Source organism: Dermacentor variabilis, chromosome 4, assembly GCF_050947875.1.
Source record: "Dermacentor variabilis isolate Ectoservices chromosome 4, ASM5094787v1, whole genome shotgun sequence".
Classification (NCBI taxonomy): Eukaryota; Metazoa; Arthropoda; class Arachnida; order Ixodida; family Ixodidae; genus Dermacentor; species Dermacentor variabilis.
The window spans coordinates 50,728,889-50,977,444 of NC_134571.1; the positions used below are offsets into that span (position 1 = coordinate 50,728,889).

The following is a 248,556-nucleotide window of genomic DNA, read 5'->3' on the forward strand; positions in this document are numbered from 1 at the left end:
TTAGCAAGTTGCATTAATCATATTGCCCATGCGTGCATGGGGCCTACAATTTTTCACAATCATCTGCTTTCTTTTTCTGCTTAAAGGGCCCCTCACAAGGTCTGGCCATTTTGAGCTGACAAGCGTAGATCATACAATGCAAGATCACGATCGTGTCTGCAAAGTATTGCATTGCTATGCGCCGCGGAAAGGTCTGAAATCTCAAACCAAATGCCATTTTCTCTTCTCGTTGTGGCCGCCACGCTCCAAGCCGGAGGATGACGTACACGCGCATGTGCGCCTATGTACACGTGTTTGCACTGTGATGTCGCTCATGGGGACACATGACTTCGAGATTTATTTAAGGCAACATCTGGTTATTTGTGTGATATGGTTTCTTGAATAGGCGAATTAAAGCTTACAGAAATAATAAAACACACAAACCGAACGTCTGCATGTTTTTGTTTTACTTCTCACCGCAGCAAGAGAGATGTTCTACCGTTTCGTCTACTTGTTCCCACGTCGTGCAGTCACGCGTTTAGACACCGAAACTATCTCATTTTCTACCGGGTTCCAGCGCGAGATCATGCTCTGTGATCCGCTTGTGTCTGCCTCAGTATTCGTGTAGCACTGGCTTATACCGCTAATCAGATGTCCTAGTGCACAGCGCACAAAATCGTACGCTGCGCGAAACGAGACAATTACAACAGCTCGTGCACGACGCCGTCAGCGGAAGTGCGCCGCGCCGCAATATAGCGAGAAAAAAAAATGAAGGTGGAACCCGTGACGTATGCGTCACGCGATCCTCGAGGTCCGGTATAGACCTCAGACTCTGCCCAGGCGGCGCTGCGGATGGATGGATGGATGTTATGAGCGTCCCCTCTGGAACGGAGTGGTGGGTTGCGCCGCCAAGCTCTTGCTATTATACTGCCTAATGTCCTACCTAGGTTAAACAATGAAAAAAGAAAAAAAACACTATGAACAACCACGCCCGAATTTTATGATCTCCTATTGCGATCTATGCTTTTGTACGTCTCCGTCTTTTGTCGTTTCCGTACTTTTCTTCCAGCAATCCTCCAATCGCCTCTTACTAATGCCTATTACGGACATGTTTGCTTTACCACTGCTCCCGCTGAACCCAAGGGCTTCAAGGAGTCCAGCGGTGCCTAAATCGACCGTTGGGTAGATGTATTCACATTCTAATAAAACATGATCCGTCGTTTCCCTAGCATTAACGCAGCAAGCACATGCTTCTTCTTGCTTCTGATATCTCGCTTTATAAGTGCGTGTTCTAAGGCATCCCGATCTCGCTTCGAAAAGTAATGAGCTTCCCTTTGAGTTATCATAAATGGTTTCTTTCCTGATTTCGTGTTTTCCTCTTAAGTAGTTACTCATGGCAGGTTTCTTTTTCATTGCCGCCACCCATGAGATTATTTCAGCCTCTCGGAAAAACCCGTCACCAGCGCCCCCATCGCAGCCTTGGCACGAACTGAGTGGTGCAAAAAGAGCTCTCCGCAAGCGAAGGTCCATAGGCCACAATGGACCCTCCTCTTTCCGTTCTGTTGAAGCACAGTTTCCTAAAAATCAAGGGCCTGGAAAGCTTCTTCCGCCCATCCACGCTTTGGAAAGGGAGGAAGCTCAGCAGGGCGAAGTACGTGTACAATATGAAAAAGAAGTCTCGGGTGTTCTTTCGGCCTGCTGCAACTCGCAAGTACAGAGAGCATTAGGTTTGTTTATAGGCATATCAGCATAATAATCTAAGCATTTGAAATTTATTCATATAGAAGATGTCCTGAACACAAGACTTACGTGTCTCCTATATTTTTATGCATTTTATCGTAATATTTACGGAAAGTAAAATAAATCCTTCCATAGCCTTTTTAGCGCAGCAAACATAAAATGTTTTCTAAGGCAGCAAACAGCGTGCAAACATATCGAAAGTAAGCTTCCTACAGTGCCTGCGCGCCGAATCTTTCTGTCTCGCAGGAGCTACACCGTCGCTCAGTACCTTTGAATTTTTCGCAGACGCTTCAAGCAACACACGCGCGCAAATAAATGTAAATATACCCGACATTTTTTTTTACACACGTGCGTTACTTCGCCATTACTCATCCAGTGCTCCTACAGCAACTTTATTGCTCACATTTGAAAAACGCAGTTGAGCAGGCTCAGCGCATTGCGAAACATGCTTGTTGTATCGGCGCAGGACATACAAATTACCGTAACTAGAAATGAGCTCGCGATACAACGATGCTCTAGAACAGGATTTTGAATTCATAAACGAACCAAAATGTTGGGTTAAACTGACCAACCAAATCTCTCCGTTCCACTTGTTGAGTCAAGCGGAGGCGCTCGTCTGCTAAAAGGTGGAGATATCGATGGCACATAAGCAGGATGGTTCGCAAAGTTGTTTTTTCTGTTACCAACGAAGTGGCGGCTGCAGATTCTTGAGTTTTTGCTTGGTTGCCACGGTCTTCCGTCAGGGCTTCAGCAGAACAACAGAACTTTCTCATGTGGGCCACTGTGTTGTGGGGAATGCAAGTAATTCCATTACCCAACACGTTGAACGGCCCGTATCCAGCGCTCTCTCCTTTCCCCTTCATACGATCGCGATGGAAATCGGTAAAATTGAACGTTGTTATTCAGTCCTTTACGTTCATGGCCATTTGCAACACAGTAGTAGCGTCGATTGCGGCGTTTCTTTGTAGCGCGCGGAGGTATCGAGGTTGCCGTCGCTTCCTCTATCAGTCTGACGAGTGAGCCAGCAAGCGCTTTATGGCAGTTCGGCCACAGAACACCTATTCGACGGCGCGTCCGACTAGCGGAGAAATTCATAGCTCTCTCTGTCTAGGTGCTAAATGCGCAAAACGCTCACACTGTGGACCAAAATCCAGTTAAATCGTTGTTTCGCAGTCGCTAGCTGCATAGGCAACTGAGCAAGGGAGTCGGGTCATGGTCGGGCTTCGCACTACTCAATTACTGCCTCCTCGCACCGGCAGGTGGCGCTACATGTCTTGCAAAACTCCAGAGTCTGAAGTCCATTGGAGAACGCAGGGATGGAATTTTGCTTGCAGAGGCTAGACGGGGCGAGGGGAGAGAGTGTCTCGCTTGGCAGTGGACCCCCCCCCCCCCCCCACTGAAGTTATGGGTTCGCGGCACCGAAATATTTCTATCTCGGCTATTAATGAGCCGATTTGAAAACTTTTTGCGGCAGAACGCTCGCTAAACGATACGTACCGACTTGTAGCGTATAATCAAAATTTGCTGTGGGATCTGGTGAGGGGCCTTTTAAAGGTTACCGTAGTATATTCCCTGATACGGCCCTTAGGCAACCCTATATATAAGGCACAAGGGATCTTCATTCAGCTTAGGAAGTGAATACTACACCAAAAAACAAAAATAAGCCGACATAGTTTCAAATCGAAAGGCAACAACAATAACAAGGTCTGGTCCACGCGCGCGCAGATGGTTAATGAATTGAACAATCAGTTGAAGGCAGGAGAATGGGAGAAACCACTTGAGTGCGAAAATGAACAACACGCAGCCGGCACAAGTCATATTTCCGTATTATTTTTGTGCGCCTGAAGCTCTGCTTTCTTGGCTGACGTTAACTAGTCAGGTCAGACTGTGCCTATAATCCGGACACATTTCAGCAGTGTAAGCCGTGGGATCCTGGAGAGACATGGAAACCGAGGCAGGACAAAAAAAAAGTACCGACGATTACGTTACTTCCTAATGCGAAATTTGAGCGCAGCAAATAAGCTGTTTCACCTTTTGGATAGATTGAGGCAAAGAAATCGAGCAACACATGTATGCGCTATCACAGAATTTTCTTTTTATTTTTCACACGTATTCCTTTAACAAAGACTCCACTAACAGTTCTTGACAGTCATGAAGGAAGCTTTGTGGTCGGAGAAATAGACTGATATATGTTCGACTTGGTACACCAATGCTTGATTCTCAAAGACGAGATCTATACAAGTGCCTCGCGAGGTTGTCACAGCCGTGGGGGAAGCAGAGGCTAAGCGCCGCCGCCGAGAAGACCCTGCCGTTCGCGCCGCCGAAGCGGAGGCTCATTGCCGCCGTCGAGAGCAACCAGCAGTAAGCGAGGCTGAAGCAGAAGCTCATCGCCGCCGCCGAGAAGACCCTGCAGTTCGCGCCGCCGAAGCGGAGGCTCATCGCCGCCGTCGAGAGCAACCAGCAGTAAGCGGAAGCGGAGGGGGGCGGCGTGTACACCCAGCGGCAAACGATGGGGGCAGAAGCGCGCGCAGCAAGCGGACAACACGATAAAGGGAGGAGGGAAGAGATAGCAGCGACTGACTGATGCCTTTGACTGATACTCTTTCTGCATGGCGGCGACGGTGTTCTATGCAGTCACGTTATCTTGACTCTCTAGCGGCGTCAGCGGCATCCAGCGGTATCAGTCGGTCGCTGCTAGCGCTGGGGGGATGAAAGGGGGGCGGAGCTGGTTACGAGGCCGACGACGACGCCGACGACGACGACGACGCGAAACCCAGGAACGGACGCCAAGGAGCTGCGCTCTAAAAAGGACGCAGACAGCCAAATGTAGAGGTATTGCAGCAAGACACTAAAAGCTGACAGTCACAGAATGCCTCGGACATTCGAAAAGTTCAGCTCTGAAAGGATCACTCAGTTAGAAAAAGAGGAAAGCTTGTTCAAACGGGATTTGTGTGGGACACTTACACGCAAGCTTTTTTTTTAATGCAATCGCTGCCAGACGACAAGCACTGCAAGGTATCCCCTCTTAATCCTTTCCCTTTTTTTTCTTTTTTTTTCGAGAGGAGGGGGGGGGGGGGCGTCGCGAGGATTTGTCGCAAGGCACGCGTCGCGAGGTATAGCTATTTCTCACTTTTATTTATTTCCCTTCTTTTTCTTCTTTTTGTGCCCTTTCAACCTTGCCACACTAAAAGGTTACGGGGGCGACAGCGATTCTTCATCAATGCTGTTTTTCTCAGAAAAAGTTCTTAGGTCGCTGTTGCAAAACGTGATGTAATTTAAACGTACCTTCAAGAATTAGTGGTCCCTTGACCTGGCGGGGGACATTTCTCCACTAATGGGTGCCTCCCAGCTGAATCCTCGAAAGCTAGCAAGAAAATCAAAGCCGGCTACGCTAATCGCTGCACCGCGCCGCTCTGACGCTAAGGCAGTTGGAACGCGATTTAGTGCACCACGCAGACTCTAAAAGCGGAGGCGTCTGCGCATGCGTTTCACAGTCCAAAGCAGGCCATACTTTACCGGGTTAAGGCTATGTCGTGTGTTTTACAAAGGTGGCGTTGCTGTTAAAGGATGTCATTATGAGTATGGACCATATTTAAAGGAGAACCAAACAAAAGCAGATCAGATTGTTAATCTCCGTTATGAGAGTCTGGTGCTGACGCAGTTAATTGACTAAAACATGGAGGAAACGCGGAAGTCTCTTCTATTTTCTTCTTTTGAGATATTGCGAAGTATGGCATTAAATTTCCAAAATTTTTATTGTTTCTTTCATTTTTTTAATTTACTTTGAACTGTTTCATATCGAAGTTTATTTTAGTTTGCTTCTTATTTCTGCAGTTTCTTAATCTCTCACCCATACTTTGCTATTCAAAATTTTGATTTGGTTATAATGTTGTTTACTTAAAAGAGCACTTCTAAATCGAAGAAGGTCCAAAGCTTTCTTGGTAGAACTACTTCCGACTTGGCCAATCTCCAGCAGTCGATAGGAGCCATATTATGCAAATAATAGCCGTTAAAGCGGTTGGCGTATGCTGTGTTGAGCCTGACGTGGTGAAGGCATGCTTGGCCTTGTCTACTTAAGCCTCACGGTATGTTGAACTCGCTATGTGGGTTAATTTTGTAAATGGGTCTGTATTCAAGATTAGCATCGTAGCCCACAGAATGCTGCGAATGTCGCGGAGCACCGGAGATACCAGAGTCGAGGTGCCTTTATCGACAATTGTACTTCAACTGGCTCCATCGGATTTCTATGCGCGCCTCGGCAAGGCGGTACGCATGAACATTGCCTTGGACGCTACTATGGCGAGGCAACCAGTGCAGCACAAGGCTTTGACGCAGTTCGCACGCTTTAGTGCCCAAACGTCAGACGTCGTCGAAGAGCTGGTATTGTGTGCGTTCTGATTTAAGAAACCGCAGAGGTCGCTCGTGAGTCGGTGAAGATGACGTGTGATTGAGCCCTTTTGTCTTTAATACAAAGAAAAGCTACTGGCGGCGTAGTTCCGTCACTGTAGCTTAAGAGGAAGCTTTAGCTCGGGTGCTCCTATCTAAGTACATGTAAAAGAAGAAATCCTTTTTCTCGGCAACCACTCCCCCAAATGTGACAAGGTTTGTTGCATCCCAAAGGAAAAACTTAAAATCTAGTGACTGTTGGTTTCGAATTTAGGTTTAGGTCGTCAATTCTGTATAAAAAATTGGCAAAATCGCAAGTTTTCAAAGAAGTATCAAGTTTACAACTCTGTAACTCAGCAATGAAAAGCGATATCACAATTCTGTGCATTGCGTTTAATAGTACACCTAAAGCGGGCAAAATCGATATGTTACACATGAATCTCAAAAAAAAGTTATAATATGGAAATACAGACTTTGCAGAAACCTTGTACACAACGTAACAAATTCAAGCAATATATTGACATATCAAGTTTTTCCGCTTTCAGTGATCCAGTGGATGCCGTTTATAGAACCGTGATATCTGTTCTCGAGGCAGAGCTATTAATTTATAAACTTCGTGCGTCTATATCTTTTTTCAGACTTACCCATTTTTAAAAACGTTCTTTAACAAAATTCCGGCCCTAATCGAAATTCCGCTACCAACAGTCATAGGGCTGCGGTCGCGCAAACAGCTCGCTTTTCCGTTCTTTCGGTTGTCCTCTCGTGATTCGTCGACGCCCGCGCGTCTCGTCACGGCCGCCATTGCGCTGGGGCAGCACCACAATATGCGCATGCGTCACGCTCCTGCCAATAATTCGAAAACCGAGTGAAATCGTCTGCTAGCTTGGAACAGTCGACAAGATCATTCGTTTCGGAATGGCCGTTGCCATAGCAGCGCTAGTAGCAGACGATGCGCCTGTCTGCTCGTAATGTCGTCGCTCGCCGAACATGGGTGGCTGTGGCCAATTATTGTATAAAACTAGTACACTCTAATGAAACTCTATGGCTGTGGCGGGGGTCCCGTTCTTCCAGATTAAAACGCGACCTTTCGTCGCAGAACCTTACCGATGTTAATTATTGAAAAAAAATTGTAATCAGTGAAAGTAAATGTGGTGCATGCTCTGGGATAAACATAAATCGTGTTCTTTTTTTTTAATTGTTGAGTGATACGAGCGCATTTGCCGAGAATGCTCGCCGTTTCATGTTGTGCTCACGGAATAACGTTCAGTGTTTGGCGCTCACGAGCCACGATGGCTGCTCCTATTGTCGCGCTTTCGGAGTATCTCGAGCAGCCTCGGCGACAGAGTTCCGCGGGCACTTCAGGCTCTCAAAGGACACTGTGCGCGGCTCTGCGCAAAATTGGAGGACGCCATCGGTGGCATCACGACGCAAGACAAGGTGCTTTGTGCTCTCCGTTTCTTCGGGGCGGGGAGCTTCCAAAAACCCACCGGCAGCGAAGAATTCATATCCATGGGCAGGTTTCCGTGAGCGAGAGCATTCACGCGGATGCGGAGGCAATAACCATAATGGGCTGGCAGCAGGGCTGGGTGAGTTTCCCGATAACACCGGCCAGCAAGGCTAGCGCAAAGGCGGCCTTTGCGGATCACGTCCGCATTCCCAGTGTAGTGGCCTGCGTCGATGGGACGCTCAGAGCCATCAAACATTTATTCAAACAGCCTGAAGAACTGTCCGGGCGTGAATGCGGGCTTCATTTTGAGGTAGGGCTTCTACGCCTTGAATACCATCATGGTAGGTACTCACGATCGGCCATTTATTGCACGCGTTCTCTTATGGTACTTTACCGGTTTCATGTAACGTCTTCGTAGTGTGTACAATACAGATGTCACGTAACGCGCTATCGATCGTCATCGAGTCCATTCGGAATTGAATTTCTCGGTCAAGATTGACGCATGTGCCCAAGTTACGGGAGGGAGGTAATTGCAGTTGAGAATTTCGAACCGGATCAAATGGATCGCGATCGATGGTGGTCATGTGGAACCGGTATTGAAAGACACCACGGATTTTCACGGGCTGTGTTGCACCAACAAATGGTTTGAAAACAGTTGAACAGAGATATTAAAGAAGTGTACGTTGCTGTGCAAGTTGGTTTGTGATGGAAATGAAAATTCATGGAGAATACAAAGAACGGCACAAGCGCCTGGGCGCTTGTGCCGCTGCATCTTTTTTCCGAGTTCTTTCTTCTTTTGTAACTTTATTCTTAAGCAAGTACAAACACAAAGTGCAAAACAACGCGGTGTTACAAGAGGGAATAATGAAAACAAAACGCTTCACCAAGACACCTCGTGCTGTTTGAACATTTTGTGCATCCCTGTAGCCAGCTTGGTAGCTGTTGAAACTTCAGAAGAACATCTGGTTTCACACTGCAACGGCCACATTTTTTATGTAGTATTTTCAGCCAGCACGGAGTAAAGGCAAGAAATCATGTAGCTGAAGGAAAGGTTGTTACATTAATCTGCTCCATGGTTTCAATTACGTAAACTTGGTCGCATCACCCACAAAAAAGATATTACATATAGAGGTCTGCCACCACATGTTCTGCATTCACATACATTCCACGTACAACATTTCTGAAGTAATGACAGTTATGAAATAGATCAGAATAAGCTGGACTAATACCACGTACATGGATATGGCGATAGACCTCATTAAAACACATACAATTGTGCTGCTACAGCCGGAAACCTGCAGGACGTGTTTACATCACATATCACAGCAGCTTGAACTACTCTTCAATATCAAGTACAGTAATGCACTTTATATCTGGAGCTTGGCATATATAAAATTACATGGAAAGAGTAGCAAGAAATATTACAGCAGGAGTCCATTTGGCTAGCCAGAAGTGGTAAGCATGCAATGAAAAAACATAACACGAGCCTAGCTAGCCCTCTGTACTTCTATATAAACGGCAGAAATAACATGGAGTAGTATAAACAACATGACTAAGACAATGTTTTTCTCCACGTGCAAGGCATCAGCTGCTAGCTGGAGAATTCCCTTCTGGCACCAAATAATGGTTTCCATTCAAGAGTGAGCTTCACTATATGTCACGCCTGGCATACTTCGAAAACGGCCATCTAGTGACTTTAAGTACACGCTGGATGTAGAATCTTGTGAAAAAAAGAATGGACCTCATGAGCAACACAAAGTAGAGAAAGAGCAAACACTAGCATGACTGAAATCTAACTCATTTTTACTTAAACACCTTAAACATGTTAATGATACATGCTTTAAGAAAACATTAAAAAGTCATAGCAATATTATGAAATTTCATGTGCACATAATTGAAATAAGGTAACTGTTCTCTTATTTGTAGTGTCTTGGAGTGACATCTCAAAATTTAGAGATATGTAAACGTCTTTCTTTTAATGCACAAGATGAGATCAGAAAAAATTGCACTGAATGTAAATGATAAGCATATAAAACTTTATTATATGCTACAAGTGTACATGTCGATAAATTAAATATTAAAAATGCCACAAAATATACAGCAGTTCAAATCGACTACTGCCTTCTTGCAGCCACAGCCTCCTGCATAAGCTCGGCCAGCAGCTGCTAAAGCTGGCCCGCTGGCCGCAGTGCCTCAGCCAATTGATCAGTCCGCCACTCGGCAGCAGCCACGACTCGTCCAGATGCTGCAGCTAGCCGGTCCACGCCCTCGCAAACACCACAAAGAAGCTAGAAAAATATCATTACATCAGCATCCAATCCTGAACAATCGGACAAGCACTATTGAAAATCGTGCTCGCGCGGTGCATCGAAGAAGAGGAAGAGAGGGATGGGCTCGCGACCGGGTATAATTCGGATGTTAGGCTTGTCACCTTGAGTACGCCATGTTAGGACGGCTGAACACTCCACGACAATAAACCTGGCAGAGGTGTCTTTTCCCGCAAGCACCTCTGCAACAAAGTGAGCTGTATAACGAATTATTTTAGAGGTACCAAGTACTTGGTCATAAACGCGCTCAAATGTACGTATCCTCATTAAGATTACCACATGCTCATCAAGGACACTTTCAATTTTAGTTTAGAGATGCATACGAGGACAAACGCTTTCCATATATATTGTTGTTGTCTCCGTCTACATTCTGAATTGCCTATGTCACGGTACATGGTTTTCGTTGTTGCTTTCCATGTACTTGCGCAAACAAATATCAATACCACTTGTATTTTTAAGCTATCACATGGCTGGGAAGTTCATGCGTGACATAGAAATGAATTTGGGTTTGTGAATCAACAAATTATGAACACATCTCAGCAGAAAAAAATGCTAAGCCCGATGTTTGCATCTTGTTGCGAGTAAGAAGCACGTTGCGGACACTGTATAAAAATAGTTATTAAAACACTGTGAGCTGTCCTACTGCCATTGTGCGTGATGTTTCCCGAAATCCTAGAATAAGGTATAAACTTCAACATTGGTGGAAATAGGCACAATCGTGAGCGTATTGTGTTGCAAAGCTTCCCTGTTCCTGCCTTAATTACAAGCATTGCAAACCAATCGTGAACCCTCTCTTTCTGTTTTTCGATAGTTTCTTGGGGTTCGTGTTTGTTTTCTCCAGTGTCCTCAATGATCTGAGCAAAAGATAGCGTTCATATTTTGATAAAATGAAGCAGACATTATGAATCTGCAGCCTAAATTTAAAGTGTGAGTTAGCTACAGCCTTTGCAATTAGTTATGAATGCGAAGGGTCCAGAGCATTGTAGGTGTGTTTTACATACACCACACGATTTGTCCTGCTGCCTTGGGAGAATTCTTTTCGATTTTATTTTTATGCAAATGCAAAGAACTATCACAATCACCATGTGCGATCAAATGTGTGTGGCTAAATTACAGTGTACGTGGTGAATTTATTTAGTTGACACTTGGAAGTGTGAGGCCAAGGTTTGAAACGAATAAGTCATATGCAGCAGCATTTTAAAGCGTGCAATTTATTTACCGGCAACTTGCCATATTATGACCATATTATGATATTATGACCAGCTTTAACGAGATCACCAAACACTAAAAATTGGGAAGGGCCGATTTCCCCCCGGCACACTCCTCCCTGACTAGACGGCAAGCGACGCCATGGCGCCTCTTACAAACAGATACATATCCGAACCCGGTGGCCTACTACCGCTACTACCCGTACCTTTACACGGATAGATGTATATTCTGTCAAGAAAGGGCGGACCTACAACATATGGTTTGGACTTGTCCTCGGACACCCACGCAGAATAAAATAAACAAGACCAGAGAGCAGTGGGAGGCCGCGTTGCTCAGCTGTGCACCGGAAGACCAGCTCAAGGCAATCCAGCAGGCCGAAGATCCCGCCTGGGCCCAAGGGCCGGTTCGAGGCCATCATCTAGGTAGAGAGGCCTAGGTCTCAAATCTGCTGTGCGCAAATAAAGTTTATTCCTCCTCCTCTTCCTCCCCCTCCTCCTCCTCCTCAATTCCACGCTGCGAAAGTGGATCGATGTATAGCGAAGTTGTTGCCGTCGTTAGACAAGCACTACCACCACAAGCAACATGCGTCGCGCGCACGCGTGCGGAAATTCAGAATGCACCCACATTCTTCTAGGTCCTCCGCCAAATGGAAGGGCCTTGTTGAACTAAATGAGTGTTTAAAATAAATTGCCTGAGAAAAGAACGTAAAATACGACTTACACACATGCTGCAGACATGGAAGCTTCGGAATCCAATTCGAATAAACGAGAAAACATCATTCTCTTACGCGGAAACTGAAAGACAAAGCCCTTTTCCAGTTGCCGTCTGAGGTCTGTATTTTCCCGACCCACTAGAGGCTAACAGCGTCCCTGTAAAAGGCCGTAAAAAGCAATTCTTGCCGTCCCTCGTTCTTGGCTCGGACGCAGGCGCGGCGCCATTACGGCCGGGATTGGTCACTCGGCGTGACATATGATAAGAATGTTCAATCATATTGACAATTGCAAAAAGCGCACCCCTTTTTCCCTTTCTTTTTATTTTGCCCTTTCTTTCCTTTTTTTTCCTTTATCTTTTTTATTGTCCCCAGACGTAAACGTGTTATCAAACCTGCACACATTCGAAAAGGCCACTAGAGAGCGCTTCAAAAATTCAACATCTTGAAGGGGCAGCACAATATGACGAAGACAGAAGACAGGAACACACGAGACAGCATTGTCCTGTGTGTCAGCACTGTCTTCTGTGTGTCTGCTTTCCGTCTTCGTCATATTGCGCGGCCCCTTCAAGATGTTCAAACAGTACCAACTCGCCCAAATGTCGATCCCTCTTCAAAAATTCAAATAAAGAGAAGCTCGGCCTCCACTTTCTCCACGTCAATCAATGTTTTCGCGCATAAGAAAAAGAAATCGGAGCCTTGAGACGATACTGTTTACCGGTCTGCTCCAATTTCTTGCTTATCTTTAGTATTCGTTAGCTTTCTCTCGTCATCATGTTCTACCTCTTTCTCTTTCACACTTTCTTCCCAAATCTCGCAGCAGCTCGTTAAAGCTAACTCTCTGAAGCCGACATTTCTGCTTATTTCGCCGATAAATTCTCACAGTCTGCATCTCGTCTAGCGAGAGCCAGTGCCAAAGATGAAAACATGGAAAGTACGGGCTATCGGTTCACGTCGGAGGCTGTATGTGCGATCTATACAGGGTGTCCCACGCAACTTGAGCCAAGATTTTTCAAATGAAAGGCGCGTCGGAAGGCGTTTCGAACCGAACGCATACTATCCGCATTTATAGTAACTCTGGCATTTTTTTCCCAGAAATCACTAATTAGCTAAGTTTAATTTCCATACTTTTTAATTATTGTCTGAGGACCCCGCAGATTCAGAAACCACCGATCAATTTGTTTCCTGTACGACATGCCTCACGTCCTTTTTTCCGGGTTGCAAAGAAAGCCCGCGGAATACGAAAAAAAGCCACGTGACGGTCGGCTGCATCGTGACTAATGTGGCTGCGGCTGCGGCCGTGGCTAGCACCTTGACAGGCGGCTCGACCTAGCACCGTGCGAAGTTGGTTCTTTATTCTATGGCCCAGTCAGGCTCCGTCGCCGGGATGGCGGCGACGTTATTCTGTGAAATGCTCCAGAAGATTGTTGTCAGGTTCCTCTGCCAGCGTCTGACACTACTGCTTCATCGCCGTTTCACGGTAAGGCGACTGTAAGTTCCTTTGCGCGTTGTTAAAAACTTATTCTCTTTGCATTTCGTCCCGTATGAACGAAAGGCGGAGGGGGGCATGGCATCCATGAAGCCATAACCACCTGCTGCCTATTTGTAACGTTGAATTTCATTTTGCATTCTTCTTTTTTTTTTTTTATCATGCGCAGCAATGAGTGGTGATGCCAGCGATAACAGCGACGCGGCAGCGTTCGAGCTGCGAAGCACATTCGAAACAATGACGAAGTTCGAAAATAATATAAATAATAATAATAATAATATTTGGGGGTGCCAAAACCACTTTCTGATCATGAGGCACGCCGTAGTGGAGCACTCCGGAAATTTTGACCACCTGGGGTTCTTTAACGTGCACCTAAATCTAAGCACACGGGTGTTTTCGCATTTCGCCCCCATCGAAATGCGGCCGCCGTGGCCGGGATTCGATCCCGCGACCTCGTGCTCAGCAGCCCAACACCATAGCCACTGCGCAACCACGGCGGGTTAAAATAATATAAATTGGTTAATTTCTGCATTTAGCGCACAACACAAGACAAGGACAGAGTGAAAACTGACTTGTGTTGGGCTCTAGATGCAGAAATGGACCACCAACAGGCCCGAACTTTTGTTATTTCAAGTAAAATGGCTCCTCAAGAAATGCGGCATATGAGCACATGCCGTTCGCCGCACAGGGCTTTGCGTTTGTTAATTCAAGAAGGTTGCGCGCAGCTGCTTCTGAAAAAGCATGGTGCGCTAGTTTTGCAAAAGAAATATTGTCATATCTAAAGCCGTACAACGTGCAATATTTGCAGTATGGCAATAACGTGCTCTCTCGACCGCTGTACCAGGCTATGTGCTCTCGAGCGTTGTTAGCTATTGCATTGGGCAGAAGATACGTGTTTTCAGGTTTTAATTGTGTATTGAGTCCTTACCGTTGAGAGTTTCTTGTTTCTCAGCATTTATTAGAGTGCTTCCTTGACAGCCATTATTTTTGATGACGTACATTGACATCAGAGACAATGGCTGTGTTATATCAGAAAAGTATGCATTACACGAAGGAACGTACCATCTTCATTCAAAAGCTTTGAAGGCTCCAGTATCGCTTACCTTCTGCCTCTGTCATTCTACGTATTGCAGGAATCTCCACTTTTCCTTCCTCAAGATACACTACAGCCAAGGGACATCACGCATATTAAAGGGCACATTTCCAAGTATCAGACGATGACTGCAACGCTTCGAAGATGGCAGGGGAATTAAATGTCCAACACTGTCGAAGTTTTTAATTGGCTGAGATGCTTGTATCTTAAACTGTTCAATGAGGGGCTCACTGGATTACGAATTAAAGATGATGATGTTGGTGCGTGCCTAATTGTCTTTGTCTATGTCGCCACTTTATTTTCGCATGCTACTATTCACACAATTTTGCTACCTTGTATCACTTTCCTTAGTAGAAGTACAAAAAAGAAAGCGTCATATTTATTCTTTCTGAAACAATCCCATCTTCAGTAAATTATTTGCTGGCTTATCTGTGTAGTTTTCTTTTCATTAACTTGGTACTTACAACGCGTTTCATGTGTGTTATTCCTGTGTGAAGTTTATCGCAATCACGCCGTTAATTTCCGACTATTCTCCATTATACCGGTGTCACACGACCACTTTCGATCGTGATCAAGCCCGATCCGGATCAGAATTCTAGATTGCGATTGGCTTTCTCGCGCCGCTTGCGCAAAAGAATCAATCGCGACCGAGAAATTAAAACCGAATCGGGCTTAAAAGCGATTAAAAGTGCGCCCTGTGACACCCGTACTACTTGCATTTCGCAGTTTCTTCGCTTTTTCTTTTACCTGCCACTTACAATCTTGCTGCAATAAATTCTTTTCTGCAGAGGATCTACCAGCGACCCCGGCAGCCACGTTCTGCGACTCCAAGGCGGCGCTGCTCTGCCTGCAGAACCCTGACTCGGCTAGCCTTGGGGTTGCGCTGCTCTCTTCACGACTGACGGCCCTTCAGGACGCAGGATGCTCACTATCCCTGCACTGGCTACCGGCACACGTGGGGATCCCGGGTAATGAATAGACGGACACTATTGCAAAGCGTTCCCACCACTCAAGCACCCTCCTCAGCCCTGCTGTAACGGCCGCAGACTTCTCGAGACACAGGCTGCGCCGGCACATCATCGCCTGCCACCCGGACAAACGGGTATCCCTGAGCCGGCCTCCACGGCCTCTTCCACAGCACGGCCTCCCACGAAGGGATGCCTCGACGCTGCTCCGACTGCGAATTGGGTGCTACTGGACGGCAGCCCGCCGGCACCGCCTTGGGAAAGCTACCTCGCCAGCCTGTGCCTCCTGCGGTGAGCCAGAGACTCTGGAGCACCTCCTGCTGGCCTGCCCTGCTCACCTGCAGCACCGCGGCCGACTTCTGCAGGAGTTGCACCGCCTGGGACTCCCATGTTCACGACAGGAAGATATCCTCATCCCCTGTCGTAATCAGCCACCAGCCTTCCTAAGTGTCGTCGAGTACCCACTACCTCGGGCTTCTTGATCCGTCACAACTTCGCTTCTGCTGGGTCACCTCCTATACCGTCTACCACCAGCCTACTCCTCCGGTCGGGCTGCACTGATGCTGCTAGGACGACCCTCTACGTTTCTCCCTCCTACCCTCTCTCCCCTTTACTCCCATCTACCCCACCCTACTGGCGCTGAGCCGTGCTCCCGCATGGGTTGCAGAAGATAGTGCTAGCCTTTCCTCCTTTCTCCATAAGAGTCACTTCTCTCTGCTATATTCGTGTTCCTGGCGTCCAGTATGGCCTCCGAGATTCAGAGGCATGCGGCGGTGGCCGTGGAGGCTGGTGAATTTCTCTGATTCCGCTAGCTAGTCGAAGTCGATAGCCAAAGTCAGCCGCAGGGGCCTACGGGAGTGTCCACTCGTTACGTTTACTACACTCTAAAGAAAGTGTACGCCCTTTGGGTTGTATTTTGTCCGCAAACAATAATCGTCATCTGTCGTGCCCGCATTTCCTTTCTTTGACGCTGCGAGCCCGGTACTTGCTACACTCTAAACAAGGTTTACACCATGTCGGGTGTATATCTGCCACGCAAAGCACTCTCTTAGGCAAAGTTACACACTTTAGGGTGTATCTCTGCCACACAACGATAATCATCATCTGCCTTGCTTATGTTTCCTTTCCTGAAAAGGCCGCGCCCGCTACTTTCCTGTTGGGAATGCTATGTCATGCTGATAACGCGCATGCCGTTCGTTGCAGGAAAGTACCGGGCTCGCAGTGTTAAAGAAAGGAAATGCGGACAAGACAGATGACGATTACTGTTGCATGGCGAAAGGGTGTAATTTTGCTTAAGAGTGTAAGAAAAGTTTACACCCTTTGAGGCGCCTCTTGCGACACAACAATAAACGTCATCTGTCTTGCCCGCATTTCCTTTAGCGCTGCGAGCACGGTACTTCTGTTATCGTTGTGTGGCAGATGTACCCCCCAAAGGGTGTAAACTTTAGAGTGCAATAATCGTAATCTGCCTTGCTTGCATTTCCTTTCTTGAAAACGCCACGCCCGCTACTTTAATGTCGGCAATGCTATGTCATGCTGATGACGCGCGTGCTGTTCGTTACTGGGAAGCACCGGGCTTACAGCGTTAAAGAAAGGAAATGCGGAATAGGTACATGACGATTATTGTTGTGTGGCAAGCCCCAAAGGCTGTAAACTTTCTTAAAGTGTACACTCTAAAGAGCTGTCTGGCGACTAAGATACAACAAATTTGCATGTGAGTGCTCTTGTTGACGTGATCAGAGACGCAGCGCTGCCGAGGCAAACGCTACACAGATACAAAAAAGGATAAAAACAAATAGAAATAGAAGAGACACACTTGAATAAATTGTTTGTTTTCGAGTGAAAACGGCAAGAAATTTCCAGGCAAAACTTCTTGAATTCCTCGCCAAACGCATTTCGTTTCACGACGGGGTGGAAGCGAGAAGGAGCACATTCGCGAAAAATCCGCGTGTTTGTTCTTGTTTGCACGCCCTTCGGCATCGCACGATTCGATTTTGCCGTGCGCCCGTCTGCCCCTGTTATTTGAAGCGAAGTAAGTGCCGGCTGCATTGGCTTCCGATAAAGCCCATAGATTTGTGGAGCGCAAGCAGTTTCCGGTTGGCTCGGCGCTATTGTTGGGCCACTGTTTTATACAGTGGCTGGTAACGCTTGCTTTGCCCCCTCTTTCCGCCGAGTATATCGCGACGTCGGCAAATCACGCACCCGTGCTCGGATCGGCGGATGTGCTTGATGCGTCGTGCGCAGCCGTGCGAAAACAGTAAAGAGGGCTTCTGTGGACTGACGGCCTCAAGTTTCGCGCACTGTCCCGTGCGCCATCAACAATGCCCCCCGTACACAGATGCATATACTCCACCTCACCAACTACTTGCAGTGCGGTGAAAGCTACAAGCAGGGATCGCTTCAGAAAACCGAAAGAGATAACCAAAGGCCGAATTTATGCTTTCGAATACCTTCGCTAATAATAACGTGTCCGGTATTTTGAATGACTGGCACCTGCTCTCGCGAACACGTTTACCGTATGGTAGCACGGATTAATGCTGCGCTAGCGTGTTTTTACCCCCTGTGTGTGTGTGTGTGTGTGTGTGTGTGTGTGTGTGTGTGTGTGTGTGTGTGTGTGTGTGTGTGTGTGTGTGTGTGTGCGCGTGCGTGCGTGCGTGCGTGCGTGCGTGCGTGCGTGCGTGCGTGCGTGCGTGCGTGCGTGCGTGCGTGCGTGCGTGCGTGCGTGCGTGCGTGCGTGCGTGCGTGCGTGCGTGCGTGCGCACCTTCTGTCAGCTCTCCATGTGCTTTTGGCTGTATGCGGAGACAAAGGCTTCTCAAGAGAAAAAACGTGCTCAAATTTACCGGCATACGGACAGGCCAGCTCGCAGGTTATGAACGGTTATTTCTTCAATAAGTTGCAACGGTTCAATACATTTTACATACATCTGTGCAGTTTTTACAGCGAAGCTGTTAGCCTCTAGTTGGTCGGGATTTTTTATTTCCGTCAGCAAAAAAAAAAAATTAACCGAAGAAAGTGCTTACCTCTTTTGGAATCAGGCATAAAACACACAGCTTAATATTCATTTCAATAAAGAAAAGCACAAAACAAGCGCAAAACCGCATGATGAATGACGCCTGTGAACAATGCGAGGCGCCTTCCTCTCCAAGCGTGTGTTTCCCGGTAAAGATTACGGTTGTATAAGCTGCTCCGGTGGGAAAGGGGCAACAGCAGCATACGAATCATTGAGTGACGTCACCAAACTTCATATATCTGCCTAGCAACTCATTCAGTTCAATGCAAGGCCGTTATGGGTAGACCACGCAAAGACTCCCGAAGAGCAGCGTGATTAGGATGAAAGTTGAAGAGTGCAAAAGTGTACTGCTCAACGACGGTGTTGTGCTAAGACCAGGCAGAACAATAAAACATTTCATGTCCCTATCGGTGGCGTTTGAGTGGTTTTCTAACATTTTCGCTGGCCATACACTTTCGCACGGTCGGAATATGGTGAGGTAATTTTTTTTTTTTCATGAAGAAAACCTGCATGCATGCATTGACATGTGGCACCGAATGACCGCGTAGTTCTACAAGACTATATATACGTGCCTATATGTGTTATTTTGTATGTATTGCGATGTGTCTTTTACACAGTAGAAGGGATAGAGAGATCTTTGAAGAAAACTAGAAAAGTTTGCTTGGCTGCAATTTCCGAGCATTGCCCCTCCAGATGAAAATGAAGCAAAATTTTAATGACACACACAGAGCGCTCCTCAGGCACACAAAATAAGCGCGCACGCAAGAAAGATAAAAGAGGAATTGAAGCAACGTATTATCCATGGTTACGAGTTTACTGCACGAAACAGGGCCAGTGCTCCAACAATGCATTAAAATAATATCGCAAGAACGTCCCACAGCGCCGGAGTTGAGTAGGGGCAAACGAAAAAAGAAACTGAACCAATATGGATCCCTCAAATCGTGCGCATTGGCTTGTAAAGCCGGAGTAGACAAAGAAACGAGAACACCTTGTTATCTGAGCAGGAGAACACAAAGTATCAGGAATGAGAGCCGAGTCGTAAACGATAATGATGAAAGGGGGAGAAAGAAGAACCAGTTGAATGGAGTTTATTCACAGTGCGAGTGTTCATGTAAAGGGTCGGAAAAGGAGAAAAAAAATCAAAAGGGTAAGGAGAAAATCCATACTTGTTGACATTCACTGCGGACAATGGAGACTGAAGATATAGAAAGATCGGGGGACCATTGCTGCTGTTTCTAATTTTTTTCTTCATTCCTTCCTTTTCTCTCCTCCCTCCCCTCCCTCCCTTGAAGTGTTTTGAGTAAGAAAAGCTTCGACAAAGCACAAACTCGTGTTAAAGCACGTTCTTTTGTTCATTCCGTGCTTCTTCTTTTCTTTTTGTCGCACTTGTTAACCTAGTTTTCTATGTATAGGGAAGAAGAAGAAAAAAAGCCTTATTGTGCCGCCACTGGCAATTGTCATGATCTCTGCTCCAAGAGTCGAATAATACTGAATATTAGGTGCGAATGTGTTTTTTTTTTTTTTTTTAGTTTTTCCTCGTTTCTATCAGCACATGGAAAGTACGTGGTGATGTAAAGGTGGAAGGATTTCTTTGAAGAAACGATCTTCCTTGCTGATAATCCCATCATGCAATGGAACTTTCGCATATACATATAGATATTATTATTATTATTATTATTATTATTATTATTATTATTATTATTATTATTATTATTATTATTATTATTATTATTATTATTATTATTATTATTATTATTATTATTATTAAAATATCTCACAGGCGCGAAGAATGGGCATTGGGAAAGTTTCAAAATTTTACATAATGTAAGGAGCATACAATTATGCAAATTAGTAGAACATTTTGTTAATAATGACCCAATGAATAATAAAGTTTTCACAAACTCAAAAATTCTCAGAGGAAAAGATACCAATGAAATGCACGCAAGAAACAAAGTAGACAAGAAGTTAGTTAAAGTAAGAAATGCGTATTTATGTCGCGAGGGAATTCGCTTTCTTAGCTTTCGCTACCAAGATATCTGGAAGGCCGCTCCACAAGCGGATGACATGTGGAAGCGCAGATAATTGTTAAAGGCGTCTGCTTTACCGCAGGTGCATAGGACAAAGAAGCTTCTGTTTAGCTCTGTAAGCAATACCTATTGCGCCTCACGCGCGATGTTATACCTTGTGATAAGACCCAAATGAATTTCAATCCTGTACAGTGGCGTAGCAGCAGGGGTGGCCGGGGGGCCGTGGGCCCCGCGTGCAAGGGTCCAGGGGGGGGGGGGGGGGGGGGTCATATACGCCTGAAGACACCCCCTTTCCGCCGGCTTGACTGGGCGCAAATTGCAAAGAATGCTCCGGTATCCGGTAGCCCGAGCTCATGCACCGGATGCGTTGCGCCGCAGAATTGTCGGCTGCAGCTCTATCAACACCCCACGAAAGAATTGCACGAATGTGCGGGCTAAAAGAATTTAATTCGCGAAATGGTCGCTAAACTACTCGCCTTAGCGGAACGTTTCATGTGGGTTGCGCTCGCGCTGTGCGTTCACGCTGGGAGCAGGAGTCGCTAAACATACAGTGAGGCGTTGTAAGGCGTTGGGGCTCTTGGGTCCCTCTTCTGTTCAGAACGCGCAGCGAAGACGAGCAAAGACAGCAGCAAGAGGGCGTTCAACCAGCGCGCCGGGCGCTCGCGTTTACGGCGAAGCGTTCGTTGAGAGCGACGTTGCATAAGTCGCGAATGGGATTCTCTGGATCGTCTTCGGACTCGGTTCGGCCGAAGAGTTTGGCGGCGTATGACTCGACAGGCTGTAGTCGCGGGCCCGCCACGATGTCCGGCTCGCTTTTACTTTCCCTCTTCCGCTCGCTCCGATAAGCCTCTGCGAAACCTGCCGTTATGTTTCACGCTTTCCTTCTTAACCTCGAAAGTTTCAGAAAACTGTTGTTGTTGCGTGACTTCATGTTACAAGTACAGTGTCTGTATCAGCTGCACAGAATTTTATAAAGAAAAGGTGAATTTTGTAAGGATATTTCCCGATCGAGATTCTATGAAGTCATGTCTTTCTGTGATTACTAGGAACTCGGTAGCGCCAAAATTATGGCAGATAAAGTAATAACCATATCCTTAATAATCCCGTAATTAGTACTTATAGAGGAAGCACTTCAATTCGAGAATTGAGGACTCAAAGTCATGTTATTAACTCAACAAAAACTTCTTAAACAAAATCGTTTTGGGTGCTACAACCTACAGTACTTTGGCACTGTGGACGGCGCCCATTATATGGCAGCAGCGAAAGAAATATGAAATAGTGGGCCAGTGGCGTTGATCCCTTAATCCTCTCCATTGCGAGTGCAGACCAACAGTAGTGCAAGCTTTCGCTGGCACGGCGTCATCGCGGCCTTTTCTTTCTTTCTTTTTATTATGGTGACGCCAAGAATCGACGCAAAGCGTGCTCTATTCTGTTCTCAATCTTGCGGTGGTACCGCAGCTCGGTTAATCACGTTTGTTCGTATAGCAGCAAATGAAAACAAGGCTTTATTGATCAGAATGAAGAGAACTTGTAATTGTCATAGCACTGGCGCCCGCGCAGCGGGGAGGCAGATAGCGTTTTCTAATAGGGTGAGGAGATCAGCGTCACTGACAAACAATTCAATTTTCGTTTTCGTTCAAGGCTGCCCACAGACAAAATACTGCGTGCCATAGTGCCTACGACGATTTTTGTGAAGTTTTTGTTGGGCAAGATATGAATGTCGGGCTTCAATTTTGCAAATGCAATATTGCCGCTAAAATTGGTAATTAAAACTTTATTATAAAGATATTTTTGTTACTTGTGACGTGAGCCATATTTTCCACGATGCCGCATTTGTATTGGCTGCCAAGCCTTACAGTCTGACAAAAGATGTGCACGTGGGCTTATCACACGTTATCAGTGCAGCACCCTGTGTTACTTGGCGCAGGAAAAACAGCGTGTATATTTGCTGCATTCGCGATCTCTGGGAAAGAAAGCGAAGGAGAGGGGGACCCGGGTAACGTGCGCGGTATCCAAGGCGGCTGTACTGGTGCTGAAACCCGGAAATTGTCGATATCCTCGCCTTCCTCGACTACATAAGGGGGGGGGGAGGGGGGGTGACAGAAGACCTATGGGCCCCGGGTGCCAGACGACCTAGCTACGCCACTGATCCTGTAGCTTCTCATCCTCTCGGAAGCCCGTTTTATACTCCTGATGCCTTTGTGCGTCCGCTCAATACAGAAGAGCTTTAGGAATGTCGAAATTTCGCGTGTATGCATGAGAATTTCAAAAGTCTCGAGAACAGGGGGTACAACGTAACTGGCATAGCGAAGCCCTCGTTGTCACATCCGGAGCACGAATAATATGGCGCTGAAATACAAAGTTTCTTGAGGAAATATGTTCTCGACAAACAAGCGTTTGGAAAGTCATAGACTCAGGTAAGCTGTGCAACAGAGCTCTACGGCACGAATGTAGAGGGTTCGGGCCCCAGTATATTATATATATATATATATATACATATATATGGAAGGCAGGGAAGGTAACCAGTCAAGAGTCCGGTTGCCTACCCTATGCTGGGGGAAGGGAGAAGGGGAAGAGTGAGAGAGAGGGTATGGATACGTGCACGGACGGCATTTGAGCAAAAGCCGCTCGTAAAGACCAGACGTTCTTAGAAAGCACAAAAGTGCCTTCACTGCCTTCTGAGCCGATGATCGGTGGGGACCAAGGAGGTTAAAGGAAAACTTGGTGGGGACGGTGCTCTGGTACTGTTTGTTCACTCAGAGGACGATCATCTAATTTCCTCAATGTCTTGGACAAAGAATGCCTTCGTGCTTGAAAATGAGGACAGTGGCACAATAATTAAGTGGTCAATGTTCTCCTCGAATCAACAACCATCACATGCAGGACTGTCAGCCACTGCAGTTTCTTCGGAATAGGTTTTCGTGAAGGTGCTGATGTTATACACGCATGTCTCGTCACACATACCATGATACATACTGTTATGATCGACCTGTCGGGTGTGAGAGACATTCAGGCGTACGTTAATTCCCACGACAAGATTATTTGCCTCGTCCTAGAAAAGGCTGTTACAGTAAGCCAGGACATCAATCTGTCAAGGCTGAGAAGCGTTCAAACGGGCGTCCCCATGTCAACATAATAGCCCTCTTCTCCGAAACGGCGTCACCCTTTTAACGCGACAGCGTTAAGGAGCTCGTGTCGCAGAAAAGCCGGTGTCGTCGGCGTCGGCGGCCGTGAGCGATAAATCCCAGCAGGCACTTCATGAATAAAAACAACTTGCAAGATGGGCTGGGTGGGAATCGAACCAGGGTCTCCGGAGTGTGAGACGGAGACGTTACCACTGAGCCACGAGTTCTTTTTTTTTTTCTTTCTTTCATGGTATTTATTATAGTTGCATTCAACCATTCAACCAGACGTTCACCAGTTCTGCATAGTCAGAGAATGGAGGGCACAATGAAAGTCACACACAGAAAAGGTAGCGTTCACACTGTGAGTAGAAACGTTCGTGTCACTTTAGAAGGGTGGCAAGGATAAGCACCTCAACAAAATAGGGTACCAGTCCGGTTGTACACCGAGTCCATCATAAACCTGCTTTAGGTGTAGTGTCATTTGGATGAAATTTGCCCTTGTAGGTACAACCGTTTCGGCGTTGCGGTCCATCATTCGCGTTTTCCACAAACTGTGCATTCCCATTACAAAAAACATATCGAAAGGCGCACTATTATCACAGGTTGGTAGCAGGTATCGCACAGTATGAGCGTTAATCTCAAAGTCTTTCTTTAAAGTCCGTTGGAGGACATCCCAAAATAGGATGGCGTCGGTGCAGCTAATAAAACAATGTTCAATTGTCTCTGGTACATCACAAAGGCGACAGTTAACAGAAGAGACAAAGATACCCTTTTTTTGTAGCCATGTTTTAACCGGTATGGTTTCACTATGAACTTTATAAAAGAATGTTTTGCAGCAAGGGGATAAATACATTTTACGAACTCGCTTTAGCACATCGCGGCCTGGCAATTTAATGTATATTGATTGGTAAAGTGGAGGCGGAAATAGCATGGATAGTAAGTCTTTGTACAACGTTTTGCGCGACACAGAATACAAGTATTCAGTGGAAAACCGAACTGTCAGGAAACGAACCGCCAAGTAAACTTCTTGCATGAACCCCCACAAGCATAAGCGCGAAGAAAAACTTGAAGAAACAACTAAATCAGGTAACACATTAACAAGTGTGACTTTCATGTATGAACGAATTACAGGATGGGAAGTATCGCGAAAATAGAAGAAACGAGACACTATTTGCCGCACATAAAGATGTACTAAGCCCAGCCCACCTTCACTAACAGGCCTAAAGATATTATCGCGCTTCATGGGCTCAAAAGTTGAAGACCATACGAAGGTTGCAAAGATACGGAGAAAGCGTTGGATGTATAGTCTAGCACAATGGATAACTTGCAATACATAGAAAATTTTTGTTGCCAAGAACTTATTGCAGGCTTCGGCTTTCCCAAAAATAGAAAGTCGTTGTGGAACGAATGTCTGGGCGTAACTTTGCAGTACCGAAACCCGTTCTTTCCAATAGTGTGCGCTTAATTTATATGCGTCTAGCGGCACGCCAAGATACTTTGGCGGGACATCAGTCCACTTAACGCCTGCAAACTGTTCTGGTGTATAGCACCATGAGCCAAACCATAAGCCTAAACTTTTTGAGGAGTTCATTCGCGCTCCTGATACGCTGCCAAATTCTATTTTCGATACTACTTTTTCAACACTGGACTTATCCGTGCAGATGCTTCAAAGCGGTACAAAAGCGCCTCTAGTGAACGCGGTGTTGCCTTAGAAACGAGCTGTTTCTAAGGCTCAGGCGTGCGTCGCTTGCTCAGGCGCACATTTCGTTGTCGCGCCGAACGCTGCGTTGCTCGACGCTCACCGCGTCCGATGCGGGGCGCGTAGTCGCTGCGCCGTAGCCCATTGTCTTACACCCTTTGGCGGGTCAACGGGAACGCTGTCGCGTTCCACTCTTGAAGGTGAAGCTTAAGCGTCCTCCAATTTTTTATTCACCGATCTGACACAAAGGGATGCACGAAGAGACGAAAAACCGAAGGGCGAGAGGCTGTCAACGACAGAGCCTGGCGAATGCACTAATGCTTCCACAGGCTCCCTGCGAAGACGTCGGAAACCACAACACCGCAAGGGGTAACTAAGGCCGTCTTAGTTCCCGTATTATTGGCCTGTCAAGTGTGAGAAGCGTTCAAGCGGGCGCACCCATGTCGACATAATTGCACTCTTCTCCGAAACGGCGTCACCCCTTTTTCCCCGATCTGACACAAGGATGGGGGAAGAGAAGGCAAACCGAAGGACGGAAGCTCAACGGCAGAAGCTGACTAAAGCACTAATACTTCCGCAGAAGACGTCGATGGCCACGAGACAGGCAAGGGTTATTTAAGGCCGTACTGGATTCCGTGTTAATCAGAACCGCTCGAGACTTGGAGGAGAGTCACATCCATGTACCAATGAAGTCAATACAATCTTTTCTACTTTTTTTTCATCATCACGATGGCCGGCTTCGTCGTCGTTTTGATTCTTGCGGTGAATGCCCACCTCACCCGGTCGAGATCGTATCAATACCCAGTAAAGAAACGACCAAGAAACGACCAGTTCATGTCATTTATGTCATTCATGATAATTACGTCATGAAATGCGTGTTATGTCATTGATGTGATACCCGTGGGCCCAAACCTTATTATGTTTATCCATGTGAGCGATTTTTTTTACCAGAGTGAGTACACCGCTTGAGGCACGACACACCAATTCCAGCGCGGAAGGCGATCTGACCTGGCAACCTTTCTAACATGGCTGCGCCCGTGCAGATTTCTGCAGCACAACATGATGCGCTCCAGTTTTAAGCTGTGTCGATCTTTCTCTGCAAAGCAAGCTCCCAAGAAAGCAGAACTTCCGTACAGAAACAGGTGCAATGAATTGCAAAAGCATTTGCAGGTGCCGTTGTTTGGTGAAAACGAAGCTCCTTTCGTCCCCAGTGTCGCCGAAATGAAGGCAGCCGAGAACCTTTTCGTCAGCGGACCCAAACATTCACTTTCTTTCATAACGTCAGCTGTACGTCCTGAGCAGTACCCCCAACACGATGTGCCCGAGGTGACGTATTATTAATTAACCTGTAATTGCACTTGTATTTTCTTTTTTTGTTTGGGATCATTACGATTTGATCTAAGGTTTGCGCTACACTGGGCGTACTGTCTACGCTCCTCAAGATTTGCTGACCTTTTATTTTTTCTTTCCTGCTTTCACAGTAATAGGAATTCCATAACTTGCTTTCACATAGCCGGACATCAAGTTCAGTTAGTATACTGCACATATGCAGGAGAACGTCGCACAAAGCGTTTCAAATCGCGGTACCAGACAGTGGCGGGGACCGTCGGAGCCAGCCTTTCTTCTGCACATGACATTCTGCTCATGATTTATTTTCAGGCGGCCATTATGGGAATAAGCAACGTGGGGAAGTCGTCACTGCTTAAAGCCATGTTTTCTCAGGCACCTGAAGTTAACGTCAAGGTCTCTAAAACTCCTGTGAGTATAAAAAACCGCTGCCTCCTTTAGTGAGTGCTCGCCGCTTCGTTCGCTTGCCCATTGCAATTTTTATTTTCTTTATGATCCACTAAGGAGCTACTCTGAGGAGGCCAACGGCGGAATCAGATAGGCGAAACATCCAGAACAGTTTCCCACATCGAAAATCGAAAATCTGGTCATGGCCCTCCACCAACCCAGAAAGTTCCAAATATCAGTTTTGTACCAACACATAGTGACATGCGTTAAACGCGCTTTGAAAGAAGGCAGCAATATAATACCCTTACAAGAACTGAAATTTGGGCGAGATTCTAAGAATTCATATTTTACTTAAAGCGCACAGAAACAAGGAAACAACAAAGGAAGGCCAGAGAGGACGAGTGCTAGCCCTGTCTGGTCTTCCTTTCTTGTGTCCTTGTTTTTGTGCGCTTTAAGTAAAATACTTTGGTTGACAATAACACCGTCTTATGCTTTAGTCCTCCAATGATGGTACAAGCAGTTGTACTGTATACAGTACTGTACTGTGCAGTACTGTATTTTTCACTATTGAGTGCCCGCTTTGAGCACTTATCAGTGACAGGGAGGCATTTTCTTTTACTTTTGTACTATACCAGATAGTTAGTCCTATAGGCGATGTGGTACAAAGGCTACAATAATGTAAGGATTCTTTTGAAAATCCTTTCATTTTCACCCTTCATCAGTGGCCCTAGTATCACTCCACCTACATTATCACCAAGATTGGCAGTTCGGAAACAGTGGATGATACGAAAGGAATAGAATTGTACTAAATGAATTGCTTCTTTATACTAGCCCAAGTTGTCCAGCTACATGCCCGGGCAGGCTTGCATCGCAAGATATTTGACACGATGTCAGTACCCGTGCCAGTGCTCGCAGTGGTGTCACTCTTATCCACTAATTCTCGGTGCTTGACACACCGAAATTTGCTGATGACGGTGTCTTTTTGAAAAGTTATGCCACTTCAGGTCAACTGACAGGATGGGCTAAAGTCCATAAATGCTGTCAAGCAGAACCCTGTCATAGTAACAACTGGAAAATTTAACAGCAGGGGCCATGACTGAGTTTGAGGCATTATCTAGACGTACATTTGGCCGCGTGACTGTATGAAGATAGTTCTGGTGTTGCAAGAGCTTTGTCTCTTTTGATGGTTAAAAAAAATTAAATTATGGGGTTTTACGTGCTAAAACCACTTTCTGATTATGAGGCACGCTGTAGTGGAGGACTCTGGAAATTTCGACTACCTGGGGTTCTTTAACGTGCACCTAAATCTAAGTACACGGGTGTTTTCGCATCTCGCCCCCATAGAAATGCGGCCGCCTTGGCCGGGATTCGATCCCGCGACCTCGTGCTCAGCAGCCTAACACCATAGCCACTGATTTTGGTGGTTGCGTCTGCATTGCTGCAACTAAAGCTTTGCATGCTTCTGACAACTGCGCTACATTGCATCTATGTTCCTGTGGTGTGTGAAATCACTGGGTCATCTCTTTCGTAATCTGGTTTTGCTATGAAGCTGTAAATAAGCATTTCATCATGCAAAAATGACACCCGACTTTGTTAGATACAACTCTTGAGTTTGTGTCCTCAATGTGAAAAAAGAAAAACACTGCGAATCTATATTAGAGCAGTACTGATAAATATGGCACCTTAATAGACCCTTGGATAAACTTATATTCATTTTATTATAAACCTGCGATTGTCTGTGGTGTCCCTGTGATGACTGTGATTAATTCTGTGAACTTTGACACCACTGCAGGAATCTACACATGTGCACCTGTGCATCAACATTGACACCCAGTTTAATTTTTGAAAAGGTTGGCAATATCAGCAATAACCATCAATGACAAGATCATTTTGAATTGGGAAAAGAGTATGTAATACCTATCACTGAAAATCTTCCAAAACATGCCACACCAGGAACATGCCAACAGTGCTATAAATTCTCTTAATCTGTTTCTTTCACTCCCTCAGTATTTCACTTTTTCCTGTGCCATCAATCATCATCCATCAGTATATTCAAATTAGCAGCACTCTTGTATTTCAGGGACACACAAAAACGTTGAATTTCTTTGCGGTTGGCAAGAAGCTGTGCTTGGTCGACATGCCTGGCTATGGTTTCAGACAGCCGAAGGACTTTGCCCTCTTTTCATCACAGTTTCTTTCAGGTCGGAAAAAGTAAGCTTCCTAAATCTTGCAATATCTGTCCGAGCAATGAACCTATTTGCTAAGTGCTGTTTATACATTGAACAGGCCTCTTCATATTGTGTTTGATTTCACTTATTGCATTATAAACACTGCACTTGTTTCGTATATAGAATTTTCTTTTTGCATCTTTTTTATTCACTGTGGTATGTTGTAGCCTGAAGAGGACATTTCTTGTAATGGATGCTGAACAAGGTTTCCAAGATTATGACCAAGATGCCATAGAGATGCTGGAAACACTAAGATCACCGTATGCTGTAAGACCTTTCTTCCTCCATCTGGAGTGTCTGATGTTAAAGAACTCTAAATAGAAAAAAAAGTTAAGCTGTATTAATAAATTACTTTTCTGCAATACTAAAAAGCCCACTCTTATCATGCTGAGAGGCTTGCTAAGCCAGAAAATGTGCAAAAATGAGAGACTGGTGGCAACACTTTCATCAAGTTTGCACACCAGTTTGCCATGATGTCACATATTTTGACAGCAGCTAGCAGAGCTTAATTAAATGTTATCTGTGCAAATGCATTGCATTGCATTGACAATTCTATGAGAGCCAAAGACTGAACTTGCCAAGCTTCAAGAACCTTCACCGAGCCAAGCTGGCCCAAATATATAAAATGCTTTGAAATCCATGGTGTCACAGTGATTTGTCGGCACTGGGGTTCTCATGCGAAATTCAATGAATTAAACTTTTGCCTTCATTTTTTCTTCTAATAACCAATCTATTACTGTGAATTTGTCAAAAATGCACTTTTGAAAGACTATCCATTTAAACTAACATAAACTCTTTAGTGTCCTTTTAGTTAAAGAGACACTTAAAGACACTTAAAGAGAAACTCTCTAAAGAATTTGGCTATTACAACAGTTTTATTTAAATTTGGTGGTTGTGGCTTTTCTAACAGCTGGTGTTCACCAAAATTGACAAGGCCAGAAATTCCACCATACTCAAGAACCTTATGTTTGTGAGAGAGCTGCGGGACCAATACATGTCAACACTTTGCTTCCCGCAGCCGTTCTTAGTCAGGTAAGCCAAACAATTTGTAACATTTTATTTCCATACCTCTGTCAGCAGAGACAAGGTCTTGAGCCTGTCTCGGATCGCACAATTTCTGCTTGCTACTGCTCGAAATTATCTGAAAATCTTACTGGAGTTGGCTATATCAGTGGTCATTCATTCTTGCTAACATTCCCTTTCTCTTTCATTTCAATAATTAAAAGATGCTAACCATAATTCAATAGTTCATTTAATGTTATACTATCTGTTTTTACTATAACATCACAATGTTGCATTTTCTGTTATGTATTGTGTATTTGTGTACGTGACTTGAAGTTATATCTATTGTTATCTTTTCACGCAGAAGCACAATGGGGACTACAAAAAAAAACATTCTAAGAAAAAAAATCCCCCCCCCCCCTTGCATGAAGCCTGTCATTGTCAGGGGATGCTCTGCTATGGCAAACCCCTTAAAGTGGCCTGTGATAATTAATTCTTTACTACTTTCTTGATATAGAATAAGTAAATGTTTTAATGTTGAAAGATCTAATGATGTAGCAGATGATTGATAATCTTGGTTTTTTTCAGGGAAGTCAATAACTTGGAAAGATTTGTAAGCTGGCACATTGTCCCACAGCTTTGCCATTTTAAACGCTGAACTTACTGAAGTGCCTGGTATGTGTATTGCAGGGTAGGAGATTCATCCTTTTGCTAAAGTTGCACTCGGCTCTTGTGGCCAGTAGACTGCTTGACATTTTCTTTCGTGTTCCTTTCGGCAAACCAATGCGAAACAATGAAGGTAACACGCAGAAAGAAACCGAAAGAAGCTGTTTGGGGCCTTCAGTAAGCTGTTCCTTATATTACCAGTGCCTTATGCAGTGTGATTGTAGACCTCCCAGTGGCGGCATCCACAGCTATTTTATTCAGGATTGTCTAGAACAGACAAGTGCTCTAAATTGCTTCTATGCATCACACTTAGTTGCAAACATTCGGTGTTGCCCAAAGTCTAAATTGGCAAAATGTTCTTTTGCTGTGACAGCTGCATAAATTTTCTCTAAAAGTAACAAAAGATTCCAATTAAAATATCAAAAACTGGCATACAGCCACACACAAGGGTTCTTCTTCCGAGTATGTTAAGGGATATTGCCTAAAACACTATAAATCACTCCAGCCTAGAACATTTCAGCACCCATCCTGTATTTCTCATGTCGTACATGCTTTCTGCTTCCACAAACAAGTTACGACCTTTTCTTTTATTGCAGTTCAGTCACCCGTGAAGGGATTGCCTTTCTGCAAGCATTTATAGTACACATGGCTGGGCTTCTTGATGTTGAAGATGCACTGTATGCACAACCCTCACTGCGCAGCAGGTGACCGTGTCCACTTATTGTGTATCTGTATAGACTGTATATAGGCATGTATTTTTATGTTCCTGTCGTGGTATACATAAGTATTTAGGAAAACGTAGTTAGTGCTGAAGCATCAGCTGACGCTAAGAAATAATGGAAGAACTCACTTGGTTGCAACATTGCAGTGCAGTCAAATGTTAGCGACAACTTTGGAAGATAATGGTTTTCTAAATAAGGAACTGAGAAAGCAACTTCTGAGCAAGTTTCAAAGTAGCCCATTGCTATGTGCCCTGTCAGCATCAAAAGTTTACGAACCACAGGATCTGAGAAAACGCTGGATACTTACGCAGCCTTGTGACATAGCCTGCTATTCAGGTTTTCAGCCTTTGCTGGTATATGCAGACAGCGAAGTGTTTTATGGTTTTGCTTTTGGCTACACACATGAACTCCTTCAAAATTAAGAATTTTCTCAAATGCGGCACTTCACAAGCTTATGACGACTAATGCCTCCTGAATTGCACTTTGAGGGCTCTAATGAGCAAATAAAGTTAGTCAAAGTACAGTACTTCTTCTGTCTGTCCTTCTTGTGTTTAGTTATAACAGCGCAAAGGACGGTACAAAGAGATAATAAACACGAATGACAAGGTGCTGATCTGTAACTTAAGTTCATTTCATTTTAAGCACGGGGTATAAATGCAAAAGAGGGAAATGTAATCATGACGTCAGTGCAAGACAGTTCGTATCATTTGCTGCAGCCCAGCCATGCAATGCACATGGACATCCATCTAAGATTACGTCAATCGTGTTTTTCACCTATGTATTTGTCCCGTCCTTCGCACTGTTGTGACTTCAGTATGTACCTACTAGCCCTCGCCAACACCGTACCTAATGTGCCTATGTGTTGTTTGCATCATCATTTCCTGAAGATGAACTGTAATCCACCACAGTAGCTCAGTGGCTGTGATGCTGCGCTGCTGAGCACCAGATCGTGGGTTCGATCTGGCCAAGGCGGCCGCATTCCGATAGAGAAGTAATGCAAGAAAGTTTGTGTTCCATGCATTGCGTACACATTATAGAGTACTAGGTGGTCAAAATTAATCCGGAGTCCCCCACTATGGTGTGCCCCATAATCAAATTGTGGTCAAACCCGCACTGCAGTTACACCAGCACCGTGAGACCAACATCGCCTCGGTATTGATGGAAACTGTTGAGAAGCTTCGCATTCACAGATTCCCACTGTGGTTGGGATCTGCATAATCTCTTCTTACTCAGTCACATTTCTTATGTAGCTTTTATGAAAAGCTCAATACTCGATGCAAGCTATTTCATAGCATTACATGTGCACACTTAAAAAACTGGAATTCAAGGTGAATCTATACCAAGCACACATAAACATAAGTAGCCTGCTATTGGCAAAAATAAAATGCAATATTTTCAACACATCTGCTTTTTTGTATGAAACTGATAAATTCACCCCTAATCTTTCACTGCCTTTGTACGTTAAAAAGCTAAAGACAGACAGACATACATACAAAGAACTTTATTAAAAAAGGTAGAGTTGTGTAGAAATGTAAGGCCCCTTATATGTTGAATCCAGTACACACTTCATTAATGCATCTCAGCCCCTTATCGTTCATTTCATTAGTTATGCAAGCTCATGTAGAAGCTTGCGAGCCAAATATTCACTATGCTGAACCTTCTAATGGTGATTTAAGCTTTGTTTTGTATTTTTGAGCTGTACTTGACACATGTACATGCAAAAATTAAACAAATGGTGTGTGTTATACTTTATTTAATCATCATAAAAAGTTGACATGTTAAAATACATAAACACTATGTGACATTCCACAAAAAAATTGTTGCAGCTTATGCGGCTACATCCACGTATGTAAAAAAAAGGAAAACTATATGTATGCATGGTGAAAGTTAGCATGTTATGTTGTACAGTTATTTTTTATGTACACTACATGGCAGTTTCTCAAACGTGCAGGCTCTTGGCCTTGCCATGGTTTGTTCATGGGCATATGTGTACATACAGCAGTGATATTAACTGAACTTGACTGCAGCTGTCAACACATAACCACAATTGACTCCAAATATTGCAGTACTGCAGAGTACCTTGTTTCTTGAACTAGTCCTAAGTAAGTTTCTTTACACATACTCAGACAAGCCCTTATTTTGTGTGTTGTACCCTTTATGTATGTTGCTAACAACCATTTATTGGTCCCCTAAAGCTGACATGGGCCACGATTTTGTAGCGATGTCTTTTCTCGATGCTAATGCCTTTCGCGCTTTTTGCGTTGGTAACTGGCAGCGTTCAACGCTGCACCCCGGGCGGACCCGGGTGGAGGGCCTCTTGACCACTCACAAATGCGAAAAGCACAAAAGGCTTTAGCATCGGGAAAAGACATCACCACAATATCGCGGCCATGGTTGTTTAAGCAAGTGATTTCGTCTTCTTGGCCACAGGAGCATTTGCTTCATGCATAATGTGGCACAGTGCACATATAATCACATTTAGCATGGACATGCTTTTTGGACATCTTAGTATAATTTGTTGAATGAGCAGCCACATGTCCACCTTAAATATGAGTGCCTATGCACTATGCTGATGTAGGTATCAATGTCTTCAGCTGAAGCCGAGATTACCTTACCTCTGGCACCTGCATCATCTTCCTGGATGTGCTTCGTGCCATGTGGCAGCTCTGGAATTGCATGTTCTGCTAAATGTAATAAACTAGCACGTGTCACCAAGTCTTCGCCATTGGCATAGATGCATGGTTCATGAAGTGTCATATGTCAACCCTGGAAATGGGAGGGTGCTTATGTACAAAATGCTATTTCTTCTGCTTTTGTCCCCGAGTGGTGGTGCTTTCTTGTGCTCAGGTTGCCGTCTCGCTGACTTTCTCTGGTGCTGGACCGTGGTATGTCTTTGCCCTGCGCTCTGGAAACTTACTAAAACTTGCAGGAGAGAAAGAAAAAAAAGGAGATTTCATTCTTAGTTGTTTGGTTTGAAGCTGCATATGCATGGAAGAGCCTGCTTCTCAATTAATGCAAATGAACTGCATATGTGGACATGACCGGTTAAACCTCAACAAAATATTCCAGCTCATCAAAAAAACTTAGTTGATAGTTGAGCACTATCGACTTATTCCACGTACACCACCTACGACTTATTCAAGTTAATGGTCACTGTGTTCAAGAGCAGAGCTGCTGCACAGCCTGCTAGAACTAGTGCGGAACTATATGGAACTAGTGCGGCATCCTTAGCACTCCAAGACTGGAACTTGAAGATCAGATTTTTTGTTTCCCATAGCATGGGATGAGGTTCAAGGCCCATTGCATGGCCCCAATCTGGTAACACATTGAATAGCTTCATAATTTAAAGGGACTCTAAAGAGAAGTGCAATTGATTTAATTTGTAAGAACATTCCTTAAAAGCTCTGCATTTACCTTTCTTTAGAAAATAAGGAAGTTATGTTTTAACGGGCAAGAATGGAGAGACCTTCCTTTCTGAATTGTACTCCTGAACTGTCATACCGATCATGCCAGTCTGATAGCAGATTCCATGGTATTGTTTAGGTGCACATGGGCCATTTTATGAAGAAAACTTTCCAGAGAATTGTCAGGTTCAGTCTTTGCCAACTCCATAATGCATTGTTAACAATTAAACTAGTATCTTGCAGACACTGCGAAAATCTATGATGTTGAGGAATTTCGAAGCGACACCACCATCTGTCCCATTTTGATGTTCTCTTTGTCACACCAAGCCTCGATTCATGGTAAGACTGGCCTATTAGCAATTCCAAAAGTGTACTTGATCAACCTTAGTTAAATTAACATTTACCTTCAGTGCCCCTCTAAAAAATGTGCAAGTTCATGATACCCAAGGTAATTCGCGTTACAGATTCCAAATGAACTGGTCATTACCATTTACAAAGTTGGCACACAGTTTAGCACATCAGTTCACCTTTAATGCTTGCAGGCCTCTAGAAGTACCACAGCTGCCAGTCCCATACGTGCAAAGAGTATGTTACCAGAATAAAAACTCACTCTCCGTTGGAGCCTGTGTAGTGGCTGTTTTTGTGTCTGTTGCGCTTGAAGAAGCAGAAGAAGACAATGCAGAAGATGAGTGCAATTGGCAGCAGGATGCCAAGGGTTACGCCAGCTATCTTACGTGCGTAGCTGGCATTGCCTGGAAAATAAAGCAATCGGTGAATCACTCTCTTGTGTTTGATGTGAATACTACTACAACCAGAGCTGCCCATTTCATGCATGTCAGTTCCAGTAAAATAGGATGTCAAGAATACACTCTGCCCGTGCCTGTTGCCTGGCGGCCATTAAGATAGAGCCAGTAATTATGCATGTTATGACCTACAGCCAGAGTTTCTGACTTAGCCCATTCTCTTGTTGGCAACAAGGCTGCAGCTTTCATGGTTAGTTATATACTATATTGAGCCACATAATAAACTTTGGGACAAGCCTTACCTGCCAATTAATTTCATCATGACATGTTAGTTTTGTACATATCATTTCACCTCTGGAGAAAACAGGATTGACTGATTGGTACATAGCTTGCTTACTTATAGCTCTTTTTTTTTCTTTAAAATAAAACAATGAATTACCTATATGGGGAAAAAACAAGGTGCAGGCACCATAACTCATTCTTAGGCAGTGGCAATGAAACGGTTTTAAAGAAGGGAAACAGACTGAGGCAGGGAAGCAGGTTTAATGAAAGGAAAGAAGGAAGTTGCAGTATGTTTACAAGGCCTATGGTTCTGTTTCATGTAGGTTTAAATTGGGCCACTTAATAAGTATCACAAAACATTAAACAAGCAAACGTTACGCAAAGAACATTAAATGCAAAGAGTAATAAAAATCTTTGCTGTCTGTTTCACTTGATGATGGTTGGCAGTGTATCCAATATATAGTAGGCACCTTTATTTCTTCATCCCTAATTATGCACAGTTTCACAACGAGTGTGACTGCTGAAGTGTTAAGTTGGTACACATAGTGCCAAATACTCACTGATGCAGACGACATCGACGCCCCAGGACCATAGGCCGTACTCTTTACACTGCCGCACCTCATGTCCAACGAGACGGTATCCTTCATTGCATGTAAATCGCACTGTTCGTCCCACAAAGTTTCGAATCTCACTCTTGCGGCCATTGGCAGGCTTGTCGATGGCAGGACAACGGATCACTGCAGAAACACGGGAATGAAAGTGGATTTATAAGTTCCTGTACACCAGCAATAACAAAATGTGATCATAAAATGTACCAACAGAAAGTGAAAATACATGCACAGATGAAAGATGCATTGTCAGTGATAAATGAAAGCTGTGAAAGAAATCTTAAATCGCGACACTGAAGTAAGAACTTCAGTAAGACTGTGCTTGTTGTGGTGCAGGTACTCCGGTTATACCGAACTTAAATGTGTGGTGCTCGATTGTTTGTCGGGAAAAAAAGGAGTTGCACCTTTGTGCATGCTCCATGAACAAAATTCTTCCACCTTTGATGCATTTCCTTTGTCAACAATAGTACGCAAGCCATTTGGAAACTGAAAATCTCAAATACTTGGCAGCCTAAGTGTGCAGACTGTAGTTAAAAACCTCAGCATAGAGCAGACCCAGTGCTCAAGGGCACGTTAAATTATAATGCCACAAAATTGCTGGTTCCATGGTTGGGCCACAAAGTATCGTAAATGTTTCTCATCTTACACATTTTTAAACACTTTGTGGGTAGCTGTATGTAGCATTCACATGCAACTGCAGCTGGCATTCATTAATTTATTCTTGGTCTCTGCCTTTTAGTGCGTTTTACTTCAACTATGTTCTAAAGTTCATAGAGTGCCCATGTGTGTTAAGCACTTATCTTAAACTGAACGTCAGAAAGTTCAAACCGATTATGCTCATTCCTTGGGATTGACTTAATAAAATTCAACTGTATTTCTTATTTAATGTACTCATGTAAAGTACTGTATATACATGTGTAAGTCTCACCCTTATGTGAGGCCCAAACCCCCAATTCAGAGTGTGATAAATTGGAAAAAAATGTTTCACTAAATGTCACGTGCATACTTGCACGCTTTTTCATTCCCTTAAGCCCCTACGAAATGGCACTTGTCCATGTCCAAAGAATCAGTTTGCAACTGTAATTGTGTTCATAGTCAGCTCCCAGTGGTTACATTTATTTGCATAGCAGTCTGAGTGCAGTTAGAGGCTTAAGCTGGCCTGCCTCGTGTAAAGCTCACTCCTGGCAAAAATGCATGAAAAAAAATGTGGGGGCCTTGCACAACTAAATACGATACTTGCATAGAGTCACTTATTTACACTTGCATTTTTGTCAGAGGAAAAACATGTCATAATCTGACACGTGCAGGAAATAATTCCATATAGTGCACTCACCAGTACTAGTATGAGTGGCTTTCAATGTGTTTGAATTGAAAACCACATAATCTTGAGTCACTCTGGTTATGCTATTCATCTCAGCATGAGGTTTTCTGATAAAAGTAGCCCAATCCACTGTGAGCTTTTAAAGAAGCTTACAGCCACTGGATTGGTTGCGCATGGTGATGGATTCTGTGCATATTGGACTACTAGATTATGTGACTCACATCTGTGCCAACGTGTAGCACTAACAGTCAGCACCCACCCAAGAAAAATGGAGCACCTTGTTTGTGGTAAATTATAGTGACTTGGGGATAGGTAAGGGGGGGGGGGTGCTATTCGGCAAGTAAATGGGAGAATTTTGGTCTTCTCAATGTTTGTACCTTGCTCACGGACTTCGTTAGCTGCGGCATAAACTGCAGCCTCATTAGATTTTGTTGTGGCAGCATATCTCTTGTCTCCAGTTACTATGAAGTCGTATATGCAGGCCTTTGACCCAGAACATGTCTGAAAAGGAAACAAAAAAAGAACGCTGGTTTAATTTTTAAAGCTGTCATGATTGTAACATTGACATCGCATTTGTTTAGCAGTTATTACAGTTTAGTACTCAGGACGAAGTAGTCTGTGCAATTTTTAAAGCAAAGCTTTCTTTCTCTTTCTTCTTTTAACATTTTTTTTTCGCACTCTCCTGGCCTTCTGCTGACCGTTGCTGCTGTTGCTGGCTGCTGCTGTGGTTTTTGCAAGTAACTCACACATAAAAAATAAGAGGTACTTGTTCGATGGTGGGATCGAACCTTGGTCTCCCAACACAACAGTCTGATGCTCAAACCATTCATCATCATCATCAGCCTGGTTACACTCACTGCAGGGCAAAGGCCTCTTCCATACTTCTCCAACTACTCCGGTCATGTGCTAATTGTGGCCATATCGTCCCTGCAAACTTCTTAACCTCATCCGCCCACCTAACTTTCTTCCGCCCCCTCCTACACTTCCCTTTGCTTGGAATCCAGTCCGTAACCCTTAATGACCATCGGTTATCTTCCTTCCTCATTACATGTCCTGCCCATGCCCATTTCTTTTTCTTGATTTCAACTAAGATGTCATTAACTTGCCTTTGTTCCCTCACCCAATCTGCTCTTTTCTTATCCCTTAACGTTACACCCATCATTCTTCTTTCCATAGCTCGTTGCATTGTCCTCAATTTAAACAGAACCCTTTACGTAAGCCTCCAGGTTTCTGCCCCGTAGGTGGGTACTTGTAAGGCACAGCTGTTATGCACTTTTCTCCTGAGGGATAATGGCAACCTGCTGTTCATGATCTGAGAATGCCTGCCAAACGCACCTCAGCCCATTCTTATTCTTCTGATTATTTCAGTCTCATGATCCGGATCCACGGTCACTACCTGCCCGAAGTAGATGTATTCCCTTACCACTTCCAATGCATCGCTGCCTATCGTAAACTGCTGTTCTCTTCCAAGACTGTTAAACATTACTTTAGTTTTCTGCAGATTAATTTTTAGACCCACCCTTCTGCTTTGCCTCTCCAGGTCGGTGAGCATGCATTACAGTTGGTCCTCTGAGTTACTAAAGCAAGGCAATATCATCAGCGATTTGCAAGTTACTAAGGTATTCTCCATTAACTCTTATCCCCAATTCTTCCCAATCCAGGTCTCTGAATACCTCCTGTAAACATGCTGTGAATAGCATTGGAGAGATTGCATCTCCCTGTCTGACGCCTTTCTTTATTGGGATTTTGTTGCTTTCTTTATGGAGGATTACAGTGGCTGTGGAGCCGCTATAGATATCTTTCAGTATTTTTACATACGGCTCGTCTACACCCTGATTCCATAATGCCTCCATGACCGCTGAGGTTTCGACTGATTCAAACGCTTTCTCGTAATCAATGAAAGCTATATATAAGGGTTGGTTATATTCCGCACATTTCTGTATCACCTGATTGATAGTGTGAATATGGTCTATTGTTGAGTAGCCTTTACGAAATCCTGCCTGGTCCTTTGGCTGACAGAAGTCTAAGGTGTTCCTGGTTCTATTTGCGATTACCGTAGTAAATACTTTGTAGGCAACAGACAGTAAGCTGATCGGTCTATAATTTTTCAAGTCTTTAGCGTCCCCTTTCTTATGGATTAGGATTATGTTGGCGTTCTTCCAAGATTCTGGTATGCTCGAGGTCGTGAGGCATTGCGTATACAGGGTGGCCAGTTTTTCTAGAACAATCTGCCCGTCATCCTTCAACAAATCTGCTGTTACCTTATCCTCCCCAGCTGCCTTCCCCCTTTGCATAGCTCCCAAGGCTTTCTTTACTTCTCCCGGCATTACTTGTGTGATGTCAAATTCCTCTAGACTATCTGTTCCATTATCATCGTAGGTGCCACTGGTACTGTATAAATCTCTATAGAACTCCTCAGCCACTTGAACTATCTCATCCATATTAGTAATGATATTGCCGGCTTTTTCTCTGTTAATGCATACATCTGATTCTTGCCTATTCCTAGTTTCTCCTTCACTGCTTTTAGGCTTCCTCCATTCCTGAGAGCATGTTCAATTCTATCCATATTATACTTCCTTATGTCAGCTGTCTTACGCTTGTTGGTTAACTTGGAAAGTTCTGCCAGTTCTGTTCTAGCAGTAGGGTTAGAGGCTGTCATACATTGGCGTTTCTTAATCAGATCTTTCGTCTCCTGCGATAGCTCACTGGTATCCTGTCTAACGAAGTTACCACCAACTTCTATTGCACACTCTTTAATGATGCCCATAAGATTGTTGTTCAATGCTTCAACACTAAGGTCCTCTTCCTGAGTTAAAGCCGAATAGCTGTTCTGTAGCTTGATCCGGAATTCCTGTATTTTCCCTCTTACCGCTAACTCATTGGTCGGCTTCTTATGTACCAGTTTCTTCCATTCCCTCCTGAAGTCTAGGCTAATTCGAATTCTTACCAACCTATGGTCACTGCAGCGCACCTTGCCGAGTACCATTAACCATTAGGCCACAGCAACTGCATGTATGATTCTCTTATGCCAATGTGAGGTAGGTCTTTGAGATGATTCATGTGTGCATCATGTTGTGTATGACGTGCAAGAGGTGCACCAGTTTCTATTAGGCCACAAATGCAAGAATGAAATAAGCGGACCTTAACACTGTCCTTCGCATCGTACACCTATCCTGTGTACACCTATCCTCACTACTTGTCACTCTATAGACATCCCTTTCTCCCTTGTGACATAACTGTGTTGGCTTCTCACAGTATGCATTCACATGAACTGCTGTTTGCATTTTGGCATAGCTTGTGAACAGTGTAATGCATGAACATTGCACGGGATTGCGAAATCCATATGAGGACAAGTAAAACAATTGTATGCATCACATTTAATTCGATAGCATTTAATTAACCTCTTCACAAAAGCTTCACTTCACATAGATTCTAACATGTGCTTTTGATGTGCTTAATTTTTCTTTTAGGTTGTTGTCATCTAGCCTGCACTTTAGCATTTTTCATTATTGGGATTTACTAGCTACAGTAAAAACAATAGCTTCAAATACTTGTTCTTATTTGTAAAGATAGCACCTTGTTTGATAAAACTGAGTGCAAATATTGCTTGCTTATTCAAATATAATGAGCTTTAAGCACCCATAGGGTTTAATGGCATGAAATTTCTAATTCTCTATCAAGGCAAGTTATTAGACTATTGCTTATGACAAGTACAAAGATTACTTTTATAAGCTCACTTCTGGTGCTTTTAAATGGCTAGTGTGACTGTACAGTGGGCACCATTCTTCCTAATATGACTCATTTCTTTATGGGAGTTATTGTATTGTAACCATTAACACAAAGTGAATTCCTTTTTATGTCCAGCATAAACTTATCTGCAATTGTAAATTGAATATCTATGTCGTTGTGACATTTTCACAGTCATGACCTTGCTTGAGAGCTTGACATTTTCATAGTACTATTTATACTGTTGGACTTACATCTTGAACGTCCTGGGGCCGGTATGTGAAATTCTGTGGTATTCGTGGAGGGTCTTCAAGGTACGGCAGGAACGACTGGTCATCGTAGTGACCAAACTTGTAGCCCATTACATCATGGTTGAACAGAGAGCTTGATTCATTTAACCTCCCTGCAAAAACGTCAAGCACGAAAATATCAGCGAACCAGTCATTGCCAACTTGTCTAAATTTGTATATGCCCATTTCTCCTTTGACGCACAAACTAATTTCACTAGTTAGCTTGAAGGTTGTAATTGAGCTATTAGCTCATTCATAGCTATGATGTCATAAAATAGTACTCCATTCTAAGATATTTTCATTTGTTATTGAAATGTATACTTTTATTGGTTATTATGCATGTGAGAGAACAAAGTTATTTTTCAGTACTGCTTAAAAGGAAGCATTAGCTTTGAGCCAGCTCCAATTTCTCTATTCAAATATACATTTTGAAATGCTTTCTTAGACAAGCAAACACATTTTAATTAAGTTTGTTGCAGTTTGGAGAAAAAGCTGATTTCTGCTGACTGTTGGAAACAAAATGTGTGTGTGCGCGCGCGCGTGTATGTGCATGCGTGCCATCCTTAAAGCACACACACAAAAATGAAGGATGTTTTGCATCTGCCCACCTTGGCTCTTAGTGGCGCTGGCTAACACTCCTAGGGCTATATGTAGCAAACCTAAATATCCAAGTTAGTGGGTGAATTGATGGCCGTCACTGTAGCACAATTGGTAGTGCAACATATGTGTATGCCGAGGTTGTGGATTTGGCTCCCACCAATGACAAATTACCTTTTCGTGCACTTTTGTTTACTTTTGCTATTTTCCGCATTCCAGTTTCGACCACAGTTAATTTTCCTGACGCTTTCCTTGGCATCATTGTCTACTGGCTTCAAAAGATCATGATATATATATATATATATATATATATGTATACACACACACACACACACTTATTTTTTGAAGCAGACGTGTGAGGCATTAGTTTGCAGTGCTTATATGAAATTATTACATTCTTTATATAAGTTCTTCAAAAGGCATACTCGTAATTTAGTGGTATATTGCAGAGCAATATATAATATATCAATTTTGTCTGCTTTAGACGTTCCAGTAGTTGGGGCTTACGAAAGTGTGATATCATGGTTATATTTCTGAGTGATATTTGTAAATTTCATGCTTAATTCCTTTGAAATTCTCAAATTTTTGGCATGTCTTGTAAACAGAAATGTATGGCCTAAATAAAGAAATATACCTCTCAAAAGTCAGCAGATTCTGACTTTCGCTTTTAAATGCAACATGCCTCATCAAAATTGGTTCATAGGAAACTAAACAAATGTTTCTTTGTTCCCATGTATTTAGATAGGAGCTTCCTAAGCATGCGTCCTCTTAATGTCACTTGCAAGGCTACGAATAGATTTTGCTAGTGTTATCATCAATCTCTGCTGTGTATGTTAAAGCTTGATGCACTGGCAATAATGTGAGAAAAATGTGCAGTTTGAATACTTGCATAAGTTGCCAAACTGATGGTAGATCTGTTCTAATGTTGCTGTGATTGGTACAAAGGCGTTTCCATGTGGAGGCATAAAGTCATTCTCTTTTCGCTTGTCCCAGTATCCCAGTAATCCTCTTGTGATATTCTGGAAGGTAAAGAACATGCAGCTTTACACAAATGTGCACACGCTGGCAGTCATAAATAAGGTATAAGATTGCCAACAATAGCCCTTCAAAGAATTCTCTTCATGAAAATTGTGGAGGACGACAACAGTTGCGACAGCAATGTGTGGCTGCCCCACTTTCACATTGCAACTAAGACAACAATGGTACGCGTTGCAATAAACAACTGCCATTGCACATACTTATCAGGAGAAAACATGAACAGAATGGTTATCAATGCACTGGAACAAGGGCACATAGAATAAAACCGAGCAGAGGGTTATGTGTTAAGCCTATGTTTTGAGAGAAAAGCAAAGGGGATGGCTTCGTGAAGGGTCGCCTGTGAAGCCTGGCTGTATGACCTAATGCTCCAACCTAGTTTATTTCCTTCATCCATGATGTGAATAATAGCTAGCAGTTAAATCAAGTATGGAATTAAATGTTATTACGTAATGCACCTTGCTTCTATAGTGTGCATCATAATTGCAACGCAGGTGTCAAATGGCAAAGCAATCCTGTACATTGAAAACTCAAATTGCTAGGTTGGTTTTGAGCCACTATTCATGCAGAACACACCTGGGTGATTTCTTGCACTACCTTCGTCCATTTTAATTGTTTCTATCTAAGGTTCGGTGTTTCCTCTTTAAACCGAGTAAAGAAGAATGATAAGGTAAGCTAATTTTCTTTTTCCTTTTCATATTTCGGTTTTAAGCAAGAAATGGTCACTGAAGGCAATTTTTTGGTGAACTAAGATGGTAATCATTGAACAGCTGCTAGCTTAATTGCATTCTAATACAAGGACCCTGTTGAGGTCAAAATCACACATTAACCTTCTGCCAAACTAATGAAACATTTAAAGCGCCCCTCACCAGGTCTGGCCATTTAGAGCTGACAAGCGCAGAGCATACAATGCACGCTAACGATTGTTTTTGCAAAAAAATACACCACTATGCGCTGCAGAAAGGTCTGAAATTTCAATCCACACGCCGTTTTCCCTTTCCCTCGCGGCGACCACGCTCCAAGAGGGATGGTGACGTCGCGTTCCTGCGCCTACGTAGTCGTGTTCGCAGTGTGATGTCGCTCGTGGTGACACGTGACTTCGAGAATTATTCAAGGCAACATCTGCTATTTGTGTGATCTGTTGCCTGAATTGACGAATTGAAGTTTAGAGAAATAATAAAACACAAACGGAATGTCTGCATGTTTTTTGTTTTACTTCGCACCGAAGTAAGAGAGATGTTCTTCCGCTTCGTCTGCTCGTTCCCACTGTTGTGCAGTCACATGTGCAGGCATGGAAACAATGCCATTTGCTACTGTGTTCCAGCACATGATCGTGCTCTGCGATCCGCTTGTTCTGCCTCAGTATTTGTGTAGCATTGAATTATACCGCTAGTCATGTGTCCTTGTGCACAGTGCACAAAATCATGCGCTACGCGAAACGAGACATCACAACAGTTCGCGCTCAACGCCATCAGCGGAAGTGCGCAGCGCCGAGAAAAAAGACAGAAGAGAAAAAAAATGAAGGTGGGGCTCATGGCGTATGCGTCATGCGAACCTTGAGGTCCAGTAGGGAGAATGCAGGGAAGGAATTTCACTTGCGGAGGCTAGACGGGGCGAGTGGAGAGATTGTCTCGCTATGCAGCTCACCTTCTGAAACTATGGGTTCGCGGGACTGAAATATTTCTATCTCGGCTATTAGTGAGCCAATTTGAAAAACTTTTGCAGCAGAACGCTCCCTAAGGGACACGTAACAACTTCCGGCGTATAACCAAAATTTGTTATGGGGCCTGGTGAGGGGCCCTGTAAGGCACAGACTGCGTAACATAAAAAATCTTTGTTCTCCTTGCGCCTTTTAATTTTCGATGTTTGGTTACTCCTCTGCAATGATTCTTAAGACAAAGGCGTGTAAGCTTAGTAATTTTTTCTTGGTCAGAGTTTTGTACCTGCATCATGTTATGAATCAAGTCTCATTATATATGTGTTAAAAATTCAAGTGCATGTACTCATCGCTGTACAGTGTTGTGCCATTTCTAGGCTTTTTCTTTAGAACATTGTTATTCCTTTGTACTGGATGCAACTATAATGCAGACTAGCAGGATCTGCAATGACACTGTGCTTTTTAGGACCAAGAAAATTGGCAAACATATATTTGCCATAACAAACAAGATGGTGAGCTTGATGGGAAAAATTGTCCACCGAAAATTAATTTCTGGGTGGGAGTAATAACAAAGAAGAACATGCACCAAATTTTGGGAAAATAAGAGCCGAAAATGCTCAACTGGTATCCTTCACATGGCATGTACTCACAATGAACTCCACAGGTAGGAAGACATTCATAGACAGCTGTTCGTCCTTCACCAAGACTTCTACTCCAGCACCAGAGTCAAACATGCACACGACCTTGGACATGTTGTAGTAACCAGTCGGTTGGTAAATTGTTACACCTGGTTTGAGAAAAAAAGAATGATCAGCAATGAGAAAGTGGGATATCGGAAAATGAAGCTTGTGTGCTGCCACTATCTGTGCACACTAGCTGTCCTGTTATTGGCATATAAGTACAAGAGTTGCATCAGTAACCATTGCAAGGTTTGATGATGGCTGATTAATTCATTTGATTTATTTTACAATATTGGAAATGGGTACATTTGATGAGAACATACAGAAAGAGGTCAATTAACTCAAGGCTGATTTGGGACCTCTTGTAACTGGTATATAAGTATGCATAAATGGTGGGATGCAAAAAATGTGCATGTTCTTAAACTTAGGTGCATCTCAAAGAACTCCAGGGGGCCAAATTTAACCTGGAGCTCTCCACTAAGTGGCTCTGCTGGCACAAGTATTGCTTTGCCATGTCAAATTGAATAGATCTGTTAAGCTCTGAGGTGAACCAATAGCTTCCTTATACTGTCTTCTAAATAGCACAATTTACCTGTCATCGCATTGCTGAAAAGAAGGTGAGAGAAGGCAGTGAAATCATAGTACTCATCTGATGCATTTTGTAGGCCAGTGGTGTTAGGGATATATGAATGTTAAGACTTTAAACAGTGTTTGTAATCTGTTATCACACTTTATGTAATAAACGCTGTACAGAATTGTCTTTTGCTAGTCGTGGCCAGAGCAGACCAGCCTATTTACTTGCTTTGTTTGTTTCATTGCTTTCTTGTTTGTTTCTGTATTTGTTTTCTTAGCTTGATCTTTCTCATTGCTGTCACATCATCTCACACACAGAGGCACTGCAGCTGTCACATATATAGAGTAATTAAAGAGACGGAAAGTGGCTAGCTCCCATTATCTCTTCTATTGTGCCTGCTTTTTCCTCAGTCTCTTTCCTTTTGTAAGTACCATAACACACCCATTATTGTTTTATCAGACCTCTTGCTATAGTTATGCTCTTGTATGGTGGTACATGAATAATGAAGTTGGACTTCATGCTTTCTCATTTGTTCCCGCCAACTGTACTTATCCATCAAGTTGAATCGACTAGATAGTCTAACTTTGAACATTATAATAAAGAAAGAGTTATCTGGTGACTCTATTCAAATTTTAATGGGACAGCCAGATTCAAAAGAGCTTGTAGGCAATGCTGGTGTGCATACCTTTGAAGTGCTGAATGCGCATGGTGTCGTCCCAAAAGTAGATGAACTCATTGTCAACTACCAGGTAGAGCTGGTAGATAAACCTTGCCGCTAGTGGACGCAGGTGAATCTCCACAGTCGAGGACGTGTTGTCGCGGACTGCAACAGCACTCAGGTAGGTCCCATTCACCACGCGATCTGCGTGTGAGCGTTAGCATGGTACTTAAACAACAAGGAATGCATCTTGAAAGCTTGCAAGTATTGTAAGCACGGCGTCTACCAACCGGGAAAACCGGGAATTCGCAGGGATTTTGAATAGTCAGGAAGTACTCAGGGAAAACTCGGGGAGTTTGTGCTTCTATCAGGGATAATTAGCTGCAATTTTATTGAAAGGGAAAGAAAGGTGCCGTAATGCTGGCTCGAGTAACAGAGAGGGATCGTGACGAATCGTCTCTTGACGCCGTGTCGTCGGCTGGACGAGTTGTCAGTGTGCAGTCAACGACCGAGTTTCCGGACACCCGATAATTCGGACGGCTTCGGGGCACCACAGCGTACCCCATACAGTCAACGTATAAGAAAGTACGAAATTTCTAACGCAAGAGTCCTTCGACGTCCGATTTTCCTTACTTTTTGCCGTGACTGCAGGACCGAAATGGCATTAATCAAAGCCACCACCATCGCCATTTTGATTATGTCGCCGCCTCGATCCGGCACTCTCGCACGCAGATACGCTGGCAGCCGCAGGCACCACCGCGGCAACGCTAAGCCTAGCTGCTTCTACGTTCGCTCTTAAGCTTCTTGACGTTCTGTGCAGTGTTTTTCATTGAAAAAAAATCGCCGCTGTCAGCAATGGCACCGACTCCGCCTTTGTATTCCTCGCGATTGGCTTCGAAGCTCGGAAAGCACGGCGCGTTGCATAATTCTGATTCCCGAAAGTCAGCTTCACCCCACTACAGTAGTGTTACACGGTGAAGCATACGCGAAAGTATTGCGGTGAAGCATAAGCGTGGGAAGAGGCAATTGTCACGGGGAACAGTATGTATTCCTTCAATATACACGCGTGCACCCGCCATCTCCTATCACAGTACGAGAACCGATATGCCTAATATGTGAACTGGCAGACCTTCAGAGCTTTTTCGGCTGTGCCTCCAGCGAGTTTAGCCCTTAAGGGCATTAAAAGACGTGCATTCATTTTTCTTTTTCGAACTGCCGATTTTTCGGACGTTTTCGCGGCCCCTATAGGGAGTGCGAAAAATCGGACGATTACTGTGCAACTGACCATGAGGATGCTTGAAATGGTCCGTGGGGCGAACGCGCAGCGCAAGCAGGACCAAAACGGAGAGGACCTGTGCATTGAGGAATTAACGAGAAAGAAAAGTGTGCCGCCGTTTCTTTGAAGGTGCTTGAGCTCAAAAAAACAACGTGTTGGCTGGCACCGAGATGCAGGTGTCCTTATACAAATCAAAATATACTCTTTAAAGCAGTTAAATACAACACTGAGGCGTTGTGCGTGGGCTGGGAGTATGTCGGGTCAGTTGAGGTTACCAGCTGTTGAGAGAGAATCTCACTTGTGACAAAGTTCGGGTCTCACAGCAATCAGCTTGCTATCAGTTGATAGAAATAGATCATCTTCGGAAATATTTGGTTCTGTGTGCCTCTCATTTTTATTCGTATTAGGGAATATTCGACAAAGGGGTTTACCATATTTTTCGAATATATCTTTTTTTATCTGTGCATTTTACTAACCTCTCCCTTCTCTTTTCTTTTTGAATAAGATAAGCACTACTCCTAACTATTCGAACTGTATTAAGTCGTTTTTTTGACATGCTTACTCGAGAGTGACAGCATCGGGCGACATGGTGTCAGCCCGTCTTGACATAAAACAATGTTCCGTGTCACTCAGGGAAAGCCTGGAAAACTCGGATAATTCGGAAATATCAACTTAGTAGACATCCTGTGCAAGATTATACACACTTGGATACTCCAATGGGTCAATTTAATTGTTACCCATGTTTGACTGGAATGCGACCGCCCAGAAAACCAGACCTACTTCTTTAACGTTTCTGTCTCTTTTTTTTTTTTTTTAAGCGAAGTTCTCTTTGCCTCTTCCTTCGACTTTACCACTGCTGCTGCTGCTGCTGTCCGGCATGCCGCTAACGCCGGCCACGTCAGAACATAGTTGAGACGGACACCACTAACACCGGCCGCGTCGGGATGTGGTCGAGATGTGGCCAGTGGCGTAGCAACGAGGGGGGCCGGGGGGCCGTGGGCCCCGGGTGCAAGGGGCCAGTGGGAGGGGGGGGGTGTCATATACGTCTGGAGACACCCCTCTTTCCGCGGGCTACACCCGAAGGGGGGGGGGGGGGGTGACAGAAGACCTATGGGCCCCGGGTGCCAGACGACCTAGCTACGCCACTGGACGTGGCCATGTCACAAAAAACATAAAAGGCATGCGTGGTCGGTGTTTTGTTTCACGACATTTGTTTATGAGCTGTCATTCTTAAAATTCCGAGGAAAATCTTTGTAAAGATTGCAAGACAAGGCATGCGCCACGTGGAGAGCCTGCGCGGTTGTGGTTTAGAATTATTATTCGCCGAGCGACGCCCGCGGCGTCGACGCCGCATTTTCTGTGACACGGGGCCCTTAACGCTATCGCGTTAGTACATGACAGGAGTGTGGCACAAAGGAAGGACGACCAGAGAAGCCCGTGTCAAGATTTACGCCGCGTCGCATCTGCACAATGCCCACTGGGCGCCTAACTAGGCGTGACCCCTCTCAAATGCTGTGCAGGAGCTGCCGCGCTTGTCTCCGTGCTCACCCGCAACGACAACGACAGTAGAGGAACGGGGTGGGGAGAACGTTAGCGATCGAGCGAATACCGAGAGATATAGAGGAGGCAGTTCTGTGAGCTACAATGCTACAACCCAGAATGGCGCCGAAGCGTACACTTAGTGCCGACGAGACGAAGCCTGAGCGGAGCAGACAAGGTAACATTTCACATCCTATCACGAATGTCGTATACCGTCAATATATCACCGCCAAATAGGGTAAATGAACGGAAACAGCAGAAAATCTTCGCTTACATCGATTCCCGCAGTGCATGGGATCTGAATATTGTTTTTTTTTTCTGTTTTCAGTTTTGCCATTAAACTTCCTTATTCTTAAGTTGCACTCATGCCACCTACATCTAGTCCTGTATGTGCCGACATGTGAATGTTATGATACAAACAAAATGACTTCCGTCCTCTTAAAAGCGTACGTCTGCGGTGAGATTGAGACGAGAAAGGAGAGTTAATGACCAATACAGGGTATTGACGTAGTAACCTTGCCTGAGGCCTTGGGCTTTAAGGCTAATAAGTAAAGCTTAACATATAGGTGGCGTATTATAGTAAAACAATGACTAGAATATTGTTGGTGCAACGGCAGAGAACATAAATAGATTTTAGACCAATAAATTTCCATCAGGTTCGATGATTAACATGAACCATAAGTCCTATGCGCTGAAGGAAGGCAAAATAACGTGCTTCGTGGCATATAAGTCACCACCCCGCTTCAAGTGAAGTACTCAAGATCCATCCATCCATCGTTCAGGAAAAAGCTTAATTTGTAAGTATTTCTCTTTTTTCTTAATTTTATGTTGGCACACTGAAATGCAGATTTGTTGCTGCTTACTGAATGAGCGGTCAAGGTATTTGGTATACTTTGCTGCTGGAAGTTTAAGTAAGTTGAAACCTTAGCAAAATGTTATATTGTTTGAGGTTCGTTCGAACTACCCAAGTCATCTCCCGGTACCATGAAGGAGCTCGTAACTGCACCGCATCGAGCGCGTCGCGCCAACTTGCCCAAATTGAAGTTCCGTTCAATATCACCCGGAATCGTGCGAAGAAAAACCAGCGGGAAAAGAAAAAAGGAGGAAAGAAATATTGCCGCTCTTTTTTTTACATGTCGCATTGCGTTTCCATTTGCAGCAGCTGTGCACCTAAGCACTACTGCGGGATCGAATGATGGGAGATGTGTGCGGTGGTTGGGACACGACCGCTCATTTATGCCCTTTGATATCGCCCATATTGCGGACACCAAGTTTTCGAACATTTAACTTGAAGGCTCGATTCTAGAGTTGCAATTTCGAAAAGGACGCGTCGTGTTTGCTTGTGCATTCAGTGAGACCATGGTTACGAAAGACAGGACATTGAGAAACGCTATACTTTGTGCCATTCCCAGCGCGTTGTTCAGGCTTTAGATATTCGTTTTATTTGCGAAGTTAGGCTGGAGTCCCGTAAAAAAAAAAAAAAAAATCATTGACGAAACGCTTTCGCATACGAGCTTGCCCCGCGGTTGCGTTCGTTTCCAGAGTGAACAACCCAAATCGACCTAACGCTGACATTTTTACATCAGTTTCCTGCATCCTTCGCGTCGTATTTCACTTCGCAGACATGTCGGTGATAAAAATGCTCACGCGCATATGTGTTTGTTTTTCGCCAACATAGTTGTTTTGCTTTTTCGTGATAAATTCTACCAATGGCTGTTCCACAGCGTTGTACATGGGGCCGCGCTTTGTACGCGCTGGAAGGTTTTTTTGTTGTTGTTGTTGTTGTTGTTTATTGCGCAAGCGTTCCTATGCGTTTGTTTGAAAATGGCGGTCTACTAAGATTTCCATTCTAGTTGGAACACTGGGCATAAAACCTCTGCCCGCTATCTTCACCAGTTCACATTGGACAGTTTTAATTTGGCGTCCGCAGCAGCTCTGCGTACGCAGGAAGCCAGCGGAGGCGACAGCGCGCATGCGCAATACGCAGGAGCACACAGCCTCTTGCGTGCGCCTACGTAACGTTCGCTTCGGACTCTGCGGGCTTTCCGGGACGTTCTCGGGCGTGTCCACGAGAGCGCATTTTCCGATACTTTACGATATGGCTCTTGCCGAAGATGTGACTCTGGCTTGTGGTTTGACTTCGGGGCGGCTGCTCCGAAGGCATTCTGTGCCAAGCTTAAGTGGTACGTGCAAATAGCTCGCTCTTAGTATATCTTTGCAAACGAGATAGAAAAACAGATGAAGTTCTCATTTTCTTCTTCAAAAACGAACATTGTTTCTGCGTAAGGGAAAATAAACTATACAAAAAGCATCTCTTGAAACCATTTCCCTATTAGAGCTTTTGCGATTACGCAACGTGCGTCTTTTTCTACTTATGCGTTTACTTTATGCTGCATGCTCGAGAATTTGGCTGTTTATATATATATATATATATATATATATATATATATATATATATATATATAAACAGCGAAATTCAGACACATACGGTACAATCTGTGAGTAGTGAAAGCAATTTTAGTGCAGCTGGGTGCGTACTCCAAGAGAGGAGAACCTGCTTGAAGCCGGAGGACCTGGACAACCTGGTGTTTTTGCACAATAACATCTAGGTTTTTGCCTTTTGCTGGCCTTCGCACAGTCCTATTCTTGTGGCATCGTTTTCGTGTGCAGTCTTTTTGCGTCACTGCGCGTTAATTTATGCGTATTTTCTTTATTTATTTTACGAAAAAGGGACGAACTCTTTATCTGGGATAGCCTGAAGCATGGTGTGTGACAGCTTGCTTGATTATATTATTCCTATTGTACGTCGTCATTACGTTTTCGTGTCGAAGTCAGAATATGAACGATTTAGGTTTCATCTGCCTTGCTGGTTACTATACATAACTTTAAGCTTTTTTTTTTAATCTTGCGGCAACAAATTATTCATCAAGAGCCTCTTTTAAGAATTTGTATAATCATCATTGTTTCCAATGTGAAGTGTAGACAAGAGTATTACAGAGAATGTCCTGTCTTTGCTTTTATCCGCTTTTTCATATTAGTTGTACACTTTGTTTTTATTTTACGTGTTTTTTATATTTTACTGTCGCTATACGTTCATTGCAATGAGTTTTCATGTACCGCAGAAGCAATATCTTTTTTTATATTCTAGCGTAATTACGTGCCAAAAACAATGATATGATTACGAGGCACGCCGTAGTGGAGGACTCTGGAATAATTTCGACCACCTGGGGTTGTTTAACGTGCACCTAAATCTGAGTACAATTCTGTTTTTTGCATTTCGAGCCCCAACGAAATGCGGCCGCCGTGGCTAGAAATCGAACCCGCGTCCTAGAGCTTGGCAGCGCAACAGCTAGTTGAGCTACCACCGCGGGTAAAGCGACATTTCAACACATGTATACGCGCCGGATTTTCCGTCTGGTTGCCCGCTGCAAAGGGTGAGGCACCAATAATAAAAGTTGACAGTCACTTTAGCATATGCTAAAGAGGATGAAGGCGAAAGCCTGTGCGCTCACGAGACATTCACTAAGTTACTTGGCATTATCGTTCGAATGCGTTGTTACTTCCTATTACTTGTTTTCTCCCACCCAAATTCGTGGGTTCTAGTTCCTTAATTAACCATATCTTAACTGTCTATTAATTAACGTCGCCTTAATTAAACCAAAGGCCGTGAGTGCGACTCCCAGCAACGGTCGTGAGTTCGACCATCAATGGTGGCGCGATCAATTTTGGTGCCACTGAATTTTGGCACCACCAAAGGTCGTAGGTTCGAGTGCCTTTTACCTGGTATATGTACCAATTTTGGTGCATGCCAATCAATGAAACGACCATAAGAGCACCAAGACGTTGGCAGCTAGATAAATAGATACTGTCAAAGTGGCAAATGTTCGCCAATAAATGCTTTGCATTTTTAACAAAGAAATTTGCAGCGAAACTTATAACTGTTTACGTGTGGGAATGAAAGATCATTATACCGTTTGTAGACTTCGGAGCGCCATGCGCGCTCTCGCGCTCTTGTTTTACCTTCCATTACGTGACGCCACCTACTTCCCATTGGCTGCGCCGTCACGTGCCCAATGACTGTATAGGCCACACCTTCAGTCAGCCAGATGGCTGAGAAGTGACGTGCGCAATGACGCGCACACTAGACACACCTTTAGTCAGCCATAACCGTGGAGCCGACGTGGCGCTGGGGAAGCGTGCTTGTGTCGCACCCCGGAGGCCTGTGTTCTATTCTCACCCGTACCGGAATTTAGCAAATTTTCTTTTCAAACCCATTAATCTACTTTGTTTACAGGAACCTTCAGGAAAAATTTGACGTCAATCCGAGCATTTTCTTTACATGTTCTTACTTTCTGCGCCGTCGGCCATATTTTGGTGCCGTCTTTCGGTAACTCTGACTACGACGGATTTTCGCTCAATGGCGCATGTAATGCTATCGCAGCATTAATGTACGCTTATGTACTTTGATTTGGGGGCACGTTAAATAACCCCAGGTGGTCGAAATTATACCAAGGCGTCCCACTACGGCGTCTCCCATCGTACGCGTGTAGCTTTGGTGCATAAACCCCAGAATCGACTCTGTTTATTTTTCACGTTTCTATGCTGGATTAACGAGGTATTACGCGGGAATGTCGTGGTACGGCGATGTATAAGCGGAACAGTAGCACACGGGATTTTATGCACTTCTTTGGGAAAACTGGTTTCGATGCTACAACCGGGAAGACGTAAGTGGGGTCGCATTAGCAGATGATCTACTCTCTCCGGGAGCAAAGCACAGTGTCGAGTTCGTCTGCGCAATGTGGACAGATATGCATAACAACTCACCTGAGAGCAATGCCCGGCGCACACTCTCGAAGCGGCCCTGGATCTCCAGCTTGCCCTTGGGGTCATTGACCCGCACCAGCACGAACTCGCCGCGCGCCGTGAAGGTGTAGTTGGCGCGGTCAAAGGTCAGGAAGTGGGGGTCGCCAAATACGGCAGCTGCGTGAAGAAGCACGTACAGTGGAGAACAAAAGTCTAACAGCGTGGCATCGACTGCAAGTTTAAATTTATTATTTCGCAAGCGTGCGCCGTAGAATTGTTTCAGTGCATTATACATTATTCGAAGAAGCGTACTCGGACTGTACCACTTGATTTCAGACTGCGTGCTAAGGCTGCGAACAAAAAAATATTTCTTTGAGATCTGTAGTTTTTCTACTTTTGCACACGACTGTACGTTGACTCTCGCCACACGCATGCGCCTCTGCGTACGTTCTGTGAGCTGAACACTGGGAAAGTACGTAAACACGGTTATTCATAAATGCTAATGAGGTGCTTTCATTGCCTTTCCTGATTTTGACTAGCAACAATGACATTTAACGTGGTCTTGGGACTCATCCTAATAAACGGCGCCCTGTTTTCACGTGAACCTCTGTCATCCGGACTTAGTAAACAAGGGCTGTTAATGTGGCGTTTAACCAATACAGAGGACATCTAAAATCTCTAATCAGAGTCGCGGATGTTACGAGGAAAGACACACCTAATTCGAAACGAAGGGTAGCAATGTGGTCATCGGCCATGCCGTGCTGAATGCGCCAATTTTTGTCAGATCGTTAAAGTAGGCAGTATTTTGATTGGTTAGTGTTTAAGATGGCGACGGACCTGGAAACGCCTGTTGCTGAATCCACACTGTTATGGCTGTCATGTTTACGTATGCATCGGATGTAGCATGCCGTGCCTGTAAAGCATAACATCTACCCTTGTCTCCGAGTATGCAGCATACAGCTGAGCTATGTTCTTCATTGTATCGCTCTCGCTTGTAGTGTAAACATGCCCTCTTGAAATGAAGTTATCCACTACTTCTCGGGGAACAAATGGCACGGAGCTTCTCGTGGTGTATTCTAGCAGTAGATATGCTTCTGGTCGCACGGTTTTGCGTTTTGGGGCGCAGCCAGTACAATGCAGAGCAACGAAAGCAGAATCCCGTTTTGAGCTAATTGGTTCTTCGTGCCGAAGGGGAAAAATTGTGGCGCAAGACGACAAGGACAGTAGCACAGACTAACAGGATGTACACGCTCTGAGGTAACGAGCCGCGTCGCCTTGCGCCACTTGCTTCTCTTCAGCATCGAGAAGCGCAGCATCGACGTACCGTATCCCGGCGACTGGTAGGCGGTGCAGTCCTGCGAGGTGCGCCAGTACTTGTACTGCTGGCACGAGGTCGAGTCGTCCTTGGTGTGCTGCCAGTGGCAGCAGTAGAAGAAGGGCATCGCGTCGATGTTCCAGTTGGACAGCGACGGAACCTACGCGTGCACAGCCAGATATATTTGTACGCATTCTCACTGTGGTACTGTATAGTCTGTTACTGGTCAAGAACGCAAACGACAGTGGCGTGACAAGAAACTCTTTTTTTTTTGAGGGAGAGAGAGAGAGAGAGAGAGAGAAAGGGTGGGTGGGGCAGGTGGATGTTGTCGCGCGTTTTTCTTTATGCCGGGTATCCTGGTACACAGGAATCTCGGCAGGGCGGTAAAGGGGGAAGGGGGAACGCAGCCGGTGCGCACGTGCAGCCAAAATCGGCGGCCGCGAGGATCACGTGAAGTATAAAACGGTGCATTTCCTCTTGCCTAGTGGTTTACCCATAATAATACGAGACCAGCTCGTCCAGAACTACGTTTTGCTAAATAACACTTGCACACGAGTCCTAAAAGCTCCAAACGTATTTGCACGCAGTGAGGCATCCTCGTACCTTTGGAGCCGTCCATATTATGGACAGCTCGAAGCTAGCATGCACTATAATACGGTAATCTCGCAAGAAGTGTTTGGGGAGAAGTTATTCCGACTTCGCCACGTGTCCATACATCCTCATCACAACCGCAGTTAGATTGGGGCCGCATTACGGCAGACGCATCGCAGTAGACGGAGATAATATTTGCGTATCGACATTTGTATCGCCTGTATTTTATTTAGTACATGTGTGTTTAGACTATGACTTGCCATTAAAACAATGGAAACTGCTCGCTTCACTGGTTTCAAGTGCCCTATAATTTCGCATGACGACTGCGAGTTGGTGATACCTCAATGCCAGTGATACCGTTTACTGTTATACGGAAAATGCAAGGAACGATTTATGGTTCTTCCGTGTTAGCTTATCTGCGCCGTAATCTGCGTCGAAGGAGTACTAATAATCGATATAGCGCCATCACCTTCATGCGACTGTTGAAAGGCAGGATGCCGTAGCTGAAGATTCGTGCCGGTCGGCCTCCGTACATGGTGTCCGCTGTGAGCATCAGTTCGCCCTCCATGTCGTAGCAGCAGGTCTGTCCGGAGCCGCCCACTCTACACAGGACACGACAGGCAATAGGTTTCAGCACTTATTGAACAAGAGAACGCAGTATACGATTTCCTGTGACGCGACCATCCGCGAGAGTTTGCAATGGTTACACAATCGCATTTCATCGCAAAATTTAAGGTAAGCCTGGTAGAGGGTTTTTTAGTTCTCTCTGGTATCAACTTCCATGCATAGTGGTGCGTTAGCGACATTTTCGCGCGGCTTTCATGCTGCTAATGATCGCCGACTTTCAAGTCAGGTCCATCATTAGCAGCGAGAACGTCACCGAGATGCTGGCACATACTCACGAGGGCCTTCCGGTTCGCACGCAATGCTGGGCCCCCTTGTGCAGCGGGTCGCACTTCTTGGTGTACGTGTTGCAGCTGGTGTCGGGCGCGAAGCGGCCCCGGTCGAAGTCCGACTGCTTCATGGTGCATGGACATCGCCACAGCGTCAGCGCGAACCGGTCCGAGTTGCTTTCCCGCTCGAACCACTCGTTGCAGAAGCGGTCCTTCCAGTTTTGGCCGTACGCACGGTCCCACTGGTGCGCGAAGTACCAGGCCAGCGGCATCGGCCGGCTCCAGATGGTCCTGTGACAGAGACACATACATATGGAGGGAGATGACTGTGGGCGAGCCTAGGGGCTGAGCCTCACCCCAAATACTGACGGACAAGTGCTCGAAAAGCCACCGGGAAAATGCAGAAAGTCGCAGTTTCGCCCGAAACACGAAGTATTCACAGCGATAACGAAGTGCAGTTTAACCTCGATATAACGAAGTCGGCAAAATTGCCAGTTTGCTTCGTTACACTGAAATTTTGTTATTCTAAAATTTGACATTTTATCCAAATAAGTACAGTCGCCGATGGATTTTTTTTTTCCACGGAAGGGGCCGCAACATTTTCCGAATTATTGGACAATCGGAAAAGCAAATTTCAATGAAAGATATTAATTTTATTGAATTTGTGAGTCAATTATGAAATATACAGTTTTATGTCGTGTCGATGATCGGCGGCACGAAGCTAAGCCAGCCACGCTTTCGCATCTACTCCGGCCCCACGGCCGTTAGTGCTGTGAAAAGTGCCGTCAGCAGGGAGCGAATGTTTTGTCTGCCTTTCGCTTCAACGCGTCTCCGAAACTCGAGACTACGCAACCTGCAGTACTAAATGCGCTGCAAGACAGCGTACATAACGCCATGCCATCTCGGCATGCTCACGGCACGGGTCAGATTAGCTCTAAAACATGGCGTGCGGGCTGCGTATGCACTTAGCCGCGCTACAATAGGAGACACGCGCCGAAAGCACCCATGAATAGAGTTAACGCGGTGATCACAAGCACTCGCGGTCACAACACCGGCGTGATGAGTCACGCCGGCAGCGGGGAGTCCGTGTGCTTGTGCCAAAGTGGACGTTTCGTGCTGCCGCTCCGTTCACCATTTCAAATGTCCTTCGCCTCCATAATCCAGATCACATGACCACCAACACTACGCCCGTGGGAATGCAGCGCGCATCAAGCGGCGAGCCCTGCCAGCCTTCTGGGCTCACTCTTACCACTAGCTCCCGCCACAGGTCATGTGACCCTCAACACACGGCGCGTGGACTGCGCATGCACTCGGAACAGCACGGCGGCTACCGACCGCGACGACGCGAACGTGCGTCGAATAGAGTAATATTAAGCTAAATTGGTTGAATACACCGTTGAAATACAAAATGCGTCAGCCTTGGCGTGACTGAATACTTGGTCAGCTAGAGAGAGGGCCAAAGCTATCAAAAGACTGGTGGTGACGCCACCTGGAAGTTCTCACACTACAACCTCTTGTGACGTCACGAATTTCGACAGCGTCTGCTCGGTTTATCTACACCTTTATCATAGATGATGGTGATGGCCTTTTTGTTTGTTTGTTTTAGTTTTATTTGTCTCGCTTAACTAGACCATTTGACGATGATAGCCTGAAGGCTTCATGGAGGAGCTTCATGCGTTATGACACTTCTTCAGGAAGCGTCGATACAGTCACAAGGACGTAGCTATAAGTGTTCTCGTAAGCTTACGGCGAAGCCTTGTAGTCTTTGGCGATGGCGCTGCCGTCGGTGAGGTTTATGCTGAGGAAGCCGAACTTGTAGTGCAGCTTGTCCCAGTTGTAGCGCTCGCGGTACATCTCCATGTTCAGCGTGTAGCGCATCTCACCGTTGCGCATGCCGCTCGCCAGTGTGTCGATGTACGTCAACTGCGGGTACTCCAGGTCATCACTGCAACGAGAGAAACAGAATGGGCATGCACTCCTTTTCTTATAAGTCAAAGGTGGGCAAATGCAGTGCTCTGCGTATGCGCGAGTGTGGAGCTCCTAGCGAATTTGGTAGAGTGTTACTCAGGCAATGTAGTGCATAAATCGTATAGAGCAGAAAGACAAAAACGCGGAAAAGACATGCACACACGACACACCGTGTACTTATATGTGAGACCTTGTCTTTGTCTTCGTTTTATTGCTGGAGGTCACATGTTGGACGATACACCGGTGCTCTGCAGGGGACCTAGCCAGGGGGAGGGGGCGCGCCAAGCACGTGCCCCCCTATCGAAATTTATGTGTACTATATAGGGTACCTGGCATAGCATGACGTGCGACAACACCTGCCTGTCCAGCCCACCATTCCTCGGTCAAATGCGTGTTTTCTTTCTCTCTATGGCAATAGGTTGTGGAGGGACGGCATATGGTGGACAGCACTCCAAACGTTTTCGGAAGGCAGCCGGGTGAGTCGAGAATCAACTTATTTCAACATCTGATCAGTGTGGTTTTCACTTCAGCAGGGCACCTATGGCATTAGAGTCTGCCGTGCAAGAAGTTTTTTGTATCTGCAAAGAACCTCATCTCGCAGTCTGTTCTGCTGCCCGATGAAGCGAACAGACTCACTTGTAACCCCACAGGTGAAGCTGGACGTTAGTGTTGTTGTTGTTTACGAGCTTGTCTGGTTTCCACTTGATGCGCATGAGCTCTGGCCTTTCCTCCTTGTCGCTGTCATCCATGATTTCGATGTCTTCGGCCGCAAGTTCCGGAGGCTCTGCATGTACGCGCACACTGTTGGTGCCCGCTTGCAAAATCTCAAATCGACAGAAGAATAAACAAACAAACAAAATAAAATATGAACACAAAAGCAAACTCTATTTCTGACGCCATAAAATTTCAATACTACTTTAGTAAGGACTTTCTATCGAAGTGTGCGTTATACGGCGCTATTGTATGCTATAATATATGATGCGCATGATCTCGTTTACAGGCTCGAATCCGCAGTTTTATCAAGAACAAGTTGATTGCTGGCAACGCCTTTTGCGTGAGTAGCGCCTTGTTCCAGATTTATCTCCGTTTTATAGAATTCTCTCACAAAATAGTATCACTGTAGAATAAGAGTCCATCCCTGCGCTGCTGCTCAAGCTTGAGCAGCAGCGCAGGGATGGACGAAGAAACTGTATGCATTGCAAATTTTATGGTTGTGCAAATTGTAGCTTGATACGCCGCATATTGGGAGTTTGTGGTGTTTTTATCCTTGCAGAGCAAGCATAGAGGTGTATCCTAAACATATCTTCAGCGGCGCACCCCTGAGAAGCCGACCCGTCTTGTGGGCATCCGGTGGTGGGGTTAGAACCACGTGCTTCCTGCAGCCGAGTCGGGCGCCCTATGTACTCACTTGGTCATGGCTGCGGCTAAACTCAAGTTCGAGTGTGTACCAAGCTTCCCAAATAATCCCTCTTTCGTGAACATATTCCCCTACGTCCGTTCCCTTATATATTTATTTTCTCTTTCTATCTCTCTCTTTGTTTTTGGTGGTCTAAACCTGTCAAGTCGTCGCACTAACCAGACCCTACGTCATTGAGCAATTGAGCATGTTCCGTCCTCAGTTCATTGAGGATGGAACGTGCCTCCCCCCCCCCTCTTTTTAGTAAGTGTCCATGCGCACACCTGTGTCTATTGCACACTGCGGACTGGCAAACGTGGAATGTGGTACGATTTATACTCACGGACGTAGAATCGCCCGTAGAACATGGCGTCCCGGCTTCCCTGGGACACGGTGAGATCTACGTATCCGTGGAAGAACACGGGTGGCATGAGGCACGTGGCGTGGTTGGTGTCGCGGTAGATGGCCGGCAGCCTGTGGCCTGACATGTCCTGGAACTGGCACTCGATCTTCTCGTTGGGGTCGAAGCAGGGACCCGTCACGTTGATTAGTGTTCCGCCCAGCATTGTCGCGTACTTGGGGAAGAAAGTCAACCGCGGTCTGCTCGTGATCAGGTGAGGCACCAACTCTGCGCAGTCGAGAACACAGGCGGTCTTTTTTGCGTGAGAGCTTCGCCGATTCGCACATCCCGTACCGACGACCCACGGAGCAGTGCGCACAACTTGTCAACAAGGAACGTTCTAGCGACCTTTTTTTTTTTTTTTTTTGAATGGGTAACTGCGAATGGTATAACGCAGCTTCGTTTTCGTGTGTTCTCGTACTTACAGACGTAGTGCGTTCTCGCTGATTGGATACAAGCAGAACAGTATCATGATACCGCGACCTGCGGCAACCCCGCAAAGCCCAGCGTATCATGGCTGTGTTACGCTGAGTTGACCCCTCAAAATTCTGACCTAAGAAAAAAAGGAGGTATGGATAAAGCAAAGCCTAAAGCAGCGTTTTTGATATGCTGTAGCAAGTTTTCAGTCGTTGATAGGTCAGCAACTCAATTACGGAGTGATAAATTGCTGTTCTCATTACTTTCACTCAAGCTTTCTTTTACGAACGTACTCTCCTTGAAAAGAAACAAAGGTGAACAAGTTGGTTCAATTTTTCTTGATGTGAAATCAGATAGGGCTCAGTCTTTGAGGGGTTCAACGCTACATGAAACGTTGTGGCAAGCGTGAAGAAAAACGAAAGAAATAAGTTTGTCCATATGATGTATATGGTCGATGTTTTGTTGCGAGCTAATAAGCTTTAGGTTACATTTTCTCTCCTTTCTTCTTTCTTTCATTTTTTTTTCCTAACGAACAGGAGCAGGCAAGCGATCGTTTCTTTGTGATGCGCAGACCAATTTAGGTCCTGACGCAACATGCTAATTTCCCTGCTCAATGCGGAATTGGTGAGATGGAGTGAGCTCTTGCACATGAACATGTTGTCGCTATGCTTTCTAGTGCGTGTTACACGCAATTATTAGCCAATCGGCAAACGTAAAGCTTTGTATACGCTAACAGTTCATTCACGCGTCGACTCACTAGAACCATCTTGAAGGGGCAGCGCAATAAGACGAAAACAGAAGGAGGGAACACACAGGACAGCGCTGAACTCACAACTTTATTCGAAGGCATACACAAACTTATGTGCACAACCCATAGCCACGTGCTCTGCCATCGATAGCGTCATTATCAGTGCGCAGGCAAAAAACGCAAAACCCTGTAATCTAATCCTACACTATGACGCGGCTTAAATATTCAAATTGACTGTAATGCAAATTTAACGATGGCATGCTTACACAACGCGACCCTTTTTTCCTGATATAGTAGGCCTCAATAATCTCCCTCGTGGTCTTATTCTTATGCACGGAAAGTATTGTGGTGTTTTTATAGATTTGGAGCGCACCCATGCTCAGAGCAATGCCGCGCGACATGCGAGTAGGCATTACCCGTTAGCGAGCGCCTGTGCTCAGACAATCTAATATTCAGGCAACGACCTATTTGACTGATATAGACGTGTAGATATAGACTGTACGGGCGAACTGGCCGCGCGACACGCGATGGCGGCGGCCGTGCCGATCTTCATCTGGTTCCTAGACACGCGATGGTGACGGAACTGTCTTGTGCCGCTCTTCTTCCTTACAGTTGTATTATATGGCGGTCGGCGTGGCGCGGATGTGTTATGCTTGGTAATGTGTGCGTGCGTGCGTGCGTGCGTGCGTGCGTGCGTGCGTGCGTGCGTGCGTGCGTGCGTGCGTGCGTGCGTGCGGGTGGGTGGGGTATGCTGATGCAGAATGCGTTTATATTTATTTATGCGTGATAAGTGCGAGCAGAGAGATGCACAAATTGACATTGCCGAACATATACATTCCGCACCACGCCGTGTAATGCTACGCACATCTTCGACAGTTCCCGTTCAAGGAGGTTCCGTTTAATTTGTTCGCGCAATGCCCGAAGTAGCAAAAACCAACGCGTTATTGTCGTCGTAAGCAGCGAAGGGTGGAGGGGGGACGGTTACGAGTACATGCGTAATTAAAGCGCGAGTGGTGTACCCTCTCGTTTTGGGTCCCCTTTAGTCACCTTCCATCCTCACTGGTTGAGTGTTTACCAGGGTGATCCGTACTGCTTGCTATCTCCCTCTTATTATACAGGCTCGGGCACTTCCGGCATAGGTTTAACGCCGCCTTTTTTTACGTGTGGCGTATGGGGAACGACGAAAGCAGGAGGGCTTGTAGAATGTTTTGCGCCGTCGCAACTGTTGTTATCGCGGACAATGGGTCATTTGCCACTGTACTCCGGATGGCAGTTATATCAAACGCACGCACGAAAAACTTAAACTATAGGCAATCTCGCCATCTATTAGAAAATGGGTTTTCTGGCTTCACATGGAACTTTTCGACCGAGTCACCACGTAATGCGACGCATTCAATGCTTCCCAAATCGCGGGATAACATCACCGCATAGCGATATGCCACGTCGTCCAACTTTCGGCGCACGAACGACTTCAGCACCGGTGCTTCCAGTGGTGGCCCTCGCGCACGAAATGCTAATCTTACCCCATTTGATGCAGGATCCGTGCCAGATTTCCTCTTCTATTTCGAAGATGTAGCGTCCCTTGATGCCGTTGCCTTCGCCGTGCTGGGGCAGGTTCTTGACCCGGGGCTCTTGGGAGTACGGGATGAACTCGTAGTACCGCGTTGTGTTTCCCGCGTTGAAGCCCACGAACGGGTTCTCGCCGTTCTCGCCATTGTTGACATCGTTGACGGCGATCCAGTCGATCTTCTCGTAATTGAACATCACGTACGTGCGTCGCTCGTCACTCGCCAGGACCACCTGGTACGTGTTGGTCTGTCCGTCGCCGGAGGAAGAGAGAGAAGGAAAAAGAAAGCATTGTTCAACGTGTATATGCTGAAAGGGGGCCGAAGGCAGAACCTAGGAACCACTTAAACGAGCTAGATTGTTCTTTTGGAAGTTTTCTGTTAGGAGAAAAGCGAACAACGAAAAATGAATAATTAAACATATTTAGACGTATAAACTTCCACCGCTGTTGTCATTGTCTCCGCTAACTGCAAGCTTTGGGCATTGAGGCTAAAGTATACATAGCACACCTATATCTGGCAGGTGGCGTAGAGGGGCGGTAATGAGAATGTGAACGGTTTTGTGTATAACTATCTAGTAACGAGACGTATCGTGTAGCGCGGAAGTTGCCAGGTTGCGCCTTCGGTTATTCTTAGAAATAGCCTCGATATGGAGAGTACAAGGCGTGAAAATAAGTTATTAGTCGGGAAATCTCAAGGCTAACGCTGTTAAAAGTGAAGCGGGATTTTTTGGTTAAAGGAATGACCGCACGATATTAGAAGACTTGGAACACTTTGGAAGACTATATTAGAAGACGATATTAGAAGACTAATATAGAAGACTTTGGAAGACAGAACAAGACATTGGAAGACTTTGGACATAATATAGAAGACTTTGGGAAGACTTTGGAAGAAGACGATAGAAGACTTTGGAAGACGATATTAGAAGACACTGTGGAAGACTATAGTCTTCCAAAGTGTCTCTTATGTATTGACGCATCTGTTTGGCTTGGCGATCCTCGCTGCTACCAACACACACTATCGAGCCCGGGGCGCCGATTTCAAGCGACGTCTCCTGGTCGGATGCCTCGTTTCCGACATTCCGCTCATTCAACTGCATGCCTTCTGTCGTCGAGGGTGCTTATCGGGTGCATACCTTGACGTTGCTCTTGCTCTGCATGCCCGTCAGCGTGACGTTCCTCCACGTGGCGATGACCACGAACGTCGGCTTAAAATCGGCCGCTCCGATCATGCCCTCGCGGAAGTCCTCGATGGCACGCCGCTCCAGCCACTGCTCGGGGTCCCGGTCCGAGTGCTCGCCGACGCGGAACAGACGGAAGTAGACGCCAGACTCTGCGCGAAACGACCGCAGTTGTCAGCGGATTGATTGATTGATTGACTGATTTTAATTTCCCAAAGCAACACAGAGTTATACATGGAGACGCCGAAGTGCAGTGATTAATTCAGGATTAATCTTAAAGGATTATATATATATATATAATCAGAATCAGAATTTCTTGTTAGAAGTTGGGTCAAATTTCAAGTATTTAGTATGCAGGAGGAGGTCCCATATTCAAAGACTGTATCGGGACCTCCTGTACAAGAATAGTTATGATAATTGACATCTCAAAGCAACAGTAGCATATAATAAGGTATTATACAAGCAACAGGAAATGAACGTTAACAGAGCAAAATACAGAATTCATTACAAATAATAACAAGGTTTAGCTTATCTCACGGTAACATAAAGAATTATATGTGAAGAAAATAGCAGTAGTTTATTTACAAGAACAAAAACAGACAAGAAAGCAAGAAAAAAAAGCAAGAAAGAACGGACAAAAAGAAAACGGTTACAGTAAGTATTCTGATTAGTTAGTCAATAATAAATGCATTTTTAGTTCCCTTTTGAATTGGTGTAAAGATCTTGTATTTTTCATAACGAGAGGAAGAGTGTTCCATACTGATATGGAAGTGAATTCCACGGTTTGTTTACCGTAGTTAGTGCGGATTCGTGGTAAAAGAAAATTGTTATTCAACGCGAATCTGGTGGTACTATTAGTTGTCAGGTTAGATGGTGAAAATGTGATCGATGGTAGGTCATTATGTAGAAATCTGTAGAAAAAGATACCTAGGTCGTATTTAGTGAGCCCATAAATAGGAAGGATGTTATTCTCGTGTAGTAAGGAAGTGGCATTAGAAAAGCGTGAACTATAGGTAATTATTCTGATGGCTCGGTTCTGAATTGTTTGTAAAGACGTAATATGAGTATTATAGGTGTTTCCCCAACATATGATACCATAAGTAATGTGATAGTGGACGAAACAGTGGTAAAGTGAGAGCAATGTGGTACGTGTGAAGTAACGGCGTGCTTTAATTAAGATGCGTATACCATAACCTATTTTCTTTTTTATGTTAGCAATATGATTGTGATATTTTAGATTACAATCAAGTAGAACGCCAAGGAAAGATGAGCATAAACTTGGATGATAGCAGTGGGGACCAAGACTGATAGGTGGAATGGAAGCTATGTTTCGCTGACGTGAAGAGAATACAACAAATTTAGTCTTAGTTGCATTAATAGATAACATGTTAACGTTACACCACCTTAGAATGTTTTCTAAGTCAGCATTTAGTTTATTAACGAGAGATGAGATATCTTTATGAAAAGTGAATATTGTGGTATCATCAGCGTACAGAATGCATTTTGTCGAAGAAAGACAATTAGGTAAATCATTCATATAAACTAAAAACAGGAGTGGCCCCAGGATGGAGCCATGAGGCACACCGATGTTAGTAGTTCGCTGTCGAGAATAAACACTGGAAACTGAAACAACTTGAACCCGGTTATATAAGTAGCTTTTTAGTAACGAAAGGGCAGGACCACGAATGCCAATTGCTTCGAGCTTAGAAAATAGGATACTATGATTAATGCTATCAAATGCTTGCGTTAGATTGATGAAAACTGAGGCTGCGAGAAATCCCTCGTCAATAATTTTTTTTAGTTAGTCCGTAAGATGAATAAGTGCCAACTCTGTGGAACACCCATGGCGAAAACCGAACTGACATGCACAGAGGTTGTTAAATTTAGAAAGATATTTTGTTAGCCGTATTTCAATTAGTTTCTCAATAACTTTTCCAAAGAACGGCATATATATATATATATATATATATATATATATATATATATATATATATATATATATATATATATATATATATATATATATTATGAGACCTTCTGAGTGTTTTCAATTTGATCCCTTTTAGCGCCGTCACAGCAACGTCTAAATCGAGATGGGAAATGTTATTATCGCGACACACTTTTCCATTTTGTCGCTATTTATTTTTCCACTTTCTTTTCGAAGTCAGTGATAATTTATAAAGGCGAAAGCCTTAAATGGCTCATCTCCCCGATGGTATGGAAAACGCGGCGTGCGGTACAGAAATTCGTGCGAACTCGTGCCACCGCTCGCGCGTTCGTCGCCGATATGGTCGTGGAACAGTTAATAAGGTAGCGTCAATTAAAGCACTCGAACCCACGATCTTTACTGGGAGAAAACAAGTACTAAGAACTAACAATGCATTCGAATGAGAATGTCAAGTAGTTTAATTAATGACTCTTGAGCGCGCAGTCTTTCGCCTTCACTCTCTTTGGTGTGTGCTAACGTTACTGACAATTTTTTCGACACCTATACACTAATTGTCGATGATCATATAGCCAAAAAAACAACAAATTCGTCTTGCTAAAGGGATGTGTTGTGTACATATGAGACGCCGGTGCAAATGATAATTAATTTAGCTTCGATGCTTTGTATCTTTCCCGCTTTTATTTTAAATAATTGTTCTATTGAAACCAGACTGGCTTTGCACTTTTCGTTTCCGTTCCAAACCCCATTCTTTCTGACCTTCGTATATATTAATTCAAATCTAAGACCTCTCCAAACGCCTTTGACCAGGCCGCCCGCTTCTGGGCCGACTCCCCGCAATGGGTGTGAACCACTGTCCTTGAAAAAATCATCATCATCATCATCATCATCATCATCATATACTGGATGTCGCTGCAAAAGGCACGCGAACGTTGATAGGCCGAATCGATCGCGTCCAGCTCACCGGGTATGTGCTCCACCATGCTCTGGTAGCTGAGCCACGGTGCGATCAGGGCCGGGTCCTTTTCCCGTATCGTGTCCTCCGGCCGCATCGGAAAGCGCACGGGAAACCGAAACGCGGCCGGCGAGCCGCTGAAGTGCAGGTAGCCGTTCAGGTGCACCTGCGTGTGTACGCGTCCGCGAAGAGCATAATTTAGTTTGCACACAAACAAACTGTTTATTGACGCCTCTTATCGTTCAGAATAAAGGCTTTACACCTGCCGGGTTTTCCACCGGCACAACCGGTTTTTCCTTCGCGGTGCCGCCTGCCTGTTCGATCCCAACACCGGCACGCCATTCGCCCATCTCCCGGTTCCTCCTAAGCCGGTGGGTTAGGGATTTTTAGCGTGTCCGGTATTCAGGTAAACGGACTGGGCGTTTTACCGGATGAGCGATGGCGCAGTGCTCAATCAGGCAAACACAGAGCTAATATTGCAGTAACCAAGTGTGTTCTATTATGCAAAAAAAAAATAAAGGTGAGGCGTGCAGACAGGACACAATAGAAGAGGACAACACGAACGCCGTTCTTCTACTACTTCTTCTACTTCGCTCCTGGTGTAAATTTTCGGCAGCGGTGAATTCATGTTGCTGCCGAAAATTTACGCCAGCAGCTAAGTAAAATACACTTGAGTGTCGCAGTATTAGCTGTGTTTGTCTGGTTGAGCTCTGTGCCACTAGGTGGCTGCACCATGCAGAAAACTCATGTTTACGCCTCCACCCCTCCGCTGAAACGCCCAGTCCGTCTGCGTTTACCCGAGTACCGGACAAACTAAAACTCTCTATTACGAGCTGCATCGCAAACACTCTGGCGGGCGTTCTTACATAACAGAATAACTCAAAGCTGGGCTAGTTGGTGCCTTAAGAATAGTGTTTGCCTGAGCTCGTTGGTTGCACATAGCACAATTGGTCTTCAACAGAACGTCCTGACACGGACAGGAAGAGACCACGACACACGCTGGACTAGCAACTGATTGTTTATTATTGATTTCCTACACTTTTTATAGCACAAGATAGCCAACGTATCTTGCTTTGTTTGTGTGTTATGCCGATTATCCGGTTCCTTAGGTTTAAATATCGTCTTTGCACAAGTAGCCCTTTTCTTTTTCTGTTAGTATTATTGATGGTGTACTGATGCAAGATTTCCCGCTTCTGTCGATTGCCATGATTTCTTAAATCTCGCGCATCAGCTTGTCTTTACTTTTTTCCCTAAAACTTTGATGTCATGAGAGAGAGAGAGAGAAAAGGGAAGACGGAAAGGCAGGGAGGTTAACCAGACTGAGTCCAGTTTGCTACCCTACACGTGGGGAGGGGAATGGGGAGTGAAAGAGAGAGAGAGAGAACTTAGGTGTAGGATGTCTATAGTCGGGAACTCAAGTCTGTTGCCCTCAGGTAGCGAAAAAGCACTCGAACTGCTTTCTGGGCTAATGAACTGTGAGGCCAGGCTCCCAAGATCTTCGCTTCCGTAAATGGCCTGTCATCCAGTCCACTTAAGGCACACTGGAGAGTCTCACGTTGATTATCGAAGCGAGAACAGTGGCACAGAAGGTGACTGATGGTCTCTTCGCACTTGCACTTAGCGCACATTGGTGAATCCGCCATTCCAATACGATAGCTGTACGAGTTGGTGAATGCTACTCCTACCCACAGCCGACACAGCAGTGTTGCGTCACGTCTTGAAATGTTTGCAGGTAATTTAAGTTTCAGTGATGGGTCGAGGCTGTATGAACTTTGATGTCATGAAATTGAATGGAGCAATGGTGCTGGCGATAATTTGAAAAGCGAGATGCCCAGCGGAGATTCCTTCCAAAGATGCCGCATGTTCTCTTGTCCTGTCATTGATACACTTGCCTGTTTGTCCTATATGTCGTCGGCCACATGATAAGGGTATATCCTATATCACCCCTGTCTTGCAAATAGTGTGCTTCTTCTTGTGGTTTATTGCGCACTGCCCATTTCGCTGGCCATTATTGACTCGTGCGCACATTAAATACGCCTTGTTGTTTGGTACACCGGTATATTAGACTTATTCACGTCTTTTATTTTTCGGTATATTCCCGACAACGTGTTTGCCTATTCTTTTCTTTCTTTTTTTTTCAGCTCTACGATGTTATGTCGTTAAATTGCAGTGTGACATTTAAGAAAAAATTAACTTTGCGATAATTCAGTTGTGACCGGGAGAACTTGTGTTGAAAGGCTTCTCGGATGAGTAAAATATATCTTTTACTAGATGCGTGCGAATATTCGAAATTTCTAATACGAATCGAGTAGTCCCGGTTCGAGAATTTACCATTCAAAGTTGTCGAATATTCGCTTCGTTCGAGAACTATAACGGACAGCAACAGTTCGTGCAGTCTACGGGCGAGAAAGGCTGTTGCAAACGTATACACTCGTCTGAATGATTCTTGTTTAGCAGGACCGCAGTTGTTGTGCAGACGATCAGAGTTCGTCAACAAAGGCACGGAGGAGGTCACTTGCGCACAATAGTTGCCAGCCGTTAAGTAAGCATGTCTCGTTTTAGGCAGCCTGTGAATTCGCTGTTTCAATTTAGACAAATTAAAAAAAAATTATGGGGTTTTACGTGCCAAAACCACCTTCTGATTATGAGGCACGCCGTAGTGGGGGGACTCCGGAAATTTCGACCACCTGGGGTTCTTTAACGTGCACCTAAATCTAAGTACAGGGGTGTTTTCGCCCCCACCGAAATGCGGCCGCCGTGGCCGGAATTCGATCCCGCGACCTCGTGCTCAGCAGCCTAACACCATAGCCACTGAGCAACTACGGCGGGTTTTAGACAAATGAAAAGATCAGTCGACAATTACTATCATGTTCGGATTCCTTCAAAACGATGCGCGGCGCTGTGGTATTGTCATTTGCCATTTCAATGAGCACTGTGCACTCTACTATGCGCATCTGAGACCCTCCTGTTCCTGTATTCTTTTTTTTTCGCTTTATTCTTCTTCTTTTTTCTTTAGTTTCAGTGTCGCCGTGCAACATATGTGCTCGCACTGTATCAGTAAATGTATCAAATAATATAAGCAAGCCTTTTGTTGCCGAACGGTCTCCTCAGAATTTTGCGTTTCACATCTTTTAGAAATTTGAAATATTCGACATTCCATTCGATATCAGACGCTCCTTTTCCTCAAGTTACTCGCATACGATTCGAATCGAATATTTTGCTGTCCTAACGTCCCCATCAATTTCTGCTTTCTTTCGCTGCATGCTCAAGTATCGATGCCAATAATAGGAAACGCGGGAAAGAAAGACGGACGACGCATCGAGGCACCGCACCACGTGTCGCACGCTCTTGCGACGACACGTGACCCGTCTTTTTTGCGTGTGATTGATGTAGTTGTACAGCATTAAACATTGATATGTTCACGTAACGAACATCTTTCTTTTTTTTGTGTGTCTCCCATCTGCCAGAAAGCTCATTTCTTTCGCCTCCTGACAAAGGCTGTGCGTGCGCCGTGCGGACAAGTCGATAGCACTCTGCAGCATTTCACCACAAATGAATGGATAAATTTTTACTGTGCTGAACCGGTTCGCGAATCGTCGTTGTAAAACATTTATTTCTCCGAACCTGAACTGAACTGGAACGAAATCCAAGCGCGCTAAACTCCAACCAAACTGTTCTTTTTTTCTTTTTCTTTTCGGTTCGATACCCTGGTTTGCAACTCGGCGTACCACTCCTTTATTTTGTTTTAATTTTGTTTGTATTTTGTACACAGTACGTTTCGTCGACTTGACGTACCCCCAACAACAAATCTAAGCATGTTCCAAGTTCGGGGGCAGACGCGCATCTAACCGACTCGCCGTACGTCGAGTGCGTCCGCATGTCGATGTATTGGGCGCATTGTGGTATTACGTGTCGTGTGCTTCGCGCGATGTATTCATAAGCGGTATATACAGCGATAAAGGGGCGATCAAGCGCCGATCGATCCTCCATACCTTGATGTACTTGTAGTGGAAGCCGAAGAAAGGCAGCCTGGCCTGTAGCGAGATCTCGCTCTCCAGCTTGCTCGAATCGATGGACTGAAGGTCCTTGTAGTCGTACGGATACATCAGCGACTTGCGGAACGTCTGGTAGTCAGCCGGACGCTGCGGGTACACCAGTCGGTCCTCAAAGGCGAACAAATCATCGCCCGAAGATCCACGTCCTGCGGAGTCCAAGTCAGTGAGAAAAAAAAAAAAAAAAGAAAGAGAAGGGGGAAGGAGGGGGAGGGGGTGAAGGGGTGCAGACGTGAAAATCCTTAACGGAACAAACAGCAACAACGAATCAGCGCAGGCTGCATACTAAAGAATGCGCGAAAAAACTCTGGCATTTCTCCAACGGGGAAAAAGGCTGCTTGTTATGGCGAAGAAAAAAGTTTTGCGTTGACGCTGTCAAAATCTGTGAGGTCAGCGAAAGCTGTAGTGCGGGAATTCGAAATTGGTGTCGCTACCCGATATGCTTGGCATTACAAAGATTTAACTTGATTCTATATGTTACTCTCTCTCTATTATATATATGAAAATTGAACGATGTACTCCTTTTTTTAATATGATTTCTTTGCCAACTAAGCCGGGTTTAAGTATAGATATGTTTCTCACTGCTGTAGACAAACAGCGGCGAGACAGTCGCTTGCCAGACGAATCGGCTTATATCAGCCCGTCTGTCCGTATGGCTCTATACAGACTTGCCGGCGACCGGCTCAGTTCTTTCCCAGAACGACACAATGAAACAACAAACGGTACAGAAATATCTACACTGCAATAAATATCCGTTTTCGAGAACATCATTAGTTTATTCAAGCCAATTGAGCTTTATTTGCGTATATCCCTCCGGTTTGGCCTGTTTGCTCCGTCGGTACAACAGTTATTTGCTATGAACGACTTCGCAAGTCCGAACAGGCATACCGATCTGTACTTTCCAATAGGATGTACAATTCTGCTTATTTTCCAGTAAAGAAACACTAACGAGGAATGTCTGTATAGTTATTTTATATGTTATTCAATATGTAACGAGGAAGTCTGTATAGATCCATACAGACAGGCAGGCTGATGTAAGCCGATTCGTCTGGCAAGCGACTGTCTCGCCGCTGCTTTTCTGCAGCAGCAAGAAACATATCCATACTGAAACCCGGCTTAGTTGGCAAAGAAATAATTTTTTTTAAGGAGCGCCTTCTTCAATAGTTATAGGGGATACTATGTGATCTACACAGGCACAGCTGTTCAAAGGAATGGAGGACGGGCTGCCTTACTCAGCACGAGATAGCCCGTTATTCAAGTCGCTTGCAGCTACATGGCAGAAACAACTGATTATTACTTGAGCTACATGCCACACACAATGCGACCATAGTCATTCGCAACTTCACCAACACTGAAGTCGTTCAGATCTGCACATACTGATTCGCTCAACGCTGTGGAACAGCTGAAACAAGTTTTTAAGTAAAGCAATACGTATATGGGAAGATATTCACAGATTTCACATGGTCATCCCAAATCGCCATTAAGGTTCTGGGTGCAGGGTCGCGGTCATAACCAGTAGAATATAGCCGATAAAATCACTTACTTTCTTTCACCTGACAGCCTGCCTACTTCCCTTCGACTCCGTTCGATATTTGCAGCCCGAAAATGCCTTCTCCGACGCGGCGCAGATACTGTAATTACCACTACCTGTGTGTCTGCATGCTTCATTCCTCGTAATAACTCAGGTGGAGAGAGTTCTCTCTCTAGACTTAAAACGATGGTGCATAGGCGTATCTACCGGAGGGGGGGCGCAAGGGGGGGGCACTTGCCCTCCCTTGTCAAAAGTGGGGGGGGAAAGTATGTCATTTGACCCCCCCCCCCCCCACACACACACACTTCTGAAAGCGCGCTCTGGCACTTTCGGCTGCACGCTCGAAATTCCATTAATACTGCAGCTGAGGCTAAATTTTCTTTCTTGGTAGAATGACCACATGGGGGGGGGGGGGGGGAGTAATGCTTTTCTTTACTACGCATATTCCCTGGCTGGACAACGGCGATTATCTTGTGTGCCTTCTCGGGACGCCCGGTGGCGGACGACGCGCGGGATTCCCCATACACACTCACGTTGCTGAGAACGCCTGGCGCTGCAGGCAGTTCCCGCCCTAACAAACTGTCGGCTTGCGCAACTTAAATCATGGCCAGCTTTTGGAACCGCTATATACGTATCCCCATACACAATCAGCTTGTTACATTTAATCTGCGAGTGAGGGGGAGGTCCAGATAAAGTATTATAATCAGCCGCGCCCAACGACTGCATGGTGTGCCTTACGGCCTGAAATCGTTGGACTAACAAATGCTGGAACTATTTTTATCTCTGTCCGTCGTAGCGTTGCAGTCTCGTTATCTTATCACCATGAGAAACCTAATCAAACCTCTTATATGTGTAACTGTCGAATTTTGTTGTGTAAACACGACAACTGTCGGAGATATATGCTCGTGAAAATGACTTTGGTCGAAGTCGCAGTGCCATTTCAATACCAATAGAACACTGACTTGAATTTTTTCCTAAAGGTATGTGTCACTACTGACTCACGATTTCATTTTCAGGCTGTTTCTAAACAAGAGCTATACTATTACTTGTTTCCCGGCAGGAGCAAGCACAGAAGATGTTTCGTATTTTGAAAAAAATAATATGAGGGCCACTTTTTGGTGATGTGTGCCGAAAATTTGCGCTGTGTAGGTTGCTTAGTTACTCTGAAAACAGTAATGGACTGGTCGCTTTATCTCAAATATTATGCATTATGCACGCCGTTCGGTTGTTTTCTCCCTGTATCCTCGGTAAAATATGCGGGGCGCTGGGTTTATCTTTATTCGACGTACGAAACAATGTTCCGACTGACGAACGATATCTGTTTACTCTGTCTAGGTTCATAACAGCCTTTGTAGATAGTAACTCAATGAAGCGTTCCAGGGTGTCATACTGTTGCTAATCTAGACGTTTCCTAGCCTCCTAAAACAACGCACGAGATACGGACGTGAAATTTCGTGAAAATAGGAAAATTTTTAGCGCAATGCGTTGCGAAACTTTCACTTCCCTGCGTTAAATGCAAGTGTCGCAGATAATTACTAAATCGTCGTTTTTTTCACGGATTTCCGTGCAATACCTTCAGTTACTAATTACGATCGACTGTCGATAAATGCGTAAAATTTACATAATTTTATCCCAAGGTGGCTGGAGTCCCCATATAGAAAGCAAGTCTCGGTAGGAGAATGGCTCTGTCCATTTTATAGAGACCGCATCATAATTACACAGTAAATAAATGTTCATTTATTGTACAGTCACTCCTGCTACGTTTATTCATTAAATATATTGAATCACTCGCTCGAATCACCTGCACAGGTTAATTATTAGGCACAAGCATTACAACAAAGGAAGAAATAATCTTTCGCGATTACTGCCGAAACGCCCCACTCCAAACGTCCCGTCAAAGACGGTATAGTGCCTCGGTGAAAGCAGTCGTGTGAAGCGATGCATTTCACTCAGACGCGAAATGGGTGCACTTCAAAAAAAGCAGAATGTTCCATTTACTGAAAGCTTGGCGTTCATTGTATATTCCTTGCAACCACTGCACAGCAATCACAAAAGTAAGTCGCGTTCACAAACGCGTACGCCGTGACTGAGGTGGATATTAGAGATTCGTCGTTTGTTTCTCTGGTATCCTCGGTGAGCTAAACAAGGCACCTTTTTTTTATCCAGAGAAAATTAGGGGCATGGTATGGGATAAGCTGTAGGCAATGTTCCAAATGGGCAAGTTAAATCCGCATTTTCCAGTATAGTGTACGTGTGCAAGTGGGCCATAGCGTTATTAGCTTGTTTTACGAGCAGTGTAAGACGAGCAGGTAACACTTAGAAGGCTGCGCTGGAATAATCACAACTGAGGTCACATTTTGCGAACATAAGTGGACCAATACGCCAAGTTTATGTGCGATGGTAAATACATGTTGATCAAATACAGCGTTAAAAAATGTAAGCAAGTGTTCGAAAGTATCACGCTATTGCTATTAGAAAGGTTTCCCAATGTCCCAAGGGAACTCTGTGTTGCAGATATATTATATACTTTGAAAGAATATAGGCAGCATTTTAAATGCAATGTGTCGCGTAGTTTTAACCTTTCTGACTTATTTATACGCGTCGCAGGGCCGCGATGGCGAGTCAATTGTTTGGGTAACTATTGCAAGTAATTTATGTTGATTGTACGTCGTTGCGTATAACCTCGACAATACTATTACCTAAACTAGCGATACATTCATGCTGTAACAGCGAGTGCATATCTTTGTTGAATTGTTCAAATTCTTTGTAGCAAATGTGCATTTTTTTCTGTGCGCTATACAGCTGCTACTGGGCGGTATGAGGACCACTCTGGGGCACTCATTGCCTTTTGTCTCTGCATCATCTTTGTATAGTTCTATATAGATTTTGTATAGTTGCAAGAGATAAATGCCAATTCAGATCCTTTTTCGGACGCCCATGGTTCACCATCTGTGATTGATAAATAAGTCCCTGTCTGTTAAATATAAATATAACTGACAGAAGCATTTCCAAGCTATTTCACTTATTGTAATAGTAACTCGTGGTGAATCTGAAATTGCTGCCTGTACGTACACATACTGCATGCGTCTGCCGAAAGCTATACCTGGTGTCCCGCTCTCCTGTATATATTCGTACAAATGTTTTTTTTTTTTTTGCTAAATTGTCTGTCGTTGAATGAACACATCGACAAACTTTTCAGCAGGCCCTCAAGTGGACACTGTATATAGAAACATAGATTTGAGCTACATTGTTAGTCTACACTCCTGAAAACAAATACAGATGAGTGTCGCTTCTAAGCTGAGGCTTAGTAAGCCACAGGGGGCGCGATGACGGAAAACAAATGGCGACACCACCTGCAGGTTTCCGCACCAGCTCCACGTGACGTCATGAATTCTCATGGCGTCACTTTCGGACTCCGATAGTCAATGCAGATTACACTGCGTTCGGCAGTTAGAGAGTAAGCCTGCTTTACGTAGACAGAATAAACAAAAGTGCGTTGATTTCTGCCACGTCATACTGATGCCATCAGCTCTGAGACGCCTCGGTTCAAAGAGATTTGAAAAATTTATGTACCTGTCTAAGTAATTTAACTTTAAAGTACACTTAACCGTCGACAGCGCTGAATGTGCAGTGTTGTGCTGCGTATAGTTCATGGTCCGAAAGGCTCGCAGTGACTGTCGGACACTGAAGCTCGCAAAGATGCTCTTGAAATCCTTAAATGAGGCTGGTTTTCTTCACCGGCTTTATCTCAGAACACGAAACGGCACAATTAACGCGAGGCTGAGGGAGAGTACATACTGGTGTTACTTTTGCAAGGTCATGCATGCCTGTGCACATCATCGACGACGACAAGATACTCGTATAGGGTCCTTTGGTTTTCGGATAAAACCTGATAATTCCCAATTTCTTGCGCCCCGAGCAAGTTTTTATCAGAATCTGGATAAACCCGATTTCTTCCCGAAGTTTGCCCTTTCATAAAGACAATAACAAACGCTGGCGTTACAAAACTGGTGAACGCTGCCCGATATAATGTATGCTTCCATGTCGCTGTACACTCGAGAGAAGATAAACAGGCATGTATAATGAATTCAGCGCCTGCCGGCCTTAAGTGAACGAAAGCTTGTTGCTTTAGCCGCGTTTACGTGCATACACACTTGCCCGTCGCATCGCTTTTCCCGCACGTCGCATGCATGCATGTGAGCGGGGGCAATGTGCTGTGAAGTTAACGCAACGCTGACGTTGTTCTGCATTGCGAACGGTAGTTACGACGTTGACAGGACGTTTACTCAACTGCGTTACGTTCAAGGCAGACCAGCCTAGTTGTTATTCTATTCATTTCGTGTCAAGAGCGTATGGCGCATAGTATTAAAGCAGAATGACAACATAAACGGACAAAAGACCCGACAGCTATGTCTAGGATGGGCACAGATACGCTAAAAATGCGCATGATAATGTGCGTCAACAAGCTTTTAAGGCAAGGAAAAGCGTCTCACTACTTGCGAAGCATGCCCGTGTACACTAATATTTTTTTTTAGCATCCATCCATCCCTTTAACTGATGTGCAGAGAACAAAGTAAAGAAGGGATCGCGGAGCGCGTTTCTATTTGTCTTTTTTTAAGTATAATAAGGGGCCTAGCTGCGAGGATTTGTATAAATGAGTTCGTCACATGAAATAAAAGATCTCCTTGTGATTGCATGTACCGGTCAGTCACTTCGCTTGTTTAAACACGTTTGTATGCAAAGAGAGACCATTGCGTGTGTTAATAGTTTGTGAAAGTTACCAAAAAAATACGGGAACCTTGAGCTATATATATATATATATATATATATATATATATATATATATATATATATATATATATATATCCGAAAACAAAGGACCCCTATCACATACGGTGAGCTGGAACAGGTCACACGTGCATACCAAGACATCATGAATGCTAGCTTATGGCTTCCTGGGCACGGTGGGCCGTTTTTACTAGGAAGCTTCCACGATGTTTTCTGTGCGATCAATAAATTGTGTGCTTCAGAATATTCGTGCCAGCAGAGGAATAAAAGACAGCCCAATTAACAAATTAATACACACAGGAAAGAGTTGTGCTGTTATTGCCCATTGTACTAAAAGTAATTTTAAGACTGAAAACTGAGTGTTTGGAATAGAATTACTACTATCCACACAATATTTCATTATCCTCAGAGTGTACTACAGCGCTTCGACAATAATCTTACTTTGAGGGACAGTGCGGCCATTGGAGACACCTAAAGATGCATGCATGTTTGAAGAACGCACTAGTGTCTATGAGATACTGAGCATTACATTAAAGTTCTGTGCCATATCATGTTCAAGGAGATGTGCATATTATACGAGAAACGGCTACAGGATGTTGTCTCAACTGTGGACGCCGATGCGTCATCGTATGCTGCCGTCTACGTCACTGCGGGCGCATGATGTCGTACACTCTTATCACGCTAACCTTTACAAAGGCGCGCATTTTCCCGCTGAGATGTGACAGGCGTGCTGGTTTTGACGTTTTCGTTGCTGTTGACAGATATAAGGGCAACATCCATCGAACTTAAATTTATAGGCAAACTTACAGGTAACTATGGCGGCCAGGGGTCATCTTGTAGGATGTGTAACACGACTGGCAGGCAATTACCAAACAAATATTTTCCTTAAAATTTTAAGCTCATAAATGTTGCGTTTAGACCTTGTGAAAATGAGCGAGACATGAAATCGAGTATAGGGTTGTCGGCATTGTTTAAATGCTACTATTCAAGCGTGAAAATGTCCAACCGCAATGCACGTTTGAGGTCTCGTGTGCAGCAAGGGATTTTGAGCGTGTAATGGTCGACACTGCGTTGTTAGCACAAAGAGAATCATGCATTTTGCGTATAGTTATCTTCATTTCCGCTTGTAATCCGTTGCATATTTTGTCTTTTATTTTGTTCTCTTGTACAAACGAGTATACCCTTATCAGTCTCAATTTTCCCAGATTTGTTGTCACTCTGTAATTTCGTTTAGTATGGTGATACGATTATCATGCGCAGAATAATCTGCATCATTTCTTTGTTTCTCACGGTTACAGGCGTATTTACTGTCACCGGTTTGTGTTATCGGCAGATTGAAAGACCAAGCTTTGCGCTTCATGCCAGCTAAGCTAAGCTAAGCTAAGCAATTCTAAGCTAAGCTAACCACTTTGCCGCCTAGGTGTTATGCAGGTTAGAAGTGTTTGGCGCCGAAATTCGAGCGCACTTGTCAAGCACGCTACGAACCACCACTCCTGAAAATAAAGAATAATTTTTCTTCATAATGGTGCTTATTCGCAAATGTCAGAAAGGACGATTTCACTTTGCTAACGCGTCCCCTATATATATATGACTAAAATGCTGGGTGCTACATTTGGTACGAAGCACCACATGTACCACCTTATATAATAATACCCCCCGCTGCTGGGTCCTTAAGGAAAACAAAATGAAATGATAGTCACTTGTGATATTTATAAAGCACTTGTTCTGCACTTTGTGTACCATCATGCCGATGGCGAGATGCGTTAATTTTAGCGGAGGCAGTAATGTTTTTTTTCAAGGTCGGCCTCATTCAGAGCTTGACGCGACGGCCCGTAACTGATCTCTGATTCAGTCTTGCTCTACCCACCGTGGTAGGAATATGCATAAGGAAGGTGCCGTTCACAAAGTGCCTTTTTAGTGCCAGCGCCTTCTGTTATCGGTTATAAACTTTCTAGCGGCGTTTCTCGTCTGTGTTCTCGAGTACCACTAAATGCAAATCTAAGTTCAAGAGGAAATAAAAGCGATTGAGAGCATAGACCTAATTACAACAAAACTGTTTTAAATGTTTTAAAATAAAAGCGACTGCTTTTTACTACTTTCATAGGAAGGTTTGGTTTAGTCTACATGACACCGTGACACCTCCGCTTCTGCTCGACGACTGCCTCTACTAAGTTTCTTTTGCGAACCATATTTGGAAATACGGACCCTGCCTTCCTCATGATTGCAATGTGTGCTTTACGCATTGATTAAATTGCAAGTGAAGGAGACAGAACAAACAGAAGAGCTGCTACCTCCATCCAATATTGCTAGCATTGCCTCTTTAGTGCATTCCTTGAAATTCACAGTAACATCGCTCAGAGTATCAAACGCCTTCATTATGACTATTTAATATTACTATTATTATTCATTTAATATTATTACGGATTACAAAATATTATTAATGTTAGTAATTTCACAAAATTATTTTAAATTTTGTTCATACTACCGCCCGATTCAAAACCCATCCCCTGTGAGTCTTGCCGAATTACTAAGAAGCAAACGATTAACCAACCGAAATTAAGTAAGCTATATTTAAGACAAATTCCACCAGACCGTCTTGTCAAAAATTTGTCCTGGCAGAATGTATCCATAGAACTTAGAATCTACTATTCTTTGTGCACCTAAATATTCATGACACAAAACAAGTGAAACCGCAATAAAACCAGCATTAAAAAGTGTAAAATAAACAATTGCACTCGCATGATACAAACTGCTGCTTGTCAGCGCCGTGCAAACCTTTGCGCTGTAACAAAAGCTGACATTTCACCTAGCCTGCTGAAAAATGATTCAATTCCTTCACGTTGTTGTAAAACAAAAAAGCAGCAAGGTATTCTGGGCGCTGTCAGCTGCATCATGTGTGAACACCACTACTTGTTGTGGCTCCTGGGCAGTGTCCTTACCATAATTATCAAACTGCAGGTTCACCTCGAGGATCTCCTCAATTATTGTTTCTGTAGCATAAGCCCTGCAGGCTTTCTACGTCATCGTCGACGCTGGCGTATTTGTTTACGTATACAGACACACAATTTGTTTCTTGCGCAATTATACCAAAGTCGCTTCTTCCAAGTCTACCGACACTATAGCCTCTCGCATTACCGAATAGCAGGAGCCAGTGGTGGCTGCGGAAGTTTGGATTAAGCGAATTTTCAGTTCGCGTCAGCGGATATATACATATATTTATATTGATTGAGTCGATGAGAAACAATGCAAATGTTCACACATTGTTCCTCATGTCCGAAAATTCGGCTTAACCGAGTTCCTCTTAACGGAAGTCAACTGTGCCAGCGGTCACTGGCAGCAGCCGCCCATCGGTCTTAGCGAGCCACACCCAAAAACAGACGAAAAACGGCCGATGTTAGGCTTAGGTTGCCAGCAAACATAACGTTTTCAAAAGTTCGTCCGCAATGTAGTCGTCGCAGAACCATTGAAAACGAGACCGTCGGCTCCACTTACCGCTTCCCGAGCCTACGTCTTGGGCCCAGCAGGCCGAAGCGACGCACACCAAGCAGACGGCAGTCCATCGCACGTCCGCCATCTTTGTCTTCGAGACTTTGGCCGCTACCGATTAGCGCGGCAGCGTGCCTTCTGCCCAGTTTGCAGCGGTGCACTGAGGTGGAGTGGCGGTCCGCGCGTTCCGGAGCTTATCGCAGGCGCCTTGGCGTGCCTCCGCGATAACGGTCCAAGCAGAAGTCGCCTCCGTGACGAAGTACACCTGTTGTTTGCTTTACAAGACTCCCGGCTTGTTTCTGAAATCGAGGAAACGCCGGCGATGCATGGTCATCCCGCGCTGTACTATCGCGATGTCCCCGACCCGTTCGTTCTAAGAGGCCTGAGTCACTATAGTGTATAGTTTCCCAGCGTGAAGTTTACGTTGAAACCCTGCATTTTTGTCGCATGTAGGTTTTGGGCGTGCCTGTGAGAGCAGAAACGATGCGATCAGCACAACAGCGTGATGCGCCCAGGTATGCGTTTGGAGGGAGAGGGTGTGCACTGCATCGGTGAAGTACTTGCTGCTAAGGTCTCGAGTAAGGTACGCGTTTGCGTAGCCGGGGCTGGCGTTTGAACGATGAGTGCAGAGTGCGCGCGCGACGAAAGGTGCGCCTGCTGTGTGCGTTGCAAGGCGGAAAGGGAGGGCGCGCATTGCGCGCCTGTCCCGTTATCGGGTACGTGCCTGCCTGGCCTCGTCCTTATACGCGAAGTCTCGCCGGGACTTTGGTAACAAACGTGCTCGTGTTATCCACCTCGTCAAACAAGCAACGCGGTTTCGAGTGTGTGCGAGAGACTGTGTACACGACTGACGTTTCTTGCCATCTGCACTGTTTTAACCCCCCTGTTTTGGCTCGAGGTGATGCTTCTCTGTGACAGTTTGGTGCACTATACTATACACTATAAATCTAGAAGAAGCACGAGTGTCACACGAACGGCGAAAATGAAAAAGAAGTTTAGTTTGTTACTGCATCGTTTACTTGACTGTTGTCATTTTTTTTTTATTTCATTGACGGAATCTATTTCTCTGGCTCTCTTCCTTCGGTTAGTCTTTCTTTTTTCCTGCCTCCTGTATTTCTTATGACAGCTGGTTCGATAAATATAAAACGAAACGAACATTACTAGCGCCTTCTTTTGAATGCTGTGCTCGCCGTTATAACATCAAGTATTTGACGTTGTTTTGCCTTCAACTGCAGGGCTATCAGAGACTCCGTAGTGGAGGATTCCGGGTAAATTTGCACCGTCTGGAGTTGCTTTAAATAAAACTTAAATGTAAGTACATGGGTGCTTTCGTACTTCACTTTCGTACTTCACTTTCGTAAGAGCGCGGCCTCCGCGGTGGAGCTTCGAACCCGCGACCTTTTTCTCAGTAGTACAATGCCGTAAACCGACTGAATCACAACATCTAATCCTCGAAATAATAGCGCCGTATCTTGACTGCACGCGTTCATTCTCAGCTCATAACAAATCAACGCCCTTCGACCACACTCACTGCCTAGACGTTAGACACGCGATGCATGTGTAGTATTTTTTTTTTTTTTTAGATCGCCTCTCAGCAAAGTTCGCTCAGATGGTTACGCCTGCGAAAAAGTAACATCCTACCGCAAGCGATAACGCTTTAGCGGGAGTGATAAATAACTGAGGACTAACAAAAACACACAAGGTGACCTTACCGTTTACCGCCTTTGTCGCACGACGATCACACGGCGGCCGCAAAATTAGTTCCAGGGCTCTTTATTTCTATCCCTTAGGGGACCACAGCGAGAACGCACATAGAGTATGCAGTAACATACAAGCCCCTTTCTGTCGCCGACCGTAATGCGGCGTGCAGATGACCGAGGCTCGCGTGCGCTCGTAACAAGGTAACCGCAGCGAGGAAGAAACCGAGACCGTTAGCCTTCCAGAGTGCGAATCTCCTGGAGAGCTGCAGGCGATAAGCGCTGCGTCGGGCTTCTCTCGTTATCGCCATTTATGCTCCTATAGTCACAGGCGTGAGCTGGTGCGTGAGCAAGGAGAATGAGTGGACGGAGGAGGCGGATGCAAACACGTAGTCATTTCCTTCGCCCTTCCCTTCCTTAGCCCCCGTTCCGCTGTACCCACTCCCTATAGAAGCCCGAAACAGCGTCGGGGCTGACAAAAACTGAGTCGACTCGGGCAGCACAGCGGTTTTTGTGCAGGCTGTTTTCGTCAGCTTGTCGTTGTCGATATATGATGTGCAGCTCTGCTCACCGTCAACTTCACGGTACCATCCTCGTTGCAGTACAGTACAGGCTAGAAGCACTTCAATCCGGCCGACCTCTCCACTTCTTTCGATTCCATTAAAGTTTCATTGAAGTTCTCGATAGAGAGAGAGAGAGAGAGAGACGGGAAGAAGGAAAGGCAGGGAGATTAACCATACTGAGTCCAGTTTGCTACCCTACACGTGGGGAGGAGAATGGGCAGCGCAGCGGTGTTTGAGCGCAGAGGGTGGCAGAGGATTAAATGCAGGTAGAAATTGCGAAATTTGCACAGGCACGTGGGTTCGGCTTATGGTGCAGGCACGGGGGTAATTGAATTTTTTTTAACAAATTCAATGATCGGGCTTTACGTGCTAGAACGACGATCTGACTATATGAAGCGCACCGTATAGTGGAGGACCCCGGATTAAGTTCTTTAACGTGCACCCGATGCGCGGTATATGGTCGTTCTTTCTTAATATTTTGTTATTGTTATTTTCATTTTCCCCCTGTTGGAATGCATGCAGCAGGCGCGGCCGGGGTCGAAACTGCGACCTTGTGTTCAGCAGCGCAACTCCACAGTGCCTCTGGATCGAGGCGCCTCCGAGATGTGCCCTCACTTTACTGCAGGAAAGCTCAAGCTGGATAAGGGCGGCTGTGGTATACTCTACACCTTGCGCTCATTACGTCATAGTTGGTGGTGCAAGGGGGGAAGAGAAAGCGGTGGCCGCGAGAGTGTACATGTGGGGCCGATCCATTATGGACTGCGTTCTCTCTGTCAGGAAATTTAGCATACGTGCCAGGGAGAGCTTTTTTTCGAGTGAGCATCCAAATCGTGCGCAGAAGGATGGAACTGGGGAGAGTGAAAAATGTTTTGCTTGCTTGCTTGCTTGCTTGCTTGCTTGTTTACCTCCCTGCCTCATGGTTTGCATCCTAGCTGTGCCGCGTGTCATTGATCGACAGCACCAAGATTTTAGGGAACCGCCCCTGTTGATTCTAAATATTTGAGTAAAGGAAAAGAGGGGCGTGGGACAGTGGTATCACCGTGCCGCGGCCTATACATGCGGCACCGTGTTGCTTGGGACACCCCCCACTTGGGTGATTTTCTTTATCTCGACTCTCTCCGCATACGGCGTTGTACAAGTTCGATCCCCGAACTTACGCCCGCGCGCCTATTATCGCCGACAAGAGCGCCGTTGCCGGCGGCAACGTAATCAGCTTATCGCGCCTGTATGATTCACAGCATACGGAAGTTGTTCGTAATTTGAGCGTTTCTGATCGGACTTTTCTAACGGACAGCGGTGTCGTGACAATGAAGTCACTGCACTTGCCCGCGTGCGACCAAAGAGTAACGGTGCGTCACAACTCGAATTCCGGCGCAGCCACGTCACGAAATCAGAGTGGATCTCCTGCAGAAAATCGGGAGCAATGTGTCAGAGCGCGGCGTTGTTGCTCGGTGCTGCGAGCGCAGAGATCTCGCCCGAGTGAGACGTCTGCTCGCTCCAGTCGCCCGCTACCGACTAATACACACCTCACAGACTCCCTCTCACGGAAGTTGCGCAACTTCCTTTCTTCCTTGCTGCCCCTCTTTCCTTGATTTCCTACGTCTTCCTTTTCTCTTCTTTCCTTATTTGTTCCCCAAGAATGAAGGATGTTAGAGAAACAGCCGCTGAAGCGGTTTTGAAGTGAGATGCAAAATTTCCGGAAATGTTGAATAGCATGAAAAAATTTATGTATTTTTCGTTTTTTTTTTCAGAAAGAAACTGGGAATAAACTATAGCTTTCGCACTGTACACTACATATATTTGCAGCAGAACGATTTTGTACTCTCCACAGGCAAAAAAAGAAAACATGGAGAGACTGTAAATATACTTTATTCCCTTTATTAGAAGTACAATATTAAGCAGATTCGTCGCAGCCAACGTGAATTCAAAACATGAAATTTTTACAAGCACAGTGCAAATGTTCAGAAATGCAAACACGCAGAGCAAGAAGTTAGCGCACCACCTATTCTGGTCGGTATCACTGCCCTCGCTTGGCGAATTATTATTATTATTATTATTATTATTATTATTATTATTATTATTATTATTATTATTATTATTATTATTATTATTATTATTATTATATAATCATCATTATCATCATCGTTTGACACCAAGTCTCTTGTTGCCGCTAAACGCCACGCACTTTTCGTGTCGAAACTATCGCCATGTACAACAAGCTCGCAACCCGATGCCCACTAACTGCTGTGGACTCGACATCATTGTCCGTTAAGCGTCTGGAGACGAAATATGCGTCGCTCCACGTCGAGGTCTCCGACGGCGCTTTCAACCGTCTCAGTGACTTTTCTCTGTGGCCAAGGTCTTTCTTCTTCAAGCCACCTCGTAGTAAGCTCCACGACAGCATGATCTTGTGCGAGGAGCAGCTAGCGCAAGCGGTGAAAGATTGGAAAAAAGGAAGGTGACATATCAGTGACGCAGCAGACGTATGTATCTTTATCAAAATGTTCGAGGCCTACGCACCAAAGTGAATATATTCTCTCTTCAAATATTGTCTCTTCTGCTCAATTCTGTAATACTTTGAAGTGAAACCTGTCTTTTACCCTAAAAAGCATCTCCTGTGCATAATAACCTTTTTCGTTTGAATCGACATTATCCTTCCTGGAAGCAAAAAAGTGGTGGCGCCCCTATCGCTGTTGATAGCGCGATAGAATGTGCCCGTCGCTTAGATCTAGTGTGCGATGATTAGGCTGTTTGCATAGACGCGCGCTGTTCAGGTGGTGAACGGGTGTTGCTTGGTGCATTCTATGTAGCATCTGACGTAACTCCTGCAGTGCTTGGTCTTATCCTTGTATCCTTTGAAACTGTTATAATTTTGCATAAGAACCGCGAAGTCTTGATTATTGCTGTTGACTTTCGCGTGCCAAAAGTTTTATGGATTAATAATGCTATCTGCCAGAATTCCTTTTTACATTTCCCAAGAATGCCACTCCTTGCTTGGCTTTATCGCATTTAAATTTCACGCAGGTGCCAAACCTAACTGAGAACTGCTGTGCCAACGTTGTAGGTCTCTGTCTTACGAATCTTAATACTGTTTCCGTCATGCGTTGCAAGGTTCATCTGTTTGCGGCAGATAAGTTCCACCCTCTATTAATTGCTTCTTTAACTCTAGTAGCACAGAAACGCAGCATCCGTTCAACAAAAACACGAAGTGCTGCTTCATCTCCTCCCTTGGAGACTACGTTGCCTAGTACTTGAAAACGCCCACTGGTCGTTCGTAGATGGGACAACTGATATTAATGAAAAGTTTATTTTGTTTACGAAAGTCATTGAAGATGGCATGCGCACATTCATACGTACAAAACCACTCAGAAAGTCAGAGTTCCCTCATTGGTTTTCTAAAGAACTAAAAATGGCAACAAAGCTGAAAGACCGTGCACACAGAAAAGCAGAACACACAGGCCTAGATAAGTCGAAATTTCAATGTAGGAGCTGTCGTTGTCTTGGAATTTTTTTTATAATAATGCTCACTACAACCACATCGAGCGTGTTGAATGACAGGTAATTCAAAATATTTCTGATGATACACGCACTCTCCCTCTTCTAAAAAGAGCGCTGTAGGTGTATGTCTTGTTGATGCAGATGGCGTTGTTGTTTCGAACACTGTTGGTACTTTTTCAGAGCATATCTGTTTTGTATTTCGTGTAAGAGATCTTTCTAACTCGGGTAACCTTCCTTCTCAGTCTGGTATGGGGTGTTCGTCATTACTCAATGACGACATTGTCTTCAAGTCTATGAAGCGCCTCAAACCTTCACTTTCTTGTGACGCTGATGGTATCCCTCCCGCAATGCGTAAGACGTGCGGAAGTGTGCTTGTCCATGCATTCACAAGCATCTTCAACAGTTCCCTAAAGTCTGGTACGTTTTGTAGCGCGTGGAAGATAGCACAGGCAGTGCCCGTACGCAAATCGGGTGCTAGAATTGTAGAGAGAGAGAGAGATTCTTTATTAGAAAAACAGAGAATTTTGCCGGCGCGTATACAACCACTGGCATGCTACTCTGTATAGGGCAGGGGAATGGGATTAAAAGATTCCAGAGGAGAGTGGGAGAAACAGAGAATAAAAATAAATATGAAATGTGTAAGTGGACCTAACACTAATATTTACAGGTGGCATGGCGGGTAAATTTAGGCTTTTGTATATGAAATATTCAATCTTTAAAGCTTTCCTATTAGACCAATTTCTGACAGGTATTTGAACAATAAATCCAAAGCCCGCCGCTGTTTTGAAGGGCCGGGCATTTGACCTAAGGTGCTGGCTAATGTTAACGGATCGTGGCAAATCATGTCCATTTGTTTCTCGAAAAATAGCCTCTCGTAGCAATTAACTACTCGCCTGTAGCTATCCCCTGCACTGTGTCAAACGTGTTCGAATCTGTATTGCATTCCCTGCTTTCTGTTAGCGCTAAGAACATTTTCATAGATGAACAGCATGGATTTGTATCAGGGCGCTCCACAGCAACGAACTTGGTCACATTTATGGCCCGTGCTTCCAGTGCGACACATAGTATAAAGACAAATTAGATGCTCTTTACTTTGACCTAAGTAAATCATTTGATGTACTTTGCCATGAACTGCTTATTACAAAGCTTAGCCAAATGGACATACCTTCTTCCATCGCATCAGCTAAGCAATAGATCCTCTTTCGTTGGCATTCATGGACAGAGTTCTGTTAGCTATTAGGCCACTAGCGGAGTTCCTCAAGGATCTGCTCTTGGCCCTCTTCCTACTGTTGATAAATGACATTTCGTCAGCAATACGACACTCTTCATTCCTTCTATATGCTGACAACCAAACGTTATTGAAGACTCTCAACAGTGTTCACAACTGCATTGACCTCCAAAAAAATGTTTTCGCTCTCTTAAGCTGGTGCAGAAGCGATAAACTACACACACACACACACACACACACACACACACACACATATATATATATATATATATATATATATATATATATATATATATATATATATATATATATTTTTTTTTTCCGCAATTTCCTTGCACCTTTCACGATGTTCCGCTGCCCAGGGTCGATGAAATGAAAGATCTCGGTGTGTACTTCGACAAAACGCTAAGCTTCTCATCGCACGCTAAATATGCGAAACAGCGTGCCCCTCGCGCTCTTGGTATTGTTTGTCGTATATTGCGTGACTTCCATGGCACTCGCCTGCTGCCTTTCTGAAATTATGTTCTACTTTGGGTTGTCCACTACTATACAATGTGCCTCTGTAATTTGGGACTGAACGTGAAAATCTAATTCTGATCTCATTGAATGTGTGGAAAATAAATTTATATCTATTTTCAAACACCGGTTTTGCGGTGCTTGATCAAGATGTATTGAATCAGACCTTCTTTTCCCCTCTCTCTCTCTAAGATGGTCCATGGCATTATATATTGTCCAAAGCGTCTCAATCATATGTGTAATTTTCCGTGCAGCAGAAGCATACCAGGCAACGTTCCTCACTTTCTGCCCAGCCTTGTAACATTAAAGACTGTCCTATGGCTTGACCAAAAAAAAAAGAACGTGTAATAAGTATTCTCCCTGTATTGACATATTTCAGAGTCCATTTCCTGTGTTTTCTATAACTGTAGATAATCATGTTGTATGATTAACTCCCTTTTACAACCGCCCCCTTGTTTTTCGGTTTGCCTGTTTCTTTCTCCCTTTCGCATTGTTTTGTATACCACATATGTCTTTGTACGTTTTGTCTCGCGTATCCCTTTTTAACTGATCAGTACGAAGGCTCCGTAGTTGTTACTGGGCGCTATAGTAAGCATTGATACATATTATTATTATTATTATTATTATTATTATTATTATTATTATTATTATTATTATTATTATTATTATTATTATTATCATTATCATTATTATTATTATTATTATTATTAAGAGCGTATGCCTTCCAGTTCTTGAGTACACTAGAGTAGCAGACTAGAGCGCACTAGCTCAGGTCGACCTCTCTGTCTTTCCTGTCAATAAATTCTATTCTAACATTCTTCGGCTGAGGGTTCGTCTCTCGCCATCGACCCCGAGGCGGTCACTGTTTATTTTCTGCCCGATTGCTCGCGGGTATGCTCAGTCGCGATAGATTTCTTCTTGCTGGGCACAAGGCTTGTAGCGTAGATGTTCTGTACGTTATACAGTATCTTGTAGCAAATACTTATTATGCTAGGCACTAGCCGACTGTGTGGACCGTTACGAAACGTTCAGCTTCGAACATTAGTGTGCTGTGACCAGTGTAGTCGCCGTTACCCATACTTCGGTGCATTGCTTCGAGTACATGCACGTTCACTTATTCTTGATACGTTGGCGATAGAGTGGGAGTAAGTTTTCGTGTGAGTTGGGGTGCATGTGTGTAGACAACCTGCGAGAAACTTCATATATGTCAAGAATCGGCGCTATTCCCTTTGTCACCGTGTAGCGAGCGGTGCTCACTCGCGCAAACGTTCCGAGGTTGAAGTACTTTTCTTGGATGTTAGCGCTACAACGTTGGCGGATGAGCGATTTTTATCCTCGAGGGAAGCCGTGCATCGCGAAGAGCCGGCAACACAGCCAGTCCTTACGTATAGCAGCGGTTCGTGAACTTGGACGCACACATACATTCCATGCCTGAATATGCCACTCACAATTTTCGCAGCTAACTACTGCGCACGTCTTCACTTCCCCGCTCCATATTTCTCAGCATTAATGGAGCAATGTGCGTTAGAGAAAACCCAGTTGCATTTCCGACATCTGATCGCACAGAAGCAGGGCAAAAGAGGTAATGACTTCGTATTCGTGCGCTTTCGCTGAGGCAACGTGCGGCGCCCCGCCGAAAGCTCTATCTCGCTCCTCTAGAGCGAACTGCTTAGCGAAAAGGGTCAGTACGGTGCACCAAATGCATCAGAAGGAGGGTATATAACGGCGCAGCAGGTTATCCGCGTGTCGCTGAGAATGCATCTTCGGCAACTCGCACTGCACAAGACATTGTTCATCTAATTCTTCGTGAATGTCGTCATTGTCGGTGTGATCGAGCCTCAAGGAGGGAGGCCCCGGTGGAGCCAGTCTCCCGGCCCCGCCATCCCTTGACCCCAGCAAGGAAGTGTTCTCTCTCCAACTCTCTCTCTCTCAAGGAAAATAAACTAAAATGTGCACGTCATACTGTCGTGTATGCTATAACGCTGCCACTACGTTCTTCGTCTTATTTTATCTCCGACCGTGCTATATACCACGCTGCCATATGTCTGCTTGCATCCAGCCCGCACTTTCCTGCCACATGTAAAAAGCCTTTGACGTTCACCAAAACGCGAATCCCGCCTGCTGCTTCACTTTACTATACTATACGACCTTCACTGTACTTCACTATACAACCTTCTTTTGCGTGGTCAAAAATGAGTTTTATTAATGTACGCCGTTACTAAATGACATAGCACGCGCGGCGGCGCTACGCTGTCGACGGCGCAGCCAGCGGCTCAGCCTCTGGTCCCAGGCCAGTGGGGGGCAGTTCCTTGGGCACAGCCGGTTGCGGCACCGGCTGGTCGACGGCGGGCCTCGCAAGCAGCGGCGGCGGCGTGCGCCGAGTCGATCGGTACACGGGGCAGGGCGCACCCGCCTTGGTGGCCACCCCGTAGACGTGCCGGCTAATCAACGCCAGGATGGGCAGGTAGACCTCCTTGAGGGACACCTCCCGGAAGCCGGCTTCGACTATCGCGGTGCTCGCGTCGCGACCCAGGTGGCAGCCGCACGTGAGCAGTTGCCACAGCGGGTCCAGGAAGAGCTGCAGCTGGTAGACCCACGAGTCCCGCGGGCAGGCCACGTGCTCCATGAACAGCATCTTGCCACCCTTAGGTGCAGCGCAAGGAATATGGATGTCTTAAGTGGAGAACGAAACAAATAAGATTCTATCGCGCAGCAGTTTGGGAGGGGGTGCCCATGTTTGGGCTATATACTGCGACTATTTCGTATTCATTGTCTCCTTTCAGTTGTGTGTGCCCGCACTCACGAAGCAGTTTGAATGCACTTAGACGCATACAGGTTAGAAGTCAGCCAATCTTGATAGCGATGACAGCAAAGGCTGTCGGCCTATGGATGACAGTTCTCAGGAAAAGCTTGAGTTTCCTGTTCCTTTCACCGTAATGCCCAGCGGTCGATTCCGGCGAGCGACGCGACGGTGTACAAGCCAGTACGAAGGGACAAATGAATGGACCAGAAACGAGAACCGTTACAAGCCCGTGTTTTGTAAGATTTAACGCGAAAATGAGCCCTTTTGTCAAAATCGTAGCGCGGGGTTGATTCACGGCATCCTGCGTTCGCCATGATCGCTAAAGCAAGTATACGCGCGCAGTGTTTCTTACGGGAGCGAGGACCCTTCGGCACTCGCTGACCAGCTTGCGGGCGTCGGCGACGCTGCAGAGCACGTGCGTGACGATGACCGCGTCCACGTGGTTGTCCGGCACCTGGGCCAGGTCCTCGCCGCTGGTCAGCAACCACTGCTCCAGCTTGATGTGTTCGTACTGGCTCTGACGCCGCAGGAACTTGGACCGGGCCGTGGAGGTCCGGTCCACTGCTACGTACCTGTAGCAGGAACACCCGCACAGCAGTTATCATTTGAAATCTAATCTATAAAGTACAGTGCTTCAGAACACACTGTCAACTCTTCTGAGATATTGCCATGATCGCACTCGTAATCTCAACCGTAATGGGGGGGGGGGGGGGGGCAATAGTGAAGCTTAATTAGCGGTTGGAGCTCATTAATTGGTTTAATGCTGCAAGAAAAGCTTCATGAATTCCCTGTTCCTTTCATTGTGACTCCTAGCAGCACGTGCTACCCTTGTAGCACTTCTTGAACGCTGCGAGACGATATTCCCGTTGAAGGGTTTTGATAAACTAGAAAGCGGGCCGGGTAATCAAGATATGAAAGTAAGGCGCGATAAGCGCTTCACTCGCCAACTCGAAAGTGCGAGATTGTTTGTCGACTCTAAATTTTTCTGTCTGAACCGCTTGTCTTTAATTAACCATGCTGCCCTCGTAGATTCGTTTCAGAAACAAACATTAACGCCGACCGGTTAACTCTAATCGCGCCATCTTGTTGCCCTGAGGGCATCTCTCTCTCTCTCTCTCTTCTTTTTTTTTGTCTGTTAGCCTTTAACACTGTGATGTCAAAGGCAAATCTGTGCATGAAGACTTTGTGGAAATAAATTGTCAAAATGCATGCTGTGTACAAGACGATTGTTTGTGGCGAATTGATTTTATATCAGCGTCTGGTAAGCTAACACACAAAGCGGGTGGGATGTGTGATCACACATTTACGTTGACTTGTAGGCAAGCAGGCAATAAAGGAGCAGAGAAAAAAAGAAAGAGATACGTCATTGTTACCTGACGTTTCTGAAGATGTGGTCTAAATTTCGTCCCGGTCCGACGTCCACTTCAAGCACGCGGATGGCGTCCTCGCGCCGCAGCTCGGGGTCGTGCGAGACGAGGTCGTTCAGCTCGAACATGATCTCGCGCCGAATGCCCTCGAAGGCGTGCTTGATGAGCGGGTGCAGCAGCGGGTAGAAGACCCAGGTGGCGAACAGCTTCCGGCAGCAGTGGCTGCGCTGCAGTGCCAGCAGGAGCACGGCGGCAGGCAGCAGCATGGCCGCCGACAGGTACGTCGCGATCGTCAGGAGCGAGACTCGAATCATGTTGCCCCCCTCCGAAAGGTTGCCTGTTGTTCTTCCTCGGAAACGTCAAGGACAAGCCGAAGGAGAAGAGCTTCGCTTCCGTTTCTTCTTGCCCAGGCGAGTGCCGCGTTCGCCACGCGGCGCATCGCACGAGACGTTCGTGGCCAACGTTCGAGAAAGACGTCGACGACGAAGTTGTGGCTACGAAGTTCATTCTGGCTTAGTTGTTCCCTAGTGAAATGGCGCAACCCACTCTGGGTAATCGGCATTGAACTGGGCGGTGAAAAAAACTGTTCTCAATTTTTTCTCTCTTTATTTTCTTTGAGGAAAGTAAGGTGAAATGAAATAAGTATTTTGTGAATGGGATTTCAAGTGTCCTCTGTTACAGGCCTCCCAATCTGCAAAGTTTTTGACTCCCTCCGGACCTGAGTCTCCGGGGTATTCGTTTAACATATGTGGAATATCTGTTTTTGGATGTGAGCATAGCTGACATGTGGCAGAGTATACGTCTGGGTATATGAGTGACCATGGATTGGGTAGTGTGTCTGTTTTGAGTTTTCTACGTGTTACCTGTTCCTGTTTGTGTAGATTTTTGTCCGGGGTTGGGCAATACAACCTGTGGTTTCTATAGTGCATCGTAATATTTTGGTATGTGTCAATTTGGTCCTTCGCCGATATAAGATCTGGGTCGCCCATTGCCCTGCTGATAAATCCCTGGCGCAGTATCGTGCCAACGGGCAACACGCGGAAGCCCTCCCCGAAACGCTACTTTCTGCAGCTGCCGGCAGGCAGCGAAACGAGTTTATGCTTGCGCCGTCGCCCCCGTCGCGGCCAACGTTACTCGCGGCAGCAGTTCGCATTCCCGTTAGTGCAGGCAAGTTCACACTTTTAAAAAATAAACATGAAATTAACTGTGCCAAGTATTATATTTAACGCCGCAGACTGCAAAATGTGATATTTCTGCGAAATTTGAGCAAGAGCAATGAAGCGGTCAGCGCAAAATCCCTTTTTTTTTTTTTTTTTTTTTTTTTTAGAGTGCGAATGCGCCCCCTTCACTGCAGGGAGACTTTAAGCACTGGTTGGCTCATTTATCCCATGTTGAACATAACAAGCTGTTTTTCAATTTACCTTTCTTCTTGTTTAATTGCTTACAACTATGTTATGTTACTCCAGATCCGCGAAATATCGCAAGATAGGTTTCTGTTTCGATGCTCTGCCATACTTTTTTTTGAGCGCAACAACGCAATTGTGAGCGACACTAGCACAATCCAGACTCTGGCTTTACTTCGAGCCCAACAGAGACGATCCAAGCCAATCCGTTGGAGCGTCTTGAAGTAAACAATTTGCGCGCTGCATAAGTTCATTGTAGCATAAGTGGTCTCGATAACCGAAGTTAGTGCTGCATACCGAAGCTGGGGTGCCTGTCGCCCAAATCGCGGTTCTCAGCCCGGTTCAAGGTGTTCAAATGATGTCTACCCAAAAACATGTTGCGGCGGACTCGGGAAATGACGGATTCCCGCGAAAACGGTCGCTCGTACGTCAAGCGACAGACGTCGAAGACGACGACTTCTCTCCGTTCCCGTCGACGATCGCCGACTTCGGATACTTCTTCAACGATTTCGGCCAGCTGAGGCACCTGAAGACCGGAGAGCCATACCTGTTTCAGGTGCGCCCTGACGACCTTAGCTACAACCAGCGGCGCTACGAAGCTCTGGGTGACGTTATCACGGAACACGTTTACCAACTCCTGGAGGAAGAGACACACCTGACGCGAGTCACGGTGCCCGTCAACGTCCAGGAAGATGAGCCGAGCTCTTTCATCTTCGTGTCGGAAGATGCGTTCACCAATAAGGACCGCCTCTTGATCCTAATACACGGCAGCGGCGTCGTGCGCGCTGGTCAATGGTCACGGCGGCTCATAATCAATGATTCGCTCAAGAAAGGCACGCAGCTGCCTTACATTAGAAGAGCGCAAGGGCTCGGCTACGCCGTGATTGTGCTCAACACTAACGATACTCACCGCGTAATCAACGGCGTGCGGGTCCCCGTGCGGGAGTGTGAAACTGCCGAGAAACATGGGCGCCATGTCTGGGAGTACATCGTTGAGAAGAGAGCACCGGCGCGTCATGTCGCCGTCGTGGCGCACAGCTACGGAGGTGTCGTTGCTGTTAATGTGGCAACGGAGTTCTTCGCCTCGTTCTCCGCTCGCGTTTTCGCTGCCGCCTTTACGGACTCCGTCCACAGCTTCGCACGTCAGAAGTCTCCCCCTCGTGTTGGGCAGTTTTTCCACCAGGTTGGCCGGAATTGGGTTTCGAGCCCGGAACCCCTCGATCGGCCTCTCAGAGAGCGACATGATGGCACCGTCGACGTGAAGCGCGTGTCCGCTGGCACGGTAACCCACGAGATGACGTCGTGGTCCAGCTTCGCGTCCGTCTTCGAGTTTCTGGAGACGGCATACCACAAGAAGTCGGCCGGGAACGGAGAGCATAACGATTGGTAGTTTTCCTTGCGACTAGGTAGCGCAGCCGCCGTTTTCTTGCGGAAGTGTTCTGTGAAAATTACCTTACTGCTTGCCAGTATGTTGACAGAACGAGTGTGTACCTCACTGAATAATGTAAACACACAAAACTGCCAGCATTGTCTAAAACGCCAAGCTTTATGCATGAGCACCGATGGCTTTCTTGTTGATCGGCAGTACTCGTGTAAGTTAATCAAGTGCCTTGATTTGCTGCATATTTAGGAGATTGTATAGCGAGGTGTATCGTTGAAAGGTCAAGGTGCTGTGGCCCTTTTCTTTTGCTCAATGTGTATTCTTGTAAAGTAACAGTGCAGGAGACAGTAACTTAAAGAAAAAAAAAACACTCGATGGACTTTGTGTGCAATGCCTGAAATGACTTGCACTGTTTCTTTAAAGCCACTGTCAATTTAGTTGAATAGACCTATGCAGCATGAAGATTAGCTACAAACTGTAGCAATCAAAAGATATGAGCAGGACTCATGTATAGTACAGTGGAAAAGTATAGATACACCTACATCAGGCACTACATTATTGCACCTGTCTAGTTTTTACGTCAAATCTTGGCTGTCCCTATGGTGACAAACAGCCCTCCATTACTAGTGTGTATAAAGAATTGCTGTATTTGTCTGTCTTGTATGTTCTCTGCCCAATGCCCTGTTCCTTCACTAAAGTGAGCCCATTTGCTCACTTCAATACTATGCCATTTGGAACAGCAAATGCTGATGCCATATTTTGGCGTGGCTCTTGCAACTTATGTGCTTCCAGGGTTGTTGCTCTTGGTTGTGAAACATTGTTGCATTCAGAGGGACACAGAAGGAAATTAATCTAGTTTAATAGAATGATGCTATCAGATAGCATACAAACTATGTTTATCATTTACACAGCAAGAAAACTGCATAACAAGACCTAGGAATGAAAGGGAAGTCATAAAGTATATGGGAGACAGGTAGCTTTTCGCCGCTTTTTAAGACCACACCAGCTCACAGACATGCATGCCTTGATTAACCTTGTTGGCATTAACCTTGTTCTCTGAGCAGTTTTTCACCAAGTTGACTCTGCCTCGAGTTGTTTTCCTATTCAACTGTGATGCTCTCTTAATATCCGAAGAAGAATGTCTTGCAAGAACAACTCCCCAGCACGAAACAGCAATTCCACTGGTTGATTCCGGGCAGGTTCTTGCTTCTCAACTTTGAACTTGTATTCCAGTGGCAGATTCAAAAGCACACTCACACTTTCCACGGGTTAACATGCACCATCTCGCTCTGCGATGAATGACTCTTAATACACCACTTAAACATGAATTAAAATGGAAGTGCTAAAGTGTACAGCATCACTTCTGCAAGCTCCACTACCCAAGTTCTGCCGTGCTCAAGCGTGGAGTATTGTGTTTTCTTCTGGCAGGTTAGCGTTTAAGAAACCTGAGCACTCACTTGAGATATTGGGTAGCTCTTAAAAAACAACCAGAAAAGTCAACTGTAAGGCACTTTTCATATAGAATAACTGATTGAGGTCAAGAGGGATTGTTTGCCTATAGTAGCTCTTTAAGTGCAACATGTTTTCTGGTACTTATATGCTAAAAAACTCAACAGGAGTAAGCTCTGGGTACACCTCTTTTGCTACCTCACCTGTCAGGTTATCTGTTGTGCTCACAGTTGTATAGAACGAGATGAACACAGACGGCATGCACTGTGTATAGAATTGACCTTGTGCTCTGCATATCACCAAAAATTATTGTGTGATAGTCACTTGTGATGTTCGTAATTGAATGGAAACTGAAGGAAAATGTTGGAAAATTGCAGCATTAGTGTCAACATTTTGCAAACTTTAGCTAGTATTATTGTTGAGATCAACTTCATTATTTTAATCTATTTTAGCCTGCAAAATGTCTTTCCCTGCAGATATCTGTTAGGAATATGGTTGCCTGCGTTACATGATGCATCTACCCACTTTTTATAGTGCTTGTTCCATATTGCACTCAGGAAAATAAGAGCATTGTTTTATGAGATTTAGTTCTGTACATATATAACATCTTTCGAGTGCTTCGGAAAAATACAGCAGGCCACAATTTAATTGTTATTGCAGCTATAACTTCCCACAAGATACTGCAAATACTGCTTATCTTGTCTCAAGCTTAAGCTTTTCCTATGGGATAGGCAAAGATTTCAGCATGTAATGTGGCATTAAGCAAAAGAAACGAGTTCCTGAGCTAGTGTTCTTGTACAATGATTTTCTATTGCATTTAAGACAGAACTTTAGGGCACGCAAGTGGCCTTAACACAGCATTCTTTAGACTGTAATTTATGAATGTCTAGGTATCCTCAACAGAATCTTGGGAAGATTGCACAACCACACTATTTTGCTCACAACAGAGGGAGATATATATCTGGTGGGACATTTTTTTTTTTGTTTACACCTGCACTCTCCATATTGCTTTAGGTCAGAAAAACAATAAAGTATATGCTGGAGCCATACCTATGATTTCACTTGTTCGTAATAAGCATTAACTTTGGAGACTTCGATTCCAGCATGCAAGGTCACCTTGCTCATTGATTCTATGTTGTGAGGCACATACGGAACACCTTGAACGTGATTCTTGTTGATCAGTTATGGAAACATGTGCCCAGGTATCTGCGCACACTTTTTCTCCAAATAGAAATTTACTCAAAGGGGCTCCTAATTGACAGGTTTAAGTTGTCTGTAATACCAAGTTTCAAAAATGCCACTGGCTAAAGTTTGCTACGATGTGATTTGTTCCATCATAGCCAACAGGTTCCTTTCCTCATGATTGTCCTCGTAGCCTTAGGCAGTGCAGATATTGGTAGCTTCTAGATGCTTCATGAACAAAATATTCTGAACAAAACATGAACAAAACAAAATGAGAAGAGAGAGAAGCTCTAGTTGCCACATTCTCATTAAAGATAAAGAACTTGATTTTGCAAGACTGGCATTATCCTTTACATGTGTTAAACAAACCACCAAAGGACTAAAGCAGCTAAATACTAATACACAGAAAGCAAGATATGTGCTGGCATTTAGGGAACCTGCTCACTTTTTATCTTATGTTCAGAGTGCAGACGAAGCACTTGATATTCCAATCAGTCTGTGCTGTTTCTTGCATTTTGCTATCCTATTTTATTTCACTTTCTGTTTGTTAATCCACAGATAAGGGTCAATTATGTTGAAACTTGTATATTGTAATGAACACATTCCATGTCCTTGTGGTGACGTAATGCTTGTAGTGTACTTGGTTTGTAAAGCTGTGGTTTATAACTGGGCCGATATCTTGTACATGCTCGAAAAGCCAACGTTCCCTTTCACCTCACGTGATTGGCCTAGGCTGCGATATTGGCGCAGTCTAGGACATTTACGTGAGACGATACCGAACGAAGGCTTTTCGAGTGCATAAAAGATAACAGCCCTGGTCACACTATGTGTTGTGCAGAAGCTGACAACCTGGATGTAATCCTTAGCAGTTTCTACTACTGCATTGCTAATATGGAATGTATCATAATACAAAGGAGCTCAAATCTGAACTCTATATTGCTGAAATATCTGCATTCAGTTTTATTTTCACTGCTATTCTTTGTGTAAAATGGCCTGGCTACATTTCAAGCAGCACTTCCTTTGAATTTGAATCTTTGTCCTTAGCGATCAAGACTGCTTGGGTGTCATCAGTAATGACCCATACATGTGTTAAGAAGCATATTTTTATTACAGCATTTGTTTGTTGTATTACAGTGCTCTTTTTTAACAGAATAGTTTGAAGCACAAACTTATTACTATGTAGAAATATAGGAACATTTAGTTATGTACTGTGTACACAGCCTACTATCGTTTCTGATGAGCTTGTGACCCATCCAAATCCCAGACACTCTTTTAAATTTTATTGCTTTGGAAAAGTAAACATGTCTTTGTTACAAATGGTCATTTCTTTCACTGTAGCTATTTCCATTTAACAGGTTCTTCTACATATTCTAATACAAATGACAGCTCTTTTTTTATAACACTTTTAAATGCAGTTCAGTACCGCTGGATACTTGTATTGCACAATTATATATTGTGGCACTTGCAAGAAATCAAGCCTGCAAATTGCTATTTGCAACAAATGTCCCAAGGCCAGCTTGGTTTTCAAACACATGGCTCGCGAATTTAATTGACTAACAGTCATTCAATATCCACATTAGTCTGTATTATTTTGCTGTTTAACTTTTCTGTTGCACGATGTCTTTTCTCAACCTTATAAATGCCCTCAGAAGAAAAATCACACAGAGCAACTGTCTTGGTGCACGTATGTTCTTTGTATGAATTGTAAATAGAAGATGATAAATGCATAGACAGCAGAAAATAACAAATGCACTTGTACATTACAAAACACTGTTTTACATAAATAATGGGAAATAATTCTAAGATGAGAACACACAGTGCATTGGTCTTTGTTAGTCATGACCTATGCGAGTTTGTGCATATAGACAATGACAAACTACTTCAGAACAAACACTGCATGTGTTCCAAGGGCTCTCCAATCATCCTAACAAAAGAATGTATGAAACTTTGTGTGCAATCTACCATTATCTGTATTATGTTTTCACCCACTGAACTGTAACTAATATGTTTCTACAAACTTAAGCAACACCACTGTAAAGTTGTGCCTAATGTAGTATTTGCCAAGAGTCCTTAGTGAGACTGTCTTAGTGGTGATGCAGCAACCACAGTTGAACAAACTGCTGCAGTGTACATTCAGCCCTGTAGTAATGTAGGAAGCAGAGTTCAACTGTTTCACATGCAACCTCTTCAGCTACACTTTATGGTGTACACTAGTAGACCAGTGACCACTTGACCTGCCTGCTGGTTCTCTACCAGCGTCACATACTCTCAAATAGCCAGTGGCTGGAAGCACATTGCATTCAAGCAGTGAAGAGTAGAGCACCACTCAGTAGTGTGTCCAGAACTTTCTTTTTGTGGTGTGTTCCAGATTTGGTGTGTGCCTGTTTTGGGAGGGAAGGTAACAGAAAAGGAAAATGACCATTTAGATATTGAAGGAGGAAATAAGCTTTGTTTGTGCACCCACTTCACTGCCACCACTTTTCACCTAATTATGTTTTCAGTGGAGCAGCCTTGTCAACAGTGTGCAATCTGATGTTGCATTCAATTTACAGAATTTATGGGGAAAATAAATCGATGTAGGAAAGACAGAAATCACAGTGCACACACAACTTGTCAGTCACTGTTCACTGATGCATTGAACAACAGTAGAACCTTGCTGCCAGCAGGGGCAACACGCTGTAAAAATAATCCTTGTGACCTGACGTGGCAGATGCATGGCCACTCCCTGAATAGTGCAGTAATGCGAGATGTCGTCTACTTGACGGCCTTGCCAACGAGTGTTGGCCGCACCAGGAAGGGCATCTCCCGTGGGTAGTGGATCTTCTCATACATCTCCCGGAAGCCAAGAAACTCAACATACTGCGGCACGTCACGTGTCAGCTGGCAGCCGTCACTGACCAGCGACCACAGAGGCTGTGCAAGCTGCTGCAGCCGGCGTGACCAGCTGCCTTCTTTGTAGCCTATGTGCTCCACGTAGTAGAAGCAGCCACCCTGCATCAAGGAACAAATGGAAGACCAACTCTATCACTGATTTCCTTTTGCATTGCTTATTGGTTCCTAGTGAGTTGGCCCTGCAATGGCATTGCGCTGCTGAGAGATAAAAAACGGCAGGAAAGGTGATTAGATGGTTTGATTCCCGATTATGGTGGCCATGTTCTTATACGAGTAAGAAATGCAAAGGCACCTTTTCACAGACTTTGGCACACATTGTGGGTTAAACTAGGTGTAGTAATCCAGAGAACTACACTGCACTGTAGTATCTCATGGGTGTAAAGGTCAATCATTTGCCACAGATTTTAAATGCAACTGTGTCGTAATAATTTATAAGAAAAGTGGTTGCTTGCTCTACACTTCAATGCACATTATTCTGCTAGAGTCTGTTGCAGCTTGGCAGTGTACTGGCATACAGGCAACTATGATTTCCATCCCCCTATGATCCCACTGCACGGAGTCTTTACAAGAAAAGCCAAAGGTTTAAAAGTAACATGTTCACAAGATTTTTTTATTTTTCTCAATATAGTCTAGGAGTTCATGTTTGCAGCACTTGAACATACTTCCACGTTCCCTTTTCATGCGCTTGCTGTCTCGTGAAAGCTCTACTGGCATTGGCGCACAAGGCCTTTCCTTTCGTGGCCGAAGAGCCTGCAACTGAGCGCTCGGCTTTCTCACAAATAGACATCATTGATGGGAAGCACTTGCAACAGGGGTCTCAAATGCACGGTTTGTGAAAAGGCCCCTGGCTATCGCCCCTATACATACTCTATACGTCTTCCCGTCCTAACCCTGTCCCTTGCTCCAAAGATGTCTCTTGGAAAGCACTGTACCATGCAAGTGTGTTGTGGTCCGATAAACGCCGAGGCAGCTGGAGTGGTATGCGCAGCACAAACCGAAGCCTGTTGATTTGGTGGCGCTTCACTTTGCTGAACAGGCATTGGTTAAAGTGTTGCAAAATGAGAAAAATAATTAAAAGAAAATAAGGTATAACATTACCCTTTCCCATACTGCTGAGCAGACAGGTGGCTGCTGAGTGCACACAATTATTGTGAAAGGTTTCAAGGAAGCACAGAGTGCAAAAAATTAGATTCTGGGGTTTTACGTCCCAAAGCCACGATCTGATAATAAGGCACGCCGTAGTTGGGGACTCCAGATTAATTTCGACCACCTGTGGTTCTGTAACGTGCACCCAATGCATGGCACACAGGCGTTTTTGCATTTCGCCCCCATCGAAATACAGCATCTGCACATTGGGATTTGATCATGTTACCTCGTGCTTAGCAGCGTAACGCCAAAGCTACTAAGCAATCACAGTGGGTACGAAGTTCACCTACAAGCGATGCCCCTGCAGTCTTCTGCTGGTGACCTTTGTTCGTTTTTTATGAGGGTCCTAAGCTACATGCTCTTATGAGAACTGAATACTTTTTGATGATAACTGTTTCCACACGACACACACTGTGATAGTTTCATTGCATATGTATCATTTCTTTGAAGCTGTCTGCCCGGTGCTTTACGCTTGCACAGCACAAAGAACACAATTAAAATCTGCCACAGATGATGATAGTATGGTTATTGCACTAAGAATTCATCAAAACGTGGAGCATTTTAAACATCCATTGCTTACATGAAAGCAGAGGTTGACAATTGCTCACGTTCGTGACAAGTACTAATAACGAGGCGACTCTAAGCTCAACGTTGGCCCCTATGGGAATTGACACCCGGGCCTTTGTTAACGCTCACATCCGCAGAAGAATCGAGAGTAAGACTTTTGTCTTTATTTCCGTGCCAAATGCACAGTGGTTCCGGCAAATGGTTTCTGCCATCCAAGGTACACTCTTAAAACAGCTGCACCCTTTGGGTGTATATTTTTCCCACAGCAATAATCATCATCTGCCTTGCTTGCGTATCCTTTCTTGAAAACTCTGGGCTCGCTACTTTCCTGTCGTTAATGCTGTGTCGCGCTGATAACGCGCAAGCCGTTCGTGTGTTGGAAGTACCGGGCTCGCAGTGTTAAAGAAAGGAAATGCAGGCAAAACAGATGACAATTATTGTTGTGAGAAGAGTCCCAAATGTGTAAGTTTTTTTTTAGAGTGTAAAATACAAATCAACGTACAGGCCACATTTCTTTGCAGTACGACCACCCGTTAGTCATCATCGCGCATTGTCATCTCATCACGCAAATGACACTTGGCACGAAACCATTTTGGTAGAACTGGCGCGCTATCAAGTGTAATGGCGCTCCACCGGCCATTATGCTCCTTAGGACTCCCTTTCCAGTTTACTGCATGCACTCGAATGGTTTACGCCCTTTGGGTACACTCTAAGAAAAATTTACACCCATTGAGTAGTATCTTGCCACACAATAAATGTCATCTGTCTTGTCCGCATTTCCTTTCTTTAACGCTACGAGCCTAGTACTTCTCAGTAACGAACGGCATGCACGTTATCAGCATGACATAGCATTGCCAACAGGAAAGTAGCGGGCACAGCGTTTTCAAGAAAGGAAACGCAAGCAAGGCAGATGACGATTATTGTTGTGTAGCAAATATACACCCCGAAGGGTGTAAATTTTTTTTAGAATGTAGGGGTTGGGTTGCCTACTCTCAGGTGGACGAAGTCGGGACAGTGGGATGTGGCTTGTGGCAACCGACCATAATTTGAACGCCTGGAGTTACTTAACGTGCACCTAGATCTCAGCACACGATCGGGTGTTGTTGCATTTCTCCCTCATCGAAATGCGGCCGCCGCGGCCGGGATCGAACCCGCCACCCCGAGCTGAGCAGCGGAACGTCAGCCACTAGTAAGCTAGTTCCCGGAGCAGGTCTGGTTGTTTACTGAAATACTAAAGACCTATTAGTCGACAACATTTTAAATGTCACGAGTTCACACGTATTTAGGCTATCTATAGATTTCACGGGAAACCTTACGTTCAAATTCTGTAAACCGTATACAGAGTTATAAGGTTGTGTATATTAGCCTGAAGAAACGAACTGCCTCGTGACGGAGACACAATTAGAAAAGTGCGCATTCCCTATTATTCTTTTCGCGTTTCTTTAGATTTGTTTCCTTGCGTCAAATTGTGTAACACGTTATTCCATCCATGGCACGTTATTCATCCATCATTATTCCAACCCCTCACTCAATCCCTCTCTGGGGGGGGGGGGGGGGGGGTATTCGTAAATAAATAAACGAAACTAAACGAAACAAATACAGCTTTCAATTCTTATGTGATACGCGTACATGAAACGCAGACATTGCTAGATCAAATATCGATCTATCGTTTTGTCATTTCGGTCATCTGCAGGAGATATAATCGGAAAAGAAACAGTTACTTCAATAGGAGGGAGGCATATCAGAATAATCCTGTGATAAAGTACGAGGCCTGAAGGTATTCGTCTGTAAAGCTGAGCTAGTTGGTAAGGATTCATAATGCAAAGAATGGGTAAGGCGTGCAGACAGGGACACTATAGAAGAGAAGTGGACAACACGAACGCCGTATCAACTAAAGGAAGCACTGAGGCGAAAAAAAGAAAGAAGACACATAACTCATCTGCGCATGCTCTGAAGTGGAGTGGTAGCACCACGTGTCAATCGGGTACACGTGCCGGTCTACGTGAGAGGCAAGTGTTATGGCATTTCATCTCTTCCTTATGTAAGGTAATCGAAGGCTGACTCACGCGCGCACTTCCATCATTATTGATATGCCAAGCATCGACCATAAGGCGCATATTCTCATCCCTATGCTTGTACAATATCGCGCATTCATCTAACTCAGGCGCGCACTTACAATCTTGGCAGTCTTGGCAATGTAAGGAAAGATTAGAAGGCGATCCACCGGTTAGCGACCTTTTATGTTCCATTATCCTCTGATTGATACACCAACCCATTTGCCCTACGAACGTATAAAAGAGAAGACTTAAGGCACGACATGGCAATTCCGTTTTTTACTAATTTGGAATGCTTGAATTGAAAGTTAAACAATGGCTTCAAAGATCTAGGGGAGTACTGCCACCACACGTGACTTTGTTCTAGGACCAAGAAAATGTCTAAAAACTGTATTACGCGTCTCTGAGGAAATTCCTTGGTAAACTGCTATCCTCCTCCATTAAGTCTAAATTGCTCACTTACTGAGGTAGCAGCGGAATCAAATTCGTCCCTATTGCAGAAAATCAGGTGATCATCAACGTAACGAAATACCCTAATAGCACATCCAAGGCCTTCTCTAAGCAGCTGTCAATCTTGTCCAGGTAAATATCACTAAGAATAGGGGCAACGTTTGAACCAATACAAATTCACGATTTATGCGGAAGCATGCCATCTCTCCACCCAACCAGCGTCGACTTTAAGTACATTGAAAGAATTCCTAGAAAAGCACCCGTAGAAACACCGCATCTATCTATAAAAGCCGACTCTTGCACTCGTTCTTTAATGCGCTCGTTTACAGAATTTAACAACCCGTCACGCGGCAAGGAGTAATACAAGTCTTCGATATCCATACTAAAAGCTATACAATGACCAGGATTTTTCTCTGTCCACTTCTCTAGTGTCCGTGTCTGCACGCCTTACCCCTTCTTTGCATTATGAAAGAAGAATCACGAGAATCGATAGCGTTTGAAGCTAATGCATATATACCACTTTAACACGTGAACAAACGCATTCCCGCGCCCGTTACGTACCCTCACAAGAATCCTCTTGATTTCGCGGATCACCGCTGCCATGTCCTCGACGGAGCAAAGCACCAGCGTCGACACGACGCAATCCACGCTGTCAGACGCTATCGAAGACATGTCCTCGGCGCAACCCAGCACGAACCGCTCGATTTCCACGTTGGGAAACGCGCAGCGATTCTCTCTGAAGATGTTCTCGAAGTACCGATTGGGTTCCACCGAGATCACCCTGCTGCCCTGCGGGTAGTAGGCCAAGTTGGTTCCCGTGCCGACGCCGATCTCCACGATGCGGATGGCGCCGCGCGCCTCCAGGATCGGGTCGTCGGACACGATTTGTGCCATGTCGGCGAACAATTCTCTCTTGAAAGGAGCCAGGATAGCTGCGTTGTGATCGGCGTAGTACTTCGCGTAGATCCAGGCGAAGAAGCGCCGCTGGGCTTCCTTTCGCTGACGGCGCAGTATCAGGCACATCACGAACAGCGTGAGCGGAACGCCGGCGAACAGGTACAGCGCGAAGTTCTCGCGACTCCTGCTGTACACAGGAGGAGACATGGTCTTCTCCAAGGACGGGATGGGAAAGGTCCCCCTACATAAACTCATACGGCACGCGCCAGACTCCTTTTCAAGGCGAACAAAAGCGAGGAAAAAGAGCGAAGAAATGTGAGTGGCAGCGCAAACAAACGCTTTCGGATGGCCGCGACCAATGTGCCGTCGTCTGCTGCTACGGTGGGAACCCTTCTGCCGCTGCTGTCACCTCCTTCCCGCGGCCGCTGCTCGCTTCGGCAGATGCGCTTCTCTCGGCGTACGCTCCAGCGCTGATTCCTGGTTTCGGTTGGAGGGGCACATCGCTGCAGAACCGGTTTGCTGCTTCTCTTGCCTGGAAGAACGAAAAAGAAAAAAAAAAGATAGAAAGAAACGATGCTAAAAGGGGCAGCGGCGGGCCGCAGAGAAGCTTTGGAGCCAAAGAATTGGGGTTCCTCCGGCCGACTTTGGCGCGTACACGCACACGACACAGCGCCGTGAAGAGGAATCTGACCTGAAAGGCTGTAGCGGGCACACACAGCGCTCTCCAGTCTGCGTAACGGACTAGGAAGAAAAAAGGAAGAGCCGATATATGGGCAAAGCTCGGAGCGGTTAGCCGTTTTGCGCGCACTCGCTTATTTGCCTGGCCTCGTACTGCATACGTCTTTCCCAGTGAGAAAACGCCCCTCTAGAGCTGCGATTTACTTTCGAATCGAGCGGCCGCGCCGATCGCAGTTCCCGGAAGGTCTTGAAAACTTGAACGCGATGGTGCGAAGGCGAGTGTGAGAAGCGTGCATGTAAGATAAATTGCGCCAGGTGTCATGGCCTGCGCGTATCAAGATTTCCTTGCCTAATACATTCTTTCTTTCTTTCGCTTTCCTGGCATTCTTACGTATCGCAGCACATAAATAGGGCATGTACAGCGATTAACATACACAATAAAGATAGCCTTGTTCTCTTGTTCGATAGTATACTCATTTTAGGCTGCGCTGTCTCGAAGGCCTCAACATACATAGCACAGGTATGTTGCAAGCACATTTCCGTTATCTTGCGCCTGGACATGCCAGCAAATGTGTAGCTTTATCCCGAAAACTTAAGCATTTGCTCAGCGTTGCTTTAATCCGTTGCATAATGGCGCATATATTCGCGCCTATAGATTATAAGTTCGTTGGCACTAAGCCTGAGCGATAACGAGCAGTGCATGGTATCACTTCTACAACTTGCGCAATGCGCTAGCGTGCGTTCTTCGGTCTTTCACGCTCCCTGCCTTCGCGCGGACGTCTTTTTTCTTTTCTTTTTTTTTTTTTTTGAGAGTGGCGCTGTAGTGGCACCGTAACCACTATAGAGCACGACACTATACGAATGCTGCTTACGCTGCCAAGGTTTAACGCCTTGATGGCCTACATAACCTAGCTATGTTGATGGCAGAGTTCTTGTCACCTGTACTCTCGTATTGCTACCTGCTTGCAATGAAAGGCAAAAGCATACAGAGAAGCAGAAGGAGGCGCTTTTTTGGCAGTGTAACTAAACGCGGCATTAAATCGTGTATGGGCAGCAAAGAGTAGGTTTGCACGTATTCTGTTGTAGCAGACCAGTGCATGCACAACACATCTGCGTCTGTTTCACCGTACCTCTTTTGTACAGCTGTGTGGCTGTGCTGTGTTTGTAGACGTGCTTTGAGAGCATTTGAGCGCCATGGAGACAATTGGGGACAACAGCGCCCTAGGAAAAATTCTAATAGAAATATTTTACTGGTGTCTATAGGTTTCATCTTATTAGATTATGAAACGATAGACCTGATACACTAATAAAACTGATAGCCTTTGTTGGTCTACTGGACCATGAAATAATGCCTGATACACTGGTAAAACTGACAGCCTGTACTGGTCTGTTAGCTTACGGGTGTATATAGTAGCACTGTGCAACAAACCAAAGTGGTTTGTTCTACAAAGGTCCATTAATTCATTCTAAAGCAAACCTTTCTACGTGAAACCCTGCCAGACTTTACTGGTCGTGGTTGCTGCTGCTGCCTTGCCAGACAGCTCACACAAAGGACACCCCTTATACACCAAATCGTGGCCTATATATAGCTGCATCTGTTCTACCCCTACAGATGTGCTGGTGGCCAGCTCTGATCTCTACGAAATTACGCATTGAAACAACAAACGATACCTAAATATCCTAACTATAACGAATAAACAGCTTGGAATGCATAAACCCTTTATTAAAGCGACGCCTTTTCTACCTTCATTCCCGATGTTTGGTGCGTCTGCTTTTTCGACTTCTTGTTCAAGCAATACTACCAATACAAGTTTATATTATGATCACTACTTCTATTTCTATTATGTCTATTAGGACCTATGTAGCATTTTATTTGTCCAATACACGTTTATATCACTACTTCTACTGCTTCAATTGGGACCCATAAAGCATTTTATTTTCTTATAGAACTCTCTATTGCGCTGATAGAGGACCGGCAGAAATCTTTATGGGACCTGTACACTTTGCTGTGGGACCTGTAGGTTTTCCTATTAGACCTATATATTTCGTATAAGACCAAAAGAGATTTCTATTGCAATTTTCTCTAGGGCGCACCTTACGTAACGTCTGCGTCTCCCTCTTTTCCTGTTCCCTAAACGCTCTCTAAATCAAATCTTTGTGTTGTTGTGATGCTGATCCACCTGTTACAATTCGGAATTTGCGGAACTGCGTTATACAGGATAGATCTACCAAGGAAAGGTCCTTCTGATTAAGTTGGTCATAGTGTGCGCCGATGACACTAAATGATGATCAACTAGATGACAAAGAAAGACATGAATGCTAAACATTGTGCTAGAGGAAAAAAAGCACGAGGAAGAGCGAAGAGTGGGCGACAGGACACGTATACTGTACGGAGTATCAACTACTTGTCGTAACATTCTTCATTCTGTCGGGAGTTGACTTCGTATAGGCTGTCATGCCTCACGCGTGTGCCTCTGTTTTCGCGAGGCAGCGCCCAAGGGACCTCTAGATCTGCGGCTATGACGCTTTTTTCTTTTTTTGTTTTTTTTTAAAACAGAATATGGGGCGCGATTCTGCGCAAATTTGCGTCCTCCGCTTAACCTTCGGACGCATTATTTCAGGAAGTCTATATATACGGCGCGTTCTCCCCGGCAAGACCATATACATACGAATATGGAAGACCTTCGAAAACCACCGTCCGGGTGCCTCGAGGAAAAGCGTAAATGTATGTGGGATGTGTAGTTATACCTTCAATTTGCCTCGCTAACTTATGTTTCAAGGTGTCCGCTTCCCGTGTTCCTGGAATGGTTGGCTAATTATACACAGGTGTGAACTGTATACGCCGAGCCTTTTATGCCCCATCATGTTCGTCGTACACGGAAATACGCTTCACAATAACCTTCCTCATTGTCTTCCTTGGTACTATACAACACGCGAGCAGGAACTGCGCCATATGTGCATCAGAGAGGCAAGAGTTGGAAAATGGAGCTTCTTTATGAAGTTATTAAGAGGAAGCTTTAGCTCGGGTGCTCGTATATAAATACATGTAAAAGGAGAATTCGTTTCTCTCAGCAACCACTGCACCAAATTTGACGAGATTTGTTGCATTTGAAAGCAAAACTTAAAATCTACTGACTGTTGGTTTCGAATTTTGATTTAGGTCGTCAATTTTTTATTAAATACTGGCGAAAATCGTAAATTTTCAGAAAACGATACTATCAAGTTTAGAACTCCGTAACTCAGCAATGAAAAATGACATCACACTGCTATGTATTTAATATAAGAGTACATCTAAAGCGGACAAAATGGATACGTTACACATGAATCTAAAAAAAAATTGTAATATGTAAATACAGCTTCTGCACAACCCTTGTACACAACGTAACAAACTCATATAATATATAGATTGACATATCGAATTTATCCGCGTTGAATGATTTAGTGGATGCCGTTTACAGAAGCGCGATATCTGATGTTGACGGATAGCTACAGATTTGTAAACTTCGTGCCTCTATGTTTCGAACTTTTGTAAATTCTTTCTACAAAATTCAGGCCCTGAATCGAAATTCCGCTTCCAGCAGTCACTGGAATCTAACCTTCTCGCTCAAACGCAACAAATTTCATTAAAATCGGTCTAGGGGTTATCTGAGAAAAGCGTTTTTGCGTTTCACATGTATTTGAATAGGCCGCGTCGGAGTTGGGCCCAAGCTAAAGCTTCCGCGCTATAGTTGTGACGCGCAAGTGCCTTCGGCATATTCTGAAATTACTGGGCAAATATGTGGCAACGGGCGTCTAGTTCTTTTTCATTGCGCCCGGGGCGAAACTTGTACGAATAACAATTTATGGCTCGACAGTATGCTGCTTATGAACGACAGATGCAGGATACAGCTTACTTGTTTAAACCAGGCTGACAAAAAGGAACTGCACCTCCCCTTCCCTTAAAAAAGAAAAAAAGGACACAAGTTTGACATTGAAGGCGCCATGCAGTACGTGCAACCGTTTATGAAGCAATCATTCATTATGCAGTTCCCTTTAGGCCTTTAGAACATAATATATGCGGGGTTGCACGCTCCGTGTCTCCCCCATTTCTTCGCTCGGCCCAGACGCCCTTCCTTTCTTTCTATGGTTTTTTTTTTTTTTTTTTTTTACAAATCCGTTCAGCGCATTCTGATGCACGCATACCAAAATTCGACGGTGATAGTTCATGAGAGAAATCTGTTAAATACAAGCCCATCCCACAGGTTTTCGAAAATACCGTTACAGCGAGCTTCTTTCGTCACGGGTGTACGCTGCGTGCGCCAAATTGAGGAAGGCACTCGCTCTATGTTGCGTCGTATATCGGCGCGAACGAGTACACATATGCGAGTGCACACCTTGCAGCTTCGTTTTCCCGCCAACGGCGACACTGCGGCATGCCAGGTCACAGGGGTCCACGGAATGGTACCGAGTGCCGCTCGCGCTCACGGCGATTTCGCTGGATACCGTGTATGTCTTTATGTAAGGGCTAAGCAGTCGCGGGAACACAGATCTTGAGAGAGGAACCTAAAGATAAATGAAAATGTGCTATAGAGCATATGGCAGGCACTCTATTCATTAATGGCAGCTCACCGGTATCGTTAATATAAAAACATATAGCTAGCGTATTTTGCAAGAACTAAATCCATACAGCCAAACATGGAGCCAGCAGAAAAAAAAGAAGTAAAAAGCCTGAAATGGAGCTATGGATTGTTCAAAAAGTGATAGAAAGCAAAATGGTCGGCATAGCAGGTTCACATGGCTGCAAAGCAGGTAGCTTAGTCAAGATAATGGGAAACAAGCGAAATTGGACAGGCCAAGTGATTAACTGCAGATAACGGACAGCATAATCAGAGTAACAGCTAAAATCGGCGTCAAGATCAGAAATGCAGAGTTCATGGCCACAACTAACAGCTGGAAGGGAACTGCGTTAAACACAGTAGGTCAAACATGCAAAGCACAAAAGGGCAAAGCCACTAAAGGCACCACATACTGTTTATGCATGGCACATGCCTTCATCAACAGAACTGACACCGAGTACAAAAATAAATTTATTGGTGTGGAACACGAGAACAGATGATACAGCATTAAATTCATGAAAAAACTACTTCCAAAATGATCCTTTCACTTCACTGACAACAGCAGTAATGACACAACCTCAACATCAAACAGAAGGATAAGACAATACAGTACTTTGGGGCAGCAGCAGCCATGTAGGAGATAGGTCTGCAGGCACTTGCAATAAATTTTTCCTCTGAAATGCTTACTCAACACAGTCAACTTCTAATTTAGTGATTAAAAAAGAAACAAGAACATAGACAGAATATAATACCAAGTGTATAACATAAGCCACATATTGTTCAGCATTGCAGATACCTACCCATACATAAAAATGCAAATCTGGGGACATATAGCCACAAAAACACAAATTCTATTAAAACAAGTGAATTCAGCAGACACACAACATTTATGTTGAATTCCAATGGCGGAGTCAGAGCAGCCAACGGACTCCGCGAGCGAGCACTCGACTTTGGCGCAGAGCAGCGCCTCCAGATCCGCGAGTGGAACACAACCTGCGCCGCCGGAGCAAGGCGGAAGCGAAAGTTCTATCACCGAGTTACCCAGGATACCTTGCGTGTTGTCATTTCCTTCCGCTGTTTGCTCCCGGCACCGCAGCACCGGTCACTTGTCTTTTCAGCGCCATTCACCTGTTGTTTTTTTTAAGTGCGGAATGGATATGTCGCCAAGCGTGCAGCAGCTTTTGCTTCCTCGTGGGTCGTGACCAATGGCGCCTCCCAGCAGACAAACGTGGTAAAGGAAATACGTCACGCAGAGTTCCGGTCCACTCCGCCGATTTTGGCGGAGCATCTTTTTCCTGCTCCACGGAGTGACTCCCGCTCTGAATCCCCACCGGCTCTCTCATTGGAACACCTTACTACCGCCCTCACTCTGCCATTGGAACAAACTTGCTCCGAAACGAGCAGAAAAACTTGCTCCGACTCCGCCATTGGAATTCAACATTACTAACAACCACAGTGTCATGCTCTTAAACACTACAAACCTATAATAAAACATAAAAGACAAAACTGAGCAATAAACAGCCTCAACTAGAAGCAACTATATCTAATTTTATATCTGTCATTTGCAAAGCACAGTGGAACTCATGTAGTCATGTGCTTTGTAGAGATCAAGTGAAACTTGAGGGCAATAAAATTCCCTTTCACTGCAGGAAGAATATTGTCATGCATCTTGAAAACTTTTGGTGCCAACAGACAGTTATGAATCCAGTGGCTGTTGATTGTTCAGACAGTCATGATCTACACATTGTAGAAATCAAAGGGCATGCTTTGAATTTTCTTACAATGTAGTACAAGCGAGAAGCAGGAGGCAATGCAACTTTTGAAATTTCCGTGTCAACTTTCTCATGACCTTATAGACTGTGGCAGCCTCTGCACCAAAATTTAGCAAACTGTTTATCAACATAAAGAGAATAAGATAACATGGCATTAGTAAAGAAATGAAAGCATAAGATGGCAAAGTTTGTAGACTTTTGCAGAGTCAGATGTGCGAAAATACCACAAGGTACACTATGTTACAATAATGTCACTGGTGCAGTTGTCGCGGCATGACATCTAAGAAGGGAATTTATGGCCTTTATTTTCTCTGCCAACAGGCTATTCTCCTTCACCAAATAACTACATAAGGGAGGAGCTTATAAAGAGTGAACTATACTAGTAGTCTTTAGTGTTTCCCTTTAGTGTCCTTTTCAGTTACACTTGCACCAGAGCATGCCTTATATTTTTCACAGTCAGATTTTGACATTTCTTTAGTTGCACGATTGCTGGAGGTTTTCTTGAGTTGGCATACCTCGACTCCAAGTTTCATCAGCATGGCAGCAAACTTACCACATGCTTCATGCGAACTAAGCAAATTGCATTGGTAAAAGTCATTATCAGTGCTGGAGTTTATACATTGCTGAGTTTTACAGACAGGTAGTGCAGGACACCCAGTAAGACTGAAATGAAATAAACTGCTTTTCGCCATCCTATTCATATTACAGTGCTAAAAAATGAACTGAAGATGAAAATAAACTGAATTTTAATAGTGATAGTGGTGAGATGGCTATCATACAGCTGGAAACTTGAGCATTCACTGCAGCACAACCTAGTTACAGCTACACAAAAGATATGAATACGTTAGACAGGTAATTTACACACAAGAACTTGTTCTCTTATCATACACATGCAGCTGTTCAGGTGAAAGACAGTGGTTTATGTTGGTAAAGATTGTGTGTGTGTGTTTTTTTGGTATTTATGTGACAAGTGAAAATGAGAGAACTAGAGTAGACTTACATTAATTCGATTTTTAGGCTAAATTGAACACAGCCTAAGGTCCAGGACCCACGCATTTCAATGGGCCCAAACTTTCATAATTTTGATATTAAAATTGGCTTTTGCTGGATCACTCGAACTTGACCAGTCAGCATGTATGTGCCTGACCCCTGTGGTGACCCCTTCAGTGGCAGTGTCTGTCTCGGTGGAGCTTAGAGGACAGTGAATGCATTGAATACATGTCACCTCTCGCTTAAAACGCCTCTTTTTGGCCCACCCTAGGAAAATGTTCAAGCAATAACAACAGTTCACAATGTCTGATTACGGTACTCACGCGATTGTAACATATGCTTCTTTTAACAAAGGAAATTGGGCCAACAACTGCCTGCACGGTGAAATCTAATACGAAACAAAAACTGCCTTCACAATGTATGCATTACTGCATACCACGGATGTATTGCGGCAAAGTTGACTTAAAAAACAAAAAGTCTGGCAAAGCTGACTTTAGGAAACCGGCCACCATTGTGCAACAAGTTTCCTGCTAAAATATAAGGTGCGCATTAAATCTCTGTTCCATTTGGGAGCTTTATAGCCATGGCTATGTTACACACATGTAAAGTAGGCGTGCGTTTGATTTGGAGGCGTGTTGGCATCAGGCAAATACTGTCAAATGAATCACCGGTGTGTTCTGACATTTTTTATGCGTCTTGTTTAATCCTACCAGCCGAATAATTGAATCAATTTTGTCAGTACCGTCAGGGTTGAATTAATAGAAGTCGACTGTATAACACCGAAAAACACAAAGAGGGATTTTAAAGAAATACGGAGCAGTGCACCACTGTAAAGGGTGGTATATAAGAGCAGAATTTTAAAACACCAGCATAAACAAGCACCGTCGCATTAAAAAGCACCCAAAGTACATAATACAATGACTACCTAAAGAAATTAATGCTCAACTGAAAAGTAAACACAAGAAGCCTGTCATACAAACAAAAGCATACGTGAACAACCTAGAGGAGCAAACAACACTCTTTGATTTGATAACTAAGCATAACAGTGTAAAACAAAGAATAGGGACTCTTTTTGTGTTGAAACGCCCTAAATATGAGTCTCTCCTCTACCAAGTACTAATACAAATACCTGAATACATTGCCAAATATAGGAACAAAGAATGCCTGTGCTACACAGATGCAAGAAATGCACAAAACAATAAGACTTGTATGTATAATGCGTAAAAAAAGAATTGCGTGTCGGAACAGTAGCTATTACTGGCACGCAGTGTGTAGTACATGTCTTGATAGAGTGTTTTGTGGTACAGAAGCAAACTGTATGCATTGAATTCCTGTGCAAATGATTAAGAGCATCTAAAAGACATCGAAGCACAGAGAAACATGATATGGTGTTCAGATCTCTACTCATTGATGCTGATGCATTTTGATTCACTGCTTCAACACAGCATATCGCACATCAGATGCACAATAAATCTGTTACTGTTCCACTTGTACTACTTTGTCTGGATTAGATAGAGCAAAGGGTGCATTAGAAGCCAAGTGTAGCCTACATACTGCTTGCAGGGCAAGGCAAATGCATAAAACACAACTTAATTGCAACTATAAGGGCCTCAAATGCAAGCTTCTGTTTCCCAACAAGTTTCCCACACTCATAAATAGTAGTGCAAGCCAAAGAGAAAACACAACTTTAGCTCTCTGAGAATACTCCCAAGGCTTCCATGGCCATGACACAAGTCAAAGCATAAGCAAACTTTTTTCGCTTCAGCTAAGGTTATTCCTGCTTACGAGTGCAACTCATGCAAATAACTTGATGAATTAAATTTACAACCTTGATTACATAGTAACGACCTTGCAAACAAATAATTGTGACCAAGATGCATCGTTGTTCGACATACCCACTTCAAGCTTATCTTGGAAACCTAAACTTGAAAATTGGGAGGGGTTCAATCACATCTGCTATCAGCTAATTGTGCTTGAGTAACCCACAGCGTTAGCAAGCACAATTCTGATTCTCTGATCTGTGTGTGGGCCCTAAAAATGCGACAAAAGCCTAGAGCATGGCAGTGCAGCCAGGATGAGGCACCAGTGGCCACCCCACCTCAGATGTGGTTGGCAATGTGACGGTTGAGACTGTGACGCGCCGTCTTCTGGCCAACCACCTCAACTTGGAAGCCGATGGATTCGAGCTTGGCAATGTCAACAATGCGCCTCCCGTCAAAGAGAAACGGAGGTTTGAGCATGGCGTTGTAGATCTGTTGGTAGTCCAAAGACTGTGTAAGAGAAAATAACAAAGGCTGATTACCAAACGGTGCTATTGCGCACATTTTGCAATGCTGCAACAGTAGTGTTATCAGTAATGTGTTCTGTACACGTCGCCAATAGAACATGCTGCCAAAGCTCAATTATTATAAATGTATTACCCAAGTGCCAGAAAGCCCCACAGTGATATTGATAACAAAATATTTTTTTACCTATAAAAGAACTAGGTACAGACCTTGAATTCATCCCACTCTGTGCAAATAACAATGGCGTGGGTGTCTTGAGCAGCAGAGTAGGCATCCCGGAAAATCTCCACTTGCTTCAACACTGTACATCAACAGAGAATGCAGCTGAGGTCAGAACTTCATCATCAAAGCGACATGACACTGTAAAGGCTCTCTCAGCAGCATGTTACAAGCCCTTTTACACACATTGCTACAGAAGCTTGGTCTAATACATTACAGACCTGTGGTGTAATTCACTATTTATTGGTCTACATTAATGATCTATGACAGGATAGCAATGCGGTGAATGGACAAAGTCAGGAAGCTGTCACACATCAGCAAATGCCTAACCTATCTTAGCCAAGTACGTTGCCTCCTGAGGAGAATAACAGTTTGGGCTGGTTTGTAAAGTAGCACACTGAGACTAAAGAGCGCCTGCCAACCCCAAGTTGCATACACTAACCTAGACAATATACACCACGAAACTTTGTAGGTAAAGGTTTAGTAACGTCTTTTTACCTGCATCAAACTTGCATTTGCACTATCCCTGCCTCGGGAACTGTGCAGCATTTCTCCATCAGTCACTTGCACACGGCAACGAAAATTGCAATAAGTTCTGCAGTGTAGCTAGCTATTCTAAATGGGTACCGTCAGTGGAGGGCACAATGGTCTTGTACATACCATCGCCCTGCTCTCCTGAGCCAATGAGGTCACTGAAATGATATCACAAGCACAGGAAAGTATAAATTAATACGATGAGCGACATTTCAACAAAGCGCAACATCTCATGTTACAAACTCACTCAATGATCTGCTGCTTTGGAACTTTTGGGTCATAGATGTTGAGAAAGGCTCCTTCTTCCATCAAGTGTTTGCACACGTAGATAGCGGCACTTTCTCTGCATGTTGGTAATGAATTGAAAGGTGATGGCAATGAGTTAAAAAGTGTGCATCGCATTGCAAACAAGCAAACACTGAATGGATTCATTTATTATACAGACACATTTGGTAGACTGTATGCATACTGTTTTTGAACTGTTCACATCAGCAAATGAGTTATCAGCGGATTCACATGGTAGCTACAAGAAAGGCTTGGTTCTATATATCTTCACATAAGCATCAGCTTTCCCTTTAAGAAAAGTTCCTCTATCTAGTGAATCCGTAGAATTGATTCAATGTTCCAGCACTAGAGTTGATTAATCTTCTGTGGTCCTACTATGGGCCAGCCTCCTGGTCAGCTTAGTTAGCACAATAACTTCCCAGGGCAAGGCTGAATTTTGGATCAGGTCAACTTTTTCCTCAACAGAACCCACACTTCAGTTTCCTTCTTGGTGTGATGTGACTTTTTGAGGTTAAGCTTAAAGGGGCACTGACCCAAAAAATTCTAACTCGGAATAACTGGTATTTTACACTGGTGCAAGCTCACAGGTATAATCTGTAAAGTATCAACAGCAAATGCTGCTTAGAACAGATTTTAATTCGATACTGCAGTTCATGCGAGTGGAGAATTGGAAAGTGATGCATCTATTGATGTACTTATCAGCATGGGTTGTTTTAGTAAACAACGTTATTTCATGAATTTTGGCGATTGATTTCAGTGACGTGCGACATCGTTGGCTTCTCTCGCCATTCAGAAGACGTTTCAGCGCTGTTTGCACTGAATGTCTTGCACTGACCGCACACAAAGCGTACGTACATGAACACACGAAGCTTAAGTGCATGCTTCTTATCGTTTATGGATTACCAAATTACCGGTGTCATGTCACTAGCAAAGCTGGTGGCTACATCCTCTGACAATTTGTTTAACTACAATGATTTGAATTTTTTTTCGTAAAGTGTGATTGCTGAAAAAATTACAATAAATGTATGTACGTTAACTATTATGTTGCTACCGACACTTTACACAGTAGTTAGGTAGAATATGCAAGTTGCACCATTAGTTTTGCATGCTCTCTGGTTAGACACTGTCACCAGATGTCACACTGTCAACAGCAGTTTACTTTGAAACTGCCATTGTGGGCAGGCGTCCATCACATCACAACACAACACACGTGCACCGCGCCCTAGATACCACATGCATAACACAGTGCAATGAGTACGATGTAGTATAGACACAAAAAAGTACCTATTGGACTCCTGCCAATGTGGCCAGCAGCTCAACAAGAATCTGCTATCCATGTAGTGTTAACGTTTGTGCAAAGAATTATCAATAAAAGTACTGCTTAAGAGCCAATTATTAAGCGTCAGATGCTATAATTAGGACTGGTGCTTATGGTATCTGGCAGTACAAGGTATTTCTTTAGTTTCAGCTCCGATGGTAGTACAACGATAGTGGATATGTATTCGTTAAACTACTGGCTACATTAACTAAGGCACTGAGCATCAGTGGTAAAGTTGCTCCATTATAGCTCTCTTTACTTTCAATAGCTTCACCTCGTGTGCAAGAGAAAAAGTGAGACAAGGCAGACCGACGGGCGAGGAGCGCAACGAACAATAAGGTGAGGAAAGCAGCGTAAACAATGCCAGACGAGCCAGCACCGAAGCATGGCACATGGCTCTTGCTCTGTTCGCGGTTTGATATGGTGAAGCCTTTTATTTTTTTTCCGTGCAGTTCTGCAAAATGGAACCATGTGCACTTGTGCCGGTGTATTGTTTCTGAAGAGGATATTCAAGGAAGGAAAAGAAATTCCAGGACTTTCAAAGGCCTTGAAAACGCACTTTTCAATTTATCAAGGACCTGTATACAACCTGTTGGGGCACACTCACGCATGTCAGTGGCCTGAAGCCAGACTCATGACTACAGTGCTGACACTCGTACTTATTTTTTAAAATCACTCCTATTCATTTCTGCTCCAGCTACTGCACACATGGAAATTGTCCCAATGATGAAAAAAAAGAAGACAGTTTTATACAGAACATTCCTGATTACGTGGTTTGAGATGGCATGAGAAGATAGTTTACTTTCTGGGAAAATGTGTGATCTAAATTTGATTCAAACAATTTTTTTTAATCGTCTACATAGTGCATGTAAACAAAAATAGCAAAATTGTGCAAACCAGAAACAAATGAACAAAGTTCTACTGTAAGCAGCTCTGAATATAGTATTTCAAGGATAACGCTCCGCTGTGCGCACCAGTAGTTCATAGTGGGACAATACACACCTCGTGTCACCAGTGTTCTTCTTGAAGGCAAAGCCAAGCACTGCAATCTTTTTCCTGGCCACAGTGTTGAAGAGCCGCTCAATAATTCGTTGGGCAAACCGAGTCCTCTGGAAGCTGTTCATTTCCACAACCTGAAATGTAATAATGCCTACATGATGTTCCCCCAAAATCTGGTGCAGACTGAATTGTGTGCATTAGCACTTTCCCTATAGACAAGAATTTGTTTTACTCTCACACCCGCATTAAGAAGCAAGCATGCACAATCTCGACCACTGCCATAGTCTGTTGGCATGGCCCACAATATGACTGCAGGTTTGACGACGTGAAAGCTAATGGTAAGTGAACACCAGGTGGCAAGCATGCGGTAAGAACAATCTGGGAGCTATCGTGGTCATTTCTTCACCTGTTTCTACAGCTCCGGCAAAACATGGCTGCTGCCTACAAGTGCTGAAAATTCTTGTCTATAGATTGAGCACAGAGTGCAGTAAAATGGAGCTTCGCTTGATTCTGTGTGCAAAGGAGGCAGTAAACCTTTACCTGATACCAGTAGTTGGCAACCTCTGGAAGCTTGAGGCATTCACACAGATAAACCAAATTCAGCACATCTTTCTGGAAGCAGCTGCCTCCAAAACCTTCCAGGGAAAGATAAGAACCACGAATGAGAACTGAAACTTCCAACACACTTGGTCAACAATAACAGCAGCTAAGTATACATGAGCCTTGCTGCTAAGCTTTCTGCCGGATGTTGTTTTGGCAAAAAGAATTTCGAACCCCGCATACCCTGGCACTCCATATGGCACAAGGAAGTTACTGAACTAATTGAATTTCTCAAGCTAAAATACGTAGAGAAATCATAACGTACGACTTACGCACAACCTACAGACATGATAGCGTCGGATTGTAATTCAAAGTTTTTCAATGTTTTTAATCAGGACTAAAGTGTACAGTGCTATAATACTTTCTAATCTACTCCAGCAATCTCTTCAGACCGCCTGCATTCTGGAAGACTGGAAGGTGGGGAAGGTGATTCCCTTGCACAAGTCTGGGGATAGCCATTTGCCACATAATTATTGGCCTATTTCACTTACGTTCATTTCCTGTAAAATTATGGAACATGTCATTTACCCTCACCTTGCACCATTCTTTCAGTCAAATGCCTTTTTTACAGATCATCAGCACACATTTTGCAAGCCATTTTCCTGTGAAACTCAAATTTTATTTTTGACACATGAGCTAATTTTCGTACTTGACAGGAGTTCTATTGGTGACTGTATTTTCCTAGATTTTTCGAAAGCGTATGACAGGGTTTCTCAACAACTACTTTTTCAAAGCTAAGCAAACTTAACCTTGATCCTAACACCATAACACCAAGACTGTAAACAACTGACACATTCACAATAAGTGGCAAATTTGAGCGATATGATGCTTTGGTGAGCATGGCTTTTAACGATTATTTCAAATCGGTATTTACGCGAGACGACGGCTCTCTACCGCACTATTCCACAAATCTGCCTTCAATTCATGATGTGGTTTCTGAGGCAGGTGTTTTCAATCTACTCCTGAAAATTGATGCACAAAAATCTCCTTGGCCAGACGACATTTCCAATGCCTTCCTGAAAAGTTATGCACAGTGGTGTTCCAAATATTTATGCATCTTATTTAATAGATCATTAAATGAAGGCTCATTACTGGATGACTGGAGAACGGCCAGAATTAAGCCTATTCATAAAAATGGAGACAGAACATGTATTCAAAATTACCGTCCAATATCTTTAACCTCAACTGCATGCAAAATTTTGGAACACATTATTTTTAAACATATAGCTGATTTCCTTGACCAGAATAATTTTATAACTGATGCGCAGCATGGCTTCAGACATGGATTTTCTACCAACACCCAGCTAGTTCAAACTATACATGATTTTGCAGGGGCAATAAACGAAGGAAAGCAGACTGACACTATATTTATGGATTTTAAAAAGGCATTTGATAAGGTTTCACATATTAAACTTCTTCACAAGTTAGGCAACATATTAAACAATGATAAACTACTTATATGGATAGCAGCTTATCTAAACAACCGGTGCCAGTTTGTGGCATTAAATAATGCCTCTTCTACTCGACTCTCCGTTGCGTCTGGCATTCCCCAGGGATCTGTTTTAACATATAAAACCATTATTTGTCCCATGTTGGAATATGCTGTTATGATAATCTGGGATCCCTTTACAAAAACTAATAGTACTGCTAAACTAGAAAGAGTGCAAAAGAAAGTAGTACGGTTTATTTACAACTCATATGGTCATACATCTATCACTCATTTAATTAATCAAAGTGGTTTGCTTCCAGTCTCTGATAGAAACCGAATGTGTTGTTTAAAATTCTTCTTTCAAATCATCAAAGGGGAATACAATATTTACGGGTCTAATATTATATCGTACTTCAGATATGGCACAAGAAAACAGCACAGCCTTACAGTGACTCCATTAAATGCAAGAGCTAACTCTAATAAGTATTCTTGTTTCCCCAGAACAATCGCAGACTGGAATAGTCTTACTAATGATGCATTATCACAAACTTCAATGAAAATGTTTGAAACCTATCTTTAATTACCTTACATTTGTTTGGAACTGTAATATGCCCATGTGTTGCGCTTGCCTTTTCTTGTATCTCTATCGTTTGTGTTCCTTGATTGCTTGATTTATGAATTTACTGATGATTTTTGTGTTGCGCTTGCTCTTTCTGTATCTTTTATTTTACATTCATTTCTGTTTCTTGATTGCTTGATTGTTGAAATTTACTGATGATTTTCGCTCATTTTGAAATTTGTTTCCACCAATGTTTACATTTCTGTTGTATGCCCACCCTGCGAAAGTCTTGTATTAGATCACAGCGTTAATAAATAAAAAGAAATAAGAAAACGTTCTTCAATGGCTGCACTCTTTTCTCACCGATCGTTCACAATTTGTGGCAACTCATAACACTTCCTCTGTCACTTCCACAGTTGAATCAGGTGTGCCACAAGGCTCTGTGCTGGGACCATTGCTTTTTCTCATTTATATTAACGATTTACCTGATAGATTATGCTCATCAATTATTCTCTTTGCAGACGCCTGTGTCATATAGCGTAAAATTAACAGTGACTCTGATATAGGTCTTCTTCAATCCGATGTCAACCATGCTCTTGATTGGGCTAATACGTGGAACATAGAACTAAACATTAACAAATGTAAGTACATGCGTGGTTCTTGTTGTAACACTACACTGTCTTCATATCATCTTAATACTAGTAACCTTGAATCTGTGTCCTGTTACAAATACCTAGGGATATTCATTTATAATCTTTCTTGGAAGATGCATGTAGACCATATAACCAACAACGCTAATCGCCTGCTGGGCTACATACACTGAAATTTTTATCTTTCTTCTAGTTCTGCAAAACTACATCTTTATAAATCGTTAGTTCGTACTAAACCTGAATACGCTGCATCTGTCTGGGACCTCAGCGAAGAGACGCTAATCTATTAACTTCAATCTGTTCAGAACCGAGCGGCTCGCTTCATTCTTTTTGATTATCACTGTGACTCCAGCGTCACTACCATGAAAGCAAGCTTATCATTACCACTGCTATCACTAGGTAGGAAAATATTCCGCCTTTGCTTGTTCCATAAGACATATTTCGGGAACCCTATTCTTAAGAATAAATTGATAACCCTTCCTTGTTACGTTTCACCTCACATCGACCATCGTCATAAGGTGTGTGTTCCTTCATGCCACATCCACCATTTCTTCAATTCACTTATCCCCAGTACATCAGCGAGTTGGAATCACCTTCCCCGATTTGTCGTCGAAATATCTGATTATTATAAGTTCAAAGCTTCTTTAACTAACCTGCAGTTGTCATAAACACAAGAAATTGTAGCATTGTCATCCTTTTTATTCTTGCTTAGCTCACTTTTTTTCCCTTTTTGATCCCACCAAACTTTGTTTTGTAGGCATACATTACTGTTTACAGCGTCATTTCTTTTGTTTTCTTTCTTCGTTGATAAGGTCTCTTTATGCTTTGTATGCTCAGCGGTATTTCTTTCCCCCTCGTACTGTGCCCTATTTATTGTCAATTTCCTTCATTGTATTGATGTAACCCTTTCTTTTTCTTTTTAGTTTTATACAAATTTACTGCTCTTCTTTTTCCAATTTATCGAATGTACCCACTCCCCTCTGTAATACCCTCTGTCCCTGAGGGTAATGAAGTAAATAAACAAATAAATAAATAAATAAACAAACGAGAAAACATAATTCTGTTACATGAAAACTCAAGCCCCTTTTCCAGCGTTTCTATCATTCATAGACTGGCCACGACGTCCACCATTTAAGCGCACCGACGCGCGAATATCTTGGGAGGCTACAGAGCGGCACACCCGGTTCCTCGCGTGTTAACACCTCCAGATGGCGCTCGCCTCCGCCGCATCACGGCCAACGCACGAGGCCGCATTTCTACCAGAAAGCCCACCTTCATGCATAGCGTTAGCCGCCAGCATATTACGGTTGCATAAGCTGCAGTTGCCGGGAAGCAGTCAGGGATCTTTGAATGCTATCGCATTCCACTCTTAAAGGTGAAGCTTAAGCGTCCTCCAACTTTTTAACCACCACATCCCTGACACGTTCGCTCACATGGATCATGTCTGAAACTCTGGTTTTCGTTATACATCAGTTCAATAGAGAGGAATGTGGGGCTGTGAGAATAAACGAAGGAACTTCATGACCACGGAGATTTTCTATAATTGGGTGGGTTCAAAGAATCGGCTGGCTACATTTCATGAATTCTTTTTCTTTGGCTTGTACTGTCTTTGAGCAGTCTCAATAGCAACTCGACTCACTCACTGAAACCAGAACTGTCAACTGTACGTGTTTTCTCATTCATATTCGCACATTCTAAATACTTCAAAAATTCCAAATAATGAAATTTGAATTGGACAGAATACCAAATAGCATGATACATTGGATTGCATATTCAAAAATAATGAGTATTTGCACAACCCTAGCCAGTATTTATCAGGATTTGGTAAAATTGTTGAGAGAGAGCACTCTCTGCTATAGCATAGTTAAGAAGTATGCTGCCTTATTTAAACAAGGGTGAATGAGCATCAAAGATGGACCACATTGTGGCAGGCCAGCATAAATCAGCATGTAAGAAAACATCTATGTGTGACATCATGCGTTGTCAGATTGCTGGCTCAACATTTGGAGGATTGTGGAGCTGACAGAAACATTGAAAATCACAATCCAGCATGTCATCAACAAAGATATTCATTGCTCACTCATGAGCAAAAGCATATGCAGTGCACAAGGTCCAGAGACAATGTGGAGATGTTCTGAGCAGATTTTGTAAACTTCTTTTAACGGTACATGACCACTGATGAAATGTGGATGCATTGCTTTCATCCTGAAAGCCAATGGCAGTCAAAACTATTAAACATTATTCCTTTCTACTGCAAAGAAGCAAATAATAAATAAAGCCTGGTATGTTCCATCAGCAGAGAAAGTGATAGCTTCCGTCCTTTCGAATTTTGAGTCTGTTCCGGATGTTTTTCATTTGGGGGAGACCATCACTGAATAATACTGTTGGCTCAATTCATTGCCTGCAGAACGTCATCAAAGCTAAATGACATGGTATGCTTTAGAAAGGGGTCATTCTCAACTAAGCACATCTTCACACTGTGCTGCTGCTGTAATGTCTCCCATCTATTGCAGTGGCTTTTCAGTGCTTCACCACTTGCTATACTCCCTGATTCTCGCCTCATCAGAATATAAATTTGTCAAGATGAAGCAGAAACTCTCTGGTGTTCACTTTTCCAGTGGTGACAGCATCATACAAGCCGTGACCCTCTTTTTAGAAAGTGCCCCCCCCCCCACCTCCCCCTTCCCCTCCGGGAAGTCAAGTAGCAGAAAATCACAGGGCCAAGTGCATGGTCAATAGAAGGCAGCATGTTGAAAAGTGACATATGATGAGTTACATCGGCCACTTCTTACTGGTTGTAGCTGGAAATTCTTGGGACAACTCTTATGGAAGGTTAACACAGTAAAACCTCATTAAAATGAATTTGAAGGGGGAACCATAATTACTTTGTTATATCAATTACTGCATGTACTGCACAAAGAATCTCTATGGTGATTTCAAGGGGAATTTCACCTACTTTGTTACATCTATTATTTTGTTATAACAAGGTTTGACTGTATATGCCTTCTTTCAAGACCAGGCCACAATAAGTAGTTACACTAAAATTTCATTAATTAAATCCCAATTAAGAAAATCATATTTGTCTTCTAGTCTAGGCAAGCAAATACATTATTTAATGGCACCAAAATCTCATTGATTTGGACGTGTTTGGTTGTACACCAGTTAATTTGGGCTCTTAGAGCATGCTGTGTGCTACAAAGTGGTGCTAGCGTCCAACTGAAACGAAGTGGCAAATTACTCATAGCTACAGCCATCAGCAGAAACTGTATGGAAACAAAAGAAGCACTTTGTGCCTTTTTAGTCTTGCGTTTACCGCCACGCATTACACTGCCTACCATGTTGGCTGCATGCCTTCAGAACTGTGTGGTTGCTATCCATGACCGCATCAATACCGACCACATTCATCTGCAGTGGTTGCAGCAAGAAGTGGTTTAATTTTGACTCGGTGCAAAGCATGCGCGATGTCACTAACCTAACAAAAGCCACTGTGGATAGAAAATGATCCTACTGTGGCTTATGTGTTGGCGTCAAACCGGTGAGTGACATTGTGATAAACGATCAGTTGCTGACAAGCTTACAGGCAACAAAATAGCCCAGATGTGGTAGTGAAAAGCATGTCCACTCAGACGAAAATGCATGTCCTGCACCACTGCGGCACTGTGAGGAAACTTGCGAGGCCCTTGTCACTGCAAGTTTTTATCACTTACAAGACAACAAGAATTACAGCTTCTGTGCTGATTTAATGCAAAGTAGAAATGAGGGTTGCAGATCTCTCGAGTTGATAAAAGCAAGTTAATGTACTAGTAAGCACTTGTTTATTGTTTGCCTGAAACATTCAATAATTCAATATTTGGTTTATTCAGACATTTCTTTCAGTCTCGTGAAATTCAATTTAACGTGGTTTTACTGTGTGTGCAACATGAAATGCTAGCTGCTGAGCACTCGCAGCCACTTGAGCAAATATGATAGCCGAGTTCACTGAAGTACTTCCGAATTTTGACATGCAACGGTGGCTCACTGCATGTGAAAAAAAAAAGAAATATTAAAAAATGCTATATGTTCACTTGGAGCTCGCACAACAAAACAGCACATTCGACTTACCAACACTGGCTTGTAGAAACCTTGTGCCAATTCTGCTGTCACTTCCAATGGCATGTGCCACTTCAGATACGTCAGCTCCAGTTGACTCACAGATTGCAGAGACCGCATTGATGCTAGAAATCCTCTGGGCTAGAAAAGCATTTGCAGCCTGCAAAGGCAAGATCAAACAACTCTAGCAAGCTATAAAAACCACTTGACGTAGTAGTTCTGCGGAAACCCGCAAGGTGGAGAGAAGTAATTGAAGATGAAAACCACTTATTAGAGCACATTTCTTCCGAAAGACAATAAGCAGATAACTTCAAGGAAACAAAAGCATCATTGTATAAGAGCCTGCACACTGTCCTTTTACTTGCTCTGCATTTCATGACTGATTGTTTGACTGACTGATCAATGTAACTTAACATCATAAAGCAACACAGGGCCTCTGGGAGGCATTGTAGTGGAGAACTCCCAAGTTTATCTGGACTGTATGTGGAAATGGAAGCATGATCTACATTCCAATAGCAGAGCACCACAGCCACCGAGCCACCAGGGCCTGTGCTAGCTGTTTATAAAAGGACGAACACTAATTAGTAAAGAAAGCATAACTAATCATGTCACAATATCACCATTTCAGGCACAAATTCTTCCTAGTCCATTTGAAAATGTGGAAGTTAGTCCCAAGGCAGGGCTTACCAGTTTGGAAAGCTCTGACGACCAGGTGTTCATGGTGATGATACGGTCTTCAGGAATCCAGTGCTTGTACACAGAACACAGCTCTTGAATAGCCGCTTGGCCTTCGGGTGTTTGCTCTCCCCCAATTAGGATGCGGTCTGGGTGAAGTAGGTCCGCAACAGCTGAGCCTTCAGCTAGAAATTCGGGGTTTGAAAGAACCTGCAAAATAAGTGAAACATTTAGCATGTTGCTAACTTGTATAATCACCATCATACTTAAGCTGAAAATGTCTCAAGCACCTTCTTGCTTCTAATGGCGAATGTGTTGGAGTTTTATAGTTGGGGTGCCTTGAACGAGCGCTGCCTTACTGCGCAAGATTATGTGGTTTTACATGCCAAAACTACTTTCTCATTATGAGGCACGCCGTAGTGGGCACTCTGGAAATTTGGACCACCTGGGCTTCTTTAACATGCACCTAAATATAAGTACATGGGTGTTTTCGCATTTTGCCCTCGTCGAAATGTGGCCACCGTGGCCAGAATACCTTGTTGTGTCTTCCTTTCAAAGCATTCAATGCTCGCTTCTTAAAGTCTGTGTTTGCTAAAGTTAAGCCACCATAAATGTGTTTTTATTGTTTGGGTTAAGTTTGACAGCGGTTGTACATGGTGCCAATAAGGTAAAGAAAAATCATATTAATTCGACAATCATTAATTCAGAAAATTGCATAATTAGGACTTTTTCTCTGGTCCCGGCAGACACATGCGTTATTTAATGGTATTAAACTCTCAATCATTCAGCCGTATTTGGCTGTACACCGGTTCATTTGGACAAGTCTCACAGCGTAGCAGAGTGCACCACAAAAGAGCAAAAGAGGAGCTAGTGTCCAACCAAAACTAGGCAGCGGAATCCGCATCACCTTAGTCATCAGTGGAAACTGTACAGGAATGCTGGAATAGCCTTCATACTTGTGTGTCATGTCCCGCATGACACTGCATTAGCCATGTGCCTTCAGAACTGTGTGCTCACCATCCATGATTGTGTCGACAGTGACCACAGCTTTGCCTGCTGTGGTAAGAAGTAGTTTCGCTTTCACTTAGTGCACCTTGGCTGCATGCTTTCAGCCACTGCATAGCCACCATCTGTGACTGGGTTGATAGTGACACACATTCTTATTTATCCTTTTTCTGGGGACTCCGTTTCATCCATGAACAACTTAACATTAGTATCACTCAGTGCAAGACGCACCTGCACAATTTGGAATTAACTCGAATGTTATCGCTGTTTCTGCATGTCGCACATGTTCTCACTAAACCTTGTGTAATCAGATTGTATGCATCGTTCAAAAGTGTTGTATTTTCTGGAAGGTATGCGAGCACCAGCGATTACACTGGAACCTTCAACTAGTCATGTATAGAGGTCGATGCGCATGGCCCACAGATCAGATTTCGATAATCGTTGATTGCGCTCGTGGCTATGGTTGTGCTTCGAGTGTCACTTGCTTTTGTGGCCACAGGTTGGCCCCAAAGTCAGTTTCATGATTCACAGCTTTGCTACTGTGTTCTTCACCGTCACTAATTGACAATAGCGACCATGATTTCGTCCACAGCGGTTGCAGCAAACTAGTTCCACTAGTTTCAGACTCAATGCGCATTGGCTGCATGCCTTCAGAACTGCATGGTCGCCCTCCATGATCTTGATCTTGTCGATAGTGACCACAGTTTCAACAGCAGTGGTTAAGGCGTGCAGTAGTTTCATTGTGACTCAGTGCAATGCAAGCGCAATGCAAACACAATGTCACAAGCATGGTAGTAGCTGTTGGGGATGAGAGATTCTACTACGGCCTGCATGGTGGCCTCAAATCCGCTGGTTACATTGTGAAGGACATACGATCTGTTAGCAACCAACTCACTGGCAAAAAAATAATCTGGACACACATGGAAGTGAAGCACATGTCTTCGATGAAGATGCAGGTCTTGCACCACAGCTACACTGCAAAGTTAGTCACAAAGCCTTCACTGCTGAAAGCGCTAGTCGGTCACGAGATGACAACAATTTCAGCTTCCACAGTGCTTCTGCGCAATGTCTAAGACTATTTCTGATTCTACCAGTAAATAAAAGCGTGTTGATATAAGCATTTGTTCATTGTTCCCTTGATACCCTCGATAATTTGACATTCGGTTAATTCAGACATTTGTTTCTGTTCTGGGAAATCCAAATTAATGAGGTTTTACTGTAGTGCCAAGAAGACAGAATAGCAAGGTGTCCTCCGAGAATTTCGAAACCTGCACACCTCCTAGAACTGCTTTAGATACCCAAGCCCTGTCCATCGCTTTTTAATAACGTAGGAACTAATAAAGAACAAACACAAAGCCAAGACTGCTGATGCTTGCAGGTAATTGGCAGTTTATGCTGCACAGCTTTCTTTTATTCAAAAATTACCTTTAGAAGAATAAACGTGCCATCAGAAGAAGGATGTGTTCAGATCAAGGTGCCAAACCGAAATCTTTTCAGGTTCAGTCTGGATTGATTCTTCTTGGTTTGGTTCTGGTTCAGCCCCAGAGCAAAAATTATACAGGTTTGAACCGGTTCAGAGCATCCTAGACTGGCTCATTTGGGTTCAAAGAGGGCAGCAGAAAAAAATAGGAATTTCGCACATGCCTCCCGTTGAAAAAAATGCATGATGCGACTTTTGGAGAAACATAGCTTGCTTGGCTACTAGCTGTGTAAGACCGTTTTCTTTTGAACAGTCACTAATGAAGAGATTTTCACCACAAAAATTATGTGCCCTACACAACTGTGCCTATAGAGGGGGGCGGGGGGGGGGGGGGGTCAGAATCATTACATTTACTGAGTTTCGTGGTGCCCTGTGCGCCTACTATACAGTGTTTTACCATGATACCCCTCCCCAAAATATTATCCATTGGATTTGCTCGTACTGTACAAATTGAATAATTCATCTATTGTTAACTACCCATGTATTACGTGTTCATTTTACTTTATTGAAAGAAGGCACCCTGTTCTAAGAGAATGTTTAATATCATAGTAAAACAGGCTGCTGGGCTATTGGTACATGCGCATAGCTAAAAATACAATACAAATACAAGACAGGATGGGCGAGGTGACTGGATAGGTGCTCAACTCACATCAAGAGAAATATGTGATGGTGAGTAGAAGTGCAGATTGTACGGAGGTAAGTTCTAAATGAAGCGAGAGCTTGGAAATGTTGGTCTCCAAACGAGTGATGCATACAGCATATAGGAGATAGAGTACTAAAGCATTTTGAGAAATGTGAGTAAACGGGAGGAAAAAATTTCCAATTTTGTCCGAAAGTCGTTTAGATGTTCAGTAAATGTTATCAGTTCGAATAAAAAATAACGTCGGGGTTTTTTATTTTTTCGTTGGCATTTGAACGTGACACCATGAACAGTGGGGTTGTGAATTCAGGTAGAAGTATTGGCATGGCTAATAGAGAAATATAGGAAACACAATTTTTCTGTGCTGATGGTGACTTTTGCTCAGCCAGAGGTAACATGAGCACCTCGTGTCCCCTCCAGGCAGTGCGGATGGGTGCGCCGAAAGACTTTGGGTGTTCACATAGATTGTGTGACAATGTTGCACATGATACCATACTTGATGCTGTTGAATCAGCTGGCCTTGGCAGTCAAGTATATGAACAATAATATTCGATAGTGAGCCCTCAGGACTGAAGGTATAGAAATGAAGGTCTGGCCCTCAGGATGGCCACACCCTCAAGAATTGAAGGTCTGGCTTACGCTTTGCAGACACTAGAGTGGTAAATAACAGTTTGATGTTCAAGAAAATATTTTATTAACCGGTAAAGGTTTTTATGGCAGTCATGAGACCTCAGAAACTGTAATACTTTGGGATGTCAAAGGCTGTCAAAAGCACCTTATAAATCAAGAGAAATGAATGAAACATGTAGCTTTTTATATTTAATTTCATTGAGTGTTTTACAGAACACGCATAGGGTGAGGGGCAAACTCTTGTGATGTGTAAAACCAAATTATTTAAGATGGAGTAAATTACTACAGTATAAAAAATATTGTTTTTATTCGAATACAAGCCAAGGTTTTTCTCAGAATCCTTAGCCTCGAAGTCACCCCCACCTTACATGCGAGGAATAGTAAAGGTGGAGTGTGTGCTATTTGTAATTTTTTCCTTTAGGTGTGCTTTCACGGCAGTGCGAATTTCGCCTTATGGTGTGGTTTTGCAGCAGAGCATAATGCAATGTCATGAAGTCACACCTAAAGGCAAAATTTGCATATGACCTCCACTCCATGAGTTGAAGCTCCCTTGTCCCATATTTCATGGTCGCCATTTTGCGTGCTGGCAGTGTTAGTAATTCAGCATTTCTGGCAATCCTCGTCAAGTCTGAATAATCAGTCTGCTACTCTATATCGTGCTATATTACAGTGGTTACTAAGTTCTTCTTTTCTTGGGTCCCCCAACTGCACCCTCACCTTATAATCGTGACTGCTTTATAAACGACCAAATACGGTTGTACCGAGATGAATTTGAAAGTCCTAAAATTTCGCGAAAAATGGCATTCATCATGTTAGGTCGGTAGATAAGTGAATTGGCTGGTTGGTTCAGTTTTGCTAGAACTATAATGCGACTTTTTCGTCTACAAATAGGCAAGTGCATTAGTGTTATAGAAGAATTAAATATGAAATGGATGAATACTCATTGCTTATGGAAAAGAATTTTCACCATGGAAAGAGCGAGCCCACTCCAACCCTGAGCAAAGCCCGATGTCTTGGTTTCATACAAGGTATTGCATGCTCTAATAGTGAAAGGCACATCATTAGTCGGATCATGATAAGCTGTTAATTGTCGGAGCCAGGTGTACTAATTGCAATTGGATGTACAGAAATGTGGGTGTCAAACAACTTGGGGAGAAGTCACTCCTTGTGTAATCACAGTCTGAAAGAGGAAGTGATGAGTTGTTGTGTGATGCGATGTTTTCCAAATGAAATTTGGAATTAGAGGTTGAATATATTTCGCTTTCCTGCTGATGTGCAAAGCTGCGTGGAGGAAGATATGTGAGCAAGATCAATGTGCACTTTGTAATGGCAAAAGTATTGTATCATTAATGTTCGTAAAAGTCCCCGAGTTGGAGTTCCGTTGTTTTTTGAAAACACCAAAGCATTGCCCCGATGCGTTTATGTTCAATCATTAAATCTGATCAGGAATTGCTCCTGCCTGGTCGCAGAACAACTGGTCACGAATGAGTTTTGCACAAGTGTCTGAAATTATAGAATTTATTAACAAAAATTTTAATACTTCTTTTTACTGAATGGGAGTTTTCAGAACTAAAGGAAGCAATTAGAATTGGACGGCAATTCGAAAATTTTGTGTGTTCCAAATTTTGTAAGGCTAAAAGCAGTTGAGGCTTGTTTTTTGACAGAAAATGGAGAATTGAATGTTTTGATGATCAAACTTTCAGTTTCAGTTTCACTTTATCATTCAATATACATAGTTGGTTGTTGGTAGTATACAAGTGAGGGTCCCAAAGTCAAACGACTGCTAATGGAATCGTTAACGAACCATGCAAAGCCATACCAGGTGAGAGCAAGAGATGCTAATGCACCAACCATTCAGTTGTGAAAAACATGCGATTGAAGTGTAGGTTGGGATCAAGTGTTACTGAGCACTACGAGATCATTGGGGGAAGCAAATTGTGATCGCTGGGCGCTACGTGTATCTGCGTCAATGGAGCCCCATAGTTAAGTGCTTCGCATTTCACAAAAGTTCGTTAATCTGATGTGACGTTTGTAGTAACGAGGTTTCACTGCACCAACGCAAGTGTAAACCTTTAAGTCCAAAGGTAAAATACAGCTTTCATCGAAATAAAATGTGCCACTCTCGCCTGATGAGTTTTAATCAAACAATAGACCTGCAACACAGCTTTTAGGGTGTACATCTTTATTTTGAAACCAGTTACCTCCAACAACACAGTGTGTTACTAAGACTTACCTGGAAGTTAGCTCCCTGCATTATGTTGGCCTTGAGGATACGGCTAATGCTCTCTGCAGCCTTGACTGGGACAGTGCTTTTCTCAACAACAATCTTTGGTGTAGTGGCCTTCTCGGCTATGTTCCTGGCAGCAGCCTCCACATACTGCAGGTCGGCTGCCCTTCCCTGAATCAGAAATGATCTCATTGTAACTCGGTGCAAATTCTTGCCTCTTAAGTTCTAACTCAAATAAGATTTCATTGTTCTTTTCTAATATGGATCTACTCTCCATGAAAATAAGTAAAGGTGAACATGTAGCTTTAGTTTTGCTTCATGTGGAACTGTGTTTGGGCATTACAAATATAAAAAATTACATTACATCCCAGGATCAACAGTGGCCAAACAAGGGAAACCTCAGCCTGGAGCCAATGTTTTGATAATGGAACTTGTTGAAATGTTGGTTCCAGACCGAGGAGTCCCTTGTTTGGTCCTTGCTGATCACGTTCAACCAAGTCTTCATCTTCCTTTGAGCCTCTGTCTCATCTGAATTACATCACATGTTAAGCATTAGTCATGCCATGAAATCATGCTGCAAAACGCAGCATTACACACTGTGCATACATTACATACATTACACAAACACAACACAACACCAGCATTACAGTGTGCAGGTGGATTCAAAAATTAGCCACAGGAAATAGCACCATACGTTCTGCACTTTTGACAGCACAAAAAATGCTTGTGAACCAGAAAAACTAGATTTCTAGTTCTGGAGAATGGAACTCAGGTATGTGGCTTGTGCTCGAAGCAGTTATGAACCAAGCAAAACGCAGGGATATTCATATGGTAGGCCTTGATGAATATAACCTTTTTTGTGGCACTCATGCTTTATTAACACTTGTTCCAGAGTTATATTTTGCATAACTGTGAGCATGCTCTGTAATCAGAGAAGGTAACACTTCAATTTTAGGCTATACTTCAAGCGAGCAGTGAAAAAGAAGTGTTCAAGGCTGCACACCTTTCCAAACCCATAGTTCTTCGTTGGCGTGTTGACTGAAATGAAGATCAGATCAGCCTCCTGAATAGCCTTGTCTATGTCGCATGAAAAGAAGAGGTTCCGTCCACGACAGCTTTTGACAATGTCATCCAAGTGAGGCTGAGTGGAAGAGAACATTGCATGGGTTAGTATAGGCGACATTAGTCTTGCTCTAGGTATGCAATACTGAGATAAATAAAAGTATCTCCCAAATTCTTACTTAAGCAAGTCTTAGCCATCCCAGGCATTCTGATGCCTCTTTAGTTGCATGGTAGGTGTGCTGCCAGGCAAACCTCTAAGGGATTCATTGAAGAGCCTCTTCTTCTTGCTATATATATATATATATATATATAATTCCGTTTCACTAGCTAGTGGTAACTGCATCTTAATGATGAACCCAAATAGAGGAGGCAGTTTGCCAGCCATAAAACACTTTCTATAACAAAAAATTATGTTAAAGAAAGACATTTGCACAACAGGGTGAAGTGTGGAACAGGGACTACTCTACATATGGCTTGTATTCCAACAAGACAACAACAGAACACTTGTAGATGCATACTGAATAAAGGACAGTAATAGACATTGCAAGGAGAATGATGAAGAAAAAAGCTATTTCTGCCAGCATTACGGTTACATTACATTCTGGTTAGCTACTGTGGTGACAGGCAGGGTGCACAAGATTTACAAGGAGTTAACTGCTCAAGCAAGACTGGCTTAATTATCCTTTAAAACCAGGAGCGAACAGGGGGTATGCAAACTAGTGTAAGCAGTTTTTCCCACACATGTAGGTTGCCTTGCATGAGACAGCCGACCTAATACTCGCAGAACTATTGAAGCTGAGAGTCTTGTACAAATGGTGATGTTGGAGGCATCAGCTCATATGCTCAACCTTATTTCCACATCTCATGCAACATTAACAATCTTGCGTGGGTCAAACTAGATATGTGGAGAAGCACACTGTCAGAATTTCATGTCTCGTGTCCTATATTAGATGAAACAAAAGATCCCTCATAATAGTACTAAATGTTAGGAAACACAAAATATTTTTATGCAACACTAAAGTTAGACTCAAAACGATGGACGTGGCATCATCAACAATATCATGATGTCACGACATAGATAAAAATTTTATGACGTGCAGCAATAACATTAGGCATGATGATGATGCTCATATAACAAGTGCCAAGTGCGTGCCTTTTGGCTCCACTCGTGTGAGCTGCAGCAATAACAGGAACAATGCGAGCCAGTTTATGATGACGTCATGACACACCCACCTCCTGGGTACCAAAACTAGTTTGTAGGAACAAGTATTAACAAGTTGCAAAAGACTGGATTTTTTGGCTTGTTCGTTTTGCACTGCTAAAAACAAAAGCGTGGAAAAAAACACACAGACAGAGTGATGGAGGTGGACACCACAGCCCTGAGGTGTTCAGCTCAAGCTGCTGTTCTTTTTTTTTCTTTTGCATTCTTGGTTTAAGAGTTTAAAAACTTCAAGGCACGTCTCTCGAACAGCAGGATTTCCTGCACAATGGCTGTGAAACCGTAGCACTTGTTAGTTTCAACATAGCACCATGTATTTACAGCTTCTGTGAAGGCATGTGCTACATTCCAGAAGCACCTTGCAATATTCAAGCAAAAATATTTATTGTTATATTATGGGGTTCTACGTGCCAAAACCACAATCTGAATATAAGGCGTGCCGTAGTGGGGGACTCTAGAAATTTTGACCACGTAGGGTTCTTTAATGTGCACCTAAATCCAAGTACATGACTGTTTTTGCATTTTGCCCTCATCGAAATACAGCTGCCGTGGCCAGGATTCAATCTTGCAACTTCGTAGTTAGCAGCCCAACACCAAAGCCACTAAGCAACCACGGCCAGTTCAAGCGGAAATAATGGAATCTAAAGAGTGCGAAGGCATCAATGGAGGGGCTACAAAAGGACTGGGCCATAATATGCAGGCTTCTCCAGAAGCCAAATATTAGCAGACGCTACATTGCAGCTAACATTTGCAATGAAGATGGACTGTGTAGCCATTGTGCATAACTTTCACAATGCAGAAAAGCGGCCTTGTAGGTTTTACAAAGCGTCTACTATGGTAAATTATTTAGGGTACTCTGATGCTTTCCAGTATATTTCGTATGGCATAGAGGATTTGTGCCTTCATTTAACATAGAAGAAACAAACAAACAGAAGCCGAAAATGTCATGTAGAACTCCTTTTAAAGGCTATCATGAAACTAATGAGCCTTATCACAAAGAGCTATTCAAGTGTGCCTAGGCCTTAAGGTATAAAAGTTCTCTACAAGCTGCAATATCAGATAGAAGAAAAAGAAACATGCATTTTGTTTCACTAAAGTTTATTAAAAGACAGATTAACAAAACATGCAAGTTCTCTAACCTCGTAAATAGGCAGCTCATCAGAGTTCCACTGCTTGATGCGCTCGGGGCTCTTGTCCGCGACCACAACTTTGATGTCAGGGCACTTGTGGGCGATAACGCTGCACGTGGGACCCCCAACATAGCCCGCTCCTATGCAGCATATGTTTTTCACCACCATTGCCTGCGCACAATGTTCCCACATGTTAAAGGGACATTGAAGAGCAATATCAAGTAAAGCCAGATTGATAAAGTACAGGGAGAGGCCTTCATCCTGCAGTGGACATAAAATAGGCCGATGATGATGATGATGATGATGATGCAGTACACTTCTTTATTAACAAAACTGGAGGCTTGTCAAACAATAAGGGAAGTAAAAATTGGAGATGGCTGGTGACACCATACTGAAGGAACACTAAGTTACTCTGTCTCAAGATGCTTTATATGTCAATGGCCAAACTAAAATAAATTTTGAGTTACTTACAATTTAACATGTCTAGAAGTACTCATGAAAAACATGAACATACCCCCATCGCGCCCCAGGCTAGAACAAATGCTTACCAGTTTATATTTTTCACAGAAACATAAGAGATTAAATCATGCTTCCAAAAGAAGTCACGAACAAGCACTTAATCTACTCTTTCTTGTCTGCGGTTGCTTGTCATTTAGGAATGAAGCGCGTGATTTCTTTCCTATTATTATTACCTAAGTGCCATATGTTGAAATAATGTACTGGTGATCTCGCCTTCTTACATGTCCTTTTTTGCTCATTTTATTAAATTTGCGTACTTAGTAATTAGCACCATTGTTCTGTGCAGTTGCCTAAAAGCACCTATGCTTTTTTTTTCAGTACTGATTTGACATCATTTTTCTTTCTGAAAGTGTCTTTCTTTATTTAATGTACCTTCTCTGCTTTGACTGCCAAAAGACATCCAGCAGTATTGTCATTTATATAAATTGCCACACCATATCCCCAGTTGATATCATGGATTTTAATGCTATGTGCTCAGGTCTATGCAATCGCTGACAAATAGAGAAAAAATGTGTGGCAATGGAAATTATGCAAGCACTCAATCTGATTACATTTGAGAAGTGTTCCTCTGCACAATAGCAGCTGATTGGAAATAGTGCAAAATTTGTGGCATCACAATGGCACCATCAGCATTATGGTTCAGGCATGAAATTCAAAATTAAACTGTTGCCCTTCATTTTCTCTGGCCATCATCTGGCTTTTTCAATCAATGTGTCAAAAAAAGGGAATGATTTGTAAAAAGTAAGTAAGGGTAACAATCTAGGGATATCTGCTATGCGCAATAGGGGTGTGCAAATAGTTTTTTAGACCAAATTGCACAGGAATCAAATAGTGCCAGAAGCAAATCAAATATCTAATATTTTTCTAATAGTTCGTGAATAACATACAGTCACCTCACCATTAATATCAAACAATTTTAACATTCTGGTATTCACAACAGAATGTTTTTGTCAATACACTGCACATACTAAAGAATGCTTTATTAAATGCAGAAAAAGGAAGCATTAGGACCACCTAAGCAGCTTGTTCACAAACTTAGGGCCGTTAGGAGAAACGTGGTCTTAGCAATATCATATAAAATTTATAGAGGCAGCCTGTGTATACTGTTGCAACCAATGTTATGAGAACCAAACTAGTAATGTTGGTGCCCAACCAGACACGTATGCCATCAGCAGTGACAGCAGTGAAAAAAATAAAAGTAATTTTTCTTTAGTTTGAAGTGCCACTGCAGATGATGCCACTATGTATAAGATATATTGCAATAAAACGCATTTTGATTTAATGCAAAGATATGAGACGCATGATGTATCAGTAGTACCATACAATACCAACTACCAAATGCCATGTCTAAGCAACATTTTATTGCAAGCGATTGTGTTTAGCTGGAAAAGTTTGGCTGACTGAGCGACAAAGTGAGCTCTATTGCATTGTGTCTGCTGTGAACGGGATGAAAATAACATTTTTGCCTGAATTTCATGTTTGATCATGTACGGTCAACAGCATGAAGTATTCAAATAATATGAGAAAGATATTCATATTTTCAAAAAAGTGACTATTCGAGTTGAGGACCTCATCAAATAATGATCATTTGATTTGAGGGCTTAATCAAATGGGTCAATATTTGATACAAGTGAGCCCACCACATGAATACATAATGGCACTGACAGCAAAAATTCAGCCATCCTCTGGGCAAACCTACAGTGCTCAGCAGCAGAGCTGGTGTATAGTAGTTCTCTGCGTCTCCCCGGGGACTTCTTTACATCAACACAGCTACCAGCCCAGCCGCAAGAATTGCTACAACGCCTCCTGGACTGTGTTAAAGACATCTGGCTCACTCCATCCCACCCTTCTCGCCACAATACAATCTTCGTGCCCCCCCTCCCCCCCCTCTCATGCTCTCATGATCGCAACCAACGTTGTTTTTCGTGTGAAACTTTTCGCTGGTCACAGGCACCATGCATTTTCATGCACCAGCGTTCCCAGCTCCTTAGGGTCAAAATGAGAAGCACCATCAGCCACAACAAGCTTTCTGAAATGGAAGCCCAAGTAGGTCAGCACGAAAAGTTTTGCGTATAAGACGTACCCAATATCCTGCTTTTTCATGTCTTGTGAAGTGATGACACAACGCCAACTCATCAATGTCGCCGGTGAGCGACGTGATCGCTGCGAGCAGGGATGTTTGAGCTATAGCTTTCATGGATACAATCACTTATTCACAATTTCGTGTCTTGTCACCGGACGCGTCGGAGGCCATCTGTTGCGCTGCACAAGGTGAGGTTGACCCAGTGCACATACTGTGCCGAGTAGTGCGAAATTGTGCAAAAGTGATCATATCCCTGAATGCAACTATATATTTTCAAGCTGGCAATGCATAAATGGGTTGACTACGCCGAGCGCGCGCCGGCCTCACCGGGTGCTGCCATGCTGGTAGCATGTTTACATTCGGCCAGCTGTCCCGGCGTTCGATTTTGCAAACTTCTGGCAGGTTCGGGTTATCTTGGGATCCCAGCCCACATGACTTCCTATCAGGACTGGAACCAGGACTGGTTGCCATCTAGCTGCCAGCGGGCTGCCAGAACTATGGAAATCGAAGAGGCCCAGTGTTTTAGGCTGGGGATAATCCTGGATGGCCTTGATGTGGGACGGGAGAGGGCGTATACCCTTGGATGATATGTGATGGCCCAAAAACTTGAGCTCAGATGCGCAGTAAACACACTTGGAGGCTTTCACAACCAGGCCGTAGTGCTGTAGCCATTGGAACAGTGCACATAGATGGTGTTCATGATCTTCTGGCATAGGGCCGGCAATGAGGACATTATCAAGGTATGCAAACACAGTAGGGAGGCCCCAATTGACCTCAGCGATGAAGCGCTTGAAGGTTTGAGCCAAAGTGTGGAGTCCAAAAGACATCTGCACGTACTCAAACAAACCAAAAGGCGTCGTGATGACGGTATTAGGTACGTCGGCAGGTTTGATAGGAATTTGGTGGTACGCCTTAACCAGATCCACTTTGCTAAAAATGGCGCAGCTGTCGAGGTACAATGTAAAGCCTTGGATGTGAGGCAGCGGACAGCTGTCATGGACAGATTAGGCATTCAACGTTTGATAGTCTCTACAGGAACGCCAATCATCGGGATCATGCTTGCGCACTAGATGCAGCGGAGAAGCACACGTGCTGGACGATGGGCATATAATGCTAAGTTGCAGCATGTTGTAAGACCCATTTGGAAATAGCTAGACGGTCCCCAAACAAGCGGTGTGGTCAAGTAGCTGCTGGTGGACCACGAGTGACAATGTGGTGTGTCAACCTACGTTTAGGCAGCTGAGTGAAGTTGCATGGCTTTGTTAACTGTAGAAAATCCGCCAAGGTCTTTTCGAATGGAGAGGAAGGCATCGGCATGCGGATGCCCATGGAAGCAAGGTCGGACAGGTCTCAAAAGATGGATAGACGAGTCAGACCATCTGTGAGGCAACAATGCTGCACACTGACGTCCAAGTCGAAGTAGGAGAGGAAGTCCGAGCAGATGATCAGGTGAATCACACCTGCGATGACGAAGATCCATCAAAAACTGCGGCGAAGGCCGTAGTCGAGGGTGAGAGATTGGAATCCGCACGCCGCTGTAGATGAGGCATTGGCAGCAAGAAACGACTGCCCTGACGACCTGAAACGAGGAGCCTTAGTCGGGGGAACCACGCTGATTTCCACACCTGTGTCTATAAGGACGCTGGAGAGCTTGTCGGTTACCATAAAAAGGCGGCTGGGACGACAAGCGAGACCACACACTGCCGTCAGTAATCCCAGCGGGCGTTTCCTGGCAGCGAACAAGGAGGTGGGCACTTCGTGGCTCGGTGTCGGAAACGCCCGTGGTACCAGCAGAGACAGGGAGGACTGGGACTCCGATCCTGACATGTGCGCGAAAGAACATGATGACTGAGATGAGGCACATGGGTCCCCTGAGGAAGAGGGGTATCTGGAGTGCGGTGATTGAGGCGGCAAGCTTATCAATGTGGGCCTCAAGGCGCAAAATCACCGGATTTGTAGGCGGTAAGACAGCAGTGATGGACGGGGAAGTCGCCTCATGAACCTGATCGGCGAGCTCCGCCAGGTGGTCGAGGATGATGTGGCCAGCCGCTGCGAAGACGAAGCAGATGGGCTGGGAAAGGCATCGGAGAAAAAGCTCTCAAATCAACGCTGAGTGGATGGGGACGTCACGCTCCCCGAGAAGCTGTCGCATCCGCCGCAGCAGTTGAGAGGAGCGCTGGTCACCAAGGTCCTCCTCGGTAAGGAGCTGCTGGAGGTTGGTGCGTTCCAAAAGGGCATGAACCTCTCCAGCACCTTGGTCTTGAGGTGCTGATATGGTGTAGTGCCCGTGGGAGCGGAGAGAATGTCCAAGAGCTCGCTGGCAACATCAAAAGGAAGGACTAAGGCGACGTGATAGTAGCGCGTTGTTTCTGAGGTGATGCAGTACAGGCATAAATGCGCCTCGATCTGGCGAAACCAAACTTGGGGGTTCTAGGGCCAGAAGGGCGGGTGGCGAAGCTGTAGCAATGAGAAATCCTGTGGACGTGAGTCCTGTTCCGTAGAGGGTTTGGGGGGTCAGTTGTTGTGTTCATCCTAGGTCATCACTTGTAAGCTTATGCCTAAGACACAAAGGAAAGTGACAACTGACCTGAATCGATGCCAGAATAGAACTGCGAGCTGTGGCTTCACGTGCCATGGCCCAGGCATTGTCTTTATTTTCTTCTTATGCGGCCGCATGCTATCTGGGTTCTAGGCGCTGCCCAAGGGAGGGCACTACAGTTTCATCAGAACTTTTGCTTTTGAAGCACCATCTTGGCATGCACAATTGTGCGCAACACAGCGCCTGAAGGAGATATGCAATATTCAGATATGTTTAATTGAATAATAGTGCAAATACGGTTTACGCTAAAGGAGTGGCTGAACAGGCATTTGTTAATAGAAAGTAATGAAGTAGTGGGGTTACTTTGCTGTGTGTCATAGTGAGGTGGAACCTGTTCTCTTACACAGGGGCCCAAGTTTTTATTCTAACAAGTTTAAGAAAAGATATTACACTTACAGTTGGCTGCTTTTACTAAAGAAATGCAACAGCATTTTTTGGTACCTATCATTTAATGAAACAATCAACATTGTTGCTTGCCCTGTCAACCTGGAAAGAAATATGAGTACTACTACTGGAAGTGCACTTCCCAATCATAGAAGTGAGTTGTTAGAGAGAGATGGACAGACTATGCCACCTGTATGCAATAAGAAGTCTGTACAAGACAGGCAAATAGTGACATTTTGTGTTCTTTTTTGGATGAAGCGAACCAAAAAATGCAACCTTTTTAGGTAGCCTCAGTGAAAAAAAGCATCTGTGAGCACAAAATCTTGTTATAGTTGCAACAGAATTTCTTTTCTGATAGTTCTTAGAACAAACACAAACATCACTGTAATTATTATATCAGTATAATAAAAATGCTTAGTTTTCCAACTACACTGAAGACCAAGTAATTTTCTTGGCACCGTCTGACAAGTTTAGGCTATAAGTTTCATACAATGCCAATATCAACTTTGTTCTCCTGTGTCTTTCATGTAAGCCTTTCTAACACACCTTTGCTGCTCTAACTAAACACTCCTCACCTTTCGCAGATAATTTCTATGTAGTTATTTCGGTATTTGCTGTCTGCCACAGCCTTTGTGAAATGGTTGGAATTAAGTGGTGCCAAAGCAGTTCATCAACTTTTTTTTTTTAAATCCATAGCTGTGTAAGGAGAGAGGAAAAAAAAAAAGCTTTAAAGAAGCTTTAATAGCCTTCACTCCCCACAAGGCAAGCAGTGGCAGACATAGTACAATTCTTGTTCATCCTGATAACAGAAAACAATTAAACAGCACCACACAGATTAAACCAGAACAAAAATAGCTAGACTCTAGTACGAGAAATGTTGTACACACACCTATGAAGTCAGGCATAGGTAGGCAAAAGGCCTGTATGTGTAGTATATGGACATAGAATATGTCCATATACTACCCAATCCCAATCCTGCCAGCACTCTGGTCACGTGGCGAGCAAAGCATCAACAAAACCTTGAAACACGGAAGTACACAGCAGCATCACATACCTTCCTGAGATAACCAAACACTTTCCTTAGATAAATATACATGAACAAACTATAACACATGTCTATGAACATCTATGAACTTTAATTATGGGCAAAAATGTAACCATGTGATAAAGTTCAGCAATGCACAGAACACTACATGACATCACGGTAAGCATCAGTGAATAAAAATTTAATTGTACAGGATGAAAATGTTGTTTGAACACAACTCTAAATCAAAACAGCACATGTGTTCAACTAGTGTGGAGCCATATCAAAGGATGAAGCATCACAATAAATAAATAAATAAATAAATAAATAAATAAATAAATAAATAAATACAATGTAAAAGTGAGAAAAAGAAAAGAAGGAAAGAAGGCTTTGAAACAAAGAAATTTACCCTTCCCCTACTAGAAAATGGCGGTAGTGAAGCTTGTTCTGCGTGCAGCTGACCTTCGTCACGATCAAGTGACCCACAGGTAACGGTGCCCGATTGCTTTAGCCTCCCCCTTCCTTAACTTGCGATCTTCTTACTGCTGTCGGATTGTCTGGGCATGGGCAGCTCTAATGGCTGGATTGGAGCGCCGATGGCTAGCCCTTTCATGGGCGAGTTCTTGCCGCCTCTCGTTGAACACTGCCCGTTCCTTCAGGGAACGCATAACGCATGGCTGTCCCATCTGTTTTTCGAGACTGAACTGAACGGAAACGGAGCCTGCACAGCGCGCATGTAGCCCTTTCCTCCCTTTCCCTCCCCGGCTGATGCAAAACGGCTCTGATTGGTTGTGCGCATGGCATGAGTGCGTGCCTATGCAGCTAGAATCCTTGCTAATGACTTACGCTCCGGGGCCAGCACAGCTGTCCAACTCGTCAAACCGCCCTTTTTCAGAGCTGCTCTGTTTTGGGAGCAACTGAGTTTTGGCGTGACCATATCACCACCGAAGCTTGTGAACCAATACAAGCTTTGCTTGAAAATGGGAAAATAACACTACGGGGTGTAAAGTGATAACCATTAATGCTGAAAAGAATAGTGTGTAGAGAAGATAACTAGAGTCGAGGTATGTCAACACGTTCCTAAGGTACTTACTTAAGGTATCAGGCACTTGGTACTGTAACCTTCGTGTTTCATATTTGCAAGAAATGGGTGAATTTTACAATATTCACAGTTTCTCATAGGATACTTTGTGGGAGCTTTAATCGCAAGCCTGCTTGGTGCAATTAAGATATTTCCTTTTTGATTAGTTTCCTGTATTACAGATCTGCACAGCTGGTAGTGACAGGCGTCTTCTACAGGTGATACATGAAGGCATACAAACAAGGTTTCTACCAGAAAATCATAGGCCAAGCGTGTGATTAGTGTCACCACTTCTCTTTCGAGCCAAGACAATTTCTTTAAGTTAGCTGAAGTAGTCGTAGCCTAGACCAACACAGCAGTAGCTTAGTTGAGATAAAAAGAGTTTAGTTATACAAAAGCAACATTATATTAGAGGGAAAGAAATTGCTATGCCAGTAAAGTAAGCCTATTACGGAGGCTTATCGTGATGCTAAGCAGTTCATGTGGTAATTATACCAAGACATGCTTGAAGCAAACAGGCTGCCTAGTGTCTTAACTCATTCACTTGGCAATGGGTGAAAGACACACAGCTTAACGCAGCTCTTGGCACACTTGCATCGCATATGATGCTGTCATCTCACTTGTAAAGAGTATGCATTGCATATGACACACTAGCTATGTATATATGCAATATATATGCCACATGTACCTTCTGTGCTGCATCAATGTGAAGAGCTGTAGGCGCAAGAAGAAAAAAAAGGAAGAAAAAAAAGACAAATGCCGCATTCTGGCCTCAAGCTGCTAGTGCCATGTACTGCATCTTGTGTGAAGGAATTATACAGTTATTATGCAACGTTAAGAAAGCTCGAACTTGCAGACGGATTCGGGTATAACAGGTTTAGTCTCTACACTGTAATACTGTATACTGTAAATGTATAACACCCGTATTACTCTTACTGCATACGGTAAGCCACTACTTCAGGAATGAGAGAAAAAAAAAAAAAGAACTTACATTAGACTTGTTTTTAGAGTAAAAAGGAAGCAAAAAGGTGCTGACAAGCTGCTACCGGTAGTCTAGAACTGTTGCTGCACGTGGCTCATAAACTGTCCGCACAATGGAACCAATTCACGAAAGCGCACACAGCGAATAAATACCGTGCGGGACATAAGTACAGTACACTCATAACGGATAGAATCGACATACGAAACACCATCATCGGCATATTGACACCTTCTTACAGGTCTTGTCGGGCTCCCAAGAACGCGATCTGCTTCGTCTCTACCGAGGAAACGGATTCCAAGAACTGTACCCCATCACGTAGCCCGAGCAGCTCTGTTCAAGATCAATGACCACTTGCAGTGTGGAGCTTACCTTAGTTTGTTGAAGGCCACAGAGAACTTCGCCTGACAAACTTCGCACGAGCTGGAGCTCACTTCGTTTGTCGTCCTGTTCACAGAGGGGTCACGACTACGGCTCAGTAGCGTTTGACGTGGCCCTTATCAGAAATCGCCGCTTTGACAGCAATACGCTACGCCTACAACACCAACACTTTCCCCAGCCGGGCGATCGAAGCCAGAATCGCAGCAGCACGCCGCTCCGGATGGTAGTCAGTTCGCACCGCGCAACTTTGCGTGTTGCATTCGTTTCTGTTGCGCACAGAGTGCGAGTTAACGCAGCCAACTCATAGAATGATGCATGGGGATGAAGCAACCACAGACACCTCAGCAACCACACACCAAACGTTGAATTGGGCGGAATCGCTGAATGAGGAGCGAAACTACAGACCTCGCTCCAGGCGGCGGTCTACGTGACCTTCATCATCATCAGCAGCAGCATACCTCTAGCAGATCATAGCGCTGTCGCACTGTATCGGGCAGACACTTTACACCATCTAGTAGTAAATGATTAAGATAACAAAAAAAGCCTAGCCTTGGAGATTTGTTCTCCACCTCACGTACGATGTAGGAATAATAGTTCTACACCGCAACCTCACGGCACGGGTTTCTCAAGGTAACAAATACCGATCTTAAAGTCCACGCGTTTGCTTACTATGGAAACCAGAAACAATAGATGGGTGTCGAAAACCCGACGTCTATGACGTGTCCTCGGCTCCCAAAATCGTTTCCGCGCATTCAACCAGCAAAAGCATAGGCTTTGAGATTTGCACTTTAAATCGAGAGAGTTCCACCATATAAGGGTTGGCGTGATGCAGATGGATGCATCTTCCTCTATGGTGTTGATGGTGTGATATAAATTATGGTTGTATCTAGGGAGGTTATACAAAACTTCTGGAGTAGCAGTCCATGCAGCCGTCTACGAGAGCAAGTGAAGACACAGCGGCCATATTGTTAGGGACAAAAGAAGCACGTCCCTAGCATAGGCGGCGGCGGAATACGCGCGTCATTCGGTTGTATTTTTGGCTCCACGATACAAAGTTTGAGAAGCAACGGCTTTTAGTTGCATATGAGTTCTAGAGTCTGTGTTCTTATTGAAAAAAAAAAAAAAAGATTCTGTGTCCATTTCTTCCGCAGGCTTCGAGATAAGCAACCGGTGGGACGTTCCGCCAATTGGACTTCTTCGCTGTGTTAAATTACGAATGTTCTCTCGTGTGGTATGACTGCGTAATATACCCCACCGATTACCCCGTTGGTCGGTGAGAACGATTTTTCAGGCACCTTTTGTGAAGACTTAATACACCTTTCACGAGCAACTTCTGCAATACCGGCGCGAGCACCGACTTCACTTATTAGTTTGTTCTATCTCTCGTGAGTGAGGGTTATCGTATATGGCTGTGGACCAGTGCTTAAAGTAGGGGGGGGGGGGCGGGGGGGAGGTCGGAGGGTCGCGTCCCATTCAATGTTTTAAGGAGGAACTCGCCCCCCCCCCCTTCCCGCTTCGGCAGGTCAAATGTAGCACTGTGGTGCCCATTCGACAAGCGCTGGAGGTGATTTTATTACCAGTAGTGCCTTGTGCGGGGCCGTTCTAATCGTCAAATTTTTCGATTAATGATTTCATCTCGATTAATCGGCTGATGTGGCATGAACAAAAGCAGGAAAGCAGGTATTGTCGTTCTGCTGCGTGCATTTCCTCGTCAATTAGTGACGGTTCACTTTGGTTTCTTTAGGTTACGAGTTAATTCTCATTCGTTTAGTTGTGCATTGTGAGTGCTGTACGTGTTATACCAAAGACGCATGCATTTTGTCCACCTTTGTAGATTAGTAGGTGCAAAACCATAATATATATTGTCGTAGGGCCTGCGGTTGTCAATGAAGAAAGTTAACTATAGTGTTCAGTATTGCAGCTAGACTTATTTGGTTTGAGTTCATATACTGAATTGAATTGAATATTTATTTTCTTGTGACGTACATGAAGGATGGCGGGCGTAAAAGCTGCACAAAATCAGCTTGACTAGCTCCCACTGCCTTCAAAGGACTGTAAAGCAGTGACATCTAATAGTAAACATAAGATATCAAACATGAGATATGATAATTATTACGATAACAATAATTCAGAATTACTACAAAACAAAGTTTAACAGGATACAATAGTTATTGCTCAAACATAAAAATATAGAAGGGAAAATGTACACGCATGTTGAAAAGACATAGAATTGGATTACAGTTATACACTTGGGTAAATCACGATGGAGGCAAAAGGCGTAGCGCATCAGAAACAGGACGAAAGAGCACGGACACATTTATACAATCACACTTATAGTGAGCAGCTGGCATAAATTGGCCATTATTAACCAACAACCAACATTATAACAGCATTATAACAGCCAACATTATAAAAACAATTCTGCAACATCTGTTTAAGTCATATTTTCTATGTTTACATCAATGCCTTACTTCAAGTATACGTGCTGTTTTGTTACCACCTGCTCTGCTTGTGTGTCCCATAATGTGTTATTCGAAAATAGTACACCTAATGTTTTGACACCGAAAATATGGCACCTATGTTTAACCCTTTACCTCCCGAGTTAGTGTTGAAAAAAGAAAAACAACGTTTCCAAAGTGCCAATTTTTTATAATTCATTGATTTTTACTGCTTGAAGAACTCAGTTATCTCTTGATTGTAAAATAAAATGATCCAAAAGACAGAGCTCTAACAGCTCCCAAACTCGTTATTTTTACTTGTCGCCTGAGTTATACAGGGTGCCCCAGTTTACATTACCTAGGCGGCTAAAGGTTGGGGACCAAAAGGTCGTAAATTAAGACCTAGGTCTGAATTTAGGTGGAATTTCCTAGGTGGAAGCTTCCACCGTGTTTTTATGCTTTTACGTGTTTCACTGCCGGATACTGTGATTCAACGCGTCACTGATGTCTCTCTCTCTCTCTCTCTCTCTCTCTCTCTCTCTCTCTCTCTCTCTATATATATATATATATATATATATATATATATATATATATATATATATATATATATATATATATATATATATATATATATATACGCGAGCTTTCGCCACAACAAACCAAAACCCCGTGGTTGCTTATTGGTGTTGGTGTTGCGCCGCTAAGCACGAGGTCGCGGGATCAAATTCCGGTCGCATTTCGATGGGGGCGAAAAACAAAATTGACGCAAGCATACAGGCAGTGCAACAGCCTTTCTACCCTAACAGAGCAAAAGCGCATGTAGCTTTCACGGCCACTACTATCGAAAATTGCTGAAGATGCCGAGAATCTCACAGCGAATGAAAGAGTACGCAACTATTCTCTATACAATGTAAGTATTTTCCTATAAGCATGGGAAACTCGTCCTTGCATTAACCTTCACCTGCAGTTACAGTATACTTACTTCGCTATGCTGAAGTATTCTTGGATATTTTTTTTATGTTTCCGAAGTTTCCGGAAGAAAAATCTTTTCATTGTCCTTTCTCCATGCCTTCAAAAATTTCGAAAATTTTGCATCTCTACCTGGAGCTATCCACTCTGGTATTTCCATGTTTAAACTTTCACAAGCATTATGTAAATAAAGTTTGTGAAACTTCTAACTTTAAAGGCACTGGACTTCGTTTATTTCTAACAGAAAGTGTCTGCACGCAGGCCAATAGGAAAAGGCAATGGGTGCTGGTATTTAAGGGTGGCTATAGTACACTGCCGTACTGTTGCGGGTGTTGCCCTTGATAAAGTCCATGCTTAACTTAGGTCTAATTAACAATTCACATTGGCCGCACCACAAACAAGCAAACATACACGAGATAATTGTTCAACCCACTGCTTGCGGCAGTTTACTGGACTCATAAATTGTGGAAGACGGGATGATCTGCCTTCTCAACTCCTTCTACAAAAACAGGAGGAGGAAGAAGAGTAGCATTTGTCCTCGTGCCACGCACCGTCCCGAGGAGCTCTTCTCGTGCAAAGGCCAGTCAAGCCAGTTCTAAATAGGTCTTTGAGAATCAGATCCTGCAACCTCTTGTGAAGCATTCTAAAAGGTAAGACTTGTTTTTGAGTGGTAACTGAACGATAACTGTAAACGGAGAAACTCTGCCGTTTGAAGCGAGAAGCCATTCAAGTGTTAGTATTGACAAGACAATGCTCATCTTGTCTGAATCGGGAAAGTAGCCGCGATGTGTTTGCACAACTGGATAAAGCATGCCCTCGATACCTGTTTACGAACTAGCGCGTAACGTGTAGTCTGTCGCAAAAATACGAGATTGGTGCTTTTAAAAGGGACATCAAATTTAATAATTCAAATAGTGTGCCCTTTTCAATAAATTAATGTCAGAAAGCTACCTGTTTGTGTAACTAAGTGGAAGTGAATTGTAAATAATGAAAACTGATACATTTATTCGCGCGCTCTATAGCGAAAACTTTCGCTTCGCTGCGTATAACTTGTGAGACAGCGTGTGATCATCATCCTACATCCAAGGATGCGCAAGCCTCGAAACGAAGCAATTTATCTGCGAACATGAAAAGCGCTGCCAAGGAGAACGCAGGGATGTTACATTTATTTTCCAGACGAAAGGCCGATCCTGAATGCCATTTTAGCGGCAGTCGAAAGGTTCCGCCATTTACTACAGTCATGGCGGCCGCATTCCAATGCAAATGAAAAAAAAAAACGAAAAAAAGAAACCTTGCTTGTGCACTGTGCTTTCGGTGCACGTTATAAATAACCACAGATGTTCAAAACTAGTACGCAAGACCCCCCAACACGGCGCCCTTCATAACCAACGGTGCTAAAGTTTGAGGACTCTAAACCTCACAATCTAATTTTAACCGTACACAGCGTCATTCTAGTGCGAATACCCGTGCTGTCACCTATGAATGTCTATGCCGTGACCATAGGTGTGCCTTTGACTTCCCACCAGACACATGTGCGTGTGTATTGCGTGCGTTTTGTCTCTCTGTGTGCGTGGCTTGCCTTTGTGCGTGTGCACGCGTGGAGATCGACTTCCGAAGATGCTTCGGGCAGGCGTCGTCCACCGGTGCGGAAGGATCCATGCTCTGGCGACAGCTGCGCCTGCTGCTCTGGAAGAGCGTCTACCTGTACAAGCTCCGCCGAAACTGGACGATCACGGCGCTGGAGGTGCTGACGCCGCTGCTGCTGACGCTCGTGCAAACGTACCTGCACTGCAGCCGCGACCAGACCTCGCCGACGGTGCAGTCCACTCCGGGCCCTCTGGCGCGTCTCTTGGTCGGCGACACGGAGGCCGAGGAAGTGGTCACACCGTCCTTCTACTTCCCCTCCACCATCGCCTTCGTGCCGGCGCCAGGCAAGCGCGATACGAACACTGTACGGAGAAGCTAAAGCTTTTCTCTTTAGCTTCTTCGTGTGCGTATAAGGTCCTCCGTATTCTAGTTTTATATATCTTTCGAAATTCGGAGAGGGGGGGGGATTCAAAATTAGGTGATATGTTTGAAAGAGGGAAAAAATCTGGGAGTAATCGGTCGTTTTGTTGTCTGGCATTCCAGAGTTAGCGATTTTTTCTGGTAACTTTTGCAAACGATCAACACAAGAAACAGCTTCCCTTTGGACGCAAACGTTCTATTTAAGTAAGCGAAAGTGCTCACGGGAACATAGAGAGCTGCTGGCAAATCATGTGACGCAACTCATCTCTTTAAATCCTCGTCGTCGGCAATATTAATACATTTAAAAGAAACCACGTTAACAACAACAACAACAAAAAAAAAAACTACAGACGATTTTGGCAATCCGTGCTCTTTTTTTTTTTTGCTTTTTTCTGTTCACTTTTTAAAGAATGGAAACAAACAAAACTTGTAGTTGACACGGACATGCTTTGCAGAAGGTGGGATGCTATTCCTTATCTTATGCAAATCCTTGTCCATCCTCGACCTGTAAGGCCTTCAGTCCTTGTTTGTCGCAGAATACTTCCCATGCTAAGCCAAGTTCTTCCTGTGAAGCATCTGCGGTGACGTGCCACACCAGTATTTGCCGCGACATTTCATCATTCAAACTTCGTCACAGGCTTTGTCACACAACTTCGTCACGGGGCGTTACTGTCTGACGTAGCTATGGGGCTCGCTTGGTTTCTATATTGGCTGGATTGAGCATTGAAATTTGATGGAGAATTTGTCCAATTAAGTGCAATTTTCAAGATTATTAAAAAGTGGGGTGCAATGAAATGCGACTGCCTCTAAATTTGCCATATAAGCAAATGCATGCCATCAAGCCTCTAATAAAAGATTCATTAACGAATTTTCGTTAGTCTTCTGTAACTCACGATATTGAAAAAAAAATACGTCCTCTTTGAGAGCCTCTTAAAGAAACGTCTAATAACAATAATAATGATAAAAAGCTTGTATTTAAGGGTGCTTGCGCCGTCTTATATGCGTACGATCGGCAAACGAGTTTTTTTTTTTTTTTTTGGGGGGGGGGGGGGCACTCCGTGCCTTATGGTGGTGCGGCTGAGCGTCTGTGGCACACGGCGGTTGAAAGCAGACTTGGCGGCGCTTGCCTGCAGCAGCCGCAGGGAATGTCTCCGGCGAACAGGTGCTGCGCCACGCGTTCCCGCGTGCGAAGCTCGAAGAGTTCGCTGACGAGTCTGCGATGGTGGCCAACCTGAGTACGCGCACCAACGCTTTGGGGCTGGCCAACAACTACGGCGTGGTGTTCGAGCAGGCCGAGCGAGGCGTGCTCAGCTACACGCTGCGCTTTCCTTCCTGGCAGGAATTCTACACCCGACAGACGATGCGGCCAGGAGGCGTCACCCTCCGGCCGCCATTTTGGCTTTCGGGTAGGGTGACCCTGCGTGCGTGCGTGCGTGCGTTCGTTCGTTCGTTCATTCGTTCGTTCGTCCGTCCGTCCGTCCGTCCGTCCTGTGCGCCGCGGTAGCCCAGTGGCTATGGTGTTGCCCTGTTGAGCTCGAAGTCACAGGTGAAATTAAAAAAAAAATGCATGTGTACTTAGATTTGTGTGCATGTTAAAGAACGCCAGGTGATCAAAATTAAGCCGCACTCCCCACTAGGACGTGCCTCACAATCATAGCATATTTTTGGCACGTCAAACTCTAAATTTTTTCTATTCCTTCGTGTCGTTAACTATAGTCGGCTACCACTTAAGTCTGCAGTGAAGCCCCGCCCACACCCTCATAACCACGAGCCACTGTCCCTCCGCAAGGCTGCAAATAGTTCGTACTTTAAGCTTTCCCTGTTACCTAAATGAAACAGTAAGCACAAAAATAAAATTATTAGCGCTTAATTTTATACCTTTTCGCTCGTATATGATAGTGGAGCGGTGAAAGCATAATTCTTTATTTAACTGGAATAAAACGCTTGCTTCGCTGCAACTATTTATTGTCAAGTTTCACTTCAGTTGGCAGTGAAGTTTTATGAGTAAAATGGCCTCAGCAGTGAAATAAACAGTACCGCGGACTTTTGAAGAGTGAAATGCTCAGACTCAAAACACTTTGTCCATGTCTGTTTCACACCTCATCGCTTCCGCCGATGAAAACACTCTCCAAGAACAGCAGACGCTCCGGAGGTATCAAGTACGACGCCATTTTGAAGATGTCTCATGACGACGATTTTTTTTTTTTTTTTGCTTCTGCGATTGACTGGCGGACTAACACAACCCCGCGCGGTTTGTGTGCCTTGGTTGCCAACTGCTGTTAAAGTTGTATCCTACTATATATATATATGATTTGTTTAAATGGTTTGTTTACTCCTTTACACACTCACTCGTACTTCCTTTAGTTTATGATTAATTCGAGTGATTACTCACACAAACGGCCGATTGCAGGAATCTGTGTGTCGTGTGACCTAGGACCTGAAATCTGCGTGACCAGAGCCCGTATTCACAAAAGAATGTCGTACGATAGAAGTGTTCATAACAACAGGTGCCAGCCAGTCATGACTTTGGACATATCATTAGCGCTGGATGGCGGCCACTGGTGAGCAGTACTTTCGAACAAAAGCTTCGTGAATTCGGCTCCAAGTGTTTAGACCTTTTTCTTCTTTTTTTTTTCGTACAAGGACGATAACCAGCATGTTACTCCTGCATCGCGTCAACTGAAGCGCGCTGTCACACTATCGCGATGTTCTCTCTCGCTGCAGAGACAGAAATTGTATATTAGAGCGACCAGAACGTATTTCTCGATGTACAGCCGTATTTTGGGACGAAGACGTGCCCGAGAGTTGTCTCTCCACGTATAACGAGTTCAACAATTCAACGAACTCATACGGCACGATGGGATCACTGCTGAAGTTGATGCTCTGCTCCGGCTTGTGCCGCAGGTATCCTGCTACCGATGGTGTCGAGGCTGAACATGGCCGTGGCGCAGATGGTGTCGCCCATCGCGGGTGGCGCGCAGCTGCCGCCGGTCTACTTTCAGACGCGGCGGTTTCCGTCGCCGAAGGGCTTCGACAGCTCCAGGAGCGCACGCAAGATCACGGACGTGAGCGTCATCTACGGCTTCATCGTCCTGGCACCCGTTGCCGTCAAGCGCATTGCGGAGGAGAAGTCAGTCGGAATGAAGGTATATATATATAAGGCGCCGCACGGCGGCACACGGAGAAATGAGAGCGTGAGAAACAGCGGTTGGCCAACGGGATCGCGTATGCGCTAAACGATAACGGAAGCTCATCGCGGACCCTATCCTGCCGTCCCCTCTCAGTAAAAATGTAAAAAATAATAATAATAATAAGTCGCAAGCTTCAGCCGAAGGGCGGAGCGCTGGTAGTGGTAGCAAAATATTAGGCAATCACACGAAGGTTCGCAGGGTAATACGCCGTACAAATTGCACTAAACATTCGATAACTAAACAAGCATGGGGCCACGAGCGCACACACCAACATCCCAGCTGCATGGTTAGGCCAAAAGTATCGCGGCGCCTTTGTCTAATGGCGTACACAGTTGACGTCGTGAGCGCCGTATCGTCGTCCTATTCACAGCTTACACAAAGACAATGGGAATAAGTGAATAGATGCAATACGCGCGTTTTCATTGCAGCAAGTTGGAACAACATTGCATCTCGCGCTCGCAGGAGCTACTGCGCATCGCTGGGATCTCCGACGCGGTGTACTGGCTGTCCGCTTTCCTGAGCGGCATGATGGTGATGTCGCTGGAGACGCTGCTCATCACCGTGTTCCTGAAGCTTCCCATCTTCTGCGAGCCGTCACTACTGCCTCAGAGCGATTTCAGCCTTGTGCTGTTCATGCTTCTGTTGTACGCTGTATACTGCGACCTGTTCTGCCTGCTGATAAGCTGCGTCGTCAAGACCCGTGAGCGCATGTCCAACTCGCTCACTCATTCAATTTTTTTTTTTTAATGCATGTGCTCAAAACGAGTATACGCAGACCTAGTTTTTCGAATTGTGAACAAAACAAATGAAATGCTCATTCCGAGCATTCTGGCTTTGTGCCCCCAAGTGAAAAATTTTTCACAGCATGCGGTCTGAATGGAGAAACACGGTCTCGTTACCACCAATGTGTCGCGAGTTCTCGAACCGGTACGCGCAGTTGACACTTCCCTACGCGAAAACATTGCTTAGCTGTATTGCAGTACGAGTGGTGAAGTGGCGAGGAACTTTATTTCACCAACAAGAGAAATAAGTGCGTCCAGGCGTTCACAAGTGACTAGCCGCTACTATATGCTCTAGCCCCACGACAGGGGCAATTCATATATGTTCTGTTTCAAGACCCCACTACAGCAAATGTCCTTTGAATCAGGCATATATCATTAAGTATTTGATCAGGGCAAAATACTGACCGTTCCTGGCCTGTCGCCAACCATTCTGATGACAGCGGTGTATGCTGTGTTCGCCACCGTGTGCCTCTGGATGCTGACGTACGAGGTGCCCATCTTCTTCATGGACGTGCCTGGTTCTGTCGAGTACGCGGACCTGTCGCTCGGTCAGAAAGTCGTCACATCCATATTTCCTAATATGGCCCTGCACTGGATTATCCGCATCATCAGCGCGCACGAGGAAAACAGTTGAGTGTTTCGATCACGTTATGGCAACTGCGTGGCATCTTCGTCCCAGTAGCTCGTGCCTTCATTCGCACAAACTTAGCGCCCGAGGGTCAAGGAATGTTGAAGTACGACTCACGCAGCCGGACATGGCGTTTACGTTTTCTTTTTTGGCGGGTCGAAGTGACGTCGTTGTCCGTTGGCGAGGCAACACAGACAGTTCACGCGAACATATGGCGTCCGCTTCTCGAACGCACGCCTGCCCGATCGAGCAGGTCGGGCTGAGTCAACCATATACTCGGTTCAAGGGTGCAGGCGCGTTGACTCAGCATGGCAAGCTGATTTGTCCGGCATTTGTCGGTACTTGACTAATTGGTTGACGGGGTTTAAGGTCCAACCAGAAAAAACACCTGGGTTACGGGAGACACCGAAGTGGAGGGTTCTCGATCAATTTCCACCAATCTTGGTTTTTGAACACGTGCCTGGTCTAAGTGCAAGAGCTAAATTGTATTCCACCCCCGCCGAAATCCAGCCGCCGCGGTCGAAAATTGAACCATCGATTCTGTGTTCAACATGACCCCGTAGGCAGTGGCACTGACCTATCCAGGCGGGCTTCGTCGAGTTTATGCAGACGCCTTGCACGTTTTTTAATGATTTTCAATATACACTGCAGTAGTCTACATGCTGCCGCGTTTTCGGCGTGCTCGACATGTGCAAAGGCCGAGGTCGGGACGGCTATGCGTCACACTTGCCATTTTCTGAATAAGCTTCGGAACAAGCAGAAAAAAGCTTGCATTCAAAAATAGGTGCCACAGTTGCTCACTCAAAGGTGGCGTACTTAAAACGCTATGTCAACTAGGTAGGGTGAGGGAATTGCGATGTAATCCGCTCCGATACAGTGTATGTGTTCGTGTGACGTGCAGAAATCGTTTAGTGTTGGACTTGTACGACAACTTTCTCCCACAAAGTGTCGAATACTCACATATTATGCCTTCTTTCCAGACCAGGGGGCTCGCTGGAGCAACCTTCATATGACCGGCTCGTTGTATGACAACATAACCCTGACGGTGATGATGTGTGTCGTCCTGAGCTACTGCGTGTTCTATGCCGTCCTGGTCTGGTACCTGGACAACGTGTGGCCGTGGCAGTACGGTATCCCCAAAGAGCCCTTCTTTTTCGCCAAAGTGAGCGGCTTTCTTGAGGAATGTAGCCTAAGTTCATCGACTCGAAGCTCTTCCTCCATTTCATCGAGTTGAGTACAGCGGCGCCCCTCGTCTGATGGAGACGCTACGCGTCTAAAGAAATTGCCATGCATGGTCATAAAATGCAGTAACTACTTTCGTCAAGGGGTGGCACCGCTATCTACTTTCTTGAAACGAGGTGGAGGGTTGAGTGGAAGGATGTTCTAGAATGTGCGTGCATGAAGCGAACGTGGGCATGAAGCTTCAGAGCGGGTGTTTTCCATGTACGCTACACGTGATAGCGAAGGGGTCGTGTGAACACCAATATACTTGTATGATGGCGTGTACTAAAGCGTAACCGAGTTAAGGTGGTAGGCAGCATGTTGTGTTACCGTGTGTAAACGGGAAAACGTCATGATTTTACATTTGGTAACGCTTAATGGCCTCAACCGTGTGTCGTACGAAGTTGTGATTGAATTTGGGTCATTTTGAAGGGCTATGCCTTCTTTGTTTCTGACAGTGAAATAAACTGATATTCTAAGCAGAATTAGGGCTTCTCTACAATGACCTCTGAAAGTGCAGTTGTGGTGCTAAGTACGTCGTTCTAAGTAATTAACATGGAGCAATTGATCATTTGTGCAACTATCTTTACCGCGCTCAACACCGGCTGGAAAAGAGGGACATTTATTTATTTATTTATTTATTTATTTATTTATTTATTTATTTATTTATTTATTACGTACAACCGTCCTCATTTCTATGCATTAGACAGTAGTGCGCGATACAATAAAATAAAAAAAGAATACAGTCGTGAGGATTTAGGTAATAAAAAGAAGCCATACAAACTGTATAACTAATATAATTATAGTGGCATAACCAGTAATTCGTCACAAAAGTACGAAAGAGGGAATAAAATAACAAATTGAGTACGATCTATACAGAAGATGCCGTTCAGGGAGATAATATACGTGATTCACGTAACGCTTGCGTGCAGCAGACCACACGCCGAGCCATCGTTCCACGTGCGGTCTGCTTCTACCGTGCACGTTACGATCATTGTCGTATTCGTGGCCTGGCACATACGCGCGGCGATATGAATGTGGTAATAGTATAATATTAATCCTGCGGAAACTCAGGACGTGGATGCAGAGTGGTGAAAAGGGAAGTTTAAAAGCACCTGAAGGTGTAATATGGACTTGAAAGTAAACTTCAACGGCTATCTTGGTTTATAGTACGTAGCCATACGGCAAGTTCAGGTGGATACCTAGTTATGGCTTTCTTGTGGGCAAGTTTGTTTTCAGCATGATGAACGAATAACAGCTCAAGTTTAACGAAAGGGACACATACACAACGCCCGCGTAATTCTTCTTTTTCCCCAAACCTTTCTCTCCTGTTATCACACTTTTAGACGGTCAGTTAGATACAAACTTTCTTTTCATACTGTTTCTCTCCGGCATCCAACGAGCTGCTAGTCAACATAATATGTGGAAACACGGGAGCGGTAGTTTGCACAAACATGCAGTGAGTGTGTTTGCAGCGGTGCGACTCGTAAATTAAGCGACTCTGTACCAATGTTCTCGGCCCAAGCTAAACAAATAAAGACGCGTGCTTCGCTCGCTGCCCAATCTTTAAGGGTAGGCAGGCTGGGTATAACTATTGCTACGTATACACAGGTGTGATAATATATTCTTGTGCGTTTGCTTTGCAGATGAGCTACTGGTACCCCAAAGCGCCTAAAAAATTGCAGCATCAGAGGAAGGATGCCACGGACGCTAGCATTCCGCTTGAGAGCGTCGGAGACCGGGACAATCCTGGCATAGTGCTGGACAACGTCACGAAGGTCAGCCAGCACTCGACAGGTTTAGCGCAGATGGTCTACCTGGGGCGGGGAAAATTATCCCGACATTTCCCGCAACAGCGTCCCTCATATTATGAGTGTCACCTTATGGCGTATCAATCAATCAATCAATCAATCAATAGATAGATCAATCAAAAGATTGATCAATCAATAGATGATCAACTTTTCTCGCGACGACATATATATATATATATATATATATATATATATATATATATATATATATATATATATATATATATATATATATATATATATAGAGAGAGAGAGAGAGAGAGAGAGAGAGAGAGAGAGAGAGAGAGATGCATAGCTATTTTTCAGCTGTGGTTACTTTATGACACGTGTGGTTTAGGCTACACGTCCGTGTGAAGCTCTGCGAGGTTCAATATCAGTACATTCGTTCAACGTCGATATTTCTTCACGGGAGATGGTTAAGGCACTTGTGATGCTGCTGAAAGGCTGTTCATGATTGTTGCATGTAGGCGTAAGTTTTGTATAAAGTGATCATCCTAGTTGGCTTCTCCTTAGTATTTGTCTTTGTGGGGAGGAGCCCACTTTAGCGACTGCGTTTGTTTACCTCGGATAACCCGTGTTTTTCTCAGTATTTATCTGTGCAGCCTAGATTGATACCACGACGGCGGTATATGCGTATTTATAAATAAGTAATATGCGTGTCGGTTTCTTAGACACTACAGATGTTACCTTAAATAGTATGTGGCAGAGAGCGCGATTTCACCTCCCTAATATATTACTGAATCAAGTAAATACAACACGAGAAATCGCACTGTGTTATTAACCTATTAAAATTGCACTACCCATCCATCCATTCATACATACATACATCCATTCCATCCATCCATCCATCCATCCATCTATCCATCCGTCCGTCCGTCCGTCCATCTATCCATCCGTCTGTCCATATGTCCATACGCAATTAGCGCGTTGTCATGTATACTGCCGCTTATGTGAGTATCGCGTGCACGTCACTTCTCGCAGAAGTCGTGAGTGACCGTGTGACCAAACCTAGCCTCACCTCGAACTGTTGCAGATCTACCAGAACAGAACTGCGGCCCTCCGTCGCGTCAGCCTCAAGGCGTACCCTGGCGATGTCACCGTACTTCTGGGCCGCAACGGTGCGGGCAAGACGACTCTGCTGCGGCTCATTACGGGCCTCGAGCAGGCGTCTGCCGGCAGCGTCTACGTGGCCGGCCACAATGTGGCGCTAAACACGGACGCGGCACGTCGCTCCATGGGCTTCTGTCCGCAGGAGAACATTCTCTTCCTCGGCCTCACCGTCCTCGAGCACCTGCAGTTCTTCGCAAGGGTGCGCCACTGAACATTGTTGCAATATCACCATACAGGAAGAAAAAAAGAAAACTGAGCGGGAGCGTAACGCGATAAAATTGTGGAGCCGGAAACAGTCGGGCTACCTTGTGATGATGTCGAGGTAGGCTTTAGCGTCTTCTACTACCGCGCTCACCGCACGCTTTCCTGAAAAGACAACGGGTGCGAGACCAACATCGTTGCACAAGACTGTCGGGAGAAAGTGAGCACGGGAGCGGTTGGCAAAGCAACAAGAAAGCATCGATTGAAACCTAACTGCAACACAACACGCTGGGCCAAATCCGCCGAGCGCAGGGCCGACCTTTGGAGAAACTGGGGAGAGAAAAGGAGGAAGTTGGCCTTCGAAGGATGGCTGCGTGATGTCATACTCCCTCTTATAGTTTCTTTCTTTCCTCTACGGATATCACTAGTCTGTGGCGCGACCTTGTTCAGGGTTCTACAGCAAAGCTGTTAGCCTCTAGTTAGTCGGAATTTTTCGTGTCAGTCAGCAAAAAAAGAAAAAAAAATATATACTCGGAGCTTGTGGCATTCTTGGCCAATCCCCCACTGTGGGTATGTGCCACGGCCACTCAGGACAACAACAACAACAACAGTTCATAAGACAACATCCGCATATCACCCACAAACAAATGGCTTAACCGAGCGATTTCATCGCACACTGATAGATATGATATCCCTGTATATCGGGCCAAACCACGACAACTGGGACAAACTTTTACCTTTCGTGACTTTTGCTCACAACACCGCTATCCAACGAACTACGGGATACTCACCTTTCTACCTAGTTTACGGCCGTTCCCCGACATTCACCATCGACGCCGCTTTCTTCAATGCCCCAACTAACACCTCGGCCAGTATACCCGAACAGTTCGTCTCGAGACTTGAGGAATGCCGTCAACGTGCTCGCTTCAACACAGAAGTCAGTCAGCTAGATCGCAAGCAACGTTACGACATCTCTCGTCGCGATGTCTCCTTTCGTCCTGGAGAGGAAGTGCTCCTTTGGACGCCCATTCGTACACCCGGTTTGTGCGAGAAGTTTGAATCCCGCTTTCTTGGACCCTATATTATTAACGAACAAACATCCCCCGTGAACTATCGCGTTACTCCCGTAGACGTTTCTTCCGACCATCGTTGTCGTGGTTCGGAGATCGTTCACGTTTCGCGCCTAAAACGATTCGTTCGGCGTTCCCCTCCTGGCTAAGTCGCGGCCTGGCTGGCCGCTTGCGCGTGCGGGGAAATTAGTGTGAGCATTATTCATACGCTTCATATTCTCACCTGTACATACTCATCATCACCGTTTTGGACCCTGGTGGTGGGGCTCTCACTCGGGAGAATAAAGAAGAGACTGGCTGCCTAAACCTCGTCTCACAATATATATATATATCCGAAATATGTGCATATCTCCTTTGGAATCAGGCATACAACACACAGCTCAGTATTCATTTCAATAAAGAAAAAGACAAAACAAGCGTCAAAACCGCATTATGGATGATAAGGCGCCTGTGAACAATGCGAGGTACGTTCCTTCTCCCCGCGTGTGTTTCCCGGTAAAGATTAGGATTAGATCTGCTTAGCAACTCATTCAAATCATTGCAAGACCTCTATACGTAGACCACGCAAAGTTAAAACTTCCAAAGAGCAGCGTGAATACGATGAGCGTCGAAGAGTACAAAATCGTAATGCTCAACAACAGTGTCGGGCTAAGATTAGGCAGAACAATAAAACATTTCATATCCCCATCGACGACATTTGCGTGGTTTTCTCTAACAGCTTCGCTGGCCATCCACTTTCACAGGGTCGGGATGGCGAGTCAATTTTTTTTATTCACTTTGTGTTCTTCATGCCGTGTTTCATGGGTAGCATGTGCCACCAATATTCGGCATTTATCCCATTAAAACTAAGCAATAAATTTAGATGTCTGTGCAGATACTTCAATGTTTCTAGAATTTATATATAATGTGCTTTACTTGAGTTCACGCTTCCTCTGCGGGCCAACATTAAGTCGACATCATTGCGCATACTGTTCCAGTAGTTGCAAGACAGTTTGTTTTGCTCTCTATTGTTCCTGATTTTGCCCCCTATATTAAGCAAACATCTGCAGTAGGGGTGTCAAATTCAAGTCCCGGGCCTAACGAACGTTGAATTTTTGTTGTGCAGATTGCTGATTTAAGCTTACACACTTTCCAAAAGGAAACTCAAGAGGATCTAAAGAGTGTATTTTACTACGTGCTTAATGTCTCGTGCTGTCATTTTGTAAAAAACAATTTCAACCAAGATTCTACAGGTCAGTTTCACATAATCCGTGGTTATTTAACCAGGTTGCGTTCTCTTCAAGGTTCCAAAACACTGGCCTAACTGGGCTTTTATACTGTTATCATTGAACAGCGAACAGCATTTAAAGCCGCTTTAGCTGTTTGTAAACATTTGACAGAACAAATGCTATAAGACGAGTATAATCTTATGCCAACCAATACAGGAACTTGTGCTTTTTGCGTGAGAGGCACTTAGCGTAAAACTAACCATGAAATTTATAAAGCACCGTAGAAAATGTATTTGCTGTGACATCGGCTCCAAAATCTCAAGCGTGGCGTATTCCTGCACTCCGGAGATCTCGGAGGCCCATGCCTCCTTGGATGGGAGTCGCGCAGATAGGCATGGGATACTCTCCGCGTAGGTTCCCTGTATATGGAGCCATATGCAGGAACACTAAAGCGGCGTGCGGCCATGGGGTGCTCGCGCCATCTAGACCTCAAGTTTCGCACAGAGGAAACTGGAATTGTGATCTTTAATGAAGAGACGAGCAATGACGTGGTATCAATTCAACAGGATGTCATAGCCCTGGTCAAGCAATATAAATATACCTGTGTCACATAAACAAAGGAAAGACCTACTCTAGCGTCCACCAAGATAATCAAGAGAAGCGGAATGCCGCAACAATGAAACATAGAGCACTTTGCGGCTGCAATAAATACGAGGTGTGGCGAAGAATTTGGAAAAATGTAATGATACCAGCGCTGAGGTTCTCAAATTCATTTCTGTGCTATAAATAAACAATCTTGTCGGGGTTGTAGATTAATCAGAGGGCAATGGGCCGACTGACTTTGGGTGCCCACGATATAACGACAAATGAGACAATGCCAGGTGAAATGGGTGGGGCTTCTTTTGAAGTCAGATAAGCGCAGAGCAAGATTAGTTTTTAAGAAAGACTAAGAAACATGGATCAAAAGAAATGCTGGCTAAAATGTACAAATATCTGCACCTCAAACCCAATAAACGGAATGGAGGAAGAGGTTAAGAAAGTTGACAACGAAGTACAGGGCAAACTGAAAGTGGAAATAAACAACCAGGAATCATAAAAAGAAAGTGAGAGAAGCAGAGAGGCTAAACTGGATTCAATGAATGAAAATAAAAAAACAGGAAGAAAGAAATCAGAAGAAAATTTTTGTATGATAACGCAATTGCCGATTGAGGCCCGAGCTGGCTGCCTGAGGGCAAACACATATCGGAGCAAATATACGCCACAAGATGAGCACGCTACGAAAAATTCTGACTAACTAGAGGCTAACAGATTTGCGGTAAAAAAAATGAATATATTGATATAATCCGAGTCATTGCAAACGTAGGCAATGGAACAATATAGTGATAGATGTTTTGAATTCTAAATATCGATTTCAGATAGACAAAAGGCTAGATGGTGATATAAGTAGTAAAATAAATCAAGCAATCTAGGTGACTATTGTCTCCACCCCGTTTCAAAACAGATGTCAATAAACATAATCTTAATCACATTTCGTAGCTGTGTAACTGCGACATTCCTATGACAAGATTCGCGCCATCGTGCCTGTGCCATGAGGGGAAACCGAACATCAGAAGACGTTATAGTTGTGCGGAGAAGACGAACATCTGGGTGTGCGAGAGGGGAGCAGATCGAGCGGTTAACATGACAGAGGAAGCGCGATTTTAGCAATGGCCTTTAGAAATTGGGGATCCAGGACAAGCCAAGGCACGGTTCAAAAAATTCGAGAAGATGAGGTTACTTGTTTTCGAGTACATGCAGTTTTCTGTAGGTTCGCGTGAATGTAGTGATCTTTTTTTTTTTGCGTGTGTGTGTGTGTGTGTGCATTAGAAAGGGTATCGTGGGTCGCTTACGTACACTCTCTCATACTATGCAGATCCGTGGTGACAACTGGGTGACGACGAACAAGGCCATCGAGGAGATCCTCGTGGCGTTCAACCTATCCGAGAAGCGCGACACCCTGGCCAGCTCACTTTCTTGGGGCACAAGGCGAAAGCTACAACTCGGTGTCGCCGTTGTCGGTAACCCTCAGGTCAGCCCCCCATTCTTGTGATTTCATGTCTTTCTTGGCAAAAGTTTGGCGTTACAAACGTTGTAGTAGGGCATGTCATGTTGTTAATTTTGAGCGTTTCTACGGTTGTCTTGGCCGGGAATTCAAGCCATTACCTTGTGCTTTGCAGTAGGACGCCGTATATCCCTCGAACCATCGCGAGAACGGAACCATCCTGTCAGAGACAACAATATTCTCTATGTTGCTAGAAAAAAATCGGAGAACTCAAATGATTTATTTAAAAAACAATAAAAGTGGGCGGACATAAAATTGCCGGTACTTTCGGCTATACACTAATTCTGAAATACTCTAGAAAAAATAAGCTAGGGTGGATCGCGGCATTTGTCGAGACAGATCGGCGGGACGCGGAATAAGGAACCAGGTACCAGGTCTGTTTGCTGGGCACAGTGTTTAAAGTAGTGAGACGGAGGATTGAAAGAGCACAGTGCTCACGGAACGAAACGTGTCAATATAGGGCTATGTAATCTATATACTATCGTTTACACCGTCTTCAGTTCGTGGGGCATCAACGTAGTTTAGGTTCGTACACTTATATCAGGGTTCTCATCACCTATAGTGACTAGATTCATAGCGACAGACATGTTACTCTCGATTAATTGCACGTATGAACTGTCTACACAGTTTCCCTGTCACGATCCATTCGAAGAGCACTGTACACTATTGGACTTGTGGATGCCATGAGCGGTGTAGGACTCTATGTCCTTCGTGCTTAATGCTGCAGTTCTTTAGAGGATGACCAGTTTATGTACATTCGCAGATTACAACTGCAAGCTTAGCAATGACCCAGTATTAGTCTGCAGCCGTGGTGGCAACTCATGCTTCAAGAAGGAAGAGAGCATAATGGCAATTTAATGTATTTTTTACTGCAATTCATTATTCTAAGCGGCGACCAGGTGCCAGTTAAAGTTAAACGCACTCAATTGATGAACAATTAAGTTTCACTAAATAATCATTTTATTAACTTTACGCATGCATGTTGCTATTGCGGAATACAAGACGCTCAGCGATGAAACCTTGTCCGCTTGGAAGGAGTCCTGGGGAGGTATTCTGTAAGTGTGCACCTAGTGGACTGTTCATTTAGGCCACCAGCTGATTGGTTTTAGCTGCACCAGTGAGCAGGAGACTGGATGGGAGCGATTGTTTCCTCCTCACTAGTACTCCAGCCCAGTCAATCAGCACTTCAGCAGCAACCTAAATTACCTGTCCACAATGTAGACATAAATGCTGCTATGTCAAGAGATGTCACAATTTCCGTTGAATCTGAAAGTCTGCAGCAGACATTGAGAAAAGCTTCATTATTTTGCTGAAATAGTTGGTGCATATCGACAGGCGTGGCCAGCAAAGCATCATACAGAGACGACAGCGCTGTTCATGCTTCCTTTCCGTCGTCCCTGTATAACATTATGCTGGCCGCACCTGTTGAGAAGCCACCTCTGCAGTAAAATTGTCTCCGCTTGTGCTTGTCTTAGAGCGAATTGGCATCCTTCTCCATTGAGCAGGTGTTCAATATCGCCGTGCCTCGCAGATCGTTGTGCTCGACGAACCGACGGCAGGTGCCGATCCCGAGTGCAAGGGGGCTCTGTGGGAGTGCGTCCTGCGGTTCCACGAGGACAAGACCATGCTGCTGACCACACACAGCATGGAGGAGGCGGACACGCTCGGAGACCGAATCGCCGTATTGGCCGCCGGCAGGATGCGCTGCTGTGGCTCCTCGCTCTTCCTGCGCAACACTTATGGTACGTGCAATGCGGGTGCTGGTTTCTGCAGCGTTATCCGTACGCTGCGTTTTGCCGCACGTTTGCGTTCATGCATACATAATTTTGCTGTGTGTGAGTGTGCCTGTATGCCTGTGTGTCGATGTGGGCGTTTTATACGTATTTAGAATGGATTTAGTTCTGGTTACGCCATGGTCACACACCGCAATTTCAAGTCACTAGGCGCAAGAAGTGGTCCGAGTGGCTTCTTACCTATCACGTTCATAATTCTTGTGTGATCGTATAATAGTGCATTTTGTATGCTTCCCACAAGCGAAAGCTGCGCAGGTCCGAGAGCAACCGTCTGTTGCTTTCTTGCGCACAGGTACGGGATACTGGATCCGCGTGACCTTGGAAGAAGGCATCGTCTCCGATGAGCTTACTGAATTGATCCGCATCTTTCAAAAGCACGTACCCGAAGCCTGCATTGAAGATGGCGAATATAAGGCACCACTTAATTACCTTCATCGTGGTGGAACGCAGAATATCAATGTTGGAGACATCCGCGCCGATACCCTCATCGAGGTAAGCGTCGGGATTCGAACATGCGCGGGTGACCCAAATTACACCTGATATTTTATCATACATCGTGTTACCCAGCAAGGAGTTCTATCGGTGCTTGCATTGCAGCGCTGTCTTATTTCGACGCCAATTATGTGTTAGGTGCATGTTTGCCGTGGTCTTCACTCTTCGGTTGTTGAAATTAGTAATGCAGAGCATCACACTGCATCTTTCTTTTTATCTTTTGACAGTGAAGGTAGTGCGCGCTTTTCACTTATAGCAATTTTTCCCCTCGACTAATCTTGATCTGTGCAGCTGCTGAAGGAGCTGGAGGAAATGTGGCACGGGCGTTCGTTGCAATGGCTCTCGGTCTACGTGGCAGCTCTCGAAGATGTGTTGAGGCAGGTGGAACACGATGCGGACCATATTAAGGCCTCACAGCAGCCGCAGCAGGCACCGAACGTTGAAGTGGTGCGACGAGAGCCGACGGTAGGCGGCCCTGCCACCGCAGTCGAGGCGAACTTTTCCTCGAGCGGCGATGTGCAACCCCGCCTGAGACAGCAGCTGGCCGCACTGGTCACCAAGAAGCTGCAGTACAGTCGCCGCGACTTCAGGCTGCCCACGCTGATGCTGCTGCTGCCGCTTTCGGTCAGTGCTCGAACGATAGGCTGGCTGGCTGGCTGGCTGGCTGGCTGGCTGGCTGGCTGGCTGGCTGGCTGGCTGGCTGGCTGGCTGGCTGGCTGGCTGGCTGGCTGGCTGGCTGGCTGGCTGGCTGGCTGGCTGGCTGGCTGGCTGGCTGGCTGGCTGGCTGGCTGGCTGGCTGGCTGGCTGGCTGGCTGGCTGGCTGGCTGGCTGGCTGGCTGGCTGGCTGGCTGGCTGGCTGGCTGGCTGGCTGGCTGGCTGGCTGGCTGGCTGGCTGGCTGGCTGGCTGGCTGGCTGGCTGGCTGGCTGGCTGGCTGGCTGGCTGGCTGGCTGGCTGGCTGGCTGGCTGGCTGGCTGGCTGGCTGGCTGGCTGGCTGGCTGGCTGGCTGGCTGGCTGGCTGGCTGGCTGGCTGGCTGGCTGGCTGGCTGGCTGGCTGGCTGGCTGGCTGGCTGGCTGGCTGGCTGGCTGGCTGGCTGGCTGGCTGGCTGGCTGGCTGGCTGGCTGGCTGGCTGGCTGGCTGGCTGGCTGGCTGGCTGGCTGGCTGGCTGGCTGGCTGGCTGGCTGGCTGGCTGGCTGGCTGGCTGGCTGGCTGGCTGGCTGGCTGGCTGGCTGGCTGGCTGGCTGGCTGGCTGGCTGGCTGGCTGGCTGGCTGGCTGGCTGGCTGGCTGGCTGGCTGGCTGGCTGGCTGGCTGGCTGGCTGGCTGGCTGGCTGGCTGGCTGGCTGGCTGGCTGGCTGGCTGGCTGGCTGGCTGGCTGGCTGGCTGGCTGGCTGGCTGGCTGGCTGGCTGGCTGGCTGGCTGGCTGGCTGGCTGGCTGGCTGGCTGGCTGGCTGGCTGGCTGGCTGGCTGGCTGGCTGGCTGGCTGGCTGGCTGGCTGGCTGGCTGGCTGGCTGGCTGGCTGGCTGGCTGGCTGGCTGGCTGGCTGGCTGGCTGGCTGGCTGGCTGGCTGGCTGGCTGGCTGGCTGGCTGGCTGGCTGGCTGGCTGGCTGGCTGGCTGGCTGGCTGGCTGGCTGGCTGGCTGGCTGGCTGGCTGGCTGGCTGGCTGGCTGGCTGGCTGGCTGGCTGGCTGGCTGGCTGGCTGGCTGGCTGGCTGGCTGGCTGGCTGGCTGGCTGGCTGGCTGGCTGGCTGGCTGGCTGGCTGGCTGGCTGGCTGGCTGGCTGGCTGGCTGGCTGGCTGGCTGGCTGGCTGGCTGGCTGGCTGGCTGGCTGGCTGGCTGGCTGGCTGGCTGGCTGGCTGGCTGGCTGGCTGGCTGGCTGGCTGGCTGGCTGGCTGGCTGGCTGGCTGGCTGGCTGGCTGGCTGGCTGGCTGGCTGGCTGGCTGGCTGGCTGGCTGGCTGGCTGGCTGGCTGGCTGGCTGGCTGGCTGGCTGGCTGGCTGGCTGGCTGGCTGGCTGGCTGGCTGGCTGGCTGGCTGGCTGGCTGGCTGGCTGGCTGGCTGGCTGGCTGGCTGGCTGGCTGGCTGGCTGGCTGGCTGGCTGGCTGGCTGGCTGGCTGGCTGGCTGGCTGGCTGGCTGGCTGGCTGGCTGGCTGGCTGGCTGGCTGGCTGGCTGGCTGGCTGGCTGGCTGGCTGGCTGGCTGGCTGGCTGGCTGGCTGGCTGGCTGGCTGGCTGGCTCGCTCGCTCGCTCGCTCGCTCGCTCACTCATTCACTCACTCACTCACTCACTCACTCCAGAGTTCGTTTCAAGCCACGACGTTAATCCCCACAAATAAGCCAATAGTGTTAGAAGACAAAGTATAAATGGTCGTAAGTGTACGTACCGGGGTAGCGCATCGTCAACGCCTTACCCCGGCGCTGCGTGACATTACAGGGTCTTTACTAATTACATTTGTCTGTCTTGGCGATGTCTCTCTGCGCATCGGCAGGTCCTGCTGCTGTTCGTCTTTATCAACCAGACGCACATATCTCGGAAGCTCAGCTACTCCGGACCCGTCGAGTACTCGCTGCTGAACATGTTCGGCCACACCGTCGCGTTTTACACCTCTGATGAGTCGACCAAGAGCGGACCTGCTAAGGAATACGAAAAGTGAGCTCGGCTTCATTCTTTGGGAGAGACTAACAATGCTAACTGCAGCGCCCGCCGGGCATTCACGTGCACCCCGTAGCAAGATGGTCGCACAGCGGTGTGTCACGCCCTACAAAACAATGAGCAAGTCCCGTCGAAATTCGTCTTTCTTAGATCTAGCCTTAGTGCTGCAGTTGAATTGCGATTTCGCTGTTCAAAGTCCAAATGCACAGAGACAGAGAAATCATCTCGTCGAGTAACCGGGCACTTAGTCAATTTCCAGCGTGTAAAAGAAAAATTCACCGTCCTGGCGAATAGGTAAATTAAAGTTACTCAGAACCTCAAATCTCACACCTCAAATGTGCATGGCTGAACAATTTATGAAAACAACATTACTCGAGAAAAAGTGCTAACGAATTTCTGGTAACTGCTCGCCATACAGCTTACAAATGTAGAAAGAAATGACAAACTCAACGCGATAATTCACAGAGAGCACACAATCACTGGTTAGGCTGCAAGTTCTATTCACGGAATCCCAAACAAGACAGAAATTCACAGGAAGACTGTGTAAATTGCTGCCTTGATGAGGACAAGACCCATGCTACGAACGCTAGCTCCAGCGACATTCCTTATTCGACCGCTATTGGTTACATTATTCACAGTGATGGTATAGTGAGTGGAATGTCGCGAGTTTGGTGCCCGGTGTTCCAGCGGGTGCCCACAATCCAGCAACCGTCCTGTGCATTTCGCGTGGGTTTCATGTAGCCCACTGCCAACTTCTTACATCGGTGCTGCGGGACATACCATCTCATTAGTAATAATATTTTGTCTGACTTGGCGATGTCCCTGTGCGCCTCTGGAGGTCGACCAGGTCGACATAGATGGCATATATATATATATATATATATATATATATATATATGACCTGGTCGACCTGCCGAGGCGCATAGGGACATCTATAATATGCGTGTGCATGTGTGTACTGAAATAGTTGTATGAAATATGAGACAGTGTTTCATAATTGCATTTTCTTTTTGTATTATTTGCATTATTTCTTTGTTTCATTGTCAGACCTTACATTTATTTACGGACTCTTCCTTTCTTTTATTCATGTCGAGTTGCATCATTCGCATTTTTTACGCACATGTTCGTCGACGTTGTCTTTCACATCAACTTTGGTTGACACGCCTTTACTTCCTTTTTGACCAAGAGGCCAGGTGGACCGGTTCCGGATACAGTGAAGTCGATATAGCAACGTAGGTTATTTTTGACCATACTGGCGCTAATTACGCCTGTACCGTTTGAAGTCAGCTGGAGCCGCCTTCAAGTCGACCACTGCTTGACCGAAGCGAACATGAACTGTGCCGTAAACAGGCTTTGCCTCAACACATATATATCTACGGCGGTGCACCCTTTACAGCAGTATAGCGCAATGGGGTTAATGTTTGACTAAACCCTAATAACGCTAATTGCCTACTATGCGACTAAGTCTCGCCTTTTACGGGTACCGCCAGAGCCGCCTTCAAGGCACGATTGCCTCGCTTGACCAGTGCTTGTTCCAACCAACCCCCTCCTTTACCAAAACTGTGCCGTACACAGGCTTTGCCTCAACACGTCTATATCTACGGCGGTGCACCCTTTACAGCAGTATAGCGCAATGTGGTTAATTTTCGACTGCATTGACTCTAATTCCACCCGTATCGTTAATTTTACTTACTCTGGGGCTAAGTCTCGCTTCATGCGGGTACCGCCGGAGGCGCATTCCAGGCACCATTGCCTCGCTCGGCCCCTGCTTGATCCAAGCGAACCCCATCTCTTTACCAAAACTGTGCCGTACACAGGCTTCGCCTCAGCACGTATATATCTACGGCGGTATACCCTTTACAGTAGTATAAAGCAATGTGATTAATTTTCGACTATATTGACGCTAATTAAGCCCGTACAATTATTTTACTTACTCTGTGAGTAATTATCCCTGTTTTTGTCCTGTTGAGACGTACGTTTTGATACCTCTTGTGACTCGCTACGACGCTCAGGAGGAGATAAAGGACAGTTTTAATTTTGTAAATCATCTAAAAAAGTATCTTCAAAAAAAGAAAAAAGAAAAAGAAAATCGGCAGAACTCGTCCGCGATGACTTTCAGAAAGCTCTCCCAGACGCAGCCTGTTCTGCCCGCTGGCACTGTAGAATTTGGCTTGAGTATTGTCAGCAACATAAGAGCGCGCGTTCGTGGAGCACGCGCGCAGCAAGTCGATAGAGGTTAGAAATGAAGAAAAAAATATGGGTACCAACGTGGGCGAAACGGGCTAAGAATCCTCTCACATTAAGAAAATGTTTCTGCAGGTACCTATCGCAGGAGCAAGGTGCCGAAGTGCGCGACCTTGGCAAAGACGATCCATACCCGTGGCTGCAGAACTTGGCGCTGAGCAACTACCGCCGATACCGCTCGCAATATATCATCGGTGCTCAGTTCAGGTCCATCAACAACCTATCGGGCGTGCCAGAGAGCGCCATCGTGTCGGGAAGCCAGATAGAAGGCAACGACACGGCTTTAGAGGTGCGACGCAACACAATGTGTGCAACCTGCTTTGTCTACCGAGCTGTATATACAAGTACCAGCCAGTTTGGCTAGTTTCATGTGGGAATTTTGGAATATATATCATTGTACCCTGTAGCCAAGATGTTCAATGTACCTGTCACATATATGCTTTCTTCGTATAGTTGTAACTATAACAAAGAGTCAAGCCCCTCGGATTTCTTTGTTTTTCTCACTATTATAGAAAAAAAAAGGCTTTAATCCACCAGAAAAAGAAAGTGGTGGATGCTAAGTTGTAGCAAGCGTGCTGCAATCCTTTCAATAATATACAAAAATTTTGCTCGATTTATATTCACTTTTTTATTAATGCAGCAAATTATTGCTTGACTGCAAGCAAGATCGGACGATAATGAGGACGGTTGATACAGTGAAGATTTGCGAAAAGCAATATTTATAGAAATCGTTGTAGGCTGACAGACGTGTAAAGCGTAAATGTTTATTTTTTTGTCGGTTCCTGACTCGTCTTGCTTTAGTTCTTATAATGGGTAGCATTCTTGGGGTACTTCATGCACTTTTCGGGGGCTGGGTTTATATGTATCTTGCCGTTTTCTCGCCTTCATGGGTCACTGGGCAGTACATGGTCAAGTGGGCAGCGTATCGGGCTGTTGTGCTTGGGGAACACGGCTCGAAACGAACCACTGGACAAACTTCCGTCACCAAGTATGCCGCAATGTGTGCATGTGTGCCGCTCTTCAACGAACTTCGTTTACGCCGACACAGATCACTGTAGATGCGGGACTAGGTATGCGCCGCTGTTCAGTGAAAGTGAAACTTTTTTGACACCGACTTCGAGCACTGGGTATGTGACACTTGGTCTGGGCTGGTCTTCAACGAACCTCCTGGATGCCAACTTGGGTCACATGGTATGCGCCAGCAGGCGTGCGCAGCTCTTCAATGAGCGTCTTTGACGTCAACTTGGGTAAATAGGTATCTGCCACTGAGAATTTGCTACTCCACAATGAAGAAAAAGATCCTTAAATTTATCCGATGCTGAGCAGAATCGAAGCCACGTCACAAGGGTTCCTCATGGAGCGCAGCCCGACGCATTAGCAGGCTGCGCCACAAATGCACGTGGTATGTGCCGCTTTTCAAAGAAGGCCTTTCACACCAATGCTTTAACATGCTGCGCCATAAATGCACTGGGTACGTAACGCTCTCCAATGAACCTTCGCCACTGGGCGAAGTATGTGCCAGTGGGCGTGCGGCAAGAGTGGGAACAAACGACAGCTTTCTCAGGAACCGGCGCGCCACGCTTGTCGTCTCGGAGTTCACGCGCGGACTTCTCGGCAGCGCCACTTGGTGGCACAGCATCTCCAGAAGGAGGCGCGAGTGAGGAGACCGGATGCCGCATGACGCGTTTGTAAGCGTTCGCAAGCGCTGGCGCACCATGCGATTCGGAGGCCACGCACAGCCTTCGTTCCGGTGCCATGTTATAGATGCTCCCCCTTATGTACATGCCTCGTACATACCTCTTTACAAAAGCGGCAAAACGTTGTTTCGCTATATTGATTCAATGCTAAACGCATCACCGTCGACAGTCATCGTCAATTTAATTCTGTCCAATTCTTTATTTTTTATGGCCTTAACTGCACCACGGAGCACTTTTATCGGGCTGTGGGTGGAAGTAAATTTCCAGATATCTGGTCACGCGTTTTGGCGCCGAATTGTGTAAACAAATATAAGTTATTTCCTCCCGTACTCTACTAAAGGTACTAGTGCTTAATGTATAAAAAACACGCCGCATGCATTGAGCTTGCTACGAGGATTTCTTGTGTATTTCTGAGTATAACTTTTCAAGCAGCGCTCTAACTTCTGAGCGAAATTGGTACCAGTACGGGGCCGAATACACGTACAGGGTATCGCAACTCGTACTCTCCTTGTTGTACGGGGCTATTCCTGCGAGGTATGCGATAACATTAACCTCGGGGCATGCAGGTGACGGCGTGGCACAGCGGCTACTCGCCCCATTCGTCGGCCGTGTCCATCGTTGCGGCGTCGCGCGCCTTCCTTCCCGGTTGGCGGCTGCGCGTGGTCAACCACCCGCTGCCCAAGGAGAATCCGAGGCCGGAGCCGGACCCCACCATAGTGCTCGTCACACGCTTGATGTGCGCCGTCTTCGCGCCCGTCGGTCTGGCTTTCCTCGGCGCCACATACGTCCTCTTCCCCGTACAGGTGCACAGTACAGACACACTCACCCGCGGGTTCGGGCTCTACAGTTGGTGCGTTACGACAAAGAAATTAACTGCGCGAAGCGAGCGAAGAGGCAGAAAAAGAAACAACATAGCGCAAAACATTTGCTGCTTGTCAGATCAGTTCTCCCGAAATCCTAAAGCTGGAGGCGGTTTCGCAAAGGGAAATGTTGTCATCCATCCGAAATCACCACGAAGCTACAAAGGCTATGTCATGTTGCTGACGCGTGGATGACCATTCATGCAATAAGGATGGTTATTATGATTATCTTATTGGCATGGTACTTCGGTGCGGGGCGGCAAATAATATAGTTACCTCGCCTGCTTGCATATACGGGTTCTGATCCTACTATTCTGCGTTCTTGCTGCGCCTCGAGCTGTCAGTTAATTTGGCCACGCCTTGCGATCTGCTGTGGTCTTCTGATTAGCTTAGATAGCATAACGACCGCCCGTAAACCGTCGGTCCAGAGTTCGATTTCCGTACTAGAACGAAATTGTCTGCGACTGCGAACGCTTTCTTTGTCGGAAACCTGCATGGATTTCCTTTGTAGCTTCGCGCTACGTTTAGCTAGTTGACAATTATTCCTTTCATTTGTTACTTGTGTTACTTGGGCGCACATTGTTTTCTTTGTTGCACTCCAATCGACAAGTGCATATTGGTGTAATGGGGCGCACCAAAGATGATGTATAGCACAAATTTGGTGCACGGATAAGCAGTCAAACATGAAACAATCGGTAACAAGACTACAAATTAAAAATTATAACACTGCTGTGCTCGTACAGCCCTTAGAGGCACAATACCAGCTTAATCATGACTCGGTTTCTAACAGATGTAGGTGGCTCTATGATAACCTACGTATGACTGTTTATATGATCTATGTGTAGCATGGCAAGAGTCCGCAGCTCATGAGCGGGGCATTCTAAGCGATCGCTTCTTGGCTACTACAGCAACTTTCCATGGTCATTGGCTGGTAATGGCGTCTCCGACATAAAACCAGCTGACTGGCCAAAACACGCTGCAAGGGCAACAAGTTTGGCGCGAGATAGTGCGTTTCTCACACAATATAGACGGAACGGCCGCGGTACCGACGAATCTAATCGGCATAGTCATATATGTATGCGTACGTGCCCTGTGCCGGTGACGGAGGCTTTGTTCTCAGTGGAATCACGGAATGAAATAACCAACTGCACCTATGTATACTGGTCAAAACAAATATACTTGGAATGCATAATTCATTTATTAACGCCTTCCTTGCCTCCCCGCCCCCCCCGAGTCTGGCGTGTCTTCTCTGTTGGTTTCTCGCCAAGTAGAATAGGACGATCCCCGGAGGCTGTATAATTAGCGGTCACGTGAGTTCGCGTGGTGGAAGGCTCCGCGGTAACGTGGGCTGGGGAGCGCAGGTAAGGCTGAACATATGAAAACCCTGTTGTTATCGCTGTCAATTTATGCTTCTTCGCTCGTCGGGCAAATACTACGATATATATATATATATATATATATATATATATATATATATATATATATATATATATGAAAACCCTGTTGTTATCGCTGTCAATTTATGCTTCTTCGCTCGTCGGGCAAATACTACGATATATATATATATATATATATATATATATATATATATATATATATATATATATATATATATATATATATATATATATATATATATATATATATATATATATATCGTAGTATTTGCCCGACGAGCGAAGAAGCATAAATTGACAGCGATAACAACAGGGTTTTCATATGTTCAGCCTTACCTGCGCTCCCCAGCCCACGTTACCACGTTATATATATATATATATATATAAACGCGTAACGGTGCGCGCTGGTCGCAGGAGCGCGTGCGCAACGTGAAGCTGCTCCAGCTCCAGTGCGGGGCCAGCTCAGCCGCGTTCTGGGGCTCGGCGTTCGCCGTTGACCTGGTGTTGCACGCGCTCTGCTCGATGGTGCTCCTGAGCCCGTTTATGATTTTGGACCGACACCAGGTGTACTCGGACGCCTCCACAATTGGTACGTCATTGCTCTTCTATGCGAACGGCGAAAATTGGAACAATTTTCTTGAAAATCGCAAGGGTGTCGGTGAGCGTAAACAGAGAGCCCAAAGGGACACCAAAGAGCAACGCTAAAGCCAGTTCAGGCTGGTAAGGTATCTGTTCGACGAAATTTGTTATGTTTATTTATTTGGTGCAGAAATGTTGAATATTGCTTGTGCAGATTGGACATGTATATAACTGACTCTTTATTATGCCGCCTTCACTGTTTATGAGTAGCTGTTTATAAGGTCGACGTATATATATATATATATATATATATATATATATATATATATATATATATATATATATATATATATATATATATATATATATATATATATATATATATATATATATATATATAAAGCTCTCTCCTTAGATTCTTAGACAACCAACAGAGATCTGAAGATAGACGTAAAATCGTGTGAGAGATTGGCATATATATATATATATATATATATATATATATATATATATATATATATATATATATATATATATATATATATATATATTTATTTATTTATTTATTTATTTATTTGTCGTCTTTGGCGACACAACGGTTTATATTAGTGTAACGTTAATTTTCTGGAAAGATTAGGGCAACAATATGAATTAACGAATATCCTCACAGCATGTGCTACTGAAAACAGTTTTCTCTGCTCGCTAGGCTGTTACGACGCTGCTGTTTGCAGGCGAACATTCAGCGCTAGTTGTCCGTGGCGGGACAAAACGGCAGGTGTCTCCGCGTAAAGCTTGGTGCCCTTCTGGTCACGCTGTGCTTAATACCTGCTGCATGGTTCTTTATATCATTTATAAGAACGATGTGTCGGCTAAAATCGCGGAGAATCATGGCTTCGCAAGGACTGCGCTTCTGCTGGTGCAGGTTCCCTGTATGCCTTGATGGTGAGCTACGGGTGCGCGTCGATTCCTCTCGCGTACGTCGTCTCACTGGTCTGCGACCAACCGTCGACGGGATACGTGACTATCGCAAGCATCAGCATTGTCGCGGGTAAGACTCGGACGCATGCCACCACATGCTAAGGATATTCATCTGTAAGAGCAATAGCTCATGGCACAGTCACAAGCTTTATGACAGTGAATACGGGAACGGATGCCGCTCGGTACAGGTGGAACACTCTGTCGAGTGGCTGGTTTATTCACGTAGTTTGTAGACTTAGAGGACGCGCTCGCTATGATGACTCGCGCGTCGTCTGCTACCATCGTCACCGCCTGGTACCTGGCACATGCCGTGTCACGTTTGCATGCACATTGACTGAGCAGACTGCAGCAAACGACGCGCAAATGCGATCAAGGAGTGCATACGCTTAACCTTACTTACGGGAATGTACTAGCTGCTCCCAAAAGTTATCCGCAATTACCGAGCGGCACGCGCTGATGGGTTCGCTATCACAAAGCTTGTGACTGTACATTCCCTGCTGAGTATGGACGAGTGATAGTCGTATCATTTATTCACGAGAAAATTTTTTTGTGATTAAGAGAATATATTTACCACGTTCGAAAAAGTATTGGAAGGCTGCTTTAGTTGGACACTGAAAAAAAAAACAACGCATTAGCCTACATTGATATAGATTACTGGTATCCTATTACAAATAGGTCGATTTTCCCCGCGAGCGGGAGCTTGATAAGCGAAAGACAGATGTCGACACCCCCTTGGCTTTCGCGAACCACTTTACAGCGCTTTCTGTTTAATCATTTTACAGTGTTCCCTGGCGTCAGTTATTGGTATAAAATAAACATGAACAAAAAAATGGATGAACTGCATTCCGTAGTAAGCAAGAACTCAATGTCCCACCTTTTGTCAACTTTTGTTTTGAAAAAGAAAGCCTGCGTACATGTGGCGTATTGTGTAAAAAGGGAAGTTCTGCTTTTACTTTCTCTGCTAATACACGACCTTTATTTTCGCCAAAAGAATATAAACAGGATTCTGAAGAAAAAAAAAAGGATTTATACTTCTAACGGGTCTGCTGTTGATTTTCATCGTATCTTTAAAAAATTCTTGTCATTCGAAAGCAGCTATTAGTAGTCTTCAAACTAGAAGTTCAGGAAAGTAAAGACGCAGGTTTTCACAGCGCAAGGAGCAGTCGCAGTACGAAGTAAGATGGTGCTACCGCACGAAAGAGTGACTTCGCGTGACTATGCTGATCGCGGCGCACCCAACCGATGCATGCACCGTCATCGTGTGTTGCGTCTGCAGGCATGATTCTGAACGTGAGCATGTCGCTGCTATATTTACTGCCGGCACTGCTGGAACCAACGAACAACGAAACGAGGGACACTACGGGACTAGACACCGCCCTGTGGGTCTTCAGAGGTATACCCAGCTTCTCCCTCGCCTGGGGCATCTCTAACTGCCTCCAAGTGAGTTCACATCACGCGACTCGGTGGTCATGCACATACATATATATATATATATATATATATATATATATATATATATATATATATATATATATATATATATATATATATAATTGCCGCTCCTAAGCTACAGTTACTCGATTTTGATGGAGTGGTTGCTCTAAGGCATAAAATTTTTCGTGCAGTAACATTTTAGAGTGATTTCTACTATTGATCGTGTAAATACATTATTGTGGTGTGTTTCTGCGTGCAACTCACTCAATCCCTTAAAAGAGTGGTGACGGACTGTTCTGCGTTTTTCACAAGACGCGCCAGCATCCAGTGAGAAAGACACCGATCAAAAAGAAAAAGAAATGTATGCATGACATCGGTTTTACAATAATTTTTTTTTTAAGAGCGCCCATTGCTCAGTCTTTCCTCCAACCAGTCAGTACGATGTTGGCCGATCATAGCGAAAATGGCGGCGTATTGTTTTATCGGCTGTTAGTTCTCATTGGACCTCCACCGTGCTTCACGGCCGTCAGCATGGCGTTGCTCTCTAGTTGCGAATGCTTTTTTTTTTTTGCCAGCCTTCAGAGACGCGTTAGAGCGAGCCTTTGATGTGGAGTCGTATTCTGCATCTAATGTGGTCACGAATATTCTTTTTGTTTAGTGTCACTGTGTGTCAATAAAGAATTTTTGCCTGCTTATTTTGTATGCTATCGGTGGGCACATTGCCATTACATCCATTGCGAAATTATAACTAGAAATATAAGCGCAGCTACTGCGGCTTACTCTTGTTTGTTCACTTATTCCCGAGTGCCTAAGTCGTTAGCCTCCCGCCAACATTAAGTTCCAGTTTCTTACTAGTATTGTCATATTTTGTTGCAACCAATCTGTGCTGACAATGATGAGAACACTTTTTTTTTTACAGATTTCGCAAGAAAGTGTTATGTGTCGCTACATGTCAACTTTTGACCGTCTCCTCTTCTGTCAGGACTTCGGCCTTGATAAAATTCCGGATCATCTAAATCGGTTCATTGAGTGCTGTCCAGGTGAGCTCACGGTTGCGGAACTGAAGTATCCTGTTTTAGTGATAAGCGAAAGTATACGCAAACTTTATTCCAATCGTGTTCTTCGTTTTGCCGTCTTATACATATTTTGTATCTCTTGAGACTAGTATTTTCATTAATCTCGAACTGCATGTGTTATTCGTTTCCTTACGAAGAGCACATTTTAGAATATATTTCAATTAAGTCATCTTCTATTGGGGATTTCTTACATCTTGTGCAACGGTGCAGGTGTTAGGATAGGAACGAACGTGTAAGGGGACACCAGTGTTATCATAAACCCTGCTTACCGCCATTTATGCCTGCTTACTATCTTAACACCGCTTGAATGACGTCTGCAGCACTTCCCGAACTCTCTGAAACAACCATGTTGGTGGCGCTGTACCAAGAAATCTAGTTGGTGCAGTTAAATATGCCGGGAAAGCACAACGCATGAAGAGCTAAGACGCAACTGGCTGGAACTGGCTCTACCGCTTGGGTCTGCGTTAAAGACTGCGCTCGAGAGAGCACATGGCGTCTAATGACGTCTACGTGTGTCGTCTGTTCGAGACTTGTGCAGACTGCGCTTTATGGCAAAAGGACACGTATGCTAAATATATGCCCATTCTAATGATCACTCTATCCGCTAAGTTTTTCATTCGTAATTGTTTTTTGCCATTAGCCGGCTGCCTTAGCTATGTCGAACATCAATACTGATTGACATCTAATTTTAAGAACACTTCGAGTGTAAGAAAGTCGTTAATGTGTGTGGCTACAGGTCAGCTGTGGCTTTTTAACCACAACGCCGCGAGTGGTATTGCAGCAAGGATCCCCCCTGATGTCTGGCGCTTGCGATGACGGACTGATTGTTCACTTGCTTCAGTCCTTGGGAATACTCTCACTGTCGGCAGGTCGACCAGCCAGCAATGAGCGTCGTAGCGTTCCCGCATACACACAACGAATGCAGTTACACTGCGTAAACTTCGCCTTATTAACTCAGTATAGTGCTGTGAAAAAGTACGGGTCGTGTCAGTAAACAAGGAAAGAAAACCAGCCGAATATCTCGCGTAAGGAACAAGGGTTGTCCCTTTATTTGCCATCGAGTCTCGCTGCGGCTAGCAACTGGTGAAATACTATACTAGTTTTCGTTCCACCTCCATTGACTCGACGCGCCTAGATTTCGCTGAATGAACTTCACGGAGTTGGCGTGAAGTAATGTTTATCTAGTAGCATGGTGGCCTAAATAAGAAACATTATTGCGATGGGATGGCTGGCTTATTGGACTGCTTGGGGGACTAAAGCTTTTGAATGCGCAGCAGCAGTATCATGAGAGCGCATCCGCTGCGGCGCGCAGAGAAGTGCCACGACTGCATCATGTCCAAGGGTTGCCTCACGTGGGACAAAATGAGCGCCGGCCGCGACGTCTGCCTCATGCTGCTGGTGGGCGTGGCCTTCCTCTCGCTCGTCACGCTCATCGACTCCGGCCTCGCGGGGAGCCTCGCTACGCGCTTGCGGGCTCGACAAGCCGCGGTCCCGACCGGGGTCGGTGAGCACCGCAGCGTCCAGGAAGAGCGCGCTCGCGTCGAACAGATCGTCGCCCACGGACGCCGCACGGAGACGAATGGCCCCGTTGCGACAAAGGTATGACGAGATTGCGACCTACGCTGCGTGCGTGCGTGCGTGCGTGCATGCGTGCGTGCGTGCGTGCGTGCGTGAGTGAGTGAGTGAGTGAGTGAGTGAGTGAGTGAGTGAGTGAGTGAGTGAGTGAGTGAGTGAGTGAGTGAGTGAGTGAGTGGGTGAGTGAGTGAGTGAGTGAGTGAGTGAGTGAGTGAGTGAGTGAGTGAGTGAGTGAGTGAGTGAGTGAGTGAGTGAGTGAGTGAGCGAGCGTGTGTGTGTGTATGTGTGTGTGTGTGTGTGTGTGTGTGTGTGTGTGTGTGTGTGTGTGTGTGTGTGTGTGTGTGTGTGTGTGTGTGTGTGTGTGTGTGTGTGTGTGTGTGTGTGCACACACAGCACGCGGACTTCCTCGCATTGCGCGTGCATTGGTTGTCGAACCGGAGACCTCGCGCTCGGCAGCGTAATTAAGCGAGGATTCCGCGCAGGTGGTCTTGTGCGTGGACAAGCTGCGAAAGAGCTACCGCAGCGTCGAGGCCGTGAGCGGCCTCTCGTTCACGCTGAACAGCCACGAGTGCTTCGGCCTTCTCGGCATGAACGGCGCCGGCAAGACGACCACGTTCCGCATGCTGGCCGGAGACTTGGTGCCCACGGCGGGCAACGCCTACATCGGCGATGCAGATCTTGCCACCAGCAGGAGAAAGGCGAGTGCTCGAAGGCCGCGTCGTACGGGCGTGACGCTGGTCGAAACGCGTTGTTGGGCTGTCGTTGGTTTTCAGTGGCTTGAAAACGGAGCCAGAGTGCACGAAGGAGACACGGAGACGATCCAGGAGGAGACGTAAAACCTAAAGGTTTATTCATACGCCGCCGCGTGCCAGCATTGTACCCTCTGTTATCAGAAAGAGGAAGTCTGCTGTCTATCGGTATTCTTGCAAGTGTACGCAGTAATATTGTTTTTAATTTTTAATTTTTTCTTTATATACCCTAGTGCTGATGTGTAAATTCGGTCCACTGCTTATCAGCTAGCGTGCCGCTTCAAGATTCACAGTCCGCTTGGCTTATCATTTTACAGATAAGCTCGATACATCGAGACGACGAAGATGCTCAACGACGATTCCTTTGTCGAATAGTGCGTTCCAACACGTATCGAGTAATAAACTCAGTTGTTAGTGCACCTTGTGATCGTCTAGATGCCTTCTTGTTTGTCCATCGTGCTCTCTGGCAAATCACGAGCATGCGCAAACGTCATTCTGCTTCTCACCACAATCGCGTCCGCTTCTGAAAATAGATTTTTTTCCCTTTTTCTTGTGCCTCTTACGTCGAAAGTAACTATATCTTATTAAATACTATTATAGCCAATCGTAGCTCCGGCTGCAAATCATCAGGTTTTACAGATAATATCTGCTGATGCCATGTTACTCAATATTTAAAATATGAGAGTGTGTAGCTAAGCGCACTATGTCAGCCGATCGCAAAAAGATAAAAAATGCATATCACGGACGGGAATCGAACGCGGCTCCACATCGCGGGAGATAAGAGTAAAATTTGCATAGCTGCTCTGGCATCACCTACCGACGAAATCTCCGGCATGGTGCGTTGCTCCACACAAGAGCTCCCGGAGTCCATGCTTGCTCGGGTAGAGTTGGCCGTGCTCGCTAGATGTCGCAGCGATGCTAAGCAAGACACACAAATAGTCAAGCAGCATAAATACCTGGAGGTATACATAAACGAAGAAAAAAAAGAAACAAGCATCCACCAAGCTAATGAAACAGAGAATTCTGGAGCTACGATAAGTGAGGTAGTGCAAGGTATTTGGAAACGAGTAATGGTGCTAGCGCTATCGTTTGAAAATGCCATTCTGTGCTTAAAATAGGGCATCGTGTTGGAGTTGGAAGTGAACCAAATGTTGGTGGGCCGATTGGCATTGGGGGCTCAAGGTAAAAGCCCAAGTGAGGCAGCACAAAGTGTCACCTATTTTGAATTAGGAGAAGCGCAGAACAAAAATAATTTTGAAGAAAGACTCAGAAACTGGAAGAAAAAAAGGGGGCAGCCAAAGTACACAAATATCTTTACATCAACAGTGCGGACACGGATTGGAACAAGACGTTAAGAAAGTCGGTAACCTAGCACAGGGTAATTGAAAGTGTAAATATAGACAACAAGAAGTCATCAACAGGAAAGTTAGAGAAAGAGAGTTGGATGCAAAGGATGGAAATAAGTCCGTGCACATTTTCAAGTACGACAAGAAAAATATTAGGAGAGAGAATATGTACAACACAACGGAGCCGCGTCTCTTTTTCCTTTTTTTTTTTTATAGGCCCGAGCTGGCTGCCTGAGGACAAAAAACATGCAGGAGAAAATAGTAGCAAGAGGATTAGGCGTGTGTCTCAGGCAGCAAAAGGCGGGCGACGACTCAGCATGTCGAAATCGAATGGCAATATATTCACGCAGCAGTAACCGTAGGGGAGGTCCACCTTCCAGAAGCACAGGAATGCAAAGCGGTTGGAAGCATGAACTAGTCAAAGGTCAAAATAAGCGAGAGACGTTTGCAATATTGGTGGGGAAAATAGAGCAGGGGAGAAATCAATAGAGCAGGAGTCATTACAGGCATCGGCAGCATGAAAATCGGTTTAATGAAAATAGAAAATACTAGGAAACGTGCTAGATTGCAGTAAATGTAGTAAAACCTAGCTGATTACCTCAAACAGGCTATATGACTATTTGTGGCCGCTCAGTTTCGAAGGGGATGCAAAAAGAAAAACAAATGATCGTCATCATTTAGTGATAGCCTTTAGATATCGCTAGGCACAACGAAAGACCCGCGAAAAGATTATGTTCAGCTGTTTACGACGTGCAGATTGCCAAATGTTTGCACTGACGTGCGAGAACTTTTTGTTGCACAAGCTATACTTCATTATATCGAACTTTATAGGTAATGACCGAAACATGACAGCCGTGACGCGTTTCGGGCTCCATCAATTGCTTCCGGCGCTTGCAGCACACTAAAGCGTGACCTTAGAGATTGGCTTCACTTACACCGGGAGAGCCGTTGCAAGTGGCGCGGTTTGGACACCGCCTGTTGTACAGGAGTAGTTACAATTTTATCGGTGACGACGGTGTACATATCTGAGAAAACTGCGACAGTCTGCGTTCCCGGTTTACGCGACGCGTGGCGCCGCGTCCTCTGCGCAGTACCAGGCGCGGATCGGCTACTGCCCGCAGACGGACGTGGCCCTCGACCTGCTGACCGGGCGGGAGATGCTGGCGCTCTACGGCCGACTCCGCGGCATCCGCGAGTGCGACCTTGCTGCGGTCATCGACCGAACGCTGCAGTTCGTCGACATGATGCAGTACGCTGACGTCACCACTGGGAAATACAGGTAATCCGCGCATGTGACATAGCACAAAGCTATAGTAGTCCCTGCATGTTAACGCGCGAAGCACTATTTGGCTCGTCCCCAGCACGTCGCAGTTCGTCGGTTCCTGTCTCGCCTCGGTCCCGGCCTCTTCAATAATAATTTTTTTTAATTCGAGCGTCCTATGGTGGCACGTGCTCTCCCAGGTGCGAGAGCACGTATACGCGCGCATCAGTTTCCACTAGACCGCACACATCCCGTGCGTCAGGAGCGGGAGCGTGCCGCACTCCGCCATTCTTGCCTTGTGGCAGTTAAGGCTTTGAGAGGCTGCGTTAGTCTGCACAGCCTTCGTGCTCGGCCTACATATCCCCAGTCTTCTTTTTTTCCCCTTGTAGCAGGTAACGCTTCCAAGCTGCTGTGTGACGTTGTGCAGCCTTCGGGATCATCCCAGGTCGTAACTAAACCGTTTGTAACGTTTCTGCGCCGAAGTTATTAACAAAACTGTCGTCGTGCCGTCGCCGTCATACATTAGTCGTTGTTTTCCTTCTAATGCCGCAAATAAGCTATCTTCACACACGAAGCTGCTTCCTTTGCACAAATATCCTGCTACCTACAAAATGTTTCGCAATGCCTCGATTCCGACAGTGCAGGGTAGCTGTATTTTGGCTCTTGATGGACTGAAGTATACTTCAGTCCATACCGGCCGTATCAGGTATACCAGTCAACTTAAAAGCGCGTGGTGTTTATTAACTTTCCTGCAATGGTCAAGAAAAGATTTTTTTGGAGTTTACTACATTTATTTTAGGCCGAATAAGTTCATACGCAGCACACATGACCGAGGTCACTTCCTTGGCTATTACATACGGACCGGGTGTTTCAGCGAATACTTTAAATTTTTTTTTAATTGCCTGTGGCAGGTAGCACAATTCTAGTCCATGAGGTCTTCTCGAAGAGGTGGTCATTACTTGCGCAAAAAATTGAAATGCATAATTGACTAATTAACAAAAGTTTCATAATTACGTTTTTAACTAATAACCTTGTGGCACATTTTGCCATTTACAAATTCTAGCCGGGGGAATTCGCAAGGTGGGTCCACTTGGAATGAATTCAGAGGATGACACCAGTTCCGAGATGTTAATTCCCGAACTTTGCGGAGAAGTGCATTAATGTTCCAGTTACTTTCGTGGTTCAATGCATAAAACGACGTTTTGTTAAGAAAGTAAGTGGAACGACAGTGCATATTTACCGCAAGTTTGACGGCGCATATCTCGTAAATGGTGTCTACACAATTTTTTTTCAAATGGATATACTTCCAGTGTCACCCTACTATAATTTGTAAGTTGCAGTGTGTACCATAAGCTCATTAGTTAAAAACTTAATTAGTGAACTTTTGTTAGTGAACTTTTGTTGTGTCCACCTGTTCGAGTAGACCAGCTCATGGGCTAGAATTGTGCTATCTGCCACTAGCAATTAAAATAATTTTTTGAAAGTGTTCCCTGGATCATCCTGCATAAACAGATTGATCGTCCCGGGTTAAATCCGAAAAAAAGATCCCTCGTAATTTCCGTGTCCAGCACCCTGATTTGCTTCATGCACTGCTCTCATTAAATGAGCATGTACTATTTATTTTACCTCCAAGTTACTCGCAAGTGCTACCACTGATACAATTTCACTATTTTTGGCCTTCCGACACTGTGCTGGTGATCGACCTACTATACAGTGCTTTAATTAACCGAGGGTTTCCGCACGGTCTTTGTCTGAATCATGTGATTGTTTCGTGTGACTTATTTTACACAAAATGCAAGATAACTCTTGTTCTGTTTCTGAAACAAGCGGCTCAACGGGTAGTGCATGGTTAACGGGTAATACAACGGCTCAACGGGTAATACATGGTTAACGGGTAATACAACGGCTCAACGGGTAATACATGGTTAACGGGTAATACAACGGGTTATACGGCTCAACGGGTAATACAGCCCTGGTTCGGCGACTACGGCGTTCTGCTGCTCGACGCGAGCCATCAAGATTGGCGCGACGTGCCGGAATATATGCAAGGACTTATGTACAGCCATAATTTGGAGCAGGCGTTTTAATAAACCTCAGGTGATCATTTTTAAGCACTTCCAGGTGATCGCAGAAAATAGATAACATTTCCGCGACTATCTGAGGCGGAGTGCGAAAACTGGTTGGCGCATTTTCGTTAACATGATGTTCTGCGCAAATAAACCTTACATGGAGACATGGGCAGGACGAGTGCAAATTGTGCTCTTCCTGTTCGTGTCTCTTCATGTAGCGCGTTTTACATGCGATACTTAATGAAAAAAGAGAGCGCTACGAAGACAAGGACGAAAGAACAACGAGTACGACAGACGCAAGTTTATTTAGTATGCTCAACCAACTCGCCCACATCAAGCTTCTGCTACATGCGATAAGAAGTCGTACTTAGTGTTTTGCACTGGTTCGTGAGGTCGTCTGTACGAAGCCTCTTGTGCGTCATATGTCTAAACACACACAAAAAAGAAGAAAACAGTGGCGGAAGAAGACCCAGAGGTGTGCACCGAAATCTTCGAACCAACAGCAGTCATTCGCCGAGTGCATACTGGATGACGCAGTACGCTACACCGCCGCGAATACAGAAGCTTCATGAAAGCCCGTAGTGTCTGCACCTTGTCAGCGCAAGTTCATTACGTGTAGTATACGTCAGGGGCACCGCGTACAAGAGCTGCCATAAACATGCTATCGCGTCCTTTCAGTTGAATATTTTTACGCGGAGCTCCAGTTACGTTGACTGAGTAATCTCTTGACACGTTGGGCAGACAGAAGGGGACCTTAAAAGGACGCTCGAAACAGCGTGACACGTTAGAATGTCGTGGGTGTGACGTACGAGCGCTTCGAAATCGGCCACGTTTTCTAGCGGTGGCACGCGTCGCAAGCTGTCGCTGGCCGTGGCGTTCGTGGGCAACCCGAGCGTGGTGCTGCTGGACGAGCCGACGGCCGCCGTCGACCCGCAGGCGCGCAGGCGCATCTGGAATATACTCGCGGCCGTCAAGCGGAACCTCGACCTCACGATACTGCTCACCTCGCACTGGTAAGCCACACTAGTTCCATCTGTTCACTTTGCGGAACCCCACTGTATACGCACGAGACAAACGCCTGCAGGGTCGGAATAATGTGGCTGTTCTATAATATATTCCAATTATGCTGCTCTCTGCGCTTCATCATTCTCACCCGTTCCTGTTCATGTCCCTTCACGTAATGTGTGTTTTACATGCAATAAGAAGTCGCACTTAGTGTTTTGCACTAGTTCGTGAAGTCGTTTGTACGAAGCCTCTTGTACGTCATATCTTTGAAGACGAAAAAAAAAAACATTGGTGGAAAAAGGTTGGTTGTGATTCTCACGATCACAACCAACCAATTGATCAGTCAGTCATGGAATTGTTCGATAAGTCAGTCTCTCGATCGATTGGTCGATCGACCAGTCGGTCAGCCAGTCTGCTTGTCCCGGTGGGTTCCTTCCGTCCGTTGGAAAACGATTACAGTTTGCATCTCTTCTCTTCCCAATCTAATGGCGTTTTTCACTGGTCGATTCGGAGCAGAATTTCTTGCTCCGTGGCAACGAATCCGAATTTCACTGGTCGATCTGGAGCGGGTTCGCGCGTTCCACTGGTCGTTTCGGATCAACTCGCTCCGCGCCGGATCGCTCTCATTTGCTCCGCCGCCGAGGCGCGGATTCGGGCGGAAATAGCTCGCGTCACTTCCGTTTTCAAGCGAAATCGGTACCCGGTTTGTACGCACAACATTGTGTTGCTTCGCAAAATGGCTGCGTTCGGTGCTGCTGCAGCGCTCGCGTTTAGCGATGAGAGCGCGGACGACAGCAATTACGAAGTGACGCAAGTGCTGTACGAAGACTTCTATGCACGTTGTCCATGCACAATCCTTGCGGGCGCGACATGGAAATGACGGACTATGCGACTGCCACGGTCAAATTACACACGGGGGACGGCGAGTTTGGTTGCCGTGGAAACGTACAGAACGGAAGTAGGGCATGGTTTTCGGAACCGGTTCGTGCGACGTGTACGCAGACTTCCTGTGTGATCCGCCGCGGAGCGTTTTTGCGCTCCGCTGGCCGATTCGGATTTGTGAAACCCGAGCGCTCGCTCGAGGATTTCGGCGGCCACTCCAGATCGACCAGTGAAAAACGCCATAAGCCTCCGTGAGACCTTCATTACAAGTTGAGCGTCTCGCACGAGAGTTGTGCTGCCCTGTACGGCGATCACATCTCTTCGCAATGTGCGTTGCGCGTCGCGCAGCGAGGTTACAAGTGCGTGCGTGGTTCTGTGCTCTGGTTGCGCAGCATGCGGGAATGCGAGACCCTCTGCTCGCGCGTGGCCATTCTGCGCCAGGGCCGCTTCGCGTGCCTCGGCTCCACGCAACAGCTCAAGGAGGACATTGGCCGCGGGGCCACGATTCTCGCGCGTTGCGCGCCTCAGGATGCAGGTGAGCGTACACGCAAAAACAGCAAGGCCTGCAGACGTGCTCGAACTGCGCGCTCCATAACGGTCCCGGGCTAAGCAAAGCGAAGGCTGATCAAACCCGTATGTCGTGTATTTTGTTGATCGATTCGCGGCACTTGTGTCTAACACCCGAAAGCAATACCGAGGCTATGGGAGGCACCGTAGTTGTGGGTACCGGATTTCTATAACGTTGATTAATCTAAACGCGGGAGCGGAGAATGCGTCCGATGCATTCGAAAATCGAACCCACTGCAGCAGCACACCGGCAACCAGGCCCCAGCGGGTTGACACAGCCGGTCGCTTGGTCCGTTTCGCGGGTGTGCGAAAGAAGAAAGTGGTTTCCCTTCATGTCAAGGTTCGTCGCCCTTGGAGAGCAAACGCTATTAGAAAGTGCTTTCGCTTGAAACTATACTTTCAGCACTATGGCCCTTCTCCGACTCAACAAAATTCCAGAGACACAATACCTTTTAAAGTCAGTTCTTATTGTTAAACGATCTTTTACGAATCTAAGAAATGTTTGTTCAGAAGGCACGGGCCCGTACTCACATCAACACGTCCGTGCGCGAACAAAGAGTCTCCAGTCTTTTCACATGAGAGTATTTTGTTTGCTTACCTATGCATACAAATTTAACGTGATGTTATGGTTTCTAAAGATACTTTTCATCCTGGATTGCTGCGTCATTTGGTGGCACTTGCACAATTCTACGCATTCATGTTTGGTCCTCGGCATCGATGCCAGCGGTATGTCTCACACAAAGTATAATAATCGTCTCAGAAACCAGTGGAACGAATGATGAATAAACGCTTTACATACACTTAATCATTGCATATCATTGCATATAATGGTCCTGGAGAGATTCATTTCAAGGCCAAACTTGTCTGGCAAACTCGCTGGCTACAATTAGTAAATTGCAATATGTGCCATAAAGCAATCGATTAAAAACATAATGAGTACTTTTCGTTAATCAGTTGAATATGTGTTTCGATTTCTCGTGCTAGCAATATCCGCCTCCCCGAATAATCCAGCTCAAGGAGAATAATTATGCTATCTGCCAGACGATATTTAAAAATTCCGGAAAACTGAAATATGATCGCCCCCGGTATAGTGCCGCCTGCATTTATATAGCTTTAGGTTACACCAGAATATATAAGGTTATCGTTTCTGGTTCAATTTTGAAAGGCTAACAGATATGTTGTTCACGGTGATGGACACTAGGTCTGACGAGGTTGCTGAAACGTCACAGAGGCACAAATGCGACGGCGATAACATAATTAGCTCAAGGGACTGTCTATATGCCGTTAGCTGCCTTGCTAGCCGGCTAATTCTCGCGTTCGGGGATTTCGGTGCACGCATACGTCCGCGTGGATGGAGGCGAGGGCGTGCCTTGTCCTGACAGCACGCGGGTTCGTTTCGCTCACAACCCGCAGAATGTGCCGGACGGAGCAAGCAGCCGTCTACCCTTCTTGCAAAGCATTTTCGAGGACCCACGTCTCAGGCTTCTGTGGCAGCCGTTCATTCAGAATTGTCTATGACGGTGTGCACCACTTGTCAGAAGTTCACGTACTATTAGCAGACCACGTCCGCTAGTGTTACTTAGCGTACTGCTATTAGAGAGAGAGAGAGAGAGAGAGAGAGAGAGAGAGAGAGAGATTAGCTGACAGAGAAAAGACTGCTGACCTCACCGTAGCTGGTTATAGCGCGCGGCTGACACCTGAACACCGGTCAGCAGTGTGGGGAAGGAGAAGGGAGGAAAAAATGACAGATATAGAAGGAGGAGGGTTCTCGGAGGTGGAAACTCTGCGGCGCTCTGTTCGACCGGTATCTTGGTTCCAGCTTGTCCAGCTTGTCGCACCAGCTGGCTTAACGTGTGCTTTCTTATGTCCCTGTGCAGACTTGCAGGGCCTAATTTCCCGCCCTGTGCGCATAGCCGACCTCAATAGTTCTCGGAGTGCGGAAATCGATAGAAAAAAGAAGCTTAATTTTGTCGCTTATTCATTATGTACCCCCAATTCGGAGGTCAGCGTGATTGTTGAACGGGAAGTTACGTCAGCAAGTACATTTGTTTTCTTTACTTTCTTCCCAGTAAAATCCGTGCTCCAAAAACTTGCTGTTAGGGTAGCTCTGAAAAACAACAGGCGAGAAGCTATAGACGAGTGCGCTTCCTTTTCTTTTTTCATGTCCAAAAAGGACGCGTCGTTAGGTAGTGGTGGCCATTGTATTAGCGTTGCAGAGCTCCGCTCCGAAAACGATGTATTTTTGTAGCACGGTCGTATTAGTTGTCGTTAGCAAACACAACACGCTTTGAGATGAACGTTCCCGCTGGTGCAGACAAACTGCGACTCATTTCATCGACGTGCAGTCCATGGTGCAGTGGTTAGCTCGCGAGAAGAGCGAGATGATGCTGGGGCATTAGAGGGTATAACTGACAAAATCAACCCGCCGTAGCTCTCGCTTCCTCATAGACACATTCTCCCACCGCCAATACTCGTGTGTGTTCCGACTGTATGTATTTACTTGTCTGCGTCCCCTTACGGTCCTTCGCTCTATGCTGAACGCTCTAATCAGCGCTACTATCAGTCTTGGAGACGGCTTTTTCTGTAAGACTTACTTGTATAGGGGTTGAGCCCACCGCAGTCCGACGTGAAGAATTTTAAATAAATATATAAGTACGTAAACAAGCGCGTTAAAGTGCTTGCAGCTTTTCAGCGTTGATTGAAAAAATAAAAATGAACAAAAAATAAATTAACGAGTATTTCGAGCGCCGTTCCATTCACACTACTTATATATACCGTCTGCAATACTGAAAAATAAATAGCGTTATATTTGTGCAAACATTTATTGTGCTTGCCAGAACGTAATACATTAATTTATGAGCAGGCTGTTTGTTCGTTTGTCTTTGTCGCATTTCTTTGAGCTCGCACGTGCGCCAGCAGTGCATACGGCTGAGTAAGAAGTCAGAACAAACCGTGCAGGCTCACTCGCCCCCCGCACTGTTCGCCCCGTTTTTGTACATGACCCTACCATTTCCTGCAGGCTCCGTGTGCGAATCGTTGGAGAAGCGCTTCCCGGGCGCGCAGCTTCGGCGGCGCCACCAGCGCGGGGCCCTGCTTCGCTTCCACGTGGTGGCGCAGATGTGGCACAAGTTATTCGCTGGCATGGAGGAGCTGCGTGCCGAAGGCCTCGTTTCCGAATATGTGGTCAGCGACGTCAGCCTAACCGAAGTGTTCCTGCACTTCGCCCGACGAGAGGACAAGGACATTTCCAGTCGTGCGACGGCGTCTCCGAGCGAGGCGTCCCGTTAGGCCTCCCGCGCACCGCTACAACTTCGCTATTTGTTCGCGCCAATAAACTCAGTCAGTCTCTTCACTCGTGCGTGCATGCGTGCGTGCGTGTGTGGGCCTGTGTGTGCTTTCGCGCGCGTGTGTGTGCCTGGCTGTCTTTGTGTGTCTGTGTGTGTTCGTGCGCATGTGTGTGAGAGAGAAAGAGCGAACAGAATGGCTGCACGGAGAGTTCGCTTGCCATAACGCCCCTCGGTGACTCCAACGACGAGAAGTTGCTCGAGAAAAACGCTTTCACTCCAGTGTAGTCGAGTAGATAAGAGTGCCAGGTTGGAACGTATCACTCGGACCAGCCGCGGCGGCTTAGTTGGCTTATATATGTTCTGCCAAGCACGAAGTCGAGAATTCGATTCCCGGCCGGGGAGGTTGCATTTAGATGCTTGCGAAATGCAAGAAACGCTCGTCTACTTAGATTTAGGTGCACATTAAACAATCCGGGATGGTCAAAATAGTCTGCATCCCCACACTCCGGCGTGCCTTATATCAGATCATGGTCTGGGCACGCGAAACCACAGATTTTTTTTTTTTACTCGGGACAGTGTCAATGAAGCGTAGTGACCATTAGTCGACGAGTGATACTGCAATGTAGTTAACACACAGAATGAAGATACACTACTCTCTAGCTTTTAGGGCAATAGATTTATTCCAGGTTCGATGGTTCGTTAAGACGAAACATTCATCTTAGAAGCTCCTGATCAAAAGCTTCCTCTTATGAGCTTCTTGTGCGAGGCACGAACTTGGTGGATAGCGGTAGCTACTCGAAGCGCTTTATGGAAGCGCTCGATGCAGCCCTCATAATCCTCATAAAATATTGACACGTACACATGATTTATTGATTTATGTGCGCAGCTCGAAAGTGAACGTCATCCTGGAGCTTTAAGACATTCACATCTATAGTTATTTGCGGCGCGAAGCAGTCAGCATCGCAATTTACGATTATACATATTTACAACGATTTGACGATAGATAATGCTGAGGAAAGGTATAGGATAGATGTTTACAGCAGGCAGTTTAAGACTGTTTCCAATCGGTTGGTAACTTGGCAAGAATACTGCTCACCAGGAGACCACATTTACAAGTGAGCTTCAAGAAACAGCTCCCGTTTTTTTTTTAATCTATGGGAGCTGTATTAAAATGGCGAATACTATTTGTCAACAGTTCCTGTAATGTTAATCGGAACATGGCAGAAAATGATACACTCGGTTATAGATGCGTCGTGGGATCGCCCTCAATAGAATCCGGCGCTTCCGCAACACATGACTGATGCGACCAAATCGTGCTTTGCTTTCTACGTAAGTCGAAGTTCCACAAGCTTAACGTGTGCAGAAACTCCATAAATAACGCTGCCGAATTCAAGTCCGCGTAACGTACAATACGGCCGTATAAACCGAACCGACGGTAAAAGATAACGAACGTCGCGTGGCGCGTCTAGAAATGGCAGGCGACGGCGCCTACATGGTAAGCACCAGACCGGCATTGCGACGTCATCAGGTTGCCTGCCCTTATAAAAATTTCTAGCAACATTCTTTAGACACTCTTTAGACTTTTGTTACTAGAACCTACCAACAGTCAATTGAAATCCTATTAGCTGTCTTTATACATCCTAACAACGCTCTAGTAACATCCTAGAAACAATTGGCCACCAACTTCCAATAGAAACATGTTCATAGGATGTCTTTAAACTTCCTACCAATTTCCTATGAACATTTCTCTTTATACACCCTAGTAACATACTTTCAAAAGAGAAATGTTCATATATATTCTGTTAACTTCCTACCAATCCCCTATTAACAAGCTTTCTTTATACACCATATTAACATTCTTTCAAAAGAAAAATTTTCATATATTTTCTGTTGACTTCCTACCAATCCCTATTAACAAGCTTTCTTTATACGCCGTATTAACATTCTTCCAATTGAACAATGTTTGTAAACGTTCTGCCAACTTCCTACCAATCCCCTATTAACATTTGTCTTTAAACACCCCAGTAACATCCTATCGAGAATTGGATGCCATCAAGAATTGGCTACCGTACTTCAATTGAAGCATGTTCATAGATGGTCTGTAAACATTCTTTTAACCACCAACCAACACAAGTCCTTAGGCTCTTTAGTAACACTCTGGCAATATTTTACTTCCATGTACTTGTGTACTTGCTACTGAGGTCTTATTATCCCCCTAGTAACATTTGTCCCACATACGACCTAGTAGCATAGTGTAAAAACTTGTCAGTATGCGTGAACATGTTGGTAAAAGGCAGTATGAAACCTAGAAGGTGCATGTACATGGAAAACAAATGCAAGTTTGCACTGAAAGAATTTTATTCACACAAAAATATTTACACAGAATTGTGAGAGAAGTAGTAGAGAAATTAATAAAAATAATAAATGAATAATGACTTAGTTGATTGCGGCATGGCAGCTGTCGCATAGTCTCTAGCAAGCATCGATTATAATGTATTTTTTAGATTCAGAACTGATGTCTGAGAATGTTTGCAGAATGAACCAACCCTGCACAGAAACAAGATGGTCAGTGTTAACATCATGTTCAGGTTAGCATATCACATACACAGAACAGCTTTTTAACAGGGTTCACATGAATCCTAAAATTGTAACAGTCATCCCTGCTTACTTGCAGAGGAGATGGCAAGGATGAGGAACATTTTGCAATGCGTATCTTTTGCTGCGTTGTATTTACTACGTGTTATTAAAATTAGGAAAGTGTCCAAAATGTTTTCTCTACCAATTATCTGCATAAATGAGTTACTCACTCAAAAAGTTAATTGCATGGTTTATTCGTGGTGAAATTTGTAGCGCGCACATCAGACACGGACGCAGAGACGGTGGACACGCGAGCGCTTACTCACAGCTGGTTATTTTTGGAAGGACTGAACGTAACAGCGCCAGCTAGCTGCACCGAGCATGTGCAAAACGTGTCATCCATATTTATATAAGCAGATTACAGAGCCTGAAGCAGTATTCAAGAATACAAATGCTTTGTCAGTGATAGCAACCAATGGCTGACTGACGCATATTTAAGCACGCCTTATTATATGGAACGCTTCTGTAATTTGACGTGATCGTTTATTTTTACTCGAAAACAAAATATCAGTGTCAAAAAATACCGGTTCACAGTGACATTGGTTGCAATGGTTAAACAAGTGCGAATGATTTTCTTTCACATTCGCACTTGTCTAACCAGTGCAACCTATGGCATTGTGAACCGGTTCGCTGAAACATGTAATTGTGAACCGTGAAACTATACGCTCAATATTTTACTATCTCTCACTAAGTGCAGCCAGAGTAGGAAAGAGCACAGAATGATTTTAATAGCAGACAATATTTAACACATTAAGTCATTGCGAGCGCTGTGAAAACGAAGTATTCGCACGCTTCTTGTTTATAGCAACTTCAAGCGAACCGCATGACGCGGGGCAGCTGGAAAATGTAAGACAATCGTTCTTAAAACATTTCACGTCGTTACAGTTCGCGCTATAATAACCTGCCAAAATGCGGCGTAAGAAACAGAAATAAAATAACATCAAAATAATATGTTTATGAAAAATGATGGAAAAGAACATACCTTTTATTAGAGTTTGGAGATAGAGAAAACTTCGGCGCATAGCAGTCTTGAGGAACAGCTGTTCGCTATTTGCGCAGTTTAAAACACGGACAGTGCCAATATTAAATCACTTCACACGACACTGCATCGCAGCTGGCAGAGAAGATCCAGAAACGCTCACATCACGGAACGAAGAAAGCACCGTGGGCTTCGAAAACACCTTGCTGGTTGGCTTGCATCGATCAATTAGCCACAACACAGCATAAGAATAAATAGAAGCAAAAATAGCTAGATTTCTGCTACAATACGCCACGAAACCTACATCGCTCCGACCGTGCCATGCAGGTGTCGCAAAGCAACTGATGGTGATTGCGATCGTCTCCCTCTTTGCCTCGACTCGGCCAACTGTCAAATTTCTGCGCATGCGCGGGAGTGGCATGGGACATTCTTTCCATCCACCTGCTTCGCCTTGACCACCGCGGAACTAAAGCCCCTCTTTAAGCCGAAACATGCCCCCCCCCCTCCCCCACTACCTTGCGATGGTTGACTCACACCTAGACATTCTTCGCCTCTCGGTGAAAGCTGTGGCCGGCCTTTTTGTACGTACCCCTTTCTGGGAACTACACCTAGACGGAGGAATGTCCCTCGTGGCCAAGGTTGAAAAAAAAACTGACCGGACAGCCGGCTCGATTTTGTTGGGCATTTAGGGGCTGCATAGTTTTATCTTTCGAGACAATTATTGTTCTGAAACCCAACTATTTCTCGAAATGTAATAAACATAGTAAAATAAGATCATATTGGGTATATTATGTGTTTATTCTATTTTGCGCAAGAGCACTTGCTGCTTTCGAAGACAAAACCTTGCTCTCTGGCGCCCAACGGTGAAGCACATTGTAGTACTATTTTTATAGTCAAATACAAGTCCAAAGCGTGGCGGCTATGACGTTAGCAGTTCTCAGACGCGCGAAGCACGGCAAAAGCATGGCCTTTGATATCCTGGCTCTTGGTATACGGAATGCCATTATTACAGATGTCATGATGACCCCTTGTCGGAGCTCAAAATTTTGTCGCCGTGTTGTGAAGCAAGATCACTGAATATTAAGAGTGCATAATTATTTATTTTCAATCTGTTTTCAAACACAGCAAGCTACCATCGCCATAAAGCACATCAACTGACATAGTCACTTTGCCTTCACTTTGATGCAATGCCCTATTTCCTTTAATGTGCAGAGGCCGTCGGTAGGAGGCAGGGACGAAAGCGTGCGAATGGGAACGCGTAGAAAGCTACATTTTTTTTTTATACAGTAAGGGTAATTTAATTATTTTTTCACAGAAAGGTGTGACTTGCACGAAGTTCAGCTTTTCTTTCTATTCGACCTGTGCGCTTCTCAGGTCAATACTCGCTCTCACTCAGCAGTAGTTGTATTTTGCAGCCTTTTGGACATTTGAGCGGCAACGTTCCAGCACCGTGTTACCCTGAGTTTCGGCTCTTTTTCTTCTTTTTAACAAATATCGTGACGCTACTATGCTGACACGTTCCAGCTTAGGGCGTACTATATATATCGCAGATTGCACTGACCTGATTATTTCGTTGCAAAGCTAATTGGTGGCATTGCAATAGCAGTGCGTGGTAAGGGCAAATTTACGCTCGAGCCCCACGCCACACCACCCGCCTGCCCGCACGCATGTGGTCGGGTGAAAATTTGCACATTTCGTAGACTGGTACACACAATTCGGTTTACACTGCATGTGCGAGCCCAGTGAATGCCAAAATTTGTGAACCAGTGGGCGAAATGTACAGTTTTTGGCACGACCGCACGCGTCACGGCTCAAGCATAAATCGGCCTTTACTTAACCAGCCCCAAGGTCGGGATAAAGCTCTGCAACTGGTGCGCGGCCTGCATAGTAGTCCGCTAACACACCGGTCAGGTGGTGTAGGGCAAGCATTTTTTCTCAGAGTGTGCTGACGTCACCGCACGCTCACGTAGTCCAGTAGAACCTTTAAAAATATTAGTTCTAACAGTTTACGAACATATTTCTTTAAACATTTTAGTAGCACTCCGTCAACAATTGGCTACCGACTTGGATTGGGACTATTATTTAAAACGAAGAGCTTGACTCCTGAGTATGTCATATATCGGCATTAATGTGTGTTAGAAAAATCTATCAAAAACGTTCAAGTTACTTCCCATTCTAAATATTTTTCGGCAAACAGTACGAGCTGTGGGCGTACTGGATACATGTCCTTCAAACAAAAAAAAAATATAGTTCGGTGATGTATAGTAAAACATTCTTTACACAAAAGTAACGAGCCTTTTTTCGCACTACTAAAGTGGTTATAGAGACAAAAGCTAGAAAAATACATGTTGATGGGGACCTTAAAATATTCTGCCACTAAAGTAACAATGAAGTCTTTTACGGTGTATTAAAAATATTCTTTATGCAAAAGTAAGAAGGAAGTCTATTAACGGTGTATTTAAAACATTCTTTATACAAAAGTAAGAAGGAAGTCTGTTAACTGTGTATTGAAAATATTCTTTATACAAAAGTAAGAAGGAAGTCTTTTAACGGTGTATTTAAAACATTATTTATACAAAAGTAAGAAGAAAGTCTGTTAACAGTGTATTGAATATATTCTTTATACAAAAGTAAGAAGGAAGTCTTTTAACGGTGTATTTAATATATTCTTTATACAAAAGTCAGAAGAAAGTCTTTTAACGGTGTATTTAAAACATTCTTTATACAAAAGTCAGAAGAAAGTCTTTTAACGGTGTATTGAAAATATTCTTTATACTAAAGTAAGAAGGAAGTCTTTTGACTGTGTATGAACAAAGGTTACTAGAATGTAAATGTAAATAGACTGTCAATAAAGTAAATAGAAAGTTGGTAGGAGTTCTAAAGAATGTTAACGTTCATTTTTATAAGGGTGGGCACGAATGCGCGTTTTCCACGTCCTGTAAGTGGCGCATAAAACTGCTACGTTATGTCAAGCCAGTACTTTTGTTCCCGTCTAAATTCACCTTTACCGTGGGCCAGTCTCTCGCGTCTCATATGTCGCACGCCCTCTCACGGAGATCGTTCCATCACTGTGGGGACGAAGGTGACCGGCCCGGCGACGCTGGGCCGAAGGGCCACAGCATGCCGGACTTCCTTCGCGTCGATGTCCGGATGCACACGGTGACCTCGCCGTTGTCCATGACGCTTACTTCGTCGCTATGAAACTCGTTGGCGCGCAGCGGCGTCCCCGTCGCAGACGACGCGGACGCAACGTCGACCAAGCGCAGCCGCGCGAGCGCCTCCTTTTTGCTAGCAGTTGATGACATCGGCTGAGTCGTCTCGCTGACGCCGCGTGCGTAGTGCGTCCCTCCGTTCGCGCAGGCACCATCGGCTTTTTGGTCAGCGCCGTCGTGTCGGTTCCTAGTCTCGCGTAACAACAAGAGTCGGGCCCCACGGCCAACCGCGCGCTTGACGACATCGTGGCACGGGCCAACGTCGGCCTCCGTCACGCCCAGGGCATCGCGGCTGCTGCCACCGGATGTCGCGATGTCGTTGCGCTCGCCTTCTTCCTCGTCGCTTGCCGCAGTGCTCTCGTTGTGATGTGAGCTGCAAACGAGAGGAGGAGATGGCTCTTGCTGAAGCCCACATATTGTCTGGTCCATGCCTCGAGGCTGAGCATGTGAATTGTGACATTCTGCTTTACTTTGCCAAGCGGCAGTTGCAACTACGTTATGGGCTGTTTCGGCGGCAAGGGGCTGCTCCGATTCGGTGCCAAAAATTGATAGCGTGGCTTTCGGGAGTGGTTCGGGCGATGGCGGTTTTGGCGATGGTGGTTCCGGCGCCAACGCTGAAACCGAAGCTATGCCGTCGACGGCAGCACCAAGCTTGGAGAGAATGGTCGTTTCATCGAAAGAGCACGAATACTTTCTCCAACTTATCGCCTGGTGTTCGTCTACAGGGAGCAAGATTTCGCACTTCGGATTGTTATCGCATCCTTCGTTGAGCCACTTCAGGTCGTCGTAAAGGTTGCGATCGTCGGGTGATTTGCAGGAAGATTTATCGGAGCATGCGGAATATGAAATCGGAGCGATGGTCGTCGACGACTTGTCCGCGGGAGAGTTGCACTCAGAGGTCGGGAACTCGCGACCCTGTGTTGGGTCTGGAGGCGACTTCTGGTCATCGAAGTCGACCACTTCTTCAACCATCGACAGGGCGTATCCATCTTCCTGAGAAGGGTCCCACAAAGTTATTTTTCTTTTCGAAACCGATTCGTCGCGCGTGATATCGGCGACCGCGTTGGACGGACACTGCTTGCAGGCCTCGAGCTCATCTTCGAGAACCTCGGAGGGCTGTGCTTTCGCGCTCCGCACACTGGTGGTAGCTTCTGACGAAGCACCTAAGCGCGACGGAGCCTCCGCGTCCTCCTCAAACTCAGCTCGTCTAACGTCGGAGTGCCTGCCCCTCTCGCGTGGTGTGCAGGGCGCTCCGCCGTGGTGGAGAGTGCAACCCGTCCTCAAACTGCTGCTCTGGGGAACTAAACCGGGGCAGACGCTCCTGCTGTCGTCGTCAGCGCCGTCATACTCCGAACGCCTCTTGGCTGCTTCGTCCAGAAGGATCAATCGCTGTTCGCCCGAGTACGCACTCCCGAACGTTTTCCACTTCTCGCTGTTCGCGTCGATGTCGCCGAGATCGCTGAAGGAGCTGCACTCGGCGCCCGCTCTAGATTCTAACCTCCTTTTAATAAGGGCCATCGGCCTGGGGTGAGTGACCGCCCGCGATATTGAAAAGGCACTTTCTCTTACGCGTGGCCGCGGGTCGCTTTCGCCGACGGCAATGCGGTTGTGAAAGCACCGTGTGGAGCTCGGCTTGTGACTGGCATTGGCTATGGCGGGGCGCCCTGGCGCGTTGTTGTTGTCTGCGGGCTCAGTAGCTTCGGAGCGCAGGTCCGTGCTGCTGAAGAGCGAGGAGCTGTCTCTTGCACCAGCCGACCCGACGGTGGCGGGCGGCAAGGTCCCCGAGCGCGCACCGTGCAACACGTTGAACAAGCGCAGGCGATTCCTGGCCCTGGCTAACCACGAGAAGCTGCTGCTGCTGCCGGCGGCGGCGTCGCGAGTGACTTGCGGCTGGTTGTCGTCGGAGCTTGACGGGCTCAACATCCGCTTTTCGCACAGCTGCTGCTGGTGAGAACGTTGCTCTTCTTCCTCTTCGTCTTCACCTGTTCTTACTATGCATGCTGCGACTGTTGTTGGCTGGCTGGCCGCAAGTGAAATGGCACGCAACCTACCGCGAGGAGAGGCTAGGAATCGGGCGATAAGTGGTGGTAATAACAGAAACATAAACTAAAGTTTAGAATAAAAACGGAATAAAAATGATGCATATTCCACACGCCGCGAGTCGCTAGTGTGAGAAACCTTTTCCAAGGAGCAGTCTATCCAGCATTGTTCTGGGGTTCTGCAAAGCGTTACCAAATTGTTGCTATGCGACGTGGCACATGCGAAGGGCGGCTGTGAGGTTGACAATAATTCGCGTGTTCCATTCCTGTGTGTCTGGGCCGCACGCACGTGCTCCCGCTCTTTGAAGTAAATAGTTGCTATGCGTCGTGACACACCCAAAGGACAGTGATAAGGGAGACCTTATTTGAAAAGGCCAGTCGGAGTTGGCGTATAGCTGACGTTTCCCCTTAACGCTTATCAAGTTACTCTGTGCTGTGACTCGGTGGGTCCTATCTTAATCGATCAGTGGGGCATACAGGTTCTGTCAGAACTATTTGATTCTTCTACAGTCCCGATGGCTTGTCGCGCGAGCTACTTTCATCTTGTGCATGTGCTGTGTCAAAATACCTTACTGCTGCTATTTTCAATAAATCTTTGCAAGAAAGTGCTTTCTCAGATGGCTGATATAACATTGAAAAATCGTACAAATCTGGACTCCGTGGTCTTGTTTGCGATGCTAAAGTATTACTGCTTGCAAGATATTCAAGCATTCTTGTGCATCATGTGTGTGGCTATTTATTGTTTTAGCATCCGGCTGTACTGTTTCCGCAGCGGCCTCTGGCGCTTTACACAACTTAGTTCGCGCATGATTTAGTTGGTGCGCTAGACAATGAATAGTCTGTCGAATTTCATTTTTAGATCTTAGAAAGCCTTTGACGTGGTCCCTAATTCCGTGCTAGTTGAAATACTGTTGTGGTTCAATATCGACCACACTAAAGTGTATAAAAGACTTGTTAAACAAGAAAGGGCAAGGTTTGTGATAGGCGGATCATAATAAAGCGAAGTCGGTGTGTCGTTTGGAGTGTCCCAGGGTTCCACCTTCGGCCCATTTCTGTTTTTAACTTACATGAATGACGTATGTGACGGAACCCCATTTCGCATGGCATTACTTGCCCATGACTGTGTCTTATACATGCTATAAGCTCGTGCTGCACTTCAGTATGATTCGAACAAGATTGCAAACTGGTGTGAAACGTGGCGCATGATCGTTAACTTTCAGAAAATTGTGCACGTTTCACCAGAAAAAAGAAGCCGCATAATTATACTTTTGATATAAAAGGCACAGAACTTTCGTCACTTTCAGAATTCAAATATCTCGGCGTGTATTTCACTCGAACTCTCATGGCGCCGCCCTATTGACTATGTTAGCGCAAGGCTTCTCACTCTTTAGGCTTCCTGTCAAGCTGGAGTGGGCTATCCCGCAGCTGCATACCAGCAGAGGTGAAGCCAGCACTTGCCTCCTCGTCACCTCTGAAACAGGTCCTTATCAGCGCGTCACCACTTACAGATCAAGTGCTCTGGCTGTGCTAATGCAAACGCTAGGCAAACTTGAAATTGAAAGCTGGTTGTTTCCGAAGAAAGTATTATCTTCTGTCGAACATTGATCACGTCATCTACAATAAAATGTTCCACGCGCCGTTCAGGCTTCATCCTAAAACCGGTAGCACAAAGATGCACTTCGACCAGTATCTGTACGGTGTGACGTGCATGTGACGCCCCCTCTGGCATAATCTTCGTTGGCCCTCCAGGCTCGGTGGCCCGCCAGGCTCGGTGCGCAACACTGGCCACCGCACCAAACAAACACCGACGAGCACAGCTGCTCGCGGTCAGTCATCGTTCACCACCACCACGCGGCGCGGACTGTCTCTCTAACGGAAGGTGCCTCGAGCCCGCCCCTCCCCCCTCCCCTCGTTCACGAAACCGAGCGGATCGTGACATACGACGAAATAAGTCATTACTATGGTACGGAGTGAGAAGAAAGCATTTCTTTTCTTCCATTGTAAGGCGATGTCGTATTGTGCCCCTCCTAAAGTTGGCGGCGGTGTGGCTTCACTCTCGGGACATCATTACCATCCAGCAAATTTTGTTCTAGATCCCATTCCTTCAAGCGTGGAAATACTAAGAAGTTGCCAATGAAATGCGAGAAACTCTAGACAAACGTGCGCTCGATTCCAGAATACGGTTGTTGCGTGGGACTCCTGGTTGCTGACTCACACTGACGAATTGGAGCGGATACACTGCAGAATCGGCTGTGCGTTTAATAGGTGGTAATTGTGATCGAAGTTTCAGTGTGCCTTCTGCTAAACATTACCTAGTCTTAGAATCTATTAGGAACGAAAAAAAAAGCTCCGCTTGAATTTTTTTTTTTTTTACAAGATGTACAACCTTGGGAAGCACGCGTATTTCAAGACCTGATTACATTTCTTCGTGCCTTGCCTTCGTGTATAAAATAAATATGGTGTAATACATATATTCTTATAAGATGTCCTTCGTCTTGAGAACGATCCGCGATTGGAATAGACGGCCACAAGAAGTCGTCAGTATTACCTCTAGGGATGCTTTTCTTGTCTTTCTTGCCTGTGACTGTTTTTTTATGTCTTTGAATACATAATGAGTTGTTACGAGAGAGACTTAGTTTAAATGGTGTCAACGTTGCGGATGGTTTGTGTATGTTCATTACAGCGTGTTTTGTGCCTGCTACCCTGCTAAACGCCTACGAGCGCTGCGACTGCTTCAATAAATAAATAAATAAGTAAATTATACTTGCCGAAGGAAGTATGGTGATGTCACGTGTATGCCAAGTGAAGTACGACAGATATCTCGCTATGTATATTTAAGTATTCTGTACCTTTTTTTGTCCCAACTCTCAAATTCGGGACATAACTGGCGGTGACAAAACATATTCCAGTTTCTAGTCAAACGCGTAAATATATGTTGCAATAGTTGGTGAACACCTTTAAGGACAGGTGTCATATATATCTTCTGGCTTCCGACAATCCTGTTTGAAGCGGACAAACGTCCACAGAGGGAGAAAAACGGGGGCAGCGGGGGGGAATACGTGAAAGCGGTCGGCACTGTTCAAATAGAAGCTTTTGAGCACTTTTTTCTAGGTGACCACTTCCTCCACATTCCATGGTAGTCCACTTCAACAACCCTTCTTACGCACTGCGCGGCGCTTCTGAACGCATGAATGCAACGACCCACTCGTCACTTCGTTTTTGCGTAAATTGAAACAGTAAAATCGAAAATGCGCATTAACATGAGAGTGAGAGAGATAATTTTTTTTTAGAAGGCAGGGAGGTCGTATAGACATGAAATACGCAAGATCCCTAGTGTTTGTTGCACTTGAAGGAATGTTTGCTGGCGCACCGCTCTTCACGTGATGCCCTGTGCTCTCAGACAATCTTTGGTAAACGGTCCCCTCACCAGGCCACATAAAAATTTTTGGTTATACCGCTGAAAGTTGTTACGTGCCCTCTAGAGAGCGTTCTACAGCAATAATTTTTCAAATTCGCTCATTCATAGCCGAGATAGAAATATTTCAGTGCCGCGAACCCATAATTTCAGAAGGCGACCGTCACTGCCACAAAGGTCTCTCTCCACTTGCCCCGTCTAGCCTCCACCCCTGCGTTCTCCCATACCTGAACTCACGGATGATCGCGTGAAGCAAATGTCGCGGGCCCCGCCTTCTTTCTTTTTGCTGTGCAGCGCTGTTGCGTTTGTTTCGTTTCGCACACCGCAGGATTTTGCGCGCTGTGCACGAGGACACCTGACTAGCGGTATAAGTCAGCGCTACACGAACGCTGAGGCAGACCCAAGCGGATCACGGAGCATGATCGCGTGCTGGAACACGGTGGAAAATTACATACATAGTTTCGTTGTCTGCGCGCGGGACTGACTGAACGACGTGGGAACAAGCAGACGAAACGGAAGTACGTCTCTGTTGCTAGGCTGCGAAGTAAAATAAAAACACCCAGATATACGGTTTGTGCGCTTTATTATATCTTTAAACTTTATTTCGTCTATTGAACCAACAGATTACACAAATAACAGATGTTGCCTTGAATAATCCTCGAAATCACGTGTCACTATGAGCTACGTCACAGCACGGACACGTACGTACGTAGGCGCACTTGCGCATATACATGACGTCTCCCGCTGGAAGCGCGGCGCGAGCGAGAAGGGCAAACGGCGTTTGATTTGAAATTTCAGCATTTTCCACGGCACGTAGCAATGTAATACTCAGCAGACACGATCGTTAGCGCGCATTGTAGTATGCACTTGCTCTTGTCAGCTCAAAATGGCCAGACTTGGTGAGAGGCGCTTTACAGGAGCCCTAAGCACTATAAAGGAAAGGATCGGGACTATTGCGACGCTGCGAGCTGCGGGTAGCCGACCAAATAAAAGTTAGAAAAAAAATATGGAGATGCGACGTACTTACAGGGTGTTTTCTTTGTTTCATCAAATTTTTAACTGCATGTGGTAGAAGTGCATTTCTAACCTTCCAACTAAATTGTTCCATGAGGCAGCCATTGCTTCTATAAAAAACAAAATACTTATTGAATGATACACATAATTACGCTAACGAAATCTTTAACTTACGGCACACATTTCACTCTGCGAACACTATGGCCGGCGAGTTCGTAAGGCGTATCCACTTCGAACAAATTATCAGGACTGCTCCAGTTTCAAGATAGTCATTTCAAAGTGTATTCATTTTCATTTGCAGAGAATTCGTTCCAAGTGGATTCGTTCCTTCGGAACTTGCCGGCTACAATTCGTAGGTAGAAATATGCGCCGCAAAGTAATAAATAGTTTACTTGCGGAATTGTATTAATTATTAAATTAAAAACTTCTATTTCTAGTATAATGGCTGCTTCAAGTAATTTAGATTAAGGTTATCTGTCACAGGCAATTTTTAAAATTTGGCGCAGCCAAAAAAAAAAAGACACCCTGTACATGAGAACCAATGCTATGCGAATAATTTTCCAGTAGCTGACTATCTAGCCTCGATTCGTCTGGCGTTTTCTTTATTTTTATTTGTTTCGTAATATCTCTACAGTGTTTGGAATGAGTACTATATGAAAGTATCACTGGTCCGCGCGGATCACTAATAATTAAGGTGTGCCTCGCATAGTTGAAGGCTGTTACAACGGTGCTGACGGGTGCATTGCAATGATGTGATGATTTCGCCAGACCGTCCGCCGCCTCGTTGCCTGGATGGGCATTCTGTAAGTGCCCAGTAGACCGCCCATCTCGGCCGCCGCTGATTGGCTGGAGCAGTAAGAGGAAGTAGGCCACCTCGTTCTCACTGGTACCCCAACCCAGCTAAACAGCACTTCAGCAGCAGCCGAGATTGACAGTCCACTAGGTGGAAACAAGCACGCATTCCCCGTGCATGCCGACGAGCGAGGGAAGCCGTTGCAACGACAGCTCCAAGTCACTCGATCTAAACAAAGGCACAAAACTTTGCCACCGGCAGGGCCACGCCAAGGCCGGCAGCCTCAGGCCGTTCGTATCCAGCATTTCTGTATACGAGGGTTTAGTTCGTGTAAGTGCCACCATGTGGCGTACTGACCTTAAGCTTTTCAAATTTCCCGCGGTGACGCGTGATAAGGTCAACAAAACGAAAATAAAATTAGAAGCTATCCGTGAGCGTTCAACTTCGCCACAATGCTCGTCCCACCGGCGTTGTCAGTGTTCTTGATGAAGCGTAGCCGCTCGTCGCCTGGAAATGACTTACCCTAAGAGCGTTTAGTCGCGACGAGCGATTCGGGTCTTTTGACACTTTTTTTTTTTACATACTAAGGAGTAAACAATCTAGGGTAATCGTCGGTAGCACCCGGCAGCAGCCTTTCTTCAGTCGGCACACAGTCAACGTTCGAACATCGCACAGCGTCTACGAGAGACGCCGTCGTGAACGGTTTTTGATTATGACTTATCGATTTCGTGAAGGTGCCACCAATTATTTCCCTAGCGACTTTGCTATCCGCACTCATGGGCTACCGCAGCAGGTGCAAATCGAGATGTGCATAACCATTTAGATGGTTACATGGATAAGTTGGTTTTGTGCCTCGAGGCGAAAGGCACGACACAAGAATTGTACAAGCTCTGTGTGTGGTCGCTTGTTAACATGTTATGGCCGAAGCTGCTCACGATATTACGTCCCATTTACTGGCCACCGGGCCAGGTACACCTTTGGGCGTTACATGTACAGTACTTCCGGTTGTGAAAGTACTGTCCTGTCACGGTTATCCACGTGCGTGACAGACCATTATTTAAGATTATTGTGTCCGGATATCCGTTTTAAATCCGAATGTTATTGTCCTAAAACGCCAGGATTCTGTCTTTGCTAGTAACGCAACGGGAAGGTAAAGAACAAAGAGTGATCATAAAAAGCCATTCTTCCTATACTTTGAATGGCTCCCAGTGATGCTCCCATTCAGTCGGTGTCGCTTGACCAGTTGCAGACAGCGGATGTACCATTACGGTTGGCTGGCACGGCACAGTCTTCACTACACGGAGTTAGTGAGACGGGCAACAAGAATAAGTTTTATTTTGACAGATGATTACAGACGAGTAAATGGAATTAAAAGCGATTTAATGCTACTTTACTGGACTTAATCCCAGATGCTGCAAACAGCAGCATATATACAGTGCATTAACATACATTTACGCATTTGTACAGGAATACATGTCAAATACATACAGAAATTTACATAGCACAGATAATTTCTCAGCTTCACGATACTTCGACGTATAATAATGTAAAACTGAGAACAGTTTTCTTAGATCAGTAAACCGAAAATAACAGCATAAGTCAAGGCGCAGTAACAGACTTCTTTGCATACATTAAAGTTCAAATAGCTTCAAGTTCGAACAGCAGCATATATACAGTGCATTAACATACATTTATGCATTTGTACAGGAATACACGTCAAATACATACCGAAATTTACATAGCACAGATAATTTCTCAGCTTCACGATAAAAACAGAACAGTTTTCTTAGATCAGTAAACCAAAAATAACAGCATAAGTCATGGCGCAGTAACAGACTTCTTTGCATACATTAAGGTTCAATTTGCTTGAAGTTGTAAAACTTATTTGAAATGAGTAAGCGTAGTAGAGCACCTTCGCTGGGAGATGGAAAAAAAGATTCCGGCATTTGTTTTCAGTAAACGAGAAAGCGCGCTAGTATTCGAACTTCCCAGTTCGATGCTAAACGCACAGAATGGGCTAAAACACATTGTTAGACGATCTATATATACCACGTCACATCCTCCAATGTGCAGTTATTTCGTGCATCGCTGTCGTATTGCGAACTATTGAGTGCAGTCTAGGTTGTTTTTCCCCTCTGCGTCCACGTACTAGTTGCGTTAGACAAAAAAAGAAGAAAAGCCTCCGATGACACATACCAACAAAAATTGAGGTTTTACGTGCGAAAACCACGATCTGATGATGCACGCCGCAGTGGGAGACTCCGGTAATTTGGACCACCTGGGGTGCTTTAACGGGCACCTAAATTAAGTAAACTGGCGTTTTCGCATTTCGCCCCGATAAAAATGCGGCCGCCGTGGCCGGGATTCGATAGCGCAACCTCATGCTTAGCAGCCCAACACCATAGCCACTAAGCAACCACGGCGGATGCATATCAAGAAGTCCAAATCACCACACTGGTCGTATCGTAAACTGATTGCGAGTTTGTGTGGCGCAATTGCAGGACTGTCGTGTACCTGAAGATGGAAAACAAAAATACACTTCCTACAGTAAGGCTCCATTGCGCTGTGTGTACGTTAGAGGTTAAGAAAAATGCATTCGACTGAGCACAACCGCGCATGCGTGGTTTCTCGAATTTCATCACAGCGTATGAAAGCAGTGAAAGAACAGTAATGCGGCACACGTAACCATTTACCAAGGACAATGCTCTTTTTTTTTGGTTATTGAGAAACGCAGGCTATTACAGATAGAGAACAATGGAAGTAATTCGTGATAAATCAAGTGTGCGTCCTTATATCGAGATTAGGACAACAGTGGTAGCATGTGCAAATTCAGTCACTATTCAACGCAAGCGCATTCAGATACATGCGAAGAGCAATGGAAAGACAGCGTACAGCAAAAATAAAAAGTACGGGGGGAAACTGGTAAACTTAATTCGCTTCAACGCCATAAATACAAGCGGACACATCTTCTAATCAAGATTTCTTTGAGCGTGCTTGTGCACGTCACTTCTCTAGACGTTTACACACGACTTGGAATAAGGGGAGTACACGTAGCCCCTTCGAAGCAGCGGTTTGACAATGGCTCATGCGGTGCACTTTAATCACGAACTTTAATGGCGCTTCAGCATTCTTACCTATCATGCAGAGTACGCGATAGTTGTGGACACAAATATCGAACTACGGCGCGGTGTATGCGGTGAACAAGCGACGACAGCGGGTAGCACTGTCCCATAAGCAAAGGACTGCAGGTAATACATAAGTTGGACTATGTAGATCCATAGAAGCATTTGATGAGTCAAGGACACCAAAAACTGGAAACAGCGAGCCCGGTGACGTTTACCACCAACCAGTCTTAAACATGGACGTTATTATCATGAGCAAATCAGGGAATCTTTGTTGGCGAGAACACCCTCCCCTTTCCCATTCATTGACATTGTGTCCTTTTGTAGTGGCATGTTAATCAGTCTGATTAGCGACGTGGAAGAACCGAGAATGTGTCAAGACCGTTTCTGGCACGGGAAAGGCGCCTGAACAATAACGCTGAATCCTGAAACGAGCACAGAGATCAACCCATGGTCCAAAGCCAAAAAAACCAGCGGTTCGACCAATCAAAAAGCGCATCTCCATAGACGATAGTAAACCATTAAGCCAGGAACCGTTCAGGAATGAACCGGGAAAAGTGAAGCAACTGTGACGTTGGAAATGCTACCAAAACAAATTCAAAGTGCGCCAGGTAGCAGTGCGGACGTTCGTCGCATGGGCTGCGTAGATTCCGACCATCACGGACTATCTCGACCCACCGGACCACCAACTTTTGAGTTGGATCTGAGAGAGCTCACAAGCTGGATCACCCGGACACCGATTTCAAGACGGTAGGACCATTTTTCGGCAAATTACTGGACTTTGGCGGGAAATGCTCGCCGCTAAGCCTACCGAGGTTTAGCACGACTACGGGCGTTTGCGGGCAGCCAGGCCCGCTCGGCGACAGCGATGCCGCCTGGACCCGACTCCCGCTCCCCGAAATATCCGATTTTTGAGCCATCGACGAGTAGACTAGCCCAAAATTTGCTAGAAGCACAAGGGATGGACGACGACCACCTCGGCGCCTCCGACTCCGAGAATTCGGCAGACGGAGAGATCGAGGACTCCACCATGCAGGAGCAGCAAGACACTCACAAAGACGACGAAGCAAATTGGGAATTGGCCATGACCAAACGCCAAAAGAAGCGACAGAGGAAGAACGGACGGAACGCCGCCAGCGCCGGGAATTCCCCGGCCGCTCAAGGCGACCTCGGAGGGCAATCCCCGGCCCCTCCGCCGACAGCTGGCACGCCAGCTTCCGGCGCCCTGAAAAAATACGGGAAAGGAGCGCAGCGGCAGCCTAGGTAGAGGCTGCCCCCGCTCCCCAGAGACGATTTCATGATTTTGCGACCGAAGGGACTCGTAGTCAAGTCGCTCCAGCAATTTCAAGTGGCCCGGGCCGTAGCCGCGGCATGCAGCAACAAGTTCGAGGGAACAGACCTGATCACCAGGCTCCGCACAGGATCCAACATAGTAATCGTGAGCACGCCGAACGAGGAGGCCGCCCAGCTCGCGAGGCGCATCACTAGCCTCACTATCGAGGGACGCTCATACGACGTGAACGCTTACGTGGCCGCACCGGAAAACACCCGGCCTGGCGTGATACACGGAGTGGACCCCGGAGCGACACCGGAGGAACTGAAAGCCGACTTGTGGACGCGCGCACAGGGTGTCACCATCCACAGCGCCCGAGGACTAGGCAAGACCAAGACGGCCGTCATCACCTTTGACGGACCCATCACACCGAAACACGTCATCTACTGCGGAGCCGAGTACAAGTGCTACCCGTACCGGCCCACAAGACAAATCTGCTACGTTTTCTGCCAACAAGGTCACCGCCCGACGTGTGCCCCACACTGGGCGCCAAGGCTTGCAAACAGCGCGGGATGCAAAACCCGCCAAACGATCACCAGTGTATCCCGAAATGCCTGATTTGCGGGGGCAACCACGCTACCGGATCGACGGAGTGCCAAGACCGACTAAAGAAAGCCAGGGACCTGCGAGGCAAGGCCAATGGCGGCAACAACGGCGGCGGACGCGAGAGCAGACGTCGCAGCCGGGACGACCACTTGCAAGAAGCCGAGGTGGTTCAGCTCGGAGGGGGAGACTTCGCGGAGCCGTTCGAGATCCCGGGCGTAGCGGAGCCATTCACAGAGCCGGTCACGGTCCTTCCCGCACCTGCCGCCCCTGGCCATCAAGGGAGGGAGCCAGCTGCAGCAGCAGAAGACGAAGGAGCCTACCCGAAAGAGCGGCCGCGTCAAGATGAGCTGGGGAGCCGAAAACCCCTGGTTTGCTCCGCACTCTGGTGGGGTAGCTAACGAAAAGAACAACACAAACAGCAACCGCGAACATCCTATACAGGAGGACGCGGAGAAAATAGCGCTGAGACGCGAATTAGAGTGATCACGTGCTAGGCAGAAACACCTAGAACGCCAAATAGCAGAGCTAACGAAGGCAGTGCGAGACCTTAAGTCGAAAAGCCCTCCGCAGCCACAAATCGTACAAACCCAAGCCCCATGGCAAGCAGGCAACGAGGCTTTCGCCAAGTTTAAAGCAGAGATTCAGCAAATGATACAGTAGATGATGCACCAACAGCAGCAACAAATGCAGCAAGTGCAATTACAAGTCAGAGCTCCGGAGCAGCATCCGCAAGCAGAAGTTCACCGAGAACATTAGAGAGAAGGCCTACCACCGCCCCGCGCTGGCGTCCCTCGCCGACGCAACCGCAAACACCGAGGCTTAAACATGGCCAGTACAACTTTAAGCAAGCAAGAAACCTTAGATATATGGCAATGGAACGGCAGAGTCTACCGTGAGAAGCAGGGCCTCCTCCAACAATACATTCACACACAACACCGCCCGACATCATATCGCTTCAAGAGACTGGCACCACACCAACACTCGCAGGATACGCGTGTTACGAGACTCAAGAGAAAGAAAGAACGGCAACCCTAGTCAGCAAGGCACTCATCGCCATAAGCCACGACAGGATAGCAGACACTGACGTAGAGCACGTGATCGTAGAAATTATACCAAAGAAGAAAAGAAAGAGGGGCAGTATATTGTAAATGCATACAGCCCCCCCGAAACAGAGGAAGGCAAAATTCTACGAGCTTTTCCCTGACGCACGCGAACTAGCGAAAGAAAGCACGCTAATCATCCTAGGAGACTAACGCCATGGACAAAAGCTGGAGATACCAAACAGCAAACCCAAAAGGCGAAACGCTAGCGGAGGCAGCAGAGAACACCGACTGCAACCTCCTCACAGACCCAGACACTCAAACCAGAATCGGAAACAGCGTTAGTACCGACACCTGCCCCAACCCCACGTTCATACGAGGAACGGAACAAGCAGTGTGGGAGAACCTGTTAGAGAACCTGGGTAGTGACCACTACATACTCAAGACACAAGTAACTTCGGACAGGCTAAGGCGTCAGCTGGGATCGACAAAAATTACGGACTGGAGCGCTTTTCGAGAGGCGTGCGATAGGAATCTCGCCGAGAACGGGATACAATCGACAGAAGAGTGGGGAAAGATGCTCAATGAAACAGCGCAAGTACACCAAAGAAATCGCGCGAACGACTCAGACGCCCGAGGTAGACGCCAGACTGCTCAAGCTGTGGGAAGCTAGACGCGGCCGCAACAAGAGGTGGTAGAAACAAAAATACAACAGGAAGCTAAAGATAAAGGTCGCAGAAGTCACAGCGAAAGCAGAGGAGTACGCGGCGCAATTGGCAAGGCAAAAGTGGCAGCAATTCAGCGACTCCCTCAACGGCACCTTGAACACAGTGAGGGCGTGGCATATCCTCAAGGCTCTCATAGATCCGACGAAGACCAAGACAGAAAACAAAACCATCTACCGGTTCATCCACCAGTTCGAGGGACCAGACTCTGAACTCCTGGAGAAGGTACGGGTTAAGTGCTTCGGGGACACAAACCCAGCAGCTTACGTAGAGCGCGACCGGGGAAAAGAAAACGTTAACCCGGACAGACCGATCACGCGAGAAGAGGTCTACGCAGCGATTCGAAACAACCAGAAACACGGCCGCGGGTGCAGACAAGATCAATAACGCACTCATCCGCAACCTCAGTGAAGAGTTAGTCGCAGAATTAACCTACTTTCTCAACAAACACTGGGAGGCTGAGACCGTCCCCGAGGAGTGGAAGCATGCGGAGGTAGTCACGATTCCTAAATCGGGCAAGAAACTGCAAATTGAGAACTTCAGACCGACCTCGCTCACATCGTGCCTGGGAAAACTGTACGAACGAGTGGTGACAGACTACACCAGTACATGGAGGACAACGAACTGTATCCCCACAACATTTTCGGCTTCAGAGCAAAATTATCGACCGAAGACGTACTGCTTCAAACCAAATTTAAGAAGTACTCGGGAACGTCCCCAGGAGCGGGGAGAATACAATAATGGCATTGGATATCAAGGGGGCTTTTGACAATGTAAGCCGCGAGGCCATCCTCACGGGCATGAACGACCTGAACTGCGGGAGGAGAGTCTACGGCTACGTCAAAGCCTTCCTTTCAAACAGAACGGCAACGATTGGCCTCTCCGATCAGAGAAGTTCCTTACTCCAAACAAAGGGACGCCTCAAGGGTCTCATCTCCCCCATGCTTTTCAACATAGTCATGATTGGATTGGCAAAACAGTTAAAAGAAATCGACGGCATACACCACGCCATGTATGTCGACGACATCACCATCTGGGTTAACGCAGGCTCGCTCAGAGAGAAAAAGAAGTTACAAGAGGCAGCCACCTGCGTGCGTAGAGGACTACGTCAGAGCAAGAGGGCTAGCGTGCTCCACTGAGAAGTCCGAGCTCCTGAGAGTTTGGAGAGGAACGCAAAACCGCACAGTCCCCACCAGCGACGAGATAAAGCTCAACGTCTGCCTCACGGGGAAGCCGATACCGGAAAAGACGCTCATCAGAATCCTGGGGATGTGGATGCAGTCAAAGCAACGCTGCACCCACACCCTCGCCCTACTGAAGACCCTACAAGTGGCCCGCATGATCACGCGCATCTCACACAGACGCCACGGCATGCGAGAGGTCAGACTCAAGCTGGTCAGAAGCCTGGGTCAGCCGAGTGGCATACAGCCTCCCGTACTACAATCCTATCAAGAGTGAGGTACGACAGGCGGACGCGATTCTACGCAAAGCCTACAAAACCACACTCCACCATCCCCACAACACCTCAACCGAAAAGCTCCTAGCCTTAAGAATACACACCTTCGAGGAATTGAAAGATGCACAACTAGTCTCCCAACAGCGCAGACTACAGCAGACCATCTGGCAGGGAGCTCCTGAAGAAACTAGGCTGCGCCGATCAACTTCAAGAGATAGAGGACCGAAACAATTCCGGACGAGTATCGCAACACACTAAATGTAGTACCCATACCCCGGAACATGGCTCCCAACCTACACAAAGCACGCAGAAAGGCGAGGGCTGAATACCTACAAAAGACACTAGCACGCCAAGAAACGACGGTATATGTGGACGCAGCCACATACGCCAGAGCATCGGGGCAGAGCAACAGCAACGCGGTGGCAACTGATTCGAACCTACGCGAGATCACCAGCGCATCGCTACAAGACTGTACGATAGTCGAGGCTGAAGAAGCGGCCGTCGCTCTAGCGGCAGTGGAGGGATATCGGTCTAAACGGTCTCTAACAATCCTTACAGACAACACAAACGGCGTGCCGCAACTACCTACGCGGCAGAATAGGGCACGGAGCGCTCCGCATACTCCGCTCCGGAGACCGCATAACACAACGACAACCAAAAGAACCAATTAGGCATACGATAGTATGGACGCCGGGACACACGGGACAACTCAACTCAACGGACAACTCAACGGACAACTCCCGAAATTGGACCAGGTATACCGGAAGGCGTAAGGCGTAAGGATGTTGCCGATACCAAGTTTTTGGTGATGCAAATTCCGGTTCTTCCGAAATCGAAGATCATCGCCTGCACGTCGACTCGCCACGCTAACCCTAAGAACTGGTGCGGAGAACGCGGCTCCAGGAGCCCGTACGCGGTGTAACCGCTACGTGGCGAGCAGCACTCCACCTGATATGGACGAGGACCAACCAAAGACCCAAATGCACACGGACCAGGACTCCGAACGTCAAATGGAGGCAGTCACGAGTGTTGATGACGACTTTCTCTCGCCTGACGAGGTGAATTACGAGGAGTCCACCACCGACGCTGGGAACGCCGAGGAAATCAGCAAGCAAGGTCAGTGGCAAATTGCAATATCACTACGAACGCGCAAGAAAATCAGAAAAGAAGCGGGGACAGTCGAATGGCGGGGTCAACCACCGCAACCACGAAGCAGGGGTGGAGCAACGCGCCGGAGGCGCTCGGCGCGTCGCGCTTGCACAAGGACAACGGGGGCGCCCTAGCTCCGGAGTAGCAAGCGACGGGACCCATGACGCAATACTACCTGCAGGAGAGCGAGCTATGAGGCGACGCATGGCTGAAAGGGGCCACCCACGCCGAAAAGCACCCCCTCTACCCAAGAATGACATGAAAATCATTAGACCGAAGCCAGGATTGGCGATTCGGGAATTGCGGACGTATGAGGTATCCAGAGCCATAGTCCAGGCGTGTGGCGGACCTGCAAACATCGCAGGAGACGATTTCTTGCTGCGGATACGGCCGGGCTGTAACATCGTCATAGTAAGCACACCCGAAGAACGAACAGCGGAACGGATCCTGAGGATCAAGGAGCTGGAGCTGCGAGGCAACCGACATTCTGTGAACACATACATCTCCACTCCCGACAACCTCCTTAAGGGAGTCATACATGGACTGGAGCCTGAAATTACAGAAGACGAACTCATCAACAAACTAAGAGTGCGGACGCAAGGGGTACGAATACTCTACGCTCGTATGCTTGGCAAATCGAGGACGGCAGTGCTGACGTTCGATGGCCCCATCGTGCCACGCTACGTATATTACTACGGTGACGAGACACCATGCATACCCTACCAACCCACTCGACAATACTGCAAGATATGCCAAAATCATGGACATAGGACGGATGTCTGTCCAACACCAACTGTCAAGGCTTGTGCGAAATGTGGCCTCCGCGACCCACCAGCGGACCATGAGTGAGCCCAAGTGTGCCCTGTGCGGGGGAGCTCATCCTACAGCGGCACAAGAGTTCACCAAAAAACTGAAGCGCGTCCCGCAAAGGGGAAGACAGCGCATGAGACAACATAACCACGTCACAGGGACCCGAAGAAGAGGTGGCTCAGTTCGGATCGAGAGAACTCTGACTCGCGGGAGAGATCCCGCTCGCGTACCAGGTCGACCTCCCGAGGCTGATCCAACTCTCAGGGCAGAAAACAAGAGGAGAAGCAAAGCACCAACCATCAGAAGAACAAGAAACAATGTCCGAAGAATGAAGGCGACAAAAACAAGGTGAGCTGGTCAGCGATAGCCTCCCAACCCACACCTCAAATAACTGCACAGATAGCGCGCCTAGAACGAGAGCTAGAACTTATGAGAGTTCGCTTAGGCGACCTAGAGCGTGAGAATGCGATACTAAAGCAAATGCAGTCGCAGCAACAGAACACAGGCTAAACCGGACCAGTCAGAGCAAGCTTCGGGGCAAGCTGTACCAGCACCCCAAAAGCGCCCTAGATTAGTCGGTCGAAACACTCCAAACAAATCCAAGAGACTTTCCAACAACTGTTACCATCATTAGCAGAACAGATAACCCAACAGGTGTCAGCCCAAATAACACAACTAACGCAACAAATGACTGAGTTTGAAGTGAAGTCCGACAAAGAACTCCAGGCTCTGCAAATTGAAATCATGAAAACTGTGCGTAAGCAAATTACCGGAGCTAACAGAGAGCCGAGAAGCCATACGCCAGACCAGGGCTAGTAGCCATTGCACAGGAAAGCAACCATGCCTAAAGATCAACCAACTATAACAGAAAATTGCGAAATCTGGCAGTGGAACTGTCGTGGATACCGACGGAAAAGGGGACTTTTGACACAGCTGGTAAGCTCACAGAGTGAGCCACCAGCTGTCATAGCCCTTCAGGAAGTCGGATCCCCCAAACCTTCAGGGATACGAGGTGTACACACACCCGGATTCGGAGAAAGCAATAGCTGCTTTGTTAGCGAAATCGATCACCGCAATCAAACGTGATCCTTTTACTGACACGGATATTACGCATTTATTAATAGAAATCATATATAAAGGCCTGAACAAAAAGAGTGCCTTTATACTAAACATTTACAGTCCACCAAGCCAGAGAAAGAAAGTTTGACAGCCTCCTCCAGGAAACTGCCCGCCTGGTACAAGGAAGACCACTCGTAATAGTAGGTGATTTCAACGCCAAAAATCCTAGTTGGGGATACCCAAAACAGGACGCTAAGGGCAGAAACATTCTAGAACAAACGGAACTCGACATGACAATTATAACGGATCCTGCAGTGCCCACTAGACAGGGCAACAGTGTGAGCATGGACACCAGCCCTGATCTCACGATAGTGAAGAATTGTGAAGATTCGCAATGGATAAACAACCTTAAACGATTTAGGCAGCGACCATTACATCATCAGCACCACAATTCGGACTGGGAAAGTTAAACGACACATAGGAATAGCCAAAATTACCGACTGGGTGAAATACCGCCGGATGCAAAGCCAACAAAGCACCACAATCGATGATTTAAGTAAATGGTGTGAAAGTTAAGAACACAAAAGGATAAAGTCACAAATGAACTAGCCCGCACATGTGAGATACCTGAGATAGACCCTCACTCACTGCATCTCTGGGAGGCACGCAGAGGACTAACAAAAAGAATGAAGCGACAGTCAAAGAACCGGAAGATAAAAGTACGCACTGCAGAAATCACCCGCAAAGCGGAGGAGTACGTACGCAACGCAACTAGCTACGTCCAATTGGGAACGCTTCTGTGACTCCCTTAATGACACACTGAGTACCGCAAAAACTTGGCGCATACTGAGAGCAATTATGGAACCAACCAAAACCAAGAACGAGGGCTGTAAAGCGGTGGGACGGCTAATCCATACGTACCCAGGGACGGAACAAGAACTCAAAGAAGAATTATATAACAAGTGCTTCGGAACAGACCCATCTCCCGCACCCTGTGAGACGAAATACGGGGGGGGCGCCTCACCCTAAACTCGATGAACCCATCTCCATCGAAGAAGTTAGAGCTGCCATAGCGAGAATGACCCGAAGCACAGCGGCATGCAAAGACCGGATAACTAACTCCATGATTAGAAACCTAAGCGATGAGGCTTTAGAGGCATATACTACCTTTATAAATGAACATTGGCAACAGGGTACTATTCCAAGGGAGTGGAAGCACGCTCAAATAGTTTTAATTCCCAAGCCTGGCAAGAAATTTGCAATTAGTAACCTTAGACCAATCTCCCTAACTTCCTGTCTGGGGAAACTATCTGAAAGAATTGTGAACTCTAGATTACAAAACTACTTAGAGGACAATGAAATCATTCCAGACACTATGTTTGGATTCAGACCCAAGCTCTCAACTCAAGACATCCTCCTACAGTTGAAGGAAGAAGTCCTAACAAATATACCAAAATCAAGCGAACACGTTACCATGGCCATCGACATAAAGGGCGCTTTTGATAACGTAAGCCACCAAGGAATACTCGATGGCCTGGCTGAAACAAACTGCGGAGAGCGGATATACAACTATGTTCGCAGCTTTTTAAACCAACGAACCGCTGGGATTAAATTTGGCGCAGTAGAAATCAAGACCTTCAAGGCACCCAACAAGGGCACTCCCCAGGGCGCAGTGATCTCGCCAACGCTATTTAACGTGGCGATGATAGGCCTTGCAAAGGAAACTACAAGCCATCCCAGGTATCCAGCACACCCTATATGCGGATGATATTGCAGTCTGGTGTGTCACCGGGTCGCTACGTGAAAAAAGAACGATTGCAAGCAGCTACCTGTGAAATCGAGACATACATACGAGCCAGAGGGCTGCAATGCGCGTCAGAGAAATCAGATTATACGAGTCTGGAGAGGGAAAGGGAATCGTAATGTCCCGACAGACCCTGCCCTTAAACTGGAAATCAGACTTGGCAATGATGCAATACCTGAGAAGACCACAATCCGGGTACTACTAGGCATGTGGCTACAAACAAATCAACACTGCCAACACGTGCTTAACCTCATCAAGACGGCAACACAACAAGTCTCAAGAATGATAAAGCGGGTAACCACTAAAAGGACGGGGATGAAGGAATCAGACACCCTTCACCTAATCAGAAGTCTGGTGGTTAGCCGCTTCATTTACAGCCTGCCGTATTACGAGCTAATGAAAACAGAGAGGGATGCGATCAATTCGTGCTTACGGAAAGCATACAAGATCGCCCTACAAATTCCACAATGCGCCTCAACCAAAAAACTCATGTCTCTCGGAATTCAGAATACATTCGAATAACTGGCAGAAGCTCAACTGATAACTCAAAGAAACAGACTTGCACAAACAATCACGGGTAGGAAACTCCTTGGCAGACTCGGGTATCACGAGTTCCTAGAAAAACACAACCAAGCTAAACCCATCCCCACAATAATCAGAAACAGCATCAAAGTGGCGCCAATACCCAAAAATATGGACCCAACTCTACATGCAGGCAGAAGAGAAGCCAGAGCTGCATACATTGAGAAAACGCACGGCGACAAACCAAACTCCCGCTTCGTGGACGCGGCAAGATACCCAGGCAGGCAGAAAAGAATGGTAGCTGCTGTCACTGACTATTTGGGCAGAGAAATCATTAGCGCCTCCACTCGCAACACCACTATCGTGGAAGCAGAAGAAATCGCAATAGCCCTTGCTATCAAAGCGACGGAACCAAACCAACAACAAATAACCATCCTATTAGACTCAAGCGGCATGCAGAAGCTACCTCAGGGGACGAGTATGCACCGCAGCCTATAGGATTATAGGAGATATAAAACCCCGAGCCAGATTTCATCTTATATGGGTACCCAGTCATGAGGGAATCAAGGGAAACGAAGAGGCTGACAGACTAGCTCGTGCGCATGCTACACACCACGGGTGCTCACAGGACACCTCTTAAGACCTGATCCCGATTGATCAGAACTACTCTGCAATTTTAAACTACCACAGAGGAAATAGAATGAAACTACCACCCCCAGATAAGGACCTCAGTAAGGAAGAACAGGTTATATGGAGAAAGCTGCAAACGTATACATATAACAACCGGCACATTCTCTATAAAATTCACCCTGAAAGATAAGAGGACACATGCCCATGGTGCGGAGCCACGCCAACCTTAGACCACATCTAATGGGCATGCACGGCATATACACAAAAGACTAACACAGAAATTACGGATCATACACAATGGGAGGCGGCGCTGTCCAGCTCACAGGAAGAGGTCCAAAGGGCCATCATCAGACAAGCAAGACGGCGTGCGGAAGCCAGTGGGGCCCTTGTCTAGGGGCTCCAACCATTGAGCGTTTTATTCTTCAATAAAGTTGTTCTATCTATCTATCGAGGGTGCACTTATTACCGAGCATCCAACGTAGGCGACCTCGAGGGGACCGAACCTGTACCCAAAGACTATTCGGCGATACTAAATTACTACAAGGGCTGCAGAGAGCGGTATCCACCACCGCACAACTCCCTTAGAAGAGAGGACTGTCGCGTGGAGGCAGCTACAAACGGACTCGTACCCGAACATAAACGTACTCAGCAAAATGTATCCCACACAATAAAATGACAAATGCCCCTGGTGCCACGAAACACCCACGCTGTATCACATAACGTGGGCATGCCAGAAGATAGACGTGGTACCCGTTATATGCCAAACCCGAGTGCGGAGCAATGGGAGGGAGTGTTCTCCAGCGATCGTCGGGTCGATCAAGAAGGTGATTCGGCGAGCATAACTGGCAGCAGCATCCAGCGGAGCCCTGGGCTAAGGGCGACCGACCGTTGTGCTAGAAGATGGACGAAGTCATCTGAAGACCGCAGAAGACCAGCGAATCTAGAGCTAATAAAGTTTTTCACACACACACACACACACACACACACTACGAAAGAACACGATGAATGAATGTCCATTACTCGCCACCAAAAATTTACAGATCCGCTCATGAAAACATGACAGCCCTTACTAGGTACAGAGTGGTGTCCACTTAACCAGCCCTTTACTACTCTGCTTCATATTAACCCGATTTCTAGAAGCGCTATACATTCGCTGAGCAACGTGCCACTCTTCAAAAGCAGAAAAGCTTGCTACACAAAACTTGAATATGCCTGCGGAAAAAAAGGGAACCGCGAACTGTAGGAGCACATCCTATGGATTGTCTCGGGACGGTGACCACAGGCAGTCCTTCAGAGCATGAACTCGCCGTCAACACAGTGCAGGACACCGCCAAGACAGGTGTGCGACGCGTTCACTAATGTGAGGAAGCTTGTATAGAGCACGAGGCAGGACGACCGGGTTGAATGTAGTTGCTCGTGAGGCAAGGCCAGGAATGTTCTTGTAAATGGGAGTGTTGGAACGTTTCTCTTGCGCCCCAAGTGACAGCAAACACTGGGAACCTGAAATGACAAGCCCTGTTTGTTGGTCATTCGAAAACATGCAGGCGCAGTACAGTCGTGTGTACGCGATATTTACCAGAATTATGTGCAAGGGCGCCAGGCTAAGTCCAGTCTACCAGCAGGACGCCGTCGGCGAGAGAACATAGAAGCAATAGCAGTCGCTCATGGAACGGGTGATGCTGGTGCCTGAAGTGAAGGTGCCTGATTATCCTTTGGAGCGCAGAACGGAAAGTCGATGCGCAGGAGCGTGCTAGGTACCCACCGCAGTCGAAAACAGGAGTGCAGAACCTGTAACGACAATACATATTTGTTAAACACTGGAGGACACAGTCTTAATACGAGTCCCATGGAAAGGACATTTACCAGTAGTAGTGCAGGGCGAGGAGACAAGTCCAGTCTACCAGCAGGACGCCGCTGGCGAGGGAATGTAGAAGCAATAACACTCGCTCCTGGAACAGGTGATGCTCATGCGCGAAGTGATCTTTTGGAGCGCAGACCGTAGAGTCGTGCAAGAGCACGTTGGGTACGCTTGTGGACCAGAACAGGAGTGCAGAAGCTGTAACGACACAGTGCTTATTTGTTAAACACTGGAGGACACAGTCGTAATACCAGTCCCGTGTAAACGACACTTACCAGCAGTAGTGCAGGCGAGGAGGAAAGCCCAGTGAAAAAAAACGAAACGAAGATACAATGGAAAATAGAAAATACCCGACTGTATTGTGCCTGACCGATGGTGCAGAAGAGAACTGCGAAACGCGAAACTCGCCATGGTTCTTGACGCCGCAGAAACTGACGATCTCCATTTTGAACTTTTTGAAGGTGGAATATACTGGCTTAGCTCCTCAGAAAGAAACGATGTATAAAGTGGACTCTAGTTACAAGCACTGTTCAGAAATAAGGAGAAAGCAAGTTAACGTGGAAATCAACGAAGTAGCAATCGGAAGACTATCTCGAAGACACCAGACAAATGCAGCAGTGAGATAAAAATAGAACTGTTCAATGCGAGATGTTTCCCATCTGGAAAGCAGAACGAGCGAGTTCGGAAGAATCTGAACAATAACTACCATATCGCGCCATCACGCAATTCGAGAAGACCGATTAGCAAGAAAATTAAGCGTAGTATTTGAGGCCTCGTGGTTAAGATCAGGAATATTTCGAATGATTCTCTTCAGACAAGAGGAAATTTAAATGCAGATGCACCAACACTGAATTTTCTCAAATTCTTGCAATGACAGCAAACGCAATTATGTTTGCGTTGATGAAGTTATGCTTGAAACATAAGAAAACCAGGCAAAAGGAGTGTACATATAAGCAAAAAAGTTTTCCGAGCTGCATTGAATCTTAGGAAATAGACATCGAACAGTGAAGAAATGAGAATTTAAATTCGCATCAAGGTGCCGTTCTTACGTGATCAAGCCAGACCAGTATTCTAGGAATTAACTGGGACACGGCCGACGGTATTCTTTCCCATCGATATGAAGACTCGAGTGAAATGCTCACGAAGCGACGAGTATTTCAAGCCAGGGCAAAAAGTATTTGGTCGGCTGGAGTTTCTAACGTCCCGCACTGCAACAGCTAATATCGGTATTCAATGCCGGGAAAAGCCGGGATCTTGGGACAACCCTCTCGCAGACGAAGATAAATAATCTATGGAGAAATATACCGAAGAAGATAAAGGACTAAATGCCTCAAAGCACATCGACAACAAGAAACGGAACGTAAGCACCGACACTTTTCTCGGATGCAAGTCCGGCGGTGTATTCAAGTACAGCATTCATGGTACTTTTATATCAGAGCGGAGACAGTGCTGGTCCTGGAAAAGGACGGAGTAGCTCTCATTATCACCGTCGTCAGTCTCGCAAATTAGAACTTGCGAGCAACACTAAAGTATCGGACCACTTGTACAATCGTGCTGCATTGGAGAACGAAAACGTATGAAGCAACCGCTGAACACAGACTACAAAAAAAAAAGGATTACTCAGTAGGAGAACAATAAAGATACGTCAATAGTACTGAAAAATCGAGCAGATATAACAAGGAGTCACTGTAAAAAAGATGTGAACAATTTTGTGGAAGGCACCCCAGTTGCTACAGACCAAATCGCAGTTAGAAAATGCCGGTTGATACTGAAAGGAAAGGAGATGATTATAGCGTCAGATATATATCGAAAAGGATCTCAAGACGAGGCACTGAAGTTGACAGATTCGGCAGTTACTTGAATATTTGGAGAGCAACTGCGTAATGTTTCGTTCCGTGAATATTAGAGGACAAGTTCGACGGTCCACTGAAAGCAGAAGAAATAGATACCGCCGAAACATGCCTCATTTGGTTAGAACAAAGTGTGTATTGCAAATTGCAAAAATTCAGCAAGCAAGCGAATGTGCAGACAATAGGCGAATATCAGATATCTTAGAATAAAGACCCAATGAGACTTCAAGGGCGCCTTCGGTAGGGCCCGTATCACAAGAGGAGCAGCACCCGATCACATGTAAATGTAAGAAATCTGGACTATTAGTGCGACACCTACATGGACAAAATTCACGGTGGAGCATGCGGTACACTGGCGTGTATAATAGCGAGATTTCGAGTAATCGGAGGACGAAAATAAGTGAAAGAAGTAATACGACAGTGCGTTGTGTGGCAAAGATACAATTCCAAATCCTTGTAAGAGGAAGTACCTCCTCTTGAGGATAGAGTGACGAAGACCACATTGTTTGAAATAGCTCATCTACATTTCAACGGTGCGCAGAGAGCAACCACAAAAAAAAAAACAAGGAGAGAGCCAAACTTTGAGCAGCAACTTTTACATGTGCCGTGACAAGAGGTGTACACTGCGAAACTGTTGGAGACTCTTCAGATCTGTATTCTACACTATTTTCGGCGTTTCTCAGGTCAAACATAAATGTGCTCAGCAACAACACAAGCCTTTCAGGAGAACTAATAAGGAATTGAATGCGGTGACAGCAACATTACGTTGCTAAACAACTGAACAATATGACCCATAACCAAGTGGAAATTTCCTCCGCAAAACACCGTGTGGGGCGGTTTCTATGAAAGGCTCATTCGTAGTATTCAAGTCTACTGCGGAAAGCGATCGGTCGATGTGTACTGCATAATAGAGAACTATATACCCGAGTACACGTAGGAGGTGGTATCATTAAGAAGTAATCGTTAACAAAAGTTCACGATGGACCTGGAGAACCCATTCCTCTAACTTCTGCGGACCTGACGGGCGGACCTGACGGGCGGAACCAGAAAACTGGGAGGAAACACTGAATAGGACGGCAACCTTCGAGAAAAGTGAAGACTACGTAGAGTTACAAAAGCATTATGAAAAGTGTGGCACTCCGAGTTTGTGAAATAAATTACGGGTGAGGAAATGAACTCGGCTAAGAAATATAACCAGGAACGGAAGAAATTCAACGTCGTCTTAGTTGGAGAGCGACATAGAAAAGCCTTTTGGAAACTGGCGAAGGAAATTTTCCGAAGCATAAACCTAACCTCGAACGTCTGCATAGTAAATACATTCCACAGCAAATTTCATCGGAAGCCCACAAAGTTTGTGTACTTACGGAACCGGCAAGGTGTAGCAACAGGATTAAGGAAAGGAGCACTGAGAGAATGCGAACCATAGCCGTCAGAGGAAAACACGGCTTCATTCAAAAGCAGACGTTCGGAACCTTAAATTCCACAGGGCTTATACGCCACACGAGAAAACATCCGCAGTACCATTGGAGTGTATACATAGTACTTGTCAGAAGCAGTGCAAGGAGTTGAACGAATCTCCGTCTCCCAGCTGAAAGCCACCGGCGAGAAAAATGCGTACGTAACACGGCCGGAGACTAGATGTGCAGAAGCGCCCGCTGGATATGGTTGTGAATAGCCGCAATGGATGTGGTGGTGGTGGTCGTGAATTGTAGCAACAGGCGTGTTTAGCCTGGCGATGAAGGCCGGCAATTGCTCCGCCCGAGTGTCTCGCACAATATCGCTGAAGGGTTTCGCCATATGTCCATCAAACCAGCCTCTTAAGAATTCGATGAGGAGACGTGAAGTTTCTTTGCGGGCTATAACTGATCCCTCGGGAAATATAAGGTGTTGCAGGCGCGCATGCGGAAGGTCCTTGTTTTGCAGATTCTTCAGGAGAGTATCTCATCTTGGAATTGCTGGCAGAAACACAAAAAGTGCTCAATGTCTCCCGTCTCGTTGCATGCCGTACAGTTCGGAGGATTGATTCGCCCCGTTTTAAATATCCAGGCCGGTGTATTAGCAGATACTGTCCTTATTCGATACAGAAGTGAGGCTTCCTCTCGGTGCAATCTCTTGGTTACGCAGGGCATATGCGGTGGAACCCAAAGCGACGCAAAGTGATTTCGAATGTCAGATTTTTCCATTTGATTACTCTTTGGAGTCTTGATTTTGGGAGGATGATAGAGCGCTGCGTATGCAAGCGCATCAGCTTTTTCGTTTCCTGAGATACCAATGTGGGAGGGAATCCACTGAAACTTTACTGTGAAGCCTTTGTTGTTGAGTTCTTTCACGGTGGCTAGTGATTTGCGTGGGAACTTGAGGGATGGCAAACCACGGTATACTTGTAATGCGGCCTTTGATTACGTAAGGACAACCACATTCTGCGGAGGCAAAGTCTTTAGTTTGCGCAGAGCAGAAGCTATTGCTACGCCTTCGACAACTGTCGACGAGGTTATACAGTCCAGACGGCCAGACCACGTATATCTTAGAGGGGGAATATAGACTGCAGCTGCGCAGCGGTCTTGGTCTGCCTTGACAGAACCATCTCTGTATACTTGTAGGTGATTCGGGTAAGTCGTGTTCAGGTGTTCCAGGACCAATGACTTGGCTTCTGCAGATGGAATGCAGCTCTGACTGCAATCGGGGTACACTTAAGTTGCGTGTGATGTCCTCGAATGTCCAGGGTGGTTCTATTCTTTCCCTCTGTCTCGAGCAGCGCTATCCTAATACGCGAAGCGTGTTCAATGCTGCATAAAAATGTGAGCGCGGCCTGTTACCTATACGTCGTAAGAGGGCTCTACCGGGCGTAGACTCAGTCGTAGAGGACGTGACTCAGCTTCGTAGAGCATTTTCTTGTTTGACGCTGGCTGAGGGACTCCAAGGCAAAGTCTGATACCTTTTCTGTGGATTGCTTCTAAGCGCTCGTATTGGCTGTCTGAGGGTGACATCAGAGGTAGCTGATACAGGATTCGACTGGTAACCAACGCTGTACGTAGCCGTAGCATCGACGTCGGGTGGTTGCCCCAGCGTATGCCAGCGACTCGCTTGAGCACATGTAACCTGGGTGACGATGACGTCACAACGTGGTCAACACCGCGGCGCCAGAGTAGCCTCTGGTCTAAGGTAACGCCCAGAAATCGGACGTTGGTGCCTTGTCGAATCTGGTATCCGTCCAAATTCAGCGTCAAGCGTGTAGGTTTTCTTTTCACTCCAGGAAATAGTACGAATGATGAATTCTCGGCTGATAGTGATAATCCAATCGTTGCCAAGTGGCCCTGAATGGCTTTTACTGCTCCCTAGGCTATTCGTGCGAGGCGGCGATGCTGGTAGCCGGAGGCCCATATGCAGATATCATCGGCATATAGATATCGTCACTGGTGTTCGATGGTTTAGTACTCTTGGGAGGCTACTCATGGCAATGTTAAATAATAAGGGAGATAAAACACTGCCCTGTGGCACGCCGCGAAATATACGTATTTCATCGCTCAAAGTTTCGCCAAGACGAACTCTGACGCGACGATCATTCAGGAACGTATGTATGAAGTGCAAGAGATGACCCGTGACGCCTGTAACTTGTAACCGGCTGATGATGGCTCTTTGAGACACGTAGTCGTAAGCCTTAGAAACATTCATGAAAACCTCCCCATCCGCTTTTCGAGACACCAGACAATGTGCAGCGACGGAGGCCGCTGTGCGAGGTCCGCTCTGGAATTTAGAGGCGCCGGCTGGGGTCGGGCGTGACCACCTCACTACGGGGACGCAGGAGAATGGATACCACGACGACTGCGCTGCAAAGGTCGTCGGCCCTCAGAGAGAGCACTGAAACCTGTGCGGCATGTTTGTAAAACCCCTACCCCCCTTCTCTCAAAGGCGACCACGATGACGAACGATGACGTCGAACGGAGTGGCTATAAGCGGCTGTTGTCGGCTGCTAGAGCGTGCTCGTTGTCGTGCTCGAAATGTACTCGTGAGCTGTGTGCTCGTTTGCTGTATGCTTCGTCTTGCGGGCTCCATTTGGGAGCCACGCTAGACTGTCGATGTATGTCTTGTTTAAACTGTAAATAATGTAAATAAACCCCGTTCACCTAGTTCCTCCCAAGTTCCTCTCTACGACCTTCAACTCCTTCAAATAGTGGCAGCGGCGAGATCGTCCGACAACTCCTACATCTGGTTGACAGCGGTGGGATCGTCCGACGACTGTAATACCAAGTGAGTCTTGTGCACGCCATCTCCATTAGCTTCGCTGCACACGAGGTCAGTGATACCGGTCTGTACAAGTCCAGAGCTGCAGGATTCTTTCCAGGCTTCAGAACCGGTACCACCCATGCTACGTTCCATAAATGTGGGATAGCCCCCACTGGCCCAGACTTGGTTAAAAAATGCCAGCAAATCATGTCTTTCAACCGGTAGGTTAGTCAGCATCTGATTACTGATAAGGTCAGGTCCCACCGGACAGCGGCGTCGGAGGCTGCTCATAGCTAGTTCCAGCTCTCCGAGTGTGAAAGGAGCATCCATTAGAGACGACGGTAGCGGCGGAGGCGGGTTGGTTGTGCCGGCTGACCTGCCGGAAGAGTAAATTTCAGCGAAGGCATTCGCAAGACAAGCGAGTGTCTTCCCTAACTTCAATGCTAGGGCTTCAAATGGCTTCTTTGGTCGAAAGTTTCCAGCAAGGTTATTAACGACCCACCATATCCTTGGAACTGGCGTGAAGACCGATAGGCTTGCACAAAATGATGCCCATTGATCTTTTCTTAGTTCCCTTGTATAACGTCGAATCACTGCGTTAATCCTGTTATAGGTAGTCTTCATTGGTGGGTCGCCCTTCGTCCTCATCAGCCTCCGTTCCGCTCTTCTACGGGCAGCACATGGAAAGCAGACGGTAGGAACCTGAAATCAGACGGGGCTTGTTAAACACTCGAGAACACTGCCATACTACTATTCTAGTGTTCATGATACTTGCCAGGAGTAGTGCCAGGCGAGGAACAAAGTCCAGTTCACCAGCAACACTTCACTGCCGAGGGAATTCGAAATAGTTATAACGGTAGGTGACTGCACGAGTGGTGATCAAGGTCATCATCTGCGACCCAAGGAGGAAAGTAAACAACCAGAAAAGAACAGCTGGAACCGCAAAGAAATGGACCACTTACCGTAGCTGCTGCATGGCTGAGCTGCGCTCCGGACCATTAGCGACGTAAGGTCGCCGCAATAGCTAAAAGCTGGCGAGCCAATTTCAGAATGGCGTTTGCTTCCGTGATGCCACATTTCGCTCGATAGCACTGACGCGCCCGGGCTACCTTGTCACGAAATTGTGGAGTCCAGTCGCAAGGCCATTCGGAAGGGTCCATGTCCCTGACGCACTCGTAGAGGACGGCTATCAGCTGTAGCCTGCGCAGTGTGAGCTAAACCTGTGTGTCAGCTAAACCTGAAGCTATACGCCGCCACCCCGCAACACGTGGCCCGTCCTCTTCGATTCCGGCACGGAGAAGACCCATGTGGCCGCAAGCCATGCCCACGAAACCTCGGGCTTACAGCTAAGCAATTTTGTAATGTAGTTATACTATCCTAGTGAGCGCTAGTTAGTGCAACTGAACAAACAGTTAACTTCTCTAAGGCATGCGCCACCCTCGCCAGCTAGACCATCTAGAAAAATGCACAAAGTGCACCTGATGAGCGTTTAGGATGCTCGATGCGAAGCTCGCAGAGAGGACGCTCGCCGTGACGAGGGGTTGCCGCGAACGTCCTGGGGTTGGTGGCCACGCTCAGACTTGGATGTTCAGTTACCGGCCGATGTGCAAACGTGCACAGCCGTGGAAGGATTGTTGATCAAAAGCACCTGATCTGGAACGTAGGCAAGAAAATACTCGGAATTTTGAGCAGAAACCAGTGCTGTCAAATTGCCACGTACTTTTGTTACACATGTGGGCAAAAATTTTCCATACGCCAGGACCATATTTATTCAGAAAAGCATCTATACTCTGTGAGGAAGTCGCTGAGAATCTGAGGCCAAATCCCCTGCAGCCGACTTTAATCTAAAACCCATTCGACCAGGACATCCTGGACAAGCACGATGGAGTCCAAGATATGTGCGCCTAAGTGGCCGGCAGTTGAAAAAAAGAAATAAGGAAGTTTCGAAACCAGGTACAGTGCCTTGATAAAATGCCTTTCAAATCCCAGACATCGAGTGCTAGTGTCAGTTATTCATGCGTTCAAGCAATATATAATAACAATCAAGAAAGCTATCTGTAAATAAGCTACACTTCCGGCTCCTCATCGGCATATTTCAAGTGTCATACTTAGAAAATAAAATTACACGATGTTCAGTTTGTTATACATGGCCACGTTTTGTCTGAACACATGGAAGGCCTAAAACGTATGAAGCTGGTGGTCATCACCCCGTAGTGGAGCAATTCAGCGCTTTAACGAAAGATCTAACCAGCTTTGCTGAAACTGCTTTCAAAATTTAGTCTTACTCGCAGTGGAGACGCCAAGAAAGTGGCCGAGGTCGCTGACGTGGGCCTTTTGTAATGTCTGTCATTGCAACTTCAAGTCAGCTGCAGAAAGCGTAACCGAAGCTCGCCACTCGTAAGACGACATTTAGAAATCTCGCAAAATAGCGTCTGTGTAATAATTCAGGCATGTCGCATTGATTTCATTTGTCCAATATAAACTACTGTTGCCCACATCTGTACACTGCAGCACATTAAATCGAAAAAGAACTTCTGACGTCAAAGAATATAACGCGTTTTCATTGCCAGAATAATTTCCCCTGAGATCTCGGACATACTGTCCACAATATGTAAAATTTGTCACCTTTTGGCAAGACTGCCTCGGACGTCCTCCTCGCTCACCGCCATCGAAAACGGTCATCTGCAAAATGAAAACATCAGCGGGCTTATTGTCGACCACTCGAGGACAGAGCCGAAGTACGAGACGTCAGTACGCAATACTCACCAGTGGTGGGTGGGCGAGGAGCAAGGTTTCGACTGCCAGCAGGACGCCATGGGTGGTGGGATCCGATTTAACAAACACGGTCGGCCAGAGTACAAGTGGTGCTCTAGGCCATCTCCCGAGGGGGACGTTGGGAGGATGGCAAATGGGGAGCAGCACACTGGATAACCTGACTCATGGGCCTCAATCGAACGCAGACGTCGGGACCCTGAAAAGACAGTATCCGTACTGAGCATTTTCACTCGAACATACCAAAGCGTGTTGCACGAAAAGAAAGATTTCTCGGTTTCTTGAAAAAGCATGAAAGTGATTTCGCGACACCAGTGGAGTTTTGAACAGGACAAGTTAACTGAGCTACCAATGTTGCAAACAAAGGAAGCAATAATAAAATATGGAACGGTAGTTGAATGCAGTATGCATATTTCTGTACCTAAGATGGGCCTTTGATGAAGTCGAATACTACGTACTCTTCAGGATGTTAAATTTAAAGTAAATTATGGGGTTTTACGTGCCAAAACCACTTCCCGATTATGAGGCACGCTGTATTGGGGGACTACGGAAATTTGAACCACCTGGGGTTTTTTAACGTGCACCTAAATCGAAGTACACGGGTGCTTTCGCATTCCGCCCCCATCGAAATGCGGCCGCCGTGGCCGGGATTCGATCCCGTGACCTCGTGCTCAGCAGTCGAACACCATAGCCACTGAGCAACCACGGCGGGTACTCTTCAGGAGGTTCTTATAGAATTAGTGGGTGGGGACATTAAGTTAATTAGAATCCATCTCCAAAATTGCACCAATGTGTTTTATGGTTGCATTAATCTCCAAGCTAATGTCAATGACTAAAGGTGTAACACAAAGGTATTTTAGGGCCGCTTTTATTTTTGTTTTGTAGGTAAACATCGCTACCATTCCACCAATAGAAAAAAAAGGTTTTGTACGTGGATTACATGAATTGTTTCATGTAGTGCTGACTTAACGAATACAATCGAACAGGCGGTTAAGGGAGTTGCCAAAGTTGCCAGATGTGAACGAGTTTCAATTGAAGCACATAAAGCAAAGCGAAGAGTTTTTTTTTTAAGGTTTCGAATCGCAGGAGTAAACCGTTTACGTCTCTATTGGCGTTGACCATATAGGGCGGACAAACTGCATAATATTATTGGATGCTTTTTATGACTACCTTGGAATGACCACGTTGGCAATTTAAACATGAAGCCTTCTGGTAGAGTAGGTACTTTAGGAAGGGCGAGACCAAATGCCACTTAGATGCAGGTCAATCACAGATGCAGTATGTGTTGTCATGTGGGGTACTACTTCTAGTACTAAAATGAAATGGCGAACGACGAAATAAAACATTTCCTTTGGCTTCAATGTTGCCGAAGAACGGACTACTAAGGATTCCCGAGATCGTTAGAAATTGCTATTCGCAATCCAACCCTACACGTGCATACTGGCGACATTAATACTGAGGTTAAGAGATCTACAAAAAACTTGAAAAACCAAGGACAAATTACGGCAGACAGCTTCGACCTCTTGAACCCCGCTGTCGTGAATGGTTGGAATATTAAAACTGAAATTCAGCAAGCAAAGTCCTAGAGACATTTCAGCAAGCTACCAATCCATATTGTTTCCCCTAGGCTTAGGTAGTACAATGTTTCTTATTTATTTTATTTTTTTGCTTTTTGGATGCCAGGTTTTTTCTGGGCTATCCAAGTTTACGCAACAGTCGGTTAGGAGGGTTTTCTTCGCCCAAAAGAAACGTTTTTGTATTGCATTAACATTGTTAGAGACTTGTTCTTTCATGTTTACTCGCTAACAATGTACACTGTATTCCTTTTTGCTAATTCCCTGTATCCTCCCCTCGCGCAATACACCTTCGGGAGGCTGTGAGGTAATTCAATAAATTGATAAGTAATTGCTGACAGAACGTTAAGCTTTTAGTCATGTGATGTGTTGAATTACAATTGCCACATAGTAAATGCATTTCATGCTTGCTTATGAACTGGTAGTCCAGATAAGTGAATTTTGATAAAGTGCACAAAAATTTGCATTTCATTTTTGTATTTTAGTGACAATGACAGGTTACCGCTGGTGCTCGAGTGCAAAATATTGAGGACAGGGACCTAGTCAGGTACCGACAATTGTATTCCCTGGTTTTCCTCGTGTTTTATTTCCTTTGTCGTATATTTGTCCAAGCGACGAAACGAATTTATGTAACGAAAGGGAAGGCGAATGTAAAACGAACTGAAGCAATGAGGCTTATTTTTGGACCACTCGAGGACACAGCCGTAGCACGAGTGGTCTGTACGTGGTACTTGCCCGTAGCAAAGAAGGGCGATGATCGATCTCGTCTGCCAGCGAGACCGCACCGGCGAAGGGGAACGGTCGGTCACGGTACGAGCGGTGCTCTATGCCATCTCCTGAGAGGGACGTTGGGAGGATGGCAAACGTGGAGAAGCGCGCTGGATATCCACCTTACACGTGGGCTGCAATCGAAAGCAGAGGTCAAGATTCTGGAACAATAAGGCACGGATGCAGTAAGGTTAAGTGCTGGGGGAAGTTGGTACGTACCGAAGGAGGAATTAAGCGGGTTAACCAGGTGCATACAGAGGAAAGACCATAGGACGATGCTCGTTTTACTATCAAGCGACTCAACCAGCATCGTCCTGTGCACTTATTCGCAGTGTGTATGCATCTTGATCGCTGGTTTAGTTGCTTGTTCAGTAAGGCATGGGCATGGCAGTGCTACCAGCACTCACCTCTCAATTAACCAGTTCTACGTTCTGCAGCTAATGTTCGCGACGGATCTACCGGCGCGCGTGGAACAAGCGGTGCGGTTCGATGCGACTTTGGCTCCGCAGGAGCACATCGCCACATTCTGTTCGGTGCCACACCTGTCGTCGGATTAAGTGAACGGCTACACGGACCGCTCTGCACCTATCGACACAGCACAACCGTACCCTCAAACTTGATAATGCCGCACCGTCAGTGCCGTCGTGGCCGGGTGTGGCAGCGCTACCTGCACACGGGTCTGAAATTAAACCCCTCAACTACGTTGTGCAGGTGGGTAAACGTGATACGTGTGTTAGCGCGAACGATACATTTTTAGTAGCGCTGGCCTTCACACGACCCTTCTTTGCGATCGACACGGTTGTGTAGTTCAGCTTGCTTCTTATGCGATGGTACATTGAAACCAACCCAGGACTAGACCTTAAGCAGATCGCTAAGGAACTTGAAGCTGCTGTAGATATTAATGACATTAAAGAAAAGAGAATGGTTGAATAATAGAAACTCGTTAACGATGTTGCAAAAAATTGCATGCTTGCGAAATCTAGATTAGTATGAATGGAATGATTGAAACAAAGTAATAGACCATCCAGAAAATGCCGGTAGGTTGTCAAGTTATATCGTTTATGGCATATGGCGTCTATGGCGAACGAGTATGCAAGTAGAAGATACCGTTGCTACGGGGTTTATTGACAGCGGGAAGCCACGTTACGTAGAATGGTGCGCAGAGCAGCCGGGCTATTCCGGACAGACGCAAGCGTGAGTTGCAGCGCCGAGGCAGAAAAGCTGGACAGGCTTAAGTCATTCCAGCGATAGCAAATATCTTCCCAGAAAGACAATGTTAACAGGAGAGGATAGTTGCGAAGCCAAAGAATAATAGCATACTGCTTCGGAATTGCAGCATTTATAGCTCAAACAGAAGCTGCCTGTCCTGCAAGCAGAACAACCACGCAACTGAGGACTGTCGTCGGAACATTCCAATGACGAAGAAAAAAACATTCTCACTGAGAATAGAGTATGTTTCAGATGCAACCGGCCAGAACACCACCTATTTGTAGAGGAAGAGGGAAATGCAAGCAGTGCAAAGAACAACATGCGAGATCAGTAGGCACAACGGTGCAGCAAGAAAAGGTAGAGCAGGTCAGAACACAGCAAGCGGAAGCAACGACGGCTACTCTACACGCAACTGAAAATGTAAAACAATTTTGCGCTTTTGGAGACCGCTGCAGCTTGGATAGGGGGAGAACAAGGTGGCAGACAGTGCCGATTATTATTAGACAGTGAAAGCCAGCGGATATTTATTGCAGCTGCATTAGTAAAAGAAATAGGAGCGAAGATAGTACAGGAAAGGCCGACAACTGGTTCATTTGAAGTAGACGAAAAATTCAAATTAACAACGTACTTAACCAAAAGGACAATGCTGCACAAGTGGCAGGAAGGATTTGATGCGCTTGGTTTGCCGTCACCTTTTACGATATGCGCAGAGATAGGTTTCAAATATTAGAGAAGGGACGACGCGTGAGATGAGCCACTCCTTAAAGAAGAATGTGAGAAGTGGAGGGACCCTGATGTCTGTAACGAAGGAGCTGCTAGTTCTACTTCAATACCACGCAAGCAAGGATCAAATAGAACAAGCATACAAGCTGTATGTCGACGCGAGTCCAACAGCATAGGAAGCGGCAGTATACGTGGCAGTCGTGTAAACCGATGGAACGAAGTCAAGCCTACCGACAGCAAAAAGCGACGTAGCTCCAATGAAAGGGACAAGTTTAGCAAGACTTGAGCTGATGGCAGCGGTGATAGCATCAAGTCTAGGCGTCTACATCAAAAGTCACTTCACCGCAACAATTCAAGAAGCAGCCTGCTTGACCGACTCAATGATTGTACTTCATTGTATCAGAAGGACAAGCAAAGGGGATACATTTGTTAACAGAGTCGCAGAAGAGAAGACACCACAAATGAGCGAGTCGTTCATTCGAGGTGAAGACAATCTCGCCGATCTATGCACAAGTGGTATAAGCGCAAAGACGTTGACGGACTGGAAAAATAGGGTGGCATGGACCCGATGGAGTTACATCCGTGGAGCCGGAAAGAGCAAGCGTGATTCACACGAATGTACGGATAGATGATTAACACGAAACGCATAGTCACACCTGCACAGGAACAAGAGAATCAACCAATCTTGTAAATCAAATTCGGCGGCATCTAAGAGTAACACCACGGGTATTCAAGTTCACAGACGACGCAACATCACAAAGGCCGTTTACAGGAAAAGAGATAATTGCAGAGACATATTGGATACGCCTAAAGTACTACTCAGGCTGCCAAGTGGCAATGCCGATTCAAGCCCTAAATAATTTAAAAGAAATGGACAAGTATTGTTACAAGAAAGGACACTTGCAAGACAAAATACTTTTGCACTACAGCCGAGAATCAAAGCCGGCACGTCATCGTATTTCCAAAGGACGGGCATTTCACTGGACCGCCAATACGTCACGTTCATCAAATATTGCACGGCGGATTTCAAGCAAAGCTAGCGCAACTGCGGGCTAAGTTCTGAATATTGCAAGGTCGCCAAGCTGTAAAAGGTGTTTTAAATAAATGCATAGTCTGCAACAGGCGTAACACAAGACCGGCCACTTAAATTCTGCCTCCCCTCCAGGCGGACAGAGTGAATGAATCGGGGGCATTGTAAGTCACAGAAGCAGACTTCACCGGAACACCTTATGCGAACAAATACGACATTGTAGAATACGTAGTAATTTTCACCTGCGCGGTAACGAGAGGAGCACGCTTGGAGATAACGACGTGTCGATAGGCAGGGTTTTTTTTTTTTACAAGCTTTCCGGCAATTCACCGCACGACGGGCTATACCTGCCGTAATCTGCTTGTACAACGCCAGTACCTGTACCTCTACGAAGGCCGAGAAGGAAATGCTTGAAGCTGTTGGGCACGAACAGGCGAAGGATTACTGCAGCACACACCAATGGAAAATAGCCGAGTGCGCCCCGTGGAGGTGGGCGAGAATTTTTCGAGCGCCTCATACGAAGCCTGAAGGCATCGATGAGAAAAATAATCTCGAGAAGTCCAACTACAGTGGAGCAGCCACGCGCAATTGTAGCAGAAGTTCGAGCGCTCAACAATTGACCGTTAACATACGTGCATGGCGAACCTAATGAGCCCATGCCACTGATTCTTGTCTACATAGGCGAGCGCCAACAGCTTCAAAGTGGACAAACAAGGCTATACAACGGAGAGGTTGATCAAACACGGCGAAGCAGATGCGAAATCGTGGAAGCTTGGTGGATGAGATGGCATCGCGAATATATCAAGTAAATAGGTGCTACTCTCGAGCCAAAACGAGACTAGCGAAACCATTGTCCAAAGGCGATGAGGTGTTAATACCTGGTCGAAGAACATTTTGGAAAATGTGCCAATTGAAAAAAAAAATTCCCTGGACGCTACAAAATAACAAGGGCTTGTGTAATCCACAAAGGCAAGAAATAAATTCTCGGAATATCTGCAAACAACATCTTCGAATGGTGCCTCAAATAGCCCGCCAAAGCCTATCTCATGCAAGTTGGAAGGCGGGAGCCTGTAAAATATCTTCAAAGTACTCGATGACGAATACGAGAAAGGCTCCTTGCCGCGAGCTACTTCAATAAACCATTCATGTTCGAAGCAGTCACCGGTCTCGATCGTTCTAACATGCTTCATCAACACGCCGCGGTCATCCGAGAGCTAGTTACAGTGTGCGCAGTGTGGAATCTCCCGCTTCTTGGCCCGATACTTCGCTCTGGGAAAGTTCCACACGTACTGGTTTGGCACGTAAAGCCCCATAATTTATTTAAAGTTTACCGCTTCCGACACTCACAGTGTGAGGCAATGATAGAGGCGCCCGTTCTCGCCGGCTATGAACAATGGTGCACAAGCAAATACCGCATCGCTGTATGTCTAGTGTACTACGTAGACAAACAAGTCGTGTACGCAACGCAACATATCGCACGAACTCGGCGCTAGAGTGCATACGACGTGAAAAAAAAAATCGCCAATTGCCGTCAATTAACGCAAACAGTAAAGAAACCTTCGCTTACATTAATTCGAACAGCGCGTGGGAGCCGCGTAATTTATTTTTTATGTGCTATGGCTTTCAGTATCACCTACGACACGTGAGCACCTGGCAAAGCGGCCACACGTTGCAGCTCCTAAGGGCATTTGTGCCTGAAGTAGTCCCACCTGCTGTGCTCCGAGTCGAGAGCGGCAGTATTGGGAAAAGCAGTAATTAATAATAATAATAATAATAATAATAATAATAATAATAATAATAATAATAATAATAATAATAATAATAATAATAAACAATAACAACAATGCATAACAATAATAATAGGACACAGCGATAGTACGAATCGTGTTTAAGCGATATTTACCAGTAGTAGCAAACGAAGTCCCCCGTAGCAGGACGCCATGGACGTGGAAATGCAAAGGAGCCAACGCGGTCAGCCACGGTAAGAGGTGCTCAAGGCCATCTCCGGTGGGGCATGTTGTGAGGATGGCAAACGTGGAGCAGCACACTGGATATCCTTCCGACTCGTGGTCCGCAATCTCGAAAGCGGACCTCGGGATCCTGAAACAACAACAACGCTTTCTTTAAGCACTCGAGAACACAGATGTAGTACTTCTGTTCATCTGTATACGTGGTATTTACCCGGTGCAGGGCCACAAGGCCACACCGACGAGGGAACACTGTAGGCCCCGCGCGGTACGAGTGATGCTCTGGAAAATAGCGAGGACAGTAAGCACACACTGAAAAACGAACAGCAACAATGGCAATGAAACGGGCCGCTTACTGTAGCTGCTGCCCGGCCCATGCTCCGACGAACACAGCAGGCAACGTCCGGCGTCGAGGTGCTGCGTAGAGCGGGTTAGTGCCTAATAGCTGGCGAGGCAGTTTCCGAATGACGTTTGCTTCCGTGAGTCCACATTTCGCTCGATAGCACTGACGCGCGCGGGCTACCTTGTCACGAAATAGTGGGGTCGGGTCGCAAGGCCATTCGGATGGGTCCATGTCCCTGACGCAGTCGTAAGAGGACGGCTATCAGCTGTAGCCTGCCTAGTGTGAGCTAAGCTGTGTGTCAGCTAAACCTGAAGCTATACGCCGCCACCCCGCACACGTGGCCCATCCTCTTCGATTCCGGCACGGAGAAGACCCGTGTGGCCGCAAGCCATGCCCACGAAACCTCGGGCTTACAGCTAAACAACAAAACTAACTTCCCGTTATTTTGCCATGTAGCTATACATCCCAGTGAGCGCTAGCTAGTGCAACTGAACAAACAGTTAACTTCTCTAAGGCATGCGCCACCCTCGCCAGCTAGACCATCTAGAAAAAATGCACAAAGTGCACACACAGGCCTTTTGAGCGTTTAGGACGCTCGACGCGAAGCTCGTAGAGACGACGCTCGCCGTGACGAGGGGTTGCCGCGCAGGTCCTGGAGTTAGTGGCCACGCTCAGAGTTCATCCACAGTTCAATAGTCCAGGCGCCGTCGGGGGGTGGGAACGCGCACAAACAAAAGAACGAGTACTCGGCAGGAACGACTTGCGACTTATACGCTGCGCTGGCTCGACCGGAGTGTCGTTCGTGTAACGTAGTTATGCCGGCTGGCGGTCACTTACACTCCGGGAGCTCGAAAGCCGGGCCAGGAATTTCCGAGACAGCAGGCGGGTCGGGCTACAAGCCTCTCGAGGCGTGCCTCACGTTTTGCAAGCCCGGGACTTCAAGCCAGTGCTTCCAGAGTCGGCCGAAGGCGGGAACGTGCGCAGCATGCAACTTCGACAAGCGATGCCACTGTTAGTGCGTAATTAAGACCAGCAGGAGCTCGAGGTATGGTGCGACGCAGAAGGCAGCCGAGACGAGGCACGCCAAAGTGGACAGAAAAGGCAAAATGGCGACCCAAGCCATCGGATGCTCTCGACGACCACGATGCCAAGCTCTTCGGCGCATGCGTTGATACGCCCGGGCAATTTCCTTTCTTGTCTCATTGGTCTAATGTCGAACTACGTCACCGGCTCGCTAGCCGCCGTGCCGCTATTATCACCGCGATCGGCTCGAGGGTGATGGTAAAAACAAAGGAATAAAAAAAAAGTTGCAGCCTGCGTACAGTTGCCGAACTCGGAATGTTCTAGAAGCTTCCACATGCTTCCACTGGGTTCTTGGACACGGAATGGCGTTAGCGTTGTCGCCGTTGTTTTATCGATATTATAACCCGTCGACTTCGCGGTTCCGTCATAAATTCCGTGGCCGCCTTGGCATTCGCGTTGGGCTCCGGCAGCGAGCATGACTTGCAACTCGTGAGCGCGCGTCGCGACATGTTGCGAGTTGTCCGTCGCCTGCTCCTGCCGCACCGTTTCTCTCGGAAAAATAAAAATTCAAACTATAGGCCTTCAATTGCTTGCCCGAACAACGCTATTATGAGACACGCCGTAGCAGGGGCACTAACGGGCTAATTTTGACCACCTGGGGTTTTTTCACGCGCATCTAAAACTAAGTACACGAACGTTTTTGCATTTCGGCCGTTATCGGAGTGCGACTGCCGCGGCTGTGATTGAACCATCGACCTAGAGCTGAGCAACGGCACCCTACAGCCACTCGACTTGCGCCGCTTGAGCTTTTTCCGGATATTGGTGTCCCAAAACGCCAGCATCCTGTCTTTGTTGGTTTGTTGGCAACGTAATAGAGAGGCGGAGAACGAAGAGCTCAGTTAATAGAAAGCCGCTCTTCATCTACTCTGAATGACTCAGCGAAAAGACATCGCGATAGATTTGGGACGAGAAAATCACACGCACGAAGATTTCATAACCGCAAGAAATATCATGACAAAATTATTCTACAAAGCACCTAATCACAAATAACACTTTTAAATATATTTCTATTCCTTGTTGAAAACTTCATTTACCAAAGATTAGTGCATCTGATCCTACCACCTGCTTCCTTCGCGTTCGTTGGTATGGTCGATGGTATGTAGAGTTAATTTTATTTACTTCCTAATATTTTTTCATAACTTTATTTAAATATTGTTTTGTTTTTGCTTTGCGTGACCACCTCTGAGCCGTGGCCTCATTGAGCTATGACCTTCTCGTGCTAAGCAGGAGTTGTCGTCGGTTCGATGTCTGTGGCCAAGGAAGGCAGCTGCTTAGCATGGGTGCCAGTTTAGCGCAGGGTAAAACAACCTTTCATTTTGGGTTCAGAACTGTACGCAAACAATGTAGGTAATGAAGTAGCTGCGTGTCTAATCAACGAAACGTTTATATAGCCATGACAATTTCAGTGAATACTGCACGATTCACCGCAAAAAAAAATAATAATAATTGTCAACGCGGGTATGTTTCTTGTTCTTCTTCATAGAGCTCCGAAATGCCATGAGACACTTTACATACCAACAAAATAATTATAGGCATATTCAATTAGCATTGAATATGGCAGAATTGCCAAGAAAGAAATGTTCAATCGTTTTTTATTTTATTTCTTTTTTTATACAATACTGAGACGCCATGAAACATGTTTACAAGGGCATCCACATCTCAGAGGTGTGCGAGGACCGTTAGTTTGAATTCTCGCTTTCCCAAGAAAACACGCCGTGGGAACCGCGTAATATCTGCTTAATCGCGTATCGCCTCGGATAAGTGTAGCGATAATCTGGACCGCAGACGAAAGGATGTGGAAGAGATCGTCTGCTCCGTATATAACGTCTTCTTCGGCGGTTCCCCCATGTTCAGAAGACCAACGCCATAGTCTCCCGTGTGCTTTTTGCAGGCGGGACAATCAGCTGTTTACCGAAGCTAAGCACCTGGGAGCCTGGCCTCAACGCTCTTAAACCCAGCAAGGCACACAAGCGCTTCTTCAATATCTGAAGGCAAAAGACTTAAGTGATTTACAGCAGACATACTGTGCCTCTGGCGCAAGCGACAGGTTTGAGATCCCTCCCTACCCCGCCATCCCCGCTCATGTTTAGGGTAGCTAACTACACAAGCGTCTGTTACTGTCTTGCGTTCCTCTCTCTCAATGCACAGCTCGAGTGAATGTGGAACTTATTCTCTCCATTCTGCAGCGATCTTGTCCGAGTATATATGCAACTGCAACCAGGACTTGGCATGCTTTCCCGATTAACGTTAGTTACTGGTAATGATAATTATATTGATTAGACTAATTTCTGGCTCTTTAAAAATGTATTTAGCCCATTGGCATGGCTTGAGTACTACGAAGCACCGAATTTATTATATGCGAGAACAAAAATTAGTCATAGAACGAAAGAAAAGCAGAGGGGGAGTGGAGGGAACGATCACGGCTCTGTTGTAGTTCCCACATCTTCCGAGTGGCGCCTACTTCTTTTCTTTTCTTTTCACCTTCCTTTCCTGTACCTTTATCACCAATATCGGAGGTACGTATATGTCGGTGCCGCGTACGAAGAAAATGCTTCAAATCCTTATGCTTGTCACGACTTCAGTGACTACTCTCTTCTTTGGTGTGAAGTAGAGCTGCTAAGGGAATTTTTGCGGGCTCGCGCTAACGTGTCCAGGGAGATAAAATTCCCCGCCACACCCTGCTACTTTGTCTCTTTCCCAAGCTGCTTGCTTAGACTGCCTGTACCACGAGCATTCCTTTGGGCAAGGGTCGCGCATGATAAGCGCAGCGTCATTAATTAGGGCAGGGGCATCGCCTTGCGATTAACGACACACCCTCGAGAGCTGCAGCCGTGGTGCGATGGAGGCTGTGGTTGTGTCGCGCCAGTCCCGCCGCATGTCGTGGCACCGCAACCGACGCTTCGAGGGCCGGCGAGCGCTGTCACCGTGGGGGCCTGTGGACGCCGCCGTTTCTCATCTCGTTGTTAGCCCGTGCCATCATCGTCCTATGCTACAATTGCGAATCCCGGAGTATGTTGTCTTTACCTTTACGCTCTTACGACGCGTGATGTAGACTAGATGCAGACAAGAGAATATCGTGAAGAGAGAGAAAAGTGAAAGTCCAGGCATACAAGAAGGCATACAGGCTATAGAAAACGCGGCGGTAGGCTATACACATATTGGTGCCGGCTGAAGCCTTGTGCTGTGTCGATGGCCATTAAATGCGAGTAGACCAAAAGACAAACTGCCCTAGCGAAGTGGGGCGGATACCGGGAGGATATGGCGATAATAAGTTTCGCGCACAAGCGCCACGACTTGAACACACCGGCGCGACGACTTCGTCGAGTGGAGAAAGCTCTTTGCCACCCTTCTTTCATCTGGTTTTTTGCCCGCGGGGGCTCTTTCTGGGCTGTCAAGCTGCTCTATAATAATTAGCGTGGCTTGCCTCCACCGCGAATGTATAGTGCGTGTAACATACCCTTGATTTTATAGAAGGCAAGAGCAAGAGTGCATTAAATGCGGGAGCCCGAAGAAGGCACCTTGGGTCAGTCGCCGCCTCTACCTCCTCTATACGCAAATGGGGAGGGGACAAATAAAGTGAAACCCAAGCATGCAGCAGCCTCCGTATAGGGATAATGCTACGCGCGTATTACGGAGCGGTCATCGGCGTGAGGATTGTACCCGCTTGTTTATTCGTCTCTCTTCTCAACTAATTTGCTTCGCAGCACGCGATGAAGGTGGACGTGCACCTACTGATTGTTTGTTTTTTGCAGGAGTCCAGCAAGGCGACGTGGTGCATCGTTTCCCAACAGGACCAATCAGAGAGCCGCCGCCGTAGCAGGAGCAACGTAGAGCGTGTGTGTGCGCGCGTTCAATGCATTAGTCTCGCGCGACTACAGACGCTATAGGCAGAGCGCCCATAACTGATACAACGCGGGAACGTCACGCTCGCTTACTTACTTTCCGAAAGGCAGTGCATCAAATTTGTTTTTGTTGCTCAGGCGGTCTCTTCTATCACTTTTTTTTTCTGTTCTTTTCTTTCCGATGTCGGTCTTTGTGTTTTCCTCTTCAGGTGACGTTGCGGATTGAAATGCGCGAAGCCCTTAGACACCAATTAGCCACCATCGTCTTATCAGCAACTGGCTCGGTCCTTCCTCCTCCTCGAACTCTTATTTTCTTTTTCAGCTCCTTAAGCTCATTTGTGATTCAGCACCCAAAGCGAAAATGCTTCGCCGTTTCTGCTACCTCTCCATAGCCTTCGGTGAATGACCCCTTAGTCGATATTAACTTAACCTCTTGCTTCACATTGCAAAACACATGCGGTATAGATGGATGGTTATGTCAGTCTAAACAAAAGCCTGCGATTTCGATCAACGCTATATTTCCAGATTGATTTGTTTTGTAGTGGCCCACTGAGTGGTGATGACCCCTGCACGGCAGCTACGAGACCTAGTGGCCGCGGGTCGACTGATGTGTGTAAGTTCTAGTCACACGCCTGAGGGTTGTTGTCCAGCCGAATAGTCCCAGCATGGTACGCAGGGACAAATTTGGGCAGAACTCATCTATGATGAATATCCAAGTATGATAATAGCCGAAACGCGTCATCAACAAGGCGTGAGCTGCAGCCGGACTCCTCTTACGCACTTCCATCTGGACACGCTGCGCCACCTAGCGACGCTGCCACGAAGTATGCGCTAAGTTCTTTGCGTGGCCTCCGAGTTAGCGTGGCCTCCCAGATTGCGCAAGTGGCACGCAGGTACGTATGAGCCGTGTATACTAAGGCCGGGCTCCTCACTCGCGCATCTCTATGCACACTTTGCGTCATCTAGCATTGCGCCCGCGAATTCCGGCTGGGTCTCGGAGATGCCTGGTGCGCCAGTACGTGCGAAAAAGGGTGAACTAATCCCTACTTACCCACAGGCATTTGACATTACACAGGACTGGTACGCCATTTTGGTGAGGCGTTTATCCTTGCCAGCCTTCTAGTGAAGTGTATCCCTTTGAAGGACTCCCCGCGAATGTAAACACCCTGTTTTGTGGTGATTAGCTCATATATGTGGCACTGGCATCATTGTGCCATCGTGTCTCTAAGTATGAGTATCAATAGTTTATTTACGAGATTATGCTTCTTTGGGACACCCATGAAACAAATACCATGAATGAGAAAAGGGGCATTCGTAGTGTATTCAATAAGCTTCACACTTACACCTTGCCAATGAAAACATGGCTTCACGAAAAAGGAGTGTATGTGTCCTGGAATGCAAATTGTAGACTTTGCAACCATGCCCGAGACAATAGAACACTGTGTTATTCTTTGTAGTAACGCATCTTATTTTTGAGACACTTCAAAAAGAACTGTCAAAAAAGAACTTCCTCTCACATCTTACATTATCCGGTTCCTTCTTTTCAAAAATACAATCAGTAACACACCATGTGATTTGTTATATTATTCGGACTCTATTTATTATGGAGAAGCCGCATAATTGACAGGCATGCCGATTCAGCTCACTTGACAATGTCTGTCTTCCGCGAAGAGGCTGCTCAAGTGCGTAGTGTAGTTCGAACATTTGATCCCCTTCCCGAGTGAATTTCGCATCTGCGGACGCCTGTCCTTTTTTTTTTAATATTGAAATTAATATTGGGAGAGGTTGGCACCTTTATGGTGGCACCGGCTACTCCTTGCCACCTGACAAAGGAAACAAATTTGCGTAAAAAGGGAGAAAAGCGACACAAAATATGGCACTTAGTCGAACACTGGATGAATAAAATATATACAGTCCAACAGTAGATGAGTCTCAAGGTTCTGTGCGTTATTTCAGTCCACGTGCGCATATATAAAGTCAAATATTTTGAAAAAGCCTGTCCTTGTTTTCCCGGTGTTTTAACTTTCATTGTACTGCGTAGCATGCGCGCGTTTGTTTTTCGTGTACGTCTAAATAATTGTCGCATGATATTACTTAGAATTTCATGCAATAAGGAACGTGCTAACGCGGCGGGCTTCACACGGCCGGGTGACGCGATTTCTGTTCCGCCCAGCTTTTCCTTTGTTTTTGTTTTTTATTATTATTGAACAGCTACGTGAACGAGGTTGGATCCTCATTTTTGGACTGCGATATTTTCAGGATCAGCTTCTTTTTTTTTATTTTTTGAGAGTGCACTACCTACGGGATCGACCCACACTTTTTTTAATACTTCAGTATCTTCGGAATCGGCCCATATTTTTTTGCGGTATAATCAGATGGCGCGAAAGCAAAAAGGAACTCTCCCGACAATGCCAAGAATGCCATTCAAATTAAGGAACTGTGGCTGGACGTGCGGATTATGTACAAAGCAGGATTGATTCCGTGTAAACACCAGCCGCGCAGTGATAGCGCACATGCTCAAACGGGTTTGATGTGGCCGCCGCACACAGCATCCGGACGCCCAGTAACGAGAGTCCTAACTTACGGCGGCTGGCTGACTGCGCCATGTTCTTATCCGCGTACAAACACGACGTAGGTATACGAGGTGTGCAGTGTAATGCGTGCATCGGCAAAGACGCCGCCATTGTGTCATCTGCTGCACGTGGCACGGCAGACGCCGCTTTGCGTCGGTGAGTGCGTACAACTGGCTGCCAACACGGTGCCGTCACGCAGGCTCAGTATTACGCATCGAGGACGCGTAACGCGTATCGTGGATTGAAGATACACACAGGCAGCCGACACACAGACGAGACCTCCAAGAAAGACCGAACTGAGCTAATCGGATTACCGAGATTGGTGCTGAATAAAAGAATAAAGGATTGGGCTCGAATATAGGTATCTATCGATGGCGACACGACAGCACTTCGCCGGCTTGTCTTCTTGTGCGGGAATTTGATACGATTATCTCGATCGTAGCCGACGGCATAGCGCCTGTACAAACGAGGGCTCGGTTCTTTAGGCGAGATTCTGAAGATGGAGCTTGATATAACAATACTGCTGCAGCAGTGGAGATCGCTGTGACGTGCCGCTATCATGGAGGTTTAAAAGAAATATATTGTAGA

General features: G+C 45.6%; 7 protein-coding genes and 1 long non-coding RNA gene across 13 annotated transcripts; 3 read left to right on the plus strand and 5 right to left on the minus strand.

Moving 5' to 3' along the window:
* Positions 1 to 26,211: 26,211 nt before the first annotated feature.
* LOC142579104 (GTP-binding protein 8-like) lies at positions 26,212 to 32,082 on the plus strand. Of its 2 annotated transcripts, XM_075688979.1 has the most exons (7): positions 26,220 to 26,348; positions 26,418 to 26,532; positions 26,866 to 26,964; positions 29,021 to 29,151; positions 29,336 to 29,435; positions 30,079 to 30,200; positions 31,433 to 32,082. In XM_075688979.1, the coding sequence occupies exons 1-7, from the start codon at positions 26,266 to 26,268 to the stop codon at positions 31,542 to 31,544; spliced, it is 762 nt and encodes a 253-aa protein (XP_075545094.1). In that variant the 5' UTR covers positions 26,220 to 26,265; the 3' UTR covers positions 31,545 to 32,082. The 2 variants fall into 2 exon arrangements, with proteins under 2 accessions (XP_075545093.1, XP_075545094.1); XM_075688978.1 differs by having other exon boundaries at positions 26,212 to 26,532.
* Positions 32,083 to 33,291: 1,209 nt separating this feature from the next.
* Positions 33,292 to 83,902, minus strand: mesh (sushi domain containing 2 mesh). 3 transcript variants are annotated; one of them, XM_075688977.1, is made up of 21 exons: positions 83,694 to 83,902; positions 81,988 to 82,280; positions 72,117 to 72,325; positions 68,134 to 68,290; positions 65,180 to 65,376; positions 64,003 to 64,294; positions 61,258 to 61,542; positions 60,155 to 60,302; positions 59,298 to 59,495; positions 57,560 to 57,841; positions 57,127 to 57,259; positions 56,076 to 56,226; positions 54,773 to 54,928; positions 47,161 to 47,337; positions 45,872 to 46,008; positions 43,419 to 43,548; positions 41,897 to 42,045; positions 38,294 to 38,417; positions 36,548 to 36,724; positions 35,573 to 35,714; positions 33,292 to 34,474 (listed from the first exon to the last, which is right to left on the minus strand). In XM_075688977.1, exons 2-21 carry the CDS (start codon positions 82,067 to 82,069, stop codon positions 34,402 to 34,404), a joined length of 3,399 nt encoding a protein of 1,132 aa, XP_075545092.1. In that variant the 5' UTR covers positions 82,070 to 82,280; positions 83,694 to 83,902; the 3' UTR covers positions 33,292 to 34,401. The 3 variants fall into 3 exon arrangements, with proteins under 3 accessions (XP_075545092.1, XP_075545090.1, XP_075545091.1); XM_075688975.1 differs by having other exon boundaries at positions 33,292 to 34,480; XM_075688976.1 differs by lacking the exon at positions 83,694 to 83,902 and having other exon boundaries at positions 33,292 to 34,480; positions 81,988 to 82,613.
* A 7,760-nt stretch (positions 83,903 to 91,662) lies between these two features.
* On the minus strand, positions 91,663 to 94,134 carry LOC142577753 (thiol S-methyltransferase TMT1A-like). Its single transcript, XM_075687205.1, has 3 exons — positions 93,660 to 94,134; positions 92,639 to 92,858; positions 91,663 to 92,127 (listed from the first exon to the last, which is right to left on the minus strand). The coding sequence occupies exons 1-3, from the start codon at positions 93,965 to 93,967 to the stop codon at positions 91,729 to 91,731; spliced, it is 927 nt and encodes a 308-aa protein (XP_075543320.1). The 5' UTR covers positions 93,968 to 94,134; the 3' UTR covers positions 91,663 to 91,728.
* Positions 94,135 to 95,137: 1,003 nt separating this feature from the next.
* LOC142579105 (cotranscriptional regulator ARB2A homolog) lies at positions 95,138 to 100,387 on the plus strand. The gene has a single exon (XM_075688981.1). It carries the CDS (start codon positions 95,412 to 95,414, stop codon positions 96,444 to 96,446), a length of 1,035 nt encoding a protein of 344 aa, XP_075545096.1. The 5' UTR covers positions 95,138 to 95,411; the 3' UTR covers positions 96,447 to 100,387.
* LOC142579106 (thiol S-methyltransferase TMT1A-like) lies at positions 100,154 to 112,219 on the minus strand. 2 transcript variants are annotated; one of them, XM_075688982.1, is made up of 3 exons: positions 112,126 to 112,219; positions 106,739 to 107,606; positions 100,154 to 102,059 (listed from the first exon to the last, which is right to left on the minus strand). In XM_075688982.1, the coding sequence occupies exons 2-3, from the start codon at positions 107,327 to 107,329 to the stop codon at positions 101,823 to 101,825; spliced, it is 828 nt and encodes a 275-aa protein (XP_075545097.1). In that variant the 5' UTR covers positions 107,330 to 107,606; positions 112,126 to 112,219; the 3' UTR covers positions 100,154 to 101,822. The 2 variants fall into 2 exon arrangements, with proteins under 2 accessions (XP_075545097.1, XP_075545098.1); XM_075688983.1 differs by lacking the exon at positions 112,126 to 112,219 and adding an exon at positions 107,766 to 108,086.
* Positions 112,220 to 112,802: 583 nt separating this feature from the next.
* Positions 112,803 to 147,616, minus strand: sgl (UDP-glucose 6-dehydrogenase sgl). 2 transcript variants are annotated; one of them, XM_075688985.1, is made up of 12 exons: positions 147,186 to 147,616; positions 138,154 to 138,315; positions 135,737 to 135,874; positions 134,740 to 134,904; positions 128,764 to 128,961; positions 128,089 to 128,236; positions 121,290 to 121,384; positions 120,753 to 120,883; positions 118,395 to 118,490; positions 118,274 to 118,305; positions 117,604 to 117,695; positions 112,803 to 117,379 (listed from the first exon to the last, which is right to left on the minus strand). In XM_075688985.1, exons 2-12 carry the CDS (start codon positions 138,310 to 138,312, stop codon positions 117,209 to 117,211), a joined length of 1,425 nt encoding a protein of 474 aa, XP_075545100.1. In that variant the 5' UTR covers positions 138,313 to 138,315; positions 147,186 to 147,616; the 3' UTR covers positions 112,803 to 117,208. The 2 variants fall into 2 exon arrangements, with proteins under 2 accessions (XP_075545100.1, XP_075545099.1); XM_075688984.1 differs by lacking the exon at positions 147,186 to 147,616 and having other exon boundaries at positions 138,154 to 138,336.
* Positions 147,617 to 152,258: 4,642 nt separating this feature from the next.
* LOC142578196 (phospholipid-transporting ATPase ABCA3-like) lies at positions 152,259 to 193,868 on the plus strand. The gene is made up of 25 exons (XM_075687598.1): positions 152,259 to 152,532; positions 153,742 to 154,014; positions 155,513 to 155,754; positions 156,262 to 156,499; positions 157,022 to 157,129; positions 158,190 to 158,371; positions 160,077 to 160,208; positions 161,275 to 161,550; positions 165,743 to 165,898; positions 167,463 to 167,673; positions 168,017 to 168,216; positions 168,508 to 168,840; positions 170,698 to 170,858; positions 173,181 to 173,394; positions 175,369 to 175,605; positions 177,510 to 177,648; positions 178,561 to 178,686; positions 179,893 to 180,056; positions 180,970 to 181,090; positions 182,439 to 182,725; positions 183,184 to 183,399; positions 185,888 to 186,075; positions 188,966 to 189,139; positions 190,406 to 190,548; positions 193,600 to 193,868. The coding sequence occupies exons 1-25, from the start codon at positions 152,259 to 152,261 to the stop codon at positions 193,866 to 193,868; spliced, it is 5,064 nt and encodes a 1,687-aa protein (XP_075543713.1).
* Positions 193,869 to 222,537: 28,669 nt separating this feature from the next.
* LOC142579108 (uncharacterized) lies at positions 222,538 to 227,841 on the minus strand. Its single transcript, XR_012827354.1, has 4 exons — positions 224,286 to 227,841; positions 224,016 to 224,208; positions 223,729 to 223,940; positions 222,538 to 223,652 (listed from the first exon to the last, which is right to left on the minus strand). It is a non-coding gene; the product is annotated as an uncharacterized LOC142579108 (long non-coding RNA).
* Between the last annotated feature and the right edge of the window lie 20,715 nt (positions 227,842 to 248,556).

Coding starts and splice junctions, on each gene's coding strand:
- LOC142579104 (XM_075688978.1), top strand. CDS start 26,266: ATGATGCGCTCCAGTTTTAAGCTGTGTCGATCTTTCTCTGCAAAGCAA. Junction 26,965..29,020: donor TCAAGGTCTCTAAAACTCCT/GTGAGTATAAAA, acceptor CTTGTATTTCAG/GGACACACAAAAACGTTGAA. Junction 30,201..31,432: donor CCGCAGCCGTTCTTAGTCAG/GTAAGCCAAACA, acceptor CTTTTATTGCAG/TTCAGTCACCCGTGAAGGGA.
- mesh (XM_075688975.1), bottom strand. CDS start 82,069: ATGGCGGACGTGCGATGGACTGCCGTCTGCTTGGTGTGCGTCGCTTCG. Junction 60,303..61,257: donor CTACGGGCGATTCTACGTCC/GTGAGTATAAAT, acceptor GCGTACATGCAG/AGCCTCCGGAACTTGCGGCC. Junction 54,929..56,075: donor CTACCAGTCGCCGGGATACG/GTACGTCGATGC, acceptor TTCTTCACGCAG/CTGCCGTATTTGGCGACCCC.
- LOC142577753 (XM_075687205.1), bottom strand. CDS start 93,967: ATGATTCGAGTCTCGCTCCTGACGATCGCGACGTACCTGTCGGCGGCC. Junction 92,859..93,659: donor CACATCTTCAGAAACGTCAG/GTAACAATGACG, acceptor TTCCTGCTACAG/GTACGTAGCAGTGGACCGGA. Junction 92,128..92,638: donor GCCGAAGGGTCCTCGCTCCC/GTAAGAAACACT, acceptor GCTGCACCTAAG/GGTGGCAAGATGCTGTTCAT.
- LOC142579105 (XM_075688981.1), top strand. CDS start 95,412: ATGATGTCTACCCAAAAACATGTTGCGGCGGACTCGGGAAATGACGGA.
- LOC142579106 (XM_075688982.1), bottom strand. CDS start 107,329: ATGAGTTTATGTAGGGGGACCTTTCCCATCCCGTCCTTGGAGAAGACC. Junction 102,060..106,738: donor TCAAGAGGATTCTTGTGAGG/GTACGTAACGGG, acceptor TCCTTGATGCAG/GGTGGCTGCTTCTACTACGT.
- sgl (XM_075688984.1), bottom strand. CDS start 138,336: ATGTGGGAACATTGTGCGCAGGCAATGGTGGTGAAAAACATATGCTGC. Junction 135,875..138,153: donor ATGAGCTGCCTATTTACGAG/GTTAGAGAACTT, acceptor TCTTCCACTCAG/CCTCACTTGGATGACATTGT. Junction 118,306..118,394: donor CCAAAGCAGCAGATCATTGA/GTGAGTTTGTAA, acceptor ATATCATTTCAG/TGACCTCATTGGCTCAGGAG.
- LOC142578196 (XM_075687598.1), top strand. CDS start 152,259: ATGCTCTGGCGACAGCTGCGCCTGCTGCTCTGGAAGAGCGTCTACCTG. Junction 154,015..155,512: donor GCCGCCATTTTGGCTTTCGG/GTAGGGTGACCC, acceptor CTTGTGCCGCAG/GTATCCTGCTACCGATGGTG. Junction 180,057..180,969: donor GCATCTCTAACTGCCTCCAA/GTGAGTTCACAT, acceptor TTTTTTTTACAG/ATTTCGCAAGAAAGTGTTAT.